This window comes from Anabrus simplex, chromosome 4 (assembly GCF_040414725.1).
Source record: "Anabrus simplex isolate iqAnaSimp1 chromosome 4, ASM4041472v1, whole genome shotgun sequence".
Lineage (NCBI taxonomy): Eukaryota > Metazoa > Arthropoda > Insecta > Orthoptera > Tettigoniidae > Anabrus > Anabrus simplex.
Genome location: NC_090268.1, coordinates 89,981,015 through 90,218,627, shown reverse-complemented (window position 1 = coordinate 90,218,627; position 237,613 = coordinate 89,981,015). Strand labels below are relative to the sequence as shown.

The 237,613-nt window shown below is 40.7% G+C and overlaps 1 protein-coding gene and 2 long non-coding RNA genes across 3 annotated transcripts in view; 2 read left to right on the top strand and 1 right to left on the bottom strand.

The window, feature by feature from the left end:
• sha (shavenoid) overlaps nt 1-36,974 on the top strand; it is a 354,752-nt gene extending 317,778 nt beyond the window's left edge. The window contains exons 6-9 of the mRNA XM_067146254.2: nt 2,000-2,159; nt 14,792-15,159; nt 26,297-26,551; nt 33,504-36,974. Coding sequence (XP_067002355.2) covers nt 2,000-2,159; nt 14,792-15,159; nt 26,297-26,551; nt 33,504-36,422 — 3,702 coding nt within the window. The 3' untranslated portion in view covers nt 36,423-36,974. The remainder of the gene's footprint in view (nt 1-1,999; nt 2,160-14,791; nt 15,160-26,296; nt 26,552-33,503) is intronic.
• Nucleotides 36,975-97,699: 60,725 nt separating this feature from the next.
• On the top strand, nt 97,700-169,592 carry LOC136872436 (uncharacterized). Its single transcript, XR_011018027.1, has 5 exons — nt 97,700-97,785; nt 145,554-145,714; nt 149,466-149,594; nt 153,534-153,737; nt 167,453-169,592. It is a non-coding gene; the product is annotated as an uncharacterized lncRNA (long non-coding RNA).
• Nucleotides 169,593-169,706: 114 nt separating this feature from the next.
• LOC137500403 (uncharacterized) lies at nt 169,707-235,290 on the bottom strand. Its single transcript, XR_011018026.1, has 5 exons — nt 235,153-235,290; nt 234,826-234,982; nt 230,457-230,597; nt 199,109-199,263; nt 169,707-170,014 (listed from the first exon to the last, which is right to left on the bottom strand). It is a non-coding gene; the product is annotated as an uncharacterized lncRNA (long non-coding RNA).
• Between the last annotated feature and the right edge of the window lie 2,323 nt (nt 235,291-237,613).

The following is a 237,613-nucleotide window of genomic DNA, read 5'->3' as shown; positions in this document are numbered from 1 at the left end:
AGGTCGGACAGGATAGACTAAAGTGAGGAGCCTGGCACAAGTATGATGATGATGCTTGTTGTTTAAAGGGGCCTAACATCGAGGTCATCGGCCCCTAATGGTACGAAATGAAATAACAAAAGAAATCAAAATCATCCACTGACAAAAAAAATGGTCATGAAGAAGAAATGGATGGACATGAACCAAAAACAAAAAACCAACAAAAACGAGCAAACAAAAAAGGAGTGGATACAAGTCAAAAAGGATCATAGATAATTCATTACTGACCTAGGGCCCATTCATGAAGCACAATCCTGAATCGAGGATACTTGATGTCTAATGTGGTCCAAAATCCATGTCTAATGCCCCTCAGAATGGTATATGTCGCGAGTAAAGTAGAACCATGGTATTTCTCAAGCTGCGGTACTAATCAAAGGTAGCGTAAACTCACGGTGTTCCAAACATTAAGGTACTACTCACAAGTATTGAACATCGTAAAGGTAACGCAGACCTCTGGTGTTTCTCACAAAATGGCGCCACACATAGCCAACGCAAACCGATGTGGTTCCTCACCTAGGTGTACTAATCACGGGCGCCGGCATTCCCGTGGTGTTCCTCACATAGTGGGTACTAATCACTGGCAACGCAGACCTACGGTATCGCTCGTATAGTGGTACAACTCACAGGCTACGCCCAGACGCGTGGTGTCGCTCACACGGGTACAACTCACAGGTAACGCCCAGACCTGAGGTATTGCACACACGGGCACGACTCACGGGTACTGGAAACCCACACTGAACCCCCCTCGAGTGCTACGAATCACAAAAATATGGAGTACCTTACAGAGTGGTACTACTCGCAAGTAAAAGCGGCCGATGGTGTTCCGCGCGTGATGGTACTAATCAAAAGTAGTTTCATGGTTCTAATCCAATCATCCCTTGGTCGCCCCTTTTAGTCGCCTCTCACGACAGGCAGGGGATACCGTGGGTGTATTCTTCATCTGCGTCCCCCACCCAGAGGGGGTAGTATGTTTGGTCCGCGAGAGGTATTTTATTTCCCTCAAGTCCGCCGGCAAGCCGGTTAGGACACCCCTATCCGTCACCTGGGACGCGCTCTTGGGAGTATCACCTCTCCCCCTGCTACGCCAGCGTAGTAGGTTCGTGGAAGGGTACTATTCACAAGCAACGCAGACCCATGAATTTCCTCACATAACGGTACTACTCACAAGCAACGTAAACCCATTATGTTCTTCACGAACATAGGCTAGATACGTGGTGTCCCTCATATAGTGGTACTAATCACAGGCCACATATACTCATGGTGTTGCTCGCATACGCATAGTGGTACTAATTACAGAATACGTACACTCATGGTGTTACTCACCTAGTGGTACTAATCGTTGGCAATATAGACCTACGGTGTATCACACATTCTGGCGCCACCTACAGGCAACACTACTCACACAGCAATCCTCTCCCGATGATACTAATCACAGACCCAGCTGGAGGCAGTAGCCGTACAAGCTCCTCAGGTAGTAGTGATTATTGCTCTAAGAGAGAGCACAGTCAGGCATACTACTCGCAAGTAAAGTCAACCCATGGTGTTCATCGCGTAATGGTACTAATCATAGATTGTCTCATGGTTCCAAAAGTATCATTCTTTGGTCGCCCCTTTTAGTCGCCTCTTACGACAGGCAGGGTATACCGTGGGTGTATTCTTCGTCTGAGTCCCCCCAGCCACAGGGGGTTGTATGTTTAGTCCGCGAGAGGTATTTTATTCCCCTCAAGTCCGCCAGCAAGCCGGTTAGGACACCCTATACGCCACCTGGGACGCAGCACGTGGGAATATCCACCTCTTTCCCCACTACGCCAGCGTAGTGGGTTCGTGGTATTTAAGTGCTAACTGATCGTGCTGGGATTTAATCCCTCAACTTGGAGCGTATTAACTACCACCATGTAACGCAGGTAGTCAATTTTAAATAGCACTGTAAAACCTCTAAAGAATAATGTTTCTCTTGCAGTGGCTTGGTGAAGTTGACCTGCGCCTCCGCATGGAAGGTCGTCTAATCCTTGTACACCTTCTCTGCAAGGACGTAGGCACTGCTGCAGTTGGATCACAAGACCAGACGCTCTTCAGCCCGTGCGTCGCTTTTCGTGTAGCCGGGTCTCCTCGAGATAACAGTAAGTACAAACTATTTAATATATTAATTATGAACATTCAGTTTGAAAACCCAGTCAGATCGGGAATACTGTTTCATCGGTGGAAGAATACATTCCCTTATGAAATGTAGCTTCTGTAAACAACACAAATTTAACGTCATCCTTCAAAATAAAATGATTTTTTTTTTTTTTTTTTTTTTTTTTTTTTTTTTTTTTTTTTTTTTTTTTTTTTACTTTCATGGTGTTAAAATTTTAACTATAAGAACAACTACTGTAGATGATCACTCCACTCTTATTTCTGATCAGGAGAGAAAGTGTAAGAGGACTGACCTTTCAATGATGGTGCCGGCAAAAGAAATGAGGGAGTGCCATGGAGGCCATGCAATTGAAAATCTGCATCCGGGAGATAGTGGTTTCGAACCCCACTTTCGGCAGGCCTGAAGATGGTTTTCCGTGATTTCCCATTTTCACACTAGGCAAATGCTGGAGTTGTACCGAAATTAAGGCCACGGTGGCTTCCTTTCTACTCCTAGGCCTTACCTATCCCACCGTCTCCATAAGACCTATCCGTGTCGGTGTGAAGTAAAGCAAAAATGTAAAAACAAAAACAAATATTTAAGATCTCCCTAGGAATTGCAAACCTAATTCCGTAGGAGTCAGAAGAGAATAACGGACACCAGATAGGAAATATGAAAGTGAAGAGCCTTACTGAAGCGAGTGGAACGAAGAAAAGTCAGCTAGGGACCCCAAGGTCACCATCCCATGCTCCCATGAACTTTTTCCCCTAGTCTTTCAAAATGGTCTGCAAGTTGTATCTGCGCTCATCCGTTGAATAGTTTTACTAATTACCACAGAATTAGGTCACGATCTCCTGCTCGTTATAACTACAAACATACGTCGCACCTTTGTATGAATAAAGATTAGAGTAGCATCAATTTGCCTAATTTCGCTCCGTCTACTGGAGTGTCCCTAGTATATCGCAACGGTAGTGTTAATATATCGTTCCTTAATTAGGTCCACTTTCTAATGATAGATTCGAAACAAAACTGAAAAATGAGGTCGAAAGGATTATTACTGAGTGCTCTCGTGCCATCGCGACTTTCATCGGTCAACTTTCTCGCGCAAACCGGGCGTCCACTTAGACTACGTAGGGGCGGGGTGGGGTTGAGGTTCGTAGACGTTCCGATTTCCAGCAGCTACCCGTTCTCTCAGTTTACTCAGCAAGTCGGTTCGCGTATCTGACTTTCGATTAGCTAGTGCTGGACAATGTCATAGTGAGTACATTAGCATTCTGCACCTGCTTCGCTGTGGTAGTGGACGTGTTTTCTCCTAACACTAAGGAAATTTATCACACAGGAATGTTATGGGATTCTGACCAACCTTTTCAAAATCATAGAAGGCAATAATTGCAGTTCAGAGAGATTTTACGTTTAGTTATTTTTTTTTCAAAAGAACGTTCAAGACGCATGTGTTCTCCATACGAGTGAATTATATTTAGTTCTGTTCGTGAATGTGATGTGCTTATATCATACAGTGAAACCCCTCTAAGTTGGACACCTACGGTTCGTTAAAAATGTGTCCAATGTATTGGGGTGTCCAATCTACAGGAGAGCTGCATAGTATTTCAAAAGTATTTCAAAAGTACACGAACAGTGCAGGAAGGGAAAAGCTCTGATCTAGTGTGTTCTTCGAATTTATACAGTACACTGGATTTTATGCATGTTAGAACTGTAAGAAAAAACACTGCAATATTGTCGTATGTTTTATTCTGCATATTGTACTGTACAGTACTCACCCTTTAATGCTTAGTGAAAAATGATTCACAAGACTTTGATTTGAATTTTTAATTTCTGAACATGCCCATTCTGATTCAGTTTTCCGACGTAATCCAAATAGAGTTGCAATCAATTTGGGTTGGTTATGTACAAACACATAACGTTTCAACTCATTAATACACTGCACAGGTTTTTGATGGAGAGAGCAAATCTTTCTTCTTCTTTTTCTTCCTCCGAAGAAATCACCTTGTGTAACACTCCATCTATTGCTCCAGAAACAGGATTTTTTAAACATTATGGATATCGCTAAAAATACCAACGTCTGACAACTCACTGCGAAAAACTTTAGGGAGACACGTCATTTCCTCAGTTACCGAGATGTTATCTATGTCTCAACATACTGCTTTTAAATGCTGTTCGACAGTCAGCATTTCCAACGACAATGTTAAAATTGCTTACACTAAACAATTACAAAACAGCAAAACAAAATAACTTTTTAAATATGTTGCTCCCCGTCGCACCGAAACAGATAGGTCTCATGTCGACGATGATACAGGAAAGTGCTAGGAGTGAGAAGGAAGCGGCAGTGGCCTTAATTAATTTGCAGCCCCACCATTTGCCTGGTGTGAAAATGGGAAACCACGGAAAGCCATCTTCAGGGCTGCCAGCAGCGGGGTTCGAACCCACGATCTCCCGAATACTGGATACTGGCCACACTTAAGCAACTGCAGCTACAGAGCTCGGTGATAAAGCTTTCATTCTGGCCAAACTGTTATTTAAGGGCTGTCCAATGTCCATAGTTGAAGGGTGTCCACTGTACAGAGAATTTTTAACATGTTAAAGTATAGGGAATTAAACAGTTCATATGTACAATCAAAAGGGGTGTCAAGGCTATAGGAGAGTCCAAATTGAGGGGTTTCACTGTATAAGTGAATACATATATGGAAAAGTTGCACCAACATTTTTCACCAAGATACTGTTGTTCCAAAAGTAAAAAATAACAATTACTCTTTCAATGACTCAATCATATGAGCAATAGTTTACAACAACACTTTCACATTTCTCAGTGCATGACTCTAATTGATTTACAATAGAGTGAATGACAGTAGTTTTGGTGACAATGAGGGAGTCTGAATTTTAATTTACTTTCAATATAACTAATTGTACCACTCGTATATTTCATTGGATGAGTGGCATAAACTTTAGGTGGATAATATCCGGGTCTTCGAATTCAATTGCAAGATTTTAGACTGATTCACGTGTGCTTCTATGTGTTGGAGTGTACAATTCATAATATATACGAAATGGGTGAAAACGATACTATTTTCCAAAATTATAAATTCTGTATTATCCATACCCCTGAATGTATGTAAGAACTCACTTTGAATAATGCTTTCACTAGCTTCAAATATACCACTTACACCGGTTTTAATTACTTAATTAACCACCTGAATAGTTCACTTGGCGAAGCGCTTGCAGTTACTCGGCATTTAAGAGTGCTTAAAAGTGAACGACACATATCAGTAGTCTGTTTACAGACATGTACAAGAATCGGTTTCCAGGGCAATATTTCTGAAAACCGGGGGTTATTTAAGATCGATAAAACTCGTAGTGACGTCACCTTTTTTAATTATTATTATTATTATTATTATTATTATTATTATTATTATTATTATTATTATTATTATTATTATTATTATTATTATTATTATTATTACTACTGCTGTCGTAGATAGGAATATTTCGCAGCCAAACATCCATAAACTGAAATTCTCAGGAATAAATCATGTTGTTGTCACCCAGAATGTATCCCTCTGATGTGGTTTATAGGCACTGCATCCTTTTAGTGTCCGACTCGTTCGCTAAACGGTCAGCGTACTGGCCTTCGGTTCAGAGGGTCCCGGGTTCGATTACCGACCGGGTCGGGGATTTTAACCTTAATTGGTTAATTCCAATGGCACGGGGGCTGGGTGTATGTGTTGTCTTCATCACCATTTCCTCATCGCGACGCGCAGGTCGCCTACTGGCATCAAATGGAAAGACCTGCACCTGGCGAGCCGAACCCGTCCTGGGATATTCCGGCACTAAAAGCCATACGACATTTCATTTCATCCTTTTAGTAATTTCTTCTCAATAGATAGACAGATAGATAGATTATTCGCCCCCTCCCCCATTCTAAATTCTGATCGAGATCATAAAATGAAAATTCCTTACGCCGAATACTTAGACCTTATATTGCCGTATTATAGAAGAGAATAAGCTTCTCCCTACGAAGGGTTGGTAAGAAATATAATTGAAGGAGAGTAACTCAAGTAAGTGAAAGAAATACAGGATTTAGTGTCCAACTACAGACTTGCGTAATGCTCAGTTCCCCGCTGGGCCATTCAAGTCGGAACACAAATGCATGGCTTTAGAACGTATGCAACACTGCAATGCATTCGTTGCATAAAGAGAATTATGGTTTGGATTTCTTCATGCTCCTTTCTTGTATTATTACTTTGATGACCCGATTTGTTATAGTCCGCCTGTGTGGTGTAGTGGTTAGTGTAATTATCTGAAACCCCTGGAAGCCCTGGTTCGATTCCCGGCTCTTCCGCGAAATTTGAAAAGTGGCACGAGGGCTGGAATGGGATCCACTCAGCCTCGGCAGATCATCTGAGTAGAGGTGGCCTCGATACCCTTCTCAGACATCCTCGAAGTGGATTTCCGCAGTTTCCCACTTCTCCTCCAGGCAAATGCCGGGATGGTACCTACAGTAACTTAAGGCCACGGCCGCTTCCTTCCCTCTTCCTTGCCTGTCCCTACCAATCTTCCCATCCATCCACAAGGCTCATGTTCAGCATAGCTGGTGAGGCCGCATAGGCGAGGTACTGGTCCTCCTTCCCAGTTTTATACCCGACTAAATGTCTCACGCTCCAGGACACTGCCCTTGAGGCGGTAGAAGTGGGATCCATCGCAGGGAAACCGATCGTGGAGAGTAAACAGATTAAGAAAGAATAATAATAATAATAATAATAATAATAATAATAATAATAATAATAATAATAACATCCTTTTTCTGGGAGAAATAGTGCCGGTACTCACCATGTACGAGCTATCACAGCGACTTCCACTCTTATAACTACTGTACAACATATACCCCGATGTATCCTCGCCGTTGCCCCATCCACTCATTTCTGTCGCAAAAGTCATTTTTAGAGAAAGTGTGTAATGTTCTGTCCTGTCATTATCAGAATCGGCTTCCTTTTGACCCCGGGATCTTCGGTCTTAGTTTCGTGATCCTTTTCAGCACGTGAATTTTCATTGGTTCAGTGCTAGCTTTGTGTTTGACGGTATCATAAGTAGATTTGACCATTTCAACTTCTTCAGCCTTCCTTATTTCAATCATTGACATAAAGTAACTACTTATTTTACTCATATTCAGCAATGATTGTACTGATTTAACTAACGTGATTACCTACCTGTGGGTTCTAATCCCACTGTCGGCAGCCCTGAAGATGGCTTTCCGTGGTTTCCCGTTCTCACACCAGGCAAATGCTGGAGCTGTACCTTAATTAATGTCACGGCCGCTTCCTTCCCGCTCCTAAACCTTTTCCTGTACTATCGTCGCCCTAAGACCTATCTGTGTTGGTGCGACGTTAAAACAAATTATCCGAAAAAACACCTACTTGTATGTTGCAGAGCGGTTATACAACTGATGATCTGACAACAGAAACGATCGGAAGTGAACACAACTTCCTGTTTCCGGCTACGTTATCAACCTATGAAACCTATGAACACATGTAAGCATGCTACAAACTTGTGGGAATCAAAACTCAAAATTCATTTCGTTCACATAGTACCATCTGCTGGAATATTTAGAATAAATTTCTCTGTCAATAAAATGAAGTTCTTTAAAAGAATCTTGAGAAAAAGTACCGTTGCGTACCGGAAGAAAAAGCGCACTGTTAATAATACCGAACAAGTTGGCCGCGTGCGGTTAGGGTCACGTAGCTGTGATCTTGTATTCGGGAGATGGTGAGTTCGAATCCCACCATCCGCAGCCCTGAAGATTTTCCGTGGTTTCCCATTTTTACACCAGGCAACTGCTGGACATAATCAAATATAATTCAAATTTATCCTTGTAGATCACAGAGTATCCAGGAAAGCTCTCTATTCGGTACGTTCTACAGCCAGGTCTTGTACATTATCCCGTGTTTTCCCAGTTCCAATCAGTTCCTCTCTAACCGTTCGCCACCAAATGTTCCTTCCTAGATCTTCCACGGTTACTCCTTCCTATTAGGTTCCATTCCATTCCAAGACCGACTTGCAACTTTCAGTATTGTTTGAGATATCATGTCAACGGCCTCATATAGTCTAGTGAGTGACTGTTATCTGATTAACTGTGAGACTGAGGAGTGCGTATTTGTGTCATATCATTCGGAGGCTTTCTTTATTTCTAGTGGTCGAATGTCCCACTAACACATCGAAGGTTGTCAGCGACGTAGGAATGGAAAATGGCTAGAATTGGGATGGTAGCGGTCGTGGCACAGTCCCAACATTTGCCTGGTGTGAAAATGGGAAACCACGGAAAACCATCTTGATGATGCTTGTTGTTTAGAGGGGCCTAACATCTAGGTCATTGGCCCCTAATGGTACGAAATGAGACGAAATGGAACGAAAAACTAAAAGTCTAAAATTCTCCACTGACCAGAATTCAAAACATGAGGGCGAAGAATGAATGGATGGATATGAATTTAAAACAATCAGTGGATGCCACCCGCAATACCTTACATTCATAGAAACTGACGGAAAAACAATAAGATTATTGACCAAGGGACTGCTGCTAGAGCGTAATACTGAATCGAGGATGCTTGCAGTCTAAAGGGGGTCCAAAATACAAGTTATCGGCTCCTCATAACGGTACTTATCGCTAGGAAAGTAGAACCATGTTATTTGTAATGTTGCGGTACTAATCAAAAGTAGCAGAGACTCGCGGTATTCCACACATTATGGTACTACTCACAGGTTATGAAATTCGACATATAATAGAGACCTATGGTTTTTCTTACATTGCGGCGCCATTTACAGGCAACGCAACCCTATGGTGCTCATCACATAAGGGTACTAACCACAGGGACCTTCCCCTATCCCGTGGTGTTTTTCATATAGTGGGTACTAATCATAGGCAAGGAAGAACCATGGTAGCTATCATCCCATGGTCCTGCACATATGGTGGTACTAATCACAGGTAGTGCAAAAGCCGGCCGCACGGTGCTCCTGTGTGTTTCTAATCACAAACCTATTTCATACCTAATATAGTGGTACTACGCGCAAGTAAAAGCGGGCCTTGGTGTTCTCCGCGTGGTGGTACTAATCACAAGTAGTTTCATTGTTCTAATACAATCTTCCCTTGGTCGCCCCTTTTAGTCGCCTCTCACGACAGGCAGGGGATACCGTGGGTGTATTATTCGTCTGCCTCCCCCGCCCACAGGGGGTAGTGTGTTTGGTCCGCGAGAGGTATTTTATTTTCCTCAAGTCCGCTGGCAAGCCGGTTAGGACCCGCCTATCCGCCACCTGGGACGCGCCACGTAGGAGTATCACCTCTGGAAAAACCATGTTCAGGGCTACCAACGGTGGGATTGGAACGTACCATCTCGCGAATGCAGGATTATAGCTACGCAACGCAACCCTAACCGCATGGCCAATTCACTCGGCAGGAGGCTTTGACTTTTTATTTATTTTATTTTTGTAACTTAAGGCGTCACTCCGGAGATAAAAATCGATATTTTGGTCATTTTGGTGAAATTGTTTTTATGACTGAAATTGAAAGGATTGAGCTTCTTTTTCCTTGTCACGAAGTTATTCCGCTGAATTCAAACAATTTATCACTGTAATAATGCTTTGTTCGCCAATTGTAATTTTACATTTAAATCCTATTTTTCTCCCATAATATTCTGCCTAATGTAACAAAATTTGTATGGTATATTGAACCCATAATTCTGGAAGTTCAAGGGTTCAATATGTATCACAGGTATATTAAGAAACCTGCGTATGGCATTCTTGATTGCAGAATTTTTTCAAATAGTAGGGATTTTTAAATCCAAAATTTTAGAACGTAAAAACGTAAAGATTACACACACTTTAGTACGATATATCTGTCTGTTAGGTCATCAGCCAAGAGGCTGGTTGGATCCTCAAATAGCACCACCCAAGGCTATGCAGTTATAGGGAAACTGCAAAAACCAATGGCAGAGCCCAAATGAGGCGTACTAGGCAAGAAGAGGAGTGAGGTAGTTTGCCATTGCTTTCCTCGCTGGACCAGAAGGTGCTACTGCAGCACGAGTGATCCTATGAGCAACATTTTTCATAACACTCAGATACTAGTCGGGCTCCAAATGTCAATACTAACCACCACCCACACCCCAGCAGCTTCCATATTGTCACAGCCATGAATGAGGCTGGGACTTCGGTGGAAGCTACACTTGGCTCTGGCCTGTGCCAAGAGACGGATACAAAAATACTGCATCCATCAAGAAATGGCAACAGGCGGTAGTACGATATATCTCGTTATATAAATTACGTACAGAAAAATCGATACGCAGTGTTTTAAAAGAAGTATTATCTACCTAATTACGAATTTACATTAACATGTTAATTAAATTTCATGAAAAAAGTGGAATTAAAAATTTCAGAAAAATATTTTGGAAAAACTTAATTGTATATGAAAGAAATGTTCGTGATATCTCTACTTTTATGTGACATTTCTACAAAGTTTCGTGAAAATCTATGCATTAAGTAAAAATATCTTTTTAACTCCGGAGTGTCGCCTTAATAACTAAAGGAATAGTGTTTCTTGTGCCCGAAAACGACTATAGATCACTATATATTTCCGAAAACATTGCTTTCGTGTCGAGAACTCTAGTTCCTAAACTGTCTTCCAACGAAGGTAGTCCCATAAGACTCCGTATACTCCCTAACATAAATTTTAATATCACACATACAACAAATCGTACTCAAATATTTGGATTGAGATGTTGATTTAAGATTTGACACAATTTCTTCAGAACCGTTACTACAACCTTATCTCTAAGACAGGATAGTAAGCCGAATTTCTTCCTATTTAAAAAAAAAAGTACCTTCGTCTGGCACCTCGGGATTCCGGTAAAAGACCATAAACTTGGACTCCAGATGATATTTACCTTTGATAGTTAAAACTTAGTCGATTATACGTCATAAATGATAACGAGTAAATAATTTCATAAAAGTGCCATTTATTGAAAACGTAGCCATAAAAGTAAGAAATTCTGACGTCCATTATATTGTAATGATATGGCAGAGTTACTTAGCGTTATTTTTGCTAAGAATGGCCGTTCAGAAACGGTTGGAAGTACTGCAACGAGGTAATTTATTACTTTGAAAGCAATAATGGAGTCCGAATCAGAGGATGGTGATGGTATTGTTGTTCTAAGGGACAGTATAACTAAATAACCATTCACTAGTAATTCTAATCAGGACAAAGGAATTAGGCCGAAAATTCGAAGAATTGAGGAATCGACAAACAAAAGAAGAGAGCCACGATAGGCATGAAAATTACTTTCCAAGCATCGCAAGTCGAGGCCAGAAGACATTGCAAGTCAAGGCCAGAAGAGAACAAGAGTAGACCACGTGAGGTAGGATAGGAAAATATGAAAGTAAAGAGCCTGATACAAGTAACTGACCGGGCGAGTTGGCCGTGCGGTTAGGGGCGCGCGGCTGTGAGCTTGTATACGGGAGATAGTGGGTTCGAATCCCACTGTCGGCAGCCCTGAAGATAGTTTTCCGTATTTTCACACCAGGCAAATGCTGGGACTGTACCTTAATTAAGGCCACGGCCTCTTCCTTAAACTCCTAGGCCTTTCCTATCCCAACTTCGCCATAAGACCTATCTGTATCGGTGCGACGTAAAGCCACTACCACAAGTAATTGGAGGGAATGCACCCAGTAATAGGACCCTGTTTCTTTTCCTATTTGACACACCTAACACACATTTTCAGATTTTCAGTTCAGAGAACTCTACATTCCACATATGTTAACGTCAAGAAGAGCACTCGGCCAGAAAACGGGGCCAAGCCTATGTATGCGCTCGCATGTGTGATCTACTTCGGTGTGGGAAAAGCAGCTAAAGGCGAAGAATGTTCGCAACCATCAATAGCCAAAATAATTGTACCTGTTAATCAAGAACACACTCAGTCAAATTTAATTTAAGAAAAATTTTGACTTTTCGCATGTGAGATCCTGGTCACAAAAGCTATCTCCGGGAGATAGTGGGTTCGAATCCCACTGTCGGCAGCCCTAAAGATGGTTTTCCGGGGTTTCCCATTTTGATGATGATGATGATGATGATGCTTGTTGTTTAAAGGGGTCTAACATCGAGGTCATCGGCCCCTAATGGTACGAAATGAAAAAACAAAAATGTCAAATTCATCCACTGACCAAAAAAAATAATAATGTCGTCATGAAGAATGAATGGATGGACATGAACCCAACAAAAAAAAACAGCAAAAAGGAAACAAACAACCAAAATACAGTGGATCAGACTCAAAGATCATACATAATGGATTACTGACCAAGGGACCACTCATAAAGCACGATGATGCTTGATGTCGAAAGGGGTGCAAAATCCATGTCTAAGGCCCCACAGAATGGTACATGTCGCGAGTAAAGTAGAACCATGGTATTGGCATGTTGGGGTACTAATCAAAATTAGCGAAACTCACGGTGTTCCACACAAGACGGTACTACTCACAAGTATTGTACTTCGTACAGGTAACGCAGACCTATGGTGTTTCTCACACAATGGCGCCACTCAGAGCCAACGCAAACCAATGAGTTTCCTCACCTAAGTGTACTAGGCACGGATGCCGGTCCCACGGGCCCCGTGGTGTTCCTCACAGAGTGGATACTAATCACAGGCAACGCAGACCCACGGTGTCGCTCATATAGTGGTACAACTCACAGGCTACGCCCAGACCCGCGGTGGTGCTCACATGGGTACGACGCACGGGTACTGGAAACCCCCAGGCCACGCTCATGACTACTACTAAACACAAACCCATTTCGTACCGAACATAGTGATACAACTCGCAAGTACAGGCAACCCATGATGTTCCCCGCGTGATGGTACGAATCAAAAGTAGTTTCATGGTTCTAATTCAATCATCCCTTGGTCGCCCCTTTTAGTCGCCTCTCACGACAGGCAGGGGATACCGTGGGTGTATTATTCGTCAGCCTCCCCCACCCACAGGGGGTGTTTCCCATTTTTACACCAGGCAAATGCTGGGGCTGTACCTTAATTAAGGCCACGCCCGCTTCCTTCCAACTCCTGCGCCTTTCCTCTCCCATCGTTTCCATAAGACCTATCTGTGTCGGTGCGACATAAAGCCAATAGCAAAAAAAAAGTATCTTAATTTGAAGAACTTAATTTTCCACAGTTGTTAGATGCCATAATTATGACTCGTATAGCCACTAAGAGAGCGCCTCTGTGGTGTAGTGGTTAGTGTGATTAGCTACCTCCACACCTACCCCACACCCCGGAGGCTAATTTTGCTGGCACGTGAGCTGGATGTATGTGTCGTCGTCATCATCATCATCATCATCATCATTTCACGAGCGCAGGTCGCCTACGGGAGTCAAATTAAAATGGCGTATGTTTTTTTTGCCGGGAGTGTCCGAGGACATAAATTCGACTCGAGAGGTGCAGGTCTTTTGATTTGACTCCCGTAGGCGACCTGCGCGTCGTGTTGAGGATGAAATGATAATGAAGACGACACACACACACCCAGCCCCCGTGCCAGCGAAATTAACTAATGGTGGTTAAAATTCTCGACCCTGTCGGGAATCGAACCCGGGACTCTTGTGACCAAAGGCCAGCACGCTAACCATTTATCCATGGAGCCGGACGCCTCATATTGTAATTACATATTAGACTAAGTTTCTCATTTATATTTACATGATGAACTTCCTCTATAAGAAATATATTAACCATACTGGACACAATGCTCAAAGTGGGAACAACTACTTTTTAGTTTGAAAACTGGGTCAATTTTATATTTTCGTGGTGAAATAATTTACTTGTAAATATTTCTTACATGGACATCTGTGAAACCGAATCCTTTTTGAGAAGTCGAGTTAATAAAAACATCTTGTTCTTCTGTAGTTATCCTTATTTTAAGTATTTATTGTAATTTTGGTGTCGAATGAACAAAATATTCTGTGGTGTAGTGGTTAGTGTGATTAGCTGCCACCCCCGGAGGACCGGGTTTGATTCCCGGCTCTGCCACGAAATTTGAAAAGTGGTACGAGGGCTGGAACGGGGTCCACTCAGCCTCGGGAGGTCAACTGAGTAGAGGTCGGTTCGATTCCCATCTCAGCCATCCTGGAAGTGGTTTTCCGTGGTTTCCCATTTCTCCTCCAGGAAAATGCCGGGACGGTACCTAACTTAAAACCACGGCCGCTTCCTTCCCTCTTTCTTGTCTATCCCTTCCAATCTTCCCTCCCCCCAAGGCCCCTGCTCAGCATAGCAGGTGAGGCCGTCTGGGCGAGGCATTGGTCATCCTCCCCAGTTGTATCCTCCGACCCAGAGTCTGAAGCTCCAGGACACTGCCCTTGAGGCGGTAAAGGTGAGATCCCTCACTGTGTCCGAGGGAAAAACCTCTATCCTATTGCAATGAGTATCGTATACTTCTGCTATAGGTAATGTCAGCAGCAAAGAGCATTGTGTCTATAGTTTATGAGCAACCCGGAATAAAATTTAACAAGATACTAAATTATAACATCATCATTCTGTAGAGCTACTGTAGCGTGTCGACAACGTACAATTAGTTCTGTATCGCTGATCATGACTTCTTCCTGTTGCAGATGTACCCGAAGTGTCATTTCCGTCTGACGGAACTCGTGGAGGTCTGACTGTAAGCGAGTATGTGGCTATTGGAGTGTGTTCCATTCTGCTGGGTTTGATCTATGTTGCTTCGGTGTTATTATACCTGCACGTGCGACGGCGGCGGCGTGGTGACAGCGAGAAAGGTGGGCCTTCGACGGTGCACCTGGCAAGCGCTGAGGAGGGAGTAGTGAAGAGTAACCCGCTGCATCATCACCTAGCAGGACTCACCGGCTTGGGCAACGATAATGCCAGCTACCTCAGTGACTCCGCTAGCTGCAGTTCCGATACGGACAACGCTTCTGACAATGGTCTGCTCTCTGAAGACAGCAATCGTGGCTCGCAAAATGTGAGTACCTCTAGTGTGAATATTTTAATTTGTTAGAAAAATTATTTACTAGTCCTAGCGGCACTGGAGATTATTAAAGAATGTTAAGGAGGGACCTACACTTTTGAACATAGAACATGGGGTGTATTAAACTTAGTATGACAAACACATTGTTCCTTAATAATATGCCTACATGTTTAAAAATCATGTAAACCTATGCCATTATATATAATTAATTATTCAAAATGGCCGTTTCCCTGATAATTTCCAAACACATGAATATTTTTCCATGGTTTTTTTAAATTGTGATGAGTAATATTATAGCTACAACATGTGCCAGAATCAGTAAAGTCCATGGTTCATAAATATTTTTTCATAAAGTTATTTTCAATTAATCAATTTTTCATTAATTTTCTTTTGAAAATATACTTTTTTAACGTAATCAATGAAGCTAGCTCAATAATTCTAGAATATGGTCTTCTTCTCTATGCAATTTACATGCATGCGAAATTTCGTCTTAATACATTAAAAACTTTCAGAGTTACCAGGGAAACGAGCAACAAATTGACCGATATAGGGCTCGCTTGGGTGACAGGGCGTCACGTTTTTAGCCATAACTCAGAACGTATTGGGAGATATTAACAAAAATGCTGCACTGTTATAAAGAGAAAAGTTAAATTTTAAATGAAAAAAATGAAAAATCGCATTTTTGGTCGGTCAAAGGTGTTGATCCCCCACCCCCTAAATTATCCAAATTCACCTATGCTAAAATTACAACAGTTATATCCCTCAGCCTCGAAAACATCTGTAGCTAGAACTTGGAATTTTAGGCGAATTTTATCATCTGTTTTACTTTTACTGAATTGAAATTCAGTGGCATTTATGACTTTACATTAATGTTAGTTTCCCTTAAACAAAGTTTAAAAAGAAGAGTACTATATCACTTTGTCTAAGTCAAGAAATAATGAATTATTTCTACAATACTGGTTTAATGAATTGTCTTAATTGTTTTGTTTAATCTTAGAAAATATACGCGTTATCGGCGTAATAGTTTGCGGCAAAAGGATATATAACATCGAAAGCGCTACATGCTAGAAACTGGAATCAAAGTCGTCGGCTGTAACTCGATCCTAGTATATATAATTTCTTCCTGCGTAAAGTGAGCAGTTCAGCTCAGTTTATGGATGTGTTTGCGATAACTAAACAGACCAGTGTTGGCATAAAACATACGACCACACAAATCACACTGAATGGATGCAGGAGGGCGGGGTTGCAATTGACGGAGCTTTCTTGCTTGTCGCTTGGCTTCTAGATGTCTGCAGCGTTCTCTTTCAGACAAGTTGACAGCAGTGGACGTAGTGTTCTACCACAGTGAACGGTCCACAACACATTTTCCCCAAGTATGTATATCTATACCCGTTGTCTTCATGATGTGTTTCAGCGAGTCCTTAAAACGCTTAAGAGGGGCTCCATGAGGTCTACTGCCGGAAAAATGTTCACCATAAAGAATGTGGTGGGGAAGCCTGGTATCACTCATGCGGTGAACATGGCCTAATCATCTCAGTTGATAAACGATGAGTGTTGCCTTAAGGCTATTTAGCTGCGCTTTGTCGAGAACTGCAGTGTTGGTCACATAGTCCTGCCACTTGATATTCAAGATGCATCTCATTTTTTGTTTTTGGTGATGAGGATGATGATGCTTGTTGTGTGAAGGGCCTAACATCTAGGCCATCGGCCCCTAATGGTGTGAAATGAGACGAAATGGAACGACAAATTAAAAGTCAAAAATCCTCCACTGACTAGAATTCAAAACGTGAGGACGAAGAATGAATGGATGGATATGAATTTAAAACAATCAGTGGATCCGACACGCAATGTCTCGCATTCACAGAAACTGATATGAAATAATAGTATTACTACCAAGGGACTGGGTCTATAGCATAATACTGAATCGATAATGCTTTTAGTCCAAAGGGGTAAAAATCCAAGTCATCGACCCCTCATATTGGTACTTATCGCTAGGAAAGTAGAACCATGGTATTTGTCATGCTGCGATACTAATCAAAAGTAGCGTAGACTCGCGGTATTCCACACATTATGGTACTACTCACAGGTAATGAAATTCGCACCTGTGGGGTTTCGCAAACTGTGGTGCCATTTACAGGCAACGCAAATCTATGGTGTTCATCACGTAAGTGTACTGACCACAGGGACTCGCGCTATCCCGTGGTGTTCCTCATATAGTGAGTGGGTACTAATCATAGGCAAGCCAGAACCATGGTGTCGCTCATCCTATGGTATCGTTCATATAGTGCTACCAATCACAGGTACTGTAAAAGCCGGCAACGTACTCTTCTTCTACTAATCACAAACCTATTTGGTACCGAACATACAGGCACTATGCGCAAGTAAAAGCGACCCATGGTGGTACTAATCACACGTAGTTTCATGGTTCCAATCCGATCATCCCTTGGTTGCCCCTTTTAGTCGCCTCTCACGACAGGCAGGGGATACCGTGGGTGTATTATTCGTCTGCCTCCCCCACCCACAGGGGGTGTGTGTTTGGTCCGCGAGAGGTATTTTATTTCCCTCAAGTCCGCCGGCAAGCCGGTTAGGACCCCCCTATCCGCCACCTGGGACTCGCCACGTGGGAGTATCACCTCTCCCCCTGCTACGCCTGCGTAGCAGATTCGTGGAGGTGTACTAATCACGGGCGCCGGTATTCCCGTGGTGTTCCTCACATAGTGGGTACTAATCACAGGCAACGCAGACCCACGGTGTCGCTCATATAGTGGTACAACTCACAGGCAACGCCCAGACCCGTGGTGTTGCTCACAAGGGTACGACTCATTGGTACTGGAAACTCACAGTCCACACCGACTGCTTCTACGATTCACAAACCTATTGTGTACCTAATATAGTGGCACTACTCGCAAGTAAAGGCGACCCATGGTGTTCCCCGCGTGATGGTACGAATCGAAAGTAGTTTCATGGTTCTAATTCAATCATCCCTTGGTCGCCCCTTTTAGTCGCCTCTCACGACAGGCAGGGGATACCGTAGGTGTATTTTGCGTCTGCGTCCCCCACGCACGGTGGGTAGAGAAAGAGAAAAAAAGAAGAAAGAAGGGATCCGTCACTTCGAAAAATGAAGTAACGGACGAAAAAAGGCAAGGGCCACGAAGGGCGTGAAAATGAAAGACTCCGTAGGCCTCGAATGCTCTAATACCGTCGGGGTCGGAAAAGAACAAAAGTTGACCAAGGGAGGTCGGATAGGATAGTGAGGAGCCTGACACAAGTAAGTGGAAGGAATGCCAAGACTCAGCTAAGGGCCCCATGGTCGCCAGCCCAGATCCCAAGTTGAGAGCGCCTTGGGCCCCTGTTAGTCGCCCTTACGACAGGCAGGGGATACCGCGGGTGTATTCTACATGTGCGTCCCCCACCCGCAGGGGTTGACTCCACAAGTCTTCGAATATTTGGTTTAATATTGCTTTAAACGCAGCCATCACAACATGCCACCTTCTTGTCTTACGTTTCACTTCATTGTGCCAGATACTACATGGAGTGCTACTTATTAACTCGACGCGTTACGGGAGAAGTACTTATCACCCAGGTACTGTAGAAAAGTCAGCCCGGTTGTGACTAATGTCACTTTTGGTTCACTTTGCCATGCATGGTGTAAACACAAGCAGGTCACAAATAGAGTAATTTTAACTTTAAAAATATAAAAGAGAATTCCTTATTCTATCAGAAAATTCTTGAATTATTTTTTGGATGAAAATCTAAAAACCTTATTGTTCTCTTTTCTTGGCATTCTCACTCCCCTTAAAAGGGAAAAACAACAAAACATAACTTTAACCCGAGGTTAAAATATACGAGTTTCTGCACTTCGATGAATGCAGGTATCAGCGAAAGAATAGAGAAGGATCATTAACGGCGTGAAAATTTAAGATTTCCTGAAAGTTGTAGGGGTCGGAAGAAAACAAGAGTTAACCAAGGGGGTGAGAGACGAAAGTGAGGAGCCTGGCACAAGTATGTGGAAGCAATTCTAGCCTCAGCCAAGGGTCCCGCGGTTTCCAAGACGCGCTCCCAAATCCTTGAGAAATACTTTTCTAGTTACTTCTTTGCTTCAGAGGGTCCTTGGTTCGATTTCTGGCCGGATATTTTAGAAGGGTTCGGTTAATTCCTCTGGCTGGAGCACTGTGAGTTACCGCTTGTCTTAACACACACCTCTTCATCTACAGACAAGACACCTCACTACCAGCCACCACCGGAAACGTAGAAGTTGAATTAATTCTCAATCCAAGAATGACGACAAGAACACAAATCTGAGGAGCTTACTTAGACTACGGTAGCATTTTGTGTAAAATGTCTCGAACGTCAAGATTTACAAGAAACAGACGCTTAAATTAGATACCTTATTGAGAAATGTAAATTCTAACAAACTTTTGTGGAAGGCTATCTGTGGTTATATGATCAACGCCAATTGATTTAGTATCCCGATGGAGATACAGGTCTTCATCTTCATAGACATGCAAGAATGCTGTTCAGATTACGCAGAGCGAGTTCTACTTCAGTCGTAGTTAATTCCCGTTATATGCAAGGATCCAAGAGATAACACCAACACCGAGAAGAATTAAGTGCTGAAATGATAATTATGATAATACTAAATGATCTGGCAGCAGTTCAATGGATGAAAATAAAAAATCATTTTTCTGGTAGCTCTAAAATCATCGACACGTTCAACAGCACTACCAAATCCACTTCAGTTACCAGATCTGATACTACTTCAATTAATCCTGAAAGTCTAACAGCAGAAGTACTTCGCTAAGAATTAATAGCGTTGTCACCATTTACGAGAGGGGGAAAAACACATATTTATCGGAATCACTTAACTACCGACTTTCCTCCCTGATGGCCGAGGTCCGAATCCCGGAGGATATCAGGTTGGAATTTTCACCTGAAAAGACACGACTTAAAACCTTCCAATAAAAATTCAAAGTGGCCTAGGGTAGTTCCTGCCAACTTCAGAAATAATCAGGATAAACTGAAATTATTATTATTATTATTATTATTATTATTATTATTATTATTATTATTAGAGAACTTCCGTGGCTCAAGTGGCAGCGCGCCGACCTCCGTGGTTCAAATCCCGATCACTCCATGTGAGATTTGTGCTGGACAAAGCGGAGGCTGGACAGGTTTTTATCTGGATAGTCCGGTTTTTCCCGTCATCTTTCATTCCAGCAACACTATCCAATATCATTTAATTTCATCTGTCAGTCATTAATCATTGCCCCAGTGTAGTTCGACAGACTTCGGCAGCCGGCACAATTCCTATTCTCGCCGCTAGATGGTGGCTTCATTCATTCCATTCCTGACCCGGTCAAATGACTGGAAACAGACTGTGGATTTTCATTATCATCATTAGGTCTATTATTGTAGTAATATTGTTCTTCTAAATGGCCAAAAATAGTGATAATCAATTCCTTCAAAGATCGATGGTATCGACTATAGAAAGGACAGGATCTTTAAAGGCGTGAAAAGAAAGAATGTTAGTGGTGATTATTGGTGTAAGGGGAAGTACAGCTGGGAAACCATCCACTATTAACACTAATCAGATGGGGAAAAAGGAAAAGGTAGGCTCCGACCCATTCCAAGAATGAGGACAAAAGAAAGGGATGGACCATGAAAGGCGTGAACACGAAAGACTCCCTAGGCCCCGCAAACCTAAGATCACCGAGTCCGGAGGAGAACGGCAATTGACCCGGAGAGGATGGATAGGAAGGATTAAAGCGAGGAGACTGGCGCAAGTAAGAGAAATTAGTGCCAAACTCAACTAAGGGAACCGTGATCTCCAACCCACGTTCCCAAGGTAAGAGTCACTGGTCCACCTTTTAGTCACCTTTTACAACATGGAGGAGATACCGTAGATTTTTTCTACAGTCCCCACCCACAGACTGGACATACCGGAGATATTTTCTACAATCCTCACCTATAGGAGTATTTTAAAAACTTTCTTCGAGCCGGATACAAAAATGGAAGACTCCGTTAGACTCGGACTCAAATACCACCGGGTTTAGAAGACAATAGGGTCAGATAAGAAATATGAAACAAGTAAGAACAAGCAATGAAATACTCAGGTGGGGTTCCGTGGTCGCCATTGGATATTCGTTGTGATACTGGTTGTGAGTCACTACGCAATAAGATAAGAGTTCCAGCGCAAGTAAGAAGACACGTCATGTGCTTTCGTAGTTGTCGTCTTAGTTCCACGAAATGTAAGCCTCTGGCAAGGTCCTCGACAGAACCACTAATACATGAATTATTCTAGTAGAAATCGATGTCGTTGTTATATATTTTAGAACTATCTATATATTAAAAGAGTTTACTAAAAGCAGCTTCGGCAAATCTGTCCGTCCATTCTACTGGACCGATTTGCTCAATTTCTGTTTTATTATCTCCGGAATTGTTGATGATGATGATGCTTGTTGTTTAAAGGGGCCTAACATCGAGGTCATTGCCCCTAATGGTACGAAATGAAATTACAACAAAAAGTTCAAAATCATCCACTGACCAAAATAAGAAAAATGTCATGAAGAATGAATGGATGGACATGAAACAAAAAAAACAGACACAAAACAGTGTATCCAACGCAAAAAAAGGTCATATATAGCAGTATTACTGACCAAGGGACCACTTATAAAGCGTAATCTTGAATCGAGTATGCTTGATGTCTAGAGGGATTCAAAATCCAGTTCAAAGGCCCCTCAAAATGGTACTTATCGCTAGTAAAGTAGAACCATGGTATTTGTCATGTTGGGGTACTAATCAAAAGTAGCGAAGACTCACGGTGTTCCACACAAGATGGTACTACTCACAAGTATTGTACTCCGTACAGGTAACGTAGACCTATGGTGTTTCTCACACAATAGCGGCACTCATAGTCAACGCAAACCGATGAGTTTCCTCACCTAGGTGTACTAGGCACGGGTGCCGGTCCCACGGGCCCCGTAGTATCCCTCACATAGTGGATACTAATCACAGGCAACGCAGACCCACGGTGTCGCTCATCTAGTGGTACAACTCACAGGCAACGCCCAGACCCGCGGTGTTGCTCACATGGGTACGACGCACGGGTACTGGAAAACCACAGGGGAACCACTTTCTGCTGCTACTAATCACAAACCTATTTCGTACTTAATATGGTGGTACTACTCGCAAGTTCAGGCAACCCATGGTGTTTCCCGCGTGATGATACGAATCAAAAGTAGTTTCATGGTTCTATTTCAATCGTCCCTTGGTCGCCCCTTTTAGTCGCCTCTCACGACAGGCGGGGAATACTGCGGGTGTATTTTTCGTCTGCGTCCCCCACCAACAGGGGGTAAAGAGAGAAAAAAATAAGAAAGAAGGGATCCGTCACTTCGAAAAATGAAGTAACGGACGAAGAAAGGCAAGGGTTACGAAGGGCGTGAGAATGAAAGACTCCCTAAGCCTCGAATGGTCTAATACCGTCGGGGTCGGAAAAGAACAAGAGTTGACCAAGGGAGGTCAGACAGGATAGTCGAAAGTGCGGAGTCTGGCACAAGTAAGTGGAAGCAATGCCAAGACTCGGCTAAGGGCCCCGTGGTCGCCAATCCACACTCCCAAGTTGAGAGGCCCTTGTTTGATTACTACCTGTGAACCCAGAGAGTGTACACCTCCTCTGATGGAATACTTTTTTTTTCAAGTTTTTTTACGTCGCACAGACGCAAATAGGTCTTATGGCGACAATGGGGCAGGAAAGGCCTAGGAGTGGGAAGGAAACGTCCGTGGCCTTAATTAAGGTACATCCCCAGCAATTGCTTGGTGTGAAAATGAGAAACTACGGAAAACCATATTCAGGGCTGCCAACAGTGGGGTTCGAACCCACTATCTCCCGAATACTGGATACTGGCCGCACTTAAGCGACTTCAGCTATTGAGCACGGTGATGGAATACTATTCTCTGCTAGATACTCTTTGATTCTCTGACCTTCCCCAGCTTCTGAATATACTCAACAGGGGCAGAATGTTCTTAGTAACTTACATGCTGCAAAGAGGAAACAGTCGACGTACGCCCAGACGGAATGGTATCAAGTCGACTAGCCTTCTGTATGAGCATTAATAAAGCGCACGGGCAAACTCTTGAAAACGTGGGTAGTCTACATTCCCGAACCAGTATTCAGCCAATTGTATGTTGCACTATCTCGGGTAAGATCGTTTGAAAATGTTAAGATCTAGGTACGGCCAAATGGTCGAAGAATATTGTATGGAAAGAAGTATTATAAACTATATTACCGGTATTAAATGTCCATGAAACGATTGCAAAGGGCAAGCAAACCAATATGACTGCGACAGGCTTATCAAGATGAGTTATCTGACCTATTTAAAAGGAATGCTGCAGAGTAGCATGCTCCACTAGTTTAAAATTCATTATTCAGTGGAAAAATCAAAGATCGATCAGTAAGCACGTACTGCTACAGGAAATGTGGGTTTCAGTCTCATTACAACTACGGTTACAGTAATATTTCATTCGATACTGCCAAGAAATGAGACGGAACTCCTTAATAAACGAAGTACAGATAGACCTAGAAAGAATTCATCAAACAGTGATTGTGCAAATGTAGTCTACTGATGATGATGATGATGATGCTTGTTGTTTTAAGGGGCCTAACATCTAGGTCATCGGCGCCTGATGGTACGAAATGAGACGAAATGCAATGACAAAATAAAAATCCAAAATCCTCCACTGACCAGAATTCAAAGCGTGAGGACGAAAAATGAACGGATGGATATGAAGTTAAAACAATCAGTGGAGCCGACCCGCAATGCTTCAGCCTCAGAAACTCACGAAAACAATAGTAATACTGACCAAGGGACTGCTTCTATAGCTCAACACTGAGCCGATAATGCTTGCAAGCTAAAGGCGTCGAAAATATGGATCGTCCGACTCTCATAATGGTACTTATCGCTTGGAAAGTAGAACCATGGTATTTGTCATGGTGCGGTACTAATCAAAAGTATCGTAGACTCGTGGTATTCCACACATTATGGTACTAATGACAGATTATGAAATTCGCACATGTAATACAGACCTATGGTGTTTCACACATAGCGGCGCCATTTACAAGCAACGCAAACCTATGGTTTCCATCACATAAATGTACTAACCACAGGGACTCGTACTATCCCGTGGTGTTCCTCATATAGTGGATACTAATCATAGGCAAGCCAGAACCCTGGTGACGCTCATATAGTGCTACTAATCACAGGTACAGTAAAAGCCTGACCGCACGGTGCTCCTGATTGCTACTAATCACAAACCTATTTGGTACCTAATATAATGGTACTACGCGTAAGTAATAGCGGCCCATTGTGTTCCCCGCGTGGTGGTACTAATCACAAGTAGTTTCATGGTTCTAATCCAATCATCCCTTGGTCACCCCTTTTAGTCGCCTCTTACGACAGGCAGGGGATACGGTGGGTATATTCTTCGTCTGCGTCCCCCACCCACAGGGGGTAATGTAGTCTACTATAAATCTATAATTCAAATTCAACTCCGCAGTTAATAAAACATCTGAAATATTTTTATGCAGCACTTCACAAGGTTAATTAACACTCATTGTTCAAGTTGGGGGAAATGATTGATGATTTAAATTTCCATAACGTGAGAAAGTTTTAAAAATTTGAATATATTTGGTCATTATCTCCATGTACTTTGTATGGAAACGGAACAGGAGGGTGGAGTACCGACCCTTCGAAGGATGAATGTGTCAGCAAAGAAAGGGAAGATCCACGAATACCAGGAAACACACCCTAAACCTCGCAAATCTAATACCACTCGTATCAGAAGACAACAAGTGTTAAATAACGGAGATCGGATAGGAGAGATGAAAGTGAGAAGGCTGACACAATCAAGTGGAAACAATGTCAGACTCATTTAGGGGCCCCACGGTAGTCAGTTAATGCTCGCAAGGTGAAAGCCCTGTCTGTTAATATCCGGATCGTAGCTTCGAGACCTGAACCTGAACCATAGGAATATGACTTTTAATTTCAGACCCTCATATTCCCCATACTTAATTATTGTGATATTGTAATGATAGATGCCACCATGGAACAGACACTAAAATTACAGAGGGCAGTGAACTCATGCATCAGGTTTATATTTTCAATTAAATTTTCAACTCATATCTCCCCCTATTATGAACTTCTCTCCTGGTTAAAAATCGATAAACTACGACATCTTCACGTTGCTACTCTCTTATTTCGTCTGCTGAATGAATCTAAACCCCAGTATTTATCCTCTAAGCTTGATTTACTCTCCTCCTCTCATGAACACAACACACAATCGACTACTACACTCTCAATTCCTGTGCATCGCTCATCTTCATTTTACCGCTCCTTTCAAGTGTCTGGTGCAAGGCTATGGAATTCCCTTCCAGTTAGTGTTAGGAATTGCACTTCCTTAGCTTCTTTCAAGCGGTCTTGCCGAGATTACCTATTAAATGTATAACCAGCTTGTATGAATGGCAGTATGAATGGAAGAATGAATGAGGTTAGGATTTATATTTTGTTATATTATTTCATTATTCTGTTTTATAAAGTTTATTAGATATGTGGTTAAGGCCGTGAGCCTCAACTTCGCCACAAATGAAGGCATGAAATAAATAAATAAATAAATAAATAAATAAATAAATAAATAAATAAATAAATAAATAAATAAATAAATAATATTCGAACCACAGCTGCCTTTTTGTAAACCTGGTGACCATTTGTAGAATGTCAACTCGAATTCTTTCTTGTCATTGTTTCACCTATTCTTTTCTCTAAACATCCCTTAAATAGGCATATCACCTTTTTTCTTCCAATGTCTATACTGTTTCGTTTCGAAACACAGCATTTCTCTTTCTTTGCTATCCTTGGCATTCTTTTCCACGGAGTAGTTAACCAGTTATTTTTATCATAGTGTTAATGACACTTATCCTGCCTCTTATTATGGAATATAGCTCATCATTGCCAAGAGTAAAGGGAGCGAGTACTTCCCCATTCTTGTCTAGCTACAGACTTGCCTAGAATAAAACTAGAAAGTTTGCCATGCAATCAGTGGTTTCTCTCCGTATTGTACGCTGTTACTTGACCCACAGGCTGGACAAGTTCAAGTGACCTCGGCTGTGGTCCATTCCTGCACGGCTGCAATCTTGGAAGAGCTGCGTTTCTCTGAGTCTATGCATGTACAAGACAACAGCTCCTTCGAACGGCTACCAGAGGAGAACGTGTCCATTGTAGAGACACCAGACGGTCGGGAGGAACGCCCCGAGACGGTGCGGGCTATGTCCAACGGCGTAGCACGGCGGAAGTTGTACTTTAATCCTGCCTTCTTCGAGCCTGAACTTCTACTTGTAAGTACCAGCTAATGATCCATAGTATTAAGAAAAATCCCCTTATCTCCTGGTTTGTAAGTCTTAAGAGGCACTGCAGTGCCGTCATTGTACCAAAAGATGTGATTCTTAAAATACCAATGAATTTGAACATAGATCTTTCGAGTTTAACTAACAAATTTACCTGTCCCCCAAATATGCTTACAAGACAACAGAACCACATAAACTGCAATATGCGCTTTTCAGCTGACCTACTAAATTATATTTGTTATCTTCATTCAACAAGAACAATGAAACACATAACGAATATAGCAATATTATTTGTGAAGGTGTTATTGGTAGTGATTATTGTCGGAATAGGAAGTACAACTACGCAACCATTCTCTATTAACACTAATCAGATGAAAAAAGGAAGAGGTCTGATCCTTCGAAGAATGAGTGGCGGTGAGGTGGTGATTGTTTTAAGAGGAAGTACAACTAGACAACCATCCTCTATATAACACTAATCAGAGAGAAAAATGGAAGGGATCAGACACTTCGAAAAATTAATATATCGGCCAAAGGGAGACAAAGGCCACGAAGGGCGTGAAAATGCTGGACTCCCTAGGCCTCGAGTGCTCTGATACCGTCGGGGTCGAAAAAGAACAAGAGTTGACCAAGGGAGGTCGGATAGGATAGATGAAAGTGAGGAGCCTGACACAAGTAAGCGGAAGTAATGCTAGGACTCAGCTAAGGGCGCCGTGGACGGCAACCCACGCTCCAAAGTTCAGAGCCCCTGGGGCCCCTTCTAGTCGCCCCTTACGACAGGCAAGGTATATCGTAGGTGTTACTCTACCGCCCCCACCCACAGGGGAACTTTGAAGAATGAAGATATCGGCAAAAGAAACGCAAAGGCCACAAAGGGAGTGAAAATGGAATACTCCCTAGGCTTCACAAACCGTCAACGTGGGAAGAAAACAAGAGTTGACCAAGCGAGGTCAGTCATGGAAGATAAGCGTGACGAGCCTAACTGTAGTAAGTGGAAGCAATTCCCCTCAGCTAGCGTAACAGTAGTCACCAACCCACGCTCCCAATTTCTTAGCCCCCTGATCTCCTATTTAAGTCGTCTTTTACGACAGGCAGTGGATACCGTGGATGCATTCTGCTGCCCCCTCTCACAGTAGGAGTTAAGGGTAAGTACGACTAGATAAACATCCCCTTTTAACTCTAATCAAACCAGACCCCATGGCGTTACAGCCTTGGCCTATAAAGCGACCGCTACTCAGCCCGAAGGCCTGCATATTACCAGGTGACGCTTAGTCAGGTTGACGAATAGTGACGGTTGTTCTTTTTGGCTTTCTAGACCAGGGACGCTATCTCATCGTCCTCAAATATTCTCAAGTAGGCTGAGTGAACCTCGAACCAGCCCTGAGATCAGATCCGGGTAAAACTTGCTGACCTGGTCGGGAATCGAAACCGAAGCTCCCCGCTAAGGGGCGGACTCCCTACCTTTAGACCATAGAGACCAGCCTTAACTCTAATGAGAAGAGGAAAAGTCAGAGCTCAGACCTTTCGAATTATGAAGGTATAACCAAAAGAAAGGGAGGGATCACGGAGACGTGGAATAAAAGACTCCTTAGACTTGGCAAACCTACGACTGTCGGAAGAGATCAAGCGTTGATCACGAGAGGTCCGATAGGGATGACGACATTCGGAAGCCTGGCACAGATAAATTGAAATAATACCAGCCTCAGCTAAGGGCCTTGTGGTCGCCACTGTACGCGCCGATGGTGAGAACCTGTGATGGAGAGGCGAATTCTCTAATCAACTCTGATTTCATACCAGAGTTTGATAGCACAGACACTCCGGTATTGTGCCAAATGAAGGGGACAAGGTGGCATGCCCATTAGTCCTTAGCAAGCACCCTGTTGTATTTCGTCTTAAAACAACAATCATCACCACCAACAGCTTAGCACATGTAGATCATGTATCTCGTACATTGTTGATGACGTCGCATTCCGAAAGGGATGTTTCGGACAGGTAACTATGGTGATTCGAGGGTAATTTAGAGCAATGAAAGTGTGAATTTATTAATTAAAAGCAACATAGTCGAACGATGGTGTACTACCGTCTTGCGGACGGAAGAAAGGATACTTTGAGGAGACGTTATGCAAGTTCCTTTTACAAGAAAATTTACCAACATTAATCTTGGAATTCATAGACTACATTACACATTACAATTATTTAAATGCTTTATAAGTTTCTCTAATACGTTGAAAATTCATAAATATTTTATAGTAACCAAGGAGAATCTCTCCTCTGTTACATTATCATATTACTTGTTTTCTCTTTTGATCTGCTGTATGTATAGTGATTGCCCATGTTCCCTCTCCTCAGCTTGATAAATGCTTTGGTATCACAGCTGAGTTTTTTTTGTTCTATTCTGTTTGTACGCGTATGTATCAGATATTTTCTTTTAAATTTTGTGACCTGGTATTTATTTTTTTTATTTTTTTTAGAATTGGCTTTACTTCGCATGGACACTGATAGGTCTTATGGCGACGATGGGATAGGAAAGGGCTAGGAATGGGAAGGAATCAGTCGTGGTCTTAAGGTAGAATCCCAACATTTGCCTGGTGTGAAAATGAGAAACCACGAAAAACCATCTTCAGGGCTGCCGACAGTGGGGTTCGAATCTACTATCTCCCGAATGCAAGCGCCCCTAACTGCACGGCCAACTCGCTCGATGCTGGTATTTCATAACTTAGTCTGTGTGTTTTGTGCTTGAGAACTTGGTTAATGTGGGACTATTCCTCTCAAAAGCGTACTTTCAGATTACAGTTGCGTAATAATAACACATAATTCAATTAAGTAAATATGCTGTTATGCCCACCTGGTGGCTGTGATCGTTGAGTCATTACGGTCTGACAGGAAGTCCCGTCTCGAGTCCCGTCAGCGGAAAAAAATTCACAATCAGAATGTTGGTCGGCAGTGTGAGAGAGCTGGTGGTATACAATTTCTAATCAATAGATTGCGTGCCAAAAGCATGAATTCATTTCCAAACCTCTTCGCAGAGTTTGGCGCTGTTGATGGTGATTCGTCCACGTTAAGCCTTCAGCATACCCCTTACTGTTATTCGACAGCAATAAGCTCACCGGGTTTCACCCTCTCCCTAACCCTTTTATCATAATTACCACACAGCCAGACGCGCGCCCATGTGTGTCAACTAAAGAAACATGCAGCAGGCCTCACCGGAGGCAGCACGATATCAGTCAATCTGCTTTTATTAATAGGTTTCTAATATATTTAAAGATACCTGAAGAAAATGCTGTAACCTACCTTAAGCCCCTGTCTTTTCAATACTATTTATCATAAATACACAAGTATATGCGAAGTCTCCACTGTATTTTGGACTAAATCACGATACCAAACCCAGGGGAGTGGTGTTGGAAATTATTGTTTTAAGAGGAAGTGCAATTAGGCAACAATCCTCCATATAACACTAATCAAAGAGAAAAAATGGAAGGGATCAGACAGGTCGAAAAATTAATGTATCGGCCAAAGGAAGGAGGGCCACGAAGATCGTGAAAATGAAGGAGACCCCTAGGCCTTGAGTGCTCTAATACCGTCGGGGTTGGAAAATAACAAGAGTTGCCCAAGGGAGGTCGGATAGGATAGATGAAAGTGAAGAGCCTGGCACAAGTAATTGGAAGCAATGGCAGGACTCAGCTAACGGCCCCGTAGTCGCCAACCCACGTTCCCAAGTTAAGAGCCCCTGGCGCCCCTTTTTAGTCACCTCTTATGACAGGCAGGAGATGCCATGGGTGTTATTCTACCACACCCACCCACAGGGGTTTGCTTCCGGGAGAGAATGGGTTCGAACCCCACTGTCGGCAGCCCTGAAGATGGTTTTCCGTGGTTTCCCATTTTTACACTGCGCAAATGCTGGGTCTATACTTTAATTGGGACCACGGCCGCTTCCTTCCCACTCCTAGGCCATAAGGCCTGTGTCGGTGCGACGTAGAGCAAAAAATTGTAAAAAAATCAGTAAAACTCAATACCGGTACAATCAGGAAATAAGAGATAGGTTTCATGAACACAGGCTCTGTATCTTTGGTACATACGTTATCCGTATTTGCGAATTCAGAACAGTTCTACTTCCCTTAACTCTGGACAGTCCGACTCGTTGGCTGAATGGTCAGCGTACTGGCCTTCGGTTCAGAGGGTCCCGAGTTCGATTCCCGGCCGGGTCGGCGATTTTAACCTTCATTGGTTAATTCCAATAGCTCTGTGGCTGGGTATTTGTGCTGTCCCCAACATCCCTGCAACTCACACACCACTCGACACTATCCTCCACCACAATAACACGCAGTTATCTACACATGGCAGATGCCGCCCACCCTCATTGGAGGGTCTGCCTTACAAGGGTTGCACCCGGCTAGAAATAGCCACACGAAATTATTATTATTATTATTATTATTATTATTATTATTATTATTATTATTATTATTATTATTATTATTATTATTATTATTATTATTATATAATTCGCTGGGGCCATCAAGGACCACGTTAAGTCTTGTTGCATTTGACACTGAACTTGGCCTTCTTTAGAGCCCAAATTTCCCTCATTCTTTGTGAGTGGGCCTGCTTACGCTCCTCTGTCCAAGGGGCACCGTGTCTTCTCTTCGGTTGCTCGTCTCGGTTTAGCCCGTTCGTCAATATTTTCTTGCGGAAGAGATCTCTGTTAAGGGCGTCTTCAGCTGAGATATGTAGCATTTGCAGGTCTTCTTTGGTATTTCTAAACCAGGGAATTGTGGTTTTGGGGTTTGAATCAAAAAAGTGAAAGATTTCTTTAGTTAACTTTCTTCCGTCCATTCTTTTCAGATGACCGTAAAATCGTGCCCGTCTTTTTCTGATTGTGTCGGTAATTTTCTCTATTTTGCTGTAGACTTCCTTGTTGGATCTCTTTTGATGGATTCCAATTCTGTACTTTGATCCCAAGATTCCTCTCACAATTTTGCGTTCTCTTTTCTCCAGTTCTTCAGGGATTCCTTTGTTGGCATTTAGAGACAGGGTTTCGGCTGCATATAGAACTACTGGCTTCAGAACTGTTTCATAGTGACGTATCTTGGTGTTTTGGGAAAGGCATTTTTTGTTGTAGATTGTGCGGGATGTTTGGTAGGCTATTTCCAGTTTGCGTACTCGCTCCTGAAGTGCTTCTTTGTCCAGTCCATTTTTCATGATAATCTCACCCAGGTATTTGAATTTGTCTAGTCGGGTGATGTCCCCGTATTTTGTATGGAGTTTTGGTGGAGCCTCCTTGATATTAGTCATTACTTCTGTTTTCTCAAACGATATCTGAAAACCAGTTTGTTCGGCAATTTCCTTTAAAATTTCAATTTGAGCTCTAGCGGTTTCTATGTCATTTGAGAGAACAGCAATATCATCGGCAAATGCTAAGCAGTCTGTTGCGATCCCCTTGGATTTGGTTCCTATTCTCAATGGACTGTAGTTGGTTTCCTGTAATCTCACCCGCCAGGTTCTGATAATCTTTTCAAGAACACAGTTGAAGAGTATCGGGGATAGCCCATCACCTTGTCGGACTCCTGTTTTGATGTCAAAGGAATGCGAGAGACATCCGTGGAACTTCACCTTGGATTTTGTATCGGTCAGGGTGGCTCTAATTAATACCAGCAGTTTCAAATCAACTCCAAATTCATTTAAGATGTTTAGCAGGACTTCCCGGTCAATGGAGTCGTACGCTTTCTTAAAGTCCACAAAGACAGACACATACTGCTTGGACCTTAGTGTACAATATCTGATGATCGTTTTGAGATTTTGGATCTGTTCAGCTGTTGAGCGACCTTTTCTGAACCCTCCTTGGTATTCACCTATTTGATGTTCGACTTGTGCTTCCAAACGCTCCAGGATGGCAAGTGATAGAATTTTGTAAGTCACGGGTAGCAAAGATATTCCTCTGTAGTTGTTGATGTTCTTCATGCTGCCTTTTTGTGTAATGGATGGATCAAAGCTATTTTCCAATCTTCGGGTAGGGTCTCCTTGTTCCAAATTTCTTCTATTTGTTTTTGCAAGATATCAAGTGATTCCTCTGGGGCATGTTTCCACAGTTCTGCTACTACTGAGTCTTCCCCCGGCGCTTTGTTATTTTTGAGACGGGCAATGTGGCGCTTGATTTCATCTCTGTCGGGTGGTCTGGAATCTGGGTACCTGAGTAAGGGTTCCTTGGTCTCAATGGCGCTTCGCGCTTTAGAGCAATTAAGTAAATTCTTGAATTAATCTGCCAGAATGCTGCAATTTTCTTCATTTGACGTCGCCAGTGTGCCATCCTTTCGCTCAAAGCATAGAGATGGTGGTTTATAGCCAGTGAGTTTGCTAGGAAGGTTTTAGATTTTGGCCTGAGTTTTTGACTCTTCGGGGTACACCGAGACGCTCCGACTCGTCTCTTGCATGATGTCGAGTCTCCCCCAGAATCCGAACGAGACTCGTGCGCCGTGGCGTTCACGACGAGGGATTTATCCGAAGATTTACCCCCTGGGGTATGTTTCTTAAAATGTTGTGCCATCATGCTTTTTGACTTGACTTTGCTTTGGACGGGTACCCATCCTTTTACAACTAGGGTTGTTAGCCCTAGAGGTTGCCTCAAGATGTTTTCTGGCTTCTGGTCATTTACCAGTCTTCGCCGTAACCCTGGCAAGGGACCAGTTTTTTTTCACGGTGGTATTTTATTTCCCTACTACCCTCTGACTCTGCTGGCGGCAGAGCCAGCGAGCTTCCCCAATTCCAATGGGACGCGCCCGATGGAGGTAACCGGTAAATCCCCACACGGGATTATTATTATTATTATTATTATTATTATTATTATTATTATTATAACTCTGGACATGGTTACAAATATTATAATAGTAAAAGGAATACATTCCTCTGACGAATTTCTGTATTTTCAAGTAACATTTCTTTTCATTAATTCCAGGCTCCACCACCAGCCGCCGTCGAGTTCCTGACTAAGATTCGAGAAGTGATTTGTATAGCTAGGCAGAAGATGGCTGCGAAGCGGTTCGCTCCTAGTTTAATAGGAATACCTGAAGAGTCTAATGACTTAACCGCAGTGGCTCTTCCTTGTACTACAACTAGCCCTATCCCTGGACTAAGTCTAAAGCGAGAAAACAGTCGACGTCGTGGTTCCAGCCTAATGGGCGTCACAGATACATCCGCCTGCCTAGCATGTTGTCCACCAACAAGTGAAAGCAAACAAAATAGTATTCGACGCTGGCTTGAAGATGTTCCTGTGGGCCGAGCCAATATAAAGGGTCGCGCTCCGAGTGTTCCAGATTCGACCACCGGAGCCGCTTCCGGAGCCGCTAAGACTGCAGGTATCAAGAGAAGCAACAGCAAACTCAATCCAGCTCCTGCACCACCTGTGGTACCGTCATCTATAAATAATAAGCCTGTCCAAGTAGCCAAGCTAAATAAATCATCTCCTACTAAACTACCTTCTTCAGATGACGTCCAGAAGGAAGCTACACAAACCCCACCATCTTCTCCACCATGCCCTGTTCCTCCTCCAATGCCATCTCCACCTATCGAAACGAAAAAATCCACTCCTCTGACAAGAAAGAAATCCCAGGAAGCGCCAGCTGTTCCTGTCGTAGCCAAGAAATTAATGGATGCAGTAATCAAGGAATTGATCGTGCAAACCAAAAAACCATCCTCTCCTACGGAGGGCGATTCACTCACCCTGAGAGTACCAAACCCTCCTAAACAGGTCGAAACAATTGACTTCGAAGCTGACAGTCTAGAACGGTCAGCTACAGCCAATAAGGAAAGTGAGGAAATGGGTATGGCCACGCCTTCAGACTACGGAGACGTTCCCTCTCAGCCAAGCCCAAGTTTGAGCTCGGCATTGCCCTTGGAGGAAGAACTCACGATGAGAAATGAAATATTCAACATTCGAACCGGAAGCACTACCATCTCTAAATTGAAATTAGATGCCAAGCGTCCCCCAGTGCAAGATGATCATGACTATGAAATCATAGTACTAAATCCAGAAGTCAATTCACAGGATGAAAGTAACAAGGATATCAAGTTATATAGCTTGCCTGAATTACTAAATAATAATGATGGATACAGTTTGGTAAGTGAAGTGTATGTAAACGATGACTATAATTTCAGTAGCACACCGAGTTCACCAGGCAATACGTCTTCCACATCAAGCACCAGTAGTGCACCTAAAATCCGTTACTCTGAGCCAGGCGATAAACCCGGTCACCTCACTATTGAACTGGAAGACTCTCCGGACAACTATCTCCATGTAGCAGACGAGTCGGATAGCTTCGAACCAGACACGTTGGACCGTAAACCTAGCAGACGTAAGAAAACTGAAAGCATAATTATTCATGCTACACAGTATGAGCAAAACAATGAAACGTTCACAGATTCTTTAGAAAGACCTTCCCAGATTCTCCTCCGGACAACAGGGAGTTTCCGAAGTGATTCACTCGGCAGATCTGGCTCTAATGATCTTGCTCATATATTTGCTAACTCTCCACTAAATCGAGCCTTTGGTAGCCTGCGAGAGATATATGAAGCACGTACACGGTTGCCAAATCTATACGATAATGACAATTCTAGCCTGGTTGGGTCCACAAGGTCTCTTAATAGTGACGGGGATTACAGTCACACGTATTCTTGGAAGAAGGGTTTCAGGCTTAAAGAGGATGTGAACTTTGAAGGAATACTCCTGAACCCGGAGGCTAAACAAGCCAGGCGACAAAGAAGCCCTACTCCACCCAGTTCAGCGAAGAAACCACGGAAAATTTGTCCCCCAGAAATCATACCTCCCCTTCCACCAAAATCTCAGTGTTTATATCAAGAAATACCTCCTCCTCGACCCATACACAAACCAGCTAAGGAACCAACTCCTCCTCTACCCCCACGAAATAATAAACCACCTCTGCCGCCAAAAAACGGGGTGAGCAGAAGCACCAGTCACAAAAGAAAGGAATCAAATCCAGCACGTAGGCCTCTACCTCCATTACCAAAGCCTTCAAATGAACTCGGTTTTGACCAAGGAAATTCAACTATATCATCCACATCGTCAGTGCCACGAGATTTTGAAACACTCTCCATTGCGTCTGGTGCTTCTGTAGACAGTCTCAATTCTTCGGACTATGAAGCATTCTACACAACGCCCTTCTCTGGAGATGAGGAAGTAGAAGGTAGCCAAACGCTTGGTCATCGTGTGGAGCGCAGTCTTAATAACAAGTTTACTTCGGCAGGTGATACTAATGAGAAGAAAGATTATAGCAATCAATCTACACCGAAGACCAAGAAGCAGTGTCAAACAACACCTAATAACAACAGAAAAACTAGAGAAAACGTAGACAGAAATATGGGGAACGATAGTGTATCAAAGGGAATGCAAATTGCACTTGGTATCAAACATCGAACAAATAAGGACACATCAAAACATATAAAAGATAAAAGAAACGGCGATCCTGTAAAGAAAGCTTGGCGACGTGGAGCAGGATCCAAGAACCCTCACAAACCTGAGGATTCAGGCTATCTCAGTACTGATTCTAATGAATCCACTGGCAGACGCACAGGAAGTATCAGCGAGACAGACGAATCTTTATGTGATGGAGCAAGTGAATCAGGAGGTGAAAGCATTGCCACTGATTCCTTCTTTTTCGGCAGTAGTTTCAAGAAGTTATCGGCGTGTGAAATTGTAACAGAATCAGTAGACAGTGGTGTAGGATCGGATCTTATCAGGACAACAAATAATTCTGTTTTATTAGATGATATTGTTGCTAATAACAGTGATTCTGATAAGGCTAGTTTATCAACCGTAACTTCCAATGGACGTAGCAAACGCAGTGCAGCCGACTGTTAGATTAAGTCTACCTAAATATACAGAACTCTAAATAACTAGACTTTGATCGTTACAGTGGCCAGTAATTCAGAAATGAACTATTTTTTGAACTCTGTAAATAATCAGAGCACACAAAATGTTCCATGGTTGTGAAACACTTCATAGGAAAACGTTGACGGTTTTGTTATTCGTAGTGTATATAGTTTTGAATGTTATGTACAGTATATTATTTTGTTTAAATATGTTCGTGTATAAAGTAATTTATAGTCTTCCATTAATGTAAATTTGACTGAATTATATTGTAAATATTGTTATGTTTATACCTATAGTAAATTAGTTATATCATACTGTTAATTTGTTATTATAAATTGAAAGAGTAATATATATACAATTGTTGTTGATGTATTGTGATATATTTGAAGGCCGACAGTGCAATCCTGTAAATAATCTAGATGTTTGAGTCATAATCTATTTAAGTCAGGGTCTTAGATTAAAATTATTGTAAATGTTTAAAGATTGAAATAAGATAATATAAATCATGTTGAAACCATTTACACAATAACAAAATATTTACGGTATGCCAAGTCTATTATTGCTCTAAAACAGAGATACAAACAATTTATCTTCAGATTAGAACCTATTGGAAGAAGAACAATGAGAAGTTTATGAAGATATTATGTTAAGGACCATATTTATGTATGTGAGAACATACTGTTAAAACTTTAAAATGTGTTCATTAACATTTCATCTGAAATTAATTCGTTGAAAATTGAAGAGTAACTGTAATTACCAGCGAACTATACGCCTCATTTTCACCAAATGTTTATTATATCAGAGAAGGTTTATTTTTGTAGGTTTACGAGTCATGGTTAGGCTTTTAAGGTTTTCTTTTTTCGTTCTAAGTTTCAGAGCGTCTATCAATGGGTATGGATTCGTTAGTAGTCCAGATAAATGGTTAAGGGGTTTCCGATTGTGTTAAGGGTGTTCTGTGGGGTCATTGGCGCTCAAACAGCTTTTTCTTTCTTGTCATAGTAAATAGCGGTAGGCCCTATCTCTTATTATAGTTTATTAGGAGCTCAAGCGATGTATCAACACAAATATTATTTCAATTCGTTTTATATGTTGACAATATGTCTTAAAGCTGGAGGTCATCTGAAAACTTGCGTCACGAAATTAGCGATGTAAAATGTGTTACGCGATGTTACCTAGCAGACGTCCGGCTCCATGGCTAAATGGTTAGCGTGCCGGCCTTTGGTCACAGGGGTCCCGGGTTCGATTCCCGGCAGGGTCGGGAATTTTAACCTTAATTGGTTAATTTCGCTGGCACGGGGGCTGGGTGTATGTGTCGTCTTCTTCATCATTCTTCGTCATTCTTCATCACGACAAGCAGGTCGCCAACGGGTGTCAAATCAAAAGATCTGCATTTGGCGAGCCGAACTTGTTCTCGGACACTCCCGGCACTAAAAGCCATACGCCATCCATTACCTAGCAGACGTGCAGGCTGTGATGTGAAGTACTGATGGATGGCCATGACTGAGAAACATATAGAAGGCCGTTTTATCAAAGAGGCCTCATCTCATCAAACTTTAGAGAAATTATTTCATTCGAGGTAGTTTCATAGGCCCTCAGTCAGTTTCTCCCGTTTCGATGCAGTGAATACTACACATGTCGACTCCGAATTCCACACCCAACCTGTCTCGAAAACGATTCCTTAGATCCAAATAAAATAATTGTTATTAATTTTGGTTTCATTTATTGAAAGATATATTTATGATCATATGATTTTCCCAAAGGAAAATTTTACTTTTGTGTGTGTGTGTGTGTGTGTGAGATTGGATTGGTGGTGAATTTTAGGCATAATCACATCTAACTCTCTACCTTTCGATACATCATTTTTATTTTATGGTATAGTAGCGTTCAATTCATCAGTCTGAAGATCTTGAGAAGCTCTCCACCAAATTTTTTAAAGAATTGTCTATACTAAGGCCCACGAGAGTTGGAGTCTGACGTTTGCGATAAAAAAAAATTGACTAACGCTGCTCGAAAATAGTCTGTTGCTATGGCAACGATAGCAGCGATGCCTCATTTAAAGGAAGCTATCGCTACATGGATTGGCTTGCTCGCAATCGTTTTAGTGGTATTATTCGGAATAGTACTAAGTTAGCTGTGTTAATTGTTGCTGCTTTATGTACTGTATTTGCGTGTTCGTTTTCTGAATATAATTTTTGTTGTTAGTTATTTTTTAAGTTAATCAGTGGTTAGTTGCACAGTTCTATTCTGTATTTAACATGTGCATTTGTAAGAAGCTGATAATTTTGTTAGTTATTATGAAATCTTATATAGCCTATATCAGCAATGATATGTTCTGTCTTAAATTCTGGAATTATTAGCACGAATTAAGAATGGGTCAAAGTTTATTGAATTTCATTAGGTCTACATGTTTTATTAAACACTCAACCTGTACGAAAAGATGATATGCCGCAGATGGAGTAACTATGATAACGCAGCGTACTTCGTAGTTACTGCTTTAGCCACTCAAATATCAGACTCCAACTCTCGTGGGCCCAACTATAAGGTATGGAATTTCAATATAGGCCTATAAACTTTATTTACACATACAATTCGGCCGATTTCATATATTTTATATCCTCTCCATATGCAATTAAGGTTCAGTCTAGGAGTGTCCCTGACCTACCTAATAAATGATTCAGGTCTGACAGGTTAAGGGTATTTTTTGTCAATTATTGTCTCTTTCAGGAATACAGCGGGACCTAATAAGGCTTTTATAACGAAGACCACTAATCAATTCACCGATATTTTTAAACCGTGACCCTTCCCGATTTTTTGTTAAAACATATCAAAGAAGGGTTTCCTATCCAGCATGGCAGCTAGCACGTGAGAAAGATAGTAAATAAGTTGCAGTTTTAAATTATATTAAATCTTGAAACCTTAAGTTACAGGCCTTATTAGTGTTGAAGTTTAATGGTAACTTAGCTAAGCTAACACTCGGACGATATTGTGAAACTAGTCGGTCACGGAAGCCATGCAATGGGCTGAGGATGATGTCGTCACGCTGACCTCGTGACATTCCAACATCTGCAGACTATCTGCTTGAGCAGCGGTCGTTTTGGTTCTGCAAAGCCCAAAATGGGCTGTATGTGCCACGATTTTTTATTGTGAAATTATTTGTGTTATTATACTGTGAGTTTCTGACTGAAAAAATATTCTTCCCACAAACTTATGGTGACATAATGGTACTGAGATTCTCAAAAATACACTGAACTAGCTTTTAAGAGGCACTTCGTTCCCTTATATTTCGGGCTAGTTACAGAAACTTTATTTATATAAGACATGTTCTTACATTCTATAACTCCATAACACTCTGAGATGGAAATCCACTCCTTAGCTATCTGCGGTCGGTGTAATAGTCAATTTCAAGGCTGACCCATTGCTGCATGCTGAATCCAATCGATGAAGTACCGGTACGAACACAATAATAAATGATCGATTAAACATTTCTCTGTATCGTTTATAACAAGTATATTAACTGGAAGTAACTGAGCTACTACCTCTATTTGGGTCTCAATGAGGCGTAATAATATTTGTAACAGAAGTCTTTATCAGTATTTTTTTATCTTTCAGATTTCGTTTTAGACATTATAATGGAACAGAGTCAACTTTGTAACAAAGTAAATTCATGCATCACTACATGAGAAATTGTGTTCAATTAAAACCCGAGATTTACTCGGGGTAAAATGTTATTTAGGGCATAAATAATGGCTTGAAATGCAATGTCTTCCCATACGTTTCCACAAAATGGAAAAGTCATTTCTGCACTTGTTGCCTTTCATTCAGTCTTAGGAAAATGAGCATTTTTGGTCATCGAAGTGTTTATAGTAGAATGGCTAATTTGCAGGTAAAATAATAACTACGTGTCACAGGTTATAAAACTAGGCAGAACCAGCAAGGAAATCTTCCGATCGGTGATGATGATAGCCATAAAAATGTAAACTCGTGTCCTCATCCCGAGGTAGTGCAGCTCTTTGCAGACACACCCCCAATGGAGGTGAGCTGCATGTACCATTTCAACCACATACCAGCCCTCCTGCCATTCTTAAATTTCTGGCAGTACCGGGAATCAAACCCGGGCCCCCGGCGACGGCAGATAATAACACTAACCGTTACGCTAGGGAGGTGAACATGATAGCGGTGAATAAGGGGAAAGAAACTGGTATTGGTGACTATTGTATTAAGGGGAAGTACAGCTAAGCGTATGTATTTGCTGGCGAGATCTAGTGTTTACAGTACACTACGTCTTCTGGTATGGGATAGAACAATGTTATTACTTTCAATGACTTGTCTCAGTCTCATTCTTGACTTTGATAAAATGAAAAGTGACAGAGGTATGAGCGATGTTAGTAATGCCATACCCATTTTCACACCAGGCAAATGCTGGGGCTGTACCTTAATTAAGGCCACGGCCGCTTCCTTCCAACTCCTATGCCTTTCCTATCCCATCGTCGCCATAAAACCTATCTGTGTCGGTGCGACGTAAAGCCCCTAGCAAAAGAAAAGTAATTCCATTCATTATGCAGCCAGTCCCTGTTATGAATGGTGTAAAAATGGTGTAAAATATCATAGCGTCAGGTGGTGTGAGCATTTCAGTGGACTTGGCAGACTGATACGCAATAGCAGCTTCTGGCTCGGCGAGGAAAGCAACGGAAAACCACCAACTACCAACCAGCCTTCAGGCGGACTGTTCAACATACAGTAGCCTACATCTAAGCAACCATCTCTTTTTAACTTTAATCAGAAGAAGGGAAGACTTTTTTTATACTTGTTTAAAGTCGCACTAACTTATCGAAGGTTTTCGGCGACGGAAGGATCGGAAAGGGTTAGGATTGGGAAGGTAGGGGTCGTAGCCTCAGTTAAGGTACAGACCCAGCATTTGTCTAGCGTGAAAATGGAAACCACGGAAAACCATCTACAAGGCTGTCCATGGTGGGATCTCCCGAGTACAAGCTCACAGCTGCGCGACCCTAACCGCACGGCCAACTCGCTCGGTAAAAGAAGATGGCTTACGACCTTTCAAAGAATGAAGATGCTGTCTAAAAGAAGAAAAGTAGCCACGCCACGTCGAGTACAATTTCCCTTCGACTGGCACAATAAGACAATTTCTGCGCTCTATTTTAACATGAAATCAGTGCCGATTAGATAATTCGCCCCTCCGACAGGAGTTCTCAACTTGGGAGCGTGGAATAGTGACCACAGGACCCTTAGCTGTTTCTGGCATTTCCACCACTTATTTGTTTCAGGCTCCTCTCTTTCATCATTCCCGTCCAACCTGTTCTAAACCCGATGGTATTAGCTTTGCGAGGCCTAGGAAGGCTTTTATTTTCACACTTTTCGGGGTTCTTCTTTCTCTTTTGGTGATACCTTCATTCTTAGAATAGACAGACCTCTTCATTTTAACCAGTTACAAGAGGATATTACATGGTCTTAAATCATTCAGTTTAAACACCGAGGTTATCAGCCACATGACTGAAAAGTAAGCAGACGAGTTTCAATCCCGTAAATAATGGATGTGCCGGCTGAAGGACTACGTAGGTCTTACAGAAGAACTTAAATATGTCAGAGAGGCTTTACAAATATACTGGAATGATCCCATAGCCAACACACACGTATTACAAATTGAGGACTCTAGTAAACGGTGGTCTAGGAAGCAGAGCGAGTGTAAGATTTGAGTGAACTGAGGCAGAAAAGAGCCAAAGAGAACAGAGAATCCATCTACAAGTCGTTAAAAAAAAAAAAAAAAAAAAGCAGAATGCTTAGTGATGCATTAAGATCAAATGTGGTCTCGCTTAGATATCGCTCAAAGTCACCAGTGCTTTTCTCTCTTGAGAATATACTTCTATAGTTGCCCAGAATGTAGGTCTATTCCTATTCGGTGCTGGTGATTATTGAATTAATAAGTATAACTGCGCAACCATAATCTCTTAACACCAATCAGAGGAAAGAAATGAAAACAGTCCATCCTTCGAACAATGAAGGTGTCGGCAAAAGAAAGATTCCAAGAAGGACGTGAAAATTTTTAAAAAATACCTAGACCTCGTAAACCTACTACGGTCGGAGTGGTAAGAGAACAAGGGTTGACCACGGGAGGTCGGAAAGGAAAGATGAAAGAGAGGAGGTCGGCACAAGTGAAAGAAACATCAGTTCACATTGGGGACCCGTGATCGACAACCCACCTTCCCAGACTGAGGACGCCCAAGAGGTTCCCCTTTAGCTCGCCCACCGAGCAAGTTGGCCGTACGGTAAGGGTCGCGTAGCTGTGAACTTTGCATTCGGGAGATGGTTGGTTCGAATCCCACCGTCGGCAGCCATGAAAATGGTTTTCCGTGCTTTCTCATTTTCACACCAGGCTGGAGCTGTACCTTAATTAAGGCCAAGAACGCTACCTTGTCAATCTAAGCCCTTTCCTATGCTTGCGTCGCCAAACAATTTTGGATATGTTAGTGCGACGTTAAACCACTAGCACCGGGCGAGTTGGACGTGCGATCAACTCACCCGGTGTATTCCCTCTTACCCTAAGGGAAGTTATATGAAACTTCGAAGAATGAAGGTAAAGGTAATAGTGGTAATTATTGTTTTAAGAGGAAGAACAACTGCGCAGCCATCCTCTATTAACACTTATCAGATGGGTAAAAGGAAGAGGTCCGACACTTTGAAGGTTGAAGATAGCGGAAAAAGAGGGGGAAGGGTCACGATGGACGTGAAAATCAGACTCCCCAGACCTCGCAAACCTAATACCGTCGGGGTCGGAAAAGAACAAGAGATGGCCAAGGGAGGTCCGATAGGAAATATGAAAGCGAGGAGACTGAGCAAGTGGAAGCAATGCCAGACTCAGCTACGAGAACTTAGGTCGCCAACGCTCCAGATTTCAGACCCCTAATCCGCGTTTGAGTCGCCTCTTACGACAGGCAGGAGATACCGCCCCCACTCACAGGGATAATTGAAGACAAATGCAAAAATAAATGTGATGTGTTGGTAATTACTGTTTAAATAGGAAGTGCAATTGGGCAACCAACCTCTATTAGCCTGGTGCAGGTTTTTCAACTTGACATCCTATAGGAGACATGTGTGTCTGTGAAGATAGGGCCCAACCTTACATAAATGCTAATGTTGAAGATGGTGCAAATGCCCAGACTCGAGCCTGAGGAATTAACAAATGAACATTAAAATATCCGATCAGGTCAGGAATCGAACCCGGAATCCCTTGGACCAAATGCCAGGATGCTAACCATTTAGCCATGGAGCCGGACTAGTAATAGTCTACTAATCAGAGATAAAAATGAAGAGTTCTGATCCTTCGAAGAATGAAGGGGTCGGCAAAACAAAGGGAAGGGCAACAAAGGGTCAGAAGAGAATAAAACATAACCAAATGAGGTCGGATACAAAAGATGAAATTGACGAACTTGGCACTAGTGGAAGAAATGCTCAGCTCAGCTAGGGGCCCGGTAGTTGCCAACCCACGCTCCGCAGTAGAGCCTCTAAGGTTCCCATTCAGGCGCCTCACACGACCAAGCCCACCCACAGGGATAGTCGCTTGGCCTTCACGCCCCTGCCCGCCTATCCCCAGCAACGAGAATAACAAAAAACAATCGGAAAATAAATATGTTAAGTATAGCACAGCTGAATTCAACTGTGAAAAACGAGGTTGAAAACTCAAGACTGGCTATCAGATATCGGACCAGATACAAGAAAGAGATCAAACACAGAAAAAAATAAAAAATGAATTTGCGATAATGTGTTTGTTGGAAATACAAAATTATCATCCCTTCTTAACACTAATCATAGAAGAAAGAGGATGATTGAAGGTATCGGCAAACTGGTAAAGAATGAAAATCTCAAGATGCACAAGACAAATAAACAATGCACGAGAAAAGAGAAGATGTAAGCCACTCTTTCTTTATCTTGGGGTACTCTTGTTTGCTGGTGGTATGCATGTGCTTTAAGTCTGTCACGTTTCCTGGTTTGGCAACTTTTCAGGAAGAGATTAATTTTTTCCTGAAACTTCAGTAGTTAACTTTATGTTTTGATATACACTGTCCGGAAATGAATAAATCTTTCTACAAACAGATAAATAACAATAATGCACAGTGATAACAAAGCAGATATCATAGCTTTCACTTCAATTTACATTCACTTGTTTTTCAATACTACCAACCGACGTGATGATCTTGGTAGTACCGTACCCGAGCATGATTGTTGTTGTTTAAACAGCATATTTTTCAGCGCTGAGTGTTTACTGATTTAGCTGTGTTATTCTTTGTAGATCACTCTAAAAAAATCCCAATGATTAGTTTGACCTTAAGACTGGCTATTGTTGCTTTTTCTGCATACATAGAACGTTGTAGCGGTTATAGACAACGCCTTCATTAAATCAGTGCCTGTCAAGATTAGCGCAGAAGCGCACATGTTTGGTTGTGGTGGCTGTACTGGGTGTATATTTATAATTTATTTATTTATTTATTTATTCAGGATCAGCAACAGCATAACGCCGAATTACAACGATCTGAGCTATGTACAACAGATATGAATCTAAAATGAAAGATATATAAATACTTACAAAGGACACGAATATACACAATAAAAACTGCACAATCATATATAATACATATTTACATAAACAACGTTATTAACAAAGAAAAATACATTTACAGTAAATACAGGAGCAGAACGGGAAAGAACAAGAAGGAAAATTAAGTTATATGATAAATATCATGACAGAAGGAGGGAAACGTTACGAAGAGATCTAGGTTGTTGTTGATAGATAATGTATTAAACATTGCTGGAATACGTACCGAAAGGGACCTTTGGGTGAGAGAAAGCCGGGAGTAAGGAGTATGGAATAGGGTCTTCATTCTGGTATTACGGGATGGGACGTGGAGGGGAAATAAGGAAGCTAAATCTGGAGACCTAAACAGACCATTAACTGCTTTGTATAGCAGCTTTAGGTCGGCTACTTTCCTCCGAGCAGAAAGAGTCTTGAGGTTCAGTTTCCCAAGCACTTGGATAGTGCTTAGATTGCGACATGCAGGGACCCTGGCTCTGACGATAGCACAGAAAAAAGATTGTACACGGTCAAGGTGGCAGAGGTTTGAAGAAGCAGAAATGGACCAGACTGGAGAGGCGTATTCAACAATAGGTAAGATACAGGAAACGTAGAATGCTCGGAGGGCATTCACATCTGTGATGTCAGAAAACCTGTACAGTAAACCAAGGAGTGACATAGCACGTGAGGTAACCCTGTTTATGTGCGAGACAAACAACAATTTACTGTCAAAATGCACTCCTAAGTCTTTTTGATTGTCAACAAGAGCAATCGGTTGGTTCAGTAGGTGATATTGTTGTAGAACGGGGGATTTACGAAGTGTGAAGTGTGAAGGCCGTTATAATATCGGTTATTGTATACCCGTCCCCAGGGTGAGATTTTTAACCTTTGTTTCTCGGTTGTGTTTATGAGTCTGAATGCAACCCATTCCAGACCCCGATATTAGCGGTAATTAAAAAAAAAGAACGCTTGAGTTAACTGAGCGGGAAGAAATAACCCTAGATCTCGGCGGCTGCTAAATAAGGAAAGTCAGACAGAAATTTGGAAGCAAAGTTATTTTCAGCATGGATTCTCTCGCATTCATCTTGCTCACGAAAGATCAATATAGGATAAACCTAGCGTCATAAAGAGAGGTACATGATTCCTAGATGAATTTTCAAGATTACCTATGATTCGGGGGAAACCAGAAATAAATTACCTTAATATTACCGGTATGTTGTACGGTAGCACTTTGCTAATGGGGATGCAAGTTTAGGAATGCGAAAATAGAGGACAATCCATTACTTCACTTCAAGGCATTTCAATCCGGATACGGTATCTATATCTCTTGTACGGCACTGTAAGGATAATGAAATGCAACATATTAATTGGGAATGTATGCTATTGCTTGGACAAAATGTTGAAGTAAACCATAGGCAGTCAACTGTTTGCGAGTACAAGGGATATTTCAGTTCAACTAACTCTAGGCCTAATTCATAATTTCATTCATTATGGTGGTGTTGAAGGCCTATTTCAACCCCTTTATATGATGTTTTATATCCCTTCTTTTTGTATTAAGATTCCTTATCCCCAGTTGACCCTGTATCACCTATCCTACAACCCACATTTCTCAAGTTGGAAACATTGATTTTTCTGCCCTTTGATTTTGCTCTTTCCTACCCTCTCTTCCCTTGTCTCTATTTGAGGGTTAGTGAGTACAGTACCAGTATTCTACACTCATGTTCACAAAAAACAGAACACTTTGAAAGACTAGAGATAGAAAGTTGATATCCACAGGACGTGTTCATTAGTACGTTCTTCAGAAACGATTAGCATTTCAGTCACCTAGGATCAGCATGTGTGCTGTTGCCTAGTAAGCACTGGGTTCTCCACGAGCACTGATAACTTCCTCCATGCGTGATGGCATCGACGCGTATAAGGCGCAAATGGCGTCCTGGCGTATAGCCATCCATGCTGCATTCACCTGCTTCCACAGTTCATCTTTGGTGGTTGGCATTGGGTCACAACACCGCACCCATCGTTTCCCCGTATCGCACACATTTTTGATTGGTGACAAGTCCGGTGATTGGACGGGCCAGGGCAACAGTCTGATATCCTGTGGCAACAAGCAGCAACAAGTGGCCATGCATCGTCCAGCTGAAATATGGTACCTGGGGTGTCGTGAAGAAAGGGTATGGCTACGGTCGCAATATGTCATTCACATAGGTCAAACTGGTCACAGCTATAAACTGCATATGACGATGATGATGATGATGATGACTTGAAACTACATCTATCAGTTTCTGGTTGTTATAATTCTTCATTCTTCTCTTGGTAATTGACATGCACCAACTGGGTTTTTTTTTGTTTTGTTTTTTTTGTACCCAATAGCAATCCACACCATAAGGGCTTGATTTGGCGCTGTATGTCTTGTGCGAATGCAGCCAGTGTGATGCCTCTCCCCTTGTCTACGGCGAACCAAAATGCAGCCATAATTTTCAAACAAACAGAACCTGGATTCATCCGAAAACACTATCTGCTACCGTTCCTGTCTCCAGTCATGTTGTTCCATCACCATTGCAATCTAGCACGTTTATGCACATTAGTCAAAGGTAGACAGGGAAGTGGACAATGCGACGGACTGTCACTCCTGATAGTGTACAATGTGTTACAATGTTCCACGGTAGCGCCAGAGCCAAGGAGGATGCAGATCTGTCCTGCAATGCCATTCGGATGAGGTGTCGATCTTCTCACATTACCTATAATGACAATGAGAGCCGCAGGCACATTTTACCAGTCGGTGGTGGTGCGCCAAGATATTCATGTGGACCTTGAACCTGTTCTTCAGAACATACTAATGCACATGTCCTGTGAATATGAACTTCCTATCTCTAGTCTTTCAAGATGTTCTGGTTTTTATGAATATGAGTGTATTATCTGATTTAAAACACTTCTGCAAGCTATAAAGAGTTGATTAACACTTTTTGTCTGATCTTTCTTCAGCCTTTCAGCTTAGTCTCTAATGCCACAGCAAAAAATTCTCAAAAGCTGTGGAAGTCTATGTTCTCAATTTCACTGCCACCTAACTTTATAACCACTTTTCTCTCTTCAAGAGCATTTTGTTGACAGATTCTTCCCTTCTATCCGAGACTTACTTAACTTACCATACTTGCAACTACAAGCAGACCTAGCCAACAGCTGTAAACTACAAATGGTGGTGATGATGATGATGATGATGATGATGACGACGACTTGAAACTACATCTATCAGCTTCTGATTGTTATAATTCTTCATTCTTCTCTTTGTAATTGTTCATGTGTGCTGGTAGTTCAGCAGGCACCTCTCCCCCTTTTGATTAATGTGAATAGCAACCAGTAGGCTACTTAGTAATTTATTATAGCTTTCCTTTTGAAAGTTACTTCTCTGTAGGTTTAGAATTATCACATGATCATTGACTGATTAATGCTGTTACAATAGTTATTTATATATATTTTATATTTCAGTTAGTCTAGTAACAAGAAATTAAGTTTCACCAAATATTGCTTTGACAATTTACTACATATGAGAGGACTTAAGCAAATCTCTCGCATGATACAATAAAACAATTGTTGATAAGGACATCTATACCATAATGAAAATGAATGTACCCAAAGAGAAAAGCACCATGTGTGTATTACTACCAGCAAAATTTAAAATAACACTGAATAATATTTTTTTTTTAAATGTCCTTTTAACAAGACATGATCTTCAAAGATAACATTTTGCTATAATTTGGTGCTGAAAGGGTTCCTTCATAGAGCAGTAAATCTACCATCCTTTACATTTAAACATTGCCATAACATGGGGCAGGTGAAATGACCATCTTATCTTCTGAAAATCTAGGTCACCAGCCCTAATAAGAAAAAGAAGAGCTCTAATCTATCAGAGAATATTTATGTATGCATGCATATCAAAGACTCTGAGAGAGAAAGGTGACATTGAAAGACACACATCATCATCATCATCATCATCATCACCACTTACTAAAGGCTATGCCTTACCATTGTAACCAATTTTTTATTGTCCTTTGCCAGCATCTTCATCTTTTCATAGGAGCTGCAGTTCATTTGTATCACGGGGTATATTACAGAAGGCCTGGTTGTCCTATTCAGCTTTTCCCTAGAACTTTCCCTCAGTAGTGGCAATTGTGAATAAGAAGTGGGGAAGGGGTGGTGGGGAGGCAAAAAATTTACAGACAGCAGAAAGTACCTCGAGTTGTTAAAATAAAAGAATGAATTAGTTGATAAGACAACAGGGCTTGTACAAAATTTTTTTTAAATAATTCCTATAATTCCTAGTTTCAGGCAGCTAAAATGGAGTAAAATAATGTTTTCTCCACAAAGTGGGGGTGGCGACTGACCCCCCCCCCCCTCTCCCCGCATAATTGCTGCCACGACTTCCCCTTACATTATGTTGCAAATGGAACTGTTTATCTCGTAAGGTGTCCAAATATTTTCACCCTATGCCTCAAATATCAAAAGGGAGTTAACCAAAGAAGATGAGATGATGGAAGGAATGTGGTAACAGCTAGTGGAAGCAATGCCAGACTTCCCTTCAGCACTGTGATCTTTACACAAATCTCATGTACTCCAGATCCACCTAGAGAAAATACTACGGTAGTCTTAATCTCAGTATACTTTCATACCAGAATACAACTGTTGCCTTTGATCATTTTTGGTCGACAAGTTTCAGGAAATGGGCAATAACAATTAGGTATGCTCAAAACATGGACTGATATTGCTTCCTTTTGCATGCAACTATGCTTCCCCATCTTCTCTCCTTTGGATATAGCCTTTTCTGTTAAAATCAAGAGCAGTATTTAGTCCTCTCAGATTCAAATTCCAAACCAAAACATGTATTATTGTATTGCTTTTTTGAATGGAGAGTATTAAGGGCAAAACAACAAAATTATCGGTTTAAAACATTTGATTCATTGGAGAGTAGGAAAGATCATAATATGAAGATAAAGTTGGAATTCAAGAGGACAAATTGGGGCAAATATTCATTTATAGGACAAGGAGCACCTAAGGAATTGTAATAAATTATCAAGGAAAATGTTTGGTAAATTTCCAAGTTCCTTGAAAATATTTAAGGAAAAGCTAGGTAAACAATTGATAGGGAATCTGCTACCTAAATGTAGATCATTGATCAATTAACTGACTGATTGAGATGAACCTTCATGATATAGTAGATCATGAATTGAAAAGCAAACATGTGGCTCATCAGGTCATTAAAGGCATCCACCTACCAAGATGACTTCTGCTCACTCAGTCAGATGGCCTGTGGATAGTGGAGTGTCACATCACCCTCAGCTATATTTCTTGGCTTCTTTGACCGGGTCTGTTGCTTATCATATCAGACAGCTTCTCACTTGAACTCATGAGGTTGAGTGAACCCATTCCAGACTTCCTGAACTGCCTGGGAATCAAACCCAGGGTCTCTGAATTTGAGACAGACTTGGATGCGACCCATACACCACGAGGCTGGTCAGATTATCTATAAATATAAAGTAAGAGTTCTGTCTGTACACTACACAATTTAAAACGAATGGTATTTCTGTATTGATCATGTCCACAGTAACAAGTAAATGCACTATTCTCTTACCTAAAAATTAGTTGAGCTATTTCTTTATGAGAAACTAAATCCTGAGACCTATGGACCATTTTTACAGCTATATATGTTTCTTTCTTAACCATATGTGGTACCAGTTCTTAAGCAACAATATAGATTGTACGGTATCCAAAAGAATTTGTCACTTCTAAGTCTTTACAGTACTCTAAAATCAATGTTGTAACTGGGAGGATATTCTTGTTCTAAATAATTAAAATAATACATCTCTTATATTCGCACTGTAGTCTCAAATTAATCATTAATTAATTAATGATTCATGTGTAATAATTCTTTCACACACATAATTGGAATTAAAACATTTTAAAAAAGCACTATACCATACTGTACAAATATGTTGTTGTCAGAGATGGTGACAGCAGTGGTGGTGGTGGTGGTGGTGGTGGTGGTGGTGGTGGTGGTGGTGGTGGTGGTGGTGCACTTCAACAACAAATAAAGGAACTATCTTCAGAGATAGATTTGACACAGACAGTAACGACTGAACATAAACAGATTCAACCCGATCTTTCATATTCAATTGTATAGGGAGTATAATTTAAGACTTCACACTTCTGCTCACATGCCACAGGAATCCCCAAGCAAGCGCCATATGGCTTGTGTCAAGCTTGGCGTGATAAGAAGTCTTGACAGCTGATGCAGAGTTCCCTGGTAACTATTGAACTTTTAATGTATGTTGTGAGGTTATTATTGCGATGATTCAGTACACTACAACACAGAGAATATTTTGATCAAGTGTTATTTGCACAAGTAGAAACCAGTTATAAAGTGCTTTTGAAATTTCCATAGACAGGTTCCAGGTTCTACACCACCATCAAACAGTTACGTGCAACAACTCGTTCACAAGTAGTGTAGTACTGATTCTGTAACTAATAAGAAAGAAAAACAGCAAAGGACAACAGCTCTCACACAGGAGAGGTTAGAAGATAAACAGACAAGACTGCAAGTCAGTCAACGTAAGTTGCTTCGGAGAGTAGTTCAGGAAACTGGTATTTCACATTTGTCAGTACGTAATGCAAGAAAATTATTACATTTGCGACATTACTAGACTCAATCAGTGGCGAGTTCAGTTTCTTTTACTAGTTCATTCATTCATTCATTCATTCATTCATTCATCCTGAGCATGTATATAGCTGGAGAGTTCAGTTTCATTTAGTTTCTACAGCCGTAATCATGCTGCTTCTTTGGGACAAGTACGACCATCTGTTATTGTGGGCACTGCACTCCTATACCTTGGTACATCACTATGAAGTCTTAAATTAAACTCCCTGTAGTATACAATACAGAAATGTTTGGTGGTTTGTTGATATAGCCAGATGTTATACTATTTCATTTAACCTATGGTATTCATACTCAGTCTCGCAGGGCTTTAATACTTACCTATTCACATCCAGCAAAGGATGTTAGATTTATAAGAGCAATAAACATTTATCAGCACAAACTCCAGTACAGCCAGTTGGAAAAAAAAATAGTCTGAGAATATTTTGCATGCACCCTACCTGTACAGTGAATTTTAACCAAAAACATTCAGACCATAGATCGTTAATATGCCCTTGCTGGGGAGATGTATTGTTTAGTGCACGATGTCTTCTGGTATGGGCTAGAATAAATTTGTTACTTTCATTGACCTGTCTCAGTCTCATTCTTGGCTTTGACAATATGAAAGTGACCGAGGTATGAGCGCGATGCTAGTGATACCATTTACCATTCCTTATGCAGCCAGTCCCTGTTATGAATGGTGTGAAAATGTCACTCATAGGGTCGGTTGGTGCCTGCATTTCAGTGGGCTTGGCACACTGATATGTAATAGCAACTGCTGGCTTGGTGAGAAAAGCAATGAGAAACTACCTCACTCGTCATTTCCCTAGTATGCTTCTTCAGTGATGTCAAGGGTATCTATGACAGCTTTTGGTGGAACTGTGAAGGATCAAACCAGCCTTCGGGCTGTATACCCAACATACAGATCATTAATCTCAGGACTGTGTGGGCTTTTTTTTTTTTTTTTTTTTACTTCTCAGGATGCTTGCAAGTTAAAATCAGTAATTTCCTGATTTTTTTTTTCCTGCTGAAATTTTGGATAGAACATTGTGATTTTCTATCTTCAACCTGTAAGTATCTGTAAAAGTAAATTCTACTTGAAAAACATAAATTTCTTAGTAGTTCACTACCAATATGAAGATTATCTCTGTGTTAGAAGCAACATGGACAAAAAAAGAATTTGTAATAGTAATTACAAGTCTTGAGTGGACACATAAATATTAGTGTAAAGAGAACCATGACAGATATTTCTGATTTATAAAAAACATAAAATAATAAACATATGACTTATAAATTAGACTTGGAAAAATATCTTCTTAGTACCATGCAAAAATTCTATCATTAAGGAACATAATTCTTTTAAATATTAAAAACTCTATTAAAAGTGTCTTAATCTGTTAACAACAATTTCATTCTGTGTTAATTTGCTGTCATAGTTGTCATTACCAGCATTTTTAAGCTACCTTTCTACTTAATTGTCTAATTGTGAAGTGAAAGTGTCTATCAAATGGTGTGCAAAACAATCGTTAAAGCCAGTGGCGAAATTTCATTTATTACTGTTTTGCAAAAATTGTACCAGTTTGGAATAATGATAACTCTTTAATGAATGTAGGTTTTCATGGCTCATTGTCATTTATTAAAATAAATAATTAAATATTATGTTTGGATAAAAGCTACTTTTTTAAAAAGTCTAACAAAAAGGAGAAAGCCAAACTTTCTGGCAAGTTTCATTGGCTTTCATCAGGGTAAAGCATGCAAAGGTCTGCTGCTCACAGTGAGATTCTCACTATACTATATGAAACTTGGCAGAAAGCTGTTTTTTTTTTTTTTTTTTTTTTTTTTTTTTTTTTTTTTTTTTTTTTTTTTTTTTTTTTTTTTTTTTTTAATATAGACTCATTAATATAAAATAGCTGTAATCCAGATATAACATTTATTTTAATAAATGATAACTCTTATTCAACATAAAGGAAAATTATTTATGGAAGATTCAAACAATACTGTAGGCTATTTTTGAATGTTTGAAAATTGGTAGCTGAAAGTTTCCAATATTTGCTTTCCTGTTCATCTAAACAGTATACCGGTACCGAACAAAGAGTTATCAGTATTCATAGTGATAGTGTTAATCACATGATCTTGTATATTGTACTGTTAACAAACAAGATTCATAGTCTAAAATTATACACTATGGAAAAGAAAATTCAAAACAACTTTATTCTATCTGCAAGTTAAGTCGCAGAAAATTGCTCTCTATTCATTTGTGTTTGAAATATGCCAGCAGGTTTTCAATACTGCAATGAAAAAATTAAGATTGTACATCACTCCTTAGTGAAATAACATACCAAACTTCTTAGACTAGCTTAATAACCTGTAGGAATGTTAATTTTGATTGGGTTTTTAATCACAAAACATAGAAAATTTCAAATAAGGTAATCTACTAAAATCTGAATTGTTCTACCTTAGAGAATATCATGTCATTGACCTCATAATATGACCTTATTATGGTCCATAATAAACTGATTCTGATTAGAAATGAAAAATATTTTCCTGTATTAAGAAGAATGTTGTACATTGTACTTCCCATGGAACTCTAGTTAAATGTTGGTATAACAATATTTAAACATGAGAAATGCAAGCTTCGCTGTACCTGCCAATGTATAAAGTAATATCAGGAATGTTTGTATATTTAATGTAAAAATTGTTTTTAAAAATAATTTTACTATCCAAAAAATTATAATCGGTACTGCACCTATTTTCAGGGATAGTTTCAGCTGGAATCTTCTATCAAAGATAATTTGATGTGTATATACTCTTATACTCCTCAACATATTTGTTAGTCTATGGCTGCCAGGAGCAACAATATTTTTTTCTGTTAAGGATGTGCCTTTGCTGACCATATACTTCCCATTTTGGCATTTTAAAATTCTATTCCATTTATTACCTCCATACTATTACAATGTATATCACTCATTGTTTTAAACCTTGCTTCTTTGCTCTTTCTTCTAAAAAACACTTCTTAGGAATTTCATTCTTATTGCTTGTATTTTAATTTCAATCTTCTTTATGAGTGGATAGATTTCAGTTGCGTATATTGCAATAGGTGTATGTCTTGTACAGGGCGAGTTCCGCAAGGGTTGGCATCATTCCTGCGTGCCGCGTATTGGTAAACAAGAGCGCAGTCCCTGTTACACCGTTCCGTATTGGAAGGTGAAATCTTTCAAACCTAAGTTTACACCATTCCTATACACCATAGAGAACCCATCAATTTCAATGAATGAATAATCAATTGAAAAACAGTTAGAAAAACAATCAAACTTATCTCACTACAGTAAATGTTAAAAATGTTCTTCCTTAGCCTGTATGTAGCGTGTGGTGATATTCCAGTTCACTCTCTGCAATTCAGACTCGTGAATCTTCAACATTTCAGTGCAAATTTTTAAAAGAATTAGGTACTGTAATTTTAACAATATTTGTATGTAAATTGTTCCTTAGTTCATTATCTTTTCCAAGATAAACAATGACTTTAATAACATTGAATTCAAAAATTAATTTCCTTTCCTTTCTGTTTTAAATTTAATTCAGTACTTAGAACATTGTGTATTATTAATTTATTAAAATTACTAATTTCTGAAATGAAGTTACCCTTGAGAAAAGAACCATTGTATTGCATATTACGTGCTCAATGTAGGGTAGTGTTAACACCCACATAATTGGTACAGTATCTTAGTTTTATTAAAGACAACTGTGACTTTTATAATTCATAAGTTTATATTCCTACGAGTACTTTTTCTCTATATTAACCAGTACTTTACTAAACTAGACCTGTGGCTTATCCAGGCCAGTAGGGGCCCTTAAGCTTGCCAAGGTGACTGCTGTTCAACCACATGTCTTTTGATAATAATTGTGCAGAATACTGCTAGTGTAGGAGAACAAAACACTGTCAGCATTCAAGGGTGCACATGGTTCCAAAGATGTTGATGGTGATAGTGGTAGCGGTTTCACTTTAGGGTTTTGACATGTATTTGAACATCAGTTCTTTATATATTTTGGAGTAGAACATGTTGGATAACACTTTTAATGTAGTATCTACAGTAATGTATTGATTTGGGACTATGGTTAGCATAGAAGTCCTAGGATGTAAAATAACGTATTATTCTGCAGTTCCAGAAATCGAACCTATGGCCTGAAGGTTAAGAAGCAGACATGTTACACCTACACCAAAGGGCTGGCGAGACAGACTCGTTCATTTATTTATTTTTCCTGAAAGATGAGTTTATTTTTAGATTTTTTCATTCTTTTTCTTACCTTTTAGTTGTGGTTGATCTTCTATTAATAAGAACTTTGACTCAAAAGAAATGTATTTACTGGTATATGTCATTAGGTAAGATACCACAAAGAAGAGTTATGCTTTGTTTTCATAACCATCCACTTAAAACCTGAATTTGAACGTTTTTCCTCATGATGAAAAATGCAATTTTGTAACATGGCGCAGGTATCATATGAGATTTGAAGAGTTTTGAAACTCAAGAGAAGAGTTATATTCTATAAAAGAGTCAATTTTTAAATTTTATCAACTTGGATACTTTTATGATCAAATAACTGAACTATTTTTGTGTTTTAGTTAAGTTCATCCTTATCCAGACTATCACTTTCAGGTATCAGCTAACAAAATTCTTGCACTAATCTAGAATCATATTAATTAGCAATCTCTTTAATTTGAATAGTGTATTCTAATAAATCAAAATATAAGAATCAGTGGACTTCTTTGTACAAAAATTTTGAATGACAATACTGTGGACTTTCTCTCCACATGGAAATCTGAATCAAAGAAGTCTGTGGACAGATGCTCTAAACAACAATATTTCATAACATCTTACTTTGTCTTTATCCTCCTCTTGAATGATTACTTACTATAATCTTTTACTGAAGAATAGAAATCCTCTCAAACACCTTGTGATTTTCAACAAACAAAAACAAAACAAAAAAACCATGGCGCAACAGCCCTTAAGGGCCATGGCCTACCAAACGATAACTGCTCAACCCAAAGGCTTGCAGATTACGAGGTGCCGTGTGGTCAGCACGACGAATCCTCTCGGCCATTATTCTTGGCTCTCTAGAGCGGGGCCACCATCTCACTGTCAGAAAGCTCCTCAATTGTAATCACATAGGCTGAGTGGACCTCGAACCAGCCCTCAGATGCAGGCAAAAACCCGTGACCTGCCCCGGAATCGAACCCAGGGCCTCCTGGTAAGAAGCAGGAATGCTACCCCTACACCGTGGAGCCGGCTTGAGATTTTCAGCTTAGCATAAATAAACTCTGTACAAAGACGTGTATTATTATGTACATATATGTTACAGTAAATGCCAAATGAAAGGAAATCAGAATCACATGAGTGAGATAAATCTGTATTAAAAGTAATAAACATTTTTGAATGTATACCATATATTTATAGTTATTCCAACATTTCATATTATTTATGATTTGTTAAGTTTGATGAATATTATGCAATAAAATGTGCCTTGTACTAGAGTTATTTTTAAAATATCATTTACTGTACCCTCCATAGTAAATTAAAACATACCATATATATTTGTTTATTTATTTCATATCAGTACGTAAAGTGGATAAGAAAACTGATGAATCTGTTCCTGGAGTCTTCCACTGATGCTAAACAAATGTAGAGAAATATGCACCTAAGTTAGCATGATATTACACTGGTAAGTTTTATAGCTCACTTAAATATATTTAGGTATAGTAATATTTTAAATTACATATTTTGGACTAGGTGAAGATATATATGTAACTAATATTTGCAGCAAATACCACCAATGTCTTCCAAAAAATAAAAGGTGCCTACTGATTTTAAAACATACAAACACAAAACCTATCTACCAAAAACATTCATCTCATTCTTAGGCATAACTTGTTATGTCACATACTGTACGTTACCCACATATCTACAGGTTCTAAAAGTGTCAGGACTAAATCTCACTTTCCAAAATATCACATTTTATTATGAACCTTAGCATACAAACATTTCAAGTATACCAGAAGCAATCTTAGAATTTTTTATTAACTCAGAAACAAATATTACCACAACAAACTCACACCTCTTCAAAATCATGCAGACCAAGAAACCAACAAATGGAAGATCACAAACCGGATACATCTTCCCACTTTGATTTTGGTAACAAACAAATCAAAAATACAAATGAAACTAATGCATACAATTTAAATTTAAAATAAACCACAAAAAAGAAAATTGAAAACAAAAATTCTGAGTAATCACAAACCTTCAACTCTTTTATCCATTGAAAAGACGCTTGTAGAGACTAGGTAAGTTAGTACCATCTGTAATTGCCCTAGGTGAATAGTGTTATCCTCAACATGCAAAATCTGAATGATAATTTGTCTCAATGGCCAATCTGTATATTTCATATTGTCACCCGCTATTAACACTATCGTACTTCCCTTAATCTTATTGTACTTTTGCTGCTTTTTACTTGTGATCTCTGGATTAAAAGACTGAACTAAATCTGTTGCACTGATCTGCCAATACTGTAACCTTTCGTTGAGGAAATTTTTCTCAACAAAATCACAATCTGGCAGCTCAGTTTTGGGGACATCATACAAGAATTAATGGTATGGAATTGACAAGTGATCTATATACGGAGGACAACAATCATAAGCAGAATATGACCCAGGACTTTTTGGAGGATTTGCTTCATGATGAAAATCAACCTTTCCCAAAAGCCACTCCTCCACTCAATTTTCCTAATGCAACTGTAATGTAGAGTTTGATTCTAGTCCGGTAAAATTTTCACTAAGATCGGAATAAGTAATTGCTGGTCTCTCACAGTAATCAATAAATCGTCTAAGGCTTGGTAAGAAGGTTTTCTGAAGACAGAGAGGACAACAACAACTCTGCTATTTAGCACAAGTAAATAAAGAAATCCAGGCTTTGTTTGCATGGTATCAATCACCACTGATCTACATTTAGGGCTGTTCCCAGGTGGCAGATTCCCTATCGGTTGTTCACCTACTGGGCGAGTTGGCAGTGTGATTAGTGGCGTGCAGCTGTGAGCTTGCATCCGGAAGATAGTAGGCTCAAACCCCACTGTCAGTAACCCTGAAGCTGGTTTTCTGTGTGGTTTCCCATTTTCACACTAGGCTGTATCTTAATTAAGGCACAGCTGTTTCCTTCCTGCTCCTAGGACTTTCCTATCCCATTGTTGACATAAGACTTATCTGTGTCAGTGCGACATAAAGCAAACTGTAAAACAAACAAACCGTGTTTACGTCGTCTTTTCTTAAACGGTTTCAAAGATTTTGGAAACTGGATTAAGATCTCCCTAGGTAGAAATTGTTCCAATTTCCAATTAATCTTCCTATAAATGAGTATTTGCCTCAATTTGTCCTCTTGAATTCCAACCTTATCTCTATATGTGAAAATTTTACAGCAGAGCTGAACAAAAGTGTTCGTGGTGTCAAAATTGCATTTCTATGTTTTGACTTCTTGCACTACCTATGAGTCTTCGTAACAAACCAAGTTACACAGCAGTTAGAGTCTTCACCACTCAATGTCATGAAAACTTTGTACAGTACAATTGATAAGAAAATTAGTGAAAGCTGTAATTATGTTTTTCTCCAAACACAGTTTTCTTAATAGCAACAGTCAAAAACTAACATCTTATGAAGTATTGCACCTAGAAGCCTGAATTCTCTTTTAAAATGCTCAGTATTTTATGTCATTTTTAAAACCACAAAAAATTCAGAACTGAAAAATTCTACTTTAGGTCCCTTTCTGTACAATGAGTCATATATCTTTCTTCATTAGCTTAACATTAGGACCTGCAAGGCCTGCAATTGAGGTGGTCCAGTGGCTTAAGGGGCCCCAGAAACTTTCCCACAAAAATGAAGAAAGGAAGAATTTCACCCAAATGCCATTATGAAGGGAAAAGGTTACATAGTGATGATTTTGTAGAAGATTGTTCTTACAGTTCATAAGTAGAAGAATACATCTAGCTGAAATTATTATTGCGTTGAGTCTAGCACAGATGTCCCTCTTAACATGAGCAGCACGCTTTCTCACAAAACATTTTGAGAATTGAAATCACCATGACAACCTTTCTAACTGACTTAAGAGAGCTAATGCTAGTAGATAACTCATCATATCTGCAAGTGTACCAGACTTAAGCACAGCATTTAACCAGTTTTTAACACTCTTCCTATTACTGTTTCTCCTGCCGAACAATCATTTTTGAAACTAGAACTTATGAAGAACTGATGATAGTAAAATCACCAATACTTTTTCATTCCACAAGGGAGCTGAGCACAAAACACTAGGGTTCTGAACAAACTGCACTACCGAGCTCTACTCACAGCACTAGGGGAATGAACATACAGCACTACCAAGCTGTACTCACAGCGCTAGGGACCCGAACACACAGCACTACTGAGCTGTACTCACAGCACTAGGAAGGTGAACACACAGCACTACCGAGCTGTACTCACAGCACTAGGGAGCAGAAATGTGGAAGATTATTTATTCATTCATTCATTCATTCATTCATTCATTCATTCATTCATTTATTTATTTATTTATTTATTTATTTATTTATTTATTTATTTATTTAAGTTAAAAAGGTGATCGTGGAAGTGACATATTCAAATGCTGGGCAATGAGAGGTATCTCGTAGATAGTACAAAGGTGGAAGATATAAGTAGCAATGTACAAGCAGTCGGGAAAATACAAGGACTCTAAGGGATGAACAAGAAATGCCAACTTCAGATGAACAAAATAGATATATTCATATGCAAGACACAACAAATTAGGAATAGTACAGCACCAAAAATATTGAAAGATGGAACTGATTTCACAACACATCACAAAGGAAATATTACAAAGATCGCTGATAGCAGCAATTTGGATTTCATCTGAACAATATCTACAATTACATACCAGTACAGTAAACAGAACAGATGTTTTCCAACCAACTGTACAACATGAAATAAGAAACATTAGGGAGGATAGGAAAAACAATAGAATAGGTTAATGAATTAAAGATCAATAGTTTAAACTACAAAGTCCAGGTATACTGTAAGAAATGACCGGAATAGAAGATAGTGTGCTATTTTCAAATAACAAGTTCTAGAAAACACTGGATGTATTGGTGCATTTGGTCCAACAGGATAAACATAAACCAGTTCAAGATAAGATTTGATACAACAGAAATATGTAAACAAATTATCAAGTACGAGAAGTTTTCGAGAGTAGGTATTGACAGATAGAAAATTCATTTTCATATAAATTCTAATAGTGTTTAAAGGAATTAGACATCCAGCTGCTCCCTTATGGATAAGTAATCCAGTTCAACCACTCAAGAACATAGTCATGCAAAGTTTACAATACCTCATAGTCGAATACTCAGGTCCCATACTGAGATGAAAATTACACCAGTGTAGCTGAAAGATGTTGCCCTCGTTCCAATTGCCGAGGAACGCCTCGAAGGTAGGTAGGCACAATTCACAATGGTGCTGGCAAGTCCCGGTACCAGTGAGGAATTTTAGCCTGTCGACCTAATTTGGGCTTTAAGTGCTTTTTAATATTTCTATATAATACCGCATTTCTGTTTGGTAGCTTGTGGAATCGTGAAGTATAATCGCACTGACCAGAATATGGCCTGTACCCCTTAATGGGGTGTGGTTAGAGGATCATAGTTGTGTATGTTTCTGATCAGCGGATTTTTACCCTCAGTGAGCGAGTCGTAGAACTTTACAACTGCGCTATCTATCTGACTATAAACAGTGGGGAGCTGGTACTGTTCATGTAGGTCACCATTACGTTCAGACTACTGGGTACATGTTAAGCAGCACAGTGCAGTTCTGTATGTGCTGTATCTTTTACAGGTGCAACTTAGCTGCAGTGTCCCAAATAGGGCTAGCATACTTGAGTAGTGGTCTCATAGTCGATTTATAGAGCAGGAGTCAATTTTCTATGGTTAGCCCATTGTTGGCTCTAATCAGAAATAACTTAAATAGGCGTGCGTCTGCCTGCGCGGTAATACAAGAAATATGATCACTGAAGTCAATACTCTGTCTACCGTGACACCTAGATACTTAGTTTTCTTTGTCCACCTGATGGGCTGGTCAAAAAACATCAGAGGCTCTGGGTAGGTGGAGGGGGAGAAGGTGGTGTTTTGTAAATAGCGTGGCACTACTTTTTTCAGCATTAATTTTAACTCTTCACTTCTCTAGCCAGGGCTCGAGAGTGGAGAGCACATCTTGCAGGTTATCTTTCAACTTAGGTACCTACCACGAGACAGAGGATATCGCAGTATCATCCACATATAAATGCAATTGTGCATGCATAGGTTTTGGCATGTCTGATATTAAAAAGTTGAAAATCGTGGGTGTGATGACACTGCCCTGTGGGACACCCGCCTCAGTAGAGCATGGGTCCGACAGAGCCTTGCCAAACTGGACCTGAAATTTTCTGTCAGCTAGGTCACTCATCAGCTGTAGTACGCAGTGGGGGAAAGAACCTAAAGTCCTTCATTTAAAGATTAATCCTTGGTGCCAAACCTTACCAAAGGCATGCATAATGTCAAGAAAACAGACTCCTGTGTGCATGTGGTTATTGTAGTTCTTAACAATTGCCCCAGTAAGGCCAATCAATTGGTGGTTGGTGGATTGGCCTCGCCTAAAACAGAGTTGTTTGCTGTTCATTAAATTGCGGTCGTCTATAACTACATTAAGTCGGGTAAGGAAGAGTGCTTCAAAAATCTTGAAAATGATACTAAGAAGGGATATTGGGCGGTAGTTCTGTTGGAATGTCTTGTCATTTAAGGGCTTGGGGGACCACAATTACTTTAGTAATTTTCCAGCCGGCCGCAAAGTGGCCAAAACAGACAATTGCATTTTAAAATCTTAGTCAGGCATGTCAGGCGGCGGCGGAGAAGTTTTCATTCCCCACTCCCTTGGAGTGTCGCTCTCTCTCGGGCCGGGAGAAGTGAAGAGAGCGATGGTGCGTGAAGATGACGGAGATGGGGAAGATGAGTTACAGAACTAGTGGGGTCTCTTAGCGACAGAGCAGTGGCGGCGCGTTCTATATGTTCAGTGGTTCAGTGAACCCCCTAGAAATAGATAAGTCTAGGTAAAATGGTTTATCAGAGCCTATTCCTTAAATTTGCTCCGTATATCAGCGCGCGTAGCGGTATTTTTAACATCAACACTCGGTTGCTCTCCGGAACCAGCGAAGAGGTTCAATTTCAGGACTGAACGCTCGGGGCTGTGAGACGTAAGGAGGGTGCGCAAGGCGAGGGGTTATGAGAAGCGGGGAAAACATAGCCCAGGAATCGCTGGCAACTGGACCAGCGATAGACACGAGTTACATCGAGCAGTCCCGAAATTAGCCGAAGCATTGTCAGAGCGCGCGGTTAAAATTTGCCGTACGTGGTAGGTTTTGAAGGGATTTTCATTTGGCGATTTTGCCATTCTGATGTAATTAACCGCAATGGGCCAGAATATTTTTCTAACTACGGTTTGTATAGCATCAATAGGCGTACGTAACCTAAGTTTATGTAATTAAATGAAACTTTTCATTAGTAATATGTGCTTTATGAAAAGTAAACGGCAAAATACGTCAACACATAAGTAACAGTAGTCTCCCTAACATGTTCTTGAAGAAGTTATTCCTACGTAAGCAACGTCTTCAAAATGAGGGGAAATTTGGATCAGCTTAAAGTAATTGCACCTCATATTCTCTGTCTTTCATTCTTCATTGTTTTGGTAACTTCTTCGAGCTGTAGTCGTGTCTCTGCAAAGCAAAGTCGCGTTTCTAATCAAGCAATGTCACTATTTTACATCTATGTAAACATCAAGTAACAATATTAATCTGAACACGTTATTTTCCACAACAGTGAACCCCCAGATGTTTCATCCACGCGCCGCCACTGCGACAGAGGTGAAATTAGAGTTGGGATGTGTGCGAGATGAGGATGTTAGAGGAGAGTTCGAAGATGATGATGATGCTTGCTGTTTAAAGGGGCCTAACATCGAGGTTATCGGCCCCTAATGGTACGAAATGAGACGAAATGGAATGACAAATTAAAAGTCCAAAATTCTCCACTGACCAGAATTCAAAACGTGAGGACGAAGAATGAATGGATGGAGATGAATTTAAAACAATCAGTGGATGCGACCCGCAATGCCTTACGTTCAGAGATTCTGACGTAAAACAATATGATTACTGACCAAGGGACTGCTGCTATAGCATGACATTGAAATGATGATGCTTGCAGTCTAAAGGGGTTCCAAAATACAAGTTATCGGCCCCTCATAACGGTACTTATCGCTAGGAATGCAGAAACATGGTATTTGTCATGCTGCGGATTAATCAAAAGTAGCAGAGACTCACGGTATTCCACACATTATGGTACTACTCACAGGTTATGAAATTCGACGTATACTACAGACCTATGGTTTTCCTCACATTGTGGCGCCATTTACAGGCAATGCAACCCTATGGTGTTCAGCACATAAGAGTACTAACCACAGGGACCTTCCCCTATGCCGTGGTGTTCTTCATATAGCGGGTACTAATCATAGGCACGGCAGAACCATGGTAGCTATCATCCCATGGTCCCACTCATATGGTGGTACTAATCACAGGTACTGCAGAAAGCCGACCGCACGGTGCTCCTGTTTGCTACTAATCACAAACCTATTTGGTACCTAATATAGTGGTACTACACGCAAGTAAAAGCGACCCATGATGTTCTCCACGTGGTGGTACTAATCACAAGTAGTTTCATGGTTGCAAGACAATCATCCCTTGGTCGCCCCTTTTAGTCGCCTCTTACGACAGGCAGCGGATACCGTTGGTGTATTCTTCGTCTGCGTCCCCCACCCACAGAGGGTTGTGTGTTTGGTCCACGAGAGGTATTTTATTTTCCTCAAGTCAGCCGGCAAGCCAGTTAGGACCCCCATCCGCCACGTGGGACGCGCCACGTGGGAGTATCACCTCTCCCCCTGCTACGCCAGCATAGAAGGTTCGTGGAGAGGAGAGTTCCAGAGTGAAGATGGAACGTTAGGAGATAGAGGGTAGAGGTGATATTACGAAGTGAGGTGGTAAGAAGTCGAAAGAGATCCAGGGTCGGAAGTGGTTGAGGGAAGAAACTAAGTGGGGAGGGGGTGGAATAGGAGGAGGGGCTGGCCGGGGGCGACTGGAGGCATTATTGGATGGATAGCGAACAGTTCGGGGTGGAGAACGGGAAGGCTCAACTCTGTAACGATGACAGTAAGCTAAATATTGGCGCCAGTGCCGATCAGTTGTTGGAGGTCATCTGCAGTCGGAAGGTGATGATGATGATGATGCTTGTTGTTTTAAGGGGCCTAACATCGAAGGTCATCGGCCCCTAATGGTACGAAATGAAAGAACAAAAATTACAAAGGCATCCACTGACCAAAATAAAAATAAAAAATGTCATGAAGAATGAATGGATGGACAGGAACCCAACAAAACACAAAACAAACAAACAAAAACAAAAACCAGTGGATCGGATTCAATAGAGAACGAAAATAACAGTATTACCGACCAAGGTACCACTTATAAAGCACAATGATGCTTGGTGTCTAAAGGGGGTGCAAAATCCACGTCTAAGGCCCCACAGAATGGTACATGTCGCGAGTAAAATAGAACCATGGTATGTGTCATGTTGGGGTATTAATCAGAAGTAGCGAAGACTCACGGTGTTCCACAAAAGATGGTACTACTCACAAGTATTGTACTTCGTACAGGTAACGCAGACCTATGGTGTTTCGCACACAATGGCGCCACTTACAGCCAACGCAAACCGATGAGTTTCCTCACCTAGGGTACTAGTCACGGGTGCCGGTCCCAAGGGCCCCGTGGTGTTCCGCACATAGTGAGTACTAATCACAGGCAACGCAGACCCACGGTGTCGCTCATATAGTGGTACAACTCACAGGCTACGCCCAGACCCGCGGTGTTGCCCACATGGGTACAACGCACGGGTACTGGAATCCACCAGGCCAGGCTTTTTACTGCAACGAATCACAAACATATTTCGTACCATATAAGTGATACTACTCGCAAGTACATGCAACCCATGGTGTTCCCCGCATGATGGTACGAATCAAAAGTAGTTGCATGGTTCTAATTCATTCATCCCTTGGTCGCCCCTTTTAGTCGCCTCGCACGACAGGCAGGGGATACCGTGGGTGTATTATTCGTCAGCCTCCCCCACCCACAGGGGGTGTGTGTTTGGTCCGCGAGAGGTATTTTATTTCCCTCAAGTCCGCCGGCAAGCCGGTTAGGACCCCCCTATCCGCCACCTGGGACGCGCCACGTGGGAGTATCACCTCTCCCCCTGCTACGCCAGCGTAGTAGGTTCGTGGAGTCGGAAGGTGGAGGCGAACCATGAATGTAGGGCCGGAGCTGTTCTGTATCCGGAACACACGACGAGCGGGAATGCCTGCTGCTCGAAGTTCACAGAGTATGTCCTGGTCAGGGATGGTGGGGTCGAGGCCACGGATCACACTGTTAGGCATATCGTGTAAAGATAAAGGTGGTGGCGGCGGTGTCGTTTTGTGAAGATTGTAGAGGCGATGACGGTGCTGCGGCGGTCGAATCCAAGGGGGTGGCAAGGAGTTGCTGGGGACTAGGTTGTGCGGGAATCGAGGAAAGAGGGAGGAATGATTACATAATGGGCGAAGGGTGGCAAGTCGTGGGCATAGTGACGGGAATATGGGAAGGGGTATAGGTGGACGTCGTAGTAGTCGTAGCTATGGTGATGGTTGTTGATGATGATGATGATGATGATGATGATGATGATGATGATGATGCTTGTTGTTTAAAGGGGCCTAACATCGAGGTCATCGGCCCCTAATGGTACGAAATGAAATTACAACAAAAAGTTCAAAATCATCCACTGACCAAAATAAGAAAAATGTCATGAAGAATGAATGGATGGACATTAAACAAAAAAAAAACATAAAACAGTGGATCCAACGCAAAAAAAAAGATCATATATAGCAGTATTATTGACCAAGGGACCACTTATAAAGCGCAATCTTGAATCGAGTATGCTTGATGTCTAGAGGGGTTCAAAATCCAGGTCAAAGGCCCCTCAAAATGGTACTTATCGCTAGTAAAGTAGAACCATGCTATTTGTCATGTTGGAGTACTAATCAAAAATAGCGAAACTCACGGTGGTCCACACAAGATGGTACTACTCACAAGTATTGTACTTCGTACAGGTAACGCAGACCTATGGTGTTTCCCACACAATGGCGCCACTCATAGCCAACGCAAACCGATGAGTTTCCTCACCTAGGTGTACTAGGCACGGGTGCGGGTCCCACGGAACCCGTGGTGTTCCTCACATAGTGAATACTAATCACAGGCAACGCAGACCCACGGTGTCGCTCAAATAGTGGTACAACTCACAGGCAACGCCCAGACCCGCGGTGTTGCTCACATGGGTACGACGCACGGGTACTGGAAAACCACAGCGGAACCACTCTCTGCTGCTACTAATCACAAACCTATTTCGTACCTAACATGGTGGTACTACTCGCAAGTTCAGGCAACCCATGGTGTTCCCCGCGTGAAGGTACGAATCAAAAGTAGTTTCGATGATGATGATGTTTGTTGTTTAAAGGGGCCTAAAATCGAGGTCATCGGCCCCTAATGGTACGAAATGAAATAACCAAAAGTTCAAATTAATCCACTGAACAAAATAAAATGATGATGATGATGATGATGATGATGATGATGCTTGTTGTTTTAAGGGGTCTAACATCGAAGGTCATCGGCCCCTAATGGAACAAAATGAATGACATGAGACATGAAGTTAAAATTTTAAAAAGTATCCACTGACTAGAGTTGAAAAAGAATGGTGATGAAGAAAAATGAGGGTGAGATTAAAACATTCAGTGGATCTAATACGCAATGCTTTATGTTCTATTAAAATAAGAGAAAATACAGGAAAACGAAGGAATAAGGCATTGCCCAGTAGTACAGATATTAACACATAATTTACGTTAGACGTTAAAATAACACATTAAAATGCGCAACACAAACTAAAATGAAGTCAATGAGATAAAAGCGCAACTGACATAAACAACACTAGGACAAAGGACATCACACACGATAAAACAGACCGCTATCCCTCATAAAGCGGATGACGAGGTCTGCTGACTGCTCGTCATCTCGCAAGATACGGGAGATTGTACTCGGAAGGTTAAGACTACGGCGCAGATCAACCAGGTCCACATACTCCGTAAGGATGTGTACCACGGTAAGATGGTCGCTGCAGGTACACACCGGACGGGGTTCTCCTTTCAGTAGATGGGAGTGCGTCAAGATACCGTGGCCGATCCGAAGGCGACATAATACCACGGCTTCCCTCCGCGAAGCCCGAAAGGAAGTCCTCCATACCTTCGTTGTTCCTTTTATCGCTCTCAGCTTATTGGGAAGTGGGATGGCCTGCCACTCCATCTCCCAATGAGACATAACCAGATGTCTCAGCTGAGAGCGAATATCACTTGCTAGAACCTTGAAAGGCAACGGGGGCAGTGTTGATTGATTGATTGATGATTGTTGCTTAAAGGGGCCTAACATCTAGGTCATCGGCCCCTAATGGTAAGAAATGAGACGAAATGGAATGACATATTTAAAGTCTAAAATTCTCCACTGACCAGAATTCAAAAATGTGACAACGAAGAATGAATGGATGGGCATGAATTTAAAACAATCAGTGGTTGCGACCCGCAATGTCGCACAGTCACATAAACGGACGTGACAATATTGTATTACTGACCAAGGGACTACTGCTATAGCATAACACTGAATCGATTATGCGTGCAGTCAAAAGGGGGTCCTAAATCGAAGTTATCGGCCCCTCATAACGGTACTGATCGCTATCAAAATAGAACCATGGTAGCTGTCCTGTTACGGTACTAATCAAAAGTAGCAGAGACTTGCGGCATTCCACACATTATTGTACTACTCAGAGCTTATGAAATTCGACATTTAATACAGACCTATGTTTTCCCACTTTGCGGCCCATTTACAGGCAACGCAAACCTATGGTGTTCATCACAGAAGAGTACTAACCACAGGGACCTCTCCCTATCCCGTGGTGTTCCTCATATAGTGGGTACTAATCATAGGCAAGGCAGAACCATGGTAGCTATCATCCCATGGTCCTGCTCATATGGTGGTACTATTCACAGGTACTGCAAAAGCCGACCGCGCGGTGCTCCTGTGTGCTACTAATCACAAACCAATTTCGTACCTAATGTAGTGGTACTACGCACAAGTAAAAGCAACCCTTGGTGTTTCCCGCGTGATGGCACGAATCAAAAGCAGTTTCATGGTTCCAATTTAAACATCCCTTGGTCGCCCCTTTTAGTCGCCTCTCACGACAGGCAGGGGATACCGTGGGTGTATTATTCGTCTGCCTCCCCCACCCACAGGGGGTGTGTGTTTGGTCCGCGAGAGGTATTTTATTTCCCTCAAGTCCACCGGCAAGCCGGTTAGGACCGGGGGCAGTGTAACTGCCTCCTTGGCAGCCTGATCTGCTAACTCGTTTCCCTCTATGCCCATGTGGCTGGGGAGCCACACAAACGTAATTCTGGTGCCGGCATCCGAACACCCGGCCAGAGTCCTGGATCCGCTGCACCAGAGGGTGCCGAGGGAAACAGGTATCAATAGACTGGAGCGAGCTCAAGGAGTCAGTACACACGAGAAAGTGTCGGCGTGCATTGTACAGTGCGTACCGCAGAGCTCCACAGATAGCATAAAGCTCCGCTTTGTACACACTACAGGTTTCCGGGAGAGCAAAAAGAAACCGATCATTTGTTCCGACAACGAACGTACAGCCCACCTTCGTATCTGTCCTTGCACCATCAGTGTAAACGACGACTGAACCTGGATAGCGGCCAACAACGGACAGGTAGAGCCTCCGATAAATCGAAGGGTCCGTGTCTCCTTTCGGGCCAGTGTGCAAATCCAGGATGATTTCAGGTCGTCGTACAACCCACGGAGGTACCCCACTTGGTTGTCTGACAAGGCAAGGAACCGAAGGTACGTTAAACAACCTGTAACAGCTCTCCAAGCGTATGCCAACCGGCCGCGTTGCCCGAGGACAAGCAGCGTATAGAAAATGGTTGCCATTGTTGAATACGCAAGGATAGCTGGGATGAAGTGGCATCTGTCGCAAATTAGCAGCATACAAAAGAAGCATTTGCTGGCGCCGCAGGTGTAAAGGCGGCACACCAGACTCAGCGAGCAGGCTACTTATGGGGCTTGTACGAAAAGCTCCCGGCGCCAACCTAACCCCGCTGTGGTGGATGCTGTTGAGCGTTGCAAGAACGCTTGGTCTTGCTGAGCCATATGCTGCACTGCCGTAGTCTAGTCGAGATAAAATATGTGCCCTATAGAATCGTAGGAGCACCGTGCGGTCAGCCCCCCAAGAAGTGCTGCTAAGAAACTTCAGGATATTAAGCTTCCTAGTTCATTGCACTGTTAACTGCCGCACGTGTGGCTTCCACGATAAATTGCTGTCAAAAAGGAGCCCCGGTAAGTGTCAACAACTGGAAGAACGACATTGCCTAAATAAAGCTCAGGATGGGGGTGAAGAGTACGTTGACGACAAAAGTGGACAACAGAGGTCTTTGCGGCAGAAAACCGAAAGCCATGTTCTAAGGTCCACTGCTCCACCCTCCTGATAGCTTGCTGTAACTGTCGCTCTGCGACTGCCATACTGCACGAGCTATAGTGCAGAGCAAAATCGTCCACATATAAGGACGGTATTACTGCTGGACCAGCAGCAGCAACAATACCGTTTATGCCAATCGCGAACAGAGTGACACTAAGAACCGATCCCTGTGGGACTCCATTTTCTTGAACGTAGTATTGCGAATAGGTCCTCCCTACTCGGACACGGAATACACGGAGGGACAAAAAATTCGCAATAAATACCGGCAGGTTACCTCGGAATCTCCATTGATGCAGGACTGAAAAGATGCCATATCGCCAGGTGGTGTCGTAGGCCTTCTCCAAGTCAAAGAAAACAGCTACCAAGTGCTGTTTGCGGAGAAACGCATCCTGGATAGAACTCTCCAGGCGTACCAAGTGGTCAGTGGTGGATCGAGCGGCTCGAAAACCACACTGGTATTCGGACAAGAGGCCTTGTTTCTCCAGACACCACACGAGTCGGCGATTTACCATCCTCTCAAATAGCTTACACAGGCAGTTTGTAAGACAAATCGGTCTGTAACTTCCTGCATACTTAGGATCCTTGTCAGGCTTGAGGACAGGAATGACTATGCCCTCTCGCCACTGAGACGGAAAATCACCCTCTATCCAGATTCGGTTGAACACACGAAGGAGATATAGGAGACTATCATCACTAAGGTGTTTCAACATCTGGTTATGGATGTTGTCCGGTCCAGGAGACGTGTCCTTGAAAAGCGCTAAGGCGCTACGGAGTTCCCACTCCGTAAAGGGCACGTTGTAGTCCTCTGAAGCTTGTGTGGCAAAACTAAGATGATGACGTTCTGCCTCCCGCTTCAGAGGTAGGAAATCAGGATGGTAATTCCCGGAGCCGGAGACATCCGCGAAATGACTAGCGAGATGGTTAGCAATCGCAAGAGGGTCAGAGGCGACACTGCCTGCAATGGAAATTCCCGGTACAGCAGATGATCCGTGAATACCCGAAATCCGTCGAAGCTTCGTCCACACTTGAGATGATGGAGTATGTGACGTCATGGACGACACATATCTCTCCCATGAAGCCTTCTTACTTTGTCGAATAAGAACTCGCGCCTTAGCGCGGAGTTTCTTAAATGTTACCAAGTTGGCCACTGTAGTCTGTCTACGGTAACGTTTATGAGCGCGACGGCGTTCTGTGATGGCTGCTGCTATTTCATCGTTCCACCAGGGAACGAGTTTTCGGCAAGGAGTCCCCGAGAAGAACGGAATGGACTCCACAGCAGCAGCAAGAATAACTTGGGTGACATAAGTTACTTCCTCACAGACAGTCCGCCTGATATCGTCATTAAAGACAGCTAGTGATGAGTACTTTGCCCAATCAGCACGTTTAAGAATCCATCGAGGGGGAGCCTCGACGGATTTATGTTGCAACAAAGTAAGGATAATGGGAAAACGGTCCCTGTCACAGAGATCATCGTGTGTATTCCACCGAAACAGTGGAACTAACGTTCGGCTGCATAGACTTAGGTCGATGCGAGAATACGTGCCAAAACGTACACTAACGTGAGTTGGTTCCCCTGTGTTCAAAATACATAAATCCAGCTCTGTTGCTAATGTTTCCAGCTCTTTTCCCCGGGGGCAAGGCGCCTCAGAGCCCCACATGGGGTGATGGGCGTTAAAATCGCCCAAAAAAGGAAGGGTGGTGGAAGCTGATCTATGAGATCAACGACATCAGTTATATTAAGATGCTGGCCTGGTGGAAAATAAACATTACACACTGTTGCTATGACAGGCAGTGAAACGCGAACAGCTACAGCCTCGAGCGGGGTTCTTAATGGAACCTCTTCGCTGTAGGTATCAGAACGTACAAAAATGCCAACGCCACCGGAAGCCCGGTGAGCATAGTATCGTTCTGTAGAGTATAGCCTAAAATTTCTCAAGACCGTACGATGACCGGGTCTGAAGTTGGTCTCCTGAATACAGACTATACTCGCTGCGTACTCACTAATGAGCTGACGTAACTCAGCAAGATGCCTGTCATAACCATTACAATTCCACTGTAACAGTGCCATAGTGTGGACGATATGAGTAGTGTTAGGTTATGAGCGATAAAATGCTCACAAACCTAAAGACTATCAACATCTACATCCGTAGATATAGTGGACAGCGCGACATCCATCTCGTCGTCAACAGACGGCGGGGATGCCGCCCAGAACTTCGACGTTTTTCGGGGGCGAAGGGGTCCCCTACGAGGAGAGCGCGCAGGTTTGGGAGCAGGAGTACCACCCGGCGTAGACTCATACCTCTCAGGTGGGGGGCATGACATCTCCTTCGCAGGGGAATTCCGAGAGCGCTCAGGACGCGCGCTCTTCTTCCCCTTCTTTTTTTCTAGTTTAGACGGGCTGGGAGATGGTTTCCCAGCCCTGGTCGACGATGCCGCCTCCGCCGGCTGGGGCACGACTTTCGTCGACCTCCTAGGGGGGGGAGACTTAGTCTTCCCCCCGTGCTGTGCCGGCTGGGAACTGCCAGCCTGCACAGACTTCTGGTTGGTCGAAGGTGGGGTGGTCTCCCCCTTCGAGCTTTTACTCTTTGCGGCGTCGCTGGGAGCAGCAACAGTCGCCTTGGGCGCAGCGATCAGCACAGGTGACGATGTTGAAAATGACGAACCTGGAAGACTCTGAGCTATCATGCTGTAGTCGAGTGTACGGGCAGGTGTATTCGTGGAATTAAACTTACGGCGCGCTTCCTGGTAGGAAAGACCATCCAGGGTCTTGATCTCCTGGATCTTCTTCTCACTCAGGTATGTCGGACAGTTCCGATCCCGAGGAGAATGAAAACCGGAGCAGTTAGTGCACTTGTACGGAGTTGTGCACTCCTCCGCACCGTGGGCTACTCGTCCACATGTACCACATACAGCCTGATTCGAACAGCAAGAGACCATATGTCCGAATCGCTGGCATTGATAGCATCGTATAGGAGGCGGGATGTACGGCCTCACATCGCAATGATAAGTTATTACCTTGACTTTCTCTGGTAACACTGACAACTTGAAAGAGACAATGAAGGCACCAGTGGCAACGTCTTCACCGTTGACCTTGCGCGTAATGCGCCGGACGTGTGTCACGCCACGGTTCTTTATGTCTTCCATCAACTCGTCGTCAGTGTTCAAAATAAGGTCGCGGTGAAAGATGACTCCGCGAACCAGGTTCAAGGACTTATGCTCCTCCACTTTGACGGGGATTTCGCCAAAGTGGTCGCACTTAAGCAGCTGATCAGCTTGCAGTGCTGAACGAGTCTTCATAAGCAAACTACCGTTGCGCATTTTCTTAAGGTCCTCAAGTTCGCCGTAAACGCCTTCGATGTGTCGACTAAAAAGGATCGACTTCACCAGCTTAAAATCATGCCCATCGGTTCTGGTAGCGACCAGAAACCTAGGGAAGCTGAATCCCATTCCTTCACGCTGCGCATGTTCCCAGGGAGTTGAACCTCTCAGGGAAGCAAAAGTTAAAGACTTAGGTGGGGGACCACCTTGAGAAGGACGACTTCGTTTGGAAGCCATTGCCGAAAGCTTCCTCCCCGAATGCCACCCACTCCGATCAGGGGTCTCTGTAGCCGAACCAAGCAGCCAAGGCAATACCCACCTGGTCGTAGCAGGTACTGCCCGGGGTCCGATGTTGGACGATGCCTAATACGGGATGACTGAGGCAATGAGCACTTGGGCTCCCTTCCTCCAGTCACCCGCAATAGCATGTACCCCACAGCGTGTACAGAGCACTAAATATAGAGAAAAAAATTAAAAATAATTAATAATAATATGTCCTTCTGGCATTCGGCTGTGCGGAGACCTGTGTTGTCAGGCGGATACCACTGCCAAGGTACATGGCGCTCCCACCACGCAATGGTCCTGGGTGGACAGTTGCGGGCTTTTGGGCGTAATCGCACACGTAAGAGGCCCATCTCCGGGCAGCACGCACATCAAAATTTTGAAATGGTCTACATCTGACCCTCGGAAAAATAATAATAAAATAAAGAGGGGACAATGGCCACATGACCCTTTAAGTCGCCTTCTACGACAGGCAGGGATTACCTGTGAATGTACTCGACCCCTCCCATCCACAGGAGGTCCAACACATTATACCAAACCGCAATCCATGTCCGCGCCTAGGTCGCTCCTTTTAGTCGACTCATACGACAGGCAGGGGGTACCGCGGGTGTATTCTACATGTGCGTCACCCACCCGCAGGGGGTAGTGTGTTTGGTCCGCGAGAGGTATTTTATTTCCCTCAAGTCCGCCGGCAGGCCGGTTAGGACCCCCCTATCCGCCACCTGGGACGCGCCACGTGGGAGTATCACCTCTCCCCCTGCTACGCCTTTGTAGCAGGTTCGTGGGAACAAAATATTAGAAAAAATGTCATGAAGAATGAATGGATGGATATGAACCCTAAAAAAAACCAAACAAACAAGACCAGTAGATCAGACACGAAAAAGGTCGTGAATAATAGTATTACTGACCAAGGGACCATTTATAAAGCACAATGATGCTTGATGTCTACAGGGGTGCAAAATCCACGACTAAGGCCCCACAGAATGGTACATGTCGCGAGTAAAGTAGAACCATGGTATTTGTCATGTTGGGGTACTAATCAAAAGTAGCAAAGACTCACGGTGTTCCACACAAGATGGTACTACTCACAAGTATTGTACTTAGTACAGGTAACGCAGACCTATGATGTTTCGCACACAATGGCGCCACTCATAGCCAACGCAAACCGGTAAGGTTCCTCACCTAGGTATACTAGTCACGGGCGCCGGTATTCCCTTGGTGTTCCTCACATAGTGGGTACCAATCACAGGCAACGCTGACCCACGGTGCCGGTCATATAGCGATTACAACTCACAGGCTACGCCCAGACCCGCGGTGTTGCTCACATGGGTACAACGCACGGGTACTTGAATCCACCAGGCCAGGCTTTTTACTGCAACTAATCACAAACCTATTTCGTACCAATTTAGTGATACTACTCGCAAGTACATACAACGCATGGTGTTCCCCGCATGATGGTACGAATCAAGAGTAGTTTCATGGTTCTAATTCAATCATACCTTGGTCACCCCTTGTAGTCGCCTCTTGTGACAGGCAGGGGATACCGCGGGTGTATTCTACATGTGCGTCCCCCACCCACAGGGGGTAGTGTGTTTGGTCCGCGAGAGGTATTTTATTTCCCTCAAGTCCGCCGGCAAGCCGGTTAGGACCCACCTCTCCACTGCTACGCCTGCGCAGCAGGTTCGTGGAAAAGTAGTTTCATGGTTCTAATTCAATCGTCCCTTGGTCGCCCCTTTTAGTCGCCTCTCACGACAGGCAGGGTATACCGTGGGTGTATTATTCGTCTGCGTCCCCCACCCACAGGGGGTGATGGTGGTGGTGGTGGGGTAAGTGGAATAGGGGGTTGATGTCCTGGGTTAAGACTCGTTGACGACGGGAGGAGTAGATGGGTCGGCGAATAGTTAATCTAAGATGGTCGAAGGAGTAGGCATCACTGGGTAGATTCTGTCGTGAAGATGTACGCCGGTGTCTTTGAGGCGTAGTTAGTCTTCCTCTCTGCGTAGATATAAGTTAGTAGAACCTGCTATGACGGTGAGGCAGTGGTGCCGTCCAGCAACCTGAAAACATTATGGACTGAGACGCCGGCTGTGCAAAGTTCTGTGATAATGTCTTCAGAGAGCGCCAGATCTACACCGGGAATGAGACAGGTATACATTGTCGTGGGGAAGGCCGACTGCTAACTCGGTGTCAGCCTATATGCTCGAGTACGGTCGGTGAGATAGCAAGGTAAAGATGATAGCCACCCGGCCGAGCAAAAATACTTGGAGATGCGTTAACGGAGATCAGCTGTCCTCTTTAGAGAGGTCAATGAAAGACGCATGCCACTTTTTTTTTCTAAGTCGATGGGAGCCCCAGGGCGAAGGTAGTGCCATTTCACTCATCGGTGTCCGTGGAATCCCTGATGAGCCAGGAAAATCGCTTGTTGCCTGACCTGGGGGGAGGGGGGGAAATCACTCTGGGCAGGTCAGAACTGAAACCCCCTCATCGCTACGTGACGTCGGGTATTAACATGGGAGAAGGGCCCTCTCAAGAAACAGAATTTGGAATGTGGGAATGAAAGAACTGTGCCAAAACTTAGAATTTGTTATACAGGAGCTAGGGCCCCGGTACTAGAAACGAGTATTGGGTTTCCTGGTCCTGATTACCCTTTTTAGCAGGGCGATGCCCTCGTCGCTCGACTGGGAAAGAAAAATCCGAGTCTTCGTCATCTTAACTACTCTCATGATCTGCTCAAAGTAGGAACATTGAGCTCTTGATGAATTCGAAAATTAAACTTGTACCATGGAGAGCGGGACATGCAGCGAAGCACCTTGCTCTGGAGGACCAAGAGGCGTCTTTGGAATATAACACCAGGCCTCACATCCATAAAGGATAATTGGCCGGATACACGCTTAGTAGAGTGACCGTTTGAGACGCATGTCAGGCCCAGGAGCAGCAGCATTCTTGGTAAGTCGTTTCATGAGGCATGAAACGAGTGAGTGGCAGCAGTTCTCGACCAATTAGGTCTCTAAATGCTAATTTAGTTGGGGCTCTTAGAGCGTGCGACGTTTGATCCAGAAGAGATATTGAGTTACAATATGCAAAAGGTAATGTGTGTGAAGGTAGGCAGGTTTGTTTGTTTGTTTGTTTTTGTTTGTTTTTTTGCATGATATGTGAAATATATATGTGTTATGAGTGATATATGAGAGTTATTTAATGAGCGTTTTGGGGTGTTTGAGAGAGTAGAATACTTTGCTGTCCATGTTATGAAGCTGTCTTATTAGATCACTAGCGTGTTGTTGTCCAGGACGGTAGAAATGTTTGGCAGTGTCTTTTTTTTTTTTTGCTAGGGGCTTTACGTCGCACCGACACAGATAGGTCTTATGGCGACAATGGGATAGGAAAGGCCTAGGAGTTGGAAGGAAGCGGCCGTGGCCTTAATTAAGGTACAGCCCCAGCATTTGCCTGGTGTGAAAATGGGAAACCACGGAAAACCATCTTCAGGGCTGCCGATAGTGGGATTCTTTTTTTTTTTTGCTAGGGGGTTTACGTCGCACCGACACAGATAGGTCTTATGGCGACGATGGGATAGGAAAGGCCTAGGAGTTGGAAGGAAGCGGCCGTGGCCTTAATTAAGGTACAGCCCCAGCATTTGCCTGGTGTGAAAATGGGAAACCACGGAAAACCATTTTCAGGGCTGCCGATAGTGGGATTCGAACCTACTATCTCCCGGATGCAAGCTCACAGCCGCGCGCCTCTACGCGCACGGCCAACTCGCCCGGTGATAGTGGGATTCGAACCTACTATCTCCCGGATGCAAGCTCACGGCAGTGTCTTTGATTTGTTGCTTAATTGTGGGAATTTTCAATTGGTTATGGATATCTGTGTTATGTATATGGAACGGAGCCTTAGTAATTTGTCGTAGAATTTTATGTTGGAAATTTTGAAGCTTCTTGATGTAACAGTCTTTAGCTGTCCCCCATACTGTTGATGCGTACAGGGTAACAGTGCGAATAAGAGTGTTGTAAATGAGGAGTTTATTCGTCAGGTTTAGTTTAGATGTTTTCGAGAGAAGACAATAAACAGAATGATATGCTTTTTCTGATTTTACCAGCGTATTTTTAAGTGTGATTTAAATTGTAACGTTTTATCAAGGGTAACTCTTAAATATTTGGCTTCGCTGGCCCAGGTAATGGGTTTATTTTCATAGTGCAATGATGTTTTAGGTTATCGTTCATACCTACAGGTGAAATATACTGCTGTAGACTTGCTAGGATTGATTTTAACTCTCTACATTTTACACCATACTTGCAAGTGATTGAGGGCTTCCTGAAGGTGATTGATAACAACGTGCGGCATGAAGGACTCAGCCATCATCGGCATAGAGTGCTAGTTCTGTTTTTTGAGTGGTAAGGACGTCAGAAGTAAAATGCAGGTAGAGATATGGGCGCAATATGCTGCCCTGGGGCACTCCAGCTGTTATTAATTTGTGAGTTGAATTTTCACCCTGGAGATGGACTTAAAAGGAACGTTCCGTAAGACAGCTGTGGAGTAAGAGAAAGTAGTGGTGAGGTAGCCCATTTTGCTTTAATTTCCATAGTAAACCTGAGTGCCAGACACGATCAAAGGCCTGGGCAACATCAAGAAATACTATGCCTCAGCCCCTTTTGGTGTTGAGGGTATGTGTTATGGAATTGACAATCCTGATTAACTGTTGGTCCGTGGAGTGTCCTTTCCGAATACCAAATTGTTGGGGTTGGAGAGAGCCATTAATTTTGGTGTCAAACAGTAGTCGTTTGTAGATAAGTCTTCCCAAGATCTTACCGAGTCCATCTAACAGACTGATGGGTCGATATCCATTGGAATCTGTTTTATCCTTGTTCGGTTTAGGTAGAGGGATAATTTTGGCTGTCTTCCATTTAGTGGGAAAATAGTTGAGAGTTAAAGCAGCGTTGTAGATTTGCAGTAGATGGGTTAATGCAGATGGAGAGAGGTTCTTCAGTATGCGATTATCAATACCATCAGGGCCAGGGGCTTTATTATTGGGTACTTTCGTGATGACTTTACGAAGTTCTGGCATGGTAACTGGTGGAGGATTAACTGCAGGATCAGACGGTTGCTGTACAGTTTGCTGCACTTCACGTTCAATTTGCAGCCGTGAAGTCCGTGTACTGCGGGTCGGTATTAGGGGAGAACTGATGTTGAAGTGTTATGGAAAGAAGATCAGCTTTTTCTTTGTTAGTAATGGAGTATTTAATGTGGGGATATGGTGCGGGACTCTTCGTAAGGCCTTGGATATTCGCCATATACTATTGTCTTTGGTGGAGGGGGAAGTGAGAGCCTTGTTCCATTCGGCATTTCGGTGTTGCAAGATTTATGTACAGCACTTTTTGGTAAGGATATTATAAGTCCTCTTATGCTGCAGTTGACGAGTTCGTTGCCATCTTCTCCTGGCGATGCTCTTGAGTTTGAGTAGGAATAGTATCTTATCAGGGAGGTCTGGGTGGTTTGATGGCTGCTTTTGCTGCAGAACGTATAGTGGCCGTAAAATGTCCAATTGTGTTGTCGAGGTCTGACAGTGGTGAGAGGGGGCGGGGGTTCCTGGAAATAGTTGTTCAGGTGATGTTGAAAGGCCGTCCAGTCAATATGCCTGGTGTTTATGTAATTTGGATCTGAAGAAGATCGGAAGTGATTGTAAGTAGAACGGGGTTATGGTCCGAGTCAGTGGCCCATATGGTTTCCATTTCAGTGTCATGCGGAAGATCTTGAGCAAGGACGATATCAATGACATCTGTAAGCTGATTTGATTGAAATGGGATGCAGGTGGGTTCGACGGGCGCATATGTAAGTACGTTATGATCAGTGCAGTAGGTTTGTAGTTGCCTGCCTGGAGTATTGATAAGTCGGGAATTCCAGTTAGTGTGCTTTGCATTGAGGTCACCAGCGATGATTGTTGGGATGCCATTGTTAAGGAGTTGATCAAAGTCGGAGAGGTACAGTTTATTTCGAGGTTGTCTATAGGCCGCTATGAGTTGTATAGGGCCGAAACTGGTATGTATTTTTATGGCGTACGCTTTCATTGCAGTGAGAGTTGGAAGGAGAATTTCATCATATTTGATGCGTTGTTTCAGGAGAATAGCTATACCCCCACCATCTCCTAGTCTGTCAGCTCGGAGTATCTTGTAGCCTTTAATGGTGAACTGTATATCTGGTTTGAGGAAAGTTTCTGATACCAGTGCAATGTAAATTTTTAAGCTGTGCAGGACATGCTGAAATTCAAGCTTTTTGCTCCGAATACCATTGGCATTCCAATAAATGATCCTGGGAAACTTGGATTTGCTGTTGATGTTGGAGCAACTATTAGATTGGCTTGCTGTTCTGTAAAGATTAGCGGCCATACGAGGTAGCAAAAATGTGCTGGTAGACGACGGCTTCTCGGGTCATACCTGGGGGTGGGTAAATGAGATCGAGGTGCACGTTGGTGATTTACTGGGCAATACCTGACGCTTGTATTATGTGATATAACGACGTTGTAGTGCTAATCAGGAGGAATGGTGGCAAGAAGGTTGAGAGCCTCTTGCCTAGTAGGCGGAAGAAGGGGAGTACAGTCAGCAGCAGCAGCAGTCTTGGTAGGTCGTTTCATGAGGCATGAAACGAGTGAATGGCAGCAGTTCTCGACTAATCAGGTCTCTAAATGCTAATTTAGTGAGGGCTCTTAGAGCGTGCGACGGTTGAGTTACTTATACAAAAGGTAATGTGTGTCAAGTTAGGCAGGTTTTTTTTTTTTTTTTTTTTTTTTTTTTTTTTTTTTTTTTTTTTTTTTTTTTTTGCATGAGGGGTGAGAAAGATGTGTGATGAGTGAGAGGCGGCAGTTGGCAGTTAGTTAATGAGTGTTTTGGGGTGTTTAAGAGAGTAGAACACTGTGCTGTCCATATTATGAAGCTGTCTGATTAAATCACTAGCGTGGTGTTGGCCAGGACGGTAGAAATGTTTGGCAGTGTCTTTGAGTTGCTGCTTGATTATGGGAATGTTCAAGCGGTTATGGATATCTGTGTTGTGTATGTGGAATGGAGCCTTAGTAATTTGGCGGAGAATTTTATTTTGAAGTTTTTTGATATAACAGTCTTTAACCGTCCCCCACACTGTTGAGGCGTATAGGGTAACAGTCCGAATAAGAGTTTTATAAATGAGAAGTTTTTTTCTGCAGGTCGAGTTTAGAAGTTTTCGAGAGAAGACAAACAGAATGATATGCTTTTTCCGATTTTACCAACGTATTTTGAAAATGGGATTTAAATTGTAAAGTCTTATCAAGGGTAACTCCTGGATATTTAGCTTCCCTGGCCCAGGTAATGGGGACATTGTCGTAGTGCAAGGACGTTTTAGGTTCGCGTTCATACCTACTGTACGTGTGAAATATACAGCTGTAGACTTGCTAGGATTGATTTTAACTCGCCACATTTTGCACCATACTTGCAGGTGATTGAGGGCGTCCTGAAGGTGATTGATGACAACGTGCGGCATGAAAGACTCAACCATAATCGCTGTATCATCGGCATCGAGTGCGAGTTCTGTGTTTGGAGTGGTAGGGACGTCAGATGCAAAATGCAGATAGAGGTATGGGCCCAATATGCTACCTTGGAGCACGCCAGCTCGGATTAATTTGAGGTGAATTTTCTCCCTGGAGATGGACATAAAAGGAACGTTCCATAAGATAACTGCGGAGTAAGAGAAAGTAGTGGTGGTGAGGCAACCCATTTTGTTGTAGTTTCCACAGTTAGTGATGGGCGAATGATACGGAAGTTCGAGCAGGCTCGAGTCGGCCCGATACGCTACGTAGGCTCGATGCCGTATCGAACCTGTTCGAACTGTCAGGCGACACCACACATCGAATAAGCGGAGCGTGAACGGACAATTCGTCCTATTAGATTACTACTAGGTACACTCAGTATATTTATGTGTCGGGGGGTGGTGAACACAACGTTCTCAGTGAACGGAAAGAGCATTTGTTTAAGTCTTTCTGGCAGTACGAACAACAGATTGGTAATATTTATTTCGTTAATATATACCTTTGCATTTTACATTTTGTCCGCTCTTCAGAAATACGTTTCTGTATAACTTTGTCGTGTTTTGCAGGCTTAATGTTGTTAATCATTACTTTCAAGTACCGATAGTTAACATGTTTTTCGTATGCTACGAGCTATTATTTTCTCATTAATAATTAGTAATACATGATTATTTTATTTGCTATTGGCTTTACGTCGCACAGACACAGATAGGTCTTATGGCGACGATGGGACAGGAAAGGGCTAGGACTGGGAAGGAAGCGGCCGTAGCATTAATTAAGGTACAGCCCCAGCATTTGCCTGGTGTGAAAATGGGAAACCACGGAAAACCATCTTCAGGGCTGCCGACGGTGGGGCTCGAACCCACTATCTCCCAATAATACATTATTATGTCCGCCTCTGTGGTGTAGTGGTTAGTGTGTTTAGCTGCCACCCCCGGAGGCCCGGGTTCGATTCCAGGCTCTGCCACGAAATTTGAAAAGTGGCACGAGGGCTGGAACAGGGTCCACTCAGTCTCGGGAGGACAACTGAGTAGAGGTGGGTTCCATTCCCACCTCAGCCATCCTGGAAGTGGTTTTCCGTGGTTTCCCACTTCTTTTCCAGGTAAATGCCGGGATGGTACCTAACGTAAGGCTACGCAGGTGAGGCCGCCTGGGCGAGGTACTGCTCATCCTCCCCAGTTGTATCCCCCGACCCAGAGTCTGAAGCTCCCGGACACTGCCCTTGAGGCAGTAGAGGTGGGATCCCTAGCTGAGTTCGAGGGAAAAACCAACCCTGGAGGGTATGCAGATTAAGAAAGAAAGAAAATACATTATTATAATAGACGAATTTGTTATTACTTCAGACAGAGCAGACAGTGGCCGGTAGAAAAAGGTCATGGACTTGGGACTACTTTGAAGAGCTTCCAGACAAACGAGTAAAATGCACTCGATGTGATAAAATATTAAAACGATAGTAAAAATACATTGACGATGATAAGATACTTAAAAATTCATAATATTCGTCCTTCGTCGAATGACACCATTCCAAATGAGGGGGAGACACCTCCACATAAACGACGTCGATATATGCAGGTAAAATATTCTTAATAGGTTCCGTTTTGTTTTTCATGAATAGCACGGTGGACGGCCGCTCGCATTAGACTGGTGAAAGGCTCAGAATGTCCGCCTAGACAGGGTCTACATAGTTTACTGTTGAGGTATACAGTTTATACCGATTTTACGTGAGTAAGCATTACGTTATGAAACCATCAATTTATTAATTGATTGGCAATTAGTCCGCCTCTGTTGTGTAGTGGTTAGTGTGATTAGCTGCCACCTCCGGAGGTCCGGGTTCGATTCCCGGCTCTGCCATGAAATTTGAAAAATGGTGCGAGGGCTGGAACGGGGTCCACGCAGCCTCTGGATGTCAACTGAGTAGAGGTGGGTTGGATTCCCACCTCAGTCATCCTAGAAGTGGTTTTCCGTGGTTGCCCACTTCTCCTCCAGGCTATTGCCGTGATGGTACCTACCTTACGGGCACGGCCGCTTCCTTCCCTCTTCCTTGCCTATCCCTTCCAATCTTCCCATCCTCCCGCAGGGAACCTGTTCAGCATAACAGGAAAGGCAGCGTGGGCAAGGCACTGGTCATCCTCCCCAGTTGTATCCCCGACCCAGAGCTTGAAACTGCAGGATACTGCCCTTGAGGCGGTGGAGGTAGGATCCCTCGCTGAGTCCGAGGGAAAAACAGACCCTGGAGGGTAAGCAGATTAAGACGAAGAAGAAGATGGGCAATTAAAGAAAACGATGCCGAAAACCGAAAAAGTAGCTAGTGGGTCGTAAAGCCAATAACGAACAATGGAGTTCTTTACTTCAATGGTTATGGCCCCAAACAGGAAATAAACACCCCTTACATCCTCGTTTTAAAGCGCTGGGGAAATCGGGCTAGAAAAATATAAGGGCCAAGAAAGAATAATAATTTTATTGGCTTTACGTCCCACTAACAACTTTTACCGTTTTCGGACACGCCAAGGTGCCGGAAGTTAGTTCCGCAGGAGTTCTTTGCGTGCCATTAAATCTACCGACAAGAGGTTGACGTATTTGAGCTCGAAACTCGGCGCGTATCGGGTCGGCTCGATCCGGCTCGAACACGGGTATCGTTTGCCCATCACTAGCTGTAGCCCGAGTTAGACTCCGCCTTCGGTCACGTATGTGCTCGAACTTGCTACGAACAGGCTTGAACCTCGGCGCGTATCGGGTCGGCTCGATCCTGCTCGAACACGGGTATCGTTCGCCCATCACTAGCTGTAGCCCGAGTCAACTGCGCCTTCGGTCACGTGATGACTGCTCGAGCTTGCTTCGAACAGACTCGAACCTCGGCCCGTATCGGGTCGGCTCGATCCCCCTAGAACACAGGTATCGTTTGCCTATCACTAGCTGTAGCCCGAGTCAGACTCACCCTTCGGTCATGTGACAGCTCGAGCTTGCTTCGAACAGGCTCGAACCTCTGCTCGTATCGGGTCGGCTCGATCCCGCTAAAACACGGGTATCGTTTGCCTATCACTAGCTGTAGCCCGAGGCAGACTCACCCTTCGGTCATGTGACAGCTCGAGCTTGCTTCGAACAGGCTCGAACCTCGGCGCGTATCGGGTCGGCTCGATCCCGCTAGAACACAGGTATCGTTTGTCCATCACTAGCTGTAGCCCGAGTCAGAATCCGCCTTCGGTCTTGTAACAGCTCGAGGTTGCTTCGAACAGGCTCGAACCTCGGCTCGTATCGGGTCGGCTCGATCCCGCTAGAACACAGGTATCGTTTGCTTATCACTAGCTGTAGCCCGAGTCAGAATCCACCTTTGGTCATGTGACAGCTCGAGCTTGCTTCGAACAGGCTCGAACCTCGGCGCGTATCGGATCGGCTAGATCCCGCTAGAACACAGGTATTGTTCGCCCATCACTAGCTGTAGCCCGAGTCAACTGCGCATTCGGTCACGTGACTGCTCGAACCTCGGCACGTATCGGGTCGGCTCGATCCTGCTCGAACACGGGTATCGTTCGCCCATCACTAGCTGTAGCCCGAGTCAACTGCGCCTTCGGTCACGTGATGACTGCTCGAGCTTGCTTCGAACAGACTCGAACCTCGGCCCGTATCGGGTCGGCTCGATCCCCCTAGAACACAGGTATCGTTTGCCTATCACTAGCTGTAGCCCGAGTCAGACTCACCCTTCGGTCATGTGACAGCTCGAGCTTGCTTCGAACAGGCTCGAACCTCTGCTCGTATCGGGTCGGCTCGATCCCGCTAAAACACGGGTATCGTTTGCCTATCACTAGCTGTGGCCCGAGGCAGACTCACCCTTCGGTCATGTGACAGCTCGAGCTTGCTTCGAACAGGCTCGAACCTCGGCTCGTATCGGGTCGGCTCGATCCCGCTACAACACGGGTATCGTTTGCCTATCACTAGCTGTAGCCCGAGTCAGAATCCGTCTTCGGTCATGTGACAGCTCGAGCTTGCGTCAAACAGGCTCGAACCTCGGCTCGTATCGGGTCGGCTTGATCCCGCTAGAACACAGGTATCGTTTGTCCATCACTAGCTGTAGCCCGAGTCAGAATCCGCCTTCGGTCATGTGACTGCTCTAGCTTGCTTCGAACAGGCTCGAACCTCGGCGCGTATCGGGTCGGCTTATCCCGCTAGAACACAGGTATCGTTTGTCCATCACTAGCTGTAGCTGAGTCAGAATCCTCCTTCGGTCATGTGACAGCTCGAGCTTGCTTCGAACAGGCTCGAACCTCGGCGCGTATCGGGTCGGCTTATCCCGCTAGAACACAGGTATCGTTTGTCCATCACTAGCTGTACCCCGAGTCAGAATCCGCCTTCGGTCATGTGACTGCTCGAGCTTGCTTCGAACAGGCTCGAACCTCGGCGCGTATCGGGTCTGCTCGATCCCGCTAGAACACAGGTATCATTTGTCCATCACTAGCTGTAGCCCGAGTCAGAATCCGCCTTCGGTCATGTGACTGCTCTAGCTTGCTTCGAACAGGCTCGAACCTCGGCGCGTATCGGGTCGGCTAGATCCCGCTAGAACACAGGTATTGTTTGGCCATCACTAGCTGTAGCCCGAGTCAGAACCCGCCTTCGGTCACGTGACTGCTCGAGCTTGCTTCGAACAGGCTCGAACCTCGGCGTGTATCGGGTCGGCTAGATCCCGCTAGAACACAGGTATTGTTTGTCCATCACTAGCTGTAGCCCGAGTCAGAACCCGCCTTCGATCACGTGACTGCTCGAACTTGCTTCGAACCTCGGCCCGTAACGGGTCGGCTCGATCCCGCTTGAACACGGGTATCGTTTGCCCGTCACACGCGTAGAGAGCGGGATCGAGCCGACCCGATACGCGCCGAGGTTCGAAGCAAGCTCGAGCAGTCACGTGATCGAAGGCGGTGTCTGTCTCGGGCTACAGATAGAACGTGCAGATTAGCAAACTGCATATGAAGTGAAGCACCTTTCACGCATGTGTGTGTATAATATTTATAACGGAGGTGCGTGCTTTCACATATTACTGCATTCAGTCATTGACGTACCGGTATATCTTATGAGGAATAAAGGTTGGCCATAAAATTGGAAGGCTTAGATTATGATAATATGCAAGGAAAATGACGAAGGATGTACCCGTAATATTCCCCGCGTATTAACAGAATTATTTCCTCCCATGGCAGTACTTGTGTGCCGTGTAACAACTGCACGTTGGGCGCAATATTATGAATAAAAAACCAAACCAGACCCCATGGCGCAACAGCCCTGACGGGCCATGGCCTACCAAGCGACCGCTGGTCAGCCCGAAGGTCTGCAGATTACGAGGTGTCGTGTGGTCAGCACGACAGATCCTCTCGTCTGTTAATCTTGGCTTTCTAGACAGTGCAAAATTATGAATACGGTAATATTATTCTTACAATGCGATGCTTTGGGCGGCTAAGACAGCTGGCAGCGCCTCAGGCGAGGTTCTCCTTCTGTCCTCAATGTTGGGGGGTTTGAATCCACTCCTTGGGAGAGTATTACCCTTGTTGCTCGTATAGAAGACTTTGAGTAAGAAAGGATTGACATCTCATCAATCGTATACACAAATACATGTATAAATATTATGATGCAGCAATGTTACTGTCTGATTGCGTGAAATATAGGCTATATGAAACTCAAACGTGACTCGCGATTTCAAGCTGTATCATTTACGATAATTCAGGTCAATCGGTTCAGTAGTTTTCGAGCCCATCTGGAACAAATAAAACAAGACATCATCTTACGGTTTTAAAAATCCTAATCCTACCTGGTATCGAACCCTGGACCCCTGTAACCAAAGGCCAACACGCTTACCATTGAGCCATGCACCCGAGCGAGAAACGTGTCAACAACAACTGCAGGTAAAATATACATTTTTAGTCTTGTAACCATTTAAAATATTACGACACGTGAATGGTTTGCTTTTTCTGTCTTTATACGGCCCAAACAACACATTTTAGTAGAGAATTGGTTTATTCGGATGGAGGCATGTGTAACGAATCATCGCACAAGCACAGATTTTGACTGTCTCCAATATATAGATATGGGTCGAAATTATATTATGTACAAAATACACGGAAGTAACAGTAGAGAGGACGAACCGGTACTGTCCAGCATAAATACTCTTACATATCCTTCTCAATTTTGCTGGGTGTTAGTAACAGCAAGGCGCTAGGTTGCGGCGCGCGCAAAAGCTCGAGCAAAGCTCGAACAGGCTCGAGCTCTGACGTCATCTGTTCGAGCAGCTCGAGCCGGGCTCAAGCACATCACTATCCACAGTAGACCTGAGTGCCAGTGGGAGTACAGTCAGGCCCAGGAGAACTACTTATATAGGCCAGTTGAGGAGGGGAGGTACAGGGGAAGTCATGAAACACGCCACTAGAAACGTCGAGAACATCCATGAAGAGTGTAGAGTCTATAGCCGGTGACGTCATCCCATTTAGACGCAGGTAATCTAATCGGCTGACAGTGTTCCCGTAGCTACAGCGGAGTGCGGATGTTAAACACCGGGAAGAAAGCAGCGAAAAATGACGAATCCGGCTGAGGTGAGTTGACAATGTTACAGAACACACAGTTCTAGGGGAACTTAGCTGGACACAAAGCACTAACGAGCTCAACTCATAAATTTAAATACATTTTCCCGCTAAAAAGCTGGCCATTGCGGACAACATAATATGTGGATATTAACATGAAATCGTCATTGCCCGGTTTTCTCAGGGAGGTGAATTCCGACGCGTCGGACATTTGGCGGCGATAAATAGCGATGTCTGCGTCATAATAGCTACCTTTCTGGGTAAGGACTTCAATTTTCATAACAGACATAGGCTTCTTTAGTATTCTAAGTATGTTTTAAGCAAAATGAGTAAAGATGGTAATAACCTATTGAGCCATTTTTCTATGCAACAATATTAGTTAGGAAACTCAGGACATAGTTCACCCTCGATTTCCAAAGAATGAGGCACTGCGATATAAATGGGTAGCTCGTTGTAAGCGAATGGGCAAGATATACGCTATATAATGCAAGAATGTGTTCAGAACATTTCCTTCCACATGATTATAAATGAGACTTTAACTAGTGGGTCACCCAACACGGAATATATTGAAATCGTTCGCTGTTCCGTCCCAGAAAATACCGAACTGCCATGGAGATAAAACTAAGGCAATAAGTCACATTGACTTTCCGTAATTGCAAATTTGATTTTGATTTGTTATTTAATATAAATTTCGAAATTGAAACGCTTTTTATTAATAGTAACACGCGTAGAAACCAATATTTTCCTAAAAGCAATGTTATTGTGTGTGTAGGTAATAACAGAACGGGAGCACCCATGTAATACAAGATCGGTAATGCAAAGGGGCGTGACAGCACTGGACTCATGATCTCCGAAGAAACTAACTAGACGAGACAACAAACACAGAACCCGCCCCTCATCCAGCTACATTATAGTTCGTTCCACGATACGAAAACAGTATTGCTCTTACGGACCTACAAGGAATGAAACACCCATAATTCCTCGTGATTAATGGATATCATACCGTACTTCGTAATGTATTATGAAAGAGTTATTTTAATAACTACATAACATTTCCTTTTTAATAAATACATTAGTAGGGAGGAAGCACAATTGCGAGAACAGCTATCGCTTCGTTGCCTTCATTTTCCTCCTACGTTGCTCTGGTACAAGCATCGTGTTGTCCCTCACTCACTTTTGTAGTGAAATCATCTACAGTGTTTATTTGTTGCATGTGTTTTTAGGCTTTAAATCAGTGTGGTGGTGGTGATTAATGTTTAAAGAGGAAGTACAACTAGGCAACCATCCTCTAACACTAATCAGACGGAAAAATAGAAGGGACTCGACACTTCGAAAACTGAAGATATCGGTCAAACGAAGAAAAGGCCCACGAAGGGCGTGAAAATGAGACTCCCTAGCCCTCGCAAACCTAATAGCGTCGGGGTCGGAAAAGAACAAAAGTCGACCAAGAGAGGTCGGATAGGATAGATGCAAGTGAGGAGTCTGGCACAAGTGGAAGCAATGCCAGGACTCAGCTAAGGGTTCCGTTGTCGGCAACCCACGCTTCAAAGTTCAGAGCCCCTGAGGCCCCTTAGTCGCCTCTTACGACAGGCAGGGGATACCGTGGGTGTTATTCTACCGCTCCCACCCACAGGGGGTTAAATCAGTGCGTAGGCCTACTTGTTTTGTGTTGAGTGTTATGTGATTAGCCTACGTGTGATTTTTCTTTTAACATTACAGTGATTTATTTCAGAGAAAAGTCTTGTACAGTATTTATGTGTTTTATTTGTGCTTGGTTTTGTTATTTGGCTGTTCTTAAGCGAATTTTAATTTCGCCACTGCTTTTTCACGACCGCATTTAATTTTTACTATTGTTTTTGTGAAACGCCACGACAGCACAGTAGTACTCGGCGTTGCCTGGGAAAATTTATTAAATGCGATTAGATACAATACATCCCTCATCCCTCGAGCCCATAAAAATATTTGTCAGTTTTCTCTTACAATTCGCCTTCCACTTAAATGCTGATTTTTGTATGTGCCGTATTTTACCTCTGATTCTCTACAAACCAAAAGTAGCCCCTGTAACGCCCTACCCCGCACTCCCCGGTCCCTTGAATTCATAAAAGTAATTTTCACAAATCCGTGTGCCACCGTTTTCCTGTGATGCTGAGAGCAATACTGTTTTCTTAACATGGAATAAGCTATAATAAAGGAGGAAAATTTTGAGCTAAAGAATGATTCTGGGAAAGAAAAGTACAGGTACTCTACTAGAGCAAAATAGTCGGCTCTGACGAATGTTAAATGTAAGAAACACACAATAACTTTGCGGAGAGAACAGCGCGTCAGATGGAGCCTATTGCAAATACATCCATTTTAAGAGCTCTTCCTCCCAAAGCGTTCGCTTATTTAAGGAAAAGAGCGAAAAGTGGACTAAAAAGCTTAAATGGCCAACTTAGTAGCTCCGACTGTAGAGCGTTAGCCTTCTGAGCTTAACTTGGCAGGTTCAATCTTCACTCACTCGGGAGATGTTTAAAAATATTCAAATACGTCAGCCTCGTGTCTGGATTTTCTGGTACGTTGAATAACTCCTGAGGAACAATTTTCTGGCACCTTGGCGTCTCCGAACACCGTAAAAGTAGTCGTAAATTATTGGAGTTTAAATGCCGGGCTGAGTAGCTCAGAAACGCAGCGCCTTCTGAACCCAAGTCGGCAGGTTCGAGCCTGGCTCAGTCCGGTGGGATTTGAAGGTGCCCAAATACGTCAGCCCCGTGTCGGTAGATTTACTGGCATGTAAAACTCCTCCCGCGGAACAATTTCGGCACCTCGGCGTCTCCGATAACTGTAAAAGTGGGACGTAAAACCAGTAACATCATTTGTAAGGGTTTACAACCAGGTCGAGTCTTTTTCAAGAACTGTTAAATATGATCAAACCATTCGAGGCAATGGCTGTTCGAAACTTTGAAATGAGCATTGACGGTCGCGTGAGTTATGATTCGCCTGATATGATACTCGAGCCGCACAAAAATGTTTAGGTGGCGATGATTCGTAGCTGTTTTCAACCTGGAAATAGTTTGTGTTATTAAGACATCGATGTAATATTGAAGTCTTTGGATGTTACAATGACGAGCACATTTTTGCAAACAATAGGGATATATCGCGCAAAACTTGTCCGCTAGACAGCGTAATGGTACACGGTATGCGCTTTCCGCTTCTCGATTGTTTTACATGAGACTTCTATGGAGTACAACGAGCAGGGAGTAAAGAATACTCTATCAGTATCAGTATTGTTTCAGTACATCCCTGCGGTAGTGGGGGAGGGGGATGCAGAAGTATGGAAAGAACTTGGGGTAACGACTAGAAAGACATATTTTTACAACCCTGTGAACATTAGTCGGAAAGTATTGGTATTCAGTGACGTCCACTTGTTGAGACTGCTAAGTAATCACTCTCAGATGGAACCATTGTCACAAGAAATCTAAGAGATCTCCAAAGCATCAAAAAATTGCCCTTTAAATTGTATACATCAACCCGGTATATAATACGTTCACCTGAATGTTACAGGCGTCTTCGGCAAAATATCAGTATGACTGTTTTCATGTTGCACTGCCCAAGCAATGGAAATATTATGGACAATGATCATGAGGGGAATATTTTGAATTAACAAATGACGTTCCGGTATGCGATGTTTTGAAGAAGTCCAGAATCCGTCAGCACAGCTATGACATACTTACGGAACCTCCTGGGTAGTTACTAAGTTACTGAAGAATTTTCCCCTTTTACTCTTCTCCTCCCGCCTTTACTTAACTGGTATCCATGTCCAATTTTATATTTATTTATATCGCTTACTTGTTTGCATATTATACTAATTTTGCTCACCTGGCCTGTCGTCAGGCCGTCTTGTACCAGTGATTAACTCCGTAGTCAATCAGCTTCTCCACTCAACTAAGAAGTTACTTGATACTGAGAGGTGTAAAGGATATATACTGTATATAGGTATATCAGTAACACAGATGGCATCGCAAAGTAATTAATATTTACCCCAAAAGATGACACTGCCATACGTTTATCTGAATTGTTGCCAACTTAACTTCTGAGAGGAACTAAAATACATCAAACTCAAATCACGTGTTTCATTACCACAACACTTTCCTCCTATAAAAGGTGACCATCTATCCACCTTCCTTGCAGTCATTGAGTGCAGTATACACCGTACGTGTTTCATTTGTACGATATGTCCGGACTTGCGGTAGTAGTCAACAAGTATAAAGAGGACCTACGGAAATGTACTTTCATTCCGCGTTCCTCTTATTCGAAACTAGTACTCGGGAAGCCTGGAATACCGAACAGGAGATTTATTCAACACTCGTCTCCAACAAAGATATGACCATTGCATTTCTACGCGATAGTATGAAGTACCCCCAAGTGTCAGTCCACCATGACCTTGGATGACACAAAAACTGGAGACGGCGTACGATGGGCCTGTAATAAAGGACCAAGGCAATCACGGTGCAAGACTACCAAGACAATGTGTCAACTCTTGGTTTTCTAAAAGTAATTTAATACCGGAAATCCTCCAGCTTACTAATGAAATAGCGCACAATACCCACTCCAACATAATCCGTGAATACGAGTTCTCCAAAACCACCATCACGGACTGGACTAATTTCTACCTGGAAGTCCTAATAAATTACATTAAAACTACGTCTGAATCCATCAGCGGGCCCAATACCATTGTAGGGGTGGACTAAAGTAAACTCAGACGAAGAAAATATTACAGGGGGCATTTTGTAGAGGGTCAGTGTTTTCAGTGGAGTCGAGAGGGGGGGGGGTCATCTATTTTTTTTCACCACCGTCGAAGACAGAACGGTCCAATCCCTCATCTCCACTATAAAGCAGTGGATCAAACCCAGCACCACAATAATAAGGCTGTTTGAAATCGTACAGCATCTTGAAGAAAGATGGTTATGACCACTTGACAGTCAATCACTTAATAGAGTTTGACAAAGTAACCGGTGCTCACACGAACACAATATAACCTACACGGCGGCATGTAAAGGCATCCGTTCCCGAATATAACACAAGAAAAAACCAGTACATCGCCTACCTCGCCACCTACATGTTCAACAAACATTGCAAGATTGCTGGAGAGGACAGATATAACAATTTTTTAGAAATAGTTCGGGACATTGAGTGGTGCGAATGAACAAGCCCTTCAGTATATCTTCCATGACTGATCTCTCAGGTCTGTGCAACACGAAAAACAGTGCTTGCTTCGTGACAGGTCGTCGTGGTGTTGATTGTTTTAAGAGAAAGTACAACTAGACGAAAACAATCCAGTCGTGTGTCCACTCTGTGATGTACATGTTTGTTTTAAGAGGAAGTACAACTACGCAAACACATTTCCATCTTCTGTCCACTCCTTGCCAACAGATCCTGCACTTACGGTGAGTACCCATAAATTCATATCCTGTCTTAGTGATTCCAATATACTCCGTATATATACAGTAGTACTAATCTAACCCGTCACTGTCGGTGGTTTTCGGTGGATCACATTTGCTCGCGTATGCGACTGGGGAAAAGGAGCCGTCTCCTCCCATTGCAGACAGTAATTTTATTATCCATCAACTCACTTATTGAACTCTTTGGAGAGGTGAAAATCGCTGAAGCATGATACTTTCTGGTTTCTAGACTGACTGGAAAATTATTTTTCTAGAGTTCGGGGTCTCGGTATATTTTATAATTTAACTCCTTTTGAAGTGAAGAATAGAATGCGCCTCTTAATACTAACTGGGAGCGCGAACTATCTACCTTTATATCATGGAGTTTCTGTTACTGAGGACAGAATTCAGGCTTCTACATTTTCTGGTTCCATTACACTTGAGGAAAAAACTAAAAAAGAATTCCAGAATTTCATTTAAAAGAAATGTGCATCAAAGCGACTGACAACTCTCCCTATAGTTTCTAGTAGCATAGCCAGGATCGGCCAATGGAGTGGGGGAGGGGGGGGGAAGTTAGTTACAAAATGGTAATAGATACGGATGGGCTGCGAACGGAGTCGCGAAGAGTCGAGGCTGCTACCTCTGGAACCGATACTCTCGACTCCAGTGTCGACTCCACTGATGTAGTAACGCCATCTATCAACTATTGTCGGAACTGCTTGGAATTATCGTTCAATGTTCCTCCCTTGGTAACTCATGATACGATGAATACAAGATGATTATTAGCCAGAAAACATTAAATATTGTTTCGGGATTTTATCATCGTTAGTGTTAATGCTGTAGGTCTATTTTGGCGACGATGATGATAATGATGACGATAATTGTAGCGGTAATAATAATCTGAGAGTATACTTTTACATAATCGTCAATATTGACTTGAACGAGTTCAGGTCTGCGGTGAAGGGGGCAACGCGTGCGCCTGTCAGCCGACGGTCCTGGGGTCGATTCTCGGCCGGGTTAGGTTTTTTAAATTGTAAATGATTAATACCTCTGGCCTGGGGCTTCAAACAGAAAAAAAGAAGCGAGTACTTAGAGTATGATTTTACAACAAATATTTTACCAAACATTGTGCGTCATAATAGCCGCCTCTGCAGTCTAGGGAGGCCCCGGGATCGATTCCGGCCAGGTCAGGGATTTTTACCTGTATCTCAGGTTTTCCGATCACGTTGAGGTAGAGACCGGGTCTAGAAAGCCAAGAATAACGGCCAAGAGGATTCATCGTGCTGAACACACGTCACCTCGTAATCTACTGGCCTTCGAGCTGGGCAGAGGTCACTTGGTAGACCAAGGCCTACCAGGGCTGTCGCGAAAAGGGGCTTTTGTGTATACTACTACTACTACTACTACTGTTACCAATGCAACAAGACTTAACGTGGTCCTTGAATTATAATGAATAACCTACGTGTTTTCCAGTCAGTGACCGGGTCAGGAATGGAATGAATGAAGCCCCATCCTGCGGCGAAGATATGAATTGTACCAGTTGCCGAGGCCTGTCGCACTCCTCTGGGGCAATGATGAATGACTGACAGTTAATGAAATGATGTTGGAGAGTGTTGCTAGAATGGAAGTTGACAGGGAAAACCGGAGTACCCGGAGAAAAACACATCTCACGTGGCTGCCGCCCGAGCCACGGAAGCTTTTAGCAGTGAAAGTTACAGTATGTTCAAATTATGTAAGAGGATTTACCCATATTAGATTTGTTTTCATTGTTCATGTACAATTCATAATGATTTACCATCGATATCTGTTTATCAGTTTCCTGATCACGACAAATAAAGACGTGAAATTAAATGCCCGTGGTCTGCTATGCCGATACATTCTGACATGACACGTTTAATTTTACTTCAACTACAGCATTACGCTCGTCGTTCTTCGCTAACGATATCGTACTTCCTTCTTTCTTAATCTGTTTATCGTCCAGGGTTGGCTTTTCCCTCGGATTAACGAGGAGTCCCACCTTTACCGCCTCAGGGACAGTGTCCTGGAGCTTCAGGCATCGGTACGGGGATACAGCTGGGGAGAATGACCAGTACCTCGTCCAGGCGGCCTCACCTGCTATACTGAACAGGGGTATTGGTGGGGGATGGGAAGACTGGAAGGGATAGACAACGAAGAGGGAAGGAAGCGGCCGTGGCCTTAAGTTAGGTACCATCCCGGCATTTTCCTGGAGGAGAAGTGGGAAACCACGGAAAACCACTTTCAGGATGGCTGAGGTGGTAATCGAACCCACCTCTACTCAGTTGACATCCTGAGGCTGAGTGGACCCCGTTCCCAGCCCTCGTACCACTTTTCAAATTTCGTGGTAGAGCCGGGAATCGAACCCGGGCCTCCGGGGTGGCAGCTAATCACACTAACTACACACAGAGGCGGACGATATCTTACTTCACTCTACAATACTCTTAAAAATCCCAATGGGCAAATGAGCAGCAACACGTATGATATTTAATGTTATTTTCCGCGCCTCGACACGCAAACGCCCCGCAATGAGAGTCAAGTTCGCCTGGAGTCGCGAGGCTTCATGCGAAGCGACCGTGTGGCCCCGCAATGTGCATCAACTTTACTTGGAGTCGAGAGGCTTCATGCGAACCGAGACCGGTGTTCGGAGTCGATGGAGTCGACGCTCTCGATTCCAGGCTTTAGTCGCGCCCACCCCTAGTAATAGAACACAATGAAGGTACGTGTGTGGTGGGCGCATTCATGGTTTCTCGTAAGGACACTGGCTAGTGAATTATGTTGATATTCAGATTTCAGTAGCCTACCCTACAAAATCTTCCGAGTGGTAGGCTTCAGTAATAGTTTGAAATTATTTTTTGCATACTTCAACGGACATTGTATTTCAAAGTTAAACAAAGTAATCGAAACATTAACATGTACTAAACACTCAAAGTTTCCCGAAATCGAAATGTGTAAAGACGAGAACAGATTCGCATTAGACATATGGACAAAAATCCAAGTGGGAAGTAATGAAGAAGGTACCCTGGGTTGTATCTCCATGACTCTTATCTATCAGTGTAGGTCTGTTTAGTGCCGGGAGTGTCAGAGGTGTAGATCTTTTGATTTGACACCCATAGGCAGCCCGCGCGTTGTGATGAGGATGAAATTATGAAGACGACACAAACACCCAGCCCCCGTGCCAGGGAAATTAACCAATGATGGTTAAAATTCCCGACCCTGTTGGGAATCCAACCCGGGACCCCTGTGATCAAAGGCCAGCACGCTAACCATTTGGCCATGGAGCCGGACGTATTTCTTTAAGCAGCCATTAATTACATTTTCCGCCTTAACATCGTAAATTAATGGCAATGTTACTGACTTAATCTTTAGAAGGATACAGCCCATTGAGCGCCGTAGTCTTCCAAGACGAGGTAGCTTGCAGATAATGCATTGTCACGTGGACAGCCTTGGGATATCCACGTCCGTCTTGTTTGTCTTGTACGATGACGAACAAATTTTAAATGATTCATGACAATGTGAGCCTCCGTGGCTCAGGCGGCAGCGCGCCGGCCTCTCACCGCTGGGTTCCGTGGTTTAAATCCCGGTCACTCCAGTGAGATTTGTGCTGGACAAAGCGGACGCGGGACAGATTTTTCTCCGGGTACTCCGGTTTTCCCTGTGCTCATTCATTATAGCAACACTCCAATATCACTCATTTCATCTGTAATTCATTAATCATTGCCCCAGAGGAGTGCGACAGGCTTCGGCAGCCGGCACAATCCCCATCCTCGCCGCTAGAACGGCGCTTCATTCATTCCATTCCTGACCCGATCGAATGACTGAAAACAGGCTGTGGATTTCATATGCATGATGACTATTAATCAAACATTGTTTTACCATTTTTTTCCCTACGGTAAGTATTTGATATACTGTATTTCTCTGAATTATGAAAAATATTAAGGATTTAAAAATATGTTGGAAATCAAACACAAATATCACTTTGCATTCAGCATTTAATGGAAGTCAACATTGCAGAGCGCAGGATATGTTTTTCCCGATGACGTCACGATCCGCTGACCAATGGCAGCACACATGCCCGATATGGCCTATCTATGTTGCGCACACTCGTAGTTCAGTGATGAAGGTTGAACAGTTCGTTTCCGTAGGGGGCATTTGTAGGGCCGCTGAATCCTTCAGGCTTTCCGACCGGTGTGCTTTAGCGATGAACGCAAGGTAAGGGGCAACATCACTGTAGTTACTAACGAACACAGATTTGTTTGGATATTTAATGCGATTCCTTTGAGTCTTAGCTTCTAAAGAATTTACGTTTCTAATGGTTCCATTATTATGCGCTGTTTTACTCTAACCGGGCACTGTACATACTCTACTCTGAATAATATTACATTGCCTGGTCTTTACTCCGGTATTTGAAAGTGAGTTGAATAGAAGTGATAGTCTAGAGCAGGTTTTGTATATTTTTACTTGATACACACAGTAGAGCCACGGGAACGTTTCATTCAGAATACTGAGGATGATCTCCAGGCGCGGCCTGTCCAAATGGGCCTAGGTAATTCCAACACTACTCCCTGTTCCCCTGACTTTCAACCCTCCCAGTCAAATGGCGAGCAGTGAATGTTTTGAGACGCGGCAATTATTTTAAAGAATCGTAACCGTGAACCAGTAGGCCTACTTTAGTTGGGCTCCGCAAAATATTACCATAGGAAAGTTTTTAGATACTAGCAAAATATCCGTGCTTCGCTACGGCTTTAGTTTAAAGTTATTATTCAAAGTTTTACATTTTGGAGAGTCCACTGCCGGATGAGCCTGTAAAATACACCCTCAGTTCGTACGTCAATCGGTTTTGGGAGAAAGATTAGAAAATCAGTCATTTGTACCTCGTGCGCAAGAATACGAATCTTTTAAACCGTATCTTATTCAACATCTGGGACATAAAACGACCAACCTGTGAAATGTTTATTTTGTACATCCAACAGTAATGGAGGAATTAATGCTTTTTAAGGGGTGAATGTTTTTATATATTAACATCTAAGATATAGAAGACTGCCCTTCATAATAAAATGTTAAAGTTCATGCCTGAAACTGTTTTGGAAGAATGGATCATGTGCTTTTGAGAGTCAACCTAACTAAACCTCTCAGGGTAGAAATATTTTGAAGTAGGTATAAGATATTTTACACTTAGGACATAAATACGAATGTCGAAGATAAGAGGTCTACTGATTCAGCTCTAGAGAGCCGAAGTATCACTACAGTTTCGAGGACACCGTATTCTCCCATACTAAACGTAGAAATGTTCTGATAAAACTTTGTGCCTCATGGTTTTAGAGGAATGAATAATTTAGTTTCCGGAGCTAACCCCAGTTAACACTTCGGGAGTGGAACGTTTAAAAATACTTCCTATTTCGCACCTAGGATTTAAAATATATATACCGCTATTTGCAATTTTGTTTTCGTACCTTAAACAGTTTCGGAGGAAGGAATTTTTCCAATCTTAAACCCCATTTAACTCTGAGGGGTTAAATTTTTCAAACATTGTTATTTAACACTGAGACTATCATTTGACATTTTAACTTTGTAATTCAAACGATATCATATAAATGCATATTTTTGTCATTCCTCACTTCCCAGTCAGAACCCCTTAGGGGTGTATTGTTAAAAGTCCACTTATTTAAAATCTAAGACAATGTTTTTTCTAGAGGACAGCACAGATCTCTGACAAAAATAAAGATGAAACCTCCCATTATAATTTAGGCCTAGTATATGTATTAATCTTGTGGAATTTGATTAGTAATGAGAAGTTTAAATCTTTAAAAATTACATTTAATGTGCCCAAGAATACGCACGTACCATTAGTGGTGTAAAGTTTCATTTTCTCCAGACGTGTAGTAAGTTTAAGATTATTTCAGTTAAACCCGTGCGTTTTAAAAATACATTCGGCAATAAATAAATCGGAAGTACCGTACGGTCGAGTACCTTGGCTGTTGTGAAGGCTTACGTTTTAGAACTTCAACTACTTCCACATGGTCCCAATCCTTCTACGTGAAATATTTTGAATTGACATATTTGACACATACAACCGAATTTCTTGTAAAATTACAAAATTGCAAAGGGATTGGAGGAATGAGTAATTTTGCCTTTAAGTCTACAACCCTCAAACAAATTCCCTTAGGGGTGTACTTTTAAGAGCTGGTATTATCGGTATTTAAAATCTTAAACGTATAGGAGCAACTATCATGTGAAATTTTATCTCGTATGTCAAACGATTTCAGAGAAATGGATATTTTTGTCAACGGGCCTAACCCATCCACAGTCAAAACCCCTTGGAGGTGCATTGTTTTATGACCATTTTTATTTAAAATCTATTATACAGGGTTATTCTAAGATGTTACACGAAACTAACGTCTACACCGTTAAAGATATCGGTATTCTGTTTTCATATTCGTAAATGATACACAAGGGCTTCTACGTTTTCTGATTCCATTACTTGAGGAAGAAACTGAAAAAAGAATTCCAGAATTTCCTTTTAAGGGAAATTTGCATCGAAGTAACTGTCAGATTTTGAAAATGCTTACATATTTGAACTTGTAGCCTACGCAGTTGAACTTTTAGGCCAGCTGTATGTATTCGTGCCGTACCATTTAAAAATACGGAGTTAGAATCAATATGTTATTAATCACCCCATGAGACTACGTAGCATATTATTTTACCAGACCCTAGTTAACATTTACGGATTTGAAAACAGAATAGATATCTTTAATGGTTTAGGCGTTATTTCCGTGTAACATCTTAGGTGAATAACCCTGTATATAGGAGCAGCCATCATGTGGAATTTCAACCTATAAGTCAAACAGTTTGGGATAATATGAATACTTCTTTTCAGACCTTATCCTCCCGGTTAAAACACCTTAGGGGTGTATTATTATAAAACATGTTACGAGGGGAATCAAATATTAACGGGAATTTATTTTTTATTTAAATTCATTTATTGAAAAACGCAAGGCAATTAAAATTTATTTTTCCATATAGTTTCCTGCTTTGGAAATGCATTTGTCCCAGCTTTTTGATGCCCTCAACGTAAAAACAGGGTCATGTCACCAGCCAGTTGCGCACGGTCTTCCACTCTTTCGCCATTTTCAAATCGTTGCCCTCCTAGAGCTTCTTTAAGCGATCCGAACAAATGAAAATCGCAGAGCGATAAGTCCGAGCTGTAAGGAGGATCAAACCTTGCTGTAAGCCTGACAGACCTCCAAACGTCTCAACTTCAGATTTTCGGCCAGAGGTGAGGGATCCATCTGGAACACACTTTATGGAACTGCAGGTTGATTGCTTGACAGCTTCCATAACTGAATCCGACTTGTTCTGCAATTTCTGATACTCTCGCCCGTCGATCGTCGTCAATAGTGTCTTTAACCGCACGAATGTTTTCGTCTGTAATGCTTGTCTGAGGAAGACGATCCTGTTAATTTTCTACACCTTCTCGTCCTTCCTTGAACTTTTTATGCCAGGCAAACACACGCGTCCTAGACGGTTTGATCACCGAACTGTGTAGACTATCTCTGGCAAATTTCCGCCGCTGCAACTCCTTCACAAGCAAGAACTTTTATTATGCGTTGCGCAGTGGAGGGGTGCACCTGTTGCTCTGACATCGTGAGCGTTACCGACGAAACGGCGGGAAATATCTAACAGCACACTCTCCCCACTCCTAAGCATAGCAGAAGCGCGGGGCCAGTCCTATCAACTGTTGATGTTCATGAACAAACATCCTGTTTATATTTGATAGACCTACGTATTTAATATCTGATACATACAGGACAACCATCATGTGAATTTTCAAGCTCGTATGTCAGACGGTCTGAGAGAAATTAATATGTCGTCAGCTAACCCCCTCCAGTTAAACCCCTTAGGGGTGTATTGTTCTAAGACCACTTATTTAAAATTTATTCCATATAAGGGCAACCATAATGTGTAATTTCAATGTCACATGTCAATCTATTTCAGAGATATGAATATTCATGCTTTTAGGTCTTTCCCTCCCGGTCAAACCCCCTTATGGGTGGATTATTTTAACACCATTTTTTATTTAAAATCTAAGATAACTTATAGGAACAATCGACATGTGAAATTTTAAACGTGTATCAAATACACTGAACAATGCTGGCTATCCGCGAAAATTTAGTGACGCTTCGTTTTACAGGGGCGAGGAGTAAGGACGGAGCTAAAACGATCTGAATTGAATCGATAGTATGATCGATCGATATGAATTTTATAAAACGTCGTTTTCGCGTAGGATTTCTAGGTTTTTCCTGTGATGTACTTTGATTTTTCTCACTCATGTTTAAGATTAACCTACTTTTTGACTTTGCTGTGTAAATAACAGTATTTAAATTGTTCAATTATACCGCCGGATGTCTCACAGCGATGCATAATTGACTCATATTTTTTGTATCAGAGGTTGCCAATACGAATCTCGAAGATAAGAGGTCTACCGATTCAGCACTAGGGAGCCGAAGTAAATAGTTTCGCGGATAGCGTATTCTCCCGTACTAAACTGAGACATGTTGACAGAGGCACACCTGGCGGCCCGACCTTAAGCATCGGGCCGCAAGATTAAAACTACGAAAGTTTCTTGTGATAGAGATAATGTAAGCATCGGGCGGCAAGATTAAAACTACGAAAGTTTCATGTGATTAAAATAATGAAACTATTGCTCTGTTCTACTGTGAAAGTTAAATGTTAATACTGATAGAAATGACTCTATAATGATTTAGTTTTGATTTTTTGGCTGAATAGTCAGCGTTGAGGCCTTCGGTTCAGAAGGTCCCGGATTAATTACCGGCCGGATCGGGGATTCAGTCGCGTCTAATTCTTCTGGCTCTGGGGTTTTTGTGTTTGTTCCAACACGTTTCCGTTCATATTCAGACAACACTACACTTCCAACCACCACAGAAACATTACCCCCCCTCCATGGCACTACAGCCCTTGAAGGGCCTTGGCCTACCAAGCGACCGCTGCTCAGCCCGAAGGCCTGCAGATTACGAGGTGTCGTGTGGTCAGCACGACGAATCCTCTCGGCCGTTTTCTTGACTTTCTAGACCGGGGCCGCCATCTCACCGTCAGATAGCTCCTCAATTCTAATCACGTAGGCTGAGTGGACCTCGAACCAGCCCTCAGGTCCAGGTAAAAATCCCTGACCTGACCCGGGGCCTCCGGGTAAGAGGCAGGCACGCTACCCCTACACCACGGGGCCGGCCCACAGAAACATGCAATAGTGATTACTAGACCTCGGATTTTTAGGTGCTTAAATGTTATTGTAGCTGCCGAAAATGCTCTCGAATAGGCTCTAAAATACTTTTAGGCAGCTTCAATTGACCGTATTTTAATAGGCATCAATTAAAACCATGTTTATTTTGTTAAATTGATAACTCGTTAGGGGTAAATATAAAACAAGTTTCACTCACCTGTCCAGCTCCATGGCTAAATGGTTAGCGTGCTGGCCTGTGGTACAGGGTTCGATTCCCGGTAAGGTCGGGAATTTTAACCATCATTTGTTAATTTCTCTGGCACGGGTGTTGGGTGTATGTGTCGTCTTCATTTCATCCTCATCACGACGCGCATATCACTTACAATCGCCTGCACCTGGCGAGCCGAATATGTCGTCGGACACTCCCAGCACTAAAAGCCATACGCCATTTAATTTCACTCACATCTTTGCTGCGAACGTCAAACGTCCGATGTGAAATCGGGAAACTGCTGTAACCGCTTTTTAATTAAAGACGACTTAGAACCTGACACTTTCGGCATAATTCATGGTGTATAGTGAACTACTGCACTCAGTTTCAAGGCCATCCCGTCCCGCTAAGTGCCCTGGCAATCTCACAAAGTGGCACGTATTCTCGATAGTGTATTTGCTTGTATGCGAAGCGGTTTAAGAGGAATTAATATTTTTGTTTTCGGATATTAACCTTTACTGAATTTTGTTTCTAAACTTAACATCTAGTTCATAAAGGAACAATCGTTGAGTAATTCAATTTTGTTCGGAGAACTGTTTCAGAGTAATGAATGTTTTTGTTTTCAGCGTTTTCCCCCTGTTTCATCCCCTTGGAGGTGTAATTTTTGGAACCCTTCATTATAGGGTGCATAAGTTGTAATTGTAATGGATCCCCAATATTTCATTTGTTTATGTGTAGTAGTTTTGCCTTGGCGTTGATATACATTCAGTCAGAACATTGCTATAGCCTATATATATAGTAATAAAAATACTTCAACCACTATTTAACTTTGTTTTTTCAAGAACCCTTAAGTGGATTTTCCGAAAACAAAAAATGTGTTCCTTTATTTTTAAAGGAGATTACAAACACAAATTTTTACATCTGTAAACTTAAATTTTGGAGATACGTGCTCATTTAAACAATTCAACCTCCTTCTCACCCTCTATGAGACGTAATATCAAACAATCCTCTCTTAGTGAGCGCTTCCACTGTAATATAAATGTATTCTCAAAAATTCATTCATGTTCACTAGTTTTGGCTCAGCGGTGATGAATCAAGTCAGTCGAGACATGTTATTTTATATACAGTATATATAGATTTTTTAAACACTTAAGGAATTCCTTACATAAAGTCATGTTTGAGGACAGGAAGGCAATCAACAAACGAGACAGCATGCTGCAAGCTAGAATCAATACAAAGAAACCAGCAGTATCAACCGATATAGGCACTTTTCAAATCATGATGATCTCCCCAAAATAGTTTCCCAACTGAAGTACGGCCATGGATTACATTTCTAGTGCAAATTTAGATGTGAAATGTTATCGGTACGCTCCAAACAGGCTTCTACGCAACGGCGTTAACATTGTGCCTGCAAAGCCTGGAATGTAGGTGGGTCTGGGGCTTAAAGAGTCCGCAGACTTTTTCAAGAAAGGTAAATAAATGAATAACTTTATCCAAATGCTCTGTGCACAGGGAAGGTGCCAGTGATGGGTTTGTAGAATGGGCCGAAGTTTTTTACAGTAGGCTACTTATGTAAAATACTTATCAGATGGTTGCAGCTATTGTCTAAAAGTATCTCGTAAAATGAGCGCCACGCTCACACAAATATCTGGGCCAAGTGTTTAAAGAAACTAAAAATTGGTACCAAAATATAAATTTTACACCTTATTTTTCCTGTTTGTTTCTTCCGCAAAACGGTAATTTTCAAAACTGAAACTTATACAAAAACTACCTATAAAATGTTATGACGAAGACACTGTGAACTCAGCCTCTTCATTAAATTAGTCATCCATTCAGTAGCAGCAATTGGGGGGAGGGGGATAGGGGGACACTTGCTCCCTCCCCAATTTCTGGAGAAAATACTTTTTTTTTCATTTTAGCTGGCTGAAACTAGGAATTCTAGGAATTATTTTTGAAAGCATTTTCTACAAGCCGTCTTATCAACTAATTCTTTTCTTTAATTATTAACAAAATTAGCAGAAATACGCATAAAATACCATCCGTCCCAATTAACTGATTTCTATAGCGCCACAGCATATAGTAGAGACTTTGCATATGCTGTGAGAAGGGGTAACGGGTATGTTATATACGTATCTATTTTATTTTTTTGCGATGGTGATGGACACTGAGGTATGGTTCACCTGCTTGCCGGGCGCATTCGTCAGTCTTTTTCTTTTGTCAGGTTTTTACTAAATTATCTCAATTGTATAATCACACTGCACTTATTTTAATTGTAATAAATGTCTAATATTGTTCCTTCGGTAAAAATATTATTGTATAGTACGGTATTGAATCAAAATCTCAAACTATTATTACCACACTTAAATTGGTAAACTGTCAACCTTTACCTCTATTGACATTTATTCAGAGCATAAAAATGCTTTTCTTTTTTAGTTTTGATTTATGTAAAAAAACATCCGCTATATCCTACAAACCCGGGTACTGTTCATTGTCTGTATATTTTTGCCGCCGCCCCCCCCCCCCGCACTTTTAATTCGTAATCGCCGCTACTGCATCCATTGATATAATGGCAATTATAAATGCCTTCACATCCCAGAAAGTATGCTGCATTGCCCAATTTCTTAAGAATCAAATGAGTGCAGACAAGTTTAAAAAAGGTAAAGATACAGTAAAAAAACACATGTAAGTTGTGCTGGGTGGAGGCGCTGGCCTTCTGACCTCCGCTTGGCAGGTTCGATTCTGGATTAGTCCGGTGGTATTTGAAGGTGCTCAAATACGTCACCCTTGTGTCGGTAGATTTACTGGCACGTAAAGAATTGCGTGACTAAATTCCAGCGCCTCGACGGTATTATCTATATAAATAAAATCGTAACTACCGTGTGTCTGTGCATTGACTATTTTGGCGAAATTTCCGTAGTTATCCGTTTCAGGTGTAATAATGACCATCTGAATATTTTTTAGCTTTGGTGTCCGTTTGTCTATAATTTGAAAACTACTGGATATATTTCTAGTAAACTTCATATTTGGAATCCGCCTGTCCTTGGGTAGGTTTTACGGCCAATGTTGTTTCTGAATCATTGAGTTCATTCGGAGTTTATACGAAATCGAAACGGTGATTTTTAAATTCCCACAAAATATACCGGTACGCAACCAAACTTAATGGAAATATACCTGTCTTAATGGAAATCAATTTCTAAACCTTTTTTCTCATATGCATCATAAAAACAGATCAGATGTAAGGCTTTTCAGGAGTTTGCTCTATTAACCAGCGTTTCGTCTTAAATCTTGACACTAGACTCATCAGAGTGGGATGTGTCAGACCCTACCCACTGATGCTGGGGTGTATGCAGGTGAACTAACTAATGAAAGTTTTCATTCTCCTCCCTGAGGGGGAGGGGCGAGCCACCTAGAAGGTAACGCCTTCTCTCTGGCCAGGAGATTCGGCGGGGTTTGTGGGTTTAACTGAGTAGGAGGATGGGTTTGGGTGATTTGGCATGGTGGAGGAGGTGGGGGGAATTTTCCTCTGGCTGTGTGCTTTATTTACAACTTGGGTCTTTAACAATTTTGTCAGACTTTTGCAACGTTTCATATTACTATTTACAAATTAAGATTGCAATTGGTGAATTTGAGTAATGGTATATACAATGATGTGAGCTAAGAGTTTTCACATACATGTAACACACCAACTTGACAGTTATACTTACATGAATACTGTATGTACAATGAGAAGGGTTATTAGGAATTTACATTATTTGAGTAGAACCCATCTTGTAATGGGACTATTTACAATGTGATACCAATTATAGTTATATTTACATGAATACAGTAACAAGTAACTAATCTCATTTTGTTCCGTATTGAAGATACAATAAGTAAACTCTTTCAAGATTAAAAATATTGTCTACCTATTCAATACAAGAGTTTTCACATACAAATTTGTATTGAATAGGAGGACACTATATTTTTAATCTTGGAAGAGTTTACTTATGAATACAGTATGTGCAATGAGATGGGATAAAAGGGTTTTTACAATAAAAGTTAGGATAAATGTTGTATTTAGACTACTACCAATATTGCACCAACAAGATGGTTAAAAATGACATATATACGGTAAATACAATCATGTGAGCTGACTAAAGTTTTGTAGTAAATGATGTAGAAGAGACAAGATGACAATAATAATGTTAATTGGATTATTTACAGTATGTTCCAGTTAAATAGTTGTCCTTACATACAACAGGTGTGTACAGTCGACATCCTTATTTGGTCGGTTAGGGAGTGGAGAGGGCGTCGACGAGGGCTCACCATGATATTGAATTGCCATTATGATATGATTTATAGACTGACTGGGGTGTTAGGGGTGCAGGTCATGTATTGGGTGCTGGGGAGTGGTGGTTGCCATCACAGTTCTCTTGGAGGCATCGCCACAGGGTGGGGGTAGGGATCGGTAAAGGTGGTAAGGTGTCTGAAGTGTGGGGAAGGGGGAGATGGGCCGTTGAGTAGGTGGTTTAGGAAGGGGTGATCCCGGTCCAGGGCTTGATAGGCGCACTGAAATTGAGGACATAGGAGTCGAGATTTGGGAAGGGAAAGATGTCGTGTAGGTCCGAGGTGGGAAAGTGGAATGGGAGCCAGAGGGTGTGGCGTACGATGCGTCGTTCTATGGAGAGGAGGGGGCGATAGAGGTTAGGGTTGGATTTGGCTATGGCTGCCCAGATGGTGAGTCCATAGGTTATGGGTGGTCGGACAAAGGATTTGTATGTGTGGAGGAGGAGGGAGGATTTGAGACCCCACCGTGTGCCGGCTAGGCGCCGCACCAGTCAGGCTCGATTGGCTGTCTTGGATTTGAGGTGTTGGAAGTGGGGGCGGAAGGTTAGGTGTTGGTCAAAGAGGATGCCGAGGTATTTTAGGGTGGGTTGGGTGCAGATGCGTATGTCCCGGACATACAGGTTGATGTGGCTGGGATTGCGGGTGGTGCTGAATTTACCGCGGTTGCGGCGAAAGAGGATGGCTTGGGTCTTATTGGGGTTTAGTTTCAGGTGCCACCGGTCGCACCAGGAGAAGGTGTCGAGGTAAGGTTGGATGGTTCGGTTGATTGCTTGGACTGAGTATAGGGGGGCCAGGATTGCTGTATCATCTGCAAACTGTAGGAGCTGGGTAGGAGCAGGGGGTTGAGGGATATCTGCTATGAATAGGATAAAGAGTAGTGGAGAGAGGGGTGATCCCTGGGGTACTCCTAGATTGAGAAGAAAGGGTGGGGGGAGTTGATTGTTTATGGATATCTGGGTGGTGCAGTTGGTTAGGTATGAGGATATCAGACGGATGTAGGAGATGAAGGCAAAGAGCCTTAGTTTAAAGAGCGCTGGGTGCCAGACGGAGTCGAAGGCTAGTTGAAAGTCAAAGGTGACTAGGAGCGTGGGATAGGCGCGCTTAAAGTTATTGGATGTGGTTTGGATGAGACGGAGGAGTTGGTCTTTGGAAAGTTTGGGCCGGAAACCGAATTGTGAGAGGGGAAGCAGATGGTTGGATTGCAGGTGGGAGTGGAGGCAGCAGACCAGGATTTTATCCAGGATTTTGGCTAGGACTGTGATTAGGGTTATGGGACGGTAGGAATAGTTTGGAGGGGGGTTTACCAGATTTAGGGAACAGGAGCATTGTGGTATATTTCCATGGAGTGGGATAGAATCCTGTGCGAAGGATGAAGGTGTAGAGGTCGGCCAGTAGCTTGAGGAGGGAAAGCGGGGCATGTCGAATGTGGAGGTAACGGGTTTTATCAGGACCGGGCGCTGTGTTAGGGATTTGGACAGAACTGATTGGATTTTGGTAGGTGTTATGGGGGTGTCCAGGGGCTTGTGGGAGAGGGTGTGGTTGTTTGATGGGGTGAGTTGGGGGGAGGAGGCTAAGGAAGGATATAGTGGAGTATCGGTGTTGTCGAAGTTGGAGTCGAGGGGGAATTAAAGCAGTGGGTGAAATGCTCAGCAAAGATTTCCAGTTTCTCCTCGGTGTTGGCTGGAGCTATGCCATATTGGATTATAGGGTATTTGGGGGTGGATTTAGTCTTGAGTAGGGTATTGAGTTTTTGGCAGAATTTGGTAGGGTGGGTGTGGAGCGAGTTCAGGTTGGTGCAGGTTTGGGCCCAGGTGCGGCGGGAGTGTGCAGCAAGATAGTTTCTAATAGTTCTGAGGATTTTTCGGTGTAGGCGAAGGAAGTAGGGGTAGGAAGGTAGGATTGGGAGAGTTTCTGTAGGTGGAGAAAGGCTGGGGGGGGGGGGGGCAGTCTTGGCTGGGATGGGGAGTGTAGGATGGTGGGGATACTGGATTCTGAGGCAGAGGTTATGGCAGTGAGGATGAACATGTTGATATCGACTGAAGTTTGATCGGTGAGGGGGAGAGGTTTCTCTAGGGCTTGGTTTACATTGGTTTTGTAGGATGGCCAGTCAGCTTTGACGAAATTGGGCATAGGAGTTGGAGGAGGGGGAATTGGGCGGGGATTTGAGGATGGGATTTGAAGGAGGACTGGAAGATGGTCGCTTCCGATACTGGGGAGTAGCTGGATGTTGAGTATGTGGACTAGTGAGTTGTGAGCTATTATGGCGTCAGGGGTGGTATTGGAGGCAGGGAGAGTGTGGCCGGGTATAGGGATAAGGGAGCAGTCTCTGTCACTTAGGAGGTTTTTGAGGTCGTCCATTTCGCGGCGGGATCTGAAGGTGAGGTTGAGTTCGGCTAGTAGTAAGAAGTGGGGAAAGGTGTCACTCAGGTTGGTTATGAAATCTAGGGGGAGGGGGAGGTGGGACCGGTGGCAGATTGTGGCTAGATGTAGGATTCGGGAGCGAAAGTACACTGTAATGGCTAGTGACTCTGGGAAAGAGTGAGGGGGGGGGGGGGAGGAGTGCGGGTGCGAATGGGAAGGGATGTGCAGGTGGCTATTGCGGAACCTCCTTGGCACATGTTGAGTGGGTGTTCTGTGAATGGTGAAGCCGGGGAGGTGGGTGGATTGATACGGGCGGAGCATGTTTTCATTTAGGAGGATGACGTGGGAGGGGTATTGGGTGGTGAGGGCTTTGAGGTGTAGGCGTTTGGAGTGAAAGGACTGGATATTAAGGAAGATGATGGAGATGGGGTCGGGAGGCCGGGTTCTTCATGTGGGGGCTGGGTCCATGGTTAAACTAGGGTCTAAAGACGGGTGAAGTGGAAGTGGGTGTTAAGGCCGGAGTGGGAGGTCTGGAAATGAACATTCAGAGTCTTGTTGGCGGCAGCCTGGAGTTGGGATAGGACTAGAGGGCGGTGGTAGGTGTGAATATTAAGGAGGGAGATGGTTAAAAAACGGATGATATCTTCGAGCATTGGGGGTCTGAAGGATTGGGATGGTTTGGTGGGAGCATCAATTGTTCGGACCGGGGCGGCCAGTTCAGGGTGGTTGTCAGGTGGTTGGGGGCGGGCTTTGCACTTAAGTATGTGGGGTGAGATTCTCCGCAGGTATTGCATTTGGGGGGGGAGGAGGACGTTGGGGCATCGAATGGTGGTAAGCGACTGCGAGCAGTGGCTGCACACTGGATGTTCGGTGGTGCAGTGTGCAGTATCATGTTTATTGTATGATAAGCAGTGCTCGCATCGGAGGGGTTGGGGGTTAGGGGCGCGGGAGGGTTCCCACTCTCCAGTACGCGATCAACATCCTGGGGATGAAGGTTGGGCCCAAGGAGTTCTTGATCCGAAAGGCCTTCCTTTCCAGAATGCCTTCCTCGTTTAACTCTTGTACGATGATATCTTCTGAGATATCAGGGTCTACCCCACGGATGACACAACTGAAGAGACTGTGACCGGGGGGGACGGAGTTTTGGTTGTGGGCGGGGACAGGGGGTTGAGGGGAGATGAACCAAAGTGGGCTGACCCAACTGAGGTGGTGAGTCTTCGTGTGGCATCTTCCCCGTTGATTTCGATAATTACCCCATTGCTGGTCGGCTATTTCCTCCCTCTTGAAATAAAACTGGAGAAGTTTGAGGAATACTTTTTGGGGGTTTCGATACTCGGGGGATGGTTTCAGGAGGAGGAAAGTGTGGGTGCCAGATGGAGATTTCTGGAGGGTCCTGGGGTTGGTAATAGGTCGCCGGGCTCCTGAGAGCGGAGGGAATTCTTTGTTTGAAGAGGTGTTGGGTGGTGGAGGGGGAAAGGTGCTGGTGAATCAAAATCAAAAATCAAAATCTCTTTATTTGCAAATGAGGTGTACCTCGGTGGCAAATGGTACACTAAAATACATTATTGTCAAGCACTAAATTTTTAATTAACAAGAGACGAAGAAAATTTTCCTAGAATACAATATTATACAATTTACACTAATAAACACACACATCATCCTTAATAAATTTATATTGTTTACAAAATTCTACTTATAATATCTTACATAGTCAACTCATATACAGTATGTGAAATTACTTCGAATAATAATATACAACTGGTATAAGATTAAAATTAACATTGAATTTATTTACATATTTATATTTTACTCATTTTGGAACCTAAGTAGCGTAACGACCTGCTGCGTCTTAACCAGAGCTCCTTTTGCCACCACTTTTCAGAGTTCCTGAAGGGCCTTCACAGCTACCGTAGCGGTCCCAGGGCCCTCGAAGTCCCCACTGTACTTCAGCCCTACAGGCAGTCCCCTACTTGGGCTGTCCAAACTCCTTAGACCAGGGGATGGAATTAATTTAATCACACACATTTTTTATTTACAATATCCTGCACTGGTCGAATGCCCTCTAACATTTCATTGATTTTCTCTGTCGTTGTTTATTCTCTTCTTGAATATCTGTACAGATTTTGGAAAAGGATCAAACACTACCCCTGGTAAACTGTACCACTCCTTCACGCCCTTCCCAATGAATGAAAATTTACCCCAATCGCTTCTGCTAAAATTCCTTCTAATTTTGTACTTGTGTGGTCAGTTCTATCAATATAATTATTTTCCAACTGAAGCCTCTCACGGATATCTCTCCATGCTTCTCCTGTATAGGCTCCATATAATCCGATAAGTCTAGTTTTCTCCCTTCTCTTACTTAGTTTCCCAACCAAGTTCCTTTAACATTTCTGATACACTACTCTTTCTCCTGAAATCCCCTGTTACAAACCTTGCTGCTTTCCTCTGCACACTATCTAGTTCTTTTATTAGGTATTCTTGGTGAGGATCCCAAACACTGTTTGCATATTCCAATAATGGACGAACCATACTTAAGTAACTTTTTTCTTTTAATTCTTTGTTGCATTCTTTAAGTAGCCTCATTATGACATGTAACGATCTGTATGCTTTCCCAACAATGTCATCAACATGACCCTTCCAGTGCAAATTACTTTCAAATCTCACACCTAAGTATTTGCACTTGTCATCTTTAGGGATAACTACCTCATCCAAAGTATATTCAAATTCAGTTTTAAAGCTCCTGTTTGTAAATGTTGTAACAGTTGATTTGCCTCCATTAATCTTCATATTTTCTTCAACCCATTCTTCGATACTCTCAAGGTCCCTTTGTAATTCTGAGCAATCCTCAATGTTGTTTATTTCCCTATAAACAATTGTCATCTGCACACAATCTTATTTTCGATGTTATATTGTTCCCTAAATCATTTGTGTATATTAAGGAAAGTAATGGACCGATTATACTACCCTGTGCAATTCCCTTCCAAACTTTCTCTTCCTGTGATATATTATTTCCTACTTTGACTTTCTGAACCCTTGAATTTAGAAATGTTCTTATCCAACGTATAACCCTTACGTCCAATCGTATTCCCTCCAATTTCTTTAATAATATTCCATGTTCCACTCTATCAAAGGCTTTGGAAAGATCTATGGCTATGCAATCTAACTGGCCTTCTGAATCCAACTGATCTGATATGTCCTGCTGAAATCCCACCAGTTGTGCCTTGCAAGAAAATTTCTTTCTAAATCCATACTGGCTCCTCATGAACCAATTTTTATCATCACATATCCCTCTGATGTACTTGGCTATTCAACTCTCCAGTATTTTACAAACTATACTGGTCAGGCTGATTGGTCTGTAGTTCTGTGGTTTCCTTTTATCACCCTTTCCTTTATAAATTGGTATTATAGATTCCTTCCATTCCTTTGGTATTACACTATTATTTATGACATAGTCAAAGAGAAATTTTAAATAAGGCACTATGTAGGCAAGGAGTAGTTTGAAGGAACTGAGATTGCTGCGCTGTCGGTGATGAGAACTTTGTCTGTTGGCGGAGGTCTCGGCGGAGCTGGTGTTGTGGTGCTTTGCCACCACTCGTGAAGAATCCCTCGTTGGAGCAGGTGATATTGGTAGATGGTGCGATGGCAACAGCGGTGGCTGGTCAGTTGATGGGCACATTACTGCTGGAGAGTGAGCCAGACTGTAGAGCAGGTAGTCCGTCGAAGCCTGGGTAACGGTGGTCATGGAGCTAGTAGAGGTAGTAGAGGTGGTGCAGGTGGTTGCAGCGGTGTTATGAAACATATTGAAGATCACAGTTCACCAAACTACACAAATACACTGGACTGTTCCACTCTATCACAACAGGGAAATATATTCCTGAGTACTTGTAACTCGCTTCAGAGCGTCTATGGGGGTTGATACCCCTGACGGTCCTAGGGTGAGCCCGGGAGAGTCACCTCGTGCTGCCCTCTGTAGGCACTTACACCAAACACTACAAGTCCCGGGGTGATACCCCACGAGAGGCCACTCAGTCCACCTGTCTGATCGCAGTTTAAGCCCTCTGCGGAGCCATGTCAGCTTGCAGTATAGGTGCCCTCGTTGGACATAGAAGGAAGTAAAAACATTACTCCCCAAAAGCTTCCCAATTTTCCCATTGAGCTTCACTGAAGGCGGCCGTATAACACGATCGATGATGATGATTGTGGAATGTTGATCTGGTGTAGTATGCAGGTGAACTTATAAGAAGCCTATATAAGATGCACAGTCTGATAACTGCATACGGGAGATAAAAACTCCACAATGGAATTATTGCCCGCCTGAAAAGCCTTACATCTTTCTTTGACATGCTCTATTGGTGGAAAAATATCTAATTCTCTCCTTGGGAACTTAGAATTTTCATTCATATGCATCATTTCAATACGAGGATTCATGTGGGTGATAACATTAAGGGACCGTTTTTCGGTACAAGTCCCTCCGGACTTAACTCAAGCAGGTGCATGTAAAGGCTATTTCTTATAACTTGAAAACCACTGGAGATGTGTCCACCAAACTTCATATATAGCATCCACCTGTCCAAAGGTAGGTTTTCAGGTCCATACCATTTCAAATTCCCGGAACGGACTGGAGGTTTATTGGGAACCGAAATACTTACTTTACTCTCCCACAATATATACAAGACTAACCTGACTGGAAATCGACGAACCTTGATAGATATTCATTTTGAAAACTTTTCTTTAATGGAGATATCATGAGCGGTTGGTTTTGCAGGCTATGTACAGCGGACATAACCCAAAAGGTGTTGTGCGTAGAGGAGATTTTTTACATATATAAATAAAATCGTAATGACAGTATGTCTGTATATTGACTATTTTGGTTAAAGTTTCGTACAGTTACCAGTTTCAAGTGTAACAATGACCATCTGCATATTTGTTAGCTTTAGTTCCCTGAAAGTCCTCATTTTTAACCCCTCCCTCAAAGCAGGATTGAGGCATTAACAGACGAGCTGGAAAATTGAAATTTGGGAAAATTGAAATTTGGGAAAATTGTCTTAGCCTGTAATTGATGGAAAGCTTCCAAGATCTTTAAATATTTCATTTTTAACCCCCCAAAAAATTTGGAATATTGAGGCAATTATAATGTCCGTGCATTTCAGCTGAGAATTGTAGTGAAGATAAAGTATATTAGATAGTATCTTGCTGTTATATTAGTGTTTTTCTTTGTGTACGGCAATCCTTTTGATACTTAAGCATTTAACCAACCGCAAGGTTTAATTTCTATTAGAGCATAGTAGGATAAAGTAATACTAAAGAAATAATCTTCTGTCTACGTGTTTAACTTTGTTGGTAATCCTTGAGTACGGTAGTTCTTGCGAATTTCAAACTTTAGGCCTAATTGCAATTTTCATTTTTATTTGTGCTTAATGATAACCTATTGTAATTCGGATATGTCTGAACATAGTTTCCATTATTCTCTAAATAATGGATACACAGTGCAAGTGTAGGAACTGTGGGTGTGGCCAGGCATTAAGGAGTATGAGGGAGGAGTTGGAGAGTTTGAGGGAGATAATTAAGATTCTCTCAGGACAGGAAGGAAAGTAGGCTTCCCTCAAATAACGTACAGGATACAGTAGGTGTAAAGGAGGGATGGGAAGGAAATGGGGGAATTGTAGAAGACAGGTGGTCTAATGTTTTAAGGGGAAGGAGATTGCAGGCTAAGGGCTCTGTTCAGGATCAGAATTCAGGACAGGTGTCTGTGAGAAATCGGTACGAGTCACTGCAGGTAGAACCGAGGGAAGATGAGGAACAGGGAACTGTTGCTGATATGTGTGGAAGTAGGAGGAAGGGAAAAGTTAGGAAAGGGAAATGTAGTGTAGTGGAAAGGAAAAGACAGGTGGAACAGGGTCATGGGAGGGAGAAAAGGGAAGAAGTAGCTTCTGCAGCAGTGAGAGAAGATAGGGCTGACCAGGAGGGGAGGGGATGAAATGAGGTGGGTAGGGTTGAGGCTCTGGTCATAGGAGATTCCATCGTTAGACGTATGAGGAAAGTGTGTGGAGGAAAGGGAACCAGGGTAGTGTGTTATCCAGGAATCAGGTTGAGGCACATGTTGAGGAAAATACAAGAGAAGGAAGTGGGAAAGGAGACGGTGGTAGTGTTTCACATTGGTACTAACAACATAAGGCAAGCAGGTATAAGTACCAATATAGTTGGGGATGTTTGGGATCTGGTAACTGCAACACGGATTAAGTTTAAGGAAGCAGAAATTATCAGTGGAATACTGTGTAGGAGGGATACTGACTGGAAGGTGATTGGGGATTTAAATGAGACTATGGAGTGGGAATGTGGGGAAACTGGGAGTGAGATTTCTAGATTCTAATTGGTGGGTAGGAGACAGGGATCTGCACTCAGATGGCCTTCACTTAAACCGCAGTGGTACATATAAGTTAGGAAACTTGTTTAGAAGGGTTATAGGCAGGTACATTCAGGGACACGGGATGGCTTAGGGAGCGGTGTTAAGCGAACAGGGAACTGGAAATCAAGTAGGGATGACATAAAAATGTTAGTGCTCAATTGTAGAAGCATTGTAAACAAAGGAATTGAATTAAGTATTTAATAGATATATACTTACCAGATATTGTAATAGGAGTTGAATCATGGCTGAGAAATGATATAATGGATGCAGAAATATTCTCACAGAACTGGAGTGTGTATCGTAGAGATAGGATAGGAATGGTATGAGGGGGGGGGAGTATTCATTCTGGTGAAACGAGGATTTGTAAGCTACGAAAAAGTTAAGGATGAAAAAAAATGAGATTCTGTGTGTAAGGCTCATCTCTAAAGATAATAGGCAACTTGATGTCTTTGGAGTGTACAGACGGGAAAGGGTAGCGCTGATGCCGATTCAGATTTATTTGATAAGATAATCAGCTATGTGGGAAACGATAAGGAAAGGAACGTGATTGTAGCGGACGATCTCGATTTACCAAATGTCAATTAAGAAGGTAATGCGAATGACAGGAAGCATGAACAAATGGCAAACAAGTTAATATGGGAAGGGCACCTGATTCAGAAAGTGATGGAACCAACTAGAGGAAAGACTATTTTGGATGTGGTACTGATAAAACCAGATGAGGTCTATAGAGAAACCGAAGTAATGGATGGTATTAGTGATCACAAAGCTGTTTTTGTTGTAGTTAAAAATAAATGTGAAAGAAAGGAAGGTATTAAAATTAGGACTATTAGGCAGTACCATATTGCTGATAAAACAGGCATGAGGGAGTTTTTAAAAAGTAACTATGATCACTGGAAAATGGTAAATAAAAATGTTAAGACTCTGGGATGAGTTTAAAGCAATTGTTGAGGAATGTGAAAATAGGTTTGGACCTTTAAAGGTGGTAAGGAATGGTAAGGATCCACTATATTATAACAGAAGTAAAGAGACTAAGGGGGAGGTGCAAGTTGGAACGAACTAGTTGGAAATGGTTTTGGAAGTAAGGAGAAATTGAAGGAACTTGCTAGGAAATTTAATCTAGCAAAGAAGTCAGCTAAGGATAACATGATGGCAAGCATAACTGGTGGTCATACAAAATTTAGTGAAAAATGGAAGGGTATGTATAGGTACTTTAAGGCAGAAACAGGTTTAAAGAAGCACATTCCAGGAATAATTAATGAACAAGGGGAGTGTGTATGCAAGGGTCTTCAAAACGCAGAAGTATTCAGCCAGCAGTATGTAAAGATTGTTGGTTACAAGGATAATGCCCAGATAAGGGCTGTGAGTAATACTAAAGTATTAAAATGTACCTATGATAATGACATTTACAGTAAGATACAAAAGTTGAAAATTAGAAAAACAGCTGGAATTGATAAGATTTCTGGGGATATACTAAAGGCAATGGGTTGGGATATAATACCATATCTGAAATACGTATTTGATTATTGTTTGGTTGAAGGAGCTATACCAAATGAATGGAGAGTTGTTATAGTAGCCCCTGTGTATAAAGGAAAGGGTGATAGACATAAAGCTGAAAATGACAGGCCAGTCAGTTTGACATGCATTGCATGTAAGGTTTGGGAATGCATTCTTTTTGATTATATTAGACATGTTTGCAAAATTAATAACTGGTTTGACAAAGCAGTTTGGGTTTAGGAAAGGTTATTCCACTGAAGCTCAGCTTGCAGAATTTCATCAAGATATAGCAGATATCCTGGATTCAGGAGGCCAAATGGACTGTATCGCAATTGACATATCTAAGGCATTTGATAGGGTAGATCACGGAAGACTACTGGCAAAAATGAGTGCTTTGGACTAGAAAAAGTGACTGAATGGGTGGCTATATTTCTAGAAAATAGAACTCAGAGAATTAGAGTAGGTGAATAATTAAGAGGAGAATTCCTCAAGGCAGTATTATTGGACCTTTGTTTTTTTTTATATATCAATGATATGTGTAAAGAAGTGGAATCAGAGATAAAGCTGTTTGCAGATGTTATTTTGTACAGAGTAATAAATAAGTTACAAGATTGTGAGCGGCTGCAAGGTGACCTCTATAGTGTTGCGAGATGGACAGTGGGCAATGGTATGATGATAAATGGGGTTAAGTCAGGTTGTGAGTTTAACAAATAGGAAAAGTCCTTTCAGTTTTAATTACTGTGTTGATGGGGAGAAAGTTCCTTTTGGGGATCATTGCAAGTACCTAGGTTTTAATATAAGAAAAGACCTTCATTGGGGGTAATCGCATAAATATGATTGTTAATAAGGGGTACAGATCTCTGCACATAGTAATGAGGGTATTTAGGGGTTGTAGTAAGGATGTAAAGGAGAGGGCATATAAGTCTCTGGTAAGACCCCAACTAGAGTATGGTTCCAGTGTATGGGACCCTCGCCAGGATTACTTGATTCAAGAACTGGAAAAAATTCAAAGAAAAGCAGCTCGATTTGTTCTGAGTGATTTCTGACAAAAGAGTAGCATTACAAAAACGTTGCAAAGTTTGGGCGAAAGGAGACAAGCTGCTCGACTAAGTGGTATGTTTCGAGCTGTCAGTGGAGAGATGGCGTGGGAGGACATCAGTAGACAAATAATTTTGAGTGGTGTCTTTAAAAGTAGGAAGGGTCACAATGTGAAGATAAAGTTGGAATTCAAGAGGACAAATTGGGGCAAATATTTGTTTATAGGAAAGGGAGTTAGGGATTGGAATAACTTACAAAATGTATTTCTGGAGTGTTCGTAAATTTGGTGATTTTTACAGGTATATTTCATTGTTCGACACACTTTTGGGAAAGATATTTATCAATTTTGGTGCACACATTCACACAATCAAAGGCCATACGTGGAACAAATTTCAAGATTCTAGCTTTTACATAAGTATGTAAAAATAATATAAACTTTAAAGATGTACCCAAATTTCACTCTATTCAAATTTCCAAAATCAATTTAACCAATAAATATGGGAGATACGAGAATGTTTTAGAATCAAACATGTAGAAGAAAAACTGGCTCATCTGGTGGCACAAACCATTTGTTGATATCGTGTGCTGTTTAGGAGTAGCAAATCTCGAAGTGGAGGTCTGCACTCTTAAACGTGCTCATGCTTATGCCATCTATAGTATATATTATATAAAGGTAAGTTGGTCTGGAGTGATCTATATCTATACTAATATTATGGAGGAAAAATTTGTTTGTAACGAAGACTCAAACTACTGAACAGATTTTAAAAATTTCTTCACCTATAGAAAGCTACATTGCAATTGAGTAACATGGGCTGTATTTTATTTTCAAAATAATTCGAAGTAGGGGGCACGGGGGGGGGGGGGTGATATAAAAATAATAGGCTAATATAGGCAAAATATCGAAATTGTCGTATAAGGACGAGGCAAAGCTCAATTTAATCCACTTGACGCAAAGAACAAAACTCGGTAAGCTCTATGGGGCCGAAAACCATGTTTTAAGGCCCTAAAACCAACTGTTATGGAGATATTGGCAACACTCTACCCCTGCTATAGGAATCGGATAAAGTAATGAACTGCCGTAACCATGGCAACGTCTGCTCCAGGATTCTACAGCAGTGAAATTATCTACAATAAATCACAAAGACTTAACATGTTACAGGCATGAAAATTGATATTTGGAATCCTCTTTAAAAATAAAACACAAATATTCGTTTTCAGAAAATCCACTTAAGGTGGGGGGATGAAAGAAAGTGAGAAAGGAGTTGAATTATTTATGAGGATACATATATCTCAAAGATGATGTTACAGACTTTAAAATTTGAACTTCGAATCTCCTTCAAAAATGAACACACTCTTTTTGGAAAATCCACTTAAGAGGGTTAAAAAATAAAGAAGCAGGTGAATTTTTAAAAAGCGAGTTCTTCTATCGCTTTACCCACCCCTGTGAGGTTGCGGGTGCGAACTGTGTCGTACATGTGGATTAAACCCTGTTTTAGGGCTGGATGCCCTTCCTGATGGCAACCGTATGTGTAGGGATGTAATTTATACTTCTATACTAATATTATAAAGAGGAAAAATTTGTATATTTTTTTGAAACAGACTCAAACACTACTGAACCGATTTTAAAAATTACTTCACATGTAGAAAGCTAGATTGCCAGTGAGCAATATGGGCTGTATTTTATTTTCAAAACAATTTGAGGGGGAGGGGGGAGGCACAACGAGGGGAGATATTAAAATAATAGGCTAATATAGGCAAAATCGAATTTGTCGTACAAGGACGAGACAAAGTGCATTTTAAGCCCTTTGACGCAAAGAACAAAACTCGGTAAACCCTTTGGGTTCGAAAACTATGTTTGAAGGCCCTAAAACCAACCATTATGGACATATTGGAACCACACTACCCATGCTCTAGGAATCGGATAAAGAAACGAATGGCCGTAACCATGGCAACGTCAGCCCAGGATTCTACAGCAGAGATTATGCATGTACGTTTGGGCATAGCTGCCAACCAAAATTCATACACACATGACTTACTATCTGGAAAAAATAAACTGTTGTGTAAGACTCTCATAGCACTCCTTTGGGCGGGGATGGAAAGGGAGTGAAGTATAAAAATAATAGCCCCGGAGATCTCCGTAGTACAGCGATCAGCGGTTGCCGACGGGTCTCCGTTTTTACGTACTGGCTTAGGTTTCAGCATTTTGTGAGCCTGTTACCTATAGTTTAAACTATTTTCTATCAAATCATGGAGTAGTAGGATCACTGATGTTATTAGTGCCGATATTTTGGTCCACTTTTACGATCATTGTAACCATGAAAACAATCTATATACTGTACACAATTGTCAAGATTTTCTCAACATTTACACTGAGATTCATGATGTGCGACATGAGTGACAAGCCCTGAGAATTATAATTCTCTATAATTATAGTAGTTTCTTTTATGCATCGCGTATTTCCTTTATCATTTGTAATAGTTATGAAGTGTCAGGTCAAACAAATACATTCAATAATATTTATATTTGTGGCACTATCTAGGGGAAGTATACTTACACTAAACCTGCAGCTTTGTGAAGGGAGCAGGTATATCTAGGTGGGAATGAAGGAAAAACATGGTAGGAAAAGATCTTAGAGGTCGATGCTAATTAGGAATTAATATTTAGAGGCCCCCATGAAGAAAAGACGATACACTATAATTCCAAACGTGACAAATAATTTCTACGTACTTAAGTAAATACACCAGTGATATAAATATCTAATGAAGTCAGTCGCACCAATAATGAGTAACTAAAGCCAGTTTCTGATAATCCATACGAAGAACGGGTACTTCTGCTAGTAAAGGTGTAAAAATGAAAATATACGTGAATTAATGAGGATTTCCAGAAATCTCAGAAATTTGAAACTTGGTACCAGAGAAGCTGATGACTAGAAAATTCCAAAATTCTCAAAATTCCCTGAAGGGGGCACGCTTGGGACTTCAGATTTTGGACTCGGCTTAAGAACGCAGTTGTATAATTTATGCAAAGCGACAACGTACAAGTTTTGTGGGCTTAAATATTTTCGGGAATTTCCTAAATTTTATCCCCCTTCCCCCAAAATCAAGATGGCGGCACAATCTACCAGATGAGCTAGAAAATTGAAATTTGGCAAAATTGAACTTTTTAGCCTGTAACCGATGGAAAAATTACAAGATGTTCAAATTTTTCACCTTTTACCCCTGAAAAAATATCAAAATATGGACACAATTTCAATGACTGTGCAGACGTTCTTCTTGAGGTATTTGTTGGCTAAACGGTAAGATGTATCTCAAAATGGATGGCACAATCTCCATTCAATTCAGAGTGACTACAACTTTGGTCCTGCGAGATTTCGTCGTATCTATTATGTCAGATTTGTCTCTTTTTCTCGATTATACCTACATTTTGCCCTTTGTATACAAATAATTTGTAGTTTGAATCACTTAAACGAAATGTAGTCGTCTCATTCTGCACAAACATCGGCCCACCCAATATCCATACATGAGCCAAATTCCATGTCTGTAGCTGTCATATTAATACTCAAGAGTAATGCACTGTGAGAAAACCTCACCCAAATTTCACCCTATTCAACGTTTGTAACTCATTTTACCCATAACAAGAACAGACAGGAGAAAATATCTTAAGACCAGCCATTCAGGCTGCTAAGTGGGACGTCTGATAGTACAATCCGTTCGTTGATATGATGTATTGTTTAGCAGCAGTTAATCTGTAAATGAAGGTTTGCAATATTTTAAACATGCATATCCTTCGTATGTCAATCTATATACTGTATATTCATTGAAGTCAGTTTGTAGCAATGTGGAAATGGTGTGTTTGCCATTATAATTAATATTTTACATTGATAGTGACTCTCAGCAGGAGGGAGTCTGCTACTGTAATCATTACTCTCTACATCGACTTTGACTGGCAGTAGGAATCCAATCCTTCTCCAACTCCTTTGTTACTAGCAGCGTTAGTAAGGAGGGACTACCATTGTAATTAATTCCCTTCTTGATTTGACTTGGCAGAAGTCAAGGGAGCATGCAATTTGTTCAAAACTCCCCTAACTGTGTTTGGGAGTAGGCATGTGTGCCCGCCATTATAAACAAATTATCCATCTAAAAAGTGACTGACATTAGGCAAAGTGGCCTTGCTATTACAATGCAAACTTACCAACTCGGTGTGACTGTCATTAAGAAAAGGGGCCTGTCATAACAGCACAACTCAATTGTAGGGTCAGGGGGAAAAACCAGGTTAAGTCGCTTTTTCATCGAAATTGAGATATTGCAGTCTGCTTCAGAGTGATCATGCGCATCTGTTGAGAGGTCAGAAATGGAAAAAAAGCAGGGGAGTCAGGAAAAATTAGCACTCCAAAGTTTTGCTGTTAACTAGGGAAGTCAAGCACAAAAGTTGCTTTTTCTCAAGTTGTACAAATATTGACTCTCCTGCTTTTTTCCCATGACCCTTCAATTTTGACTGGCAGTAAGGAAGGTGCCTGCGATTATAACAACTCAACTTTAATCTGTCTGGTAGTAGGAAAGGGCACCTGCTATTTTAATGAAAACTCCCCAAAATGGTCTGTGGCCGCTCATTAGATAATGGGGCCTCCCGTTATAATGAAAATTTACCTACTCTACTGTGGATGGTGGTAGCAAGTGAGCCTGCCATTATCATCAAAACTCTGCAACTTGCACTCTACATTGGAAACAACGTATGGGAACCTCCTCCTGCTGTTCCTGGATGACACTAAGAGACATGCAATTAAAAATCTTATTCACTGCATGTACAGTAATTTACTTGATAACCGTATACAATGTAGAATATTGTAGCGTAGCATGGATACATTTGCTATTTATTATTATTATTATTATTATTATTATTATTATTATTATTATTATTATTATTATTATTATTATTATTATTAAAGTTGTATTTAAATTCCTACAAAATATTTAACTTTCAAAATAAAATGTATTAATAAATTTGTTTTGTAATCTTATAGTACGTCCTTCGTATATACGAAATGATGAAATGGATATAGATTGCACTAAGGTCTATCTGCTGTAGTTAAGTGTAATGTTTTATACAATTTCTGAGGGGATCCATAAATATGGCACATGCCATATTTCTTACACCTCTGCTTCCACACCTGACCATGGTTAAATGGCTAACACAACCGTAGGAATAGGCCCTAGACCAGCCACGTGCAAGTTGAAACGGGGCGGGCCAGTCGGACTTTCATTGACAGTCGTACATGACAATGTACAATATTTCACAAGAATTTAAGTCTCGTTCATTGAAGAAATTCAATCGTTCGCTAACACCACAACAGTACAAAAGAATGTTATAATGGTAACCAAAATATTAACTTACTAAAGAAATATAGAAAAAATGTATTTACACAGCATTTTAGTGGGGAAACTAAAACCTTCATGTTCTGAAACACACTCAAAGTGGACATGGGTTATCCTTGCCCTGTCCTTGAATTTAATCTACTTCATGTGTGAAGGCTAGTGTTGGTGTTAGGGTTTGTCTTAACAAGTATTGCCAAGTTGAGAGAGAAATGTCTTACAGTGCACTATCACAAATTAAATAATTCCACTTGTTTCATAAATTACATTAAAAACATGTTTTCAGATGGGCCAGATGATAGGGTTCAGTAGGCTGGGCTTGGCACAAAGGCTGCCCTATACTGAAGTAAAGGAGTGAATGGGAAGGAGTGTCTTTCTTTAGTTATCTTTTTTCTAATATTTTTTACAATTTGCTTTATGTCGCACTGACAGACAGGTCTTGCAGCGATGATGGGATAGGAAAGGCCTAGGAGTGGGAAGGAAGTGACCGTGGCTTTAAGGTTTGGTGTGAAAATAGAAAACCACTATCTCCTGGATGCAAACTCACAGCTGTGCGGGCCTAACTGCACGGCCAACTTGCTCGGTCACTTTAGTTATTAGTCAGTGCAGTCAAGGGAATCTGCTCATACAGTACTTAAGTCCAGCGAGTGAGAATATATTTCAATGGTTGGAACTCATTCATTAACTAGCTGTCATGTGCCAGTCATTGATTGGTTAGATTTTGTCATAAATTTCCTATTGTTCAGTAGTAATGCTATTTAGTGGAGTAAAGTAATAGTGGAAGAGACAGAGAACCGCTCGATTAACGATAGTCGGTCAGTTACTCATAGGTTTTAGGGGCTTAGAACATAGGCCATCCACGTTTTGTTCTGGCTCAGCGTTATTGGGGAATTCAAGTTACAGACCTTCATCCCTCGCACCCCTTCACCTTTCACAATTCATTTTTCCTCCCCTCATTCTTGAAGTTATGGTTCCTTCATGTTTTTCTTTTCATTTCAATAGATATCTTCATTATTTTCCCAACCACAAGGAGTTACTGACCATCTATTTTACTACTAATAAAAATCACCACTGTCACTGCCAGTTCGTTACAAAGACTAAGCAATATTTTCACATCAGCGATGCTCACCGTTGATAGACTTTGCAATAAAATTTTCACCCCCTGTGGGTGCGGAATGCAGACGAATACCCCCAGGATACTCCCTGCCTGTTGTAAGAGGTAACTAAAAGGGGCAACCAAGGAATGATAACATTAGAACCATGAGACTACTTGTGACTAGTACCATTACGTGCGGAACACCGTGGATAAATTTCACTCGGGATGAGTACTACTACATGTACCTGGTTGGTAGAGCAATAATCACTACCTAAGAAACACGAACTGCTATGGCCTCCAGCTGGGTCTGTGATTGGTATCAACAGGGAAGGATTTCTACAGGAGTCGTACCATTTATATAAAGAACACAAAGGGTCTGTGTTGCCTGTGGGTGGGGCCAAAATGTGTGATACACCATGGGTCTACTTTGTATGATAAAGATGTCTGCTGGTACCAGTACATAATGTTACAATTTTCTGTAGTATTACAGTTTTTGCCTTAGTTTTTATCTGGGATTAGGTACACACAAGTCAAAAGTGGGTTCAGTTCAGTTTGTTGCTGCCTGGCTGGTGACCATGATTTTTAAGGTGTTGAAGTTTAAATGGTCTAACACTGTGCTTTGCCAGTTCAAGTCCCATTGGTCAAAACAGAAATTCATCAGAATGTTGGCTGGTAGGGGAGGTGGTGGTACACAATTTCGAATTGCTAAATTTCGTGCCAAAAGCATGGATTAAATCCAAATCTCTTTGCAGTACTCATATGGAGTGAGGGCATATGACTGCTGATTGTGATTCATCCATCGGATGGAGGCATCAGGCCTTGAGCAGACCCCTTGGTACTATTCAACAGGAGCAAGCTATGTGCTGGCACTAGCTTTCACCCTCTCCCCTCCTATCATATGACATTCATTTCATCTCATTAACTCCTCTGAGGCTGATGACAGGAAGGGTATCGGGTCATAAAAACCCGCCACGACAGGTTTATCTCCCTTCATACTAGACACCGTAGAGAAATGGGACAAGGGTTGGACAAACATGAACTTCACAGGAAAATGACTTGGCAGAATTTCTTTAAATTTTTGTTTCGAGATGTCCAGAGAGAGCACGATCTATATCCTATATTTGATCAGTAGGCCTATACAGTGGAATAGCAACATTAACGGGACCCAAAAGAGGAAATGTCAAATTTCTCAGTCAATATTAGATGAACTTAAGTAGAAAAGGGATTTTTAGGCACTAATAGGGTAGAATACAAATGTATTTAACCAAGGCACAAGTGTCTTCTACCCACACAACAGTTCTGCAGTGAGATTTGCATAAATGCAAAGGGATCAAATATGAAGGATTTTATTTTTTATTTACATTCATTTATTGATAAACACAAGGCAACTACAATTTATTTTTCCACATAGTTTTCTGCTTTGGAAATGCATTTGTCCCAGAGTATGGGCAGCGTTTTGATGCCCTCATCGTAAAAAGAACAGTCGTGTCACCAGCCAGTTGCACAGGAAGTCATCCACACTCTCGTCATCTTCAAATCGTTGCCCTCTTAGGGCTTCTTTAAGCGGTCCCAACAAATGGAAATCGCAGGGCATTAAGTCCGGCCTGTAAGGAGGATGATCAACTGTAGTCCAGTACATTTGATGTAGCTCAACTTCAGATTTTCGGTCAAAAGGCGAGGGATCCACCTGGAACTTGCTTTACAGAACTGTAGGTTGTTTGTGATGATTGGTTGACAGCTACCATAACCGATTCAGACTTGTTCTGCAATTCGATACTCTTGCAAGTCGATCGTCATCAGTGTCTTTAACCGCAGGGATATTTTCATCTGTAATGCTGGTCCGAGGATGGCGATCATGTTGCTTGATTTTCCACATGTTCTCGTCCTTCCTTGAACTTTTTATGCTAGGCAAACACATCCTTCACAATAATGTTTGATCACCGAATTATGCAGTCAATCTCTGGCAAATTTCCGCCACTGTAACTCCTTCACGAGCAAGTAATTTTATAATTATGCCTTGCGCAGTGGAGGGGTGCACCTGTTGCTCCGACATTGTGAGCGTTGCTGACAAAACAGCGGGAAATATCTAACAGCACGCTCTCCCCACTCCTAACGGTCCTGCCTAAGCATAACAGAAGCATGAGGCCAGTCCTACAAACTGATGTTCAAAACTGCGTGATCAGCCCATACTGACCGGTACAACTCTGCAACAATCCTTCCTGCAAGGATGTCAAAGGGAGGTGGAAATGATAGGCCTACTGCCTTGACTTCGGATGGTCTGATATTGTGAAAACTAAGTGCAGTTGCCTACAATATCCTAAGCTCATAAAACGGATGAACAAGAACGTTATTAATTAGATTCTTAATTAGATGTGCTTTCTTTTTGCCTGCCACTCATCTCACTAGAGGGGATTACAACTGCTTTATATAAAACTAACCCATCAACACATAAACTGCACTGTACCTAGTCTGGATTTTTGTATGCCAAACCTAAGATGAAAGAAGAATGAGTAAAAAATTTGAAGATTACAGGTAAGATTATAATTCTATTTATGCAGGGGACGGCAGGCCTCCTAGATGGTAATGCATTCTCTCAGGCCAGGGAGATGTGATAAGGTGAAGTAGTTCAGAGAAGGTGACGGGGTTGGAGGTCTTGGCCTATACTAGGAACTGTCCCAACATTCTCCTTAGTGCAAGAGAATGGAAAACCTCAGAAAATCATTCTTAGGACAGCCAACGGTGGGGACCAGCCCCTCTCTATCTCCTGAATGCAGAGGCATAGAGCTGCAGTCACCTGGCCTCTGCTCTCTGGGTTGGTCAGAGTGCAGAACTGTCAAACCAATGACCAGCAGTGGCCACCTGTAGACATTAAAGAAAGGACGATAAGTTCCTTTTAAATACTATATATTGCATGAAAGTTTTACATTTCTGTTAAAACATCACGATTATTGTACATTTGATACCGGTTTCGACAAGATTCTGTCATCAGCCAAGGACAATTATACAAAGACAAATTACATTGATCATGACTCTTATAGTGAGATAACAATAGTAGTTTAAGAAATATACATGATAGGGCTAAAATAGTATTTACATATATAGATTGATGGTCAGTGAGATAAAAATGATCGTATTTCTATGAGGTGTACACCTTAGTATTTCTAGTTAAAAAGAATGACTTGTTGAAAGAGATTCTGTTTTTGTATTATATATTTGTAGTAAAATGTAGTTATCGGCTTTTGATCTATGGTGTTTTAACTGTTGACCAGTCGGTTCATTTTATGAATGCTGTGTAGCCATGTTTGACACACTATTGAAGTGAACAAACATTTAGTCATGAGCTGTTCCACATAAAATATGCACAATAAAATTATATACAAGATTCTAATGGGGCTTCAACTTGGACTTAACAAATGAAGAAATTTTAGTATAATGTCCATTGCAACCAAAATAGATTAATTAGTTCATCACTGCAAGTTGATATTAAGTCAGTGTCCATATTAAGTTCTATGTATCGGCTTGTACTCTGATATGTTTGTTTATATCATATTGAGGAATAGATTGAACATGGTAACCGAGGTTCTTGTTAAAATGTTGCTTGAAGGAAGGATCTTATGATCGAAGTTGTAAGTACATAAGTTGATCTAGAAAGATCCTGAATCAAGACGGAACCAATACGAAAATACAACGCGATTTAGAAATTTGTAAAAACCGGAAAGAAGGTTATTAACAGAATGGAAGACTCGCCTCAGGTGCCAAGTTAATAGCAGATGTATCGGGGAGGAACTGACAAACTGAATGTGGAGGGACGGACCTTCGGAGAGAGCAGGGAGGGGCGGAGTTACTGAGTAAGGGGAAGGGGAAGCGCGGTGGAGGCGGGACTATAATCGGGTGAGCGTGGACAGCGGTAGGGATAATATGTAAGTGTGTTATGAATTGTTTTGAAGATTGATCGATTTTTGGGTATTTTAAAATTATTCAATATTTTAATAAACATATCAAATAAAATCGTAGGTTTTTCAGAGAGGTCAATGAGATTAAAATTTGGGTTATGGTACTGATCAAGTAAAATGTAAAATTGTTCAGTTAAATCAAGTATAGGGCCTTTATTTATTATTTCAATGATGTCTATATCGTGGTCTAAGCCATAAAATTTGTGCTTATAGTTATGTATATGTTGACCTACTGCGGGAAATTTTCTGTATTTGATTGCATTTACGTGTTCTGTGTATATAATTTTGAATGATCTACCGGTCTGTCCAAGATAAGTACTGAGACAGTCGTTACAATGAAATCTATAGACACCTGACTTTTCAAAAGGGTTGGAAGTGTTGATTGATTTGTGTAGAATGTCTAGGTTTCTATTATTGGTTCTGAAGGAAATGTTGATATTCTGCTTCTTAAATATATTTGTAATTGTATGAATGTTGCGGTCAAAGGTAAAAGTTTAAAAAGTTTTTGATTTAGTGGTTTCTTTAAGTAGGTTAGATTTTGGGTGATGTCTGAACTTACTAATTATATTTTCTATAAAATTCTTATTGTAGCCATTATGAAATGCAATATTGCATATAGTGTTTAATTCTTTATTAAGGTCTGATTTTGACATAGGAATATTGAATGCTCGGTGTACTAGGCTATTGTAGGTAGCCCGTTTATGATTAAGGGGATGAGTGGAGTCCTGTTTTATTGTTGTAGCAGTATGTGTGGGTTTTCTATAAATTTTATGTTTAAAGGAAGATGGAAGCCTGGTGATAGTGAGATCTAGAAAATTGATGGTATTGTTGACTTTGGATTCTAGTGTGAATTTAATGTCTGTGTCGATAGTGTTTAAATGTGTTTGTGGTAGCTGTGTCTATAGTACATTGGTCCATAATAATAAATACATCATCGACATACCTGGACCAGAGGTGTATGTTGTGAAATGTTGTGTTATTGTCAATTTTTGTGTGTTTTAAAAAGTCTAGGTATATTTCTGCTAAGATGCTGGAGGCTGGTGAGCCCATGGCTAGGCCGTCCTGCTTGTATATTATTTTATCAAATGTGAAGTACCGTAGTTATTATTGATTAAAAGCTTCAAGATAGACATAAAATCAGATATCTCAAGTTGACTAAGTTGACTATGGTTGTGTAAGTTTTGAGGGATAATATCAAGGAGTTTTTCTGGTTTAATACTAGTGTACATGTTAGTGATATCAAACGAGTGTAAAGAGTGATATGGTTGAAGTGTAAAGTCATCTAATTGTTTAATAAGTTGTTATAGATTTCTTTGACTGAAAGGTGTAGTGTTTTTTAAGGAATTGTTGAGTGAATTGTGCTGCTTTATACAAAGGTCTAGGTCTATAGTTTACAATAGGGCATATTGGGACATTAATCTTATGTATTTTAGGTTGTGCTTTGATGGTGGGAAGTCCTGGGTTCATGTTAATAAGTTTACTTTTTTTGCTTTCGGTTAGGAGAAAGGATGTATTTTTAAGTGTCTGTTTAAGCTGCTGTTGGATAGCTTGTAAAAGTGCTGTCTGTGAAAAAAAATTTGTTTTAGATATGTATTCTGTTTGATTCATTATTACGGTGGTATTTCCTTTATCTGCCTTCGTAACGATGGTATGGGTATTTTTATTTTATTTTTGAGTTGAATGATCTTATTTGTCTTCAAGTTGTGATCTTATGTTCGGGGTAGGTGATATGAAGGTTTTCTTTAATTGTTTATTAGCTTCGTGTCTGAGTTCATCCTGTATGTCGTAAGGCATCTTTTTGATCACTGCTTCTGTTTCTATTATTAGTTTATTAGCAACATTTGATGGGTTATAATTAGGCCAGTTATGTTTAGGGCCCTTAGACAAAATAGCGATCTCTTCATCTAATGTTGTGTTAGATAGGTTGATGAATAGGGGATGAAATTCGGTTATGGGGTGACTAGCAGTGTTTGGGCTGATGGAGTTATTAGTTTGTTGGTTGTGGAAGATTTGTTAAGAAGGGTTTAAAACTTGTTATTTAAGGTGGACTGTTTTTGGGCTAGCAAAGTGGATAGTTTACTGTAGACTTTCTCTTGGAAAATATTCCATTGCGAGTCTGATAGCAATGTAGCAACTTCGAGGTGAGTTTCATATAAACGGTTGTTTAAGAGTGATTTTTTTTCTTATGTAGAAATTTTAGTTCATTTTTGAGCCATAATTTGTTAGTTGTATGGTAGACTTTATATTGATGTGGTAAGACATGTCTCTTATTGTTGTTCTTTAGAAAATCAGGAGTCAGATTATGAGCAATGCACTTCTTAATAAAGTCTGTCATTGATTAATTTTCCTATTTTAATTCTTAGGCTCATATAATAATGAGCTTTACTTTTTGCCTGGTTCGCCAAAGCCCACTATGCACCTGCCAACCATCAGTCTACAAAAGGCAAACTTTATACAGCCCCCTATTGCTGTTTCATGTGATGAGTTTGGATCATCTTAAGTAAACAACTAAAATGTATATCTTCCCTGCATTGAGAGATTGTTCAGAATTTGAATTCAGGGTAGTCTGAGATTTTACATTACAATGTTGAAATGTCATTCAGTGGCAGTACAGTTATTCCAGGATCAGGTATAATTTATGTTCTTTATACCAAAATTTATTTATTAATCTATTTATCTATTAATTTATCATCAAAGGCAGGAGGAGCACTTCTCTTAAAGGTCAATGTTAGTACAGATCATACCACAGTCTGTAGGTAAACCAATGAGAGAAAAGCAAAATCTGCCATTTCCCAGATGTAATTTGTAAAGGCACTTAGTTTTGTTGGGTAGGACAGTCTTCTTCAGAAAGTATGTGAACAAATTTACTGGTAGAATGGCAGAATACAACAAATTTGCACCACCGTTCTATGTGCACCCTTTCCACACTCTGCGTTAAAGGGATTTATACTAAAGTGACAACTGGCAAGGAAACAAAGCTTTGCGCTGTTGCCACTTAAATTCCCTATCTGTTGCAGCTCAGCTTGATTAGACCACTTTTGGAATTAACAAGATGCATTGTATTGGCACATCAGAAAGTTGGTTACATAAAGATTCAGTCTTGTGCAGTAAGTCTCCGGATTCTTGCTCTGACATGACCACACTGAGAGGAAAGATGGAATACCTTAGCTTTTTAGAACAGGAGTTATTTAAAATGCACCACAGATCTAAGCCTTCCCCTGCAACTGAAGTATATTTGTTGAAGTAAATTGCTATGAACTGTATCATTTAACATATCAGCTGTACTTGTCTATTTTTAACAAGTTAAGGTTCCTTCTGATACCAAATATTATAGCCTGAGTTTTGTTAGAATTTATTAGGAAAACTTGTTTTTGGCATAGGCTGTTCATTCTGTCAGTCAGGCCACATGTTCTGTTGGTAAGAGTGATAATTCTGAAGATCTGCATGGAGGTGCTTGCTTACTTGCTGTATTTTAATGTCCCCTAGGTCCTTTACACTAATTATCAATAAAAATAGACAAAACTGACACCTGTGGCACAGATAGATTCATGCCATGTTTAGTTCATGGTTTCCACAAATGTTAATTGCTGGCAACTGGTGAAGTAGAATGATGTTAGAGAAAAGTTAAGACTTTGGAGTTACTGCAGTAGTAGACACGAGAACAATGGTCAGTCACTGCTTAGATCTAGTTGTCACTAGTCACATTTCATTCATAATTTCCTATGTGATAGTCTATCAATTGCAGTAATGTTGTCTTGGAACCAATACTATGTCTTCTTTTTTTAATTTAAAGTAACAAACTTCATGGTTGGGTTCCGTATTGAGCTAAGACTTAACTTAAAATGAATAAAAAATGTATTGCTCCACCTTCTCAATACTTCAAATCATTTAACGTTTATTAAAACATTACAATATGATAGTGTCAGGTAGTAGTTTCGATCTGTTTTTTGGACATCAGCCTAGCCAAAATTACAAGCAAAAGACATAATCTAAAATGATATTGATGAACAAGAGGATGGATGGTGATGGAATGACATACAAGTAAAACCTCATACATGAATTACACTGAATATAGCCAAAATATATTAAAATTAACAGATGAATAAAATCATTGTGATGTTGCTTAAAATTTCTTGATGCCAAAGTCTTAGGTTGATGGTTGAACTCATGTTGCACACTTAAATTCAAATGAAATCTTAAGTTTCTGGAAAGTTCTGAGAGAGAGTTCCACTATGGTGCAGAGGGAATTGTCCAATATGACCAATATAAACTTGACGAATTGAGAAAGCTGGACTTGTTCTATGTAGTATGAACAATTGCTGTGTTTAAAGGAAGTCTCAATTCAGTCAGAACCCAAAGAACCTGAAGAACAAAATTAGAATTAACTCGAAAAATCTAATAAAGTAGAAAGGGAGGGAGGAGGTTGAAATAACGAGTACTCGCCTTGCGCTTTTTTTTGGAACAAGCTGCTGGAAAGAGTGCAACAGGCTGAGTGAGCGTCACGCAGCGTAGATCAGCAAGAGAGGAGAGAGGGATACGGAGGGGAAGGATGACGTAAGTGTGGAAGGAGACGGGAGGGAAGGAAGGGGAAATGGTTCAGGGCGGGTTAGAAGAGAGGGAAGTTAATGGTATTTGTGGGGGAAGAGGACCCTTAATTGATTTAAAGAAAGGGTTATGAACAGCTGATTTGTTTTTCTTATAATAGGAAATAAAAAGATCGAATAAAATGTTGGGTTTCTCGGTAATTTTGTTAAGATTGTAGTTGGCATTAAATTATTGATCCAAATGTATGTAAAAGCTCCATTATGTTGAGTAGAGGTCCCTTTTTAACTATTTCGAGTATGTCCATGTCTGTTTCAATGTTTGTGAAACTATGGTTATAATCGACCATATGTTGGCCGATGGCTGAAAATTTGTTGTATTTAGCTGTGTTAAAATGTTCAGATTATCTAATATTACAACTCCTACCGGTCTTCCCTATGTAAGAAATATTTGAACATGTTACATCTAATTCTGTAGACACCTGATTTTGAGTATCTATTTTATTAGTATGTGAAGTGTTATGTAAGATTTGCATGTTGTTGTTGCTGGTTGTGAAGGCTATTTTCATGCTTTTTTTCTTTAGAACATGAGTAATTATTTGAATTCCATTGACATAGGTAAAAGTGGAGAAAGTCATGTTTAGATGGTTCTATTTTAAGCGTGGTCTTAGGTCGGAATTCGTGTTTACTAATGATATTTTCTATGAATTGATTATTATAGCCATTGAATCTAGCGATGTAACGGATAATATTCAGCTCAGTGTGAAAATCTTTTTTGTTCATAGGTACGTTAAATGCTCAATGTATAAGACTATTATAAGTTGCTTTTTTGTGAGGGAAAGGATGAAATGAATCTTGTCGGATTGTGACGGCCGACTGGGTGGGTTTTCTATATATCTTGTAGGTTAAGGATTCCTGTTGTCTAGTAATGGTGAGATCCAAAAAATTAATTTTTTGATCTACTTCTGACTCCAAATGGTTCATGTTTGTGGGTTACTGTAGTCACATCCTAGTTCGTGAACCATGGGCAACGGCTGAGTGGCCTAGTAAGTGGTCTTGAGAGTCGGGATACCAGTTGTTATGGAATGGGAGTGGGCATCTCGGACATATTCTGAGTCGTGGTCCTCCTTGTGCTCAGGCGGCTAGGACTATACAATTCACCGGTGGTCCATAACCCGTTAGAGGAGAGATACTCACTTGGACTATGTGCAAGTAGGGCAGCATCCTGCTTCATGAATTTACCGAGCTCAGAACACTTTAAGCAAGCCTCGGACCTATGGGAGTAATGGAGTCCCACTCCCATTTGACAGGCGAGGGACTCCTTGGAAACAACTTGGCGAACGAAATGGAATTCGATGGGGAGCTGTCAATATTAATGGGGCTTATGGAAGAAAGAAGGTAGAACTAGCTGAGTCAGCAAAGAGGATGCATCTGGATGTGCTAGGAGTAAGTGATATTCGGGTAAGGGGAGATAAGGAGGAAGAGATAGGAGATTATAAAGTGTACTTGACGGGTGTTAGAAAGGGAAGGGCAGAGTCTGGGATAGGGCTCTTTATCAGGAATACCATTGCATGCAACATAGTTTAGGTTAGGCACGTAAATAAGCGAATGATGTGGGTAGATTTGTCAGTGGGAGGAATTAGGACAAGAATTGTGTCTGTGTATTCACCATGTGAGGGTGCAGATGAGGATGAAGTTGACAAGTTTTATGAAGCATTTAGTGAAATTGTGGTCAGGGTCAACAGCAAGAATAGAATAGTGCTAATGGGCGATTTCAATGCGAGAGTTGGGAATGGAACTGAAGGATACGAAAGGCTGATTGGTAAATGTGGGGAGGGTATGGAAGCTAATGGGAATGGGAAGCATTTGCTGGACTTCTGTGCTAGTATGGGTTTAGCTGTTACGAATACATTCTTCAAGCATAAGGCTATTTACCGCTACACATGGGAGGCTAGGGGTACCAGATCCATAATAGACTATATCTTAACAGACTTTGAATTCAGGAAATCTTTTAGGAATGTACGAGTTTTTCGGGGATTTTTCGATGATACAGACCACTATCTGATCTGTAGTGAACTAAGTATCTCTAGGCCTAGGGTAGAGAAAGTGAAATCTGTCTGCAAACGAATAAGGGTAGAGAATCTCCAGGACGAGGAAATTAGACAGAAGTACATGGATATGGTTAGTGAGAAGTTTCAAACAGTAGACAGTAAGCAGGTTCAGGATATAGAAAGTGAATGGGTGGCATACAGGGATGCTGTAGTAGAAACAGCAAGGGAATGCCTAGGAACAACTGTGTGTAAAGATGGGAAAAGGCAAACATCTTGGTGGAATGATGAAGTGAGAGCAGCCTGTAAACTTTAAAAGAAGGCTTATCAGAAATGGCTCCAAACAAGGGCCGAGGCAGACAGGGATTTGTACGTAGATGAAAGAAACAGAGCGAAACAAATAGTTGTTGAATCCAAAAAGAAGTCGTGGGAAGATTTTGGTAATAACCTGGAAAGGCTAGGTCAAGCAGCAGGGAAACCTTTCTGGACAGTAATAAAGAATCTTAGGAAGGGAGGGAAAAAGGAAATGAACAGTGTTTTGAGTAATTCAGGTGAACTCATAATAGATCCCAGGGAATCACTGGACAGGTGGAGGGAATATTTTGAACATCTTCTCATGGGGAGGAGGAAAATGTTGGTGAAATTATGCTTGAGGAAGTGGAAAGGATGGTAAATAAACTCCATTGTCATAAGGCAGCAGGAATAGATGAAATTAGACCTGAAATTGTGAGGTATAGTGGGAAGGCAGAGTTGAAATGGCTTCATAGAGTAGTAAAATTAGCGTGGTGTGTTGGTAACGTACTTTCAGATTGGACAAAAGCAGTAATTGCACCTATCTATAAGCAAGGGAACAGGAAGGATTGCAATAACTATCGAGGTATCTCATTGATTAGTATACCAGGCAAAGTATTCACTGGCATCTTGGAAGGGAGGGTGCGATCAGTCGTTGAGAGGAAGTTGGATGAAAACCAGTGTGGTTTCAGACCACAGAGAGGCTGTCAGGATCAGATTTTCAGTATGCGCCAGGTAGTTGAAAAATGCTACGAGAGGAATAGGCAGTTGTGTTTGTTTCGTAGATCTAGAGAAAGCATATGACAGGGTACCGAGGGAAAGGATGTTCGCTATACTGGGGGACTATGGAATTAAAGGTAGATTATTAAATTCAATCAAAGGCATTTATGTTGACAATTGGGCTTCAGTGAGAATTGATGGTAGAATGAGTTCTTGGTTCAGGGTACTTACAGGAGTTAGACAAGGCCGTAATCTTTCACCTTTGCTGTTTGTAGTTTACATGGATCATATGCTGAAAGGTATAAAATGGCAGGGAGGGATTCAGTTAGGTGGAAATGTGGTAAATAGTTTGGCCTATGCTGACGACTTGGTCTTAATGGTAGACTGTGCCGAAAGCCTGCAGTCTAACATCTTCGAACTTGAAAATAGGTGCAATGAGTATGGTATGAAAATTAGCCTCTCGAAGACTAAATTGATGTCAGTAGGTAAGAAATTCAACAGAATTGAATGTCAGATTGGTGTTACAAATCTAGAACAGGTCGATAATTTCAAGTATTTAGGTTGTTTTTTCCCAGGATGGTAATATAGTAAGTGAGATTGAATCAAGGTGTAGTAAAGCTAATGCAGTGAGCTCGCAGTTGCGATCAGCAGTATTCTGTAAGAAGGAAGTCAGCTCCCAGACGAAACTATCTTTACATCGGTCTGTTTTCAGACCAACTTTGCTTTACAGGAGCGAAAGCTGGGTGGACTCAGGATATCTTATTCATAAGTTAGAAGTAAGACATGAAAGTAGCAAGAATGATTGCTGGTACAAACAGGTGGGAACAATGGCAGGAGGGTACTCGGAATGAGGAGATAAAGGCTAATTTAGGAATGAACTCGATGGATGAAGCTGTACGCATAAACCGGCTTCGGTGGTGGGGTCATGTGAGGCGAATGGAGGAGGATAGGTTACCTAGGAGAATAATGGACTCTGTTACGAAGGGTAAGAGAAGTAGAGGGAGACCCAAGACGACGATGGTTACTGTTTCTAACGATTTAAAGATAAGAGGTATAGAACTAAATGAGGCCACAACACTAGTTGCAAATCGAGGATTGTGGCGACGTTTAGTAAATTCTCAGAGGCTTGCAGACTGAACGCTGAAAGGCATAAGTCTATAATGATAATGTATGTATATATGTTCTGACTCCAAAGTGAACTTAATGTGAGGATCGATGTTATTTAATGTTTGAAGTGTGGTGTTAGCATCTTCAAGATTCTTGTTAACTGCAAGGACATCGTCGACATATCTGGCCCAAAAGAGGATGTTACCAAATGTATTGTTGATTTTTGTGTTCTCGAGAAAGTCTAGATAGATTTCCGCGAGAATCCCAGAAGCCGGTGAACCCATTGCTAGACAGTTTTGTTGGTAAATGGTACCATTAAATGTAAAAATGTTGTTGACTGCCAATTTGAGCAATGTAATAAAATCTTGGATTTCCAGTTTACTCAGGTGACTGTTATTTTGTAGATTATTTTTGATGATGGGAATTAGTTTAGAAATAGGTATACTGGGGTACATATTAACAATGTCAAAAGAATGGAGTGAAGTCAGGTCGCATGTTGAAATTATTAAGTTTGTCTATTAATTCGAAGGACTTCTTAGATGAAAAAAGGTGATTTTTACTTAGAACTTTTGAATAAATTGCGTAGTTTTATACAGGGGACTCAGTCTAAAGTTGATGACTGGGCGAATTTTGGGGAGGGCTCTGGCCGTAGGAAGTCCGGGGTTCATACTAATGACGTAATTGTAACCAAGGCTGACAAAGGTAACACGACGGTCATCATAGATAAGAATGAATATATCAGAAAAACATCCGATTTCTTTAAAGATAGTTCTTTCTCCATAGTTAAAAAAAGATCCCACACAAAAAATCCAGAGACTCTTAAAACAAACCTTAAAAAATTCTTCCTTTTTGTTCGCTGAACAAGAAAAAAAGCCAGCTTATTAGAGGAGAGGTGAGTGAATGGATACTGGGTGGTAATTAGATGGAACCGAGCAAGTGACTACACAGTTTGGATCACACACATGCTAAATTCACTTTTAAACAATTAAAAATGTTTGTCTAAAAAGAAAAGAATTTTGTTAAGTACCCACTCTTATCCACAGATGCGACAAAATTGTGATGTGGCGGGTCACCTTAATTTTAATATAAATATCTCATTGTTTCTCCATAAACAATAACCCATGGGCACCAGCCTTCAAGCTTATGGCTTGAAAATGATAGTTGATAATTAATAATAATACATTATGAGACCCTAAATACTCCTAGGGGTGAGGTGATGGAACACTAACCATTAGGTACACTAACTTGGAAATTAAGGATCATTAATAGGAATTTCCAAAAACACAAAACAATTATTCATTAGGATGAAAAATGTGATATAACGGCGTATTAAATCTGAATTTACGGAAGAAAAGGAAAAATTGAATATAAATAAACTCAAAGATGAATTGTAATGCGGAGACTTGCAGTAATTTATGCCATTAGCTCACAATTTGTAGACTGTTATCTGGATACGATCTACGTATCATCTGATGTATGATGGACCTCTCGTACAGGCATCGTCATCTCTTGTTGTGGGTTCCAGGCCTACTTCTGCTTTGTGCATAGTACACTAGACTGTACTACAACTTTCCTGACTTTAAAACTTTCTACAGTACTCCTTACATAAATTCCTAATGAGCCCTAATTTTAATAGCAAAACCACTATGGGTTATGTTGTATTCTTCTGTATTACAGAACAGTAGCATAACTAAATACATAACAAAGTTTCTCCTGCCCTATAACAGTCAAGACCAGTCTCCCGATTACTTTAACTCTCATTGAGATAACAGGTCCAATAAGATCTGATGTACTATCCCTTCTCCTATCCATTGCTGTGAATCCATGTTGCTTCATTACGTCCATTCACATAGGTTGAACTTAACCGCGGAATCAAAACGTTGGGTAGCGAACTTCGAAAAGTTGGCGTTAACAAGGCTTTAACTGTCTCCTCGGAGTATGGAAGGGTAAGGTCTCTCGTAAGCTTGATGACATACATTTCCTGGTAATGGGCTGAAATTAGCCTGGTGACTCAGGTCACATGACCTTGGCTATTGGAAAATTTACTGCAAGCTATTAATATGAATGATGTAATACTTTACTAAGTCGTTCGTTCAGAATATGTTATAACCACGATACAAAGGAATGAAATGATATGAAATGGATGATTAAAACCCTAGATATATAATAATAAAAAATGACCTACCAGTGATTAAATATCTTTTCAATTAATTACACAGTTCAATAATTTAGTACATACTGTGATGTGCCAAATATCACAATATTAATTCTAAAAACAACACGTTTCGTGTCAAAGAATTTTGTGCCATATTAATTCTAATTAGCATGTGTTGTATATGTTATGTCTCAACACCTTTACTTTATAACAATTATTCCATAGTGTCATTACTTTTAAGAAATCACAGTTCAGTTTTTGTAAGTTATAAGTGATAATGTCTTGTGACCAATTCTTGTTTTAAGATTAAATAAGCCTGATGCCCAATACAAGAAGGGTGAAACATGTGCCTTTTAAATTTATTAATTTCTATGTTTATTGCACCACATAGTCCGACTCGTTGGCTGAACGGTCAGCGTACTGGCCTTAGGTTCAGAGGGTCCCGGGTTCGATTCCTGGCTGGGTCGGGAATTTTAACCTTAATTGGTTAATTCCAATGGCATGGGGGCTGGGTGTATGTGTCGTCCGCATCATTTCATCCTCATCATGATGCGCAGGTCGCCTACGGGAGTCAAATAGAAAGACCTGCACCTGGCGAGCCGAACCTGTCCTGGGATATTCCGGCACTAAAAGCCATACGACATTTCATTTTGACATTTCACCACATAACCGTGGAATTAATTGTATTGAATAGGTGGAGTAATAAAAATACTCCTTTTTTAAAACTTAGTGAGACATACTGTTTAGGCGAGCAACTTGTCTCCTTTCTCCCAAGTCTTCCCAGCCCATCCAGCAACGATCATTTGTTATTTCTTATATAATTGCAATATAGTCATACTTGGGGGGTATTAAGGTAAAACAATTGGATTTTCGAGGTGCACCAACCAAAACGTTCAGATACCTCTGCTGTAGTCTGAAGAACACCCGACAGATACAGATTCAGAGCAACAGAAATTGGAGGAAAAACCAAACAGATGCAGGGAATATTTTTCCTAGCATTCACATTTGCACTAAAAAGGGTCACTTTGCAGTAAATAAGTGAAGAAATGGTCTAAAATCATATTCAGACATCACGTCTTTCAATCATATCTTTGATTGCCAGTTAACTTAATAGTTAGTTTCATATCGATTTTGAATTACTTATTTTAACAAAACACCACACCTGCAAGTTCTATGGAAATTTATGAACTATACAAATTGCTATAATGAACTTTATTTTTATTTATTTATTTGCATGAAGTGTTTATTGGAGTGAGGATGAATTGATTTTTAACTGATTTTATGCAACAATATACAGTACACAAGCTCAGTGGACAAAAAATTAGTTGCCCCTGGAGAAAACATTACAAGCATCATTTAGTACAGTGTAACTCTGCCTCTGGACCTCATAACCGCCTGGATTTGGTTAAAAAGCACGTACGTCGCATCCAGGTTAAGCCACTCGCTAAAGATTTGATAGCGCAATTGCACCAAATTGCAGGGATGCTGGTGTCTGAGTTTTACCTGTTGTTCCAACCTGGTCCACAGATTTTCAGTGAGGTTCAAGTCGGGTGATTTTGCAGGCCAATCAGGATGTAATACGGTAGGGGAGTGTTCATAAAACCAGTCGCGTATGTATTCAGCCCAATGAACTTTGCTGTTATCTTGAAAAATTGGGTTACCAATAACATAATCATGCAAATGTCGACTAAAAGGCAACACCCTGATCATCCAGAATGTTTAAACATGCTGGTTCATTTTAGTGGTTACATCCAGGATGAACTGCTTCATTTGGCCTTCAGTGCACTCGATGGCATGCGTCATTGGAATATAGGTTAAAAGTGATTCATCAGACCACATTACGTTCCACCAGTCGGCTACTGTCCACGTTTGATTTCAAGGCAATTGAAGACTCCCAGCTTTATGTGCCTGTGTGAACAATGGCCTCTTGCAGGGTGACCAGACGTCAAATGTTCAGTGCATGCAGTTCCCATCACAATGTTCTCTCGCTAACAGGTTCCAAAGGGCCTTCATTCACCGACTGGAGCAATTGCTGTCAGGTTTTCACGAGCCGTGAAACGCATCTCCGGTCCTTCGGTCAGGATCTTTTTCTGACCAAAATCGACTTGTTTCATGGCCATGTGTAGTACACCACTGGTTGTAGACACGTTGAACAATCCACTGCAAAACTGCAACAAATCGAGCAACTTCACGCACCATCTGGCCATGCTCGCGACCAAACACGATTGCCCCTTTTGCACCTCTGTCACATCCTTACGTCTATCCATGTTGACGTACATTGCCTGATTAAAACATCACTCGCACTGATCGCTACTGCTTAATACTTGCGTAGAGGCAGTGTGCTTGCGGATGAGCATAGGACTCGTTCGCTGCGCCATCTGTACTGGCTTAAGGATCCATCTGTGTGTGTGCATTAGGATGACTAACTTTTGTCCAATGAGCTTATGTAAGTAGATTTAATGAAAGTTAAATTTGCTGCATAATATTTATAAATTTATGTATACAATTGATAAAACATTAACCTTTCCTTACCAAAGTTTGTTCTATATGAACAGAAAGTATAATCTTATCATTTAAAAAAAAATATGTACAGTAATGAGTATATTTGAAATTTTTCAGAACAAATTATTGCTTACAACATCTTAATACATTTGGTGCTGAGGTGGAAATAAAATTATCTTCATCTACAAATTTTTGAAAAATTAATTTGTGATGATTTAGAGAATGAAGTGAAAAAGTAATGCAAATAAGTGAAAATGTGAGTGGCCCCCTATACCAGTTACCCAAATGCAAGTATTATATACCTTGATAGCAGTATAAAATATATTTTGAATACAGTAAACTTTACAAATTCAAATTATTATACAAATTACAAAACAAATGAATTTTTATGCAGCATCTTAAAAATATTAATAAATAAATGAAATTCATGGATAATATATATGCAAGAACAAACTATTAAATTATTCCATTTGTCCCACGAACCTGCTATGCAGGCGTAGCAGTGGGAGAGGTGATACTCCCACGTGGCGCGTCCCAGGTCGCGGATAGGGGGGTCCTAACCGGCTTGCCCGCGGACTTGAGGGAATTAAAATACCTCTCGCGGACCAAACACACACCCCCTGTGGGTGGAGGAGACAGACGAATACTACGCCCACGGTATCCCCTGCCTGTCATAAGGGGCGACCGAGGGATGATTGGATTAGAACCATGAAACTACTTGTGATTAGTACCACCACACGGGGAACACCATGGGTCGTTATTACTTGCGCATAGTACCACTATGTTAGGTACCAAATAGGTTTGTGATTAGTAGCAATCAGGAGCACCGTGCGGTCAGGCTTTTACGGTACCTGTGATTAGTAGCACTATGAGCGACACCAAGGTTCTGGCTTTCCTATGATTAGTACCCACTATAAAAGGAACACCACAGGATAGTAATAGTCCCTGTGGTTAGTAAAAGTGTGTGATGCAAACCATAGGTTTGCGTTACCTGTAAATGGCGCCGCTATGTGTGAAACACCCTAGGTCTGTATTACCTGTGCGAATTTCATTACCTGTGAGTAGTACCATAATGTGTGTAATACCGCGAGTCTACGATACTGTTGATTAGTACCACACCATGTCAAATACCATGGTTCTACCTTCCAAGCGATAGGTACCATTATGAGAGTGCGATGACCTATATTTTGGACCCCTTTAGCTTGCAAGCATCATCGATTTAGTATTGAGCTATAGAAGCAACCCCTTGGTCAGTATTACTATTGTTTTCCATCAGTTTCTGAGACTGAGGCATTGCGGGTCGGCTCCACTGGTTGTTTTAACTTCATATCCATCCGTTCATTTTTCGTCCTCGCGTTTTGAATTCTAGTCAGTGCAGGATTTTGTATTTTTATTTTGTCAATGCATTTCGTCTCATTTCGTACCATCAGGGGCCGATGACCTCGATGCTAGGTCCCTTAAAACAAGCATCATCATTCCATTTGTCATATATTTTTTAATTTAAATAATCACCTCACATACAAAAATATTTTCATGTTTACAAGCAGCTATAAGATTTTTTCAAAACTGTATCAAACCTTTAAATACATTTTATAATGACGGTGAAAAAAATTGTTTCCTGTAGTTTTAAACAAATAACAGAATTCTTTGGCTCACACTGCATGCTTACGATGTAATGTACGATGCACTAGACTGCTTTGACTTTACCTTTTCACTTAACCTATTGAGTTGTAAATGGTACTACTCTAAAAATGTCTGAACAATTTTTATTCAATTATATCTGTCATTACTAAAAATAGTTTTTATTTGCTCATTGGTGGTTATTATTACATTAAGAGGAAGTTCAACTGGGCAACATCTACCTTTGTAATGTAACTGTTAGTGCTATTAGCTGCCGTATCAGAGGCCTGGGTTCAATTCCCAATACTGACAGATTTATCATTAAGATAAAATGATATATGCAGCTCATGTCTATTGGGTGTGCCTAAAAAGAGCTGCACCAGCTCGGGATGACACAAGATTTGTAGGACACCATTACTAAATGGTTAGCATATTGGCCTTTGATCCAAGGAGTCCCAGATTTGATTCCTAGCTAAGTCAGGATTTTAACCTTAATTGGTTAATTCTTCAGGCAGTCTTCAGCATTAGAATTAACCTTGAGTAGGGCCACATCCTCAGATTTATTATTATTATTATTATTATTATTATTATTATTATTATTATTGGTCAGCCAGCCTCTTAACACTAATCGGAGGTAATGTGGAAGACCCATGACCTTCAAAGAATGAAGGCATTGGCCACAGGGAGGGGGGTGAACATTACTCCCTAGGCCTTGTAGCTAATGTTAGTCAGAAGAGAGCAGATGTTGATCAAAGGTGGTCAGATGGTAAATATGATTAGGAGACAAATACAAGTGAAAGAAATGCCGGAGTCCAGTAGGAGAACTGTGGTTACCACCCCATGCTCTCAATTGAGGGTCCCAGGACCCTCTTATTCACTTCTTCCAACAGGAAGGGGATACTTTTATTGCTCCTGTATCTTTTGTTTCTTGAAGTCCTAGAAAAATCCTTGGTCCTGCCTTGGGTTTGGGGCAGGAGGGCAGTGTATTTTGTATGTTTGGTATTTAGCCTGAAGGCTGGTTTGATCCTCAACAGTTCCATCAACTAAGTCACTGAAGAGGTATTCTGGGGAAGTTGTGATTTTTTCCCATTGCTTTCTTCACTGAGCCAAAAGTTGCTACTACATATCAGTCTGCCAAGCCCACTGAAATGCAAGCATAGACTGACTCTAAAAGTGACATTTTCACACCATTCATAACAGGGAGTGGCTGCATAAGGAATCCTATTACTAGAATTGCTTATACCTGTCACTTTCATATCAAAGCAAAGGATGACTGAGATAGGACAATGATAATTAATTCGATCTAGCCCATATCAGAAGACAGTGCACTGTAAGCACAAGGTCTCGCCAACAATGGTACAAGGATATTGTTAGTTATTAAATATTAATGAGAAAGGTTGACTTTTCAAGAATTTATCTGAATAGTTGTGGTCTTACCCCGCAAATTCAGTAAATTATTCACCATATAACCCTTGATTGATGAAAGGTAAATTGCTCTTTGTTACAGATTAGCATCACCCTTGGATTCTATCATCAACCTGCAGTTACCTAGCCTGATCTGGAATAATAGTGGAAGAGAGCTAGTATCATGCTTGTGAGGATTCAACTAGTTTCCTATGACTGGAAGATCAACATCATGCCAAGCAGGCCATGCATGAAGTTTACTTGGTGAGGAATGAACAGAAGTTGGTTGAAAGCATTAGGGGATACCAAGCTGTGAATGGGATAACTACTAACCTTTTCATGCGTAAAGTATTGTCTGTAGAACTTGACGTACCCACTCTGCCCACATGTGAGAAAATTGTGATGTGGCGGGTCACCTTAATTTTAATATAAATAATATCATTGTTTCTCCATAAACAATATCCCATGGGTGCCAGCCTTCAGGCTTATGGCTTGAAAACAATAGTTGACAATTAATAACATGTAATGACTCTAAAAACACTAACCATTAAGTACACTAACTAGGAAGTTAAGAATCATTAATAATAATTTCAGAAAATACAAATTAAAACAGCTATTAATTAGGATGAAAAACGTGACATAACTGCGTATTAACAGAATCTGAAGTTACGGAAGCAAAATGAAATGAAATAAACTCTAAGAACATGAATTACGTGTAGACTTGCAGTAATTTATGCCATTAGCTTACCATTTGTAGACTTATCTGGATGCATTATATGTAGCAGCTGATGTTTGGATCTCTCGTACAGGCGTCATCTCTAGTTGTAGGTTCCAGTCCTACTTCTGCTTCATGCATAGTACACTAGCTGTACAACTTTTCAACTTTAACACTTCCTACAGTACTCCTTACATAAAGTCTTGAGTCCTAATGTTAATAGCAAAACCACCATGGGTTATGTTCATGGAGAAAATACACTAGTATTCTTCCATATTACAGAACAGTAGCGTAACTAAATTCATAACAAAATCTCTCTTGCCCTATACCAGTCAAAACCAGTCTCCCTTTGACTTTAATTCTCATCATTGAGATAACAGGTCCCAATGAGAGTAACTTTTGAGTAGTACACTACTCAGATGCAAAGTGAACTAAGTTAAGATCTTCTCCGATGTCAAGACGTACAGCCCTCCTCCGATGATAGATTAGAATCGTAGAATCATCATAAGAGTGTCCTCTCCAGCTCTAGTCGTCGATGTATATAGCCTTCAAAATCTCCCTCCATCAACCATATCACATGGTCCAGTAAGATTTAAGGTCTTATCCCTTCTATGTATTGCTGTGAACCCATCATGTTGCTTCATTACGTCCATTCACATAGGTTGAACTTTCCCACGGAAATAAAGCATCAGGTAGCGAACTTCAAAGAGTAGGCGTTAATAAGGTTTTAACTGTCTCCTCAGATTATGGAAGGAGTGCGGTCTCTCGTAAGCTCGATGACGTACATTTCCTGGTAATGGGCTGTTTATAACAACAAAATTCCTTGTAAAAAGAGAGCCATCATTTCCAAGCAGTTAAAAATGTCTATGCTTGATATACTTTTAGGAACTTCAGGGATCTTTTTCCTGAAGTAATTATATATATATTGAAACAGGAACGCCTGTACTTCAGCTTTGTGGAGGCATGGATTAACGCCAAGGTGTACGGTTTATGCTTTAGGGAGTACGAGAGAAGGGTAGCGAAAAGAGTTCATTTTTTTAAGTGGAACTTGCAGTTCATTAAAAAGAAATGCATAGAAATTATATCACCTTTTACAGACGAATAGTTTGAATGTTCTCAAAGATGTGGAGAAGGCGTCGTCCTGCGGCATCGGCGGCGTCGTCCCACGGCGGTTGTCAGCCCTTGATGTTGAAGGAGACTCGAACCTGGGGCGGTCATCTGACGATAGTGCAGCATGGAATAGTTGTTTAGCTTTGTATTCCACTAAGTCCCACGAAAGGAGCAGAGAAATGTAAAACCTTCGCACAGAATGTCAATAGAATCTGATACGACACTTCTCTACCGCACTGCACTGCAAATTATGGCGAGACACTGTTTACTGGCCGAATAAGTTCCATTGTAAATGGTGTTGGACGCACATTTGAAAAAATGAGATGAATCCAAAATCACAGTTCTGTGAGAATGATTAATATTGTTTGTGCAATAGTCACTATCTAAGTTAAAGTGATAGGCAAAGAAAATAATCTGGGACTTTCTGAGATACGATGGTTTACTGCTTCATTTAATCTCAGTGCAAAAGAAAATAAATTAAGTCCTTCAGACAGTCTCTGCACTGTTTGTAATGAGTACATGCAATGTTCTAGCACACACACAGACAGAAATAAAGTTTCTGCAAACAGAAAAGAAATAGTTTGACACAGTCTCTTGAAACAGAACCAATTTCTGTTACGACCCAGTCTTAACAAAAAAAAATCACGTAGTTTCTCGGAGATAAATTTTCCACTGAGGCACATTTTTACACGTAATTTAATACAACTTCTCGGCGATAAATGTAGACACAGTCCTTTATGAGGGGAATTAACATAGTTCCTTGAAAAGAAATAAAGGTACCGTGTCTCACGAATCAGCACTGTCCTTGAAAGGAAATATCAGCACAGTTTTATGAAAGTAAATGTCAGCACAGTTCTGTGAAATGGATTGATACACTCTTTTGAAAATGAAGGTTGGCACAGTCTTATGAAAGAAAATGTCGACACTGATTTTTCACGGGGTGAATTGAGTCTTTAAAAGGAAGGTTGGTACTGTCCTTGATGAAGCAAATTGACACTGTCCATAAAAAGAATTGTACTTCATTAGGGCACAATTTTACAAAATAGCCTAACACAGTCTCTTGTAAAGGAAACAACTAAAGCAGTCTTTATGCCCTAGGTCCTTTAAGCACAGTTTCAAAATATCAAGTACCGGGCGAGTTGGCCATGCACGTAGAAGCACGCGGCTGTGAGCTTGCATCCGGGAGATAGTAGGTTCGAATCCCACTATCGGCAGCCCTGAAAATGGTTTTCCGTGGTTTCCCATTTTCACACCAGGCAAATGCTGGGGCTGTACCTTAAGGCCACGGCTGCTTCCTTCCAACTCCTAGGCCTTTCCTATCCCATCGTCGCCATAAGACCTATCTGTGTCGGTGCGACGTAAAGCCCATAGCAAAAAAAAAAAATCAAGTGATTACTGTACAGTCTCTTCAATTACACAATTCACAAAACCAGATAATGTTACTCGGCTCGACTGACCGATATTATCAGTGAATAAGCTTTCGCTTACACGCGAAGTTAGTCCACAGAGAAGGCTTTCAACACTCGTATTACATACTTTCAAACCCCGATCCTTAGCCGGACAGAGTAACGAAATGTATCACATCAGCGAGACGACGGGTTCATGACGAAGTACTGTGACACACTGACACACTCTGATCTCCTCGAGGCTGGCAACCCCCTTATATTGCTGAAGGTCGCACGGCAAGACTGGAAATGAGAGCTTCTAAAAAAAATTCAAATCTTGGCCATCCTTCTGCCGATTTTAATGAAATTTTTTAGGAGCATTTGTTGTCCAGGCCTACAAGGTAACATTCTCCAAAAAATGACTGACCTTCCGTTTGTGATGAAACGACACAGAATCTAATAGAATTTTCAGTGTGACGTCATTTGGCCTTGGCTGGCACTCTGTAGCAGCGCTTGCTTGCATGGTGTCCCCCATGATGCTTGCGCACTCGGCGCTCTTTTGAATCCATACAGTCGGGTGTTAGTGCGTTCTTCTCAAGAAATACATGAACGCGAATGCTCGCAGGGCATTCCCATTTCAAAATAAATATATATAATTAAAAATTTAAAAATAACCTACCAGTGATTAAGTATATACATCTTATCAATTAGGGCCTAATTATACAGTTCAATAATTTAATACATGCTGTGCTGTTCCAAACATCACAAACTAGATCTTCCTAATGTTCTCAAATGACTGTTTCAGAAAATCATGGATATTGACTGCATTGGAGCAACAGATCATCTAACATCTTCACCTAGGATGCGATAAACATGCATACCAATAGTTGAAGCTTCATGTGACTGAAGATGCAAGTTTCCAAATATTATGCTGGTAAGTCAGCAAGTATAAAAGCTCTATTATTTAAAAAATCCTATTTATAGGAACAAAACTCCTTGTAAAAAAAGCCATTTCCAGGCAGTTAAGTGTCTATGCTAGATAAATTTTTTAGGAACTTCAGGGATCTTTTGCCTGAAGTGTTTTTTATGCAGCCAAAAATTTTCATTTCTTTGATAACAGTTCACTTGAGAAAAAATGAAGTGTAGACATTCCACGACATCAGTAAATGCAGAATTTTTTTTTTTGCTATGGGCTTTACGTCGAACCGACACAGATAGGTCTTATGGCGACGATGGAATGGGAAAGGCCTAGGAGTTGGAAGGAAGCGGCCGTGGCCTTAATTAAGGTACAGCCCCAGCATTTGCCTGGTGTGAAAATGGGAAACCACAGAAAACCATCTTCAGGGCTGCCAATAGTGGGACTCGAACCTACAATCTCCCGGATGCAAGCTCACAGCCGCGCGCCTCCACGCGCACGGCCAACTCGCCCGGTAAAAACAGAAAATGTTCCCTCATTGAATGATATATAGATTCAAAATGTGCTTTCTAGTCCTTCAAGCTATGCTTGCTCATCAGCATTCAAATCCTTCATTGCATCTAATATAGAGGTGTCTTTTGAAATGCAGAGCAATGGCATTTGAGATCTCCTGTCAATATAGAGTTAAAGAAGAAACAGAATTTGCTGTAAAGATCGCAGCCACAGGAATAATTTAAAAAAATTTTCATGCATTATCCCGATGCCAACTACGGCTGCCTTGGCGAGAAGAAAGTGTCTCTTGGCTATTGTGCCCCTCAAAGGATTTTTATATTTTTTAAAGCTGAACATAGGCCATGATTTCTGAAAGTTAAGACGACTCCTTATTTAAATTACCTGGGAAATGCCACCTCCCCCACCCTGGTAATTCCTCAAGCTGGTGCATTGTTGTAACTCGAAATTTCATGTTGAAGTTGAAAACTTAAAATTAATGTATAAAAATTTCAAAATGAAACCATGCATTAATTTTACAGGTTGAAAGCAGTAAAGCAATCTTTTTGCAACGATCACCTAAACATTTCTGGAAAACTAGTCATTGTCTTTGCGGACCTAAGTTAACAAAATTGTATTTTAAAATTTCTGAAGACATGTTAATTTCCTTTCACCAGAATTTAAAACTTACACCAGTGGTTCCCAAAGAGTGTACCATGGCACCATGATATCTACTAATACTTTCGCTGAAAACAGGTTGAAGGCACAAGGACTTGTGTATCTGGTGAGCAGGGAGGGTGTTCGAAGACCTCCCAATGCCATTGTTGCAATAACAGCTTGACATTGTTTGCAAAATAACATGCATTGTCCTGCAATACAATAGGGCTATTGTCTCTCAACAAACATGGATGTTTGCACCGCATAGCCGAATGCAGATGTCACTCCAGAAGTGGGCAATAGTATTCACTGCCAACGGTTTCTCCTTCAGGCACAGCATGTGTAAGAATAACGCCCTCTTAGTCTTAGTCGTATGCCACAATCAACATAAGCTTGACCAGACTGGGTTCCTGTTGAAATTTCTGTGGATGTGTCAGACTTGGACACCATTCAACTGATGATTTAATTCAGGCTTATAGGCTCGTGCCAACATCTCAATGGCAACAATACACTGCACACATTTGTCTCCTTCGTTGCGGTATCTGTCCAGGTGCATATCGGTGCACTTTTTGTACACCGGTGAATTGATGTGGAACAGAGTGGGATCCAATTTTCCTCGTTAAGACATTTTGTCATTGTGCCACACCGTTTAATGACTGAGACAAACCTCTACTGATAATTCCTGGACAGTCCATTGATGGTCTGCGGAAACGAGACCACTTACGATGTCGATCCGATCTGTGCAGTGCAAATACGCAGTCTCATTCCAACCTGCACGAAATGCCTTGACCCATCATGCAACCATCCTATACAGTAATGCATTCTTGCCACAAGCTTCACGTAATCCTCAATAACATTCTGATGCATTTTTGCTGCAGGCAACCTAAAATTTAATCCATGAACGTTGATCACCTTGAAAACATGCTTCAGAGGGGTGAAATACTCTCTTCACTTCAACGCCATACAGCAACACCACTCCCAACTGGATGCCAGTCAGATGAACACTACATATAGACAGCACCATCTGACAGCTCCCATATCCTGTTCATGCACTTCTGTGAGTGTCACGACTACATTGCCACTACTTTATTTACAGCCCTCGTAATAATAAAAATAATAATAATAATAATGAAAATAGCCATATTATTCAAAACAGAGGTGCACATGGTCTAAAAGACCAGCACAGTGGATTAAGCAGTTGCAAGGTGAAACTAAATCGGGAACGCCAACGAAGGGAGTCCATTCGAAGTTACTGTGAAGGACGGGATGTGATGCGAGCTTCTGTGGCCTCAACGAGAATGGGTAATATCAAACACACACTGCCTTAAATAATTTTTTTTACTGAGCTCGATAGCTGCAGTCGCTTAAGTGCAGCCAGTATTCAGGAGATAGTAGGTCCGAACCCCACTGTCGGCAGCCCTGAAAATGTTTTCCGTAGTTTCCCATTTTCACACCAGGCTGTACCTTAAGGCCACGGCTGCTTCCTTCCCACTCCTAGCCCTTTCCTGTCTCATCGTCGCCATAAGACCTATCTGTGTCTTTGCGACGTAAAACGACTAGCAAAAAAATTTAATATTTTGCATGCCCTCTGAAAAATAACTTTTTTTTTTTTCCTTATCTACAGATTTCTTAACTGGTTTCCATGCTTACTACTATAGTGTCGACTAGTTCAAATGCAAGCCACCTCAATTTCCATATTCCTGGTTCACATAGAGTAATTTTAGGTTCATCTGTAGAACTTAGGAGAGTTGGCTTTCTGTGCAGGCAAGAAATGATATTTCACATTTTAGCTTTCCAACAACTTTGGTGCAATTTTCAATTTTGAACTTTTGTCTTATATATACAATTTTGCTCTTCAGAATGTCAAACAATGCATTTGAATGCTGAAAAGTCAAATTATGAATCTGCAGAAGAAAAACTTCAAATCATTCAATATATTAGTCGAATTGCTGGATTTAAGGAATTATCATCCCACCCATCATGGTCTATAATACATTGAAATGTGGCTCAGTTCTACTAGCAAGTGAATGAAAGTTCTATCTTGTTTCACATGTGCTTGGCAATTTAAAATACTGTTCTAATATTGTTTTTCACTAGAACTGACGAAGAAAATATAAAATCCTGCGTGGTTTGCTATAAAAATCAAAATTTGCATGCTTGTTTTACAAGCATAGTGGAAGCATATTAAATGTTGCACATAACAATGGATGAAGATTGCATGATGATATACTTGTTTTACAGTACAGTAAACACCAGCATTTTTACCTGCCACTGCATTGCAACCATCCTGTATTTTTGGAATATTAATTTCCCTTTACAGATCTTCCATATTTTGAGGACATCAAGCAAATAGTGGCCATACCTTCAGTGCTTCAGCATTTTGAAATTTAGTAAAATCCAATGAATCACTATTGTTTTTCCAGATTCATTTTTGGCATAATGGAAAATCATGCCCAATTGACTCATAGTTGAAACAGTAGTGTAGCAAAGATCAGACGATGGGTGAGGGTTTGTTACAAAATGATGGTAGAATACAATGGAGCTGCACGAATGAGTTCTCATAAGGACATTAAATAAGTGAATTACAGATCTGTTTGTTCTACAATTATGACTCTGAATATTTAGTTTGTCAGTTTCTGTTCATTTTCTTTTTGTAAAAATTCCATGGTTCTAACCTCCAGTAAGCCTCTTCCTGGCTATTCCCCTGAGTTGCAACATCAATGATTTCACAGCTTGTATGGAAAAAAAACCTGACTTTCTTTAAAATTCACTAAGAATATGTTCTCAAACAACTTCCCTAATGCATTTCAGTGGCTTTACAATGGTCTTCCGACAAATAACGTGCATGCAGGGTAAGGGGAGCAGAGGGTAAGCATTGCTGCTGCGCATGTGCCAATCTCAAGTCTCAAGGCCGACTAGAAACATTGGTTCCATCCGCAGTGATTCTTGTGAACTAAGGTGCTGCTGTGAAGTTTACAATTGGTAGTGCAATTGTGCTTTAGTTACACATTTACTGTAAGTACTGAATAATGAACACGCATCTCTTTGAGAGCTCGCACTGTTTATCAAGATTGTTTGTAGCTTAGTATAGTATGTTACTTGTGCCATACCTAAAAGCTGCCATGACTTCTCATGACACATATAGTACACACCCATCAGCTAATAAATGATCTTTCATATAATGTTCTTCAACCAAGAAATCAAATAATTCTAAATAATTGACTTTAGATAAAGACTTCTCACAGAGCTCGATAGCTGCAGTCGCTTAAGTGCGGCCAGTATCCAGTATTCGGGAGATAGTGGGTTTGAACCCCACTGTCAGCAGCCCTGAAGATGGTTTTCCGTGGTTTCCCATTTTCACACCAGGCAAATGCTGGGGCTGTACCTTAATTAAGGCCACGGCCGCTTCCTTCCTATTCCTAGTCCTTTCCTATCCCATCGTCACCATAAGACCTATCTGTGTCGGTGCGTCGTAAAACAAATAGCAGAGACTTCTCACATTCGTTATGACCTCGGAAAGCTAAATCTTCCTGCACTAGAAATACAGTTGAAATCATTTTCCTCATTTTCCTATTTTGCTGAAGTTTTTCCTTGTTTCAAAGCTGCCAGGCACATTGCCTTAGAAAGAGAATGATATATTCTAGTTGATAAAGTTGATTGTATGTAGCAGCTGCTGTTATGTGCACAATGGAACATTCATTTCTGTTTCTTGTTTTTTGCCTTCGAAAGAAAATTTGACTCCCCTCACTAACCACACTTTTGCCCAATTCTAAATTGTCTTCATCAAAGAGCACACAATAAAAACATACTCCATTTTGGGTAGCACTCCCACTCATTCATGGTTTTGATTCGTACTATTTTGTCTCTGAATATGTATTACAAATTTTCCATCAGTTTTCTGAATGGACAAACTTTGTATGGGCTTCTGTTCTTTCACCTGGAGTTTTTCTTCCAAAGGTTTGAGAAAATATCTTAGATTGAATTTCTTATTGCATATCCATCTTCACATGTAGTGAAAATGAAGCCTGTTAGTACGTACTGTTAGTTTTCAGCAACACTGTAAAAAAAAAAAAAAAAAAAAAAGAGTAATAAAAACACACTTCACTGCACTTAAAATTCCTCACTAACAATACATACTTTTGTAACATTCACACTTTAGTCAGTCCTGTTATAAACAATGCTAAGGCTGAAATTTGCCTCCTAAAAGGACTGCCAGCATGTTGAAAGAGCACATTTAAAAAAAAATATTGTTCTATAAATTAAGTTATGTATATTAAAGGAACACACAATGGGACTTATCTTCAATTCATTTTTTGTGGGTCCTGTTTGGATTTGTCAAATGTTTTACATGCCAGGAAACAATGCTATTTTCTATAAGACATCATTCACAACCCTGTATCCCTTATGTTTCATTACCAGTATATACTTCAGTTTGTTCTCACAAAAACCCTTAAGATTGCAGTAGTTACTAACAGCCAGCTTAGTGGACAACCAGCATTGTGGGTTTTAAATGTAGACTTGGTCTTAGAGCCTCTAGGAGTGCCTGGCCCCTGTGTATAGGTACTTAAAGTAGGAATAGTTCCAGGAAGGATATTCAAGAAATCATTAATGAACAAAGGGAGTGTATATGTGTATATACAGAAAGCAGAAGTATTGAGTCAGTTGGTATGTAAAGATATTTTGGTAAAAGAATATCGAGGTAGAGGAAGAGATTAATACTAGCAAAATACTGAAATTTACCTGTGTTAACAAAGATACCAGTACTTACGAAAGATACACAAGTTGAAAACTACAAAAGCAACTGGAATTGGTAAGATTTCTGGGGATTTACTAAAGGAAATAGGTTGTTCATAGTACTATATCTGAAGTACTGGTACTTGATATGTTTACAAGGAGCTATACCAAATGAATGGAGAGTTAATATAGTAGCTGTGTGTACAAAGAAAAGGGTGTTAAACATAAAGCCAGTCAGCTTGGCAGTTCTTGCATTCATCCTGATTATATTACACATTTGCAAGTATAAGAACAAGACCTGCTTTACGTCCTCTGCACTATTTTTATGGATTTTGAAGATGAAATGCCAGAATGTAGTCCCACAGGAGTTCTTTTATGTGTTAGTAAATCTACAGGCACGAGGCTGATGTATTTGAGCCGCTTCAAATACTGCTGGACTGGGCCAGGATCGAACCTGCCAAGCTGGGGTCAGAAGGCCAGTGCCTCAACCATCTGAACCACTCAGCCTAGATTACACCTTTGCGAAATTACTAACTGGTTTGATAGAAATCAGTTCAGGTCTAGGAAAGGTTATTCCAGTGAGGATCAACCTGAAGAATTCTAGCAAGATGAATGGGATATTTTAGATTCGGGAGGTCAAATGGACTGAATCACTATTGACCCATACAATGAATTTGAAGTAAATCATGGTCTGACGAAAGTGAGGGCTATTGGACTTGACAATAGTGACTGAATAGGTGGCTATATTTCTAGACGATCTCAGATTCTGTAGTGATTAGCAGGTGGGGGGGGGGGGGGGGTAGTGGGGGGCCTGCAAGGCAGTATTATTGGACCTTTGTTTCCAGTATTATCTGTGTCTGAATGATACAAGTAAAGAACTGGAATCATAGATAAGGCTTTTTGCAGATGTTATAAAGTGTAGAGTAATAAAAAAGTTGCAGGAATGTCAGATAGAGCAAAGACCTCAATGTTTTGAGATGGACAGCAATCATATGCTGATAAACGGGGTGAAAGCTCCTTTTTACTTTCACTAAGAGGAAAAGTATTCTGGTGTTGGACTGAAAGTACCTAGTGTTAATATAAAGGAATGATGTTCATTGCAGTAATCACATTAATGGCAATATAAACGAAGGTTACAGATTTCTTCGTATGTTTGAGGGTATTTAGGGGTTGTGTAGTAAGGATCAATAAGTGGTTTGCTAGACTGATAACAGTATCAATCAATCAATACTGATCTGCATTTAGGGCAGTCACCCAGATGGCAGATTCCCTATCTGTTTTCTTAGCCTTTTCTTAAATGATTTCAATGGCATTGGAAATTTATTAAACATCTCCCTTGGTAAGTTATTCCAATCCCTAACTCCCCTTCCTATAAACAAATATTTGCCCCAATTTGTCCTCTTGTATTCCAACTTTATCTTCATATTGTGATCTTTCCTACTTTTATAAACGCCATTCAAACTTATTCGTCTACTAATGTCATTCCACGCCATCTCTCCGCTTACAGCCAGGAACATACCACTTAGTCGAGCAGCTCTTCTTCTTTCTCTCAATTCTTCCCAATCCAAACTTCGCAACATTTTTGTAACGCTACTCTTTTGTCGGAAATCATCTAGAACAAATCGAGCTGCTTTTCTTTGGATTTTTTCCAGTTCTTGAATCAAGTAATCCTGGTGAGGGTCCCATACACTGTAACCATATTCTAGTTGGGGGTCTTACCAGAGACTTATATGCCCTCTCCTTTACATCCTTACTACAACACCTAAATACCTTCAACAACCATGTGCAGAGATCTGTACCCTTCATTTACAATTACATTTATGTGATTACCCCAATGAAGATCTTTTCTCATATTAACACCTAGGTACTTACAATAATCCCCAAAAGGAACTTTCACCCCATCAATGCAGTAATTGAGAGGATTTTTTCTATTTGTTGTGTAACTCTCAACCTGACTTTTAACTCATCTCACTGTCCATCTCACATTATCAAGGTCATTTTGCAGTTGCTCACAATCTTGTAACTTATTTATTACTCTGTACAGAATAACATCTGCAAAAAGCCTTATATCTGATTCCACTTCTTTACTCACATCATTTTCTTATATATATGACAACACGAAGGTCCAATAATACTGCCTCGAGGAATTCCCCTCTTAATTATTACAGGGTCAGATAAAGATTTGCCTACTCTAATTCTTGGACTTCTATTTTCTAGAAATATAGCCACCCATTCACTTTCTTTTGTCTAGTCCTATTGCACTCATTTTTGCCAGTAGTCTCCCATGATCTACCATATCAAATACCTTAGATAGGTCACGATACAGTGCATTTGACCTCCTGAATCCAGGATATCTGCTATATCTTGCTGGAATCCTAAGTTGAGTTTCAGTAGAATAATCTTTCCTAAACCTGAACTGCCTTCTATCGAACCAGTTATTAATTCTGCAAACATGTCTAATATACTGTAATCAGAAAGAATGCTTTTCCCAAAGCTTACATGCAATGCATGTCAAACTGACTGGCCTGTAATTTACAGCTTTATGTCTATCACCCTTTCCTTTATACACAGGGGCTACTATAGCAATTCTCCATTACTTTGGTATAGCTCCTCCATGCAAATAATAATAAAGTACTTCAAATACAGTACTATATCACAACCCACTGTCTTTTGTATATCCCCAAAACTGGTATCAATTATAGCTGCTTTTCCAGTTCTCAACTTTTGTATCTTACTGTAAATGTCATTACCATAGGTAAATTTTAATACTTCTTTAGTATTAATCACCTCCTCTATATGGACATTATAGGATTATAGGATTCCTGGAATGTCCTTCTTGGAACCTGTTTCTGCCTTAAAATACCTATTAAACCCTTCTGTTTTTCACTAAAATTTGTATGACTGCCAACTATGCTTGCCATCAAGTTATCCTTAGCTGACTTCTTTGCTAGATTCAATCTAACTCTATTTCTTTTAAAGCTGGACCTCTTTAGTTTCATTTACTTCTCCGTTATAATATAGTCGATCTTTACCGTTCCTTACCAGATTTAAAGGTACAAACTTGGTTTCTTATTCCTCAACAATTCCTTTAAACACATCCCCGAGTCTGTTTACATTTTTGTTTACAGTTTTCCACTGATTGTAGTTACTTTTTAAAACTCCCTCATGCCTGGTTTATCAACCATATGGTACTGCCTTAATAGTCCTAATTTTCAGACCTTCCTTTCTGTCACATTTATTTTTAACTATGACAAGAATAGCTTTGTGGTCACTAATACCATCTATTACTTTGGTTCCTCTATAAACCTCGTCTGGTTTTACCAGCACCACGTTTGACTGGGTTGACAAACTACTCCGGAAAAATTCCTTTCTGATAAAAAGATAAATATGCACCTGGTGTTTCCTCTGATCTGCTTGCTCTCTTTAGTTGAGGTGACCCCATTGACTGGATTGTCATTTAGTTTCCAGGTCATAGGCAAAAACCTGAATTTCATCACCTGTAATGACATAGGAAAAGCTGGAGTCACTAGCAGCTTTTTCTTTGATATATAAACAAACTTCAACTCATGTTGCTTTTGGACATCACAAGTCTGTGCATGAAATTTGAGGTAACATGACACTTGTGAAAATCTTCTGTTAGTTATGTGGCAGGATTGGTTAGATAACCTCTAGTGCAAACTTTATAAATGGTTTGATAACTCTCTTTGCAGATAGTTGGACACTCTTTTTACAATAATTTCTGGTACTGAAATGGACACAGGGTAACCAGAGCATTCATAAAAATTAAAGGTTATTCCCCTTTCAAACCTCTGAGGAAATTTTTGCCAAGCTTGTAGAATTGGTCTTTTAAAACATATTTACGACCACCATTTTCTAATAGAATTTTCACAGGAGGTGTTATAGCTGTATCAGTCAGTTCTAATAAATGGCAAAAAATTTAATAAAACATGTGCCCATGAAGTTAAAAACGTAAATATTACGCATTTAGAACAATATTTATCTCCAAGTGTCAATGGTTCTGCAGGCAGTATTTTGGATGAAAGTGACTTCTGATTCTTCAAAGCGCCACAAAGTATTTTCTTTTTTACTTATTTGTATAACAATCCACAATGTGATGAATCAGTACACATTAATGAAAAATAAAAATCAGTTTGTTGCAAATTGTTGTGAAGAGTTTTATTCTGAAACAAATAGAAACACAGGCATTTGTCCACATAATGTTTAGGAATGGCAGAAGTACTGACAGTTCAGTACATATATTAGTGACATGACACTACCAAAGACAGTATTCTGGTTGACCTGGAGATGTTGGGTGTTTATAAACAGTTTCCTAGTCTTCCTTCTTGAGTACAGTGTGTATATCTTCCCCATAATTTATTTCTTCCCTGGGTTTGGTTTTTGCTTTACAAGAATGTGCTACTGTGGCACATCATGCGATCGGTGATTTTTCTCATTCTCTGACGTTCAGTCTGAAATAATGAAGTGGCATATTGCCACCAATTAATTTGAACTAGCAAAGGCTTTCTCACAGTTTGTTTTTTTTTGTATTCTCATACTCTGTATCTTGCATCTTGTTTCTTTCCACTTACCTGTCATAACTCAATTAGCATATCTAGCAGTTGTCTCCCTTGTTTTTGGTTCTGCAACTTTCACTTTCTTTGAATTTTTTTTTCTATCCAACCTTAAGTGTTCCATTTCAGTGTGCTGCTTCATCCAAGAGTTTTAGACAAATAAAAACTGTTGTAATATTTGTCCATATAAACAAAGTGATTAGTATTTAATTTCTCTGCTAATAAATTCACAACCACAATCTGTCTCTGACCTTTATCACAATCATTTAATGATCAAATATTTATCGCACCTTTCCAGGTGAATCCTTTTGGCGTTATCAGCACGTAAAATTTGACTTCATATCTATGCCTCTTACTGGATGTGTTGACTAGATGAGTTGACCTCTCCAAAGAACCATGCTTTCATCTAGTGATAGTTCACAACTTGGATAGTGCGCTGCTGGTATCCTGTTGAAATATTTGCTCACCAGTCTTTGAGAGATAAGAATTTCATATTCTGTATTGAACTGAGATTACAATAAATTTAAGTTTATATTTTGGTTCCACCTATTCATTACAGAATGTTTGAGAGTTAAATCGCATATCATTTACAAAGTACCGGTTTCGACTATAGGTCTGGGTCACCATCAGCCGATAGTTCAAAAAGTGCAAGATACAAAAAACACGATCAGTGCAGTAAAAGGCATAAAATTAATAGTTAAAAATAATTGTGATAAAAGTTCACATGGAGCTGTATATCATATCAATATGATGTGTGGGCTGGGGCATTATGTCTTTAAAATCTTGATGTGAAGATTAATGAATGATAAATCTTACAAAACATGTGAAAGACATGAATCTGAGTCATTAAAACTTTAAAATACATATCACTATTTGTCTTGCTATGAGGAAAACTGAAGTCAAACACCAAAGTGAGGAGTAACATAAAATGCAGGTTTCAGCAAGAAATAAGAATTATAGTTGACATATGACAGTATCTTCAAGATCTATGTCCAAGTAATCCTTGAGATAGTGAGGTGTTCATGTGAAGGTAATATTTTACTGGACAATGGTTGTTGTTAGTCCCAGTTCGATGCAGAACCAGAAAGGCCTAATGAGAATAAGAGCCAAATTAGGTGTGCAGTAGAATTTAAAGCATGGGAAGGAACGAGAAAAATAATGTATAACTCTCCTTGTGCAGCATGATGCAATGCTTGACATGCAGAGTGGGACTGAACTAGGAGATACGTGAGTGAGCGTAAAGGAAAAGACAGAGGGAGGGGGGGATGAGAATATTTCACAAGCCCACAAGCCTTACTCACCCTCCCCTCCCTCAGGTTTCCTTTCTTTCTATTTTTTTTTGTTTTTTTTTTTTTTTGCTAGTGGCTTTACGTCGCACCGACACAGATAGGTCTTATGGCGATGATAGGACAGGAAAGGCCTAAGAGTTGGAAGGAAGCAGCCATAGCCTTAATTAAGGTAAATTTGCCTGGTGTGAAAATGGGAAACCACGGAAAACCATCTTCAGGGCTGCCGACAGTGGGATTCGAACCCACTATTTCCTGGATGCAAGCTCACAGCTGCGTGCCTCTACGTGCATGGCCAACTCACCTGGTAGATTTTTTTAACTTAAAAACAGTAGTATTGACTAGTACAAAATATTTTATTAATTACAAAAGTGTATATTTTAATAAATACCAAATTATTAATGTATTTGAAGTACTGCAGATTCATCCCAAGACAATTGAAAGTGATAGCAGACTTATAGAATGTTTTAGGCTAAATAAAACATCAAATCACAGCATGGATGTTTGTTAACTTAGTGATTTTGTTGCTGTTGCTACAGCAGTGGTTATAAAAATAACAAAAAGAAAATGGACAAGCTATGAAAAGTAAGATAAGACAATAGCAAGAGTATGATATATTTTAAAGTAAACAGGAACAAAGACAAAATCAGATAAGAGATAAAATGGAGAGAAGAAAATAAAAATAAGGCTCTAGCCCACCTCAAACCTGACTCTCCCATGTGGAAGTCGGTGAAACATCTTGGTGAGATGTACAACTTTCCTTTAATAGAGTGACAGAAGAAAATAGCTGAAGTTGAAGATAACATGATTTCTATGACATTCAACAATTGAAGCTGGTCATGAATTACACGTATATTGTGACCGTATGCTGGTCTTGGCTGAGTGAATATGGGTCGGTGTGCCACGCTACCCAGCTTTATCGGCAGGGCGCGCGTGTCCTTCAGCCAGGTGGCGTGGTGTTCTAACCTGAAGGGTGAGTCTAGCTTGCTCAGAAAATAAAAATAAAAGTGGACGAGAGATGAAAATAGCTGGTATGTGTTAGCTTGCAGTAGAGTTGGATTTGAAGCTAAGGAAATATTTTTAATATTTTCGACGGCGTGATATGTGTAATTACGAAGGTGTACAATAATATTTGACTGGGCAGTATTAATGATATCACGTGCGAATTGTAGTAATGAGTAATTGAATTTTTATTTCACGCGAGCGGCATACTGGCGGAAAATAATGCGTTATTTAATTACTGAAACCGATAGGAATTCAGTACTTCAATTGACTCTACTTCCTACAGCAAGTGGAACATTACGGTACTTAAAGCAAGTTGTACGCATACAAGTTCTCACTCCTCGCTTGCTCGCTCACGCACTCTCTTCTATTACGTCGCTTCACGTCAGCTTTTCATCGCAGAACGTCAGTGGAGATACTGCCTTCGACAGGAATAGTGGACACATTTCCAGCGTTCAACTCTTACTAAAATTGTGCCAGCCTACGACTGTAATTAGTGCAACCAACAGATTTTGAAAATATCAGATAACAAATAAAAGTACGTGTCTTTCTATAATAATCTTGCAGGATTGTGCTCAGGATTTTTCTTAATTTATTCTGTGCAAGCTTCAGCAATCTTCGAGGAGTGCGACGTGAAAGAAGACCTCCACACTATTCATCGCTAGAAGATGGAAGTTTGTGCCAGAGACTACACACAGTACTTCATGAGTTTCTAAGCCACTAGACCATTGCCAACAACGAAGTAATGCAAGGATTTCAGCCCTAGAATGTTTGAATGAGGACCCCAGGGCTTCAACATGAAGATAACAAAATAAATTGACAATATCTTATTTATATCTGTTCTTTGTAGCTCTTTATTTCTATTATTTCTTTCTTTGGATTGGTCTTATAATTTGTAGTTGATTTCATTTTCACGATATTTCATTGATTATTTCTTGATACGTGAGATAGGACTTAGAACTTAACCTGTGTACTTGTTTGATTCCTGACCATGTGTTATTGAGTATGGAAATGATTGTTCAGTTGAAGTTATCCATGTATTATTGGAACCATCCTTTCTTATTGTACGAATTTCATTATATTAGTGACTTGATCTGTGTCAGCTAAATTTATCGAGGTAATATTTTCCCAATATTCTTGGTATTTTCATGACATTTGGAATTATACTTGTGCCTCGTGATAATGATAGCATGTCATCAGGATATTAATTCCGAATTGAGATTATGGATTTATGTGGAGTACAGGCGCAGTGATATATAATTATTAATGGTTTATTTAGTCATTGAGACAAATTTAATGGGAATAAGACTTGTTTCTGGAAGGTAACAGGTTCTTACATAACTTCAGACTACACATTGTGTGATGTGGTTGTGACAAGTAATAGTCGCCATTATAATGTGGTTATTGTACGTGGAATTAGTCCATGTGATATTAGTCTTTTTTGAAATTGAATTGTCACGTGATAGTGCGACAATATTTTACACATGATGATGATCATGGTAGGATGAAGATAATGGATCTTAGAGATTATACGAGGTGTAGTCACTGCAGTAATGTCTTCAGATTATGATGATGATAATAAGTCTGTCCATCGATCGATGTACTCCATAATTCAGCCTTAATATTGTGAAATAAGCTTATCCTGATATAAATCATGATAATCAGTAAGTGGAGGTTTTCTAATGTATGTGTTAATCTTATTGGAGGACTTTGTCTGGAAAATAGATCCTCAGATAAATGTCCTAATGATGTTATATTTTGATACAAGGCGAGCTCGCTTTTCCTTGCCATAATTAGAATTCACGTGGAGACTTCTCATTTACAATGACCTTTCTAAATTGACCTCGTGGAGAGTGGTGATATTGATTTGTTCATGGAGGTGACGTGTAGATACTGTAATATTTTCTGTTCTGTTAGAATTTTCCAGTAGTTAGTTGTAGAATTAGTAAGATTAGTAAGATGTGATGTGTTGACAGGATGATCTGTGGCAATTTATTGGCATTTTATTTATAATTTTGGACAGGATTCTCATGTCGATGATTTATTTTTGATCTAGTAATTTTTTTTTTGATTTGTTTGAAGAGTGCTAATGATAATATAAGTTTTTATGATGACCACGCAGTAGTAAAGTTAGACATTAGTTCTCACGAGGAGATTAGTGGGAAGGACTTTGAACAGATATACTCAACATCTTGAATTAATTTTACAAGCAGATTCAAGCTTTGATCAAATGTTAATAAAATTTTGATGAACCTAATTTCAATAATATTTTTGATAAAAAGTAACTTGTTAATTTTGAAAATTTTCTTAAGCACTTCATTAAAATTTAATGTGTTTTCCAGATAGTACGAGGAATGCGATGATCCAATCTCATTTTTTCAAGAACAAACAAATTCCAAATTATTAAATTAACATTTACAAACGAAAATATGTAATGTTCAAAACTGTTAGAATTGGAGGGAGAACGTGTACCATCCCATTTGTTAGTACCATTTTTGTCACATCAAGATTCAGCAGTAAATTAACGTAACGTAGCGATCATTCCCATCATCATAGATGTCAGGATGGCAAGTTTTATTTTATTTTAAATAAATGTCATAAGATTTTCTATACATCAAATATTCTTATTTTCCGAACCTCATGTCAATCCTGCCATTTGTATTTATTTAGCCAGTAATCATATCGAACTGACCACCTCTGGGGTCTCTCTTGTTCACCGGCACACCTAGTTACGGGTACAATATAGATGTTACATTTCAAATGTGGGAAATTTTTCTTCTCGTATAAGGATTGAGTTAACACTGCTGCAAAATGTATGACATCAAATAATTTGCTTCTCTTAACTGCTATTGAACTATTTCATCTAAAGATAAAACCAGTAGTAGCTTATGGCCTTGAAAATGTATGGATATATCTTGGAAGTAGGCAACTACATTGTACAGAGAAAGTGAAAGCATCTGAAGAGAGTACTTTATCAAATTATATTCTATCTTGACTTGTGTATTGGCTGTCTAGGGACCTATTTTTCATAGGAGTTGCTGTTGAACCCCTGCTTCCACCAACTCAGCATATAAACAACTTATACATGAGCTTCAGTACAAAAAGGATACTATATGGGAAGATTTCTACCTATGTAATTCAATGATTAACCTGAAATGCACACAAGGAGGATATGAGATGAGATATTTTGACAAGACTTGTGGTGGATGCGTTCCATCATTCGTGTCAAACGGCAAACTTTCATAAGTACGGACTGTAAATGTAGATGTAAAAGGTGTGACCCACTTAGTGAATATTGTTGTAGATATGTAAGGTTATTGACCTTATTGATACAATATAAAATTAGTACCTCTATTTTATTCATTTATAAATTACAATAAAATTGATTAGGTGGGTTCTCATTTGCCTACAACAATTATATTATTTATACAGAATATGAAAATAATAAACTTCGTGAATGCTATCATATATTTGTGTTGCCTAAGAGTTGAATTGATAATGAAATTTAGTGTTCACTGTGTGTGAGAACCTGCTTATGCACATTTGCATGAAATAAATCGTAAGTATAGGAAATGAATAATAAAGGGTCAAATTGATAATGTGTGTACGTGGGGGGGGGGGGGGTAAGGGGGGATGAGAAAGGAACATACATAATGGGATGAACACAATGCCAGGTGAGTGTGGGAAGAGGGAATAGCAGAAATAGAACAGGAAATGTATGGAAATACAAAAGGATGAGGACAGTCTTCACATCTTCAAAAAGAGAGGGCTCTCTCATCAATCAGTTATTCCATGTCCATCTCTTTCCAACCCCAATGAGCTTGTTCCTGCTTTCCATCTTCATCAGAAGGGTGGGCATCAACATTTATTACCTTGACAGATGTTCAATCTTATTTATCACAATTTGTTTTACGTCGCTGTGACACAGGTTTTATAGCGACGATAGGAGTGCTAGGAGTGGGAAGTGGCCATGGCCTTAAGGTACAGCTCCAGCATTTACCTGGTGTGAAAATGGGAAATCACGGAAAATCATCTTCAGAGCTGCCGACAGTGGGGATCGAATCTATCTTCTGGATGCAAGTTCACAGCTGTGTGCCCCTAACTGCATGGCTAACTTGCCCAGTGATGTTAAATCTGGATGTGGGATAAGTATAGGATAAGAAGAAACAAACTGTACCACCTGTATTTCTTTGTGTTATGTTTCTTCTTACCCTACAATTTTGACCAGATGGCTTTGGCAATGTCCTTCCAGGAAAATAAACTATACAGGGTGGTTGGAAACAATGTGAACCAGTTGTGAGTGTTAGGTTGATCACACTGATAAATAATTTGAAGAAAAAATGACATATAGTGCCATTGTCATATCCGCTGCTGATGTTAGCAAATCACATTGCTTCCCAGGTGAATTCGAATGGGCTTTGAGAGCTGGTATTGCTAAATGTGCACGTGGCTTCAGACCATCCATTGAAGAAGGCTTGCTTCCGCCGTGGCTGCTTAACGAACATCTCCGTAAATAAAGGATTGCCAGACAGCTACAGATCCCAAGAAATCAGCATCAAACATAGACCCCGAGTCACGTAGCATACTTGCTATGGCGTGATACTGTCAGCTCGGAGGTCCATGTTCAAATTTCTCCCCTGGAAAAGATTTTTCTTTGATTGGTCTTAAGCCAAGTGAAGATTTAGCAACCTTGCCTTGCAAAGCCCATTTGAATTTGCCTGTGAAGTGATCTAATTGGCTAACTTCAGAAGTTGATAAAATAACAGTGCAAGATTTTGAACAATTTTTTTTTTTCAAATTTTTAATCAGTTTGACCAAGCCTCTAATGCTCATATACACAGTTAATGTTGTTTCCAACCAACCTGTAGAATATACTTCCCAAGACTTCTAAGGTGTCTCAGATGACCTCAGTAGTATAGATAATGGTTAAAACTTGTTAGTGAAAGTGTTATCAATGAATTTCAAGTGTACAAATTGTGCTTGAAAATGTTCAGAATGAGTAAGCAAGGAGGTTGATATTGGTAATTATTTGTGATTTTGAGATTGTTTAATAAAGCAACACAATGTGAAGAACAAGTGTACCTCTTGAAAATATTAAATTCTTGTGACTAATTGAGATTTAATTTTTCATCCACAGGATTTGGACTTGAATCACCCTGGTTCCTTGAGGTACAACAGTTGAAGTGGTCAAATTCTTCAAGCTTTATTACAATAGTGTGTGGTGTGCTCATGATCTTAAATTTTCCAGTTACAGAAACTGTTTTTATTGAAAACATTAAATTAAAATTGTTTCCACTTGTAACAGTTTCATAAGTTTTGCAGAAAAACTTATCTCTGTATATTAGAATTTTTTTTTAAAGATATATTCAATATAAGTTATGCATAATGTAACATGTATACTGAATCATCTTATGCCCATTTATTATGTAGGGATTAATCATACCTGCAGTCTGTTTACCATTAACTGCCAATATCATTCAACCATCTCCAGTTTCCCAGGTTTTGTAAGAGCTCTCAATTTCAGTCTGTACAGGTACATTCCTTTCTCTTAAACTATACAATTCTATGCCTCTTGCTTTGCAGATCATCTTTTATTAGGGATATTCATCTTTGTCCTTGGCCTGTCTATAGGTTGCTTGCCCTCCAGGTCCCTTTCAAACCATTCTCTTGATATCCTTTTTGGATCCATTCCCTTCTAATGACCAAACCATTTTGATCTTGATGTTCCTAGAGTTGCAGAATGTAGTTCCATTTCGAAGTCTTAGGATTGTTTTCATTTCTGATCTTATTGTGTCAGGTTTTCTGAAGCATAGACCTCGGGAGTCTGTTTTGTTCATGGTGCAATTTTCGAGTCCATTTGTTATTGGTATGAAGTAGACCTGATGTAGTCTTCTAAAATATCAAAGGCATTTGACTGTCCTAAAGGAGGTTCCTGACTTGGTAAAAATGGACTAGTGATTTCAGCTGGATTTTGGCAGTCTTGATTTATAATGCTGCCAAGATATTGGAAATGATTGACTTCTAATTTCTTTCTACCCAGCATAATGTCTCCTCTTTGCTTGCTTACTTTCATTGCTACTGTTAGTTTCAGGTGTTCAGTTTCTGCTGTACTTCATCTGTGCAACCCCATCTTGCTATATTGTCTACCAAAGCAAATGCCTGAAAATCATTTTTGGAATTCAGTTGTTACTCCTTTATGATTTTATCCATTAGTGATGAACAATAGTGATGATGCACTGCCTTGTTGCATCCCTTAGTTACGAAAAAACAATCTAAATATCCACTAATGTGGACAGTTCTGACTGGTTATAGAGCATTTTTCATTTTCCTGATAGACATTCTCAGATCTTGTCCCTAGGCAAGCTGTCAAGCCTTATCCAAGAAAACAAAGATCTCTTTCTCCCAGTAATTTACCATAATATTCAACAGCAGAGATGAGGCATGTTCTTGGTCTGTTACCCCTGAATCCATATTATAGTTCTAGCTGAGGTCCAATGATGTTTGTTAACTATTTCTTGATTGTTTTCTCTAACAGTTTGAATCCTTGAGACAGGAGTGTGATTCCATATTCCTGTGGGCCAGTATCTGGTCTAAATACCATTATGCAAAACTTCTGGTTAGTATGTTTTTAATGTGATGAAATTAACTTCGTTGGATACTGAATAAGCATCTTAAGTGCAAGCCAAAAAAAATTTTGCATATTTTTAATGTACCATTTTCATCTGACAAAACTAAACATTTAATTTCTATAAAATATTTGTTATGGAATAGGTATCTGATACTAGTTTGGAGAGGAAAATACAATTTGTCTAGACAAGGCTGTAAAAGAGAAGAAAATCAATGTACAGGTTATTTTCTTAAAGTATTGCCTGGCTGATATTTTTCTTGGTGGCAAATGATCATGTGTGGTGTAATTCATTGCTTAGGCATGATACTCTAAAAGGCCTGGACCATTTAATGCTTTATACTGAATTTGCTCTAAATTAAATAATTGAAATTATAAGATGTCATGTTTTTCTTGGACTTCAGTAATTTACAAAAGCATGTTTCAGCTTTCAGTGTTGTTCAATACAAAAATTACATGGATTAACACATTGTAACTTTTGTTTGTCTAGATAATAAGCTTAAATTTTCATAACTTGGCCCAGACAGCTGTAATTGTTTATCAGACTAAATCAGTTTGTAGCATAGGAACAGGAGAGATCCTTATGTGAGCAGAATTTTCAGGCTATTTCTTTACTAATATTCTGTTATCATTTACAGTCTGTTTTGTTTGTATTGATTTTTATAATGTAATGTGAAATTTGATTGTGACAGAATAAATTATTATATTAACAAGTTGTTTTACTTAAAACAATATTCATATATCCTCTCATATATCTTGTCCTCTGTATTTATTCCTTCATGTGCTTCAAATACTAGTTTTAAGCATTTCTAAAAACCTTTTGTTTACAGTTTGGACTTAGTTTATTTTTGCTTATTACAATTTGAACTTAAATCTAAATAAAACTATATTTCTAATAAATATATACAATAATTATATTTAACAAATTTAAATATTTTTTTCACTACACTAGTGAAAAATGAGGAATTTTTCAATATTTTATCAAAAAAATGCACTAAAAATATCCCCTAAGTCCAACACCTTATTTCCAGCTGCCAGACCCTGCGTCGAAACTTTTTTGAATCGCAGAGTGTCCTGTTCAAAAAAAAAAGAGAAAACAAAATACATTAGAAGAGGTACACATACATTCACCAGCAAAAGAACCAAAACACTATATTCCAGACAAAATTTAAATTACATTACAACAATATTCCAATGTATCAGAAGTTTCAGTACAATAAGTGATAAGAATTATCAATTGTTGTGACTATCGCCAACATAAATTTGAAATGTCAAAAGCTAGAGCTCTGCACGTTTTCAGCCCATTTTCACTGCCTCAGTCATGGGTGCTACAGCTGTGATAAGAACTCCTGTTCTGCCTGGAGCACAGCCCAAAGTTGAGCCAGTGTGTCTCTCAAGCCTATCCCAGACATGTTCTATTAAGTTTAGGTCAGGACTAGGAGCAGGCCACAGCATGTGCTCAAACGGCAACATGTGGGCGAGCATTTTCATGCATCACAATAAAGTTCTCACTGATGACAGGTGCAAGACACACCAAGTGATTCACTAAAATCTCCTGGATGTATCGTTGGGCTGTCGGACTTCCATTCTAAGCGAACACAAGCTCTGTGCATGCATCAGTGGTAATCCCATCAAAGAGCCTCCACTGAATGGTGTCCTTGCAGAGAATGTACAGAGTGAAATGTGTTCCCCGGACCTTTCCATACTCTGTCCCTTCCATCCGGTGCCCTCAAACGGAAACTGGAGTTATCCGTAAACAGCACTGAGCTCCATAGCCCAGTTTCAATGGGCATTGGAGAATTACATCAGAAACGCACGGCACTCACATGCAAGTAGAAGTCCTGTGGTGGGCATCTTGGACTTTAAATTCACTTCATACAACATCCTCCTTACTGTCCTTTCATTTATGTTCGTGCTCCATACTTGCTGCAAACTATTTTTGGCCTCCAGAAATGTTGTATGTCGATAATGAAGAACTTGCATTACGAGGAAGCGATCATAGTGCTTCTCTTACCCCTAGAACCAGGCCTCCTGGTGTAGATATTGTCCTCCTTGCAACTTTTAACAGTTCTGTACACGTTAGAAAAAGACGTGCCTATAATGCCTGATGCACAGCGTATACTGCGCCCATCCTCCACTAATGCCACAGCCCTTGCTGTGTTATCAGGTGAAAAGCAGTTATCATCTGACTTAGAAGCGAGACTAACTGCTGCAAACAAGCCGTTAAGTCCACAAAAATACGCGGCATGATAATTCCCAGCAATAAATCTTAAGACAGCCGTTCGTGGTTATTCTTGTCCAAAGGCAGGAAATGGCAATACTGGTATTGTGATTGTCACAATCAATTAATGTGCTGAAACTTCTCAAATATGCTAATTAAGTTATGATACATTGTTGTAATGTCATAACATTTAATTTATATAAGGCTTCAAAAGGACTAACATTAAATTTTGTCTGAAATATGTAGTGTTTTGCTTTCTTTTGCCGGTGAGCATAATAGAACATAAAAAGGGTGTAACATAACAAGACTCTCATTCACAAGATAGAGATGACTAATTTAAATTTGTTACCCATTGTTCAGAAAGGGACCCAAAGTCGGCAATGGAAATTTTGAACCAGAGCTGAACAAAAGTGTCTGTGGTGTAAAAATTGCATTTCTGTCTTGACTTCTTAACAAACTAAGTTACGCAGCAATTCAAGTCTTCACCACTTGTCATGAAAACTTTGTAGAATTCGTAAGAAAATTATGTAAATGAATGAAAATCCATAGCCTGTTTCCAGTCATTTGACTGGGTCAGGAATAGGAACTGTGCTGGCTGCCGAAGCCTGTCGCACTCCTCTCTCCTCTGGGGCAATGATTAATGACTGACAGATGAAATGAAATGATACTGGAGAGTGTTGCTGGAATGAAAGACGACAGGGAAAACATGAGTATCCAGAGAAAAGCCTGTCCTGCCTCTGCTTTGTCCAGCACAAATCTCACATGGAGTGACCGGGATTTGAACCACGGAACCCAGCGGTGAGAGGCCGGCGCGTTGCCGCCTGAGTCACGGAGGTTCTAAGTTAATTAGTGAAGGCTGTAATTGCATTTTTTCTCAAAATACAGTTTCTTAAAAGCAACAGTCAATAACTAATATCTTCTGAAGCACTGAACTTAGAAGCATGAACTCCTATTTAAAAATGTTCAGTATCTTACGCCAATTTCAGAACCACAAAAATGAAAAAATCCGATTTTAGGTCCCTTTCCGTGCAACATGTCACATTTATCAAACATGTACTAATACTGACCAAATTTTATCATAAACTTCCTCCCACACCATTACTTAAGTTCATCTGACAGTATGAAGATGGACCTAATGACCCTACTGTCGGACTTTTTTTTACGGACACTCCGGTTTAGGCGTTAATTACAAATGGACCAAAAGGCCTATTTCAAAACGAGTTACACCAATATTTTCCTTGTTTAATTCTACATTAGACAGTATAAGACAAATTGTTTTTGAAGTCCATTAATTATTTTTTTATTTATGGTTTAGTAAATATTGTCCAGGTTTTTGGTTTCTTCTCTAGGAACTGCTCACCTAAAAATACATACATGGGAAACTACTTGTCTGATGGTAATGAAATTTTTATGTTATAGCCACATGTATTCGTAATATTACAATTTTTTTTAAACCACCCCAAAAAGTGTCCTTATCAATTTTCTAAAGCAACATTTTCTCAGCCCAGGATAAACGTAGAACAAGAAACTTGGGTTTGTTTTGAAGCACTTGGTCGTAGTTATCAGAAACTACAACCACTGTAACCGTACAGTGTGATACTGAATTTATAAAGAGTAATATTGATGGGAAGTTGTGTGTGCGCTGGACTATACGATTAACAGCAGGCGGGCTGATGAAACTGGGTATAGGGTTGCCGCATACATTAGCCCCGAGTAACTGTGAAATGGAATGCCCTGACATTGGTTTGTCCACACATGTTATTTTTCAGTCTGCCTATGTTCTGCATGTTGGCCACGTCACTTCAAGATGCCTCCGAGATCACCTTTGTCAGAGGGCAAACTTGCAATGGTTTTTGTCACAGGTGAACAATGTAGTGGAAGTGGAAAGTGTTTGTTGACGACTTTAAAAGTAAAGAATGGGAAAATGTTTTATTTATAACGACCTAACCTGTACAGTGTAATATTTCATAACATGTGGTATTTGTAAATAGTAGAATTCAGTTCTATATTTACTAGAAGTATCCAGAAAGTTGTTACATGAATTTTTGAACAGGGTGTGTTGCCTTTTGTTGGTTATGTATTCTAGAATCTATTTTCTGACTATTCTGGAAATCGAAGATTCGCGATCGTGCGTATTCGAGAAATTTATAGTTCGGGACTGAGGTAGGAATTGTGATTGGTGAATCTAGGTGGCGATAGGCGGACTCATGCATTCTGATTGGCTACTCCAAGGCCAGGGTTTACCTTTATAAAGAGAGCAAGGCAGCTTTCGTAATTGATCTCGTCGGTCTTACTCTGACTAGTCGGCCTTGGTCCGTCTGTGGTCTGTGAGCAGCCTATCTGGCTGTCCAAAGTTTTGACGTCGCCTCGCTAACAGAATGGGCCACCACCGGGTAAGCACTCTTGAATTCCGTTCCGGCTAAAATTTCCGTAAGGTTCGGTTGCTATTTCGTATAGGAGTCTGCCCAAGCCTCACCTAGATTCACCAAATTAATTGTTTATGACGCCTTAGCTTTTCAACTGGGCTTGCCTGGTTGTTTTCGAGGCATTCCCCGTTCCTTGTTTCGATAAATATGTAAATTGTAGTTTAATATATTTACCTTGGGGTTTTGCCTCTGGTAGTTCAGTGTCACTTGATGTACGCAAGAGTTTTGGAGAGTACGCTTACTTCACTGTAAATTGTAATCATGTTTTACGTTTCTTTTGACCTACTAAATTGCATTGTACAACGGGATTTGTAACTAGATGTATAGTTTGTTTGGAATTTTGAACTTGTAGGAAGGTATTATCAAAGAACCTCTAAGTTATGTGTATCACAGAACATATAGTTCGTAAGTTGCAAGTTGGCGGAAATTGTTCTGAATTCTATTGTAAAAATCCATTTGTAAATAATATTTTTCGAAATTAAGGATCACAGTTGATTATATCTGAATCTGCAATCTAAGCCATGTCCATGCCCTCGGTAGGTCTTAGGCCCTTCCCACCTTCCCGGTTTAGTGTCCACTAGTTGGCCCTACTGGTATTTACAAAGTTGTTGTCGGCGGAGAACCGCGTAGTTTCAGCTAATGTTTCTCTGAGTGTGTAGTGTTTTTGGTACTGTGTTTAGTGTTTGTTTATTGCAAGCGCCGTAGTAATTAGTGTAACCGCTGTAGTAAAGGTTACAGTTTTGAGTGCTATTTGTTTCCTTCAAAGTGAGGGGGGAAAAGTATGGTACACAAGTTCCCTGTGTACCAGAAAGTGGCAGATTATCTTGGATTATCGCTGTTGTCAGTGAAGAGAGTAGAAACCGCTTCAAAGGAGAATGATAGAAATATAATATCCAGATCAAGAAAGAAGCAGTGTTTGAGGCCGGGGTGTTCGAAAATCCAACTCAATGATTTTACCTTGGCCACAATACGAAGAAATATATGCGACTTTTACATGAATAAGGCATTCCCCAAAATTAAAAGCCTACACCTGAAACTGTTGGAATAAATGGGGGATTTTACTGATATGTCAATTTCTACGCTTTTCAAACTCTGCAAACAATGTAAGAAAACACACTAAGAAAATTGAAGACTACCGCTGGGAGAAAGATGGACTGTCTGAAAATGTCCCTCATTTCGAACCAGTCATAATCAACACAAATGACAACAGTTTCGATTCACTGAAACATAGTGATTTTTCAGATGAAGAATATTGACAGAATTAAATATTGTAAAGAGTAATCTAAATAATCCTTGTAAAAACTCTACAGCGTGACATTTCTAAATTAGGAATCCAATCATTTTTATACCTGCAATTGAACACCCAAAGTGCTTATGAGAAAAGTTGATGGGAAATGGAATTTGTATGAGGAAATAAAGTCAAAGTTGAAAGTAAACAAAAAGCTGCGTTTGTTGCGCGCAGTGTTTACTGCTGAATGCGGCAAAGCTTTACCCGATTTCACCACCCTGCGTGCTATTATTCGCACAGTCCAGCGCACACACAACTTCCCATACATATCCATCATCATCATCATCATCAACAATGTCCCACTCCAGTCGCCAGGTGTGGTTTCCCATAAATATTACTCTTCATAAATTCAGTATCACACTGTACGGTTACAGTGGTTATAGTTTCTGATAATCACGACTGAGTGCTTCAAAACAAGCCCATGTTTCTTGTTCTAAGCTTATCCTGGGCTGAGAAAATGTTGCTTTAGAAATATGATAGGAACTCTTTTTGGGGTGGTTGAAAATAATTGTAACTTGAGTATTACACTATGAATACATATGGCTATAACATACAAAAATTTAATTTCCATCAGACAAATAGTTTTCCATGTATATATTTTTTAAGTGAGCAGTTCCTATAGAAGAAGCCAAAAACTAGGACAATATTTACTACAACCACAAATGAAAACTAATTAACGAACTTCAAAAACAATTTGCCTTGTATACTCTAAAGCAGAATTAAACAAAGAAAATATTGGTATAACTCATTTTGCAATAGGCTTATCAGTTCGTTAGTAATTAAAGCCTAAAATCGAGTGTCCATATTAAAAAAACCAACAGTATGCAAAGCAGGCAAGTAAATTACCTTTCGAGTTAGCAGAGTACACATTTAAAGTAAAGTTTGACAGTATTAAACAACTCTGGCATAACTATGCACACACTGCACTGATATTTAAAAAGAAAGTGTTTGTTTACTGTTTAAAAGAATACCAATCTGTAATATGATTTAGATAGAAAGCATAAAATACTGTATGCCAATGAATTTTGCAAAACTGAAGAGCTATGTTTAGATTCTCAAAGATATCCATAAAACTTGAGAGAAAAAGCCAAAAAGATTTATGTAAATTTGATGAAAGGAACATGAACAGTCATTCTTCACGTGACAAGCATGACTCTTAGTGTCATCAGTAGTTCAATTTTTTTTGGGTGAAACTGATGACTGGGTTTTCCTTTTAACTTGAGGAGTGTGGTGAAATGTTATGACAATGCTTCACCTTTTTAGACAAACAAGACGCATCTGCACTTAGACTGTTCTTAGGAATTTTGTAAGTTTTCAAAGTTCCTGTCTGAGAATCCTTACTTACAATTTAGCTCCTGAATAAAGTAACCAAAGAGTCCCACTGCAGCAGAATCCTATCTAAAGACCTTCTTAGTGATAACCATAGAGTAGTCACATGCTTCAGAATTTTCCTGATCTCTGTGTTGTGTAAAGTCTGAAATTCTCTGAACTTTTCTTTGCTCTTTACACTCCTTTCCAGATAGTGAAAATATATCAATTACACTTTCATCTATATTTACACACAAGCACGCCTGTGACAAGAGCAGCCTACAATGATTATGTTACAATTTTCCCGCTTCAAACATCCTGCCACACCATTCTTTAATCCTACCATTACTGGAGCATTACCAGCACCAAGAGCTAGGCAGTTTATTAATGGAATGTGGAATTCCTGAAAAGTCGAGAGCAAAAGATTGGCAATGTTAGCTCCAGTACCATCCCCTTATAAATTAGGCACAGAGAGTAGACAACTCTGAATTTCACTGAGTTCAAGCCTAAAAAATCTTACAACAATAGGATATATTTTCAAGTTGCTTTTATTACTACCATCAGTAGCAACAGAAAATGCATTCACCTGCAAATGTGATACAATTTTCGCCCTTTCTTCCATGCACATTATTTCTGTAATTATAGCCGCTGTTTTCATTCTAGCACACCCATATCATTTAGCAATTTCCAAATGAGGAAACATTTTGCAAAACAAAAGGCCACGCGTGGTCAGCACAATTTACAGGCAGGTTATGTTCTACGATAAATGATGCAAATAAAGCCTCGGCATTCGTTACAGGATTTAAATCTTGGTTTTTACATGAAAAATTCAGTTTCTGGTTTCTTTCTACACACTGGACACTCTCCTTGTGTTTTTTTTCATTTGCACATGTTTGGGTATATGGCACTTCCTGCCATGCAAATTGAAAAATCACACCTACATACAGTACCAGAATATGAATGTTGGTCCCTTCCTGGATCCACTGAAACACGGAAACTCTTCCCTATAAGCACTTTTAAACACGGCATCATATTTCTTTTTTGACATTTTGGCCAAAACAAATATTAAGACATACAACCAAAAAGCAGAACCTTGTGATGTAACACGAGCACCTATATAGGTCCTGCTGCGGGTAGACGTCTATGGCATGTTGCTTCTGAGGTTAGGTTACTCGCTTGCGACTTCCACTTCCTATTATTAAGCATTTGAGTATTTGACTGTATTATAGACCAAAGAGGAGCACATGGCTGGCCACTGTGCCCCGTACTGCCATCCGGTTGTGATTATTAGAACTACTATCGACCAGCCATACTCAGCCATATATCGATAAAATGAGAAAACGTGCAGGAGTTTAAAATAATACAAAAATGCCTGAAACTGCTCTGAAAATCAGGGGATTGATCCTGGTGATCAGGAGATCGGGAAGACCAATGAAAAATCGCGAGTCTCCCGCTTAAATCGGGAGAGTTGGCACATCTGATGGTCTTATGAAAAAGGCCCAACTTCACACTGTCTGATGCGGCATGCAAAACAGCGCACGCTGTTCTTACTTATATCTCAAAAAGTAATTGTCCGATTTTGAAAATACTCACATATTTGAACTTGTACGCAGATGAACTTTTAAACCAGCTGTATAAATTTGTGCCATTCCATTTAAAAATATGGAGTTAGTATCAATATCTCAGTTGTTAATCACCCCATGAGACTAAGTAGCACGTTATTTTACAAGACCCTGCATACCATTTACGAATATGAAAACAGAATGCTGATATCTTTAATGGTTTAGAAGTTATTTGCGTGTAACATGTTAGGTGAATAACTCTGTATATATGTAAGTACAGTATGCGACACATCATTCTGATTCTGACTCTCAATTGACACTGGTGATTATATTCTATTCTATTGTTCTTCAGTATCCATTACGGAGTAAATAATCTATAATTACAGATGCTTACTAGTTCCGGGTGGGCAGTCTGTGGAAGATGCCAATGAGTGTTAATTTGTTGGTCAAACTCTGTTTTATCCTTCTAAGAGAGAATGTACAGTGTGTGCAATCTTGAGTGGACATGTTGACGTACCCAGAACTAATTCTTGCTAGAGGAAATTAACGGCCGAGTATGCATTACTTCATCTTGGAGAAACATGAGGGGCCACATTAATCCTTAACTAGAGTTGTGCGGTCCCGGGGACCGCGCTACCTTTTACATCCCTAATTCTAGAAATACTATCAGCCTTGGAGATCTGTGTATCTTAGCAGCTTCTCACTCTCAGTCTATTGCCAGTCACCATGGTAGTCAGTATTGGAGGTGCTGTGTTGTCTATCGTATTGTTAAAGCGACGTCCAGGGGACCAAACGACTGTGAGTGTGTAAGTTAGTGACAGACTGAGCATTTTTTGCGTTCGTTGTGTTTATTTGTTTTCCATATTTATGTTGATGACAGTAACAGGTGAACTATTTTAGGTGACCCTGACCCATCGTATGTGAATACGAACGATCCAAATTTTGATAAATTTTGTTGTTGTTGCAAATTATCAATGACCTAAGAAGTGAGGTATCCGACTAAGAAATTTCTGAGGAAAAGGATGGTGATTCTATACATAGCAAACATGACTCACACAAGTGTGTTTCAGACGACAGTGAAAGTGGGGAAGAGATAGCGAAAATGATGAGGAACATGATATGAAATATTTTTATGGCAGAAATAGATTCAAAAATATTTAGAATTCCAGCTCACAGTATAATGAGAATCCAAGCACTTTGCCCTGATCTAAGAAGACATACTCAAGTCGACTCACTCGTTTTATGGGGCTATACTTTCAGTAATTACATGCTGAATGAAATACCTATGTGGACAACTATAAAGCTAGAAGACAGTTGAAGAAAATACTTGGGAAAGGAACTGATGGAGCAGGAGACTTCCCCAAGACGAGAGGAAGTATGTTGTTCCTACTCAGCTTGTCCTGACGATGTGCAAGCCGATAGCAGGTAGTAACCGAAAAGACAACCGGTATGTTGCAATCAAACTTGCGGATGTGCTGCGGAAGAATTGTCTGACTGTAGTGGAGACCGTAAAAAATGAACTGTACGGAAATTTCTGCATCTTTCTTGTTGTCACATAAGTATAAAGTTGGAACAACGTTGTATGCAACCAAAAAGAACATTATGCTACTTTCCTACGTGCCTAAAAAGGAAAGAGTGGTGATTCTCATGTCAACAATGCATCTCCCCAGAGAAGAAAACATGGAAACTTAAATAATAGCCCGCTATAATAACTGAAAAGGTGGTTTTGATACTGTAGATGATGAGAGTGCCAAATACTTTTCAAGCTGTCATACACAGCGCTGGCTGATGGCTGTATCCTTCATATGAGGGTTATCAACGCACACAGTAAAAAAGACATTTCTGCAGCGGACAAGGAAAAAGAACGTGTTAAGCGAGAAAGCATACTAATGAATATATGAGTAAAAACTATCCAACAGGGCTATGGAAACAATAGATATGATTTTTTCTGATGTAAGGGCATTTTTAGTCGTGTATCTGTGGGTACAGTGAAAAGTATAGGCTTATCTACCATTTCTAAAGATGAGAGGAAAGTATTAAAAGGTGTGAAAAACATGAGAGAACAAATATGAATATCTTTTCTGCTGGAGATTATAAAATAATAAGTACCGGTATACTGAAAGGTGTGAAAAACACTAGACAACAAATATGAAAACATGCACAAGGGCCAACAAAAATACTGTATTATTGCAGATCACATTCTTTCTAAAACAAATGTGAGTAAAAGCCTTTCATTTTGGAGCAGTGGGTTATTAAACATTATTTTCTGGTCACACTCTTAGACAATGAATTAGAGGTTACATATTCGACCATGTGCAACTGCGAGAAATGACTTTGGCTGCCATATCTGAATCGAACAAAACTTCAAGCAACTTCAGTGATCGAGTCGAAACTTGAAGTGCGAGTTTCAACATCTGCGACCTCTGCGCGCTTATGCCAGTCCACTTTCTGACAGATTTTAATTTTGTCTTCATTAATAAGGAATTTCACATTTTCCGTATCCATAACTAGGCTATCACAAGACAAATATGCACCACGCTAGTTAATTTCACGCGATTATGTTCCTAATCCAGATATAGGCTACCATATCACGCGACAAATATTAGCTACATTTCACTGTACCACTCAACAAAAAATACATTTCTACCTTCTGAATGGAATACGAAATACAAGCACAAACAGGCTCACTCTGCTATTCAGCAATCTTGCTGCTAACCGGCAAGCACAACTGAACACTCCTGAGGCTAACGGCTTGCTCCCCAAAAGTGCTACTTATCCTTTGAAGTTCAGGAAGGCCTTTCCGCGTAATCACACAATTGTGGTGACGGTTCTTACCTGAGTTGGAAATCACTTTTCTTTCAGAAGGGATGACAAATTCAAGAACATTTTCAGTTCTAGGAAAAATGTGATCATACTAAGCGGTAATAGCAAAAATTCGTGACGTGATAAGTCAGGTTTTTTTATATAGTTTTAATACGATGAGAACCGGGACTTCGAATTTAGGACTTGCTAAGCAGGATAACATGTTAATGAGGAACGCACTAACGAGATCTCACCGTCCTTCAATGAAAGAACTGTACTCAGCAGAAAAACTCTCGTGAAACAACTGATTAAATCTACACTGCGAAAAAGAGTAAGGAACAAACGCCTTCCACAAGAACTGCGATTTTCTGTCGATCAAGTTGTAGGTGCCAAAGTACATCTCCATGAAGAACTTAGCCAGGAGGACAAACTGCCGAGAGATGCAAGGAAGACATGTCAAATGTGTCAATCACAAAGAAAGAAGAAAACAAGCTCTTTGTGTCGCAAGTGCAAAGTTCCAAATTGTATGGAATGTTCAAATACAATATTTCTGAAGTGCGAGCAATGTGATGCTGAATATGGTCAATTTGAGTAGTGCAGATTTTTTCTGTGTAATTTATTATAAAGAACACTTATCAATTTTAACATAACATTAAATTTATTTAAGTTTTACAGGAAGGATATACCTTCAGTTATTTTGATTTGTGTCCGTATGTGCAAATTTTTATGTGAATTTTGAGTGTAACATGAACAAATTACTTTCACAACGGTGAAACTAAATTTTGTAAACCTGATGCAATTTATAGTTTATTAAGGAATAAATATGTAGTACAATGCGCAAAACATTGTGTTGGAAGATGATTTTTACATATTTTACCCACCTTACAAATGCAGTCCTGTTGTAGTTGTATGCAAACTAATGACGACTGCGGTTGAGGCTTAACCTGTGTTGGAAGCTAGGATGACTCAAGACATCGACAAAGAGGTGGTGTGTAAATAAGGCTAGACATGGCCTTCACAAAGAAGGGTGCATCCATACGTAAAGAAGGTCGTATTTATCTTTACTAGATAAGGTTTTCTTTTGCAACATCAGGCAGTGCAGATGGACTATTACCTGGAGGTATGTCATATAGAATGTATATAGCGAAACTAATTGTATCGTATCTCACTGGTGACTACTGGTGAGTTGTAGATGTTTGTATGTTTGAGTATATGTAAAGGGCAAAGACCAGTTGGGTCTCATCACGTCATGATCATTGTAGGTGTTGTTGTTGTTTCTCTGGAGTAACGGTCATTAGTGAAAATTTTGGTAAGTGTTGCTTATTGGTAAAGTAAAGAAAAGCTGGCATGCTACCCAAATTCAATTTCTGGGGTATATAGTAGCAGGTAAGATATGAAGTAAGTTTGCAGCCTCATCAGCCTGATGACTGTCGCCTAGGGAGAAGGAGTTCATTCACGCTCTACACAGTCAATTATTCCTGTAATTCTCTTGCAGGTGATGCCCAACTTCGTTATTTATATTATAACCCAGTTACCATTTATTAATTTCATGTTTCTATTTCGCCAAGTTGTTACAAGGACTTGAAGTTAAGACGTATAAAGTGTTTTTTAAGAATATTTTGCAAATATTAGATGGCAAGATTACCAGAATTCTTTTGCAAAATGTTATGCAACAGACCCACCCATGGTTAAGAGACACATGCCCTGCTAAAATAAGACATGAATGGAAAAGACGGTTGAAGTAGAGAACTTCATAAAATGCTTTCCAACATATCAGAGCCATTATGCACAAATTAATAAAGTGTGGATTGGAAGTATTTGTGACTGGACCTTAGTCTGGAGAAGTTATATAATTTATATCAAGCTGAGCTTGTACTACATTTTTGGTAATATTTTTAATACACAATTTAATCGGTCATTTCGTCTCCCTGTAAGTGATTCCTGTCGAAAATGTGACTTCTATAAAATCAACCTTGATGCAGCCAACACCACGGAAGAGAAGGCGAAATGGAGATGAAGAAGGGAGTTAAAAACAATGAAAGTCCAAGAGAGCACGGAGAGTAATGCATCAGGATTCAGAAGAAGGAACGCATCCAGACAGCAATAAGACTCTTATTGCATTTGATTTGATGAAGACTTTACCGACACTGGTATTTACAACAAGTATCTGTTACTGGACGAGGAAATTGTGGATGTACTGCCTTGGAATACATGGCTTTTGAACCAACAAAGCTTCCATGTATGTATGGAGTGAATGCAAAGTATCCCGAGGACCACATGATATTGGATTGGGCCTCCTACTGATTATGTACTCAGATCAATGTGGTGGCCAAAATCGTAATATAAAAATTGCCTTACTGTGTCAATTCATGGTTCCTCATCCAAATTTCACACTGGAAGAAAACCACCATAAATGCTTAATCAGTAAGCATTTAAACCTAGTGTGACTGGGAATTCAGTTTCATCGTAGAAAACAAGAAATTTCACCCTAAAATATATACTCTTTCTGACTAGATGAATGTCATGAAGACAGTACCCATTCATCGACATACCGATGACAAGGAATGTAAATTCCAATCCATGATGTATCACTGAGTAGAAAATGTTAACACCCAACATAATTGTGATAGACTTAGGATGATTAGGGCACAAGTTTAGACGGAAAATTTTGAAAATTACAAGATGTATGTCAGGTTTTATACTGTAATTAGTTATCAGTGTTGCTAGGCAGATAAATTAGTTTGCAATAAATATCATCAATAATATAACAGCTGTAAAGTTAAACCTTTCTTCAGTTTCCCAGTTACTCCTTGGGTTGCTGGAGTCACCCTGGCTCATTTTGATTTTGGCCGGAGTTTAGTTTAAGACCGGATGCCCTTCCTGGCACCATGAAAATCTTGACCTAGGATCGACCAGGAATCAAACATCTGCCTTCCGGGTGGGAAGCCAACAGCTAAACCACTGAGCTAATGATGATTATTATTATTATCATATGGCATTTAAAAGCATAATGTGTAAAAATATACAATGAACATATAAATTAAAATACAGAAGTAATAAAACTAGAATGTTCAGCTTCGACAACCAGTCCACTGCACTTGGTGTCAATTCGAGCAGAGCCCGTAAACCGTCCATAAATGCTGACAGTGGACAGATCTAACAACATGAGGCAATGACTGCTTCTCAGCACCACACTCACACGCAGTACTTTCACAATACCCCCACTTTTTCATCATATATCGGCACCTGCCATGGCCTGTTCTGAAATGGTTGAGTTTTGACCATTCATACTGAGGAAGATCGAAATCTGGCACTTTCTTCGTTGGGTCTTTAATCAGAAAGGTGTTGCTGGGTGGACATTGTTCCCATCGCTGTCTCCATTCTGCTGTTACACTTAATTTTTCATAGGAGTGTAGATCAGTCTAGAGTGGATTCCGGGATTTTAACCTCATCACAGGTGGGTCTCGTAAGGCATTGAACAAAGAGTGAGTTCCTGTGTGCAAAGGTCTTCTTGACCAACTGTACTTTTGCTGATTTTCTCCTCAGATTTGGAGGAGCAATGTTTGCTAAAACAGGCAGCCACTGAGTAGGAGTGGACATCACTGTACAAGTAACAACTCTCATGGTTTCATTGAGCTGTACATCAATCTTGCTCGAATGTACGCTGTTTTCCCACACAGGAGCGCAGTACTCACCAGCCGAGTATGCTAGAGAAAGTGAAGCAGATATACAATAACAAAGTTTTTTTATGAATCCACCTGTTCAATACATTATAATGTTGTCACATTTAAAATATCTTCATTGATTTTGAGATTCAATTATCTATTCTTTTTGTTTGTATTAGCCTGGTTGGCTATTTCATTGCAAACATGAGATTAGTCACTTGGAAAGTGAAGCAGTGCGAAGAGTGTTTGCATCTGCACCCCAGTTGCTGCCCGCTAGTTTATGCAGCACATTTACTCTTGTATTCAGCTTCTTTGACAGATTCAAGCAATGCTGTTTGAACGACAAGGATCGATCCAGTGTGACATCCAGATATTTTGGGAAGAAGTTGTGGGAGACTTCTGTTCCATGAAAAACCACATGTAGCTTCCGATTAGCTTCCATGTAATGCAAGTGGAATGCTGTTACTTCTGTTTTACTAGGATTTGGCTGGAGTCTCCATTTGTGAAAATAATGACACATGTTAGCTAGGTCCTCTGTAACTACATCCTCACAGTGTGTCAAATCCGTACTCTGGGTAATTAAAGCTAGATCGTCTGCAAACTGTATCTGGTTTGAAGTTGTTCTTGGCAGGTCATGGATGTAAACACTGAATAAAATGGGAGATAATGCTAACCCTTGGAGTAAACCATTATTTAGAGGTCTCCACCTGCTTCTTTCACCGTTCAGAAATACAGCAAGTCGACGGTTGGATAACATGTTGTTTAGTAAGCATGCTAGCTTCTGACAAGGGATGACTTGAACAAACTTGAGCAACAGTCCCTCTCTCCAGACCGTATCACAGGCTGAAGTAAGGTCGAAAAAAGCTGCAGCAGTCTTCAGTCTTTTCTGGAATCCTGCTTCAATCTGTGTTGTCAGTGTCAACACCTGATCATAACAACTACGATTCTTTCTGAAACCCTTTGTTCAATCAGGATGACTCTTTCTATTGCTTCCTGGATACGGTTAAGTATCATTCTTTCGAGCATCTTGTAGATTACGCTGAGGAGTGAAAGTGGTCGATAATGTGAAGCATCAGTTTCTTCCTTTCCTGGTTTCAAGACTGCAATTACTTTGGCCTGTTTTAACAACTTAGGTAATTTACCAGTTCATAGAATTTCATTGAAGAAGTTGACTAGCCAATGTTTTGTACCAGGGCCTATGGCCTTCAGAAACTCAGGATAGATTTCATCCAGACCAGCAGCTTTATTTATCTTTATCTTGTATAGAGCCTTGTCCAGTTCTTCAGTATTGAAGTCACAGGAATACTCCGGATGGGATGTCAACTGTGATCCTCTCGTTCTTAGTTGCTTCTTAAAACTCCTTGCGTGCACCTTATTCATCTTCGCTCTAGAGATTTGTGTCAGTCTGGAGGGAATGGTGTTTGGGTTCATTGGCCAACTTCTGCGTTTCATGGTAGGGTCACTACCCAGTTTTCTTATGAGGTTCCAGGCTTTACGACTAGAGTGTGTGAATCACAAAAGTAATTTAATAGAATCCACCTTTTCAATACATAACTGTTGCACATAGGTTATGTTACAACATTTTAATTATAATGATACCGGTTTTGACACGTATACAATGTCATCATCAGCCATAGATAAAACCAAGCAAGTGAATAGATTTGCACATAGCAACAAGACACACAGACTAGATAAAATTCGTAAAATGTCACATTTAAAATAGTTATTGTAAAATGTCTAGAGATAGCTACGTGTTAGCAGCATATTAGTCTTGTACATGAGCTGAGGCATTTTCTGTGAATTTTTGCTTTGATACAATAAAAAAAAATTTTTGTGAACACGTTAAAAGCTTGTTCATAATGCGGCACTGAGGAATAGTTTAGTCACTGCTGGTGGCATGGTCTTCTTAATTTGAAGTTGTGCTGTGAGCATTAGAATGTACGTGTAGGTCCTATTGTATTGTGCAGGACCGAGGTTCCTCGGTTCAAGCGGAACGTAAAACCTAAAGAAAACAGAGAGCTGATTTGAGTGTGGAGTTCTGTAGAGGGCAAGTCAAATGAAGAATGGATATAGAGAATCAAAGGATGGAGACTCACCTTGCTGCAGCGTGCCGGGAAGCTTATACTGTGGAGAGGAGTTGACAACTGATGCAGGTTTGCGAGTAAAGGTGGTTAGGGGAGGGGAGGACAGGAAGGGAGGGGCTTGGAGAGGAAACGCCTACGGGGGAGGTGTTGGGGGGTGGGTCTGGAGGGCTATGTGGTGGGAACGTGTAGCAAGGTAGGGTGTTATGTAATGCGTGGAAGATTGAACGCTTTATCGTAAACTTAACATGTTTAAGAACTGTAATAAGGAAGCCGTAAAGAATATTGGATTTCTCGAAAATTTCATTTAAGTTTAAATTAGGGTTAAAAAACTGATCAAGGTGTATAAAGCAATTCTCGGTGACGTCCAGGAGAGGGCCTTTTCCTAATGTTCTAAGGATCTCCAAGTCTTGGTGTATTGTAGTAAAAGTATGTTTTGCGTCATGCATATTCAAATTCAACTTCAAATTAAGAAGACCATGCCACCAGCAGTGACCGAACTATTTCTCAGTGCCGTATTATGAACAAGCTTTTAACGTGTTCACAAAAAAAATTTATCATATGAAAGCAAAAATTCACAGAAAGTGCCTCAGCTCATGTACAAGACTAATACACCGCTAATGCGTAGCTATCTCTAGACATTTTACAATAACTATTTTAAATGTGACATTTTACGAATTTTATCTAGTCTGTGTGTCTTGTTGCTATGTGCAAATCTATTCCCTTGCTTGGTTTTATCTATGGCTGATGATGACATTGTATACGTGTCGAAACCAGTACCATTATAATTAAAATGTTGTAACATAACCTATGTGCAACAGTTATGTATTGAAAAGGTGGATTCTATTATATTAAATTACTTTTGTGATTCTCGGTTCAATACGGAACGGCCATGAAGTTTATAACTTTAGATAACTTTAGAGTGTGTGAAGTCCATCTCTGCTGTAGTTCTGTGCCACTTCTCTCTCCTAGATTTATTTAGAGCCCTTAGCAACTCATCAGCTGTTGTTATATTAGGAGAGTTCTGAGATTCAGTGCAGAGCTGATAACATTATTCTGACCATCCTGGTATATACGTCTTACAATATCCCCGGGGAAGGAACTTCCAAGCATTAGCTTTTATGGCGTTGACAAATCTACTGTAATTTTCAAGGACTGGTCGTATCCACTGCACAGTGTTATCAAGCCCTTTTGCAAATTTATCCCACTTTGCTAGTTGAAAATTCCAACGAGGTTGTGGTACTGAAGACATAAGAGGGATTTCAGTGCCATAGTGAATAACATTGATGACCTTTCATTATACCAGGTGTTGATTCTCAGGAGTTAACTGTGACACTATGCACAGGTCAGGAGAATAATCCTTTTGCCATCTCCCAGAATGAAATGCGCTAGGATGTTTAGCATTGTGGATGAGTTGTAGGGAGTTTGCTTCAATCCAGTTATTTAGGCTGGACCCATTGTCATCTTCGAATTCATATCCCCATGCTGGGCTGTGACTATTGAAATCTCCGAAGCACAAAACAGGGCAATCAAAAACTTTAATGAACGGCTGGACCAACTGGCTCCTGGTGGTTTATAGACATTCACAGGGATGCCTGAAATTTCCACTGCCAGGACAAAGATATCTGTTGAGCTGTCTTCATAAACAACTTTAAAATCAATTAACTGGGATCTGATGTAAGTTGCGATCCCATAACGTTCATCACAGATTGCCCCAGCAAGATTGCAACCACCTATTTTTTCTCTTCTGAAGAGATCTTCACTGTCACTGGTGTGCATTTCCTGTAGTGCTATCAAATCCACGTTGTTCTCCAGCATAAGACGTGACAAATACTGACTCTTTGGTGGTGATACTGATTCAATATTTAAGTGACAAATGCGGAGATTGTTACCAAGTCTGATCGACATGTGTTACTGGACATAGTACTTGTTATCATCTGCTTGTTGCTGTGAAGCAACGCCTTCGTGGAAGAATCAGCTGGTGTACCACTGTTGCCCAGGGAACACCCGAATGCCTTATCTAGCACTCTTCAGGGAGGCTCCTTCAGTGTTCCCCAGCTAATGATCATATGCCACTTGTAAGTAAAACTATATTGAACTAACTAACATGTCTTTAATTTTACCCAAAGTAAGATTTGGCACTGGCCATTACCGTCATGAAAATCCAGTGGGATAGTCCATCACCCGCTCCACTTGTAATTTTTTAATTGTAATTTATGTATTCTTTCTTGTAATATTCATTTCAATCATGAGGGGAATCAACTTGGTTTACTTGAACAAATTATTCCATATGTTCAAATACTGGGTCTTTCAATGTCTGGATATAATTCTTCAGCACACTGGTAAAGAACTACTGTGACCGTATCGTCACATTGAATATTTATTCGGAAATTAATATGTGGAAAGTGTATATGCTTGGAGTTTCTTTGTCAGGACAGGAACGCAGTTTCATCATATTGTGTAACATCTTCGCCAGCGTGGCGCCTAACTCATGCAGATTATGGTTTATAAAACGCCCAAAGTGAGTGAACATGATGAGGGAAGACAAGGACGAAAAATAGTTTCTGCTGACTCCGCCCCTAAAACAAATGCCGACTCACAGTAGAGCCAACTTGAGGAGGTGATTTTAGAAGTACTTTTGGGATAATAACGCTTCAAAATTACATAATATTATTTATGAAATTACATCTTAAAGAAATTACATAAGCTGTTGTAGCGTCCTAACGCTAGCTGTGAAGCAGACAGCCAATAGGGATTCCACGCTAGACTCTTGATTTAGACGGCCGAATTACTATTAAACCACTAATCGTTTTGCATTCCACACAACATCTAGTATTAGTGATTGGTGAGGCACACAATCCGCCGCATTGCTGATTTCCATAAACCAAGTGGATCTGGAGATCTCAAAGTTGGAGCGGGGACAGTACCTCTGTCCAACCCCCACCTCCATGTGAGACCATAATACATGCTCGCACTTCTCAGGGTAGTCAGTTAGTCAACAGGCAGTCTATGAGGTGACCAGACGGTTGTTTTGTGGTCAGACTTTAATGTTCTTTGTGTAGAAAAAGTGGATATAAATGGGAGTGCAAATATGTATAATTTCTCATCGAATTGTCAGTAGAGAACTTACCTGAGCGATAGTGCTGTGTGAAGTACGGATCGTTCGCGACACGCCACGTAATTACGTGAACTACGTTGTATGTTCACATCGCGAAATTGTGACGCTGTGATGTACCAAATATCGGACGGAGGAAACTATTCTTCAATTAATCTCCCATGGTAGAGAGAGAATCCGTGGTGTGTGTGAGAGTAATTTGAAATTTTGTGAAGGTAGACATGTAAAAGGGTAGCACGAAAGTCCGTGTAATATAATATAAACAGAATTCCAGGACTAAGTTATCGTGCTGAATGACGGCGTAATTGTAGTTAAGTACAGAGAAACAGACGTACGAGACAGGTTTTTAAAACAAATATAGGAACCAAATGTCACGTTAATTCAGATTAATAAATTATTACAGTGACGAAACCGTGATTTCTGTACCAGCTTTGTCTGACTGAGGTAGTCTAGTGTGTCCGGTATCAAATTAACAAATATGCAACTTTCATTCTGCGAAAGATCGCAATCATACTGATAAAAGGAGAATTTTGACTGTGACGTGTGAAGAATTCTCTGTGAAAATCAGTGTGAATAGTATCTTTCCAGTGTTCACGACTCCAAGACCATGGATTATTCAAGAGTCATCGAGGGACGTCTGAAACCCGTGACGTCAGCGACATGGAGTAAACACATCATGCGGGTCCCTTGGGGACTCGGACTATGGAGGACCCATCAAAAGCTGTTGAGTACCATGTTATGACTTTGTAATGCTAATATTCCCTTTGTAAATAGGTAGAAATGTAAGGATAGGGTTAAGATAATTTATAGTATTGAATTGTCAGATTAGTTCACTTAGAGTGGTCAGTAGGATCCCTTTTAAATTTAACTACTTGAGGTTATTCAGGAAGGAAACAAATAAGGATATTTGCATGCATTTTTTTTGGCCCAATTTATTTAATTGCATGAGCATGTTTTGGGGTTATTCGTGCTTACGAGTGCTGTCAGAGGAAAAGGGGGGAAGAGAGTATTGAATTTTGGTGAGTTAAGGAAGTAGCGTTCCTCTGAGTGATTATTCAAGATGAGTCAGGATAATATGATGATAAGAGTCTTCACCACTGTCTTTAAATAGTATTTTTAATGTGGGATAGTCAGAGCACTCTCTTTCTAATATAAAGTGGTAGAATTTATTGCATGTTAGGATAAGACGTGGCCATATCTAATGTGTGTGTAAAGAGTTCATTGTGCCCAGGTTCGAATATCCACCCTCCTATCAGTAGCTAGGCTCCTGTGTAAAATTTTGTTTGTTTGTAGTTGTTTTGTACTTTTATTTTAATAAGTTAATTTGGTTGGATATTAAATGCCGATTTACTGAATGTAGTTTCAATTCATATCAGGCACACATTCTCATCTCTTTGGCTTGAGATAATAGTAAATTTTAGCTTGTGAGCTAGTGGAAATTGTGGTTAACTCTGCGGTGAAAGGAACGGTGTCTGAACTCCGGCCTTCTGTAAAGTCGAGAAAATATGAAGTGATATAGCGGCATGATTTTGAGAGATATTTATAGGATTTGATGAACGCCCGAGCTGATTTTAGCATGTTTATAAGTGCATCAACATTATTGCGTGGATATAATGAGCCCCTGACCATGCATTGAGAATGCGTTAATTTGTGAAGTTTGTTTCAAGTAGGTTATTGTCCCGTCTGGAGGGCATTTGTCCCATGAGATTTATGGCAGGCGACCCGAGGGGTTGCAGCTTTTGAGAGAAAGACAGGCGAGTCGAGATCTCTACGCCGGTTAGCAAGGAAATGAAGGTTTTTCAGACAATGTGTTCTTCTGTTAGTAGGAGATTTTTTAAATTTGATTACCATATTCGCAACAAGCTATGTCGAAATTAATGTAGGAACATTTAACTGTTACCCCCTAATGGATGCGGTAGATAGGGTTTTGTTTTTCAGGACACCTGATAATGGAAGGAACCGAGGTCACCACTTCGAACCTTGGCGGCACGATGAGAAGTGTTAGTCACACAGCAGCGTACAATAATAAAACAAAATGCAGCCATTATTTGTGTTATATGTGTTTTTCTTTTCCAGGTGGTAGAAGTGTGTGAACATGATGTTTAGATAATTATTGATTTATTGAAGCTAGATTTTGTGAGAATCCATTGATAGTTTGGTTAAGTGAAAGGGTTTAGACCCTTATGACGTGTACAGTTGGTTCATCAAATGAGGTGGTTCGTAATCACCAGAATTTTGTTCACTTTTATTATCTGTGGGATTATGTTGTAATTCCGTAGAATTTGCATATTGTTTTTCTAATTTCATATATTTTTTTATATATAATCTATCATGCTATATTTAAATTAGGCAGCCACTCTAAGACTAATCTCAGAGTAAATCAGTGTTTTGAATATGTAAATTGGGAGTCAAACCCAGGGAATATTTCGCATTCGCAAGGTCGTAACTTATCACCGTAAATAGTCAAATGTTTTATTATGATGAAGTTTAGAAGGGTAAAATTATTTTTGTGTCATATTCAACAGCCGGAATGAAACGTAGGTTTGATCAACAACAAAACCAGTTTTACAAAGTTAAAACTTAGAATGGTAATTCAACCTTCTTCAAATTATTTGAATCAAGTGAAGGAACACTCATGTGCTTAATTAAAATATGTATGGATTGTTTAGTCAGTAAGTAAAATTTGACACCGTAATTTCAATAATCCACATAGAGACACTTGTGAAGATGTGGACAGAAAGTTGACTTAATTCATAGCATGGAATTGATTTCCCATTGCTTTATTGAGAGTCAAATGTATCTTTGAAGATTAATGAATTTAATCACCAAGATTGTAGAGTGTAAAGTATGTTTCAATGAGAGCTAATTAAACCTTTAGAAAAATTTATTTGTGCCTATCATTGCCGGTATTAGCATCCTTACCTCTTCCGTTCAGTTTATGCCTATAAGTTAGATTTAAGTTGGTTGTAATTCGTAGCTGCGGACGCACCATGGCCATGAGGGGCTCGTGCTCATATTTTGGAACGGAAGGGTAGCGGTTGACCTCGCTATGTCACATAGGGCATTTGTAATCTCATATGTTCGGATTAGTCATTTCAATCCAAAACGAGGCGGCATTTGTCACTAGACAGAAAAGGTCCCTAGACTGTTAACTACTGTGGTGCGTGGTCCCATGTGTTCATGACCCGGTCGGGGTAAATTTGTGTCATCACATGGTCCCATGAGCTATGGGGATTGATGGGAACGGTCCCACTACAAAAACACCAGGACTTTCCTGGAAAATCCCAATGTCTGGGATCATTAGAATAGGAACACATAAGAGGATAAACAAAATGACAGGTCAGCATTGGAAAAGGGAGCAACAGAAAAGGAAGATAAGGACAAACATAGAAATAGAAAAGGACAAGGACAATCTCTACGTTTTCTTGTATTCCTACCTTCAAACAGATATAATTGAAATTGACGAGACGATAGCCTAAATTAAATCAATTTCTTCTTAGCCCCCTACCCCCTGTGGGTGGGGGATGCAGATGAAAAATAACACCCGCGGTATCCCTTGCCTGTCGTGAGAGGCGATTAAAAGGGGCCCCAGGGGCTCTGAACTTTGGAGCATGGGTTGGCAACTATGAGCCCTTGGCTGAGTCCTGGCATTACTTCCAATTACTTGTGCCAGGCTCCTGATTTTCATCTATCCTGTCCGACCTCCCTTCGTCAACTCTTATTCTCTTCCGACCCTGGCGGTATTATAGCACCCAAGGCAGAGGGAGTCTTTCATTCTCACGCCCTTCGTGGCCCTTGCCTTCCTTCGGCCGATACCTTCACTTTTTGAAGTGTTGGATCCCTTCCATTTTTCCTCTCTGATTAGTATTATATAGAGGATAGTTGCCTAGTTGTACTTTCTCTTAAAACAATAATCACCATCACCACCTCTGGCTAGTGACAGTACCATTGGACTAGATTAGATACATGGCTAGTGACAAGACAATTGGACTAGAGACAAGGAAAAGCGGTATGGGGGGCCTAAGCGCCCAGGATAGTACTGCGAAGCAGCCCGCTGGCTTCTAGTATCCCCTGTGATAGTACTGTACAGTTACAAGAACATAAGGGAATATAATGCCATGATATGTCACTCTGCATCTTCATTATTTTCACAGAATGTGGTAGCAGTCGGCCACACATGATGCAAGCTCTATCCGAGACAATAGAAAATGCCCCAGCCAATAGGGACACAGGAAATGGCCGCATCTCAGAGAGCGACATAGTGTTGATTTTGATTTTTCTATGTAAGAATAATTCTACGGGTAGGTTGGTGAGCTCCTGGAAAACACGAAGTAAGGATCTCACCCCTCATCTATTTAAAGAATCATTTCACATCATTTCTGGATGCTTTTTACCTTCCTGGAAATGCAAACAAGCCACCCCCTGGTGTAGAGGTAGCTGTGCTTGCCTCTTCCCTGCACACCCCAGGTTCAATTCCCAGCTAGGTCCGGGATTTTTAAGTGGATCTGAGACCAGGCTCAAGGTCCACTCTGCATGTGTGATTATAATTGAGGAGCCATATGATCACAAGATATTAGAATCATTCCGTATTGACGGTTTTCACTTTACAAATGAGCCGGAACATGTTTGAATTTGATTACTCCATCTAATGATGGAATTATATGATGTATTGAACTAGGAGGATACAATTAATTTTTACCTTTATAAAGTGAGCCATATGATGGCGAGGTGGCAGCCCTGATCGAGAAAACTAAGAATAACGGCTGAGAGGATTCATATTTTTTATATTTTATACAAAACCTTTTAAGATTCTTTTTAATATAGTCCTATTTTAACAATGTATAGTTCAATCAGGTGCCTGATTTTATTTTTAGGGTCAAATCATGGCTGATGATGTCTACATAATTAAGGCAAAACATGTACCACATTTTTAAATAATATGTCAGCGAACAATTTATTATTACATGTCCTAATTGTTTGTGTTTAATGTACTGATTAGGTGGATAAAATAATGAAATAACTTATCGTTATTATATAAAGGATTCATCATGCCGACTGCATAAACAACTCGTAATCTGCAGGCTTCCGGCTGTCGCTTGGTAGGTCATGACACATTGGGGCTGTTGCACCACTGGGTTTGGGTTTTCAAAAAAATGCAAACTACCTACGAAAGTGTACCCTCTTTTCATATACGCAAAACACATCACACTACCAATCACCACAGAAACACATGAAGGTGCACAACAGTACTGGTGTCAGGAAATACATCTGGCCGTAAAACAAGACAAAATTGACATGAAGTGCAGACCCCAATAAACTGGATTAAAGGTACGGAATAAGTGGAGCTCAACATTACAGAGCACGAATGTGGTGCCTCATGATTAGGGTTTGATATTTTAGGCATTTGCGATAAACACAAAAGAATATGGAAAACTTTATCAGTGTATGTACCTTCATCTTATTTGACCCCTATAAGTGGATTTTAGCGATTTCAAATTAGCGATAAAATGCTAAATTGGTTCAAAATGCAAATTTATACAATTTATGCTAAACAAATCGGAAATTCTCGGTTTTACGCAAAATAAGCATATAACTTTTTCAAAACGATGCATTTTTCTTAAAAATAAGATACATGTTGTTATTTATTTCAGGGGAAAGAATTATTACAGCACCTTAAATGTTTCAATGTGTGGAATAACTTTCAATGGCCAAAGAGCAGTGCAAAGAACAACCAAACAAACAGCTTAATACACTTTCAACCACACGCGTTCATTCACTTGGTTCACCCTTGATCATAGTCTGTTACTCTTGACATAGGTGTTGAGTATTAGTTCTGTTTTAAAGTATGGTACTGATTTATTGTCTGGTAGCCATGGGTAGAAGCGAAGTGGTGATCAAACAGCATGCCAAAAGATACAAATCGGAATCCTTTTATGTAAGCGATACAGATATGCTGATGTGCCGACTTTGCAATCAAAGACTTGAAAGGAAGAATAAAGATGTTTTGGATAACCAATGCAAGAGCAGAAACCATGTGCTACTAAAGGAGCGATTTTTTTCCCAACCAGCATGTGAACAGCGTGGCGTCAAATGGCAAGCCACAACAGCAGAAATGGATAGAAAGGCAAAAAGAGCAAAAAGCGGGGAAACAGACGTTCATTGAGGATACTATGAAGATGTGTGTTGTGTTAATAATGTTAATACAGTAGAACCTCGATAATTCGAAATCGGTTAATTCAAAATCCCGCCTAATTCGAAGAAGCTCTCGTTCCCGGAAATATGAGATACAGTTTTGCATGTTATTTAAATTGTTTAATTCGAAATACGGATAATTCGTAATTCGAAGTACAATGTCAGCCCCATTACCAAAATTCAGACTTTTAATTTGAAATTGCCTCTACAGTTTAAAACAATAGTATGTTACAGAGTAATTTCAACTCGAAATTTATTCGCGTCATAATAGAACGTCATAATAGAGCGTCTGAAGAAGTACTGGGAGGACCGCAAAGCCCGAACAATCCCTTCAAAGAGACCTGAACGACGGACTGACTAAAGTGATCCTATGTGGTCATAAAAGAAGAAGAAGAAGAAGAACGCTTGTTACAGAACGTGGAGTGGTAGCTTTCCGCACTTACTTCGGTGGGTCTACAGTGCGCTTGATGATTGCTAAATTGAATGAAATCGGAATTCTTTTGTATTCAATCCTTTAAGGAACGCCGTAATATCACGCAACAGGCAGTGTGCGGAAAAACAGAATGCGCGAACAATGGCGATGACGACAGTTGATGAAAAAACGTGGCTCATATAATAAATTCGTAGGCACTGAACAATATTGTCATTGTCGACGAAACTACATTGCTTTATTTTAATGCAAGCCCAAACGGTCTTATGCTTTTAAAGGAGAAAGTGCCAGCCGGAGAATCGTACAATGGAATGGGGGTCATTGTAGTGCGTTGCAATGCACATGGAAGCAAGAAACTTTATCCCTCGTCATAGGAAAGTCGATAAGCCACAATGTTATAAGGACATCGGGCATTTTCCATGCCAGTAGAAAGCATCTAAAAATGCAAACGGTACAGAAATACAAAAAATAATGCATTTGCACAGGGGAACCAGCATAATTTATCCTCGTCTTCGAATTGTGTGATTTTTTTCTTTCGTTGCGTGAGGTTATGTTTGTCAGTGATTTATCCGTTGACTGATTTATCGAAGTGCATTATTTGAACATTGTAAATGCACCTTGTTGGACACATTTCGGAAATAGTTCTTTCCATGGCATTTGAAAAGTTTAAACTGTGAATCGAGGTGATTGCATGTATTACTGGGTCTTAGAACACTTTGTGACACGGCAAGTGTTTACATTTCTGAAGTACGAGAAGTACCATGGCGGAAAATCGTACAAGGATAGAGTCATAGGAAGTTCAATTTTAAGGGCATCGGGTACTTCCTGTGTAAATTCAAGGTATCTAAAATGCAAACAGTATAGTAATCCAATGAATAAAGCACTTGCACATGGGAGCCAGCATAAGTTTCTCCTTGTCTTTGAATCGTGCTTTTTTTTTTTTTTTCTTTTTTTTCTTTCTTTTGTTGCATGAGGTTATGTTTGGCAGTGAGATATCCAAGTGCATTATTTGAATACTGTAAATGCACCTTCTTGGATACATTTTGGAAATAGTTCTTTTTCCATGGCATTTGAAAGGTAAAAACTGTGAATCAAGGTTAACTGCATGCAGTAACGGACCTTAGAATATTTTGTAACGCGGTAAGAGTTGGTACTTCTGAATTGCGAATTGGCGGTTAATTCGAAATCACGTAATTCGAAGTCCAATTTTTGAGTCCCAACGACTTCAAATTAACGAGGTTTTACTGTACTTCTTGCAGTCTTATGTTGATGTCTGTCTTATTTTGCATAGTGTATTCAAAACTGTTTGACGAGCAATGTGTGATTAAATAGTATGATTTTATTCCAACTGTTGTGTGCGCAATTTTGCAAATTATGCCTATTTTTAACCAATTTGCTACAAAACGCTAAAATTGACAAGTATAGATGTGACAAAAAGCTCAATTTGAGAATCAAAATGCTAAATCTCTGATTTTTAAATGCTATACTCATGATCTACAATTTGAAGTCAAAATTTTTCCTGCAGTGCACTACACTTCCAAAACTGAAAAACTGAATACAATCTCCAGAGTTAATTATTACATCACTGTCTTGAAATCAAGGCCCATCCATCAGAACCGTGTTGCCAAACTACTTTAGTATGTTGTATGTACCCCATCCTACACATAACCTAACACTTGTAAAACCTTCAATGACTATGTTTAATATATTTTAATTATCTTTTATTACATTTTAAGTGTATTGTACAGTGGATGAGCTTACAGCAAGCAAGTCACCATGCCCAAAGCAGAGACCTCCTGAGGAAGATCACCAAAAGGATTGTCACGTGATGCCACTACACCCTTACGAAGGGTTGGACTAAAAGAGAGTATTGTACAGTATTAAAACCTCAAATACGTATTGTGAATACGTCTAACCTCCAAACCTGTGTAGTCGAAAACTGTAAAAAAAACTCTGTAATATTCATATACTGGGAATAATCCACTAACATTCTATTACATATGGAGGTTTCTGGAAAATTACTGTAATGATTTATTATCCAGATACATGTATAAACATGTGTTTATAAACCGCAATCAAACATTCGATCTACCTGTATTCAAATCAAGAGGCCAATCGATCGATTATTTCTTGTGTGTCCGGATGTGCTCCATTTAGAGTGTTGCAAGAACATTTCCAGAAATCAATATTTCTAGACTTTTTGTCGATCAGTATATATTTGTATATCGAGCTGACAGACTTAGAGTCAGTCAGTCAGTCACTGAGACAGTGCAGTAAGAGAATGTAGAGTGTGGGTTAGAGTGGGGTGATATCTGTATTTGACAGAATCGACTTGAGCGAAAGGGTAGTCAGTCTTGCCTTGTGATGGCAAAGTGAATAATCAGTGTGTGGAATGTTGATATCTGTACTTTTCAGAATTGACTGTGTGATGGTGAAGTGAAGAACCAGTTTGAGAACTTGTTGATATCTGTACTTGATAGAATCAATAGTGAATTGCTTCAGTATGTCCTTTGCTGGTGTTATCCGGCTCTACGGCTAAATGGTTAGCGTGCTGGCCTTTGGTCACAGGGGTCCCGGGTTCGATTCCCGGCAGGGTCGGGAATTTTAACCTTAATTGGTTAATTTCGCTGGCACAGGGCCTGGGTGTATGTGTCGTCTTCATCATCATTTCATCCTCATCATGACGTGCAGGTCGCCTACGGCAGTCAAATCAAAAGACCTGCACCTGGCGAGCCGAACTTGTCCTCGGACACTCCCCGCGCTAAAAGCCATACGCCATTTCATTTCATTTTTTACTAGTGTTGTGTATAATTGCGTATAATTGTGTGCTGTTAAGGAATAGACGTAGTGCAATAAAGTGGTTTTATGTAAGGAAGTCAATGTATCTCGCGCGATATTTATTTACACCAAAATAAAATCGCATTGAGAACGATAAGTAAAATTCCTAAACTTTACTTGTTAATTATGAGTATTTTTCTGCCTTTGTTCCCTGTCTATTAAAATTACTTATGACTGTAGCTACATTCTTAGAACATGTACACAATACTGTACATTCAATATGTCTTATTTTTAACTCACCTACGGCAAAGTAAAGTTTCTCTCATTTCCTTCCAAACGAACGGATGTCCTGATGTACTTCTTCATCTCTTTCCAGCTGACAACCCGTCTTAGTGCTCTGAATATAGTTAGTCCACATCCAACTGATGAAATCACCTTTTCTGGTCATAATATTCCTGTAATTATATTAAGTAATTAATTAAAACTTGAGAAAGCACACAACAAAAAGTTATATTTAACACGGTAATTAATACCCCTTGCAAATGATCTTTCTTTACATGACTTTAGATAAACGTATTATATATAGTCAATAAGAAAATCATGACAAGTCTTCATGAAGCTCTCACTACTATGAACAAAATAAGAATCATGGCTGGTGCCATTAAGCACTGCCATTGGCATAATGTAACATCAATCCCATCATAGTTCAAACACTGCGAGATGTTATCACAAACTGCGGCACAATAAAATTTCCTAAACCAATCAGCCATATGGCTGACGCACTCTTATCAACATTTTTTCATGGGAGAAAGAATAAAAAGAAAAACCATATGAGGAGGTAAACGAGACGCAATTTTTACATCTTTAATTGAAAATCTGAAAACTTTCAAGCATATACTGCACTGCTGTCAATCCTACCATAATTTTTACAGAAGAAAGTATAAAAAGAATAAGCATATGAATTATTATGCAAAATGCATATGTTTCATGGTGTGGGTAGTGTAGTCACGTCCTAGTTCGTGAACCATGAGCGACGGCTGAGTAGCCTAGTAAGTGGTCCTGAGAGATGGGATACCAGTTGTTATGGAATGGGAGTGGGCATCTCAGACATATTCTGAGTCATAGCCCTCCTTGTGCTTAGATGGCTAGGGCTGTATAATCCACTGATGGTCCCTAACCCGTTAGAGGAGAGATCCTCACTGGTGCACTGTGATACAAATATTCTGGACTTACTTTGCACATCCCCAGTACTTCATTCTAGAACTACCTTCCTCCACTCTTGTTCTTCACATACTGGTCACCATCTTGGTCAATCACCTCACTCTCCCGCTCCCCTGACGTCAGTTCTATTTCTTGTAAATTCCAGAACAAACCTACATTCATATAAATACATGCCACCTGCCTTACCCAGCAGGTTGAACAAGAGTCCGCTCACTGCTGGATATGTCAGCATGTAATCTTGGACAGAGCTGGTTCTCTGCTCCATCCACTGCAACCATTTTTCAGGTGAGGTATAGAGAGCAAATAATGTGATATATATCTTCTCTTATTATTCCATTCTTCGGTTCTCGATGGAGTTGGGGGAGTCATCGACTTACGGGCCATTATTTTTTATTCTGTGTCAACGTGCTACAGACTTCTGAACTACTGTAGGGCTAATGTTATCATTCAGTACATCTGAACTTTTCCAACCTTTAATGTACTATGGAAATCCTCGTGTGTTTTGGACTCATTACTTTGTGCATCTAACAACAAAATCTTCCAGTCGTGTCTCTTGGTTTCCTAACTTCCCACAATTCCTCACCCTATCCTATATCTTGCTAAACATTTTGGTATCATTCAGAGTGTATAGACCCCTAGGATACTTTGTATAAGAATTTAACAACTTCAGCCTCTACTTCATCATTTGTTTAGACATTTTCAGTGAATTTGATTGCTGATCATGTTAACTTCATTTTCTTGCCTAAATTTATATTGCACTTATTTATTGTCCAAATATATCCCCTTGGCACATTAGTGTTTGTAAATTTACCAACACAAATGTGTATACATGTATGATCTAGGTCAACTGCTTTACCCAAGTTGTCTTCACCCCCCCCCCCCCCACACACACACACACTCCTTTTTTTTTTTTTCTTTCTGTAATGTAATCAACTAATCATCTTGGGCTAAGATTTTTGAGTAACTTATCTTAAACTCACATTGAAATTGTTCCTGCAATTGTTAGTTGTTATCTCCCGCTTGTCAGAAATGTATAGAGTAAATATTACTGGAGTAAAAGTAGCTGTTGTTATTGAAACTACCATTTCCTTTAATGTAACTACATTCCCGGAACCCTCTTGGCTTACGATTTGATATTCCACTGCGTATAACTGTTTTGCTTCCCTTACCTGTTCCCATTTGTCGAATTCGGACTCGCCCGACGATCTTTTACAACATGCAAGGCCGACTCCGATCCTCAGACCGTAATATTAAAAAAAACATGGCAGCCAAAGTAGCTGAATTGCTGGTATTGGCTAACACGAAAATATCACATACATATTATACAAACAACAGTAATTTAACATGGTACATGTAACATCATAGGGAAAACCACTTTTACACGTAAGAAAACGCTTCGCCAACAAGTACGCACCACATATAATCAACTAGAATCACATATATCTATATATATAAAAGCAAGTCGGTCTGGAGCGATGTATATATAAATATTTAAAAATTTAAAAAGACGTGAATTAATGAGGCACTTCCAGAAATCTCAGAAATTTGAAACTTGGTACGGGAGAAGCTGATGACCCCAGGATCCCTAGAAAAATAGAAAATTCTCAAAATTCCCTCAAGGGGGCATGCTGGGGGGCCTCAATTTTGGGCTCAGCATAAGAGCACAGTCGTATAATATATCCGAAACGACAACCTATAGGTGATGCAGATGTTGATTCCCATAGGGAACCTAAAATATTTGTCCTGAATGAGTAAATTTATAATGCCAATATAATGGTCCGTTATTGGACATTATGAATTTTCCAGCTAACTCATTCTTGGTTGCCTGCGTTTCGCCCTCGTGTGCTAAGTTAGGCTCATCAGTTGGGACTTAGCACACCACCCAAGACGCAAGGCTAGTGCATACCGTGGAGGCCACTGCATAGGCTATTTGAAGCCACCAGCAGTGCCAATGCACTATGAGAGCTATGTCTCATTTCCAAAAATAGATGCCTGCCTGGCCATCAAATGATGCAGATGTTGATTCCCATAGGAAACCTAAAATATTTGTCCTGAATCAGTAAATTTATAATGCCAATATAATGGTGAGTTAGCTGGAAAATTCATAATGTCCAATAACGGACCATTATATTGGCATTATAAATTTACTGATTCAGGACAAATATTTTAGGTTTCCTATGGGAATCAACATCTGCATCATTTGATGGCCAGGCAGGCATCTATTTTTGGAAATGAGACATAGCTCTCATAGTGCATTGGCACTGCTGGTGGCTTCAAATAGCCTATGCAGTGGCCTCCACGGTATGCACTAGCCTTGCGTCTTGGGTGGTGTGCTAAGTCCCAACTGATGAGCCTAACTTAGCACACGAGGGCGAAACGCAGGCAACCAAGAATGAGTTAGCTGGAAAATTCATAATGTCCAATAACGGACCATTATATTGGCATTATAAATTTACTCATTCAGGACAAATATTTTAGGTTCCCTATGGGAATCAACATCTGCATCATTTGATGGCCAGGCAGGCATCTATTTTTGGAAATGAGACATAGCTCTCATAGTGCATTGGCACTGCTGGTGGCTTCAAATAGCCTATGCAGTGGCCTCCACGGTATGCACTAGCCTTGCATCTTGGGTGGTGTGCTAAGTCCCAACTGATGAGCCTAACTTAGCACACGAGGGTGAAACGCAGGCAACCAAGAATGAGTTAGCTGGAAAATTCATAATGTCCAGTAACGGACCATTATATTGGCATTATAAATTTACTCATTCAGGACAAATATTTTAGGTTCCCTATGGGAATCAACATCTGCATCATTTGATGGCCAGGCAGGCATCTATTTTTGGAAATGAGACATAGCTCTCATAGTGCACTGGCACTGCTGGTGGCTTCAAATAGCCTATGCAGTGGCCTCCACGGTATGTACTAGCCTTGCGTATTGGGTGGTGTGCTAAGTCCCAACTGATGAGCCTAACTTAGCACACGAGGGCGAAACGTAGGCAACCAAGAATGAGTTAGCTGGAAAATTCATAATGTCCAATAACGGACCATTATATTGGCATTAGAACCTATAGGTTTCGTGGGCTTAAAAATTTTCGGGAATTTCCTCATTTCCCCCCAAATCAAGATGGCGGCACAACCTGCCAGACGAGGTAGAAAATTGAAATTTGGTGAAATTATAACTTCCTTTTGGTCCCTAACCGCCGGAAAAATTTCAAGATGTTCAAATTTTTCACTTTTTACCCCCAAAGATATCAAAATATGGAGGCAATTTTAATGACTATGCAGACATTCCTTTTGAGCTATTTGTTGGCTAAACGGTAAGTCATATCACAAAACGGATGGCACAATCTCACTTCAATTCGGAGTGATCTACAACTTTGGTCCTATGACATTTTGTCGTATCTCTCTCCCTTATACGTTAGATTTGGGCGTATTTCTGGATTGTTCGTAAATTTGGTGATTTTTACAAGTATATTTCATTGTTTGACACACTTATAAGAATGATAGGATCATCACGTTGGGTTCGCGCATTGGCACGATCAAGGGCCATATGTGGACCAAATTTCATGATTCTAGCTTATACAGAAGTACGCAAAAAGTAATGTAAAACGTTAAAAATGTACCCAAATTTCACCCTATTCAAATTTTGAACTCAATTTACTCCCTAAATATGGGAGATACGAGGAAATGGTTCAGAAACAAACATGTAGAGCGATAAATGAGGCGTGTGATGGCACAAACCATTTGTTAATATCATGCACTGTTTAGGAGTTATGAATCTCGAAGTGGAAGTCTGCACTTTTCAACGTGCTCATGCTTATTCGTCATCTATATATATAAAAACAAGTCGGTCTGGAGTGATGTATATATAAACATTTAAAAATGAGAAAAGACGTGAATTAATTAGGCACTTCCAGGAATCTCAGAAATTTGAAACTTGGTACGGGAGAAGCTGATGACCCCAGGATCCCTAGAAAAATTGAAAATTCTCAAATTTCCGTCAAGGGGGCATGCTGGGGGCCTCAAATTTTGGGCTCAGCATAAGAACGCAGTCGTATAATTTATCCAAAAAGACAACCTATAGGTTTCGTGGGCTTAAAAATTTTCGGGAATTTCCTAATTTTTTATCCCCCATCCCCCCAAATCAATATGGCGGCACAACCTGCCAGACGAGGTAGAAAATTGAAATTTGGTTAAATTATAGCTTTTGGTCCCTAACCGACGGAAAAATTCCAAGATGTTCAAATTTTTCTCTTCTTACCCCCAAAGATATCGAAATATGGAGGCAATTTTAATGACTGTGCAGACATTCCTTTTGAGCTATTTGTTGGCTAAACGGTAAGTCGTAACACAAAACGGATGGCACAATCTCGTTTCAATTCGGAGTGATCTACAACTTCGGTCCTATGATATTTTGTCGTATCTCTCTCCCTTATACATTAGATTTGGCCGTATTTCCGTATTGTTCGTAAATTTGATGATTTTTACAAGTATTTTTCATTGTTTGACACACTTATAGGAAAAATAGGAACATCATATTCTACACGAATATTGACCCACCAAGTAGCCGTATTTGTGCCAAATTGTATGTTTTAAGCTGTCACATCTGAAAAATAATTCTATATGTGAAAAGCTTACACCAATTTCAAAAACAATCTCACCTTTGAATAGATGAGATACTTGATCATATTATAGGACCACCCATTTAGATCGCTAAATGTGGGCAGGAAGTGCGTCTTATCGTACAATACGTTTTTGATTTGATGTACCATTTAGCAGCAGTTATTGTGAAAATAAAGGTAAATATCCATATACTTCCGTATGACGACTATATTCTTTCAATGACGTCGATTTGTAGCGATTTAGAAAGGGTTTGTCTGCCATTGTTGTTAAATACTTTGCAAATCGATAGTGACTCTCAGAAGGAGGGCGTTTGCTATTGTAATCAGTCCTCCCCACATCGACTTTGACAGGCAGTAAGAATGGGGTCGTCCTCCACCTCCTGTGCACTATTTTAATGCATAATTCCCTTCTCGATTCAACTAGCAGAAGACAAGGGACCGTGCAATTTTTTTCAAAAGTCTTTTACTCGATCCTGTTTGTCAGTAGGCAAGGGTGTCTTCCATTATAAACAAATTTACCCATCTAAAATGTGACTGACATTAGGCATAATGACCTGCTATTTTAATGGGAACTCACCAACTCGGTGTGACTGGCAGTAAGCTGACTGGCATTAGAAAGTGCGTCTGCCATTATAATGATAAGAATGCAACTCACTTTTGACTGGCAGTAGGGAAGTTCCTTGCAAATATAATAATTTAATAAAAGTTCCTCAACTGTAATCTATCTGAAAGTAGGAAATGGAGTCTGCCATTGTAATGAAACCTCCCCAAATCGATTTTGGCCGCGCACTAGGCAATGGGACCTGCCGTTAAATGACAAGTACCAACTTCTTTGTGAATTGCAGTAGACAAGTGGACATGCTGTTATCATCGCAATTCCGCAAATCACACTTACATTGGAAACAACGTCTGTGGATTTCACAATGCTGTTTCTCGGATAAAGCCAAGACACATCCAATTTAAAAATCTTATTCACTTCATATGCAGTAATTTACTTCTATATCCGTATACAATGTAGAGTACCGCAGCGAAGCACAGGTACATTTGCTAGTTTTAATAGAAAAGAGAACAACAAGCTGATTACTTAGAAATTTTATTAGTCAAATAACGTTTTCTCTTAGATTTCACATTGCTGGGTAGACGAAAATACATGATAAAACTGTTAAAATAATATTTATAACTTCAGTTTGAATGTTTAAAAATAAATTAAGGTGCGAAATTCCTCAATTTATTCGGTCTCATGAGAACTATGAACAAAATTTGTTGCCTTAGTTTTGAAGTGGTGGACAATTTCATATGTTCAGCGCCCAATGAAAGGGAAGTACACCCAAAATAATAATGTGTATTGGCTTTACACCCCACTAACTACTTTTTTTAACGGTTTTTGGAGACATCAAAGTGCTGGAATTTAGTCCCAGTAAAGCTACCAACACGAGGCTGACGTATTTGGGCACCTTCAAATACCACCGGAATGAGCCAGGATCGAACCTGCCAGAAAGCCAGCGCTTTAACCGCCTGAGTCACTTAGCCCAAGTACACCCGAAATGATTATGTTAACCCAATGAACGGCCCTGGTAAAGCTAACATAATGTTGACATATGGCATAGTAACACTTCACGATGGTAACCTTAATAATGAAATGTTCAGGCACTAAAGATACAATAGGTTTTTACCCATTAGAGTACATGAGTGCAAAAACTCTATTAACTCTAAACATTGACATTTAACCACATGGATGAGCTTCAGTTCGGTACAGCATGAATCGGAAGGTGTTGGTAGTGTAAAACCCTGCATTACAAACCCAGTTAATCCCTCCAAGTCACTATTTCTTCTGTGTAACAGTATACAGATTGCTCCATCAGTCACACTTATAAGTAGAGCCCGGATTTCCATGCACTATCAAATCTCAAAATATGCATGCATTCATGCACGATCATATGGGAAAACATGCACAATAAACTGGAAAATATGCACTATCAAAATTCAATTCCTTTTGAAACATTGTACAACAACTAATTTCTCCTAATAGTATTGATTTTAGCTCATCCGTTTATATGTCAGCACATTCTTAAGCACAGAAAATGACCTTTCTATGTCACAAGAAGTGACAGGTGCATACTTAATTGTGGACTTTTGGGACAAAGTGAGGTCAAATTGTACGTCATTTGCACTTTTACCACAATACGTCTTTTATAGGCTTGACGAATTCAAAATCATAACCTGAACGGATCACTTTGTTCAACTTATCTGTATATGCCCCAGCTACTTCTCATGCGATGATTGCAGACACATTTGAATGTTCTCAATAACTGGTAACGATTGTATGCTGCGATAACAAAGACGTGTGGCAATTGAGAGTTCCGGGTAGAAAATTCCAGGATAACAACAGAAGAGGATTCAATGCAAAACCAAGGTTTGGAAGCTAATATCACAGTAACGCGGCACCACAGAAGAGTGATACAAGTTCGGTTTTGTTCGTCTAACATAAAAGAAAAAATGAGCCATCAATGAGTAATGCACAATTTACGGTTCAATTTATAGCAATGTATAACTAGGACACCTTATTCCTAAAAATTACACATATCGACGTGGAGCCTTCCGGCTTACTTCAATGTTTATTCAAGCAACGGATAAGAAAGTGCTTGGTTAAATTGGATTATAGGACCTCTACAGTATGTACTAACTTTGATTGTAACATAGGATACCAGGAATACACTCTCTCCGTCTCCCAGTAATAGACATACTGTGTAACATGGAAAACCAACATTCATAAAAGGCACTATCATGCAAGTTACCATTATATATGCGCCAAAGTCAGAAGAAAAGTCATATTATGCAATATTAAACGTTCAAATATTCACTATTAAATCCAAAATCTTCAAAATATGCATGAATTTTGTCCTAAAAAGGCCGAAACATGCAAACATGCACGAAAAAATAAATGGTTATTTGGAATTGTTAAGCCATAAAAAGCATATTTGCAAAGTTTGAGAAGTGTAACTAAAACATGCATTTGCATGGAAATCCGGGCTCTACTTATAAGTATTGCTATACTCCAAGTTCCAGCCAAACATTTCCGCAGGCAAGCACAGATTATTGTAAAATACAATCTAAATCACTAGACACTTTGAAGCACACAGACACTGACGGAATATCACAATATCAATTATATTCTATCTAAATTAATATTTCTCGAGGAACACGAATAGGTTCACAGTTTGGAATTAGAGAAACGCCTTCCCTAACTTGAGACTTATTCTCAAAACGATGTATGCACACTACAGTTTTGTCACCAACTTCAAAATATCACAATGTATATTTCTAATCCATTTCTCTTTTAATGTTTTATTCCGTAGAAAACTTACGAATAGTTGTATGAGAGGCATTGCCATAGTTAGACTTAAACCTGGTTCACAACACGATCAAAACAAACACATTCTCACATTACTGAGTATAATTACAGATCCTAGGCGTCCACTGACTTGTATAAATACACTCGCACATTTATATTCTACAAAGAAACTAACATTTATCGTCAACTTTCATAATTTTTTTATATTTTTTTTGCTATCGACTTTACGTCACACCGACACAGATATGTCTTATGTAGACGATGGGACAGGAAAGGGCTGGGAGTGGGAAGGAAGCGGCCGTGGCCTTAATTAAGGTACAGCCCCAGTATTTTCCTGGTGTGAAAATGGGAAACCACGGAAAACCATCTTCAGGGCTGCCGACGGTGGGGTTTGAACCTACTATCTCCCAAATACTGGATACTGGCCACACTTAAGTGAGTGCAGCTATCGAGCTCGGTACTTTCATTAAATTACACCGACTACATACAATAACAACAAACCAAAACAAACCCACGTTTCCAACATACCCGGCTACTTGATTCGCCATCTTCGAATGATCGAGAGTAGCAATAAGGTCTGAGGATTGGAGTCGGTTGTTTTACTGCATGCCTTACTTAACCTAACTTTACATTGTGAAATGTTTTTAAAATTAATCACTTCTTGGATGAGTTTGTCAACCTTTTTGATCTTAATAGCAATCAACCAGGGTAACGAACGACCTCAAGATCAATCATTGCCTAACCTCAAACTAATATCATAATTCCCCAACTCGTCATAAAATAAATACTCCCACTATGACCACTACGAATACCAATTTGCCCAAAAATCCCGTTCATAACATACAGTCTGTTGAGAATATTTATACAGTAAAATTTGCTCAAAGCGGAACATCTATAAAGCGGAAACTTGTCCAATGTGTACAAAAGTTATGGTCCCGGCGCACTGGATATGTCTTTTCATGTTATTTAAGTTATATAAAGAGGAATCTGTTCAACGTGGAAACCGAAAGAAATTATGAAAATACTTGCTGTATAATGCGGAAATTATGCTTTAGCTCTGAAAAAATATTCAGGCATACCCGGTACTGCAGGTACATAAATATTTCGCCAGGGGAAGAGTCAGGTATTTACAGACCGTAACATGCTACTCTAATGAGGTCCGGGTTTCCCAAATTCCTGGTAGAATGGGATTTAAGTCTCCAATAATTGCCTGACTCTTGCCATGGTTTGCAGAGATCTTTATCTTGATGTACAACTTCAGCCCAAATCTAAGATGAACAGTTCCCTTACTTTATGTCCCGTCAGTAAATTTGTCAGTTATGAAGACAGCACAATGGCTACCAAATATACGTCACTGACACTGGACGAGAAAGTGAAAGGTATTGAAGCGAGTGAAAAGGAAAAGTCTGTGCGTGAAATTATGTTGCATTTCAGATGTGGAAAAACTCAAGTTTATGAGACTTTAAAACATAAGGATGACATTACTAAGTGGTGGATGGAGGGGAATGGCCAAATGAAGAGGAAATCTAAGGTAACAGGCAATGAAGAAATCAATGATTTAGTGTGGGAATGGTTCGTCAGTACCCATTCGAGAAACCTTCCAATTAGTGGCCCTATGCTACAGAATGGGGCTCTTGCCGTTGCTAAATCACTTGGCAACACCACCTTTAAAGCATCAACTGGATGGCTGGAGAGTTTCAAAACAAGACACAATATCGTATGGAATGAAGTCTGTGGCGAGTCCAAAGACATGGACGGAAATGTAGTAGCCGAGTGGAAATCGAAGCTGCAAAATTTAATTTCTGGCTATGAACCTAAAGACATTTTCAACGCCGACGAAACAGGATTGTTTTTTTGAGCCTTGCCTTCAAAGTTACTTGCGCTTCATGGGGAAAAGTGTGGTGAGGGTGAAACACTTACAGTACTGTTGTGCGGTACCATGGGAAGGGAAATGGAAAAGTCCCTGGTAATCGGGAAATCAGCAAAACCAAGGTGTTTTAAAAACTTGGACTTGCACAAGCTTACGGTAAGTTGGAGGGGGAATGGGAAAGCCTGGATGACCAATGCTCTAATGGAAGAATGGCTCAACGAATTTAAGTGTAGGATGCACAAGAAGGAAAATCGCAAAGTTATTTTTTTTCTCGACAATGCCACTTCTCACCCACCTGTGTTGCTTTCCAATGTCAAGCTAGCCTATGGACCAAGGAGTGATATATACCTTTAAATTTCACTACAGGTGTATACTGATGCAGTCACTGATCAAGAATGTTGATACAGCTGACAACACTACTCCCTTGCATGCTCAGTTTCCATACTGGATGCTGCTAACTGAATCAGTTTGGCTATGAAGCAGATCAAACCTCAAACAGTCGGGATTTGCAGAATATGATGATGTCGGCACACCTGAGGAAGTGACTGAAAATGCTGCACTGATATCTACGCTGAGCCAACAACAGAATTTCGCATGTAATGTAGACAAATACAATCGCAGCGACAACCAGCCTGCTATTCACTACAGTTTCCAGACTGTTGTACAGCTTCTGAAGATCCGCCATACAGAGAACGAAGAGGATGATAATCCGAGGAACAAAGACCAGGAAGAGGAGGAGGAGGAAAGAGAAAGTCAGGAAAAAATACGCACTCATGAACAAGCTAATGAGTGTGTCATGGACATTATTAAATTTCCTGTCAAGTCGAATTCACTGTGACCTCTTGAGCTACTGTACAATGCTAAAGACTGCATTGAGAAAGACATGACATAAAGGAAAGTGAAACAGATTTCTTTGTTAGACATTTGGAAGAAGGAGTAATTTGACAAATACAGTATTGTGTGTAATTTTTTTTTTTTTTTTTTGCTAGGGGCTTTACGTCGCACCGACATAGATAGGTCTTATGGCGACGATGGGATAGGAAAGGCCTAGGAGTTGGAAGGAAGCGGCCGTGGCCTTAATTAAGGTACAGCCCCAGCATTTGCCTGGTGTGAAAATGGGAAACCACGGAAAACCATCTTCAGGGCTGCCGATAGTGGGATTCGAACCTACTATCTCCCGGATGCAAGCTCACAGCCGCGCGCCTCTACGCGCACGGCCAACTTGCCCGGTAGTATTGTGTGTAATGTGTTATATGTATACTGTAGTTTGTTTATTAAACATGTGGAATAAGGCAGAAATTGTGTTATACAGTAAGTGTTACAGTATAAGTATACTGTAATTTGTCTATTAAACATGTGGAATAAGGCAGAAATTGTCCAGTTTTCATTGAGTACGGTACATAATATGTTGAGTGTGTTATAGTGCAGGCCTATGAGAGAATAATAAAAATAAAAAAAAACCTACTGTAGATCAAAATATTGCGTTACTGAGATTTGCATCACTAAAACTAGTCTAATGGATCAGGAGTAAGTAATCTGTGAATCTTTTTGTAGAATTATGTTCAATCAGGAAACTTGTCTAATTCGGAAAAGAAACTCGGACCCTTGCGATTCCACTTTGAGCAAGTTTTATTGTATATACAGTAAAACCTCGTTAAGACGTTTCTGCAAGGGACAAGAAAATGAACGTGTTAAGCATAAAACGTGCTACTGAATATACGAATAAAATCTATCCAACAGGTACCGGTATAAGGAAACACTAGATATGATTTTTTTTTCCAACATGCGGGCATTTTACATCGTATATCCGCGAGTACAGTGAAAACTATATCTAACATTTCTAAAAATGAGAGTAAAGTATTAAAATGTGTGCAAAACACGAGAGAACAAATATGAAAACATTTTCTGCTGGGGCTTATAAAATAATGGGTGCACTGAAAGGTTTGAAAAACACCAAACATCAAATATGAAAACATATACACAGGTGTTGCCTGCTGCCATTTCTTGATGGATACAGTACTTTTGTATCCATCACTTAGCACAGGCCAGAGTAAAGGGTACCTTCCACCGAAGTCCCAGTCTCATCCATGGCTGTGACAATATGGAAGCTGCTGGGGTATGGGTGGTGCTGAGTAATGACATTCAGAGCACGACTAGTGCATCTGAGTGTTACGAAAGGTGTTGCTCATAGGGTCAGTCGTGCTGCAATAGCACTTTCTGGCCCAGTGTGGAAAGCAATGGCAAACTACCTCACTCCTCGTCTTGCCTAGTACGTCTCATTTTGGTGCTGCCATTGGTTTTTGCGGTTTCCTTATAACCGCATAACCCTTTGGTGGTGCTATTTGAGGATCCAACCAGCCTCTGGGCTGATGACCTAACAGACAGACACACACAGATGCACAGGTGCCAATAAAAATATCCAAGTATTATTGCAGATCACACTCTTTCTAAAACAAATGTTAGTAGGAGCCTTTTATTTCGGAGCGGTGGGTTATTAAACATTATTTTCTGGTCACACTCTTAGACGATGAATTGGAGGTTACACTCGTCCATGTGCAACCGGCAGGAATTAGGAGGATGGACTTGACCGCCATTTTGAAAACTTTGATCTATAGTCGAATGATCGAGTCGAGTTCAACATTCACGACCTCTGCCACTTAAAATGTGGATGCCAGTCCACTTTCTGAAAGATTTTAATTTTTTCTTCATTAGTACGGAATTTTATGACCTTTTCCGAATCCATAACTAGGATATCTCAAGGCTAATATGCACCACGCTAGTCAATTTCACGCTACTATGTTCTTAATCCAGATAAAGGCTACCGTATCACGCGACAAAACTACACTGTACCACTCAACACAAAATAAATTTCTAACTTCTGAATGGAATGCAAAATACAGTACAAGCACCGATAGGCTCACTTTTTCTGTAATCATGCAACTGTGGTGATGGCTTTTACCCGAGTTGTAAATCACGTTTCTTTTACAACATTTTTCAGGGCAAGGAAAAATGTGATCGTACTCGTAGTATGCAGTAATAGCGAAAATTTGTGATGCTATAGGTACGGTATGTTTATATGTTCCTAATCCAGATACAGGCAGTAGTGACGATTACAGGGGGAGAGGGGGACAGTCGCCTCCCCCCTCCACATTTTGGAGAACATATTACATTTTTATTTGCATTTTTGCTGGCAGAAACTAGCAATTATAGAAATTATTTAAAAAAGCAATGTGTACAAGCCCCGTTGTCTTTCCTTTATTTTATTTTATTTTATTATTAACAAAATCATTAGCCGAAATATGCATAAAATGCCGTTCGTGCCGGCTAACCAATTTGTATAGTACCACAACAAGTAGTAGAGACTTTGCACGTGCTGTGAGGAAGGGTAGCAGGGTGTGTGTATATATATATATATATATATATTTTTTTTTTTTTGCCAAGATCATGGATACTGAGGTATGTTTCACCCGCTTGCCACACTCAATCGTCAGTCTGCCATTCTCTTCAGTGTCTGTTAGTTTCTTAGTATGTAGTCAAATACTAAATGATATTAATTGTATAATCACGCCGTACTTCTATTTAATTATAATAAATGTGAAATACTGTTCCTTTTGTGAAAATTTTATTGTGAAGTACTGGATCAAAATCTTAAAAAAAAAAAAAAAAACTATTATTACCACACTTAAATTGGTAAACTCTAAACCTTTACCTTTCTGTTGAAATTTGCTCAGAGAGCATATAAAAAAACTTACCATTTTGTACCTTGTTTATTCATTTTTGATGTATATAATCACCCACCCCCACTCCATCCACTATATCCCACAAACCCGGGTACTGTTTGTTGTGTGTATATTTTTTGCCACTGCACTTTTAATCCCCAATCGCCGCTACTAGATGTAGGCTACCGTACCACGCGACAAATATTTGCTACACTTCACTGTACTACTCAACACAAAATAAATTTCTAACTTCTGAATGGAATGCGAAATACAAGACAAATAGACTCACTGTGTTATTCAGCAATCTTGCTGCTAACCGGCAAGCAAAACTGAACATTCCTGAGGCTAATGGCTTGCAACCCAAATGTGCAAATTATCCCGAGAAGTTCAGGAATTTAAAGCCTTTTTCCGTAATCACGCAAATGTGGCGACGAATCTTACCAGAGTTGGAAATCATGTTTGTTTCACAAGAGATGACAAATGACATCTTCAGGGCTAGGAAAAATGTGATCATACTACGCGGTAATAGCGAAAATTTGTGACACGACAAGTGAGGTATTTTAATATAGATTTAATATGGTGAGAATCGGGACTTCGAATTTAGGATGTACTAAGCGGGAAAACGTGTTAATGAGGAACGCACTAATGAAGTTTCACTATATTCATATGACTCTGGCTGAGCCACCATCAAGTAGCGCCACCTACACACTATGGTTTTTTTTTTCCATTCTGACATGTCACGATTATAATCTCCATGTCTATTGTTTTCACTGTATCCATCTGTGATTTACGTATGTAATAAATAGTGTAATTCTTCTTCTTCTTCTTGTCGTTTGGGCCTACTGAGGTCCACGGGGCTCGTTTCGACTCCTTGTTTGGAAAATCTGTTTTTTCTTTGCCCAGAAAGCTTTCATCTTCTGGCTGTGTGCTTGTTTCCTTTTCTCGGTCCACTTCGGTCGGGTGGTGCCTGTACTCTGCTGGTGAGACTCTGGAAAGACACCTTGAAAGGTCAACTGCCAGAATAATACACGATCCTGTATGGTTTGTTCTGAAATCCCCAGCTGTTCTAAGTCGGACTTCACTGTGGTGATCCATTTATTTTCGGACGCTTTCCCTCTGTGACCTTATTACTTTCCGCAACATCGTGCCTTTTCAACAGGTTACGGGCACAGGATGCATGTTTGGAAAGTGATTAAATGTGTGGTGATAAAATACACTGAAATATAGATGCGTGGAAATATCGTGTCATGCACGGTTGACGAGGTTGAGTTAAACATTTAGCCAAGTGTCTTCTACAAATAAATAACTTCTAACTATACCTCCCCAGCTTTTCTTGTACACAAATCTGACGATGCTTCACGTTTGGCTGTGGATTACCGTATGCTGAATAGAAAGATCATTTATGACGCTTACCCCATTCCAAATTTTCACAATGCCTTCCAATACTTCAGTAACGCCCAATATTTTTCTACTATGGATCTCAAATCTGCTTTTCTTCAGATCCCCCTGGATGCTGCTACTAGGCGATGCACGGCATTTATTACACCTAATGGTTTGTATGAATTCACAAAAGTTCCTTTTGGCCTTAATTTGGGCTCCCAAATTATACAGACTTATTGACTCCTTAATTTCTGACATTGAATTCCAGTACCTGTTTCCATATATTGATGATTTACTTATATATAGCTCTGACTTTGATTCTCATATTACTCATTTAATAGAGGTTCTGTCTAGATTATGTCAAGCTAATCTGTTAACCCTTCAAAAATCTTCCTGGCTCGTACCTCAATAAAATTTCTAGGCCATATTCTTTCATCAGAAGGTGTCTCGGTCAATCCTCAAAGGACCTCTGACCGGGCAAGTTGGCCATGCGATTTGGGGCGCGCAGCTGTGAGCTTGCATCCGGGAGATAGTGGGTTTGAATCCCACTGTCAGCAGCCCTGAAGATGGTTTTCCGTAGTTTCCCATTTTCATGCCAGGCAAACGCTGGGGCTGTACCTTAATTAATGCCACGGCCGCTTCCTTCTCACTCCTAGCCCTTTCCTATCCTATCGTCGCCATAAGACCTGTCTGTGTCAGTGTGATGTAAAGCCACTAGCAAAAAAAAGAGACCTCTTCTATAAATCAAATTTCTCCCACTAAGAATCTCAAACAACTTCATACCTTTTTGGGAATGACTGGATTTTATAGCAAACTTATTCCCCTTCATTCCCATATTTCAGAAAACTCTCTTTAAACATAAGGTTGTAAAATTTCATTGGTCTAATGCCCCAAGTTTTCACTACGTTGAAATCTCTACTCGTTCAGGCCCCTATCCTTCAGATACCAAATTTCTCACTCCCATTTGAAATACACACTGACGCATCCAACACTGACACTGCAGAGGCCCTTCATCAAATTGTTGACCAACTAGCTTTGCCTACTGCCTTCGTTAGCCATCTTTTATCCCCTACTGGGCGTTAGTACTCTACCTACGAAAGGGAAGCTCCAGCCCTATATTAACCTTGGAACATTTTTCTAATTATATTAAGCATAAAGAATTCACTGTCCTCACGGACAACCAAGCACTAGCCTGGCTCTTAAATAATGCTCCTAAGATAGGACGCACTGATCACTGCGCATGTCTAGATGCAAGTTTTCCTCAAAACTTGTACCAGATCACCACAATATTGTGGCTGGTACTCTTTCTAGACCTTTTGATCTTTCTGAAGATTCTAATTTAGATTCACTTTCTAATTTCCTAATCATACCATTATGGGTGATGTCAACGCTGTTGTTTCTCTGGCTAATTTTCCTGCATATTTTGAATCATGTCAGGGGTACCAACTCACTGATCCCTACTGCAATCAAATGAGCCAAAGTATTTCTCAAACTATAAAGGACCCTTTTGTGTCCTCAATAATTTATTAGTATACAAGCCCACACCAAAATCTACACCTAAAGTGATCCTCCCCAATGCATTACAAACCATGATTCTTTCCAATTACGATGGCTCGCCTGCTGGAGGCCATTTTCGTATCTCAAAAACCTTTTCTCGTATTTCTTCTATTTTTTACTGGCCCAAAAGGTATGATGCCGTCCAGACCTTTGTACGTACTTGTGAATCTTGCCAAAAGGCCAAAACACATAATGTATTACCTCCTGGACTTATTCTGCTGCACCCTCATATCCCACTGAAGTTTTTATATACACCTTGTGGGCCCCCTAACACGACCATTCAGAGGAAATGTATATATGTTAATAGATGGTAAGGTAAGGTTGTATTCTGGCCGAAGGCAGGTCCGAACCTCTGCAGAGGTGTTCCTGAGCCGGAGTTTACGTACGGTAGGGTGGCCAGTGTTAATAGATGGGTTCTCTAAATTTTTGGTTATCCGTCCAATTAGAAATGCTTCCACCACTACCATAATAAATCTTCTAGTCAGTCAGATTTTCCTCCTTACGGGAATTCCACAAAACTTGGTGTCAGATAATGCTGCTATTTTTACTGCTAAAGCATTTTATGACCTGTTTTTCTCCCTACGCATCAAAAAGGTTTTCACTACACCCTATTACCCTCAAGCAAATATGGTGGAGAGATACCATCGAAACCTGAAAACAGTTCTATCTTTCACTGTAATAATCACAAAACCTGAGACATGGAGCTCCCTTCCCTAACTCTTCCTTTAAATTCTACTATCAATGATTCTACTAAGCATACTCCTGCTAATCTATTTTTGGGTCGAGAGTTTCACTCTCCCCTTTCCTTAAATTAGAACCTCGCGACACTATTGTATCATCAGCCCACTCGCTCTTCAAAACAAGCCTAGGAATCAGCCTTGAAAAATCTATACAAAGCACAGCAATTATACCACCACCACCACCACCACCATCATCATCATCATCATCATCATCATCATCATCATCATCATCGTCTGCAGTTTCCAGATGTTGGTCGGGTTTGCTTGTAACATAAGCCTCTCCATCTCCTCTTGTCTTCCTACCACTTCTCCCTAGTCACTCTTGCCCAGTCCTCTCCTCTTCTCTGTTCACACACTCTTCCATTCCTTTTATCCACCTGTCTCTTGGTCTTCCTCTTGGTCGTTTACCTGTTATCTCCATTTCGTGCATCCTCCTCGGTATCCTTTCCTCTTGTCATTCTCTCTTCATGTGTCCATACCATCTAAGTCTAGATGCCTCTATCCTATTCTGTAGTGGCTCTTCTTTTACTATATCTCGAACCTTCTAATTTCTCATCTTGTCCCATCTTGTCACTCATATCCAGCTTCTCAGAAATTTCATTTCGCTTGCCTGTATTCTATTCACGGCTCTCTGCCTCATTACCCAAGTCTCAGCTGCATACATCAGAATAGGTATATAGTACATCCTGTATATCACCCTTTTGCTTCTCTGAGAGACATCCTTGCTCCAAACCAGGCTTCTGACACTTTTCAGGAATGCTCCTGCTTGTCTTCCACGCTTGATTATTCTTATAATTTCTTCCACTTTCCTCTACCTTCCTAAGCTGTTCCCCTCCAAGCATTATCCCTCTCGTAGGTCTCTCCTTTCTAGTTGTGATCACTATCTTGCTCTTTAAGGTATTAAATTTCATTCCATATTGTTCCACCTCATCTACACAAGCATCCAACTGTTCCTGGATAACCTCTTCCTTTTCTCCCCAAATTAACAGATCATCTGCAAACATCATCACTTTCATTTTTCCTTCTCCAATTTTCCTTGCCACTTTTGTCATTATCTCGTCCATTGTTACTAGGAAGAGCAAAGGTGACAGAGCACTTCCTTGTTTTTATCCACCTTTTTGCTCAAACCGGCCTGTTCTCTCTCCTATTTTCACACAACTGACACTCCCATTGTACATCTCCTTCACTCTTTCTACGATGATGATGATGATTGTTGTTTAGAGGGGCCTAACATCGAGGTCATCGGCCCCTAATGGTACGAAATGAAATGACAACAAAAAGTTCAAAAAGTCCACTGATCAAACTAAATAAAAATGTCATGAAAAATGAATGGATGGACATGAACCCAAAAAAACGAAAACAAACAAGAAACAAACAAAAAAACAGAGGATGTGACTCAAAAACGGTCATAAATAACAGTATTACTGACCAAGGGACCACTTATAAAGCACAGTCCTGAATCGATTATGCTTGATGTCGAAAGGGGTCCAAAAACCAGGTCTAAGGCCCCTCAGTATGGTACATGTCGCGAGTAAAGTAGAACCATGATATTTCTCAAGCTGCGGTACTAATCAAAGGTAGCGTAAACTCACGGTGTTCCATATATTAAGGTACTACTCACAAGTATTGTACGTCGTAAAGGTAACGCAGACCTATGGTGTTTCTCACATAATGGCGCCACTCATAGCCAACGCAAACCGATGAGGTTCCTCACCTAGGTGTACTAATCATGGGCGCCGGTATTTCCATGGTGTTCCCCACATAGTGGGTACTAATCAGTGGCAACGCAGACCTACGGTGTCGCTCACATAGTGGTACAACTCACAGGCAACGCCCAGACCCGTGGTGTTGCTCACATGGGTACGACTTACGAGTACTGGAAACCAACACTGAACCCCGCTTGAGTGCTACGAATCACAAAACTATTGAGTACCTAACAGACTTGTACTACTCGCAAGGAAAAGCGACCCATGATGCTCTCCGCGTGGTGGTACTAATCACAAGTAGTTTCATGGTTCCAAGACAATCATCCCTTGGTCGCCCCTTTTAGTCGCCTCTTACGACAGGCAGGGAATACCACGGGTGGATTCTTCGTCTGCGTCCCCCACCCACAGGGGGTGTGTGTTTGGTCTGCGAGAGGTATTTTATTTCCCTCAAGTCCGCCGGCAAGCCGGTAAGGACCCCCCTATCCGCCACCTGGGACGCGCCACGTGGGGGTATCACCTCTTGCCCTGCTATGCCTGCGTTGCAGGTTCGTGGACTCTTACTATGGTCTGTTCCTCGACACCTTTCCTCTGTAAGGCTTCCCATACCTTGTTCCTACACACTCGGTCATAAGCTTTCTCAAAGCCCACGAAGGCCATCACAAGATCCTTACCACATTCATAATGACACTCTTTTAGTTGCCTTACTGCAAATATAAGGTCTACTGTGGACCTTCCTGATCTGAAACCATACTGCTGTTAACTTTTCTTCCACCCTCTTTCTGATTCTATTCTCCAGAATCTTCTCAAACACCTTTGCGCAGTGGCATATCAATGTGACTCCTCTATAATTCTTAAACTTCTTGAAAATGGGTATGATTACCCCCTTCTTCCAATCTTCAGGGGTCTTCCTTTCCTTCCATACTACTTTCAACACACGATAAACCCACTGTTTCACTACCTCTCCTGCTGCCTTCACCACCTCAATACTCACTTCATCCAACCCTGGGGCTTTCTCTCCTTTCATCTTGTTCAGTGCTAGCTCCACTTCTGCCCATGTTAAGTCTTTTTCTTCTTCCACATTTCTTACTTCCTGCTTCTACTTTCCTCCTCAGTGCATCCTTCTGGGTTTAGTAAATCTTCAAAATACTCCTTCCACATTCCTTTGAGTTTCTCCATTTCCTGCACTTCAATTTCCATTTTTGTCTATCACTATAACATCTTGCCTCTTCACCATTCCATACAGTACTTTTTTATTTCCTTTGCTATCCTCTTCCATCATGTTTGTCCACTTTTCCATCCATTTTTTCTTCTCCTGTTACAACCTTTTTAGCTTCTTCCTTTTTCGTCTTATATTCTTGTCTTGTCTCCGTTGTCCTCTGTTGAAACCACACTCTGAAAGCTTTATTCTTCTCCCTAACTGCCGCTTTGACTCTGTTGTTCCACCATGGGCTTTCCTTACATCTTTTCCTGGCAACAGTTCTCCCACAAACTTCCGCTGCAGTTTTTACCAGTGTCCTCTTGAACCTTTCCCATTCCTCCTCTCCTGTTTCTGTATCATCTGTTGGTGCGTTCAATCTTATTTTTTCCTGGTATTCTTCCTTGGTTTCCTTTTCCTTCAGTTTCCATATTTTGATACGTCTTTTTTGCTTCTCTGTTCTCTTCCTTTCCATCACATTGTTCTCAGTTTCATTACCAGTAGTCTATGGTCACTATCTAGGGCCTCTGATGGTATTACCCTTACATCTATAACAATCCTCTTCATTTCCCAGTTGTAGATCATGTAATCCACAATGGATTTCCTAAACCAGTCAATGCTTTCTCTCTTTTTGAACCATGAGTTCCCGACCATCATCCTATTTTTTTTTTTTTTTTTTTTACACAAATCCAATAGTCTTTCTCCTTCCTTATTCCTATTTCCCCATCCTTCTGCTCCAAGCACGTTCTCACAACGCTTCCTCTCCATGCCTACATGGGCATTCAAGTCCCCCAATACCACGCTATTTTGTCAATTCAATTGTCAATCCAATTCTTCCTCAATGACACCTTTATCTTGTTGCGTGCATCCTGCTTGTGGAGCATACACTTGTACAATTTCCCAGGTTTTTCCTTTGACTGTTATTTTGACTTTTATCAACGTGTCACTTATCCCTTTTACTTTCTCTTTCAATACATTTCTTACTACCACTCCTAATCCATTTCGCTTTCCCTCATCATTTCCTATCCAGTACAACCAAAAAACCATTCTGCAGCTCTCTCCTACCCTCACCCCTCCACTCAGTCTCTGCCAGCCCTAGTACATCCAGTTTTCTTCTTTCCATCATGTCTACAACCTCTTCTACTCTTCTGGTCAATGTTTGTATATTCAGTGTGCCAATTTGTAATCCTGTTCCTCGCCAGGGTCGTCGTCTGTTACATCCGTCCGGTTTATTGTTCCTTGTTTCCTTGAAAGCGAGTTAATATCCATCACCGGCTTGCTAGGCCTGTCGTGACTTCACCAGAGCCCCGTTAGCCACCATCTTTTTCAGGATTCCTGTAGGCCCTTCACAGCTACCGTAGCGGTCCCGGGGCCCACACAGTTCCCACTGTACTTCACACCCACAGGCTATTCCCTACTTGATGACGTTGCCCATCTCCCACGACATGGACAAGGGGTTGGACTTGTGGGAGATGCAATTATACCATAAGAAGCATAATTCCAAATGTGTACCTTCAATATTTAAACTTGGGGATTCTGTTTTATTATTGAATCATCCTCAAAGTTCGGCTATAAATAGCCAATCTGCAAAACTTTGCTTAAAATGGGCAGGACCATACCACATACTTGCTTTTCCCTCCCCTGTGAATGTTTTATTGCAAAATATTTCAGATTTGTCCGATATTAAACGTGCTTATTTATCTCATTTAAAACCATTTTTCTCTTGGACTCCCTCCCTCCACCTTCCCTTCGAGGGCACATCCGATTTCTGCAAACTGCCCAACACTCTTTCATTGTTGGGACTAGAACATACACTTTATTTTTCCACAGTGGACTCTACTGTCGTATGGTTCTCCCAACTCCAACGCCCTATTTCAAACATATCTTCCCACCCCTTTTTAATGTAAAGAAAGTTCATCTCTCTTTCTCTCTTAACTCAATTGATATACAGACACACTTTTTTCTGCTTAGCACATCGTAAATTTGAAATCCCAATTCTCATTGTGTCCAATACTTATAAAAATAACAAATTTTCGCTATTACCGCTTAGTACTATCACATTTTTCCTAGCCCTGAAAATGTTATTTGTCATCCCTTGTGAAAGAAACATGATTTCTAACTCAGGCAATAGCCGTCGCCACGTTGCGTGATTATGGAAAAAGGTCTTCAATTCCTAAACTTCACAGGATGTTGCACCTTCGTGGGGCAAGCTGTTAGCCTCAGGATTGGTTTTGCTTGTTGGTTAGCAGCGAGATTGCCGAAAAACAGTGAGCCTGTTTGTGCTTGTATTTCACATTCCATTCAGAAGTTATCAATTTATTTTGTGTTGAGTGGTACAGTAAATTGAGGCAAATATTTGTCGCATGGTACAGTAGCCTATATCTTGATTAGCAACATAATCGTGTGAAATTGACTAGCGTGGTGCATACTAATTATGGATAAGGTTAAAGCCATGAAATTCCTTACCAATGAACGCAAAATTAAAATCTGTACGAAAGTGCACTGGCGTCCACATCTTTAACTGCACAGAGGTCACGAATGTTGAACTTGCACCTTTCAGTTTCATCTCGATCATTCCAGTTGTCAAAGTTTTGTTGACTTCAAAATAGCGGCCAAAACCATTCCTTCCAGTCGCATATGGTAGAGTGTAACCTCCCATTCAATGTGTAAGAGTGTGACCAGAAAATAATGCTTAATAACCCACTGCTCTGAAATAAAAGGCTTCTACTAACTTTTGTTCCGATATCTTTATTGGCCGCGGTGCACATGTTATCATGTGTGTTGTGTGGTGTTTATTACACCTTTCAGTACACTTGTTATTTTATAAGCCTCAAAAGAAAAGGTTTTCATATTTGTTCTCTCATGTATTTTACACCTTTCAATATTTTCCTCCCATTTATAGAAATTGTAGATATAATTTTCAAATCACCCACAGATACACAACGTAAAATGCCATGTCGGAAAAATACATATCTAGTGTTTCCATACTCATGTTGGATAGCTTTAATTCGTATATTCTGTAATATGTTTTCTCGTTTAACACGTTTTTTCCCTTGTCCGCTGCAGAAACGTCATAATGAGGCTTTACTGTATGTGGGGGGAAAAAATAAATCTCTCTACCTCTCGCCTAGCCCTTTTCAGTGCTCATGCATCCTCTTATACATACCCTTTTCCTCCCGTTCTTCCTCAATTTTAATGTTAAAAACTTTTTTAAAATGTAAAATACCATTCATCATGTTTACTGTTATTCCACCCATATCTGCTCCCCCTCCCCTTTTTTTAACCTTTGGAGCACTCCACATTCTCTATCCCCACTGTGCTGTGATACAAATATTCTGGACTTACTTTGCATATCCCCGGTACTACGTTCTAAAACTACCTTCCTCCACTCTTATTCTTCACATACTGGCCGCTACCTTGGTCAATTACCAGACTCTCCCGCTCCCCTGACGTCAGTTCTATTTCTCGTAATTTCCAGAACTCCCTTACCCGGCGGTTGAACGAGAGTCTACTTCCTCCTGGATGTGCAAGCATTTTATCTTGGACAGACCTGGTTCTCTGCTCCATCTATTGCAACTATTTTCCAGGTTAGGTATAGAGAGCAAATAATGTGATATGTCTTCTCTTATTATTCCATTCTTTGGTTCCCGATGGAGTTGGGGGGGGGGGTCATCGACTTAGAGGCCACTATTTTTCATTCTGTGTCAATGTGCTACAGGGCTAATACTGTCATTCAGTGCATCCGAAATGTACTAACCTTTAATGTATTATGGAAATCCTTGTGTGTTTTGGACTCACTGCTTCGTGCATCTAACAACCAAATCTTCCGGTTGGGTCTCTCGGTTTCCTAACTTCCCCCAATTCCCCACCCTATCCTATATCTTGCTTAAAGTTTTGGTATCATTCAGAGTGAAGACCCCTAGGATACTTTGTATAAGAATTGAACAATTTCAGCCTCTACTTCATCATTCGTTTAGGCATCTTCAGTGAATTTGATTGCTGATTATGTTAAATTAGTGTTTGTAAATTTACCAGCACAGATGTATATACATGTATGACCGAGGTCAACTGCTTTACTCAAGTTGTCTTCACCACCTCTTTTTTTTTTTTTTTTTAATGTAATCAACTAATCATCTTGAGCTAACATTTTTGTGTAACTTACCTTAAACTCACATTGGAAATTATTCCTGCAATTGTTAACTGTTATCTCCCGCTGGTCAGAAATGTATGCAGTGTACTGTATTTACTGGAGTAAAAGCAGCTGTTATTACTGAAACTATAATTTTCTTTTATTTAACTACATTTATCATTGCATGTTATCTTGGGCAGACCTGGTTCTCTGCTCCAATTATTGCAACTATTTTGCAGGTTAGGTATAGAGAGCAAATAATGTGATATATCTTCTCTTATTATTCCATTCTTCGGTTCCCGACGGAGTTGGAGGAGTCATTGACTTACAGGCCACTATTTTTCATTCTGTGTCAATGTGCTACAGGGCTAATACTGTCATTCAGTGCATCCAAACTGTACTAACCTTTAATGTATTATGGAAATCCTCGTGTGTTTTGGACTCATTACTATATCGGATCAGCATGTCCAGACTGAGGTGGTTTGGGCATGTAATGAGGACGGAGCCAACAAGGACAGCATACGTTAACTTGGAGTGACATGTGGCAGGGAAACGGATGATGGGAAGACCAAGAACCCACTGGATGGACATCGTAAAGATGGACATTGCAGATCGGTGAAGGACACTGGAGGATATCTCAATAAGACACAATGGAAGAGGCTCGCCAGCAGTACCCGGGAAACTGGAACTGTAAAATGATGATGATTATCATTGCCACTCTCTACATTGCCGGAACCCTCTGGGCTTATGATTTGATATTCCACTGCGTATGCCTGCTAAAATAACTGTTTTATAATTATTCTAGCTCTCCTTCTGTCTGTTAGGTCATCAGCCCAGAGGCTGGTTGGATCCTCAAATAGCACCACCAAAGGTTATGCGGTTATAAGGAAACCGCAAAAACCAATGGCAGCACCAAAATGAGGCGTACTAGGCAAGACGAGGAGTGAGGTAGTTTGCCACTGCTTTCCTCACTGGGTCAGAAAGTGCTATTGCAGCATGACTGACCCTATGAGCAACACCTTTCATAACAATGAGATGCACTAGTCATGCTCTGAATGTCATTACTCAGCACTACCCATACCCCAGCAACTTCCATATTGTCACAGCCATGGATGTTGACTGGGACTTCGGTGGAAGCTACCCTTTGCTCTGGCCTGTGCCAAGAGATGGATGCAAAAGTACTGTATCCATCAAGAAATGACAGCAGGCAAACCTGTTCTCAATTGTCGAATTCGGACTCACCCAACGACCCGTTACACTGGGACTATGTGTAGGTAGGATAGCACCCTACTTCGCAGAATTTACTGAGCTCAGAACATTTTAAGTAAGCCTCAGACCTAGGGGAGTCCCACTTCCATTTAACAGTCGAGGGAATCCTTGGAAACAACTTGGCGAATGAATGGAATGAATGGAATAGGGCTTATGGAAGAAAGTAGCACTGGCTGAGTCGGCATGGAGGATGCATCTCGGTATGTTAGGAGTTAATGATATTTGGCTAAGGGGAGTTAACAAGGAAACAAGTGTTACAATAGGTAGGGAAGTGTGAGGAAGGACTGTTCATCAGGAATACTATTCACGTACATGGTGTCTCAAACCTTTTGTATCAAACTGAAACAAGTGATAGTGGGTACACAACTGATTATATTGAGATAGGGAACCAATGGTCAGAAATGCATATTCATTGTATCATGGACATAAACAGCGTACACCGCATAAAAACAACGTAGCTCATAGCTCACTGTCCAAGTGATGACTGCCAGTCTCAATGCATTTATTACAATGGCGTCAACTTGCCCATGAAACACACACTTCAAAGGATATAGTCTGGAGAGTACTAGCGGAACAGGTATTACACCCCTATCATAAAGAACGTGTGCAAGCACTGGGACCAACAGATTTTGAGCCCCGCATTCACTTCTGACAATGGATTATCCATCGCAGTTCTACAACGCCGAACTTCGTACAGTTCGTATTGTTCACGGATGAGGCCTCATTCACCTATGATGGTGTTTTCAACAGCTGCAACAGCCATGTCCGGAGTGAGGACAATCCCCATGCCACCCACATCAGTGGCCACCAGCAACAACTCTTTGCCAACATATGGGTGGGCATTGTCCAAGATCGCCTAATAGGACCTTATTTGCTGCCTCTCGTCCACGAAAGGATGTGATTTCAACATGACAGTGCACCAAACCACTTCGATGTTAATGTCAGCGAGCACCTGCACAACATGTACACTCATTGTTGGATTGGAAGGGGAGGTCCTTTCCCATGGCCAGCACGATCACCAGATCTCACACCTCCAGACTTTTTCCTTTGAGGTTATGTCAATCAATGGAGTATGAAACCCCTGTAGAAATGGATGAAGATCTGCTTGCTAGGGTCCAAGCTGCCTGTATCCTGGTACAACAGACACCCGGGATCTTTGAGAGAGTGCAGCATAACTTCATGCACCACTGCCATGCATGCATGGCGACTGGCGCTCGTCACTTTGAACGATTACTATGAGCTATGTTGCTGTTATACGGTGTATGCTGTGTACGTCCATAACACAATAAACATGCATTTCCAACAATTGGTTCCCTATTTCAATATAATCAGTTGTGGATCCTCTATCACCAGTTTCAATTTGACCCAAAAGGTTTGAGACACCCTTTATTTTCTCTTAGGCACATGAATGAGTGAATGATGTGGGTAAATTTGGCAAATGGAGGAATTAGGACAAGAATTGTCTCAGTCTATTCAGCAAGGGAGGATGCAGACGACGATGAAGTTGGCAAGTTTTATGCAGTATTGACTGACATCGTAGTCAGGGTGAGCAGCAAGGATAGGTTAGTGCTAACAGGCAATTTCATTGCAAGAATTGTATATAGAACTGAAGGATACAAAAGGGTGATTGGTAAATGTAGGGAAGATATGAAAGCTAATAGGATTGGAAAATATTTCCTGGACTTCTATGCTTATGGGATTAGCAGTTGCGAATAGTGTACATTCTTCAAGCATATGGCTATTTACCGCTATACACGGGAGGGAAGCGGGATCAGATCCATAATAGACTAGAGTGGAATCTCGACTCTCCGTTTTTGAAGGGACCACGGAAAAAAACGTACAACACGGGAAAACGGAAAGTCCGGGAACAAATGAACCATCAACAATTTGGCTAAACATCACAAAAATGAAATATGTATACTTCTAATCTTACAAACGCCCCTAAACCAAACCAAACTACAGTCCCAATGGGCTTTCCGCCTACCAAGCGACCACCCTCGGTCCGAAGGCCTGCAGATTACGAGGTGACGCATGGCCAGTGTGATGAATCTTCTCGGCCATTATTCCTGGCTCTCTAGACCGGGGTCGCCATATCACCATTAAATAGCTCCTCAATTAAAGGTACCGTATCGTAGAATGACTGAACCTGGAACCAGGCCTCATATCCGGATAAAAATGCCTGACCTGGCCAATAATCGAACCCAGCCCTCTGGGTGAGAGGCAGGCAAGTTAGACCGCGGGGCTGGCTTCAAACGTTTATAACCGGTAAGCGACTTAAAAATCTCGAAACTTTACATTCAGTTTTACTCGGGAAACTTCGTCAGTTTCCTCTGAAAACTTTGTCAGATTCCTTTGAAAACTTCTTTCAGTTCAGCAACTTTGATCAGCCAAACTCTTTGAAAAATCTAATACCCATAACAGCAACCCAAACAACAAATGACCACAAGTAGTTTTTAATTGTCTAATCTAATGAAATAAAGCAAATTAGATACAAAAGCGTCCAATATGATGACAAAATCCTTTTTTTTTATATCTTCCATTGTAATGTGGTCACCGGTATACTGTTCCTAGACAGTTTATGGAAATCTTGTACAGCGTAAATTAGGCCTACATCGACTTTTAAAGGTTATGTACCGAGCTCGATAGCTGCAGTCGCTTAAGTGAGGCCAGTATCCAGTAATCGGGAGATAGTGGGTTCGAGCCCCACTGTCGGCAGCCCTAAAGATGGTTTTCCGTGGTTTCCCATTTTCACACCAGGCAAATGCCGGGGCTGTACCTTAATTAAGGCCACGGCTGCTTCCTTCCACTTCCTAGGCCTTTCCTATCCCATCGTCGCCATAAGACATATCTGTGTCGGTGCGACGTAAAACAAAATAGCAAAAATAAAGGTTATGTTGAACTAGAGAATATGGTTTCGAAAGTATCAATTCTCAAGTGCTCGAATGCATTATATTTAGTTCTGCCCGTCACTAATCACAATCAAATTGGAAAGAGAAAAAAATATCATTAACACCTACAAGATTACGATTATTCGCGACCTCGAGCTCAGCTGGAAAGCGTGCTCACTGTAAAACTCGGTAGGTATGCGAAATGATACAAAGTTTTTAAATGTAGCGTGCACCGATTTTTAACATTTTAACACAAAAAAGTGAAATTCCCAGTCTTATATTAGGACGAAAACAATAACAAGCAATCCCAAAACCTCCCATGGCTTTATGTATGTAAGGTGCAACATCTGTTCTGGTCTCGATAACATAATCGTATACCTACCATAATATTAAAATACTAAATTTGTGTTACTTAAGAAGGAGCAGTTTCGATTCCTGCCTGAAAGCCCAGTGACTATACAGTGCCCTGAGGGAAATGCTGAAAACCTGTTTGGCGGTACACTCAAAAACAGTAAAAAATAAGCATCTAACCATGGACATAATGTAGATGTTTTTGCAAGTATGAACATTTGACGAAACTTGTTCCGTCTTCAAATAGAGCTGTCGAAATGCTCTCTGTCTCCTTCCAATTGTCGTGGGTACTCTTTGCTTTGATTTCCGAGGATTCTCTAAACAATACAACCCAAATGCAATGCTAAGATGATCCCTTATGCAAGTTCACCGCCGATCGCTTTTCCAGTACAGTACTTCTTCAAATTACCGCAATGACGGGACATCAACACCAAGATCCTTAGGTATACTGTAGCCGTCCTTTCGTAAGATACAGTTTCTTGAAAAACGCGTGATCGAGGATTTAGCGTTGATGGCACTAAAATTTCTGGACGGTTGATCCGGGAAATAGTTTCTTCGAGGAACGGATAATGCAGGATTTTTACAAAGTGATTTAATTAGGATGCTCGCTGGACCACATAATTTTAACGAATAATACGGGAAAACATAGTTTCCGGGAACATATAATCGAGGTTCTACTGTATACCTTAACAGACTTTGAATTTAGGAAATCTGTTAAGAACGTGAGGGTTTTCAGGGCTTTTGGAAAAATGCAAATTACCTAGTAAGTGTAACCTCTTTGCATATACAAAAAACATATCACACTACCAACCACACAAAGGTGATAATAATAATGTTATTTGCTTTACGTCCCACTAACTACTTTTTAAGGTCTTCGGAGACGCCGAGGTGCTGGAATTTAGTCCCACAGGAGTTCTTTAACATGCCAGTAAATCTACCGACACGGGGCTGTCGTATTTGAGCACCTTCAAATACCACCAGACTGAGCCAGGATCGAACCTGCCAAGTTGGGGTTAGAAGGCCAGCGCCTTAACCGTCTGAGCCACTCAGCCCAGCACACAAAGGTGAACACAACACATCAAATAGAATTGGATGTCAGATAGCCATAAAACTAGACCAAATCGACATGAAGTGCTACAGATCAAAAATTAGATGTTGGCTTTTCAGGCGGTTGCTCTATTAACCAGCATTTCGTCTTAGGTCTGACACTAGACTCGTCAGAGTGGGATGTGTCAGACCCTACCCACTGATGCTGGGGTGTATGCAGGTGCTACCCCAATAAATTGGGTTAAAGGTCAGTAAGAAGAAGAGTTCAACATTACAGAGAATGTACTTGGCGCTTCATGATCTGCACTTTCCAATAGACATTCTACCTGCAGTGCACTACACTTCAAGAACTGAAAGCATTAAATAGTCTACTGAATACAATCTTCAGAGTTTATCATTACATCTTGAAACAAGAGGCCCACCCACTCACGTAAAATTCGAATAAGAGTAACCACCTTCTTAAACTTGTTTATTATACGAGTATATTTCTACCTTTGCTCCCTGTCTATTAGAATTACTTATAACTGTAGCTACATTCTTAAAACCTGTACATAATACCGCCCATTTCCTACATTCAATATGTATTATTTTTTAACTCACCTAAGTAAAATTTCCCCAAATTTCCTTCCAAACGATCAGATGTCCAGATGAACTTCTTCGGTTGATAGCCAATCCTAGTGCTCTGCTTATGGTTAATCCACATGCAGTCTGATGAAATCACCTCCTCTGATCGCAATATTCCTGAAATTATATTAAGTTATTAATGATACTATGAAAAGTGAGGAAGCACATAAATAACAGCAATATTTAACAAGAAAATTGTTCTGTAATTAAAACCCCTTCTAAATTATCTTCCTTTATATGACTTTAAAGAACTGTATTATATATATATATATATATATACATATATGGCAAATAAGAACATCATGACAAATATTTGCGAGGCTCTCACCAGTATGAATAACACAAGAATTATGGCTGGCGCCAATAGGTACTGCCATTGGCTGAAATTAGCACAATGTTATGTCAATCCCATCATAGTTCAAAGACAGTGAGATGTGATCACCAACTGGGGCACAATAAACAGTCCTAAACCAATCAGCCAATATGGCTGACACACACCTATCATTTCTCAAGGGATAAATAATAAGAAGTATAAGCATATGGGGATTTTTCTGTACAGTGTGTATAATGCTTCGCTCTTCGCGTGCTGTCAGTTTCCTTGGCCGCCCAGTTCTTGCTTTGTTGAGTACAGCTGCACTGGTCTTGTATCGCTGAATGAAACTTGTGACTGTAGTTCGCAGTATTCCTGTTTTCTCAGCAATTACTCTGCGAATTACCAAGTTGGTGGAGTTGGATAATTCATTGGTGTTCAACAACAGTTCGTTCACTTATCTTACCCATTGTACTCGGGGCAAGCACTAGATGTTGACTCACCGACACTGCCCGTATCACTGAGGGACTAAACTTGGTGATGTGTCAAACTTCCTCAATGCTGTGTTTGTTATACAAGCCAGTGCACAAGGCGGACGAATACTTTTACGTAGCCATTTCCTAGCCCAACCAAGCTCATCATTTTTTATTAAAGAGTATTGATATGCAAGAGGTATATTCTGCTGGTATTACTGTACGTATATATTGCATATTCACTGTGTGGTTTGTTTCTGAACGTAGCCGAACCTTGTAATTCATTTTTGGTGTTCAATATATTAAAAAGACAGATGGACGAATACTTATGGCAGCGACTGTATTTTTTACCCTTTTCCACACCAATGGCCACTCCCTGGACCTAACCATAATTTGTTAATTACTCATAGTATTGGTCCAGGGCAAACGAATGCTGAAAAATTATTGAATACACACACCTAAACAAAGTGTACCGTATATAGAAAAGACAATGGTGCAACAAATGAACATCAGACAGCGGTACCTTCACTATTGACATAAATATGTCTTCAGAGCTGAGGGTTATCCGAAAATTTGTGTAACGAAAGTGTTGTGTAAGAATTTTTTCTTTTTCAATTTGTTTATTACACCTACATAGATAGGTCTTATGGCAACGATAGGATAGGAAAGGGCTAGGAGTTGGAAGGAAGCAGCAGTGGCCTTAATTAAATTCTTCCTTTTTACATCGTACCAACACAGATCTTATGGCGACGATGGAATAGGAAAGGGCTAGGAGCGGGAAGAAAGTGACCGTGGCTTTAAGTAAGGTACGGCCCCAGCATTTGCCTGGTGTGAAAATGGGAAACCACAAAAAACCATCTTCAGGGCTGCCAACAGTGGGGTGCGAAACCACTATGTCCCGAATGCAAGTTCACAGCAGCGCGACAATACCCGCACGGCCAACTTGCTCGGTATCATGTGACATAATGTTACCTAGGAGCTGTACCTTGGGAGCTGCACAGAGTGGTGCTTCCGTAACCGGTGTGCAGACTTAGGGATGATAAAAATCATATAAAAAGATGTGCAACGATACCTTAAGTAGCAGAAAGGAGAGATCCTTCCTTTATGCTTGCCAGAAACCCACCATCCCCCCCAAATAAATATTCTTACTTACATATGAGAATTAAAACCGAGACTGTGTAAATCAGCTGAATGGGACCATGTACTGTGTTCTTATTGGACGGTCAATTTTCGCGATGTATTCCTATTCACCAGACAAGCTTTCTAATGTCTCCAACAGAGCTCGCATCATGTGCAAGTACAGGGCTCCCATATTCGCTAAAAGTAAGAGAACCACAAATTTCAAAGTTCACCACCAATTTCAAAGTTCGGTAAACGTAAGAAAACCGCCAATCGCTATAAGTAAGAAAACTGCCACTTTACAAGTGTCATGACGTGTGCTGGATGTGAGTGTTCAAACCTTGTGTTCTAACAAAGTGAAATTCACAGATTTTTTAGTAAGTCATGGCATCATAAACAAAGTTATTTCCTGTGGAGTCTGTGATAGGGATCGAGAAGTAAAAGTATCCGGAAGCAGGTATTTCTTCTTGTGTGAGAAACGCGTGTGTAGGTTTAAACAGTCGGCGAAGACGGGTACCTTTTTAGAGGCACACTTTCTCTGCAGAAAGTAATACCCTTCGTAGCTTACTGGCTCTGGGAAATAGGCTCCACTATCCATTAATTGAGTCCGAGCTCAAAGCGAGTTTGGAAACAGTGTGCGATTGGTCCTTGTACTGTAGGGAAGTGTGTGAAGATTGGGCCATTCGACATTCTACACGACTTGGAGGGGTAGGTGTAGTTTTTGAGATAGACAAAGCAAAGTTTGGCAAAAGAAAGCATAACCGTGGCCGTTGTGTGAAACACAAATAAACAAGGGAAGGTCAGTGGGTTTTCAATGGGGTTGAGCATGAGAACAACAAGAAATTCTTCGTTGTACCAATGGAATCTCGGGACAGTGCTATGTTACTGGCTATAATTAAACAGTATATTTTGCCTTGGACTACAATAATCTCTGACTGCTGGAGGGCCTACAACTGCCTCCAGGACGAGGGATTTCTCCACTTGAAAGTTAATCATTCAGTGAAATATGTGGACACCGAGAAGAGCAAATACGTCCACACATTGAATGAAGAACGTCTCGCAGGGTAAGAACTCGTTGTGCACAAAAAAATGACTGAGAGGAAGTGGAGAAACGTTAGAGAATCCCTACCTGTATCTGGACGGAAAAAAGGAAGGTAGAAATATAGTAACCGGTATTAAAGAATTATTACATCAAATGTAATTTTAAATGCTGCTATTCTCACCTTAAAATGATCGTGGAAGAGAGATGTGTTAATCCGCTTGCCAGGAACCAACCCGCCCACCCCTAGAATACATTTACTTTTATATCCAAAAATACTGTTTTAGACACCATACTCCATTGCTTATAACGGTGATTAGTTCACGTATGGAAGAGGATGACGTCACTGACACCTAGGATGAGGCCGAGATTTTTGTAACCAACCACTGCAGAAGGAAAAATTATGAAGCGGCCAGGGAAGTTTAAAAGGCCGCGGCACACTGTCCGCACGGCAAGAAAAAAGGTAGTTTAGTAGTTGTAACCTATCTTTGCACATCCAGGCCAATCTCTGTCATGAGAACAGTGGGGCCACACTCCCTTCAAGACGTTCTTTTCTATCGCCGCTGCGCATACTGTCCGCACGGCAAGAAAAAAAAGTATAGCCATTTCAAACCAACAGTTGGCAGCACTGTCGTTCCTCTCGGTACTCCCTCTCAGCGCTACTAGTGCGACAGTCAACTCGCGTGTGCCACCTAGTGGCGACTCGTGTTACCAAACCTTGAGTACCGGTTACTATAGTTCTGCCCAAATTCCCTCTTGCAGGGAGCACGCTGTATCGCCCACGTTAAGGTGAGCCATTGTTCATTAATTCAAGTGTTGAACACTGTGTTACATAGAATGTACTGTTGTCACTTCTTCTAATTCTTGTGTAACATATCCCGACCAAAGGTTTTGTCACTAACCTACCCTAACCTATCCAGACCAATGGAGGTGTCACGTGGGATACTAGAGGTCTAAGGGCCGCTCCGCGGCTCTAATCTGGGACCGTCTTTGCTTGCCCTCAGGCCAATGGTCTAGTCACTAGCCGGACCTAACCAAACCAGACCAATGGGTTTGTCACTCCACGGACCTAACCCATATAGCCCAATTGCCTTCTCACTAACAATGCATAAGTTGGCAAGCCTGCCGAGTGTTACGTGACGTCGCCCGAGCCGCGCCATGTCGGATCTCTAACCTCACTTTCGCACACCGGGTACGGAAGTTTTACCGCATGTTGCTATATACCATCGCATTACATATTTTACTGAAAGCATAACTTATTTATGATCACTTGATTTTCCCAAAGGAAAATTTTGTATATTTTTCAAAAATCACTTATGATATAGCTACATTCTTAGAACATAAAATTATACACAATTCCATCCATATCCAACATTCAACAGATATGCATTATTTTTAACTCACCTAAGACAAAGTAAAGTTTCCCCAATTTCCTTCCGTACGAGCAGGTGTTCTGATGTATTTCTTCATTTATTTTCGGGCTGTTGACCAGTCCTTGTGCTTTAGTTATGATTAGTCCACATCCAGCCTGATGAAATTGCCTCCTCTGATCGGAATATTCCTGCAATTATATGAAGTACCTAATTAAAGTTATTATAAAATTTGAGAAAAGACATAGCTAACAGTGATATTTAACAAGAAAATAGTTTCGTAATTCAACCCCTTCCAAATTATCTTCCTTTACACGGCTTTAGATAAATATACAGCACATAAGAAAATCATCGTACAAACCTATTAATTCCGGTTGCTTTATACAAATGTATTAAGTTCAATAAGCACTTATTCGCGGAGTTCATATCCTTGACTTTTTATTTATTTATAAATATCTACACTGAACATGGTCACACATACATCCAAATCGTGTCCTTCGCAGCCCACGTGTGAAGCTGGCGCGATAATATTCGACATCCAATGATGACCAACCTTACGAATAAGTAACCATACATTCAACACTGACATTAACCGATTTTATCGACAAATACTCCCATCAGTCTGTTAATATAGAGACTATTTCAAGTTAATTTTACCTAACACTATACAAGCCGGACACAGGAGTAAATTACATGTCTCTTTATTACTTTATCTTCCACCATTGTATACTTTGGTTACCTGTCAACGTCACATTAAATATTGGTATCAATGTATTAGGATATTTGTTTTTAACGCAGCCGCAGTGGACAAATCTAAAAGAGTATTTATTCTTAGTTGACAGGTCAAGCAAAGTCGGGAATTTTGGAAGAAATTTCTTCTAAATGAAATCTTCATCGGTTAATCATAAAACCAATGTAAATGTTATGCCCATTTACTGGAGTTTAGCATTGTTTTACATGCTTTCTTTTCCCTTCCTCGCCAACCCTAAGCAGTGATCACGACAATATTCTCGTTACTGTGCGCAGAAACTGTTTTGTTAGGTACGTTTATTTTATTTTTTTTACTTTTTTTTTGCAAGTTATTTTACGTCGCACCGATACAGATAGGTCTTATGGCGATGATGGGACAGGAAGGAGCTAGGAGTGGGAAGGAAGCGGCCTTGGCCTTAATTAGGTACAGCCCCAGCATTTGCCTGGTGTGAAAATGGGAAACCACGGAAAACCATCTTCAGGGCTGCCGACAGTGGGGTTCGAACCCACTATCTCCCGAATACTGGATACTGCCCGCAATTAAGCGACTGCAGCTATCGAGCTCGGTAGGTACGTTTAAAGGTGACACACAACTGATGGAATGAATTAACAAAGCAGTAATATAAAGAGCGGCCGTGGCCTTAATTAAGGTACAGTCCCAGCATTCGCCTAGTGTGAAAATGGGAAACCATCTTCAAGGCTGCCGATGGTAGGATTCGAACCCACTCTCTCCCGAATGCACGCTCACAGCTGCGCGACCCTAACCGCACGGCCAACTGGGGCGATCCCAATTTCTTAAGAACGTCCAGGTCCAGGGCAAACGAATGCTGAAAAATTATTGAATACACACACCTAAACAAAGTGTACCGTATATAGAAAAGACAATGGTGCAACAAATGAACATCAGACAGCGGTACCTTCACTATTGACATAAATATGTCTTCAGAGCTGAGGGTTATCCGAAAATTTGTGTAACGAAAGTGTTGTGTAAGAATTTTTTCTTTTTCAATTTGTTTATTACACCTACATAGATAGGTCTTATGGCAACGATAGGATAGGAAAGGGCTAGGAGTTGAAAGGAAGCAGCAGTGGCCTTAATTAAATTCTTCCTTTTTACATCGTACCAACACAGATCTTATGGCGACGATGGAATAGGAAAGGGCTAGGAGCGGGAAGAAAGTTTCCATGGCAATCATAACCCCTACTCTCTTATTCCCACCATGACAGGCAGTCATGTCAGAATGCTTCTTTCAGTATTACGACCTTAAAGGCGGGCAGTCACTTTCTCAAACTCTACCACTGATAATTGGCACCAATTGATTTTTGCAAAAAATGAAAGCGTATTGTTCTTCTTGAGTCGAGTGGCCACACGTGTTAATGTGCTATGGCTATGGATCCAAGCTCTGCATTTGGGAGCAGGGCTGTAGTTGAGAGTATATGCTGGTAGACGCCATGTGCCCTCTGCTTAATTCCAGTTATTAGAGAATGCCTTCTGATTTCTAGGGTACCAGTGTACCTTCCACTTTAGTTTCTTTTCAGTTTTTCCATTCCATTAGTGAGTTTTAATTCTCCAACTACACGGTCGTAATTGCGAAAATCGAAGTTTCAGCTTGATGATGAACATCATCAGTCATCTCTGTTCATTGCTGACATCACCAGTCTTATCTTCATACATTCATTCAAATGCCCCACCCAAGAGTTTGTTCCAGTGAGAAGTCTAATCTCAAATCAAAAGAGGCATTTTGAAGTGTTTTTAAATGTTAAATAGCTCAAAGTAGGTCCAGTAGAAGAATGTTGTCTAAGCAAAATATGGTTCTCAAACTAATGAATTATATATGGATTTCTTCTTTTTCATCTTAAATTGCCTTCTGTGTATTCCTACCCCTTAATCCAGTTTCCTGAAGCGGGGTCAGGGATGAAATTATATGGCATGCTTTTGCGGTGGCACGACCAGACATGGAAGAGGCCACGAAGCTTGCGGCGCTTGCGAGGCTTGGGCGGCGCCAGCAACCTCTGCTACATAGGCCATCCATGGGGGCGGTCTCTTCCCTGCTCTCTGCTCAAGGACGCCA